Below are 206,961 nucleotides of genomic sequence, written 5' to 3' on the forward strand. Positions count from 1 at the left end.
TTTCTTAGCATTATTATGATTACAATGATTTTAAGTTTTTGGCTGTAAAAATTAGTCATCAGTAAAATGTTGATGTCCAAAATTAACACTCCAAACTGCCCTGCAACAGATTGGCGACCTTTCCAGGGTTTATGTCCCGCTTCTTGCCATATGGTACCAGGGATAGGCTCCAGCCCGGCCACAACCCTGATAAGGACAAGCAGAAGACAATGGATGGATGAACTCCCCAAACTGCTGTTTCTCAGTTACATGAAAAGTTAGTGAGTCCTCCGGAATTGTCTGTATCCGTGTGTAAGTCACACAAATCCTTCTGTCTGATAAAGATCTTCCAGTGTGGGATGTTGGTGGATTTTCTTATGACACATTCACACATTCTTATTGGATCAGCATCATGGATTTCACTCAGCTATTCTAAAACACTACTCTTCTCCTACCTTTCTTTGGTAGATTTGAATTGATTCCTGAAAATGTAAATCTTTGAGAAATTGAGTAATTTCATAGCTACATTTTGCACTTGTTGAGGACAAATTTCAGCTGCTTCCTTAATAAGTAACAGTTTAATTTCCTGAAGTGTCTTTGAGGGAAACAGCACGTCCACATTGACCTGCTTATTTGCCAAAAAGTTCCCAGATGTCCTTCACTTTCACTTTACTTTACAAATGAATAACTACAAAATCTCCGCATCATTCCAGCTAGTTAATCTCTACCACAAGCAAACCTACTTCTGTTAGTTTTCTTCCTTGTCATGAAGGACACAGTTGTGTGCTCTCCTTGTAGATTATCAGCACAGGGGTGTATTATATCCACCTTATCGATCTCACACTTCTGTTGCCGTTCTGTCACTTTTACTTGCCTCCTTCATGTAACTCCACCACCTGTGCCGTTCTCCAGAAATCCAACAGTCTCTGCATCACTAGACCTGCTGTGCTCTCCCCCATTAGAGAAATGGATGAGCGAATGGGACAGTGGCGCTCTAATTCAGCTTCACTAACTAATGGACTCAGCTGGCAGCTACATCTGCTAGCTATTGAGGAGCGCCAAAGCTGTTCACATACATTAGCAGCAAATCTCTGTTCCAGAAGCTTGTTCAGGTAGTGGCGGACCAGCTTGAGGCCATGTTAGACCCAAGATGAATGGCCTCACTTTGAACCAACCAATATGGGAAGTGAGCCTCACGTCCCAAAATAGAACAAAATCAATGGGACTGTGAAGCTTGTCTGTGCCATGCAAAAGGAAATGCCAGAGTCATTGATTTTTCCGTCTGAATTATGTCTCATTGACCCCCCCTTCCTGAAGTCCTCCTACTTAACACCAGGATTTAAAATAAAGGGAGGGGAATCCTGTAGAAGTTGATGAATGTCCAAGAAACACTACAAGGCAAAAACCTAATAGTTTTCTTGTATTTTGTGTACTTCACCACTCTATGTAAAGGGGTTGTTTCACATACTTACTGAGCTCCACTCAGTCCCAACAGTAGCTGGAAATGGCTGCGCTCGGTGCTGATTGCCTCTGTACACAGAGGGATTGAGACTGTCAGTACAACGCTCCCTCCTATAAGAAGTAATTTGCCACCGAGCAACTTTATCCAGCCCCGATTAGTCACAGCAGAGGAGCACTGTACGAAAAGGTTCGATAGAAACTCGCAGGGACCGATCAGCAGTGTCTGGAGGACGGCTGTGTTGTCTGTGGCGGACAAAAGGAATCGATTTGCTCTGTGGGGAGATAAGTGTCCGCGATCACACTGATAGCTGTTAGGAAGATTAACGCCAAGACTTTCCAGTTTAACAACTTAAGCATTTTTGGACATGACATTGATTAGCTGAGTCCAGACAAGGGGGAAAAGAAATCAGCGTCTGGTAATGAGTTTTATTCAATTGGGTTTTTGTAATCAGATTTTTGTAATCTGTTTATGGGAAATTAGATTCTAATGAACCCTGATCACATTTAAACATGTGTTATTAGTTAGAGTGACGAGAATTATTTGATTTTCATAACTACTATAAAATATGGTTGTTAAAATGTTTAAAATACTTTTTTCTTTTAAAGATAACTCATAAAAAATGCACAGGACCTGCAGTGAGTATGTACTGCAGTGCTGTTTATGAGTCATTTTACTAATTCTTAACATGAAAGATGCTTAAAGAGAAAAATGTATTTGCAGATTTGTATTATGCCAGTGCTTGGTGATAATCCAGTACATGAAAAATACAAATGTTTGCTTATTCTGAAGTATTTCAGTGTCATTTTGTTTTTGATAGCTACTATATTTCGAGATAGTTTAACCCTGCTTAACTCACATTTACAAATGTTTCTAATTTCAGCTCGAAGAAAGTGTGCAAGCCACATCTACAAGATAACTGCAAGAAATACCAGGGCTTACAGCACAGTCGGTTTCTAAAATTGTCTTTGTCTTATCAGTGTTTTCCTCAAGTTTCAGTTAATTCACTGACATAATTCGGAACTGGTAATGTTCTACAATAGATTTACACAATTTTATAAATAAAAGCAGTCAGTTTTTCCATGCTGGTGTCCAACTTTCTGTAATAAACTGCACTGTCTCTCACTAAAATCCCCCGAGTTGTTGTCAAATACCAAGAATGTGACCTCAAAGGCAACTCCAAGCCTGGCACAAACAACTCAGCAATTTGAACATGTGAATCCAAATGCAGCTCACGATAATGTGATGCTTTGTTGACACCAATTAGGAAATTTGATTTTCCCCTCCTCTGGGTAAGCAAAAGGTCAGGGTCAGATACATAAACAGCTCCGACAGAAGCGGTAGAGTTTTTGTGGCACCGATGGGTCCTTATTGTTCTTATTCTGACCTTCTGATGCCTTTTCTGTCATTTGTGACTTTTAGGTCCTCTTTCCTTTTTAGTGGTTCAGCGTGACACGCCTGACTTTCTGTGACCTTGATTGACTATTTCAGACTGTTGGGTAAGCACAAACAAAAAAAAAAATCACATGCTTGCGTGTGCTGCATATAAGAGTATATTTACTTACAAAGACAAATGATTCTTACCATCTTTAGCCAACACCCATGTCTAAAGGGTGCCTGAGTCACCGTTTGAGGGCAGTGATACCGATACTAGTCGAAAAGAGAAGAAAAGGGCTGGGTGGGTGTCGCTGCAACAATGGAAACTGCACCCAAGAAATTCATCAGCATTGCAGAAGATCCTCTTTCCTGTCACTCACTGCAGTAATTCACTGAATTCAAAATAATTTCATTGTGCTCTGTGCTGAATAATGGTTTGATCTGAGGTTAGAGTGGATAACTACAGTCATCGCTGTGCAATTTATGACTGCAGCTCAGGTCACCAGACTTAGAGGCAGGAATGTGGGTGTAAACACTTCGCTGGAGGTCAGGATGCGAGTTTTCCCTTTTGATTATATTTAGATTTAGAGCATTTGTGCCTTTATTAGATGCAGAGATGAAGTGTGGGAAAACAGGAGTGGAATGACAGCTGCAGGCTGGATGTTGCACTCATGTGGTATGTCAGTATAAGTCAAACGGACAGTCGCGTGCTGACTGGCGGCTAAGAAGACACCGTGTAATAATCTAAATCACTTTATTAATTTAAGTTAGGTAGAGACACTAAACATTGGAACCACATTTGCTCTTCTATGGAGCAGTCTTCAGAAAAATTACAAAAAGAGGCTTATGTCATACTGTCAAAAAAAAAAAAAAAAGGCAAAAAATAAGAGGTAGAGAATTTAGGCTCATCACTGTGACTGAAGGAATGATGCCTATTGGAATGTAGTTGAAATTCAGGGAAATAATAATAATAATAATAATGATAAAAAGGGTATATAAAACAGTCATTTATCAAATATGGTGGACACAGTTAGTTGGGGACACTGGGGTAATTCACAATATTTAAACATATACACTTTAACTGGACGAGGTGGACACTGGGCAGGTGTTAACTTTAGGGGAAAAAATAATAATGAAAAGCTGTCTTTAATACATTTCCCTCAATCACATCAGTGTTGAAACAGCAGTTTAAAGTGGAGCTTTTTTAAAAAGAAAAAAAAATACAACAATAGGTAACAAATTTACATTATGAACGCATTAAAAAAAGAAATTAAAATCATCAACTGGATTTCTCCCTAAGCAGTACATTCTGAATGTGTCGCGCATGCCAATTCAGCCCAGGACGCCACTCCCTCGTGCAGTGACAGGACCGCCGAGGGACACTGCTGAATCCCATTAGATTGGAAATGCTGTGAAGATTACAGTCCGCTACAATCTGGCTATTGCAACGTTTCATTTGGATTGATATTAATATACGCTATATGCATCTAATGCAAGTATTGAACACAAGAAAAAAAAAGGAGTATCGTTAACTTAAATGGTGGGATTTTTTTTCTTTCCTGTTACTTTACTTTTGATGGCACGAGCTAAAAATCAGAGCCGGAGAAACTTGTTTCCTGACTGAAAAAGAGCCTCTGTGTGGGGTAGACGGAAATGCTGTGTTAATCCTTTCTACACGGAGAATGCTGGCAGTGTAGAAAAATCAGAAGAAGATAGACAAAAACCATCAGAAATTACAGTGCATGTCTACAAAAATAAAATAAGTGAAAAAAAGATTACTGTTTGTACAGTAACATACTGTATATTTCCACAATGACACTAGATAAGGCTGGTGACTACATTACGTAAATAGTTAATTACTGGATATCTTTTTCTGTATGATTTCAAAACTAGTGACACAGTATATAGATGTTGGTTTCTTTAAACAAACTTAAAAAAAAAAAAGACAAAAAATAAATCCTTTGTAGTACACAGCTTTCTTTGTTCCAGAGGAACAATATGGTAAACCTTTGCATTTGCTCAATGCAAGTGCACCAGTCTAGATTCAGTCTTTTTTTTTTTCTTTTTTTCCTTCCATCTCTGTCCTCAGTGGTTGTTTCCTCATACTTGCAGGTTTAAATTCCCCTGTTCATATTGCAAACAGCACCCCCTAGATCCCATTCTTTGCCTCATTGTTGTTCATGGCCTCCTTTCTCTGAGCTAGGAAGGGGTACATGCACTTGTCGGCGCCTAGGAACCGGTACATGCACACAATGGCCTCGAAGGGCAGGATGCTGTGGAGACAGGACGGAGATAAGATTAGCGAGAGACACTGGATACCCCTGCGCAGTACACTGAAGGCCGATGGAGTGGGCCGGGAGGGTGGGGGTGGAGGGTTAAAACGAAAAAGAGGCAGCTCACCTTTTCATGAAGTTGACCATGTAGACGATGCGAGGCGTGCAGATCATGGGCTGGTCGGTGAGGATGGCCCTCATGGCTTGTTTCACGCAGAACTCTGGCTTCAGAGGAGGGAGAAAGGGTTCGATTTCCTTCCTGAAGGGAAAGAAATCACGGTCATCATTGAGAAAGGAATTCAGGGAAAATGTGCGTCAAATTTAGTTAAACTAATTAAATTTATGAGGAAATACGATTAGGGATGATTGAAGTCATTCAGTAAATTAACGTGGGTGGAAACATGAGAGGAAGTCTGAGAACACTTCAAGGAGTGCTGACAAACTTCAGGAAATCCATGAACATAAGTGATACTGGTACTAAGGATTGCTCCAAAATGGTGGGGCAATAAAGACAGAGCACATGCCAGCTGCTGACTGCACCCATCAAACAAAGTGAGGACTATTAGAGCAGCACGGAGGGCGGAGGGGAGAGGAGGCTAGCCCAGGTGCACCTGTTGGTGAGGTTTTCCCCTGGGAAAACAAAGTAGCCCTCTTTGTTTAAGCAGTGTTGACCTAAGGAATACCACTCACTTTATAATAACTGTAACACCACAGATTGTCAGCTGCCGCTTTGAAGTTTTAAAAATGGGTGTTTGAGGCCGTTTAATGAAGTGGAGATTACAGGTGACAAACTCACTGCAGGTGCACGAAAGCTTATTAAAGAGGACACACTGGCTGCTAACCTTATCCTGCAGCCTTTAAACATTCCTGTGTCGACCAGGTACGGGCACACCAGAGTCATACTGATGCCGTCCTTCTCTGAGGCCTTCAGCTCGTGGCTCAGCGACTCGTGGAACCCGATGGCACCGAACTTGCTGGCACAGTAATCCTGAGGGAAAGAAGAGAGGGAGAGAGAACGGGTTAGCTCCGTAAACCCCCTGCCTGCACCCAGGGACTACAGAACACTATGAAACATGCCCCGTGGCCACAGAGGTCTCTCTTTGCTGTTAATGATACATCCTCCACGCACAAAAAACAACAAGAACAAAAAAAAAAACCCAGAGTGAGTCCGCTGTTCTACGGTTTCATTAGCATTCTTCTCCAATGCTTCAGGAGACTGCGCTGCTTGGCGGGAAGGTTTTGATGTGGTTCACTGTGGAAATAATCTATTTTTTTTTAAAGAAAAAGACCTGGGCAAACACAGATGCATGTCGATAAACAGAAAGAGGACAAAGGGATTGGTCTGTGCCCACATGACAGGCGATGGCTTTGGTTCTAACTTGCACGTCTGAAATGACATTTCAGGCATTTCCAGGAACCGTAAAAGCGTGACCAAAAAAAGAGTAGGCTTAATTTTTACGGATAAATGCTTAAACAAAAGTCAAATGTTATCCCTACAGACTGTTAGAAATGGATACTGTTCTCAGCTAAGGGGATAAATGAGAGCTCTGTTCCCTGACATATGAAAATGAAACACTCTAGGAGGACCACCGGTTAAATGACCCCCCAGTAAATATTTTATTATGCATTTAAAAAAAAAAAAACTATAGGAAGGAAAACCAAAACCATATCCATTGAAAGCTGCTGTGAACTGAATACTGAGTGAGCACCAAGTTGTTCACAAAGCAGTGATGAAGATGTCTCTGTCCCTCGGGGGAGCTGTCAGCTCATTCTGGCCCTGGGGCCAGAGCCCAATAGGGGCCCCACACCCCCACTGCTGAAGATAGAGGAATCTATAAGAGGCTCCCAATGCTCATCTGTGTTCCTAAATTTAACGGGTGGAGGGACAACTAGAGAAAGGGGGCCTAACCTCCCCCCGTCTCAGTGTGCTAGCTGGCACGGACGCCTTTGGGGAACAGCACTGGTTTTGGATGGTGGGAAAGATGGGATGTGCATGTGTTGTTGTGTATGATACTAACCTCCACTCCAGCTGTGCTAAATAAACCCAGGGAGCTGGCAACCGTCACAATGTGGCCATGATTCAGCTCCAGCATCTTGGGGAGAAACGCCTTGGTGGTCTAAAGGGGGGAAGGACAGAAGAGACAGAAGGGCAAAGAGAAAAAAGAGGAAGGTTAGTTCACTTGTGCAGTTTGTCTGTGCCAGAGCCCTTTGATCCTCTCTGCCTTCCCTCTCATCCCCCCTCCTCTGTTTCTCTCCCTTCTCCATGGTGATGCACAGAGAGGCGTCTGAATGAGAATTCATAACATGCATAAAAACAGACCGAGCGCTGGAGGTGCAGCATTTGAAAATATAAACATAGAACTTCTATCCTTTCCGAGTCAGTTACTGAAGAGGGGAAAGATGAAATGTCGCCCTCTCCGTACAGTCTGTGCTTTTCCCACACAGATCTGGTGCCCGCCGTTGGGCCCTGCACTAAAGAGCTGGTGACAACACCAATCACGGGCCTCCGTTCACTCAACACTTCCAACAATACAGTCAGGCTTCTCATCTACCTACACGGCCTCGCGCCCGGCCGGAGCGCCAGCCAGCAGAACAGTCTACAAGATGAAAGCGTTTCTAACTGGAGTGGTTCCACTGGTGAGTCCGGTGGCGCTAGCGAGGGCGGTGAGAGGAGCAACACACAGAGTTAGCCGTTACACTTGATTAACCTATGGATTCATTCCTCATTCTGCCCGTCAGCTGACTTTGGAGTTGCCCTGGACACAGCGTGAGCCAATCAGCAGGTGTGACATGTGACGGCAATGATAGGAACTGACCAATCACTCTCCCACTAGGAGGTCTACAAAAACAACCATCAGGCCTTTTGTTGGGAGCAGAGCTAAATCTATTCCAGTCAGATGTGTGCTGCCATAGTGAAGAACAATGCACGCGTCCTTGAGGACTGTCAAAATGTTACTGAGGCAAGACACACACACACACACACACACACACACACACACACACACACACACACACTAGACTGAGACTTCAACTAGCCTAGTAATTAATAAATAATGATCATCACAAGGGCTACAGCTACAGCCTGCAGTATGTATTGCTTTTCAGCCCAATAACTGGACCTTTCCAAGACATCTTTGGGAAAGAAAGCTGTTTTCTGTGGTTGCTGTTATATTGGTTAGCACTGTAGAGAAACGATTCAGCCTCCTTTATAAACATTTTCCTGGATCGGACGCAGAGCCAGCGAGACGAGAGAGCGCGGTACCAGGTAGTACAGCCGTGAAACCTCTGGTAGGGGGAGGACGAGCCTCATTAAAACTGCACCCAGAGATTAACTGCATCGGCCCTACTGACCTGAAGCGTAATCTCCGTTAAGCTTGACATTTGCGTTTAGAGGTCCCTCTCCTTGTTTAGTGAGGTAAATAAAACTGGAAGCAATAACTCACGTTTACAGAGTGGTTTAAAGGAAGGTGACTTCATCGCTTCGGAGTTTATTCTACAGTCAGGTATAACTGATCTGACTCCGTTCCAAACATCTGCACTTTTCCAGGACATAAATTGCTGCAATATTCAACTCATTGAATGATGGGGCCTAAAGAGAGGGAGTGAGAGAACATGAAGCCCGGGCAAAAGCTGAGAAAGACCTCTGCGAGCCAGAATGGCAGTGAAAGAGGGAGGGAGTTGCGTGCAAATGAAGCATTAACTTAAGATATGCCCGTAGCTGATTTGAGCCAGCGTCCCCCCCACCCCACTCCCACAGCAACTTTTAGAGAGTGGGGAATGACTCGATCTGGCACATACATTATTAGCAAAGCCAATACACAAATTCAATTGGACAATTCTGCTGAGTGGTCTGAGGGGAACTGAGAGGAAAGGATGATTTCCTCTGATCGAGGACGGGTCTAAATGTGACCGACCGTCCCATCTCTCCCCACCCGCCCTGCTTCTCATGGCAATCTTGGCATGTGGGTATGACCCCCACTGACCTCTCAGACACAAAATGTGTGAAGGCAACCGGGGGCTCGTGTCTTACATCAGAGCTGCCGTAATTGGGTCTCAACGCTCCCTTGTTCCGCTAAATTACCCGCTGACACAGCCGGGCCTCCTTGGCCTATGTGGGGGTGCCCTGCCCGCTGCACCCCCTAATTGGTGCGTGCCCCCAGGAGCATTTAAGCCACACAAAGCTTCTTGCAGCTGGGGTGTCAGGCTGCATTAGTGCTAGCGCCTGACCAACAGGAATATGAACAAAATATTGGCCTTTGCGTAGGACCAGATGGCCATTTAATTGGGCTGACTTCTCCCTGGACGAGAGAACCAAGTTGGGAGGGAGAAAAAAAATGCCTGAGCTCCGGAGCTTGTCCGATCCTGTAGTAGATCATGAAATCTGAGTGGGCTGGGCTGACGTTAGTGGTCATCGGGGATGACTGATGCAGATTGTTTATGTTGTATTGACCATACCAAGTGGTAGCCATCCCCTGCGCACAGCTCAAACTCTCAGTTTGGAGAACTGCTCTCTAGAAAACATCAGTGCACAAACATAACCTCAAAGCTCATCTGTAGGCTCAGGTTTTCCCCAGGTATGGTGTTTTATGACTGGTCAATTTGATTTTCTGGACAAATTAGGAGCTGGATAAGGAATTATAATTGTTTTATAGTCACGTTTTAAGCCATGGGCTTTATCTGAATAATGAAATCATAATTTTAATTCTGCTTTTGTGGTGGTTCAGGAGGTAGAGGTCATCTACCAATCGCAAAGTTGGTGGTTTGATCCTTGATTGCTCCAGTCCAACAGCAAAGTAACCTTGGGTGAGATACTGATCCCCAAGTTGTATAGAAAGCACTTACGCAGAGAGAGAAAGTGATTGTATGACTGAGTGTGACTGGGTGAATGAGGTAAGTTGTATAAAGTGCTTCGAGAATAGTAAAGCACTATATAAGCACCAGTCTATTAACATTTTCCTATAAAAATGTTTTATGTTTTTTTTTATAAGTTTCTATAAAAAAGTAATGAATATTGTATGAGAACCATTAATGTCACAATAGCTGCTCAGAGTGATGATTCACAGAATCTCATGATCTTTTTTGTTCTTTATCCCTTTGCTTTTCTTAGTAACCACTTTATTCGTTTAATTCTATTTGAACTGAAAAACAACTTTTTCAAAGAATCAGTCAAGTTTTTGTTTTTGTAATGAAAGGAAAAAGATTCTTTAGTACCATCTTATAAAATCTTTGGACAGAACAAGGAATATAAAAGAGTTAAAAAATAAAAAAAAAAGCTCCCAAAAAAACAAACAATCATAATGAACACTCTTTCGCAGTCATTTTAAGAACTAAACTGCTAAATGGACGGGGGTGATCTTCAGACCAAAACACTAGAAAAATATAATTATCTACAGCCCATGAACAGGTATGTACGGGAGGAGAACAGTGACACGGCCATGGCTAGCTTCACTGCGGGGTACAGGTGCACTGGGCTTGAGGAGGGGCCCATATAAAACCAGTCAAGTAGGACCCTTCTGCCTGGCTGCCTCCTTTCTCTGGCTACAGCAGGAATGCGGCCTGCGGAACTTGGCTCCTGTCGCCTGGCATCTTGTCAAGCTGATCCACAGACAAGAAACCAATTGTCAGATAAAGTGGGTCAGCAGCAGCTTACCATTACCCTCTCGCCTGTGGATGGGACGGCAGTGCCTTCCTTCCCCTTTTCTTTCCCCTGCTCTTTTCCCGCCGTGTCGCTCCCGAGCGCTCGGTGAGTTCGTGCTGTCGCACAAGAGGTGTAGGATTTCCACGAGAGGGCGGATAGCCGCTTATTGTTCACGAGCCACCTGTTGGATAACCAGCTCAAGATGCTGAGGATCATTTCCTCTCATGTCATTCCACTAAACACACACGCTAATCCTCAAAAACAAACTCTGGTGACACTGGTGGAATGACTGCACAGCCCCTTTCCCAGCATGACTAAGAACCGAGTTGCAAACATCACAAATTGCCAGCTGGACTAATCAAAGCATCGTCAGACAAATTCAAAGTGATGACCCCCCCCCCTTCTCATAAAAAACCTAAAGGGAGGAAGGGACTGAATCATAGCGGTTAGCGTGTGTGTGGCAGAGCCGGATGAACAGCGCTGGCCTCCGTGACTCCCATGCAGCTGCACCCACTGCCTCCAAATCATGTTGGGAGGAGTCAGAGGGGCCTGTGGAAGGAAGACAGAAGAAGTGTGGGGTCTGAGCCGGGCCTGTTTGGCAGACACCCACGCGACACTACGATTACCATCCGCTTCCTGCTCACAACTCCATCCCTGCCTTATTCCAATACTCTGTCCAACAAATGAGGACTTGCTTATTTTTACACCCAGCTGTGCCATTTGTGGGAAATGCTTTGAACTTGCAGCCATTTGCAGTTGAAATCGTGGCTGTTTAAAAACCGTCCGGGATTATGGAGAGGAGGAAGCTAGGTTTGGAGGGCTTGACATTGCCATTACAGTGTTTTGCCAAACAGTGACACAGAAAAAGCAGAGTACGATACGTGCCTAAAGAAAACACACACCAGGCCTTTTTACGCGCACTGCTGAGACATCAAAATATATTTTTAAAAAAAGAAAAGAGAAGCTTGTCAGTGTGGAAAAAAATGACAAGCACACTTGGAAACCTGCTTCTGTAAACTGATCATAATAGCTGTTCTTGCACTTTTCAAATACAAATTCTCCTATAACATACCTTTAGGGATAGCATTTTGTAAAACATGTGAAAACACGTGCCTTAACAGGTTTTTAAAGCCGGCCTAAAAGCCTTTCACGACGCGGACATAGACTGAAGTTATTTGTTGAGTCAAAAACCACAAGTAAGCCGTTGGAGGTACCTGTTGTTCAGAAAAAAAGGGGAGAAAAAAAAATTAAAAATCAAAAGGTTTATATAATACCTGCCACCTGCATGCAGTGACTAACTGCAGTGAGTTTGAAAGGAAAGTGGACAGTGCCCCTGTTAGTTTAATCTCTATTCATCTAGCTTGTGTCATTAATGAACCACATCCTCCATTCTGGCTGTCACCATTCATTAAGTCCTTCTTTCATCTGCTCCCCCCCTCCGCACACACACACCTCTAAAGAAACCACGCTCACCATAGAATACACGAAAACACAAACATCTATTTAAAAAAAAAAATCTACTACCAAATCACTGGACCCTGACTCCAAATCCTGGATTTAAAGAGCACTGAGATATCCAGCAGAATGCTTGAATGGAGCATCCATTAAAGAGGAAATCCGCACAACCTACGTGAGCGATGCCACAAGAGATTTTTCATGCTCGATTAGGAAGCTTGAAGTCACTGTGGTTTCATGGCATGACTGAGAATGCCGTTCTCTGTAAACAACAAATAAAATAAAAAGATAAGAGCCTGGGGCCAAAGTCTCAAAACTGAAGATATTCTGGATCACTTGACAATATGTTGTGACAACTAAATTCACGCATGAAGTGGTGAATTCAGAACCAGTCTGCCAGGTGAAAGACTTATTCTCAATCCATGCGGTTTACTCCAAACAAAGCTTATAAGCCAAATTTACACAGTCGTTGCTGCTGTTCCACAGGGGGTGGCTATAGTGAAGAAATGCAATCGATTCTCATAAGGTTGGTCTAAAGGCTCCAAAAGAGTAAACATCCATCTTTAAAATGAATAAAGCTCTTTATTAAATTTCTAATAGCTTTGGGAGTCTGCAACCACAGTCTTCCCACACCCCAAAAACACACAGACACACAAAAAAACCTGTGATAGCGCTTAACTGGTTACACGCTACAGCTTATGCTTATCTAAAGCGGAGCATATTCACTCTATCAAGTCCACGTAGCCTCTCAGATAAGTAGTCACACTGAAAGGCTCGAGGAACGGAGCCAGAGTAAAAATCTGATATGCAACAAATCACCAACTGCCAGCAAAATGTGGTGAGCTGATCTAAGACAGATCCAACCTACGTACAGAACCCCGTTTCCATCACGCACAGTCGGTTTGTGCAGATCTGTGCAGCTGAGGAGATGAGACGGAGCCGCTGACATACCTCTGGGATCATCATCGGCTGTGGCTGCCAAAGCGGAGCAAAGGCAAAGATTTTAAAAAGCCAAACCCGTGACTTTCCTCTGGCAGAATGAAAGCAAGTGGAGCTGAAATCTGAACATGCAAGGCAACTATTTATGGTCATAGTTTCTTAGGCCTGGAGGCACACACACACACACACACACACACACACACACACACACACACACACACACACCTTTGATTCTTCAGTTTGGCACAGAGAAGGATAAGATTATGAACAGGCATACGAGTCAGAGCGGAGACATTCCTGTGAACCTGGCATCACAGTTAACACATTCAGCAACACTGTTCTCACTGAAACTTGGGCACACACATTATAACTTCACAATAACCTCAGAGTCGCCTTATTACAACAGCTTCTACATCGGCTCACCCAGAAGTGTGCGTGACAGTTGACCACCATGGTCCGCTCGATCAGCTCGTCGGGACACTCCAGGAGGTGATGGCCAGAGACGACGCCGGCGTTGTTGATGAGTATGTCCACCTCTCCCACCTCCCGGCGCACCTTCTCCGCTGTGGAATACACACTCTCGCGCTTCCCTACATCACACACATAGGTGTAGACCTGCGGCTGGAAAGGTGGGACTTCCTCTACCCCTCCAACAGGTCCTGCAGAGAGAAGGGGGGGGGGGGGGGGGGGATAAAAGACAGGGAAAGATTAAGATTATCAAAGTTAATACAGCGAAATTAGGTGAAACTGTTTAAAAACGTTCTGTCTCCATATGGAAATATCATTCCACTGTTTGGTTATTTAAAATGAAATTTTTGAAAATCTGAGGCTGTGTCCAGTTTAACTGACTCCCTCTGACACACTTTAGTTTATTCATTCTTACACTGATCAGGACTGCAGTGTGTGTTCTTTAAATAACACTCCACCGCCCAGAAAGCCGGCTGCCAGCCTTAAAGCTTCAAAGAAAACACTCTTACCGTCTTTGGTTACTGGAGTGTCCAGTTCATGGTAAATCTGGCGCACCATCTCCGCCGTCTCCTCGTTGCTTTGGCTGTTTATGTCCCATAAGACCAGTATCGCTCGTCTCCGGGCGAACTCCTTGGCGAACAGCCGCCCGAGGCCGCTTCCAGCGCCGGTGATCAAGCACACCTGTCCCGCCACGCTTTTCTCCTTTGGCCGCACAATCCACTTGGCTCCGGCAGTTAAAAAAGCCCAGAGCACCTTCAGAATAACTACGAAGAACTCCGCAATTATTATCATCATCTTGGCCAAAGCTTTCTATCAATTCAAATAAGCGGCGAAAGACGCGCAGGGGACTGTTTCCTTCTTGCAACCTGTTTGCAGCAGACAGGATCAGGGAAACACCGACAAACTTGGATCACAGGAATAACGGCCTATAGAAATATGGTTTAAAAGACACAAAAAAATGCGAAAGAAACTTAGGCGCATGCAGGACAGATGTATGAGTGGAGTGCGAGTTCAGATGCTGCTCGGTAAGAGTCCAGTTGCCACTATAACGCACAGTTGCAGTGAGTTATGAGCAGCTACTATCAAGTGAGCCTCCTACTTCCTCTGCTGCCTCTCCACTCATCTCACTGTGGAGCGCACCTCAGGCGCTATTTATGCTGTTCAGCCATCAACGCTGGACCCAATAGGAGAGGGACTTGAGCGCCTGTCAGAATGAAGGTGATGTAACCTGAAAGATTTTAACACGAATCTCGGACTTTTTTTGTATCCTCAAGGAAGATTAGACATTAAGCTTCCCTCCTGTTTGAAAAGACTGCTTACTTGTGCGTCTCTGCGTGCGTGTTTGCGCGTTTTAGGAAAATCCCAACAATGTAAAGTTTGATAACAAGTTGTTTAAAGATATAATTAATCTTAACAGCTTAAACTCAGAAAGCCACGAGCCACCGATCAGGCCGCACTGGACCTGTAAGTCCAGGTCAATGTCCAGCCATACGTGGAGCAAACTAAAATATCATGTTTACAAAGTATTCCCACTTTACGTTATTATTATATGTTACACATTATTTTTTCTGTTAATCAGAAACTACACTTAAAGTTATAAGCCAGCTCAAGACATATCCCAGCTTTGCCTGCAAAGATTCCCTGAGATCCCCACGGAGGAAAGTGAAGTCGGTCGGTTAGGTAAGCCACGCACCCGGCCAGAAAAGTGATACTTCCACGCGCAAATCGTTACGCGATCACGTTTCTTCCTAATTAATATAGCCTAATTACCCTTTAATTACAATAATAATAATAAACAAAACAGGCGCACACGAATCGTCTCCATTGTGAACACGTTCATTGCCGCTTTGCAGCTCCCCCCACACCTCAGGCTATTGTTTACACCTCTTCCAGGTTGTGCAACCTTTGCCAGCAGCCTCTCACTTGTGCTTGTTTTGTGGGCGTGTCTGAGGAACAAACAGCTGATGGAAGAATCCTTTGTAGATTCTAAGGATAAAACAAATACGTGAAAAACACCTCCGGGGAAATGTCCTCTCCAAATGTAACAATGTGCCCAAAAAGGCAAGAAAATTACAGATAAAAAAGGCACTCTGCTTTTTCAAGAGTATTAAATGATTGATGGGCTTTAACGCTGGCTCGTTTAATACAAGGCAACATTTTTAATATAAAACTACCTGCACTGGAACAGTCAAATTGAGAAGCTGACCAATGGCAAAGCTCTATTTGGGCGACGTTTCACAATTAAATTAAAACTTGTGTCTTGCATTTTGCCTGTAAAATAAAAATAAATAAATGAACAAATAAGTGGCCTTCAATCGAGTCTATATCATTTTATGATTTTTTTTTTCATAACCTCCTGGGACAGAACAGTGTCTGTTATACAGCCTGAAGCAAAGTGCTGGGCGGGAGGTTCAACGCTACAGGCGCTCTCTGATCGTGCTTTGCAAAATGAAGTGTTCGTGCCCTCTGCTGGTCAGATGGCTGCATAACGCCACCTGTAGCACGGAAGTCGGGCAAAGTAGCGTTTAGATTAATTAAAAAACGAAAAGAAAAAAAAGAAACAATATAAAATAATGTATCAAAATAAGGCCAGGTAGGTCTACACCAGAATACGTATTATAGCGTTGTCTTACCTTTAAAGCGTTTGTTATTACAATAATATTCCTTGCAGCAGTCATAGAAAATAGTTGTTGATATATTAACCTATAAATTTAAGGGAGCATTTATCCAAGAGCATTATTACAGCGGGTTTTGCTTAACTTTAGTTTTGAATACATCGCTATAATTTATCCATCAGGCAGTCGGAAGGACGCTCCGCAGAGGTCCTAACGCTTTTATCCCGCACATGCGCAAATGAAAAAGCCTCTTTCTCGGTGATCGCAATGGCGGACGCAGAGTGAGTGTTTCCCTCTGTGTTAAAATCTAATCACATCCAGCATTAAACTAGCCTCTGCTGTTAATTTTACAACGCGAATGAGCTATTTAGTTCATGTGCGATAGAATAATAGCAGTATTGTTACAGATGGTGATTATTACTGTTGTTAAGGGTACTTTATAATAACTGAGTCCATATAGCCGAGTTCAACATGGCTGTCTCTTTAGCATCTGTGGATTATTACAAGTGTCCAGTTCTTGTGGTTAAAAAATTAGAACTAAAATAATAGTCAGCTATTTCAGCAACCTTTGAGTTTATGCTGCTGTAAAACCTCTCTAGTCTCGAGCTATTGTATGAAGTAGTATTTACCTGTGTGGAAGCCGGCAAGTGACTGGCAAGCTAGCAGCCCCCATGATTCAGTCATCGTTTCTGTTGAGCGATGTACATGTGTTTAGGTATCTTGTCCACCACCTCGCTTCGGATTTTTTCCTTACAACATATTTTTTTAACGTTTAAACAGAAAAAAGGTTCCGGCGGTCCCTGAGAGCCTTTTGAAAAGGCGAAAGGCCTACGCGGCCATGAAGGCCATGCGTGTCAAGAAGCTGCTGGCTGAGAAAAAGGTAAAGTGAAGCTTTGTGCAGACAAGTATTCCCGTATGGATGGAGATATCGGATAGAGCTTTGAACTGCTTCGACGTGTTTTCCCTTTTGCATTCAGGTCCGCAAGGTGACCAGGAAACTGATCTACAAGAGGGCTGAGAAGTACCACAAGGAGTACAGGCAGATGTACAGGCGTGAGATACGAATGGGCCGTATGGCTCGCAAAGTGGGAAACTTCTATGTGCCTGCTGAGCCCAAACTGGCCTTTGTCATCAGGATCAGAGGGTGAGTGATGCGCACTGCTTGGGATTTCTCTGTATCTGGCTTAAAAGAACTGCACAATCAGTTGTAAGGTGTTGTGCAGGCAGTGCCACATGAGAGGATGTCCAGCAGCTGAGCCTCATACATTACTACTTTGTTTTTAGCTGCTCAGTTGCTTGTTAATTCAGTTGCTATTGAAAAGTCATTTTTATTGAATGATTAAGCCAGTCCTTGTGGATAAATACAGTTGAGTGGTTAATGATGCATGCTCTTTCCCCGACTTATCGACTCTGCTGATACACATTTGTAATAAAAAGCCAATAATGTTCTGAAACCACTCTAAGCAGCTTAATTAGGAAGTTGTACTTTGATGGTAAGTCCAAACAGTAATCACAACATTTTTTGTTTGTTTGTTTTTTCAGCATCAACGGTGTGAGCCCCAAGGTCCGCAAAGTTCTGCAGCTGCTCCGTCTGCGCCAGATCTTCAATGGTGTCTTTGTCAAGCTGAACAAGGCTTCAATCAACATGCTCAGAATTGCAGAGCCTTACATCGCTTGGGGGTAAGGACTGTGTCACTCTGAAACCTGCTGTTCAGAAATAAGAAGCGATGGTGGGGGGTATTAGCACGTCTCTAAATAGGTGATACACTTGGAATGTGGTTAATGATGCTGAACTTTTTTCCCCATCTTATCGACCATGGTGATTACTGACTGAAACTAAGCCAGTTTTGTCTGAAACCACATTCCATAGTGGTACATGCCAGTGTGTTGACAAATGTGAGTGTGTTGGCTTCATACTGTAATGATGCAGCCAGAAACTTTTGTAACCTGGCATTTACTACAGTGGTCATTCACTGACACTTGAAATCAACACATTAAAGTACTGTTCAACAGTTTATAGAAAAATAAGCCAGTGTCAAACTAAACACAGTAAATGCTTGGCTATATTTCACAAAGCTTTAATGTCTTGATGTTAAAGACCCAATGGAAATGTTTGTGCTCTGTGTGTTTGACATTGCTGTGTGCTGCTGTAATGGAAGAATTTACCTGATCTTCACTACAACAGCCCTGTGGAAGTGTGTGTTACTTGGCACACGAGTACACTTTAGGTTAGACTTGTAGTGTTTGCTTTTGGTCACCTTAATACTTCCATTTTTGATATTTATATAGTTGGTTGGGGTTACTCCTGTCCGGTCATTTATGTCAGTCTTGTTTGGATGTGTCTAAGTGACACTTTTGATGCAGATAACTTGATCTGTATTGGTAGATGCAATATTGTTCCCAATGTTGTACTAGGTTACTGATATTTCTTTATACTATGATGGAGTCCAAGAAACACCATCATCTGCCACTGTGTAATGCTTTGTATTTAACTTTGTATTTAACTGACTTAACATTTTTTGCATGTTGCTGACTGTGTTAATTTGGCACACCTGCATTTGGGAGGAATTGTGTAGATTTAATATTTAAAACTAAACTTTTTCCTTCATAAGATCTTAGCAAAGCAGGATTGGTTATAACACAGAACAACCCTATAGATGCATTACACAGTGGCACAATATCCTGAAAGACTCATCAAAGCTGCAGAAATTTGAATTGTTACCATTCAATCATACCAATTAGATTAAAATAGGATCCTCAGATTGGTCAGTTGAGTCTTGAGCCTAAATTTGAACGGTCAGGTTTAGTATCCAGGCACTCTGTAATGTTAATGCAATGAGTTTTACCAAATCTGTGGGGAGAATTGCCATTCAGATTGTAGATCATGCTTCTTCCCCAAAACAATGATGTACATAATCTTTTTTTGACAAATTGCCCACCACTGCTTAGACATGAAAGTGCCAGGTTTGGAGAGATGAAATCTGAGCTCTTAATGTTTTGGGGTTCATATTTTAATATTTTGTAAATGCCTCTTAAACTCATTAGAAGAACTCAAATTACTTAGATTTACAAAACAAGTGTTTTTCAGGTATGCTTGAAATTTAAAGTATCTTTTGAGTTAAATAAAACAAATGAGTATTTATAATCCTATTTCTTTATAAATTAACACACGTTAACATCATTGATTTGTGCTCCTTTCAAAACTGGAACCTTGGGTTTTTTTTTCCCCCCCTAGATACCCCAACCTGAAGTCTGTGCGCGAGCTCGTCTACAAACGTGGGTACGGCAAGATCAGGAAACAGCGCATTGCCCTCACAGACAACGCTTTGGTGGAGAAGTCCCTCGGTATGGAAACGTTACAGTGCTGTTGAAAATGTTTGTAGTATACCTTTTAGGTAAATGGTTGGCGGTTGATGTGGTTAATGATGTACACTTTTTTCCCCGTCTTATCGACTTTGGTGAAAAAAAGGTTGAAAACTTTGCCAGTTAAGTCTGAAGCCACATGCCAACCTAACAGGACTTTACCAAAGAGAGATTTGTAGTTGATAATTCTTGGCTTGTACTGTATTTGTTGGTCAGATGTTTGGGAACATGAAATGGAAAGATGAGGCTTGCTTATCAAGCTCGAAGAGTTTTACTTTGTGCCTGAAAAGATTGAAAACATCAGCGCTTCAAATGGCAGCAAGCACATCTGGAAATGAGTCTTGTTGTCTAAGTTAAAAGAAGAAAAGGCAGAGTTGCTCCAAGCAGTTTCATTCTTGGATTACCTCTATTGGTTTAATCAGCCCTTCGCTTTTAAAATTTTGAAATGAAACACTTAAATGCTAAAGCTGGCACGCAGTTCAATTTATTAAACACTTTTTATCTGTAGGCAAATATGGCATCATCTGTGTTGAGGACCTCATCCATGAGATTTACACAGTTGGAAAGAACTTCAAGCCCGCCAACAACTTCATGTGGCCCTTCAAGCTGTCGTCCCCACGCGGTGGCATGAACAAGAAGACCACACACTTCGTGGAGGGAGGAGATGCCGGCAACAGGGAGGATCAGATCAACAGACTGATCAGGAGGATGAACTAAAGTCGTGGTGAGTTTCAGTGATATTTTGCAGGTTTTGAAAGTAGACTGATTTGATGTGGTTAATGATGCATATTCTTTTTTCCCCATCTTATCGACTATGGTGAAAACCACTTGTTAATAAGCCAACATTGTCTGAAACCACATCTTTAGTCATTGAACTTTAAATCACCGACTGGGAGATCTTTCTCTTTGAAAATCTATTTAAATCCAAACATGGATACATGTTGAATGCTATCTATTTTTATTAAAGATGTGTTGCTGAGACTTTATATAACATCAGAATTCTTACCTCATTGTCTTATTTTCTTCCCCCAGGTTTTCAAAAGGACTCAAAATGTACAATAAAAATTTGGAGGAAAAAAAACCTTCCTGGTCCTGTCATTAATGTGTAAATGTGTCATGAATCACGCAGGTTGTTTGGTATTTACGTGTGGGTGTGGTTGTGTACATTACTACTTGATATATTAGTAATATAATATCCAGCGTTAGCCCGTGTTAATATAATATCCACCCAGGGAGTTAACTACATAAATTGGGTAGTTCTCAAGGACACACACTTTTAACTTGTAAAAATTAACTAAAAACTATATTTGAAGGCAATTTACTGCATTTATCAAATAATTGTGGGCTAGCTGTAGCCTGTATGGATAATGGATAAAATACATATATTTTTTTTTTAGGTATTATAGGACATAGTATTTGGGTACATTTTTATTACGTAACCTGGTTAGGAAACACAAAGCTAAATATAAAAAAACCAATGCAGGCGAATTTTGAAGCCTGTTTCCATGGTGACGTGATGACTCGTTAGCGTTGTACCAGAGTGAGCTGCAGCCTAGCACTGCTGCTCGGGGATAACCGGTTTTAACCCATGTACCGTTAGCTGTGTGTAGCACTAAGGTAATGTCTGAAGTAGATGTTCGTGCGGCTGCTCCATCATGATAACTTGCCAGTTAGACCCGTCGATAATCACCGTAAAGGGGCTAATATCCCGGGAAAGCTCGAACTGCGGGCAGCGCGGCCCTGATGCGGTTGGATATCCGACATACAGGAACTTGAGGATGGGAGCAGGTGGAGGGCAAGCGTCTTTAAGGCAAAGTCAACCAAGGAAATTTCCTGTTATACAACCTTTGAGCAGTGAGTAAGCGTGCTCCATAAATGTGCCAAATTCATTCAAAGAAGCTAGCCTAACGGTCCGTAAAATGCTGAGCGCTGTCTGTGTTGTAGAGTCCAGGGACGCGAAACCTCAGCTGACTGGCTTCATAATTGGAGGGTAAGCTATGTGAATATTTTGGAAGCTATAAAAACGCTACGCCACAGATATAATAAAAGAGATGTTCTCACAGTGTTTCACACTCGTTGTTTTTAACCACTATGCTAGTACAGACTGAAAGAGAGTGGATGGCGTTACTGTTTCCGTGCCAGGCTTATATGGAAGACCCGAACTACTGTAATCCAACGTAATTAACACTAGACTAATGTCTGCCTGTTTTTATTTATTTTATTTTATTTTTACCTATTATGCAAGTAAGGGAGGCTGGCACCTACTTATTGGCTACTCCACATCATCAGGCTTGCTCAAAAATACATAAAGATACGATTGCAAACATAAAATAAGACAAATTAATACGGAAGTTCCGTAAAAACAAATGTAAAAAATTGCATGGAGATGCAAATAAATACAAAGGAAAACGAAAACACCAATGCATTTCAATTGATCTCATACTGTATGAATAAAACACATTTTTGAATATTTGTGCAATTAATTGCATATCAATATATTTATTCAGTCATTTAATTTTGATTATGGCATTTTTAGTGCTACATAGATAACCATAAATAATTCCTTCCTGGGTTCCATATCCAGCCCACAACATGAACCACTTATTTCCTTTATAGAGCCCTGTTTTAGGGTGAGTATGAGTATATTACGGTATATTACATGATAAAAGATCCAAGAATTATACATAAACGGACTGGTACTTATATAACTGAACACTCTTTGACTCAAGCCTCATTACATAATAATATACATAATAATCACACTCACATTCATACAAGCACTAAGGACCTTGTCTAACATTCACACCCTGATGGATGCATTGGGGGGTAACTTGGAATTCAGTATTTTGCCTAAGGGTAAGGATCCTTGCAGGACTTGCAGACTGGAAGAGCAGAGAAGTGAACCACCGACCTTCTGATTGGTAGATGACCCACTCCTTGAGACAAGGTCGCCCTGAATATAATGCTCAATAACACCAAGAAAATGTCATATTTTTAAATGAAAATCCATACTTTTTTGCATACCGAATAGGAAATACTGTCAAGATATTGCAAAAATAATGATTTGCTAATGAAACTTTATTGTAAAAGAATTGCCCATATGCAGAAATCACAGAGCTGCAGATTTCAGCTGTCAGTTTTTTAATCTGGAAACTTTTCACCCCGTGCTTCCTGAATTGCTTACTGTAAGCCGGACTGGTTTGATCTGTATTTCATACGTAGCATATGGCCAGAGTGTTCCTACATCATCTCTTCAGGACTGAGATGCAGTGACTGTGCCGGCTACTCTATTAGACACAGAATACCAGCTGGCTGCTTCCTCTCTAGATAGTTCCCTGCAGTGAAACTGTGCTTTGGTTCATTGTACTGCTGAAAAATGAAATTAGCTCTGATTAAGTTGTGCCCAAAGCATATGGCATTACGCATATGCAAAATGTAGTAATAGTATTTTGCACATCCTTGTTCAAGATCCCTTTTGTTCTGTAGAAATCTTTTACTGTACCTGCTTGAAGGGCAGTGTATGGACTCCTCCAGCATATTTTCCTTTCTACTACATTTACAATTGTTCTAACTTTCAAATTTAAATACCTTGATCTTCCCATAGTACATTTTCCAGTCTTCCCTTTGTCCAATGTGCTCTTTCCCCCTTTCTAATCTGTTTATTTTATTGGCTAGTCTCAGATTTAGCCTTTTCTTTCCACTTCTGCCCAGAAGACCATATTCACGAGTCACCTCTTGACCATTATCCAGTTCAGGACCCATGAGGGATCCCTGCTTCTGACACTAGAGACTCATACACTGGCCTTCTTTCTTAGTCATTTGAAGGGGTCTCTCACATATTTTTTATTGAGGTTGGTGTTAGCTGGTGCTGTTGAGCAAGTTAGTGGTATGAGAGTATCACAAACTATTGTATGAAATATTGTTTTGTTTGACAATTTTCCATACGGGAAATCACAAAAATACTGTGACAAGTTTCAGAGGGAAGATTGTTTTTTAAAATTCATATTGAGAATACAGTTGAACCCACAAAGCAGACGCTCAGCTTTAGCACGGTGCTAACATAATTATTGAAAAAGGGGGATTTCTAATCACCATTCAGCATTTTAACATGATAAAACTCCACTAGGGAACACAGCATGCCACTCGACAGTGGAAGTAATGATTGCTGAAGGTGGGCCTCCGCTACGCCTCCGCTGACTTTCCATTACAAATCAGTAATGGGAAATTATCAGTGAATCGTAAGTAATTCATGATGATTAATCATAAAGATTGTTACTGAAACAATTTTTATTTGATTTAATGTAAAAATAAAAAAGCATTTCTTTATAAAACTTTGACATTTGTTGGTGCCATGACATGTTTTTGTTTTTTTCTAGGTGGTATTCAACTATCTAAAATATAGAATCCACGTGTGCTGATATATTTTTCTCCAATTTTTCTAGGACGCCTACTTTAACCAAAGATGACAAGCTGGAGTTGCAAAACACCAACCCAGAGAGGGATCTCAGCGGGAGGCGCTTTCTGTTAGATAGAAAATGTAAGAACTGCAGAACAGGAGACAGCCTTATGTTAATAAAACTGAGAGGAAACTAAGGAGTTTCTTCTTACTTCCCCACTCAAAATGGGCTAAATTTAAATTTGTGGCATGGGGTTTGTGTGAACTGACTGCCAACAGGTGGAGCTGTTGTCTTACATAGTTTCTATAGGTCCCTTTCCAGTGGGACATTAGCTACTTGCGGGAAACTTACAGATATAACCTGACAGTGGAATTAATGCAGAGCAATTTTCTTATTCCCTTTTTAAGGTGTGATGTTAGAGAGGACCAAAACTGTGATTCCTCCACTGCCAAGAGACTACCATGTGCACAGACCTGGTAACCTCCCATCCTTCAGCCTCTCCAAGGAGCTTTCCCACAGCCACACAGGGCGACCCTTCACCCTGGGGTAACCTTTGGATTAACATCTTTTGGGCAGCTTATTGTAGCTGGAATTTCTTTAAAAAAAAAAGCATATTTCATGAGACAGCTGCACAGATATTAGTTATTATACTGAGTCACAGTCTCATGCAGGGTATGACAGATAACGTGAAGAAAGAGAAACAGCAGCCAGATAAAAGTATTGTTTTGACACGCATGCATTATCTGTCAGAAAAAAAGAAAAGCTCGAGTAGCTTTTAATGTTTAATTTTCTGGCAGTTCAAGGGCAATTCTAGCTAGAACTGAAAATCATTATGCTGCACAAAAATATTATCTCAATAACAAATTATTCTCAATCTTCTATTTATGGGAAAAGTGGGGTTTGTTGGTCTGAAGCTTTGTAAAATGTCAGCTCTGCATTCATTATACTCCTTAATGTTTTTACTTGCGTCTCCCAGGTACCCTGAAAGCTATAAACTGAACACAAATCCAGCCGTCCTCATTCCCTCAGCTTTAGTCCTCAGTGGCAGAAACACCTTTTCGGTTGAGAACTGCAAGCTTGGCAGGTATTTTGGCTTTCTAAACAAAATGTGACCAAGCCAGTGTTTTCAGTTAATTCTCAATGCAGCCACCTCTGTTGTGCTTGTGTCGTCTGCAGGCCCAAGGTGAAATATCCATCCTCCAACGTAATGACTGTTAAAAACAATCAGAAAAGTGAGTTCACTTCCTGCTTTGACTTCATTCTCAGCCTTAACACATCAGGTCCACATGTACTGCCTTTACAGCACACTTAGCTTTGAAGTGAAAAAACAAACAGCAAACAGTTTTTTGTGTTTTTATGTAACATGCGGCATATTATTCAAGAGTTTATCTCTAATTAAGATTATTATTACTTAATGACAGGGAAATGTGTGCAGGATATTTAGAGATTAAATATACCCTGTGCTTCTCTCCATCTCTTTCCATTTCTCTCGCCACACAGGCCAGTCCTATCCGGACCCAATAGCTGGAGCCTCTCGCTCTTACATCCACAGGATATCTGAGCTGTCCTCTCTGGAGGGCGAGACGGTGAGGCAGGAAAAGCTCAAGAAAATGAGAAAACCTCGAAAGACTCCATCCTGACAATCACCTCCTTCCCAGTCACACTGGTCGAGGTTAAAAACATTCGAGTCTGTGCCAACGACAGAACAGAATAAACCACTTAGGGCGCCATGTTCATTTCAGTGGCTCGTTCTGACTGCTTGTTTGTCCTCTGTGATATTAGTTTGCTGCTTGGTATGGCTGGTGGTTACATTCTGGGATTCTTAATTACGTGTAGTACGGACTTGCTGCAACAATAAATGCCGGTGATGAATATTAGGTAAACATTTTCCAGTCTGACGCACAGCTGTCAGCAGTTTTCCACCCAGCACCTGCATGCAGGATATTTAATTTAGCTTTCTAATGGCTCTTGTATAATGCGGCCATATTTCTTTCTGTATCATCTGTATCATATTTCATACGGTGTCCATCTTTGGCCTCATCGTTACCACAGTGTTTCAGACATACAGCATATCTAAGCTTTGTTAAGTAAGTGAAATATTGACATATATAGTAAATAGTTTAGCAAAGCCATAATTGTGCCTTGTTAACTGTCTTCCTGAAATTAAATAAATTTATTTTTGTTATTTTGAGGACCTTCCTTCATGTGTATAGCTTTTTTTTCACCACATATGTGGACCGTCACACCACTTTTTGGTGCAAACACTACATATAGACCACTACAATTAGCAAAATATGCATTCCATATTTACGAAACAGACACAAAACTGTGCCCCCAGATCCGAGAATGTGGTGCTGTCCCACGCAACGCAGAGTTTTGCTGCTGAATACTCTTGTTCATTGTATTTGACAGCAGCCATGCAACTGTCTATTTTTGTGTAGAGAGAAATCTGGACGTGTGCAGAAATATGAGTCTTTTTTGAATAGATATAAAAAGAACTGGTCCTTATTCTACTTTCTACAGCCATCTATACTGGATAATTGTGCAGTATTTGGCTACATATTTGAACCATTAATTCATTACTTGAACTATTTATAAGTTTTGTCCCTTTGGTGGAAGTAAAGGTTGTGAAAATATCACATCTGACGTCATTTTAAAGTTTCTTTACAACCCTTTAAAATTTAATAAGATTAAATTTACTTGGCTCTGTGTGTAAATAAAGACGGAACAAGAAAAGAAAGAATTAATGGCTGAAATCGTTTTTCCACTAATTGCTGATGCGTGTTATCACGCTGCTACAGCTCTCCTCTGCGTCACCCTGTGCCAATCAGAAAGACGCAGGGGAAACAGCTGAGATGAAGTTCTGTCGCTGAGATCATTTAGTGCTGAAAGTGACAGATGAAGGCTTCTAGTCTGATATACATTTAAGAGAGTTTTTGTTTCAGTTATTGTTTTTTTTTTCTCTTTTTGGCATTTCTGCTGGATTAAACAAAGCAGCAAGGGAGAGGAGAAGAAGCCATCATCAAGGATATCAGTCAGTATGCGCGCTCTGAAACTCAACTGTCAACTGTGTTTAATTTCAGGGAGTGTGTGCCTAAGCTCCCTATTAAATAGCACTGAGATGTTGTCAAACGTCAGGCTCTGTTTGCGTCCCTCCCTCCGCCGGGATTGTGAGGTGTGCATTTCAGGGGCACACAGTGACCTAGAAACACAGAGCCATCCCCTTATTCATACCAAGGGAAGGGGGTGCATGAATGCCCAAATGGAGGCCGGGGCTCCCTCTTCTTGCAGGGTTTTTAGCGTCCCTTTCAAGTGTAGTGAAACAAAATGACCTGGAACAAACAGTCAACAATGAGGTCTTTAATAGGAGCTGTTCTGGGGCCTGCCCACAAGTGGTTTATCGTTTCACTGTAGTTCCACGGGAACCTTGAACAAACGAGACAGTGCTGAATTAAAAGTTCAACTGTCTCTTAAGTCAAGGATCCGATAATGACGAAAACGCCAATTCATTTTATCTCACAAAAGGCATGAAAGCATCAGAAACACGTTTTATGAGCTGAAAAAAAAGCCAGGTTGTGTTACTGTTTCACCTGACTTGACATTGTGACTCTATCAGCAAGGATCAGAGAATGTAGCCTGTGTGCCAACACCTCAGATCAAAAATCTCCCAAATATGCTGTGCTGCTATATAAATTTTGATGAGACAAGGTTTCCTCGAAACAGTTCAGGAGACTCAGATGTAAGTTTTTATTATTATTCACTGTGGCTGACTTGATAACACGTGTTCTTGCTGATCATTTTATCTTCCCACTTCTGGTTTTGTCCTTAAACTATGTGCATTTTTATACTAGAGAAAAACTCGTGCTCGTTCCTTTTATTCATTCAGATGTGGTGCATTTTTAATTTTTGCTTATAACTCAGCTTTTTGTCCTTCACGATGCTGCAGTCTCGGCTCGGTATAACATAGACAGATGCCAGGAAAAGACTTTGAGGCCACCGAGATAGACAGGCACCAAAGATAGGCTCCAAGGCCACTCTTCATGCTGAACAGAGTCCTGTAGTTTGAGCAATTTAGGCTTTTCTGACAGAGAGGAAGAAACCTTGTGCTAACATCGCTATTAGGTATGAGATGAAAAGAGCCAGCTCGAGTCTGTGGACAAGCACAGCGCTTTTCTATATTGAAAGTGTTGATCATATGCAGTTTGCCGTGCACAACAATTATCACTTCGTTTGTATACTCTGTACCCCGTGTGTCTGGATTAGCATAAAAAAGGAAACATGTCTGGTAGTCTGTAGTTTGTCAGTGGTCTAAAAATTATATTTAAGGATCCTAAAAGACAGTTATACAGTGATAAAAAAGAGGTCACATCTTTTTTTTGTCTTTTTCAGAAGATCGTATAAAAAACCAAAACAACAACAATTGTAATTTTATCATTTCAAAATGTTTGCACACAGGTCAGGTGACATTTATTTATTTTCATGTCATCAATCTATCCTACCAGAGTGATCTGTTATTCACAGGCATCAGTGAAATTTGAGGTTTGGTAAAGATATATATATTTACACACTTTGCCCTTGACAGAGAAACGCACGCATGCATGCGCACTAGCCCGAGGTCCTAACCTCTCCACTGCTGTGTGACATTTAACGATGTGATTTATGAAATCTACCCCGATAGCTCCACCCTGCCACCTAGCCATTATCATTACTCGAAGCGTCATCTCTCTCAGGGGCAGGGCTCGGTTTCACTCCCCACCCACACATCTTGACTCATCTGCCGGCTGCTGCTAATGTCCGCATTGATTTACATACATATGGATCCATATGCCAGGTGAGGTGACTCATGAGGGGACAATTATCAGTGACGATGTCAGGATCAGGCAGGAGAAAAACTTTCATCAATGTCATTACACTGGCAGCTCTCCAAGGCCAGCCAGCTTGTAGAGCCACTGCTAGAGTGTCATCAGTCCTCTCCGGGGCCTATCCAGCAGTATTCAATTCAATTCAATTCTTTATTTATTTGTCACATGTAGTTATAACTAGTACAACACACAGTGAAATGTTTTTTCCGGCTAAAAAGTACTCCCCCCCCGACTGTGCATCTTACTAAACTTATAATAAAAAAAAAAAATCTATATAAAAGTATAAAAATGTATAATATCGTGCAAAATATTACGCTGTAATAGTTAAGAGCTATAGTGTACGTATTTACGTAAATACAGATGTAAATGATAAAATACAAATAAAAATAAGGATAAAACTCAAAAGAAAATTATATACTGTGTATGGAATTGTCCATCATGTTGTCCGATTTGTGTTTTGATTGAGGAGTCTCACTGTTTGTGGGTAAAAACTCCTCCTCCATTCATTACAGTAATGACCTGTAATGAATGGAGTATCATTTGAAGGACGTACAAAACGTCTTGCCATAATAGACGCTGTTGTAAGTGCGACATGAAGAGCAAGGCTCACTGAGTGTTTGCACTGTGAATACGCCCTTTTAAGAACTTTTAAAAGTGTGATTTGGTGACTCGCACTAAGTCAAACACCAAACTTCTCAACTCATTAAATAATAACTCATGCCACTGTGTGGCATAGATCCATACGTAATCCACAAGAAATAGGATAAAATGCCCGTGCATGGATGAACTCAAGTTACAATGAAGGAAACTACTGAAACTCAGTTACATAAGAACAGATAATAAGAACAGACGGTGCAAAACACTCCCGCACTTGGAAAACCACCCAAATATACAAATGTAGACGTGAAAGAATGTGCTATAAATTGAGTAGATAATAGACAAAGGCTTCCATTCATGTGGGAGGAACTGACTGTACTCATCAGGAAGAAAGAAACTCGAAATAATTACTTCGACCAGCTCTAATCAAATATTCTCTAAGAACAAACATTTGGGTCTGTTTTCGCTTTGATGTTGCTTTTTTGTTTTTTCGATAGAAAGGCTTAAAAATAAAGTTTCTGTGCAGCACAGAGAAAGCGTTTTCTTAGTCATGGATGACATCATCTTTACAACACATGCCATCTTGTAAAGGTAAATTCTAGTATTTGTCAACCAGAGCTTTTGATGTCAAGAAACCTTTTGAAACTATGGAAACCCAGGTCAAGTCTTCCCTTGAGGAGAGCCAGTTTACATTCCCCATATAGCTGAGATGAAGCTAGGGCTGACCCTTCTACCTTCCCACTGCAAGAAGGGGAGGACAGCAGACTTTCATTTATTACTAAATCGATCTTTCTTTGTATCTCCTTCTATCTCTGCTCTTGCCCCAAATGAAGGGGATGGATGACGCAGCAACTTGCGACACTGTTTGGAGATCATAAATATGCTCTATTACTGCTCCCCGTCTTGTGAAACATTAACCGATGTACACTAAGATGACTGGGTGTGTTGCTGTAAGGCTGATTGTCTCCGACAAATGAGCAGTAAGGGCAGGAGGTCCATGGCTGGGAGCCTGTCACATGGAAAACACACATGCTTTGATGTGCGCTTCCTTCATGCTGAGGCTGATGCTGCTGAACGTCTTGCATCAGTGGACAGATCAAATCAGCACTATAGTTGGTTAAAACGGTTAAAAAGTAAGAGACTTCACAGCTGGGATTATTTATTGTGTTTAATATTTGTAGATTTAACTTTAACTTAACTTTAACTGATTCAGACACTTGCTTCTTAGCGATGCCTCTGCTGATGATTGTGGTGGAGATGAAGGCTATTACTGTCGCTTGACCTACCTGCTCCATAGCATGAAGAATAATCAAAGGACCCAGCCAGACCCCCTTGTGAAAGATTATTTTTCAAGACAGCGAAGTATCCAGTTATTACTAGTGTCTACCTCTTCAATAGCAGGAGGCGTGAGGAGGCCTCATTTCCTGCTGATGCTCCCTGCAGAGGCCCCATTTGTTGGCCGTAATAATGTGGAAGAGGCTGAGCTTCTTCAGCAACAGTAACAGTCAGGCCCCCTGGAGCATATAAGTAAAAAATGGTTTTTGTCTGCCCTCTCCAATTTGTCATCATCAATCAGCAGCAGCATTAGAAATCCTTGCCATATATTGTGTAGCCCTCCATCATGCCATTAAAGAGGGCACGACTGGGCTTGTCCTGCATTATAAAGTTGATAGTCTTTCATTTCACATTGAGGAGTTTCAGTTTTTACTGAAAAATTATGAATTGCGCATTATATTAACACTACACTGTGGTTTGTAAATAATGCAAACTGGAGCTCCTGTGCAACGTACAGCACTGTGAAAAAGTATTTGCCTCCTAAACCTAATAACTGTTTGTGCCACCTTTGGCAGCATGAACTGCAATCAAGCGTTTGCGATAACTAGCAGCGAGTCTTTTGCATCACTGTGGAGGAATTTTTGACCCACTTGTCTTTGCAGAATCGTTTAAATTTATCTACATTTGGGGGTTGTTTGAGGTCATACCAAAGCACTTCAACTTGAATTATGGCTGGACTTTGACTAGGCCACTGCAAACCCTCTTTTTGTTTAGTTGGGCCATTCAGAGATGGACCTGCAGGTGTGTTTGGGATCATTGTCCTGCTGCTTAAGCTGAGGGCTCTTGAGCTTTAGGGCATGAACTGATTTCTCCTTCATGATCATCTGGTAAAGAGCAGAATTCATGGTTCCATCTATTATAACAAGTCTTCCAGACTTTGAAAAAGCAGAGCAGCCCGAGACCATCATATATTCTTTTTATAAAAGGCTCGAAATGTCTCGTCATACCACAGAATATTTTCTCAGAAGTTTTGGGGATCTTCAAGATGTTTTTTGGCAAATGTGAGATGAGTCTTTTTATCCTTTTTGATCAGCCGTGGTTTCCTACTGGGAACTCTCCCATGGAGGAGATTTTATCTCTTTATTATTGTTGAATCATGAACTCTGACCTTGACTGAGGCAAGTGAGGGAAGTTCTTTTCATGTTGTTCTGGGTTCTTTTGGGAGCTCCTGGATGAGTCATGGATGTGTTCTTGGAGTGATTTTGGTAGGCTCATGTGAAGGTTCACCACTGTTCTACATTTTCTCACTGTGGTTTGCTGGAGCCCCAAATCCTTAGAAAAGTCTTTGTAAATCAAAATATGTGGTTAATGACAATTCATTTATGATTTAGAAGAGGTGCAACTACTTTGTCATACATGCCCAAGTAGGTTTGGATAGGTTGTTTTCCTTATTAATAAATAAAATAATCAGTTAAAAACTGAATTTTGTATTTACTCAGGTTATTTTTTTTATTTACTGTATATTATAATTAGTGTGATGAACAGAAACATTTAAGTGTTACAAATACGGAAAAAAATAAGAAATCAGGAAGGGGGCAGATAATGTTTTCTTAGCATTGTATTTAAATGGGTTTCCATGTTGTATGCAGTTTATAACAGTATATAACAGGTTATCAGTGATTGGTAAAAGGAGATATTTTGGGAAATATGATTCTTTGTTTCCTTGATAAGACTGATACCACTTTCTTGTTTGCCTTCATAATATGACCTACAACCAGTAGATGGTTATTTTACATAAGCATAAAACTGGAAACAAAGTCAAGAAGGAATTAGCTTCCAGCATTTAGGAATTGAGTAGTGCATTAAAAGTCCTTTGTTTTTGTTTAAAACAAATAGCACACATGTTCAGAATTGCAGGAAACAACTGCACGCATAAAACAATTACCTTATTTATGGCTGAGCTCAGGGGAAGCTGATATGTAGATTTTTTTTGACAGCCTCTGACCCAGTGAAGCTAATCTTTAGTCTACGTAAACCTCACAAGCAAAACAAGCACACAGACAAAATCATACCCGAACGGTTTGGATTTCTGCTGGATTACAGGAACTTGAAAGGGAAAGAGAAAAAGGGAGAGAGGTGAGAAGGGGACGGTGTTATACAGTAGAACAATTGATTGGAGACCTGCCAAATTCTCACATTCCTCCCTTTCTTTTGGGACTCGGAAACCTGGGGTGGCAGAAGGTCACAGGTATTCTGAAGAAAGAGGGTCAGAAAAAAGGTAAACAAGAATAAGGCAGGTAAGAAAGAGGCAAAAAAGAAAGAACAGAGGCGGGATGGTAAAGCATGCATCACCAGCTCACCCCTCCCTTGTCCTCATCGTCTCCTCCCGAGTGTGATCGACTGGAGGGAGGTGCTCAGCTGGGAACAGGGAGAGAGACACCAGCTTTGAGGAAAGGCAGGCACACACAACACGAAAGCCAGTGCTGGAATTGGGTGTTTTGTACTGTAGGTTGCATTGCAGACCTGTTTCTGGAGGGAAACTGAAGGGCTGGACACAGGAGACGGACACAGGAATTCCAGGTCACAAGGGCTCCTGTGGCAGAGCTCAGTCCTGGCTGGGTTGGGCTGGGCTGGTATTCCAACCTCTCCCTCTCACGGTCACGAGCATGAAAGAAGCAGAACCAGAGCAGGAGTAAACACAGGTAGAGACGTGTGTGAGCACAGTCTGGGGGGAAACCAAGAGGCTGGCATCTTACTTCAGAGGTTGACTTCTGGCCTCACTCCATCATGATGGGATTCTCTGTTCAGTTTGCCTGCTGGTTGCTGGTAGTTTTTGCTCTAGGTGAGAACCACCTGGTGAGTGGAGGTTGTTCAGGGAGGTGCTGCAGAGGCAGAGACACAAACTGTTTGACCACTGACTGGAGGATGGACCGTGTGCACGGCACATGCTACTGTGATGAAGGCTGCGTCAGAACTAAAGACTGCTGCTTTGACTACTTCACAGAGTGTCCAGGTGAGTGATGAATGGATGGAACTGTTTATTTTTTGGTGCGCACCTTAACTTTATGATACCCGACCTCTTGCTATCTTCTAAATCTGTTGTCCAGAAGATAAAACAAGACAAATTATCCCCACTATCTGGTCATTAGTGGGCTGCTTATCACACAACATACCTCTAATGAGTGAAGTGGCATGGGTGGATGCATTCCACATTTTCCCATACATGTCAAATTGTGTGCATTTAACTTCAGTCCTTTCCAACTCTTCTGTGTCTTTTGTTGTTTTCTTCAGCTTCTAACATGGCGCAAACCCCACATAATCTCTGATTTTGTGTTTCTTGCATGTGTCTCACCTGCCGCATTACAAAAAATAATCAGCACACCAAATAACCCCAGTAGCTCTGAGCCTAACCTCATTTCAGTGGGCTGGCTGGCCCACATAATGGAATTAGTACAAATATTTTAAGAATGTGGTTCTGTCAATCAGTTGTAGCGATAACAGCTACAGTCAAACAAGCTAGGCACATTTAATATGTGTTATGGGCCAGTAGTGACTAAATCTGAATGTTTAATGCATCAAAGTGGAATCATAGCAGGCACAAAGAAAATAAATCACAGGACTCAGTCACTGATTGAGCGGCGCACTTGGCGCACTGTCAGAATACTTGTATCAGAGCAGGAAGCACTAATTCCACAAGTCACAATCGATGCTTCATTAATCCAAAGTTATTTCCTGGATATTGAGTCACATTCCACTCTTCCACCGGAATATTATAATTATTCATCCCTTAAAGAACAATGGTATATCTTACTGTCGATGGGAATTGTAATCCTGGCACAAAAGCTAAGATCTTAGGGAGTGAGTCTTTGGTTTAAATGCAGTTTAATTGTTCGCTGCAACAGAGGATTTCCTCTAATAACGTTTCTCTCTTGATACTGGTGCCAACATCCAGCTCAGGACTGTGTTGTGAGCGACTGGAGCTTTTGGAGCGGCTGTGCCAAACCCTGCCAGCCTTCGGTGCGAATCCGTGTTCGTCACATAGAACAGCAGCCCCACAACAGTGGCCAGCCCTGCCCCGGCCTTGAGCAACGAGCTGGCTGCAGGGAATACAGAGACCACCTGGGTAGACACTGTGGCTTCAATTCAGGTATACAACCAGATGAACACTCTCTGGTTTTACTGTATCTGCATTTTTGTGTGTGTGTGTGTGTGTGAAGTTGCATGCATATTTTCTTGCATTTGAGCCTGTTTTGTAATTCATAGATGATCTGGTTTCTCTTATCAGGTCCTGCATTCATCACCAGCATGGCGTTTGCCAAGGGAAGGCCCAAGCACGACAGCTACGGAAACCCCCTAAACCCTGGGTAGGTTTCATATCATGGTACTATAAAGCCTGCAGATGCTCTCTGAAACTGCACAGACCTCAAGAATCTTTAAATTCAAGAGTTGAAAGGTTCATGAATGCTTTCAGGGGAAAAACCTCTTTTTTGTGCTTTGTATCACAAATGAAATTGAAAGGAGATAACAGCTCAACGTTTTCCAACCAACGAGCTACCTGTAGGTGTTTGCCCACCTGGCCTTCTGTCTACAGACCATTAAACATAGCGATGCTGAAAGACTGCCAACAATCCTTTGAAATTAAATACTCAAGGCTGTCACATGAAAAGCGCATACACAAAAGGTTGGGATGACAGTAGGTGCGGTATTGCGAGCAGTTCAAAGCATCTATATGCTTAATTATTGTTATTCCTTTCATTAGAGCTGTGTCCCTGCTACTGGGGATAAAGTGGGTTTTTCTTTTTTACTGATCAGTAATTCCCAATATCGCCTAACCAAGTGATGATGCCTCGATGTCGCTCTCCTGTGCGTTAAGGGTTTATTTTGTTTGAATTCTACTGTCTCAGTATTTCAGGATTTATTTGTTCACCTTCATTACTCTAATCCTGTCGCCCTTTAGGTTTTGTGTGGAATTCAAGCTAGAGTCACGGACGCCCCACTGCACTGTGGAGAACCGGCCCCACACACTGTGGATGCGCTACATAACAGAGGGCTTTAACGTCTGTGTGGCATGTGAACCTCCTGCCATGCGAAACAATACTAGCAGCTGCCAGGGAGACGGTCAGGAATCAGACAAGTATGCAGTTATCGGCCATTTTACACGTGTTTTTCCTCCAGTCCAGATATATTTAAACTGTTTGGCATTTAATTTACAGCTGAATGTGGTCTAAAAGGGCAGACTCTCAGCTTTTATTCTTATTTTTTTTACAAACTGAAGGAACATTTAGGAATGGTGGTTATTTATTATGTAGCCCCCTTTTTCTTTAGGGACCAAAATATCTGACTGAAAAGCTGCTTCATGGACAGATGTGGGCTTCTCGGCTTATTTTTTGAGCAATTTTGAACGTAAAACATCTGGAAAAATTCCAAGTGCACCATTTGCATTTGAAAACTGTGGGTTTGAACCCACAACTTCCAGATTTCAGTGGATTTCTACCTATGTTGTATGTGACTTTTGTTGCCATGATGCCAGGTCTCTCTTGGAAATGAGATTTTTAATCTCAATGAGATTTAAAAACCTGTGAGAGAGGTGGAACTTTAGAAGTGGTGAATGTTTAACAAGGAGATAATAACTCAATGGTGTGCTAAGCAAAGTAAAAAGGCATGATTTTCCATTGATAATTAGATAATTGTAGATGATTAGATGATCCGTTTCATGGTAAAAGAACACCCCTCATAACACCTAACCAAGTGGTGAACATTGCCCAGGGGCAGAAAAAACAAATTTAAACATCTAAAAATACCAGACAAGTTGTGAAACAGCATTTGTTTGGACTAATGAAAGTATAATATGTATGTTTCGTTATTTGAAGCATACAGCAATACTTGCAAGATGGAAGACAGAATGAGAAGGGAACACAAGCCATTCGAGCATGCACTTCAATTCCTGAAGAGCAAACTAAATGGCAAAAAAACTAAAGGCCTGGAAAACCATCAGGAAGGAGGAAACTCATCAATGTGCATGGCTTTCAGTCAGTCTGTCAACCATAACTAACAAAATCCTAAAAGGTAAACATTTTGGTTATGATTATGCTCACTTATCCAGTTTGAGCCCCTGAAAGGAGCTGAATTAAAGCTGAAAGTCTGGATTGAAATTGCATTGCACTTTAATCTATTGCACTACCGTACAGAGCCAAAGTTATGGAAATTGTGTTCCTGTCTACAAAGCCCTAACTGCACAATTTCACATAAAAATCTAAATCAGTTCATAAAACTTAAAACAGCTACAAAATTAGTCCACCTTCTGCTTCAACACTTAATGTGCCCTTGCCTTAAGCTAAGCAGTGCTGAGATCTTGTGAAATTACTATGTGAAACCATGTGCATAAAGTGGTATGAAACCAGTGGTTTAACTGTGCTGCAGGGAGACTGTGCTCCACTGGCAGGCGGTGGGGAACCCGCAGTGCAGCGGGACTTGGAAGAAGATCCAGAAAACTCTGCGGTGCGCCTGTCCTCCACAACACAGTTTTGTCTTCATCTGATATGGATTTCACGTGAACATCTAAAAACCAATCATCAGTGGGCAGCCAGATGCCTCAGCACATCGTCTCTCTATCAACACTAAGAGGCCTAATTTTGCAGATATGTCTTTTAATATGGTCCAGATCAGTGTAAAGTATTTTTAAATAGCAGATTTTCATACACATTAAAATAGAAAGACACTTGTACAGCATTCCACCTTTTCCTCACACACATTAAGCACACTTCCTTTTATTTTGGTTATAAAACAATGCTATTGTACTCTTTTACAAATGTCTTGTCTTACACCTTATTTATCTAAAAAAATGTGGCCTTAAATATAAAAAACTAAAAACTTTTACATCGTTTCCTGTGATTGCTCTCTGGTGGTATGACTGGGTGCACACAGCAGCAGCAAAGCACATACACTGACACGGTTAAGCTTTAGCTGGTCAGCTAAAAAAAGACTAAATGAGTGAAATATACAATTATGTTTTACTGACACATTGTCACATTGTTACACATCGTCAAATTTACCCAGTCACAGTAGACCAACTTACCCAGATCACTGTTCGGTGCTTGAGCACCCTCTGGTGGTAAATTGTTTCAGTGCAAACATAGCAGAGCATGCAACTAAAACCATTAAAAAAAATCAATAGAAAAATCAGGTGATTTTATTTACAGGTCAAATGCTACATTGTACGAATTAGAGAAGCTCTGTGTGTCTTTATCCCACTTCATGTGCCCTCGTTAGAACTCTCCAGCGGTCTTTGAGCATGGTGCCGGTGCGTCCTTCAAAGTCATAATCCATTAAGATACGAGACCACTTCCCCTGCCCGTGACGTTTAACACCATCCTTGAGGTACTTGTCCAGCTGGGAGGTCCATTTCTAGATAAAAAGGAAAAAACATAAACTCCTGCTTTCTATGCTTAAAGGAATATTTATAACTCCTTAAACTGATTTGTGGATTAATTGGTTCTACTTACTTGAGGGGGTTTTCTTGTTTTTTGTGCCTTTTTTGTGTCTGGTGAATTTTCTGTCATCTGGGATAACTCTGATGCTGTAAGGTTTGAAATTAATTTACTTGTATTCAGGCTCAAATATGATGTGCTGGTAAATACATTTCAAAAGAAAAATTCAGAAACCAATCAAAGCCACAAGAAAATTAAAACCCACCATTACTGGAGATTCGACGTAGAGAAAAATGACGCTTCTTGCATGTATCAGGCTTCCACACATCTGTATTTATGGTTGAGAGTAGTTTCCGTTTTGGTCTGTGGAAGAGTAATACAGTGCGACACAATTATTTCCTTAACCTACATGTGTAATTTAAGTGACCCTGAATGTGACGTGGCAGTACTTCAGACACTGCAGATTTACTGGGATTTTCACAACCATCTCTAGAGAATGGTCCCAAAAGAGAAAATGTCCAGCGAGCCACAGTTCTCTGGGTGAAAATCCCTTGTTGATGTTAGGGGAGAATGGAAACATGGCTTTGAGCTGGTGGGAAAATATGCTGCAGGACAGCAACTCTGAATGCGCATCAAACGTCAAAGAAGATGCGCGACAGCAGCAGAAGGGCACACTGCACATCCTGATGGTCAGAATTTGGCACAAACAATATGAAAACACGGTTCAGGCTGGTGCTGTAGGGAATATTTTCTTGGCACACCTGTCCCCGAAATAGGATTTATGCTTCTATGTGAAATCTATGTCACAGGTACCTAATCAGAAACCCCTCTGAAACTCACACCCCAACTACTTTGAGTGGCCTCTTGATTCCTCCTGTGCATTTCCTGCTTCTTTCGAATGAATCATTGAGAGAACATCAATCCCTGCGTCAACATATGGACTCTCAGATTGAATTCCTCGAGGGAGATTCCTTAAACTATCAGGACTGATGTGAGGGGATGTAAAAAGAAGTGGAAAAACTTCACCAAGGACACTTTTTTTTAGCCTCTGGGGAGAAAACAAAACTAAACAAAAAACCCCAAAAGAAACTGGAAAAAGGGGACCTAGGAAGAGAAGACGTCCTAGAATCATTTAGGCTGGCAGAGGATATAAAAGATTGGGACATAACTGTAACGCGTAGTGCACAAGTGTGAATGCCGGCAAAGGCATTGGCCACAAAAGTCTGAATCAGTCATTAGTACCAAGCAAGCATTGTTACAATGCCACAGGCTACCTGAATACTGCCATATGTCCATCCCTTTATGGCCACAGTACACCCATGTTCTGATGGCTGTGTGCCATGCCACAAAGCTCAGACCATCTCAAACTCGTTTCTTGAACACAACATGAGTTCACTGTACTGAAATGGCCTCCACAGTCATCAGATCTCAATCAAAGAGGGCAGCTTTGGGATGTGGTGAAACAGGAGATTCATACCATGGATGTGCAGTTGACAAATCTGCAGCAACTGTGCGATGCTATCATTTCAATATAGACCAAAATAACTGAGGAATGTTTCGAGCACCTTGTTGAATCTGTGCCATGAAGCATCAAGGTGGTTTGGAAAGCAAAATGGGCTCCAATACAGTACTAGCGAGGTGTACCTAATAATGTGTCTAGTGAGTGTTAAACATATTCTTACTGACCTGTGACATGTGGTGTTTCCTTTCCTGTTAGGACATAAATAAAGCTGAATATTTAGCATGAAGGAGAAGCAGAGTTTAAATAAATGAGGCTTTTCAAAAATACTACGACTTACTTTCTGTCCTCCGTGACATCACTGGCCTTCTTTGAAAGAGAGCTGTCCCGGGGCCCCTCGTCCTCCAAACCCTCAGTTTTGTGTGAGGACTGCACCATCTTTGAAGCTGCCTGATGATCGGAGAGGTAGACATAACACAGACATTTAGCTTTGCTAATTTATGCATATAAATATGACCCTTTCATAAACTTCTAAAAACAACTAACTTTCTGGTCTAAGTACTGCTGTAATGAAAAGCAAAATTAATGAGGGCAGTCATTAGCATACCCTTCCAAGTACAGCCATCAAGAGGTCATTGGCTTGCGTAAATCATTCATAAAACTTTCCTGAATAAGCGAGTCTGTTAGGCCCTGAGGACGACTCTACAGAATGCAGCAGTTTGCCCTTCCAACTAATTTGATGACAAATTGTCAATTAGCTATGACTGATAACGTCACATCAGCACCTTCAGTTGGTCTGAGCGCCATTACTCAGGAGGATAAGAGCGTAGTTTCAGCACAAAAGGAGAAAACAAGAGGAGGAGAAATTAATATCTGCAAAAATTTGTGTAAGCATTGCCTGTTAACTACCGAGAAACTTTGGACACCTCATGTACACCCATCAGCAAGCCACAGCATTAAAACCAGCGCTGTGATTATCTCTTCACAACAATCCAGAGGTGCGATATATCAGGCAGCAAGTGAACAGTCAGAGCTTGAAGTCCACGTGTCAAAAGCAGAAAAAAGTGGGCGAGCACAGGTCTGTGGATTTTATGATGATGGCCAAACTGTAACTGTTATGCAGCCCCAGAGTCCCATGATGACAAGTGTCCACTGATCGGTGTATTTCCCAAAAAACCTTCCATCTCACTAAGAGTGCAAAGGGGTTTTTATATATTTTGGCTTGGACATAAGTTTGGAGAGACAAGGCTGAGATGGTTTCGACATGTGCAGAGATGGAGGTATGTAGTGAAAGAGCATATGCAGAAGGTTGGTGTGACAAAAGACGATGCTAAAGAAAGGGTGAGATGATCCGCTGTGGTGCCCCCTAAAGCAGAAATCCAAAAAAAGTCGACAATACTTTTTGCAAAAAAACCCAAAACATTTCTAAGAGTTTAAAGTGAATTTTAAACTTACAACTTAGGAAATAAAATATTCAGCCCAGAACCTGAAACATAATACATATAAATATATCTAGTCTAGTTTTTTAAACAAATATTTTAATTTACTCTGTGAACACAGTGCTGTATGACTTGTAGAAACTCAGTATGTAGGCCTGACAAACAACTTGTGAACTAAGGTTGGGGTGGACATCATGTTGGCCTTGATTTTAAAGTAGTAGGGCTTTAAATAACTGAGACACGAACCTGTAGGTTTTAAAGGTTATTCTCAAAATTCTCAGAATTGTGATCTCAATATTGACAATGATAGTAGTGAGTGTGATTTTTCACATAGTTGAGCAGACCTGTGTTCCAATCTCATTCTGATACTGGCTGTGACATAAAACACAGGTTCTGCAGGTGCTGTACCTTGAGAAGGTAGTCAGAAGGATTCTTCTCCAAATAGGCATCCAAGTAGGACTGGACTGTCTCTAGCAGGCGACTCAAGCTGAAGCTCATGAGGAATGGGTGGTAAGTCTCAGCCTGTGCAACTATTTTCGAAAGCTTAACTCTCAAACCCTGTTAAAACACATTAGTTGTTAAAATTGCTTAAAATCTGTTACTGAATAATTAAAACGTTCCAAAATTGACCTTTATTTTGAAAAGGAAAGGGAGAATAACTGCCATACAGACCTGTGGAAGTTCAAGGTTATTCTCAAACCACCTGAGGGCAGAGGAGGCAGAAGACCTTTCACCCTTCTCCAAGCAGACAGCAACAGACTAGGCACAGGGTAAATGTATGACATTAGACTCAAAATCAATACATGCAGCCAACATCAGGACTTAAACCCTGCTCATTTCATAATCAAACATCTGTATAGTTTCAGCACTGGTGTTGTGTTTTTCCCCCCACATAGTAAAATGTTTAGTTCCCTCAAAGAGAGCTAAAGGAAAACCACCAGCACTACAATGGATCGTGTTTTAACTAGTTTTGTTAATCACCGTTTCTTTTACTCAAGCATGACGCTCCTTTGTGCTCTCAAAATTGAAAAATGAATATGAGGTGAAACAAACTCTTTCCCTATATTGTTTGTAGCTCAATTACAAGTGAAGTAATCCCCCAAAGGCCCATACTGAGGTAGGAAAAACAAAACAAAACTTTATTACCTGTACAATCAAAAGGATGGCAACGTTTTTAAACAAACTTTCGTCTGCCACAGTGTTTTTGAGGTCTGACCAGAGTCTGGCAGCCGACATCAGAGGCATCACAGAGGCATCATCTTCAAACTGCACATCTGAAGAAAAACAGGACAAGGAAACAGGAAGCCAACTAGGATGAAGGACAGAAAGAGTCTGCTGCTGTTAATTTTTTTTTAGTAAAACAGTATACCCCCAGCGACCACTTTATTAGGTACAACTACTCAGCTCCTTGTTAACGTAAATATCTAGTAAGTAAGTAGTAAGTACATGGCAGAAACTCAATGCAGGTAGACACTGTCAAGATGGGATGTGGATGTAACGGGAGATTTAGATCATGCTGACAAATAACCACAATTCTAGGCCACGGAAAGTTAATGCATCACTGATGAAGAGACAGGTGGGTATATACGTTTTTAGTCAGTGATTTCCAACCCCTTTCTCATCTTTAATAGTTTTTAATGTAGCTTGCCATCGCCAGTGTGTGAATGTGTGTGTGAATGGGTGAATGACTGAATGTAGTGTGAAGCGCTTTGGGGTCCTTAGGGACTAGAAAAGCGCTATACAAATGCAGGCCATTTTAATAGTTTTTAATGTGTATTTAAAAACGGTGGCATCATGTTTTCTTACCCAGCAGCTTTCCATGCATGACTCTTGCCAGGAAGTCACAGATCTTTGCTTTCTCATTTCTCTTAGGAGATAATTTCTGAATGGCTGAGGAAAAAAAGAATAAATGAAAAAAAAAAAATTTGTGTTAGGCACAATATTTTCAGAAACTTTGTGAAGACTTATACGTACACGTATATTTACATTAAAGTTACCAACGAGAGGTTCTTCCTCTCGTTTTTCTGAGTAAAGGTGCCAGTTGCATTTAACAACAACATGACAGGTCTTAACAAAAAAATGAAAAAATACATAAAAATAGACATGGCTTAAAGAGTTTCACCTCGGACGCTGTTTTGGCGTCTACTCCTTAAACATATCTCACCTTTATATCTGTCATATTTTACGTGATATTTGGTTCTTTTATGTTTGTCTTTACCAACTTTTAAACTTTAACTAATGGTAAACTTAGGAAGCTAATCTAACACCACAGAAATAATCATAAATTAAGCATAAATATACGTAACCTAGGTGCCTCACTCACTCTGGAAAGCTGAGAGCGTTTCGTTGAATTCATCACGTTTGCTCTCCTTAAAACGCCGACACAAACTTAGAAACATGAAGTCCGACATCCATCCTGTAGCTACGGCGGTAATGTGAGAAAAACTGACACCTTCTTCGATGCTATTTACATCTGAAGCGGTTCTGTTATTATTTTCAGCCGCCATGTTTATGTGTATTCCTGTTTTTCTTTTAAAAACACCCGCGCGCTCACCATTTACCAGCCAGTTTGAATTCGCTAATCGGACTGCAGCGCCCTCTGGCGTTCAGGAGGAGTAACTAAATATCAATATCACCTTGTTCAGATCGTGCCAAAACAATTTGAGGCAACTGCAAGTTGAAGAAGTTGTTCACTGCATTAAGTTTCAGATATAACTTGTAGACTCGTAGGGTAGTATTTAATTTTAGGTATAAAGCAATTCTCAACCTTTTATGCAGTCAAACTTTGAAAACTTGCCTTTTGTATTGTGGAGAACATTTGAGTACAGAAAACTCACTCTCATGTTTAAGATTTGAGGTTTATGACTTGCCATGTTACCCTGCTGAAGTAGCCTCTTAGCTGACAGGAGTGGCACCTGATGTGGTCGTCTTCTGCTGCAGCCCATCAAGCCGTTTCCCTCTGACCTCTGGCATTGACAATTTTTTTGGGGTGGGATGCCTTGGGAATATTTTCTTTTTATTGGATCATTCACTGTGAACCATACAGGTTGTGCAGGGTATCAGGTGAAATCAGCTGAGTATAACAGTTATAATAGTTATAACAGCCTTAACTTTGTTTACTTTTCTGATTGTATCAGTTCTTTCATTAGGACCCTTCATGGAACTTGGAAGCAGGTCTGGAAGAACTGATTGTAGCAACAAAAATGTGTTTGTGTGTGTTTTTTGTAAATAAAAATACATTTGTAATAAATATTTTGTTGCCATTTGTGTTATTTCTTTCTTATTTCTGACCCATTTTAGGCAATGAGTCATAAATTCAGAATTTTCCAAATATGTAATTATATTATCTTAACTTATCCACCTGGTAATCCAGCAAATCAGTGACTTATCTTCCTCCCCTCACCCCTAACAAGCCAAGGGGTACATGGCTACCCCTCCTTAAGCCTGGTTCTTCCTGTTAAAAGAGACTTTTCTCTTCCCTCTGTCACCAAAATGCTTGCTCACAGGGGGTCATATGCTTGTTAGGATTTTCTCTGTATCATTGCAGGGTCTTTACCTTAAAATGTAAAGCACTTTAAGGTGCTATATTTGGTGCTATATAAATAAAATTGAATTGAATGAGAACCTTCACATGCAGTTAACACTGTAAGTATGTTTTTTTTTTTAATCAGAAATGACCTTTTCCCTAAACCTAACAGAAACCTAAAGTGTAACTATTTAACCTAACCCAATAATTATATTCCTAAACTAACCTAAAATGGCCATAAAGATAAAGTTAAAGACAGAAAAAATATAAAACTAAGTAAAATTGTTGCCACACTAGAAGCGAAGAAACTATGTGAATGCCTCTGCCACCACACCACGAGCCTTATTTGGGCTTAACTGGTTTTTACATTGCAAATTATTATTGGACAGAGAATGCATTTCCCTCTAAACACACTGTAAATGTTGTTTAGTTGCATTGGAACATGCCTGGAAATGCACACTTACATTAATTGCATCGAACGAAACGCATCTCCGCTCTGTAATAAATCATTTATCAACCAGCCAAACTGCTGAGTTGTCCACACTTCTATATATGGAAAACAACTTTGCTTTCTTGCAGCAAATGCAACATATTATTTTAATTGGTGTCCTGATTCAAACTTTTTTCCCCCCTCTTTTTTACTTTCCTGGCCTACAATCATCATCTCACATGCAGAGCAGGGAACACCAAACACACAAACGTAGGAGTTATACATTTATTTGTTATTCTGCATATGCTAATAGACGTAATGAGGAACAATGCTCTACACAAATGTTGACATACATACCATAACAAAGTGTTCTGTGGTCACATAATTGTTCAGACTACTACATGCATACAAAGATGTTGCTTTGTACAGAAACAGTCTGTAGGTCAGGATGTGTCTTGATGATAATGCTTTCTCAAAGCTGAACAGAAAAAACAATGGAGGAGGCAGAATATACAGAGATATAAGGACAAACAATGATGCTGTTTGCATTTTAAGGAGCAAGGTAAGCAGGTATGAGTGACACGGACAATACCCATTCTCTCAGAGAGGGTAAAGACACGACGTTTCCACTCTGTACAGCATCACAGATGAATACGCCATCATGAGACAGTAAGACAGAGCACAGTCCTTTTTGCTGTCAGTTCACAGAATTAGCTGCAGTATCCACACAAACTTTATCCGGAGGGGATACAGCTGATCAATCCAAATCCCTTGTTTCTCTACCCTACCTGTCAAAATGAAAGATTACTCGAGGCTAACACAGAGACATGATTACTACAAACAAGGGATGAAGGATTAATTGGAGTACAGAAAAAAAGTACAAGCTTACAAACAAGAAGGTTACGATCTAACCTCCCTTTATTATAAAGAAAAAAAAAAGAGATGAAAATTCAAACGAAGACCACCGCTGACTCCGCATTTTACTTCAGAGAATACCAAAGAATCTGAGTTTCTGATGAGGGATCGGTAATATCACAAAGGTAACTCCATGAGGTCTCACATGAATCTCTGAACACTGAGTCAGAATATGCTACTTTGGGCAAATCGTATGTACACAGACAAAAGAAAGAAAATATGGACCACAACTGACACAATGTAACCATTTGGGAGAACCATTTCTTTTCTTGTCCTCGCCTTGTTTTTACCCACTCGTAGCTATTCCTGAGGGCATGCCATGGGGTTAGAGCTTCTGAAGCCGGAGGGCCCGGAGCACTCACTGGTGTCAGCATGGGAAATAATCAGATGGATCAGCTCAGAGACAGCAGGGATCTCTTCCTGGCTGTAGCTGCGCTCCCTCTTTGCCTCCCTTAATGGTCAGATGCCCATCCCTTTGTTTGTACTTCTTCCTGCCTCTCCGAAGACTGATGGGAGTGGATACTGAATGTGGTACACACATTACTCAGAAGAAGGGAGAAATATTGCAGCTCCCTGTTCTGGAAGCCAAGACATCGAAGTGGATTTTGACAACAACACTTCTCAAAAAGTACAGAAGCAGCTAGCTGACATTAGCTGTTCAAGAAAAACAAAACAAAACAGATAATCTATCCAATCAGAACATCAGAGAGTTATAGAAAACCTGAGAACTCAATATCATTACTTGTTTCTATTACATAAAGACCTGATTTTTCCTATAAAATTAGAATTTTTTTTCTGTACAGTGCTATATGAACAAAGCAAAATGACTCGCTACCTTCTCATAAACAGCCGTGTTATGAAAAGGCACGCATCATTTCAACCACCATATGGCAGGAAATTGTGGTCGTGCTCCATTTTGGTTTAGAAAAAATAGACTCATTCTCCACGATAATTCACAAAAAACAGAAAATTGTTTGTTTGTGGCCATTAAAATTAGATAATGTTAATATCTTCCACACATTTGCTAGATTTTTTTTATGTAAATCTAACAGGAGTATAAAAGGCCCTGGTGGTCAATTTGGATTCTTATTCCGACAGATAATCAAATTTGAGGTCCATTAATACCTGGCTTTAAGGTGCTCAACAGCATTTTGCCAGTCACGCAATACGAAAAAGTAAAAGTCAGATTCTCATTTGCATTGTTTGTGAGATCCTAGTAGTCGTAATACTCTTTTTGCCTCATATTAAAGATATAACATCTGAAAAATACAAGTAAATTTTGCCTGTACACTTACAAATTCCCATAGACATAAAATAAAGTGCCACAATTCTTGGCCTGCATAGATTGCAGTATGCGATATTGCACATTCCACACCTTTCAGTAAAACAAACAAACAACCAAAATATGATTAGCGAAAAAGAATGATAACAAGAAAGAAAACAACAAAATAGTTCACCCACGTTCCTTCCTATCACTGCCATTCCGGTTTGTGTGGCTTTCACAAACTCCTCGCTAGTCTACGCCGACATGTGTCACGCCGAAAGAAATAAACAAATATTCCAGCAATAAATTGGAATCAAAGGCAACGTAGAACAGACATATTTTCAGTCAGTGTAAAACAAAAGCAAGAGAGACGACGAGAGAAAAAAAAATCCTTTGGGTTTAAGTTTGACTGAAAATTGTTCACAATAAAACACGATAAATTACAGTCCGAGACACCACAGATATACAAAAAAATGCCTTAAACCTATCAGCAGGATTGGGTAAAGTTGCAGTAGTATGGAACAAAGGTCAACATTGACATGAGGCTGCTGAGGATGGGCCAATGAACACAATGCAGGTAAACAAACTATAATGAAAAAAAAACTCCAAAAGCATACCTACTGTCAAAATACATGTTATTACCATATATGCTATAATGCATTCGAGATAGAAGAAAGCTTGCCAGTGTGCTTGATTTGGTCCATTGATATCAGAAGGAATACTGTCATTTTTTGTTGTTGTAATCTACCCCTTTTAAAAAGCCAAAATAGATAATGATAGTGTAACGCATATATCTGTGTTAATGACCAAATCTACCTTGGTGAATAATAAGTCTTACCTCTTTTTTTTGTTTTTTTAAATGGAGTCTCACCTACATATTGTAGACTTTTCCTACAACCAATCTAGCCCTACTTATCACGTTTCATTCTTAAAACTACTTTTAGATAGATAGATATATTTATTTATATAATTGATGTTAGAGAGTAAATAAGATCATTTCCTCTGATTTGGATGGAATCAAAAGGCTGAACGAGGAGCATCTTAAATCTCGTGATAAATATTGTCAGTAGCTTTAGTGTCTGATAGTTCATCTTCTTACTGGTTTGATAAATACTTGGCAACTACAGGTGTTTTTTTTTTGGTGTTTTTTTTTTTTTTTTTTAGAGAGAATTCAAGGTGTTTTTATCTTTCTTTCCCACATTCATGAATTCAAAGATGCTCAAACTGAAAGTTCAACAGCTTCTATGAAAAACAAATATATTAATCTCAACGTTACAGTTTCATCTGTTATTCACGAGAAAAAAAACAACCAAACAAAACAAAAACCAAACAAAACAAAGAAACAGGGCCATCATGAGAACACTTTGCATTGCCACAAAAGGTAATGATATGTTTCTTTTTTTTTATAGGTCGCTACGATGCAACACCCAATCTGAGGGCTGTCTATCCAAACCCCTACCCCTTCTTTTTCACATTACAAATATTAGTACCCTCAGTGACTGTCTTCCCTTGCCATCTTGTGCATTGTCATTGCCTTAGATGTCCTAGTATTTACAGTGGAGCGCTTTCAGCAAACTAAGCACCGTAAAATATCTGTCCTTTGATTTTTTTTTAAAAAAAGCATGCTTTTACAGTTCCTCTGTGCATTTCCTTCTTTTGCTAGAAAAGGAGACGTTATGTACATCTGGAGGACCTGCGTGTACGTGATTTGATGAATTCTCTGTTTCTCAAAAGTGTCCTCTTTGAGCCCACTGTTTTTCCAGGATCTGCACAAAGCACTGCAGTTTCTTTTTCTGCAATTCAACAACAACACAAGTATAAGAGACTTGTCATGCCATGCAAAAAGATCTTTCACCACCGCTGCACCCTTGACTTTCCTCCCTGCTCTCCCAAACTTCAGGCTGAGGTTGTACTAGGTCTGTTGTCCCTCAAATGTCCCTTACATTCACATGCTGGTTTCACATGTTGGAGAGAGGCTGCCATCCCCGGGTATCAGGTGGATATCGGATGTAAACATGTGGTTCTCTACTTTGTGTCCACTTTGGTTGCTGTCAGGCTTAACCTCCTCGCCTGCCCCAACCACACCTTGGGTGCTATTTTGTGCTGCTGTCTTGGGTGACAATGGTGCAACCGCTGCTCCCGCCACCTCCATCAGGTGCTTCTCCTCATGATTCTCTGTGGATTGTGAATCTTCATCCCCTGGTGGGGTGTCCACCACCAGCCTCTTAGGGGCCAGAGGGCAGACGTCTTCCATTGTGACTGGAAGAAGCCCCTCTGAACTAGGGATGAGTGGTGATGTCTCTCCCACTGGAGACTCATCTTCCAGGATGCTGGAGCTGATGTCTCCAGGAGAAGTAGTACTGGGTGGTGTCAGAGGGCCTTCAGCAGAGGTCTTTGTGTAATTGACCTTCAACCCTTTTATTTTTAGAGGATTAATCCGTCTTGGAGAGCCCTGGATATTCTCCACAGCACTGTTAAAGCTTTCCCCTTCGTCTATGTAGAGCTCTGATCCATCACTTGGGTTGACAGACTCATAGAGACCATCTTTAAGAAACCTCTGGTCATCACTGGGCCTCAGTAAGCTAAGATTCAGAGGTGGCGGGGCCCTGGGGTGTCTGATATGACATGATCTAGCATCCTCCTCGCCTGAGTTTGAGCTCTGTTTTTCGATGCCAGCTGAACAGCTTCCAAAGTTTTCTGGCAAGGAGGGCTGGACTTCCTTCATCTCCATCCCCACCTCCTCTTTTAATGCAAATTCAGGGCTCTGGGATTTCTTCGGTGATGCCGGGGCAGTCATAGTTGTGCTCAGAGTGCTCATGGAGCTTGTAGTGTTGAGATTGCTGAAGGACTGTGACTTGGTTATTTGACTGTACATCTCCTCCAGTGTTTGAGCACTAAGGTGCTGTGGGGTCCTGCTTGTCCGCTGTGGACTTCCAGTTGTGGTGATGGTTATGTGATGGGGAGAACTTTCGGGTAGAAACTCTGGGTTTCTTTTGTCAGGTGATTTCAGATGGATTTCAGAAGAGGCATGCCTGGTATGGCTGCCCCAGCGGCTAGGCGACAGATGGTTCTCAAGAGGCGTCTTGTTTTCTCCTTTATCTACCGCTACATCTATCAGTTCCATACTACGAGCAAAGGCATCTTTTAGGTTCATTGACACAATGCTACCATTCCTTCTGGCTCTCTCCAGAGCCTCCCTTCTCTTGATGGCTTTCTCCTGCCTCTTCTGCTCTTTGTAGAACTCAGAGAAGTTGTTTACAATGATGGGGATTGGTAGGGCAATGACAAGCACACCTGCAATGCAACACAGTCCACCTACAATCTTTCCAAGCAACGTCTGTGGGTAAATGTCACCGTAGCCCACTGTAGTCATTGTAATGGTGGCCCACCAGAATGAGGCAGGAATACTGGTGAATTTGGTGGCATCTTCATCTTTTTCAGCAAAGAAGACCAAGCTGGAAAATATCATGATGCCCATGGCAAGAAATAAGATAAGTAGCCCCAGTTCATTGTAGCTCCTTCTCAAAGTAAATCCTAAAGACTGGAGCCCCGTGGAGTGCCTGGCCAACTTCAGGATCCTCAGTATTCTCATGATTCTGAATATCTGCACCACACGACGCACATTTTGGAACTGCAGCACACTCCTATTCGACTCTGTTAGGAATATGGTGACATAGTAGGGCAAAATGGCCAGCAAGTCAATAACATTAAGTGGGCCTTTGAAGAATTTCCACTTATTCGGAGAGGACAGGAAGCGAAGGAGGTACTCCATGGTGAACCAGGCAATACACACGGCCTCCACATGGGCCAGGTTGGGGTTATCATTGAAATGGCCAAACTCATCTTTGTGCTGGAGCTCTGGTAAAGTGTTGAGGGAAAGTGCGATGGTGGAGAGGACGATAAACAGTATTGATATGATGGCTAGAATCTGAAAAGAGAGACAGAAATGAAGAAAGTATTAGTTTAACACTGGTAGAGGACACACTCTGAATAATCAGGGCTGCCTGATTTGCATTAAGGATTTTAAAAGATGTATAAATAAAGGTCTCCAGTATATGATATGAATCTAATGGAGGGTCTGTCTTTGGTTCAAAGGCACTGTGGGCGTGCTCATGAATATCAGAGCTCCATTATCCATATAAAGAATATAGAATATGCTAGAGTATTACATAAGGATAGGTCAGAAAGATAATGGAAAATGACACAAGGAACCAATGAGTGATTAAATGAATGAAGCATTGCGGAGCTTACTGACTGAGAAGTCATTTAAATAAGGGTAGTAAGTAGGGCAGAAATCTGTTTAGACAATAACTGTGAGCGCGCACGTGAGTGTATGTGTGTGTGTGTGTGTAGTCCCATCTACACCACATGAAAGAATAAAAGGATTTTGGCGCCATCTGTTGGCAAATGTCTAAAACTTCCCCTTTCATTCATTACTTTCACTTTAAAAAATGCACAAAGCTTTACAAATATTGTTTCTTCTTATGAAACATACAGTGAAAATATTGTTTCCCGTATGCTCATTTGAACAGTGAGGGGATGGGTATAATAATAATCTTGTATAATGCCATGAGGTCAGCACAGCATAAAGCTGAGTTTTAGCTGCAGCTCTTTATCTCGATGAGGATTTATAGAAACTGATTGATTAAATCTGGCCTTAGATGTACTGACTATGATTGAATATTTATAAAACAAGTGTGTCATCTATATATGGCGAAGACATTATGTTACGTGATGAGCTGAATATCTTCCCTCTTGCGCTGCAACTACACATAAAACTCTTTACAATGCTGCTGGGGTTAGCTGATGTCCTCTTTTTATTCCTCTCCAGTTCAACTCTGCTCAGCTGAGCGTCTCTTCCCACACAGGTGAAGCATCTCTGCACTACACTCGGTGCAACCCTGCATCACAACATCGACTGAAATCCAGGACGTGAAAAATTAGCATTCTTTTGTGCAAAGCCCTCTGTGACTCGAGCAATATAAAGCCTATTAAAATGTAATGAAGAGAGATTGAAGCGACTCAGTCAAATAGGAAAACAAGGCACGCTGAATACTAATCACAAATCACATTAAGTTGCAGAACACATTGATGATCTTACATAAATTTACAATGTGTAGTCTGGAGAGGCTCACAGTATCTCCGCAGAGACTTCATTAATTTAGCAAATATTACATATTGGCAATACTTTTTTTTCTTTCTTGCAGTGGTTAGGGGTCAACCACTTCTGTAGTCCATCCATTAGCCTGTGGCTAACAATGACAAGCTGGAAAAAGTGGTCAGAAGGCTAGTGGCATTTCCTGAAGCAAACATATATAAATGCATTTTTTTTGTTGTTGCTGTTTTTAAATAAAGCAGGATCTCTTCTACTAATGCAGAGGAAAAATGGAATCATAAAGCAGAATAAAGAAGGTGGTGTCCTGGCTCAGCAGCGGAAGTGTTATCGCTAAATGAATGCTGGTACTGATTAGGTTAAACCTATTAGCAGCTAAGTGAGGCAACTCAGGGCAAGCTTGGCACTGAGCTGTGGAGTCATAGTAAGGACGCAGATTGCTTCCATACCCCTCAACTTTTTGGCAAGCGCATTTCAGGCTCACTCCCTGCTGCCAAACAATTTGATCGGAAGACCTTTGCTTGTACTCTTGTTTCTGAACAGCAACAAGGTAGAAGAGCAGATAAGAGCACGAGATAATAATTTTGGGGGTATACTGTGTCTTACACAGATGATTTTCTGATGTGGTACAGTATGGAGCGGAGTATATGTAAATAAGATTTACTGACGTGCAGGCAAGAGGTAAGTCATTCTTCAGAGGTCGATTCTTTATTTAGATTTTACATTAACTGCCTCAGAGGACACAGTTAATCTTCTGCTGTTCCATACTTCAAAAGCTACACTATGAACAGCTGAAAGAATGGACATGCGAGCACGGACACAAACACACAGACAGAGACAAACTGATTAATGTTTTCATTGACCCATAGCCCCGCTGTCTCACTTTCACACACCCAAGCAACCTGTGTTCGGTAAATGCCGTGTAAGCTCGGGGATAAGAAGCGCTGAGGTGGCTTGCATTAACCTACTGTTATTGAGTGGGAGTAGTTAAAAAGATCAATTACTTGGACTCCTCTTTTCTCATGATTTGCATCCGCGGTTGCATTAAGTATAGCATCAAATGTCGTGAGTGGTGGATTAAAAAACAAAGAACAAAATAAAAAAAAGAAAGCACAGTAAAGCCGGTTGACCTAGACGTGACTGTGAGGACGAAGGCTAACAGACACAGGAAGTGAAAGAAGATTTTTCATAGATGCGGCTACTTTCTAATCTGTGGAGCTTCTCTCTGAACTGTTAGATAACTGAGATTAAACTATCTGTCAATTCCACCACTGACCGATGTGCCTGCACGCACCTTGGCAAAACGGTGAATGCTTGTTGTGTTAAAATGAAGCAATTTCATTTAAAAGCAATTAACAAAGTTAAATATCAAACTACTGGTAATTATAACTTTATTATATACATTAATTTTATACTCATCTATCAAAATATATTTGCTGCTCCTGATTGGCTTAGATGGGCGGTCAATGCATGGAGATGATTAGCTGGTGTTTGACATACTTTAGCTGCCTGTGACCAATCGGGCTGCTGTGCTCCCTCTCCATTGTGCTCTGAATAATAAGAGCACAATCAGGCCAAATCGTACACACGAGTGGGTCTGTACGGCAGACTTTTGTTGTAATGTGCATCACATGGACTTTCAGATGTATGCAGAGAAGATTTGCCTATTCTTTAAAACTTCATAGAGTCAATCACTTCACAGGAGAGGAGTTTGGCCTGATGTCACAACATCGATTTTCCTTGAGCTCTCTCCCTTTGATCTGAGTTGTCATGTTGCTCCCAGAAAGAAACATTTGAATAATACCTGCATTTTTACATTGCATTATTTTGGTTAGTATGTTATGTGATGAGCTCACGCCCATGAGGTGTGCTCATCTTGGATCACCTAATGTGCATTGCTCTTGGTAGCTGTCTTGCTTTCATACATTTAAGCATTTTTAGCAGATCACCCACGGAAAACAAACAAACAGACAGCTTAGCACGACTGCACTGGGAAGCTGGTTCACTTTGAGATTTACAATGAGGGAGACGACTAACAAAATAAAGTTCTGAGTGTCATGTCTTACTTTTGGAGCTCAACCGATAAATGGTAGGACTATCACAGTTTTCCTGGTATTTGGAGATAAACTATTTCCTTATATGAAAAGTTAATACATAAAAAGATGTTTGGGATAATTGAAACATGAAGCCGTCATGTGGTTTTTCACAACAAAGCAGCTCCAACTGTAGCACTGTTGGCTCCACATGTAGCAGAGAATGCATAACAACTGAGCAGAAGGTGGTTCAGATCAATTCAGTGCAATAGTTTTTATAAAGTGTCAAATCACAACAGTCACATGAAGGCACTTTATTTTGTAAGGTAAAGACCCGACAACAACACAGAGAAAAACCCAACAATCAGATGACGATGTCAAGAGGTTACATTTGGAACAGGTACTGTCACCAAAAAAAACTAAAATAAGCAAATGCTCTTTAGCCGTAGCAAACACACTCTCCTCATGATTTAATTCCGCAGATCCTTAAAAGTAATTGAAGATATCCTGGGTGGACAGAGAATGGGGAGTGAAGTTGATCCAGAGGAGAAAACATGCAGGAGTCATGGCATTAAGAGCCCTCTTGAGTCGCTTTTCTGTGCCTCTCTTGAGCTTTATCTTCAGCCATCTGTCATCTCAACCACTTCTCCTGAAATTGCAAGAATCACCTTTCTACATCCTCCTCAAGAGGTCGTCAATAGAGGCACTAACTCTTCTATAAGTGTCCTGTCATCAGTGGCAGCTCATGATTGCACAACTACAACTACGTCCCTCCTCTGCCTGCATTCGCATCGTTCCTGACTTTGAGAGGGGAAAGCTCTTGTGAGGATGAAAAATATTCTGCACCACACCAGTGGCCCACCTGCCAGCTAGGTGGAGGCTATTGATTGTGTACACATCAAATTATGGACACTGAGCCAAGTCCAGCAAGAACCTATTGATAACCCTGCCCGAAGCTCTTATGGACTAAGATCCACCCCACAAGTCCCCACTGGCCAAACCTCCCCCACTTGGTTCATCAATTTGCGCTTGACAAATTGAGCCTTTCCTCAGGTATGATAATTTTTTGCTGCAGAATCAATCCAGATGATTATGGCTATGGTAATGTGGATTGATTTCAGGAGTTGTGTGGTATTTAATCTTCTTGGTCTGTATCTCTTCGAGTGTTATGACCCCATAAGATGTTGGATGGCACATGACAACTTGGCTTTGTGCAAAGTCTACTTTGCTAACGTAATGAATTACTTTATTAAGTTTACACGTGCCCACTGCGCTATTATTCTCATTATTAGATGCACATGCAGGATGTAGGTATAATCCCCTTTGTGCATAAATTCTGCTAATTAGCAATTGACAACAATTAATGGAAGCAGTGAACAAACATGATAAGACACATAGCTGGAATATTACTTAAATACACACACCCTTAGAGAGACCAAATATAAATCAGCAGCAAAGCAGGGGGGGTCCCCACCCTTCCTACACCATTCTGTCTGGTTGAGTGCCTTTACTATGGCCAGTTTCCAAGGCATTCACCAAGAAAGGGAGAGCAAGAGAGAAACAGAAAGAGATGGTGATATTTGTTGGCCATCAAATGTTTTGTTCCGTAGATCCTCCGAGGTTCAGAGAGGTTTGGAGAACTGCCCAGCCATTACGATTTCAGCCTCAATTCTAAAGCCATTAGTCTGCAGAAAAAATTACCAAGTTCATAAAGCACTGGGGACAAAAAATAAAACGATGAATCTGATCCAAATGAATTTCTTGAAACTGGTACAATACTTCATGTGTCCAAAACTGCTTTTTTTTACAATTTGCAACAAAATGAGAAAAATAAACCAGTTCAGTGTCCGTCTGGTCTACAGTTTTTAGAGACTCCAGAGTTGGATGCGTGATAATGAATACTGATTATTTTCTGAAATCTACTGAGCTATTCATAAACTTTTGACAGCTCAAAGTGCAGTCAATAATTGCAGTGGATATGACCAATGTGTCTAAGCATAATGCAGTATCACCGCTCTGTGTCACTTACAATTTAATTTGTTATCAGTCAGCTAGAATATATTATGTGCCCCAACTGTGCTCGGGAGCTTTCGCCAGAAGTCACGTTGTGATTTAAGTCACGTCTTCAGGGTCAATCTCAGTGAGGTGTCTTACAATCAGTGTGAGAGACGATCTCTGCATGTAAACATTTTATCTTGTTGATTACTTTGCAAAGCACGGCAACATCAACAGGGGATGCAGAACTCGCTGTCACCTTCATATTATCCTTGCTGGAGGCATGCAGCACGAAGAAACCAGAAGGTTCCAGCCAGTGTTTATGTTGAAACTGTGCTGGGTTCATTCAGCAGCACAAATAATGCTCAAGTGGGCCTGACAGTGTATGAGAAGAAACCTTAATCAATAACCAGGACTCATCTGCTTGTAGGCCATCTGCACGTTTTGTTACCCAACTTTTTAAGTTAACTTTTAGGCAAAATATGACAGGTGAAAAAATATTGAAAGACCCACTAAAACCCTCTGGCTGCAGTGTCTGATCTCTTTGCTAAACTTCACTGTTTCCTGCTTTCGTCTTGTAAAACACACTCTTCTGCGCAAGCTTTTCACACTCCCCCTCAAAGCCCTTTCACTTTTGTCCAGGCTTTATTTATACCAGAGGGATATTTGTTTGTGTGTTTCTTTCTTTTTTCCCTTTTTTGATGAAGCAGGGAGGGAAGTGGGCTAGTATGAAATATTTATAGAGTACATTCATCCAATAGGCGCACAAACATGCCTGCACAGAAAAGGCAACACAGTTATGGTGTGTCAGCATGTGGTGCTCGATTACAGCTTAGAGGCAATTTGGACTGAGTGACATGCCCATGATTAGCAGTTTGAAAGATCATACATAGAAATTCACGCATTAGCTGACACAATGTGCGGACAATTCCTCCTTTGGTGTTTGTTCAAACGACACATTAGGCGAAGCTCATTAAGACTTTTACTAATTCAATCAAACAACAGCAATAAGAGAGAAGTGCACCAGAGTCATCTTGTTGCCGTGTTGCACTCCGGAGGCATGGATATGCAGAGGGATGGATATTGATAAGCTTTCACTGAAACCAGTGCCATTATTGATTCTGCTTATAGGTCCAATTCTTTTATAAATCACTTCTTTAATGATTCACGAGCAAAAAAGTAGGCCGCCATAAATTTTCCAATATGAGCGTGGCTGTTTTATTATCTCTGAACCCTAATGCAGTGCATAAACAGAGCAGAAAATAGGCCTGCATGTAACTCAGGTGTGCAAAATCTCCAACTGACACGAGTTTGAATCACTGCTTTGCAATGCCAAACTATCTCAAAAGCATACCAACAATGATAAGACAAATTCAGTCATGATCACTGTATTTCACTGCATTTCACTGCATTTCAGTCTGCTGTAATTTATATTCGCCAGCATGGCTCTCTTCTGGGACCTTCTTGTCCTTCCATGACCTCAGTGACATTAACTAAACCAAATACGATGTAAAAAGTGAAGGTGGGTTGCAGAGCAGCTTGCACTTGTGCTGCAAGTATAGGAGAGCTGAAGCAGCATAAAAAGTTTGTCCTATATGAGACAGCCAATTAGACTTGTAGACGGGTATCTGAGCCATCAGCTTATGTGGTTTCAGCTGCTCTACTGGGATTGCAGATGAGCCTGACTTCGAGGGGTGCCTGAACTAATGTTATGCTCAATTTGATTAGCTTGGCAGCATACAGTTCTGATGGGATGGATGATTTGTGGATTGCTGTCCCCAGAGGAGAGAGCATAGCATTTGGCTAATGGTAAGTGCAGCCTACTTTCAACTTTAGGCCAAAATATGATTTTTCCACACTGCGGATATAACAGACTTTCTCTGACTCTGCTAAAAAATCAAGATGTTTTCAATGATCGAAATTTCTATGGTTAGAAAATTATTTACTGTTGGCATCATTGTAAAGTACTGATAGGTTACTGCTGTAGATGCTAAATTAATTAGCTGAGAATGCTAACATGTAGCTTGTGCTTTTGACAATGAAATGTCATTTTCAACTAATGCTATCAAGTTAATACTGAGTTAATAAACATTATATTTTATTAATACGTAAACAGGGAAGCCTATTACAGCAAAGCTGACCAATGTACCTTTACTAGGTCACAATGCAGCACAGCACTCAGGTAAAATTCAACATTTATGAGTGAGCTGCCACTAAATACATTTGCACACTTACAGTAGCACCACCTTAAGATCATGAGACATCATGAGTCAGCTAGGACAGCTAGGTCATGTTTCTCTCCCAACTTTGAGAGAAACTTTGTAACTCTTCAGTTAGGGCCTGAGATGGATTTATTCAAAGCTCTGATAGCATCCTTGCGCTATCTGCTGACTGAAATAGATCCCTAACGCATATTCCATCCTGTAACACAGTCATCTACCTAAGTTATCTGATCTCTACGTCCAGTACAGTCTTTAGGAGAGATATGATTGCACTTGAACAATGCTTCACGAGTCCATTAAAAAAAGATGTCCCATAGCGTGGTGCTATTTTGGTCGTCGACTCAGCAGTTTGGCAAATTAATAGTTGGCTGCAAAAGTGTTTCCTGCAGAGACCGGGCCTCCCAGGAAGGGCAGCGAGGAAAGACATGCAGAAAGCACCACAAAGACTTTAACGTAAAGAACAAACGGAGTTTCAGGTCAATGTCTTAGAGAGATCAACGCTTTCAGCTTTCTCAGTTCTGGCAAACTTCAAAATCACACCAATCTTTCTTGGACTTTTCGTCTGGCTCTCTCTGTCCTTCCTCTGTAATCAGTCCAACACTGCTGCCCTCTTAGCCACTTTGCAGCCAAACACGGCCCATGACTTTCACAAGACAAATGTCAGGAAGAAAAAGAGACAGAGAGCGAAGGAGAGAGAGAGAGCGAGAGAGAGAAGGCGGGCAAAGTGCAGGCTGTACTGACTGTGAGGCTGACATAAAGTTGTATTTCCTATTACACAGTGGAAATTACAAATATAGCAGAATCAACTTATGCAATTATGCCAAATCCTCACAATTTTAAAACCTGCAGTAATAAACAAAATATACTACTTCTATCAGGAGAAAAATCCTATAAAATTAATTCCACTACTCGTAAAATATGTAAGAACTTGCCATGAGCTACGAGACAGGCAGAGCTGAAAGTCTGCATGTTTTTATGCCTTTTGTCTCCTGTTATCATTACTTTGTTGCTGCTATGGCAATTTTTTGTGTGTGTGCATTTCTACGATGAACAAGCCTTAGGCCCTTATGGCATGACAGCATTATTAACCTCTGTGCCTCTGACATCCTCCCCCCGAGAGAAGAGAGCAGAAGGCAGTCCACAGATAAAGCCAGTACCTACCACAACACACATACATACATTTACTTTATACGTCATAATTTTCATCTTATCTGTAGGAGCATATGACGGTTTTTCTTTCTTTAAAGAAAAAAACAACAACAACAACAGATTACTTTCTTACGTTTTTAATAATGTTCAGCCATGTGTCCTGCTTTCCCTCAGCTCTGTCTCTTCAGGGGGTTACAGAGCCAAGGCTGGAGAGAGCAGTCAGCAGGGCTAAGTATAATTACCGCTAAGTGTGCTAGCCCCTGTGCCTGTGTAGTGATCAGTGTGTTAATCACATAGGGCAAGGCACCATAATCAACACTTCCTCGAGGTATAGACCAGAGGGAGGAAGCAGAAACAAACACTTGGACCATGTAACAGTTAATATTCATGATGCGCTGAGTGCTGCAAATAACTTGCAGGGGAGCTTGCCTGTATATATGCAGATAACAACACGGAAGGATCTCTTACAAGCTCCCATCTTCCTCTCCCCCCGAGTCTCCTGATAACATCATCCATCTGAGTGTGGAGGCTGCGGGAGGAGGGAAAGGCGGGGCGGCGGTGGAGAAGATGCATAAGTGTGTGCGCGTGTGGTGCTTTCTCTCCTGTCACCTCTCCCGGGTGCTTCTCCTTCACAGATAAGACTGGGAAAACCTCGCAGCAAAAACTCACTCTTCCACACACCTCCCACACGCATATGCACACTGGCCAACGCCGCCACCTCTCTTAAAAAGACGCACAGTGTCACACTGAGCCAGCTCTTATGGTTTAGAGACAACGCCCTCTTATTAACCCTCTCAAGGCAGGCGTTGCAGATTTGCAACAGTTAAAAACTATACATATATACACATACATATTTTATGAGGTTTTTTTACTCAGAAGTACCACTGCAGGACTTGGTTGTGCATTAGCAACAAAAAGTTTAATTTGAGCCCGAGAGGGTTAAAAAGAAAATCCCTCCCTTTCTCTCCCCCTCCTCCTTCTCCCTCTCGTACCTCTGTCTGTTATCCTCAATGACTACGCGTCACCCTGCTGTCTGAGTCAAACTGTGTAACCATGGAGATATCTCCGAGCACTACTAACGCAAGTCGAGTAGAAAGCAGCTTTGTGACTTAAACATAGTTTTTTCTGTGATGCTGAGCCTCTTTACCATTCTGAGCGCTCTGCAGAAGCCCTTTGAGCAGCAGGTTGACAGAGACAGATCTCAGGGTAAGGAGAGGTTACTTGGCGCATTGTAATTCAAAGCAAAAAATTCTGACAGCCTGTACAAATGCTATGGTGAATGCCAACAATATATATATAGATAACATTAGCAGTTTGGGGGAAACTTTTTGTTTAAAGTGGAGGTGCTTTAAGGACATTTTTAGGATATTTCAAACTGGAAAGAACCCTGACACCTGGGATTACTAGTCCACTGGTCATTTGCTGTTGTTTTAGTCAACTCAAGAGTGACTCTGCCCATAAGAGAGAGATTTTTCACCACCATGAGCTGAATTAAGGAGGAGAAAATGTTTACAGCTTTGTCTTTTTTGCTGCAAGGAGGTTCATTGGAGTTGGGTTAGAAAGTTTCAAGCTTAATTTTAATGCCAAAAGAGCGAGTTGTGATAATCCATAGCTATCCTCTCCATTCTTCACCAGTGTTGGTCAAGTTACTTGAAAAAAGTAATCAGTAACTAATTACTGATTACTCCCCCCAAAAAGTAATCCCGTTACTTTACTGATTACTTATTTTCAAAAGTAATTAATTACTTAGTTACTTAGTTACTTAGTTACTTTTTAAAAACACGATTTACAACCTGAAGAGGTGATAAAGCGATAGATCTTTCAGCCCAATTCTACTTTTTCTGCATAATCCATCATACAAAATGTAATCAAATGGAAAAGTCTCTTTTTTTAACTTGTTTTATCAGTTTTAATCTTTTAACTTTATGCATCAAGCAAAACATTTAATTATATGCAACATTCTCTGACTTGAATAAATTAGTTTAACATTTAAACCTATTTTCTGCACATTCCAGCACATAAAATAAAATATTTTTTGTGTTTTCACTCACTCTTTCAAACAGATGCAAGTAAAACACAGCAGAAAATAAATAAAGTCAAAGACTCAGCGGTCCTTTTGCTCTATTTTCACCTGTAAAGCAGGAGCAGGGTAGGCGGAGGGTTACCCTGGTGTAGGTGTGCTGCGGTCAGTTGAAGAATCTGCGCGAGTGTCTCTGTGAGTTTCCCATCACGTCGTTGCACACTCGGTGCTTGCTCGGAAGTTTAGGGGTTTTTTCGCTGTAAAAAGAAGTTTTCTTCCCACGCACGATGGACACTAATGTTTTTGTCACTTTTTATGGAATCAAACTCAAAGTAAGGTCAGTACTTCCACACTTTAAACGCTGCACGCTCATACTCTCTCCCGCACTCGATATATTATCCATTGTTGATCTGCACACAGCTGCTGTCACCAACGTCGCACTTGCTTACGTCACTGTCATGAGACATTCTCGCAAAAAAAATCACGGTTTTAGTAACGCAGTAACGCAGCGTTCCTACGGGAAAGTAACGGTAATCTAATTACCGATTTTGCAATAGTAATCCCTTACTTTACTCGTTACTTGAAAAAAGTAATCAGATTACAGTAACGCGTTACTGCCCATCTCTGTTCTTCACACACTTTGTGTCTGTCTTTCAGTTGGGACTGCAGAAAGTCTAGCGGTCACCGAGGAGCCAGCTAATCCCAATCAAGTGTAAGGAGGAAGAAAGAAGAAAGCACAATGCTGAGTCCTAAGTGGCACTCCCCTTCTTTTATATTCCCCTCAACATCAGCATCCACCTAAACACCATCATTTCAAAATGTGGACTAGTATGTGTCTATTGGCTTCAGATCTGCACTTTATGCCAATTGCAGTTGTTGCTCTTGCAAAGTCTCTTTCAAGTTATACGCTGACACTGCAAAACTACACTGCTTCACTCTACCTTGTTGACTTATTGTTTCACAGCTTCACCTGCAAAGACAGGCCAGTGCCTTCACATTTGTCTTCAGCACTAAAATATTCTTAACTTATATACCACACACACACAAAAAAACAATTCTGGAGGCGAGCCTCAGCACACAGCCTATATTTTTGCCTCATTTTTTGGAATGTCTTTTTCTGTCTTTCTGCTGGGAGTCTGCAATAAATATAAACCAAATTCTGTTTACCACAAGTCAACTGACAACATGGGTTTTCTTTCTAATGAGATGCACCCTGATGATGTTTGCATGAATTTATTCATGAGTGAGGCTGACACGGGGAAACAAGACAGGCACAAGAGCAGCCAAGTAAGTGAATAAGTAAATAAAAACTCAAACAACAGACAGCAAGAGCAACAAACGCTAAAGCCAATAAAAACTAATTTAAAAAAAGCTTGAAATTTGATGAAATTACAGAATACTTGTTTTATGTATCAGCTCTTAATAAAAAATCATCTGGTCCTTAGCAGGTGTTAAAATGAGGAACAATAGCAACACGTGGCATATTACACTGAATCATGATATATTTGACAAAACTGAAGCCAAAATGCTGAAACTGTATGTGACAAACTAAGTACACCATTACTGCTTCCATAGAAAATTAAGAGGGTAAGTAGCAGCCAGGTGCTCATAATGAGATGCACTTAATTAACTGATCATCAGGACCTCTACAAAAGCAGACGTTATGGCAGTTTGCTAGTCTGCAGGGTTATATGGATATTTCCAAAACCGTTTTAAGTCCATCATTCTAAAGATGATTAATCAGTGGAAAACCTTTACGGCACCCGGAGTGACCATCCCAGCAAATTCACTTCAAGGTCAGACTCTGAAATGCCAAAGAACAAAAAAAGACCAAAGAGCTACATCTCACACTCTACAGGCCTCAGTTAGCATCTTAAATGTTAAAATTTATGACATTAGAATTAGAAAAAGACTAAACAAGTATGGCTTGTTTGAAAGGGTTGCAAGGAGAAAGCCTCTAAAAAGAACATGGATTAGGTTTGCATCTGAACAAATCAAAAGATTTCTTGAACTTTTAAAATTCTAAATAACCTGGCCCCTAGCTACTTAACTGATCTCCTCTATCCGTACAACCCGAAGAGAGCACTAAGATCCTCCAGTCAACTGCCCCTAATGCAACCAGGGTCTTGTTTAAAAACCAGAGGTGACCATGCATTTGCCATCGCTGCCCCTAGACTCTGGAATAATCTCCCAGTTGAAATTCGTACTTCGGAATCAATTCAATCGTTCAAATCCCGTTTCAAAACACACTTGTTTAACTTTTGAAACAAATTAGTTTGACTTTCATTCGGCCTGCACTACACCATGTAAATGCAATTTTAAGTATAATTGTACTATTTGTTCTGCCTGCACTGCGGTCTTATTGTGAAGCACTTTGATGCACACTAGTCTTTTAAATGTGCTATATAAATAAACTTTGACTTGACTTGGAACAATGTCCTCAAGACAAATGAGACCAAAGTGGAGATGCTTGGCCATAATGCACAGCTCCATGTTTGATGAAAACCAAACACGACATATCGGCACAAACACGTCCTGCCAACTGTAAAGGAGGATGGTGGAAAGGTGGTGATTTGGGCTTTGCTTTGGGTTTTCCTGCCACAACAACACCTCGTGACTGTAAAACACCTGGACACCTTGCAGTCATTGAGTTCACCATGACTTCTCTGTATACAAAAGTATTTTAGAGTCAGGTGTGAGGCCATCTGTCTGACCTCTAAACTGGGAGGTGCAACATTTTTGGAGCACAAAGGGATCATCCTTAGATCAGACGACAGATTGTTGACTGCATACAGACACAGATACGTGTGTAACACATAAATATCACTAAAATTCTAATCATTAAAACCCTGGCACGCCTTTTTTTTTTACAATTAAGCATGCAGCAGGTGATATTATTTGTCAGATGACTTCATAGAAAGTGCTCCAGACGGCACCAACATCACAGTAAGGGTTGAATCTGCAGAGGTGACACCTAGTATGGAGCCACTGGGCCAGTTGGCATCTACTTGTTACTCTTAACTCCCGTGCACCAAATTTAAAGACAGAGCCAGCCTTATGTGACTATATGAACTTCTGCATTGACTTATCTTCGCTGCTTTGCTGCCCTAGTTGATCTTTTCACCAAAGTTCTGGTTTATACTATAATTTCAGTTTGGCCCAGTCACCATATAACACCTTGACTTTGCTGTCTGCTTCTGGGGAAATAGAGAAGCTTAGCAACCATGGTGTCAATAACATATTGACGCTTGTCTCTGTAACCATAGAAACTTGTGAATGGGATCTGTGGTTCTCATGTGTGTAATGTAGCTGTTTTCACAAGAAAATAATGGAAATATTAGTGGAGATTTTGTGCTTTGATGTCTTGCTTTGCAAATGAAAGTCTATAACTCAAACCTACATCTGCACATATGAGTACACAAATACACACCTTAGAGCGATTTCTGCAATTATCTAAGCCGGGGCAACCCCTTTTACGAAGAGCAACACATGCTGCTCTCTCCCTTGCAGTTTCCCATGATGTTTGCTTTGGTAATGACTCATACTGGATCATAGTCAGTGGTTGTCAGCAACAAAAGAACAGCCAACAGACCACAATAGAAATGTGATATTGAAAAAAACAGTGGTATGAATGACTGAGCAATTGAGCTCAGCTTCATGGCTGAGACAAGCAGGGGGCACTGATAAGGGAGCTGTAATAGCAGTCAGACGTTTACCAGCCTTTGTTCCACAGCAAATGAGAGTGATGATCACCAGGCTTGGGAGCGGCACTGGGTGACTGTTTCCATGGCGTTAGTATGAGTGTGTGTACATCTGAGTGGGTGGTAGCGTAGGTTGGGGTGGAGGCCTGGGTATTATTGATAAGTTGCTTGTCCTTGAGAAAAGCCAGATTGGGACGCCCCCGCTCTTCACGGGAGATTTCCTTTAATTAATCCAAATGAGGACACACTCGCGCGCGCACACACATACACACACACACACACACACAAATGCAGGCGCACACAGATGACTGCGAGCAGTGAAACAATGAAAGTGAAGGAGAGAGAAAGAGCAAATTTTTAACAGATGTTATTCAAAAAGTCCCAAGCTAGAATAAATTAATTACATTTTATGTTGTATTTATTAGCACAGATAAAAGTTTACAGCCATCTGAGTTGTGAGGATATACTTAGACAGTGTACTGCTTTGAGTTGTCAACATGTTCACAGTAAAATCTTGTGTGTGATGTTTTTATCAAGCTAATTACTACCAAATATAGCGTAAACATCAGGTACAAATCACACTTTTGCTTTTTTTTTGGATTAGAAAAGCATTTTTAATCCTTTGGATAGAATGCCTCATCTGAAAACCATAAACACTTAACATCTTGCCTGCAGCGGTATAACTAATAATTGGTTTTAGCTCAGGAGGTAGAGCAAGTCATCTACTAATTGTAAGGTTGGTGGTTCGATCCCTGGCTTATCCAGTCTGCATGCCAAATATCCTTGGGCAAGCTGATAACCCCACATAACCTCAGATCAGAGTCTGAATGTTAGACAGAATGAAGGATTGGTGAGGTGTGCTGCATAATGCAGGAAGAAAAGTGCTATATAAGAACCAGTCCATTTACTTAACTTTGAACTTTACTTAACTTTCGAAGTAGCGCTTTTTCTGTGTAGAGTTTTGTGTGTATTCTGTGTAGGTCACTTGTACAGAAGTAAATGAGTCAGTGTGACCATCTAGCTTATGGTCCAGTCAAATCAGTTGATCGCCACAGCTGCATTGGAACAGGTATGGGATTATCAAATCGGTAAGACGATAAGCTTCCACAATAGTCCCACAGCCAAAAGAAGCTGGACGCCTACCAGATTGTTTTTCTATTATTCCTCACATGGGGGAAAAGGTAACTGCTTACAGCCTCTTTAGATCCTTACCAAAGATAGACTTCAAATCCTATTACAATTATTCTGAATCATACACAGACAGAATGATGTTAATGCTCATGCAGATTCAAAAACCCAAACTGCAAGCCCCTGCGGGAGGATGAGGAGGCACAAAAAGGGGAACTTCTGGTGTTGCATGACCACACAGACGGTGAATCCTGAGTATTTTGATGGTACCTTTGCAGTACATAGGTTAAGTGCACCACAGCACAGTTTTTACAGCCCAGTGTGTGGGATTACGATGAGAGACGAGAGAATTAGAGGGTTGAAGATACACGAGGAGACGCAGGAAGAGGCAAAAATTAAAGGCAAAAACTTGAAGACGATAATATTGTTAACAGCCCCCGGGAGGCTTGTAGATGCACAAATCCAAACGCATAAAAAAATCTACATGTGGGCCATGAAACGGTTTTGTCAGAAGAAATGCTGCACTTCAAGCGGAAGAGCCATTTTTAACCAGCATGCTGGCAAGAATTTGCCACGCTGAATGTGCAAAGCACAAGCTCTGCGGATGAAGGTGACCTTTGAACTCCCTGTTTAGAAGAGTGCTGTCAGTATTAATAGTGCAAACATAATTCGACGTCCACAGTATAATACATGCAGCATAATAACAAACCGGCTTAAGTGCTGTAACACTTTAAAAGCGGAGCAGCGATGTGTTACTGCTCGCTAAAATACTGAAATTCTGAAATGTTTAAAATAATAAAAGAAACCAAAAACTTTATACCATAATACAGGCAGGTTGCACCTCATTAGCTGAAGAGTTGCTACTTTCTCACATTTATATGATTTCATATGATTGAAAATAGGATTCATCAAACACATGAATGACTCCCTGGCCTGACAGGTGTATTTACTATTTTCAAATGTAGGCCTACAAATTCTTAAATAGAGTAATTTTGGGTATAAATCTGTAATGATGAATAGGAAACCTTTATTACTGCACCCTTGCTAAATTTTATGTGACAAGCATGCTCTTATTTAGCCACAGCAGAATTCAGGATTTACCCAAGCAAGACAAAATGAAACAAGTAAGAGGGTGATAATGATGCTGGAGTGACAAAGAGGAAGGATAAATGTTATATTGTGCTCATACCAAAATCCTGTAAAGAGCGAATAAACAATTAAACCTTGACTTGTATATAATCCTATTAAAATTGTGCACACGCTGAAAGATCATGAATTTATTTCCTTAATTAATAAAATTGGCTCCACAGTACTGTTTGTCTTTAAGAGAAAAGAGACAAGACAAAGTTAGGCAGAAAAGACACAATGTACTCACAAGAAATGAGCTCTGTTCAGGCTACTTCTAACACAGCTAACCTGTGAACTTTAATCTGAGGTTTTTTTCAAGTCTATCTATCTATCTATCTATCTATCTATCTATCTATCTATCTATCTATCTATCTATCTATCTATCTATCTATCTATCTATCTATCTATCTATCTATCTATCTATCTATCTATCTATCTATCTATCTATCTATGAGTGTCTGGAGTTGCTAATATATTTAGTTGTAGCTGCAAAGGTTCTAAGTGTCCATTAATCACTGTTATTACAGAGTAATAAAAAGCAAACACTGTCACAGGCTACATTTTTAAAAGCCTATTAATTCCCATGTAGCACAAGGAGAAAACACAATAAAACCGGCAAATTATATCTTGATTAAGAAGGAGCCAGACGTATTTCGTCTATGGTTACATAAAGGTTATAAAACAGAGATGTTCTCCGATGACCTAATCTTCCCATTTTTCTTTCTTTGATGTAAGGGTCTTTCCTTCTCAAACATCAGAGTTAAGTTATTCCCTCTAATAAAAGCCCAGTGGAAAAGAAGCTAAAGAGTAAATCTCTGTGCGTAAGCAGTCTGATTTTGCAGATGTCATCAAAGAACGATGTCTTTGTTTGGTTTATTTACGGTTTTCTTGATGTAACTTGGAAAACAAACGGATAGGCTGTATTCTACAAAAGCCGAATCACAGTGTTGTATGACCAGAGTTGACAAAAGAAATCTTTGTGCTCTCATGAAAGCTTTAATGGTCAAGTTTAGCGAACCTGCATTTATAATTCATAACTTTAGATTTTAGTTCTTACTGAGCATGTGAAAAAGTTTGAGAATTATTAGTAAGAGTTTGCAGGCTTTCAGAAATTGCCCTGCTTTTTGAACTTTTATTTCCTACTTATTTACCCCAGCTCTGCAAAACTGAGTAAGAAAACATTTGAACAACACTTCCCACTGTGATGCCTGCTCCAGCTGCCTATGCTGGAGGAAGTTGAGGTCAAAATAATTGGCTGTATCTCTTATGGTGTCACTGATCCCTTTCCCTTGTTCTGCTATGTTGACTCTGCTGTGTGGCAGCAGGTAAACAATTTATTACAGTTAAGTTTCCCCAAACGGCAGGGGAGCTCTTCCTCTACATAATTTAAGCAAGGGTACAAGAACATAAGTCCCTTCTGTCTCACCCTGCTAGTGATGCACGTCGAGCTAACACCAGGCAAAGTGATTCTTCGCTGAGCAAACAAACATAACCACTCTCCACAACACTGCTTAACACGATTGATATGCTTGGGGCAAGACTTAGGAAATGCAGGCTCTCTTGCACACACACATAGAAAGATGACTAGGCTAATGTAGAATATAACAAGTGTTAATTGCCGCTCCTGGCTTTCAAGGTCGAATACCTTTACATACTATTAGGAAAACTAGCATAGCAACACATTATAGTGCAACAAATACAATTGCAGGACACTTCTTATAGGATCTGACAATACTGTATAATTTTCACAGGATGATCATGTAGAGTTAAATGCACAGTATCATCACTGTCAAGTGGGAAGAGAAATGTTCGCTGCTGTTCTGTTAGGGTATAAATGTGACTGACAGGAAGAAACCTGCGGTAAATCATGCAGCTCTTAGTGACTGGCCCATTAGCAGACAATGTAATGAGGAGCATTAGAAGCCTCTAACTTTCCGTGTTGACCTCCCATCAACATTCGGCCTCGTGCTTCAAAATTTATGGCACTAAAACGGCCTGCTGAGGTACCCTGTGCTCTCAGAAAATCCCGCAATCAATGTCAAATATTGATTCTCTTTCATTAATTCAGGTCACACGGCCTCCCAGTGTGGGGCTTTTACTTTGAAAAGCCTGTTTGAAATTTTCATCAGAATTAATGGGGAGGGCTTTGCAGGGAAATGAGCTCGCATAAACTGGGAGGTATGTTTGTAATAATGGATTGAGAGGTATGAGCGCTCGGATGGACCAAAGGGATTAGTGGTGCAGCGAGTCAGATTTCTTTGTCCTCAACAAATTCGAGTTTAATTCTTCTCCCTTTTCTCCTTTTGCATCTACGTAGGCTTCCTTTTTAAGGATAAAAACACTAGCTGGACTTTGGCGCGATACCAGTGTGACACAAATATTGTCTCCGCTTGCAGCACATAAAGACGATATTCCTGAACCGCTGTCTGCTGGTCTTTGTGTAACGTGTGTGTGCATTGTCTTGGGTTTAAAAGCTTTCCGGTGCATCTGAATGATGATGTCATCGCTGGCATCAGTAGTTTCTGCTTGACAAACAGGAACAGTGGCTATCGTGGCTGCCAGCAGTTGTGGCTAAATTAGGCTTGGGGACAGCAGACCACACTCTGATGTCACCGGTGGTCTCAGACCAGTTGCCACGTGAACATCAGTGGCTTTAACCTTGGCACCTAGATTACATTGCTTTCCATGACTGCATTCCCCTCCGACTATCCCCTCACTTTCTCCGTCTCATTTTGCACGATGAGAAAACAACACTGCCCGCCCCACGCTTTAGTGTTTCTGCTGTGGAACTGTGGAAATCCCAGATAAAATTAAGACCTCCAGATCCATATTTTTTTCAGTGTCTATTGTCAGAAAGAATCACACGCTAAGTAAATACCCAGTAACATGCAGAGACAGCACTATAGCTTAGATGAGCCTTTGAAGTCTTGCAGGAATCTGTGACCTTGCTTTGCAAATTTATATTTCAATATGGTGGAAATTGAAATCCTATGGTTAGATAACAATGTGGTTATTGGGAGCCTTTGCAAAACCCTGCGTAACATCAAGTGGCAATTATGAAAGCAGAAAATAAAAGGGATCAAAAACTTCTCAGAGTCACCAGTTGAGGGTGTCAATCCCCACAGACTTGCTGAAAAGACCTAACTTTTGGACAGCTACGTTTACAGCTACATACATAAAACAGTCTCTACACAGGACTTTGTGACACCCATGTAGGAAGCAACTTCAACTTTGCTTAAAAGTTATGCATGATCAAGGTGTGGCTTCTTCGAATAACAGGTGGCTACAGCTATCATTTATATACAGCGCCACGGTGACAAACCACCCCTGCTTTGACAATGTCGAGAGTCCTTGGTGCACTTCTAAAAATAATCCTAAGAACAATCTGCAGCATCAGAGAGCGTACAATGAGAATCACTCGACACCACACACACACTACAATTTACTTTCCTGACCAACTGGCGTCATCTGGAGCAGACTTGATCCAACTCGGTCTGATCTGTTTTAATTCCACCAAGGCAACTGTAATAAGCTTATTACAGCCATGCTTTGGTTGTCACGTAATGCCCACCCCTATTAATATTGATATTTGCCTTCATTGCCTCTGGCTCTCCTCCTCCTTTCTTTCCTCTCAATTCATCTCCTTATTTCAGCACAAATCCTGAGAGCGGTGTCTTGCACCCATCTAACACATCGTCGCTTGTGAGTGAATGACTGGATGGAGAATCAGCGCAGTGTGACGCGGTCTTTGTTTTCTCTAATGTCTCTGTTCAGGGAGAGAAAAGAGACAAGTTGCTGAAGCCATCTGTTGGAGGATTAGGAGTAATCATGCCCGACAAGCAAACTCCCATATGATTCTGTGTGCCACAGTCAAGTTTATAACCACAAAGCAGGCAGATATTGATGATAGCAAGCGGCACCCACTCGTATGCTGCGTTGCGCTGGAGCATCCGGCTTCACTGTGGGCTGCTGGATAAACAAACAATATTTTTCTCTTATGTCTGTGCGATGATGTTTGATGTTTTGGGAACACACAGAACATGTGTATGCCTTTAGGGCAAATTCTATGCTCTTGAATGCCTACATACCACATGCGGGAGCAATTATACACAAATGTTATTTGTATGGACACCAAATATGCTTAAACATTAATTTAATCTGTTGTATTCATTTAATTAGTTAAACTTATTTTTAACCCCCCTCTTGCACATAATGAGGCTTATAGAATTAAAGGGTTAACCCCTGTGGACCTTTAGAGGCTCAGACACTGACCATTAGAGACAAATGACCACAATACATGACACGGCCCGGCGAGGCATTTCTTGCTGAATCAATCTCTCTTAATAATTAATCTGTAACTTTCTCTCTTTGTTTCCCAAGTGTGCCATTGCTTTGATCTTAATGGATCTGCCGACACATAATGCTGATCTGTCTGTAAAGAATTGTTACAAATGCCCTCCACTTACTTTATCTTTATTTGGAGCTGCCTGTTCTGGGTCAGCACTTTGGGCAGGTAGGCTATTTAAAGGAGTGTAAATGTTCAAAGACTTTTCATGGGTCCCAAAAGGGAGGCTGTAGAGGATGGATCAGGTGAGTGTTTTGGGGGGAAACTGGCCATAAAATTTCCACAGAAAAAACTGCAATAGTGAAATGCTTAAAAAGGAATATATGGGAATATTTGCATTTCACTTATTTAGTTATTGGGTGGGTGTTTATAAGCAAGAGTACACTCATCTATGAATGAAATACACTTATCAGACACTTTATTAGGTACACCTTTCTAATACCAGGTTGCCTTGGTACTTCGTTCCACCACATACCTAAGGTGCTCTATTGGATTGAGGCAGCTGCAATAATCAGCAGTTGTATTTAAACAATGCTCCATTTGGTAATGAGTGGTTCAAAGTGTGCCAAGATAATATCCCCCACACAATTACGCCATCATCATCAGCCTGAGCGGTTGATACCAAGCAGGATCGATCCATATTTGATTTTGTTTACATCAAATTCCGATCGTATCATTCCAGCAGAAACCTAGACTCATCAGACCAGGCAATCTTTTTCAAATCATTTTCTATTGTCCAACTTTGGTGAACCCATGTGAACTGTAGCCTCAACTTCTTGTGCTTAGCTCTCAGGAGTGGAAACTGCTGTGGTCTTCTGTTTCAAAGTTCCTTATGTTCTGCTTTCAAAGATGCTCTTCTGCATAACTAGGTTGTAACAAGCAGTTATTTGAGTTACCGTTGTCTTCCTATCAGCTCAAAAAAGTCTGGCTGTTTTCATCTGACATCAGCAAATCATTTTCACAGAGAACTCCTTTTCAGATCATTCTCTGTAAACCCCAGAGATAGTCGTGTGCAAAAATAGCAAATAGAAGTTTCTGAAATACCCAGATCAGCTCGTCTGGCACCAATAACCACGCCACATTCAAAGTCACTTTAATCACCTTTCTTGCCACATTTTGATACTCAGTTTGAACTTCAGCAGGTCATGTTGACCATGTTAGATCTTGTATTAAAAAGCAGCAGAACGTGTACCTGATATAGCAGCTGTGGAATGAAAAACAAATAACCTTTGAATGTTCTTGTGATAAAAACGAAATGGGTGGAAAAAACAGAGAATCAACTAAATGAATCAGAGAAGGACGTAAGAAAAGAGAAGGGAAGAACAAAGGAAACAAGGTCACGTGTCTGACTATCTGAGGAACTGGGTAAAAATATTCTTTACCGCTGCCTCCTTCATGACTAATGAGCTGCATTCACACACTTTCAAACTAGGGGCTAGTAATTTATTTATTTCTTTATTACAGCTTTTTTCCTCTTTCATTTTTAGATTCATTTCCTTTGTAAATTCCTGAGAATTCAGCTACAGGGCCAAAAAAATCTGCATATACAAGAGCTCTCCAGTAGATATGAAAGATTAGCTTAATTTTACTGTTCTGTTTGTCCTGTCTATGTGCATGCATTCACGTAGACACAGTGTGTGTATGTGTGTGTGTGTGTTGGTTGGGAGGAGATGGGAGTCAGGCACATTGACACAAAATACTTCAGATGGAAGTAGATGTGGGAGGACCAAGGAATCTCCCCAAGAGTCTTTGCTGCATCCATGCCATATTTGGTGCTTCTCCGTTTCACTGTCAGTCAAGCCAAGTTTCAAGCACAGTGTGTACATCCTGTGGATCTAGGATAAAAAGCCTTTACAAATAATTTTTAGTGTTTGTTTTATCTTGCTTGTACTGCCCAAAGGTTGGCATTTATGCTATCAGCACTATAAAGATGTGCCAGATGCTGTTGTTCACAGAAAAGTTTAATGAATTGGCTTTGAAATAGTTTTTGCAACTCAAGTCAGTGCTGGGTACGTCTGTGAGAATTCTAACCCATTTAACAAACTACACCAAAGTCAACTAAAGTAAATCATAAGAACTCTTGTGTGACAGTAAGCCACCTTCAGCTGTAAATAAGAGGCTAGTCCAAGCATGCCGGCCCCCCTGAAAGAGTTACTGTCCTCCCAGCTGCTAAAACACCCCAGGCATCATGCACCCCGGCTTATGATCCCTGACCAGAAAACAAGCACAATCTTTGGTATCCCCTTGATAATCTACACTCCTCAAGACACACACACACATATCCACACCCACATACACCCATCTCTCTGTCCCTCACTGCTTTCACTTCAGAGCAATAGCTGAGTGTAGGAGCACAATCTGTATTTGTGCAAGTGTGTGGCAGTTTCTCCTGCCTCTCTCCACTGATCTGCAGCAGCGTTGGTGGGGCCGCCTACACACCTTCCACATCATCAGTTGCATCCTGACTCCTCTAAAGTAGTAAGTCCTGTGAGTGAGTCCATTACCGATGCCAACATTTTGCCACCATAAGCCTTCACAGTGGATGTTTGGAGGGCTGAGAGTAACTTGACATCGGGGGAACTGTTCCATTTTTAGACACTTGCATAGTCACAGGCCATTGCTGCTTTTCATAAAGGATTATTTCACAAGGGGATGCACCTATGCAGGCAGGAACTGAAACCTGTAACAGGAACTCCAAGACTTATCTCACACAGCAGCAATGAAAAACATCCACAGACGGCTACTTCTGCCTTGCGTTATAGCATCCGGTTAGATGGAAAACACGAGATGAAAGATGAACCTACAACAGCAAAGGACAGATTCCGACACAGACACAGACACAGACGAGTCTTCTGTGAAACATGGGATACTAAGGCAGAGGAAACCTTCTATTAACTTCCCTCGGGCCTGAATGAAGACAAAAAGAAATCCTCTTATTATTTCTGTTACCCATCCCAGACTCCTCCTCTTCTTTTCTTTAAGAGACCACCTTTAACCCAACAGCAAAAGAGGATCCATTGTTTTCCTCCCTCTTCCGCCACACCTGTCACTGTTTGTGTGAACAAAAAGGCCTCGGTGATGGGTAGATTGGTGCCTTTCATTTGTCTAGCCCATTGCAGTGCTTACTGTGAAGCTGTAATTAGTGTCAAGAACAAATTTGTTGGTGCTAATAAGGCTCCAAGCTGTGGTGCTAGCAAGCACAACATGGCAACACACAGAGTGGAGGGACCAGATGTATCTGCTGTTGGCTGACAAATAAGTAGGCTGGAGAGCTAGAATTGGAAGAAGCGCCTGGCATCTTCTATCTAAGCTAGAAAAGTGTGGCTGTAAATGTGCCAGTGTTGGTCTCCTGGTGTTTTTGTTGGTTATTTGGTGAATACTGAAATAGTTCAAGAAATAGTGGATGCAACGCTGACTTTCATGGTGCTCAAGAAAGTTTGAGCACCACGAATGTCTCTTCGTTCCATCGGCAAGTCACATTTTTCTTTCATTCACTGAAATCTATTAGCATCCACAAGATTATCATACACAGTTTTATAAAGGTAGTCATTGTATTCAGGTGAAGTAACACACTAATCCACTCTGGAGATTTCCCCTGATAGCTCTACCATAGGGCTCACATTTATGGTTTTGTCCAAAAATGCTTAATTACTGGAGGGATTGTTGTGAAATTTTATAAATACAAGTAAGAATGAACCTCATCAGCTTTGGTGATCCCCGACTTTTTACCTATTACGCTTTATTCATTTCCATCAGATTTGGCTTAACTTTTAATCTCATGCCAACTAAAAAGTGTGAACACGTTACAACAGAGACAATGAACGATGTAAACACTGTGTCCACTACAAATCAGCCTGACTGTGATGTTTGTGTTATGATCACAGATGACACAAACGCATGGCGCCTGCACTTTATAAGAAACATGCAACATGCAGGGAGAAAATTTAGAAGAAACAACATGAGGAAAAGTGGTAAAGAACAAAGACAGAGACAGAGGGAATATGAGAAAAGGTGCAGCTGCCTAACGAGGACCAGGTGAAACCAATAGAAGGCAGACAGGAAGCAAAGGAACTGAAGGCAAACAAGGCAGGTAATACTTTCAAAATAAAACTGGAAAACAACCAAAATCTAAGAAACTCTTGAGAAAATACCCAATGCAATGACTGTTAACCTTAGCTTTAACCTTTTCCCTGCTGCAGACTTTTCGTATTGTGATAAAAAAATCCAGTTTTCTCATATAACATAAACCTACAGCAGCTCAACTAAACAAAGTGTATTTACAGGTATGTGGTGCCAAAGTACACAGAGCTATTCTTTCATTCAAATTTGACAAAAAAATGTGCAATGCAACAATCTTATCGACCATAATATGATTGAAACCCCAAAGAGGCACCACAAAACAGCGAATAAGAAATAAAAATAACAATGAATCCACAGGATGACGCAATAATATTGCTGATTTACTTGATCTAAGATTATACTGTGGCACAGCAAAGAAAGCCTTGATGAAAAGATTTATGTACACTGAGATAATCTCTAATCCATAAAATGATCCAAAATGAGAACACAAAGGCTAGCTGAAACCACGCAACACTAATGGAAACCCTAAAAGGAGGAATTTTCCTACAGACTGGGGCAGAAAACATAATTTCATTTCCTGTAGGATGTAATAGCCAAATCAATCATACCCATTTGCAATGGGTACAAAAATTCTGGATTAATCTATCTCTCTTAAGAGCTACCGGTTCTTTCTGCTTAAGATACTCCTCACCCCTCAGTAGAGCTTGTTCGCCGAGGAACTAGATCTCAGAATACCAATGCAACACCTAGGCTGTCTCACAGAAGCATGTTATCAAACAGGGTATTACTCCAATATATTCAGACAGAGATAATACATACACGGTATGCTCTCAGCAGATATATGCCTATCAGAATTTTATTGCTAATAACTGAAGAACTAAAATCCTTTATTGTAGACTGAGGTATTAGATAAGCTCCTGTGAGCTCAGAGAAAGAGCAAGAGTGTTGGTGCAGCTCAATTCACCTTGTTGTTTAGGAGATGAATGTAATTCATAAGTGAGAATATAAACTCCAATATGGGGAACGATTCTTCAAAACATGGCTCAGCGTATTGGTTAAAGCAACTCAATTACTGTAGTTCACAGGGCCCATCAAAGTAAGTAACAGGGGATTCAGGCAGTTCCTCAAACTGTATAAGCCCACTGAATATTAGATTTGATTGTCTATTCCCTTTGCTTCTCTTTATTCCACCCACCTCTGGCTCCTGTCCTTGCCTCCCTATCTGATGTCCCTGTCAAGACTGTCAACCAGAAATAAAGTAAGCCTGTTTATCAGATAGTGGACAGCATGCCAGTGTTGATTAAAGCGCTGCTGAACAATCTCTATTTTTTAAGAACGCAAATTGAGCTATATATTACAGCAAGACTCCCTGCCAAAGAAGAACAGGGTTCCCAAAATATAAGAGACTTCTGCTGTTTGTTAAATTACACTTCATGTCAGAATATAATGAGGATAGAAGCTTCCTACTTTTACACACACAGTGTGACTCATCATCAGCTATTTATCATTACAACATTTTTTCCTCTTACTGATTAAAGTCTGAGATAATCTTGGCTAGGTGAGGAAATGGACTCTGCTGCTTTGCCTGTGCTTCCTTTGTGTTTAATTGGAAGGCTGAGCACTTAAGCATCTAAAAAGAGAAGAAGCCTCTTTTTGTTGGGAAAGGTAAAGCAAATGCACGTACTGTTAAGTTAATCAGTTTAAGTTAGAGCACAGAGTGCACTCTGTTTTTAATCTATCTGCTATCAGCAACAGATGCTGAAAAAAATGTTGTGTCTACTATAAATGGAATACATATTATATAAAAGCAAAGACATTGAAAATGGGGGGGATTAAATCTCCTATTATGGTATATACAATCTGACTGGACCTTAGTACACTTACAAGAGAAACCTCTTTTTTTCTTTCTCTCTGTCTTTTTTTTATTTATATAAATGGCTCACACTCAACATCTGCTAAACATGGACTCATCTGTTTCACCCCAGCTGTTCCCGAAACTAAACATTTATGTTTAGGCAAATCAAAGCACTTGGTGGAAGTAAGATAAGGACCACTGTTAATGTTAAAAGCTGAAACTGTCAGTGTCTGGAGTGAAAGGGTGGGGGAGGCAGACTTCAACAAGAAAAAGCAGGCTCTTAATGTAGGTTACAAACAGAAGTAAAAAAAAAAAGACACAAGAAAAACAAGAAAAGGAAAAGAAAAACACAGCACCGAGACCCTTTGGAGGAGTTGGTATCGGTGCGGTTCCAAATGAATTCCAGAGCGGTTCGTTTATGGCGTTAATGTGATCCGACCGTGATCCGACTCTACTACCATGTGAACATTGCAAGTTTGAGCTAAAAAAAACCTTAGCTACGCATCAGTTGTATTCTGGGATGCAGATGTGCAAAGTCAGTAACTTACTGTGAAATGAATGAACTGATTTGGACCAGAGTAGCTGAAAATGCCCTTATATATACACAGAGGACTGATTAAGAAAGAGGATAATGAAACACTGGCGAAGACAATCAGGGGGAAACAGAACACAAAGCTAATGTAGGAGATGAAAATAAAACAAACCTTCAAAGTAAAACAGGAAATAACCAAAGTGATAAAGGCATAAATTGTAACACATGGTGAACTTGGAGCAAAGAAGACTCACATTAAACATAAACACAGAGGGAACACTGGAGGACAAAAACATTAACACAGAAAGACGAGACAGAGGGAGGAACAGATACACTGAGGCAACCTGAACTAGTACTAATAGAAAATAAGACATTATTTCAGTGTTCAGCACTTAGGTCAGTGGCTGTGTTTTCAAAGTGCTTTATAAATGAAATTGTCTGGGCTTAGATTGGCATGAACTAAAGCACAGGATGCAACACTTAAATTTACGACTGGAATAACCATAAGGTTAACACAGGAAGACTTTCAGCCTATATATCTTATATAGACATCATATATCTATATAATATAAGCTTATCATATATATCTAAACCAAAATGCACCTTAAAAACTATTGTTATGAAAAATTATGTTATATTGACTTATTGTCAAGCTCTTTATATGATTAAACAACAAGCTGATCTCATGATGCACGCTGACTGTAAGGTGTCAAGGATAAGCCCCAAACAGACTCTGAGCAGTAGCCGCATCACTGTTAGTTATTTGTAACCCCTAAAACCAGATGGTTGGGAGACGGAAGAAACAGACAAGACAAGGTGGCTGGAAGGGCAGAAAAGATTACGTAGAGGTCTGTTGCGATGAAGTTCTCATTTCTGTTTTTTTCACTCTTTATTCCTCTTTTCTATTTATTGCTCTGACCTGGGCCCTGCTGCTGTCTCTCCACAACATCTGCCCACCGGGGAGCTAAGCAGATTAATTGAAAGATTTGGATTTCTCTTCATTTAGCTAGCCTCACTCTGAGACTCTCCTTCCCGGCACACACACACACTCACAACTATCCTGCTCAAAATCGCTCAACCTTTTCTCATGCAGTCCTCCCCGCCCGCCGCCTCCCTCAGCTACCACGTATCACTTCTCAGGTTGAGATGAAGAAAGACAAAAATAATGTCACAGGATTGTTTATAGCAACATATCCGGCTGCAGTTTCGGAAGCCCTCTTCTGCTTTGCGAGGAGAGTGGTGAGTTATGCTTATCGTTTATGGAAGAGATAAAAAACAAGCTGGCAGCAGAAATTACAGGCCTGTGTGTGAGATGAGGACACAATGAGCTAAATAAAAAATATCAGTCGACAGGGACATAAAGTTATGATCAATCCTCATGTAGGTTTCCACATTTGCTGATGTGCTAATGAGATTTTATGCAGCAGTATTACTGATCCTGTTACACAGAAGGGGTACTGGGGTTGCCCCCCCAAAAAGACACCATTCTCTGGTATGTGACATACACACATTTACTGAGACCGAAAGATGCAATTCCTAGGAGCAATTCCTGCTTTCGATGATGTGATATTCCCAGACAGCGAGGTGATGGGTTTTGAGGACATACATGAATTACAGCAGAGGTAGATGGAGAAATTGGGGAACAGGGGAATAAAGAGAGTGGAGGAAATCAGGAGAGAGAAAGCAGTAGGTACGAGTCGTAATCAGGAGTTTTGAAGGTGAACCTTCAAGGTGGCTATTACAGGCTGTGGGCACTTGATTCTTCCAACCTGTACATGTGCACACATGATAACTCCCCCCAAACCCCCCAGATCTCCTGTTTTCCATGAAAAGGTCAAGTTGCTTGCTTGTTTCCAAGTCAACTGATTGTCATTCATTTAGCATTAAACTTGAAAGTGCTTAAACCTGAAATTTGCTGATGAACTGAAGACCAATTTGAAAAAATGTCAGATGTTACGGCTTATAAAAATGACATTTTGCCTGAAAACCCCAATTTCATACCATATTAACAGCACTGAATGTCTTGAAATGTCAACTGAGACAAATCCAGCTTAGGTACCTTAGAGTGCCTTAATTAGATAGGACTATGGTTTGCACGAGCTAATGACTGAGCAAATAATTGCATTACTAAAGAGAGGTATAAACATGTACTTAATGTACGCACACGCGCGCACACGAAACACACACACAAACTCACAGAGCTTGACTAACATGAATGAAAAGCTCTCTTATATAATAAACTACATCCTGCACTAAATTTTAATCCCGCTGGCCACACACGGACAGACCCAGACAAAAACACAGATTCTCAAGAGTGCCATAATGCGACTGTCTGATTTAGAGTATTGATCATCTGTGGTAAGAGGGTCCTTGGAGAGCATGGCATCACATAAAAGACAACATTACAGCTTATCAGCAGGGGCCAAAAACAAGGTGACCTTCACTTTACTGCCTCGTGGTTCCAGCATCCACCAGCATCGATGGAGAGATAACTGTGTGTTCCCGGGTTTCTCTGTGCATGCAATTTATGTGCACATGTAAAGTGCGTCAGAGCATTTTCACAAGCCCAATAAGAAATGTCAGTAAACAACAGGCCAATTATAATAAAAAGTTAGATGATTACCAAGAAACCTGATCATTTAATGCAGATTTACCTATTTTTAGCCGAAGCCTAATAAGAATGGCTAAAATCGGAATAACGAAGGTTCAAGTAAAACTAAAACAAACAAAAAAAAGCTTTAATAAGTCTGTATATCCTTCCATTTTTAGGACTCATTTTTTCCTTTAAAAAATTATTATATTTTTACTTGCCTGCAGTGATTTTGCAAGCAGCAGTGAACCATTGCGCACAAGGAATTTATTGTACACATACGGTTTTGAACATCCAGCATAATCCCAGCACAGCAGCATTCCTGCCCTTCAGTCGTGCACAGACTGGGCTGAACAGCTTGTCCACACAACAAACAGCATAAAGCAGAATCATTAGCTTGCGACTGCAGGAGGGCTGAACACTTTTGCTTCCATTCTTGTATTTCTAAATAACCATATGGCTTATGCATATTTATGTACTGTATATATTTTGTATTTATCACACCAGCAAAGCAATCCCAGTCCTCTTCCACACTGTGAGGTACAAGATTTTTCTAGTTATTGAACTTCTCTCTCAAATTGTTGCTGTGTGTGTGTGCGTGTGTGTGCGTGTGTGTGTGTGTGTGTGTGTGTGTGTGTGTGTGTGTGTGTGTGTGTGTGTGTGTGTGTGTGAGACAAATACATTCAATGTCAGGCAGCAGAGAAGTGAGAAAAAAGGAATCTTAGATAGACATATAATCCTCCCTGTGTCATTTATCGCTGAATATCTAGTAACGGACGCAGCCCATAGATGAAAGAAAATACAGGGAGGAGAAATGTATCTCTCTCCTTGACCCTGTGCTCTGACAGGAGTTTGGAAGTGCATCACTTTATAATCCGTCCTCGGGAGATGACAAATCTGAAGGGTCATCAGGAAACAACATTTTGTTGCAGTGTGATAAAACACTTGTGCTGCCAAAGGAAGTTTGGAGTGATTTTATACATTGAACAGCTCTCTTTTTTTTTTAAATGACACAATTTGTAAAATGTAAAGAATTTGTAAATAATTTAAATCTGACATATAATTGAAAGTAGAACAAAGATACTACATCAAATAGGGGTAAAGTTTAAATTCTACAAGGTTTTTTTTAAGTGCTCATTTGAATTTGTTTTCACGACTTTTAAAATAAATGGGATAGAAGAAAAGTTGCATTTCTGTTTTAAAGACACCAAATAAACACTTTTGAATTGAGAAAACAACTGCTGTAGTTTTGAAAGTTAATTGTTTGTTCGTTCATTCTCATCTCTCTATTGTCTTCTTTTCTTTTGTTGCGCTATCGGGGTTCACTCTAAGATTTGGGGATTTTCAGCTTTAAATATGAAAACTTTTGAGATGACTTTTACAGAGATGACAAATCTCTTTACACAGTAAGGCTATCAACCAGTGATTAGTTGCCTTATCTTAGTTAAAAGCCACAAATGAGAGAAACGCAGCCTGCCTAACCAACTTTATGAAATCACTACTTTGGATAGAGCCACAGCAGCTACACTATATGGACAAAAGTACTCTCTGAATTCAGGTGTTTTCAGTCCCGTTGCCACAGGTGGATAAAATTAAAGCATGCAGTCTGCCTTTACAAACACTGGTTGTTCTTAAGAGCTCATAAACTTGAGCATGGTATTGTAATAGGATGCTACCATCAGAAGAAATCAGTAAGTGAAATTTCTTACCTACTGTCTGTAAGTGGTATTACTGCAAAGTGGAAGCACTTAGGACTGGTTACAAGTTACAGAGTGGTGTCGCTCAGGCTCATAATGTATAAAGTCTCCAATTATCTGCAGAGATCCAAACGTCCTCTAGCATTAACATCAGTACATAAATTGTGCACTGGGAGCTTCACACAGCTCCTGTAAGTGTAACGTGTTGGTAACCCAGAACTTTTGTCCATAAAGTGTATTTGAACCATTTCCAGATTTTATTCTGACCTATGCTTAAACAGCTTCTTGCTCTATCACCGTATTAAACACAAACAGATAGAAATAGAAGTATTTGTACATTTATACAGTTTGACTTCTGGTGTGATTTTGAATCAATCACTCGTAAGGTTGACGATTTAGGTTTCTATGCCTGTTCTATGCAAAATTAACAATGTAATGGATGTACATATTTCCAACTTAAAAATTTCATTGAAAATCCGAGCTCTGATGTGTGGTTGTAGTGTTCCCTTATTATTTTATTTACTTTTTGAGCAGTAGTTTTCCTGGAAATCTCAGCAAGGAAGCTACTAGCATTATCACTGTTTTATACAATATGAGCATGAAATTCTTTAACTAAGTGATAACACACGCTACTGTGTGCTAAAGATAACAAAGATGTCCAAATAGAAATTATGTTGCCTTTCCATTGATAACATGGTTAAAATGCACTGACACATACTGGGAGAACCTCTTAGTAGTTTTCTACTCAGCAGCAATTTTCTTCAGCAAAAATAAAGTTGCAAAGTTTTCTGCTTCCCTATTTGCCCAGAGGGGTTAATTAAACTTTAATCTATCCTAACGTTGGTGAGAAATATAGACATTTCTTCAACCTTCATCCATCTTCATTTCCAAAAGCCATTCAATTATTTATTAGTTGTAGAGTAACTGTGGAACAACTGGGGAGCAGGCTCATATAATGTTGCATCCCTCAAAGAAGCCACAAGTTCACATTAACATACATCAATCACCTACGACCTCAATGTGTATCATCTGCAGCTTTCACACCAAGCTGACACTCGATTGGTGTAGTCCTCATACAGATGTTTACAATGATGCTAAAATTATTTCAATAATACGATATATATATCCATTTCTAATAAAAACAAACTAAATGATGATGAAACTGCAGGCTCCTTTTCAGGAACGATGATGAAGGCCGAAGGATGGTATATTGGGGAAACACTTTCTAAGTGCTCTGTCCTCCAGAATAAGAAACTGGTGCTCCTTGCCAAAAACCAAAGAGTACCATAATCAATACTGCCACAGCTATTCCAGGAACAATGACAAAGTGGGTGTATTGAATTTTCCACATTTTGAATCAAGAGAGATGATACTTTTCCTGAAACAAAAAGTCATTCCCGAGAACATTTTAACAAAACTTTTCTTTTTATATGCTTTGAAAAACGCCACGCTGTGGTAGGAGATGATCACCCTGCTTATATATATAATATACTCGTTAAAAAGCATCCAATTGATATGCGTAAAATATGCCTGACCAAATGTGACACGGCGGTAACACCACTACTTTCAATATGTTTAACCGCTTACTTAAAATAACTCACATTTAATACTATGGAAGTCATTTATGACCTCTTAGAGTGCTTGTGAGTGTGTAGGTGTTTATGGGTGAGTATGTGAGTATTTTGTAGAGCTTTAATGCTGTCTCTTTTACCATGATTGCTCTTCCTCTTCTCCTTTAATGAGGTGACCAATGTTATGATTTTCTACATCCCACAGTATGAGAGGATGGATAAGGTGACCATAGCCTAGCAGCATAATCTATTGTATTTTATGAACTGGTGGCCATAGACGGACATTACAGCCTGTAAGGATGACCAAGTATCAGGAATATTGGCTATGGCAGTCATATTTCTTTATATAGTCAACTTTCTATTGCTTTTTCCTCCTATATTGTGCTGATGGCAAGGTATGTGTGACTATGAAGCAATCTACTCTGCTGGGCTTTAAGATTAGGTGCTTTTCTTCCCTCCATACTTTTACCTCTTCTCATTTTAACAGAAGTAAAATGCGCCAACTCCGCTTCAATGTGTCTTTTGGGCTGAGTGGGACAATCTCCTTTATGGGCTCTTGGAGTGTTTGCTCATTTCTCAGGGTGTGGTAGCCCTCAATTTCACTTGGCCCACTGAGCTTTATCTCCTATGTATATTACATTTTACTTTAATCCACAAGAAGGACACCGTATCCTCTGTTCTGCAGTGTAATATTGATTGAACATAGTATAATATGCAATATGCAACATAAAATGTGATGTGAAACATGAATCCTAGAAGCAACGCAGTAAACCTTGCTAATAAGATCATAGCAGATGAAACCTGCCACGGTGATTTAAAAGACATGTCATAATTTTACCATATCCACAATATGTAACTGCAATAAACTTGCCCACAAATGCCCCGCTGTAAAATTGGAGAAGACTGTATCGGCTGGTTCTGTGATAGCCGGCAGAGCTGGATAAGGTGTTTAAAAAGAAATTATGAAAAATGCCGTTACGGAGAAAATTATCAATCTCTTTTAAGAGTGCAGCTGGTGGACCAAAGAATAGGTCAAAAAAGATATTTTTACATCAAGCAAAAAAATGTAAAAAATAAAATTTAAAAAAATGATCTTGGAATGGTTATTTTTCTGCCAAAAATACAGCAAAGTTCATTCATCTGGCCAACCTGTGAAAAATCTGGAAGTGGCTCTGCGGAAAGTTTTTAATCATGAGACTTATCTGGCTTTAAGAAGTTACAAACTGCACACACTGACAAAGTATTTTGTTAAAACCTAACAAAATTTAAGATCCAGTGTGAGCTGAGACTTTCTGCTTACTTCTTAAGAGTTTAACAATTCCTTGTGGAAAAACTACTTCCTGTTAGTCTCCACACTTGTTGGAAGTACTAAGATACGTAGTGCCCTGTAGCTGCTGTTTTCCTGGTGCCATTAAACTGGCAACTTGTGTCATAATGCAATAAGACAGCTATAACAAATGGAAATGCTAAATTAAGCTATTTAGCTATAATACTGCATCCGTTTTGGTAACAGACTGATAAGAGTACCAAAAAGTAGTGAGTCTTAAAGTCTGGCCATTTTTTGTTTTACATCATTAGTCTGTCAAGCATGCTGTTTAAACATTATTAAGCAATTTTCTAAAGACTATGGTCATAAAGACTACAACACTCCCTGGAATAACCCTTATACACACCATCAGCTTAGCGTCCCTCCAGTTTATGTGAGCGTCTGCCCTGTGAGTGGCTGCCCTGAACTTTATAGGAACTGGCACCAACTTGCTTTGTTGATTTTTACAGGGAGTCACTGGACTCAGTCTTAATTCAGAAAATACAGCTTAATGCGGCTTTAAATATCAGAAATCGCTGCCAAGATACATCGTGCCCCCAGGTTCTGTCAACATGAGAGCAGATGGACAGACAAACAGAGCTCAATCCTCAACTCAAGGCCCAGCCCGTCATAACATTATATTGTCGCGATAACAGTCATAAATACAGATTTGTAGCCCTACTCCCTCATATTTTTATATCCTGCTCACAGTATACTGTATCTTGATCAGTGTTTAACTCATGAGGCACCATAAGGCAAAACAAAGCACTCAAAGTGAGCTTGTTTATACTCAAAGGATTTTCTGAATTACGTAACATTGGATTTCTCCACTTGGCACGGTGATGTTTCAGTTTAAATCAAAAGTGATGGGTTATAAATATTACACGCAGAACTGGCTTTATAAATAGCATAAATATAATGAGAAGGCACAGCTATGACCCCCTCGTGCTAACCTGATTTGCTGAATAAAACAGTCTTGCTTAACGATGATATGCTTGTCAAACGCAGCTTGAAACATGAGAAGGAGATTTAAGTGAGGAAAACAGAATTCGAGCTGAAGTTGGATCGATAAAAGAAACAGGGGCGACTTGGCTTTCTTTTTAAACTTTGCAGGTGTTAAAAAATAAAATAACTGCTGGTGGCTTTCCAGAGTGCTGCAGCTTTCTGATACTTGTATAAAGGAGTGCGTATGCTCTGCTGCTGTTACTCAAAAGCATATTTTCACAGATGCCTGTGGAAAAACAGTCGGTGACAGAGGAAGATAAGGAAGGAGACAGAGAGTTGGTGGCAAAGAATCTCAGAGGTGAAATCAACCCTCAGGCCAAGGAGTACGTGACAGTTTGGGAGGTCGAGGCAGGTCAGACTGTCAGGGGCACAACTGCAAGGTAGTGATTAAGAAGAAACAGTCAGCAATATGGAAATGGGATTTAGATGACTTCAGCCATGCTGGTTGGGTATCTTTAGTTAAGGGTTACAACAGAGTAGAAGTGAAGGGAAAAGGGAGAATATGTGGGAAAAGAGAAGATACTACACCCAAAGTGAAATATTATAAAAAGAAAGGGTTGAGTCACACTGCCCCTTTTCCTTTCCTTTCCTTTCCAAAACACACCAGAAGGTGTCGGGGGGAATTCTTTCGAACATGTTCACATAAACTATTTGGTTTGAGAAGCATTGTCAAGAGTGTGTTTATACCCAACTGTTTTTTAATCACATTGTCACTGTTCACGTGAACGAAAATTAGAGTGGAAATGGAGTAAAGTCAGTTTTGTTCGCTTGGCTGATGCAGAAATTTGATTACCTAGAGGAGTACTGCACCCACACTGATTTAACACACATAAAGAGTGGGACTTAAATGTTACCCTGAACAGATGAAAAGTGGCAGCAGACCAAAACTGTGTGGAGAGGCCAATCCCAGTTTCTGTGTTTTAGAAGTCTGAACTGTTCCTCCTTTTGGGTGTTTCTGATTTTCTTTCTAACTATAATTGATTCATTTTGTGACTTTTCGAGACTCTAACTTGGTCTTAGTCTATTGTTACCTGCATTAGTTTTATAGTTGGGATTTTATTTGTTTTCTTTATTTAACTGAGTATGTTTTTATTTTGCTGTACTAATGTAAGGTGACATTGAAGGTCTCTCAATGTGCTTATAAATAAAATGTATTATTATTACTTTTCACTTAATGTTCACACCGACTATTGGATTTTGTTATATTTCTGCTGGCATTCTGCTTTCACTACAGCAAATAAAGTGTCCCAGGTTGCTGGAGAGAGCTTTATTGTAAATAAGCTGTAGGATATCCCCTGTAATCGAATTGAATTCTGACACAGCTTTGTAGGCGTGTAGAGTGGGACCATTAAAACTCGGCTTACATCCACCAAGGTTTTAAAGGCAAACTTAGAACTTAGAAGCTGAGACTTTTACAGGTGTGTTATATATTGTAACATATAGAAAGCACCATGTAAAGACTTAAAATGTCATGTCACAATTGACCTCTGACCTCTCCTTCAAGGTCAAAAGATTGATCTGAAGATTAAATTGGACAACAACGCTAAAAAGAGCTGTTCAGAACTATGTTTCCTACTGCCATTGACACTATTAAGGTGACATATATGTAAATAACATGTTACTTTGGCCCTCTTATCTCTTCTTAAAGGTCAAAAAGGTCAAACTTTCATAACTTTCACTCCTTTGTCTTTAAAACTATGCTTACATTTCTATTGCCTTTGTTTGCATTGATAAAATTTAGGAAGCGATACTGGTATATGGAGATTCTAAATATATTACAATATAGTTTGCATCCAAATATCACATTTGAGCTCTGATGTCACTTTTACATTTCATTTCATTTCTTTCAACCTCAGCCCAAAATGTTTTATTTTTACTGCACTACAAACTTAAATTATATTTTAAAAGAACAAAGAAAACCAAATGAATATGTAAAACATAATAAAATTCCCTTAATGGTAAATACTGGTTTAGATGCATCTCTCAGGTCTTTCCTTTTCCCTATTTCTTAATAACATGACTTTCAGATAGTGTTCATCTGTTGCAGATAGTTTTTAAGCCTGCCATTTCTTTATTTGTCCTCCATTTGTCCAGTTTCCTCATTTTTTTAATAGCTAATTTTGCAGAAGTAATAGAAGGAAGTGCCTCATCCTGCTAATGTCTGCTATATACAGAAAAACAAGATTGCATAGCTCTTTCAAAATACATATTTACACTATCATCTCCTTTTTCATAGCTGTCTGTATGCTTGTGTGGAGCAGTTACTGTGAGAGATTACATTAAATAACACCGAACAGTGTAACGTGGCTAACAGCTCTGATAACTTGCTTCATTTGGAGCTCTCCCGGCTCTCAGTTCCCCTCAAAGGTCATCGCTGGGAAGTCAGCAAGCAATTGATGTGATTCAGGTTGAATGAGCTTGCAACAAAATTTCTGTAGTTTTCAAGCTGAATTCCTCTTTGACAAATGTTTATTTAAGTTAAAGTATTATCTCTTGTTCTCTTCGTTAAGAAACTCCGTAAACTGTAAAATGCATGTCCAGAGAGCACCTACGAACAAACCATAATCTGCTGGGACACACAGCAGATTCCCTCAACCATAACCCAACCGTTATGTGGTTACATTATCTCTCATGTATGAGATTAAATTAAGAGCTACTGTCACTTAAGCTTTGTTTCCTCTGAACTTCACATGGCAGCTTATGAGACTTTGACCTAATAACCAGAGGGTGCCTAGCTTTTGTGTCTCTCTTTGTGTGAGGGCACAACGATTTCTCAGAAATCGAGCAAAGGCAAACATTTTCCTCTGCCTCTGAATGACGGCAGGACTGTGATCATGTCACACTGATTTTTTTTCTGAGGTATGAATTTAATTTTAGACATCTCATGTTTACCTTTTTGTACTTTTTAGTGGTGCAGGGTATGAACAGCAACACATAAAAGAAATTATTTTGTGCCTTTTCTCCATAAAATTGACAAATAAACAATTAAACCGCTTAAGATCCAATCAGTGAGTTTAGAAGCTGGCAGAGACAAGTTGCCCTGGCTTCCCAAACTGCCACCTTCTAATAACACTGCCACTGTGCTGTGACGTGAAGAAGCAGCGGGAATATCACGCTGTCAGCAAGCACTACTACACACCCAAGTACATTTGCACACACACAGACAGACACACACAAACTTTCAGACCAGAATTAATGAGGTAAGAATGCCAGCTTAAAGCTCACTTGGGATAAATCCATGAATAGATGAAGCAAAGCTGAGGAAATTCAATCTGTTGTCCTAACCTTTGCTGCTAAGGCTAACGCCGGCTTCACACTCCTGCCTGTTTCATTTGCGATCACTGGACACTGTAGAATTTAGCTGATACAGCTTCCATCCATCACGTCCACATTGGCGATGATGATGGAGAGGTAGCAGCCAACCCAAACAAGTACCTAAGACAGATCTGAATGCATTTAGACATGGCATAATAAGGAGAAAACACCACTCTACATCGCTTCATCTAATTGTAATTATAATACCAGAGTTTAGAGAGGGAGAGTTGTAGCTGAAGCTAAGAAGAGAGCGAGAGTAAAAAGAGGAAGGAAAAAAAAGAGAGAAAATAATGCGCCTGCCTTTTATTTTTCAAGACAGCAGTTCAAGCACACTTCAGGTCAGCTGCATAGCGGGGTCTTATGTAAGTGCCATGTTGTCAGAAGTCAACAAGTCCAACATCGATTTGCTCCTGCAAGAGTACAAGCAGTCAGCTGAGGAGTTTTAGACTACTGAAGTGAATCATAAAGTCACTCGGCCGCTCTGGGAATGTTGAAAATATTAACCCTTAAATGCACACGATCAAGACAAAAATAAGCAATTCTAATCTGGTTCCTGAAATACGATAACCCGAAGTTGTGTGAAAAGACTCACAACCTTCTCTGTCAAGTGATCAGTGTCAGAGTTCAGGTTCAGACTGAACAGGAAGTGAGCTGATTATTCGAACCACAGTCTATTAAAAGAACTAAATCATCTATTACATCCTCTCCATCACAGGCATCTTTAAACCGCATTTCCCACTGATATGATGTAAAAGTCACAAAGACTATAGAGTTTCGTACGGCAGATGAATCAAAGTAAATTAAATCCATGACATTTAAGTCTATAAGAAGCTTAACACAACACTGAAATGTTTACATGAGAAATCCATCCTTTCTGGGAAGTTTTCCACAGACATCTGCCCACACCGGGCCAGGAGGAAGGACTAAGCTTTTGCTTTATGCATTCACATTCAGTACGCAAATGCTTGCGTGTAGGTCAGTGGGTATGCAAGCACAGGTAAATGCTTGTGAAACCTACCACTTGCACAGCCCACAAATAATAAATTTACACATCAATTTACCTCATGCTTTCTCACACCACGAGACAACCCTCTCGATCAACACTCCGACAATGCAAGCATTACTGTTTAACAATGAGCATTTCATGGTTGCCTACTCCACTGTGGAAACAAACTGCTGCACAGCATCTCCCATGTTCGGAAATCAATGGTCCTCTGGGTTCATTTCACCAATCACCTTCTTTTCACCCTCCTTGCTGCTGCCCCTCCCTGCCGCTAGAAAAAAAAAGCCTGCGCCACCAAGCATGGCAACAGTTGCCTGGAGCTACCAAAGCTAAGAATAACTTGATTTTGGAGCAAAGGCTAGAAGAAAATCATTCACAAGAAAACCTTTGTAGATCCAGTTAATGAGTCCCTGCTCTCATACGCACCGTTCATTTTAATGCGATGCGGTCCTTTCAATTTACATAATGATCCCTTCACAACAAAATTAATAACAATTGTGCAGGGAATCAATCACTTCTAATTATGATATCAGAATGTAATTCAACCCCCCCTTTTTTAATGTAAACATCATTCTTTATGCAGGCGGTTTCTTTACAGATGAAAATTCTGGCCTCATAAAAAAAAGTCAAAAGCAGCAATCTTGAATTAAAGCCTCTCAAATTGTTTGTGTGCCATTTGGAATTGAAGATGAGCGGCAGACAAGCCCATGAAACTCTGGACTTAAACACAGCTGTCAAGGAGTCACTGTGTCCTGCAGTCAGTAAATACAGTGCTCGGCCATGGCAACAGCTAAATGCCACAGCACAAGTGGAGCACATTTTACCCACTGGGACCTTACGCACAGATCCAACAAGTAAATGTCAAAAGAATATTCAAATAAAATATCTCAGGGGAAATAAAACAAACAGCTGTTTCCTTCTTAGCCGTGTTTAACATTTGGAATGTGAGAACATCGGTTTGGGAGATCTCGTCAGCGTTTTAGGTTAAAGTGAGATGCCACTAGGATTTTTTCAAGAACACACTATTGTGCTGAATGCATACTACGCTGCGGTGACACTGCAGTTAAACTTCAGCTGATAATGTGAGGAAAAACATCAATCCTTCCTTGTTGACCTTTAACCATCTGTCTCTTTCTCTGCCCTTCTTTCCCTTATACCCTCTCTCTTCCTGCATCTTTCTTGTCAGTGTGTGTATTGTCATTGCTCTGCTGTTTCCTTATGGCTTTCTACTCAGTGGGATGCTCCATGTGACTGTGGATTGTGTCCCGATGTGCACCGGTGCGAGGAGACTAGGTGGGGACACATCCGTGTACCTGGCTCTCCTTGTGTGTCTGCGGTGCTATCATTAGCGCCAGCGCCTTTCCAAGAGAACTCTCTCTTTCCCCCGCCTTCTTACCCCGCTCTCCTCTCCACTTTTCTATCATTTGCTCACCCACCTGGGAGCGACAATTAGGGAGGCATTAGAGTGGTGAGCCAACCCTCCCTCCATGACCTCCCCCATGGGGAAAAATGGAGGGAGGCGAGCTGTAAAACCGCCAGTGCACGGCTGCACCCCTTCCTCAAAGGCTCTACCCTCTAAAAAGACATCCAGACGAACAGGACGAGAAGCTGGCTGGAACAGTTGAGGATAAGTCATGACTTTGTGTTTATCCAACTGTGGAAGGTTAGCAAGTTAAGGGATGAAATAAGCTACAGCAGCCTCAGTCTATCTGACCTCCCCCCATCTGTGAGTACACCAGCTGCAACAAAGCTGACCGCAGCCTCGCCCCCCAGGCTTACAGTTGAATCATTTTTAGTGTTGTTTAGATCTGTTATGGCAGCATAGCTTTGGCATGATCCTAAATGACAGAAAATAAAATAAAAGATAAGATGAAATCAGTGCAAATACTTCCTTTGACCTTATTCTTCAGTGCTAGTTATAGTCTAATTATAGACTTCATTCATTCTTAGAATGATACCAGTGTGAAAACAATATATATGGAGCACACTGGAAAAAATAGCTACAATCACAGTGTTGAAGTAGTCATAAAACAAGGCTTAAGTCGGTTGCGCAGGTTAATGTGAGGTGCTTTCTGGACACCTAATGGATTGAATGCACTGAGCTGTAAAACCTGCATGATTTGCACCAGGTTACAAACTACCTAGATGCCAGATTTCAGGGTAAAATGCATCCCAGCACTCTTTGAAAATAATAAAGGGGCAGGTCCCAACACACCCAAAACTTCAGAACAATCACAGACCTGGAAACTGTGAGTTAACATGCCAATATCCTCATCTGATAATAACACGTGTCATTTTTGTTCTGCTGTTTTGATATGCACTATTTACCTTTATTTTCCTGCTTAAAGGCTCATTTTTAATATATGTAATTTTTTCTTTTCTTAATGAAATCAGCCTTGAATGATTCCAAATGTATGCTTTCTAATTGATGTTGTGGACTGCGCATTGAGATACGTGTTGCAGCATGCCGGAGTGCTACGCGACCTATTTATAAACAAAAATGGCCATGACTAATTGTCGCAATTAGCACTGAAGCTAAAGCTTAAATAACTGAAAATATAGTGTGGTGAGAGGAACTACTTACTATTCTACAACCGAACGTGGCCCTGGGGCTCATTTTCCTTCTCTGCACGACTCACCCCTCTATTATTAGGGCAGAATTTGAGCAACATCTACAGATAATTTCAGCAGAAAGCTTTCCTTATCACCTTGCTTTTCTTTCAGTTGGGAGGATATGATCCACAGGGATCGTCCTCTACTGCTGTTTTAATTCTCCTCGGTATTACAAGTTTAGCACTGATTGATTTCTGATATTAGCCCATTAAGCTCTTATCAATGATTACATAACTCATCACATTTACATATTATAATCAACTCAACCAACCAATAACCTTAAACAGCATGTGTAAAAAATCAGTAGTCATACATGTGACTCAATCCCCCTATGTCTTTAATAAGCTGTGAGGCACATGCATTCATATACATAAAGCACTTGCCTAGCCATGTGCACACATCCCACTATACAGATTTCACATCCTTTCCAGCCAAGGAATTTGAATTCTCTTCAGCGATTTGGAAACCGCTCAAATGCCCCCTGACTTTTGTGTTGACTCTGTTTGAGTTTGAGAGTGAATAACGAAGACGCAAATCAGCAATAAAGAGGAATCTGAAGGCAAAGAGGAGGAAAAACTGACAGCCAAAATGAAAAGGACGACGATGGGGCCAAGAAATGAAGGACAGAGAGGAGACGAGAGGAAGAGAGAAGTGTAAAAGAACATTGGAGAGTAGTTAGAGGAGTAGAGTGGGTACAGTAAAAGCTCTCCTTTGGTTGGCATCCTGCCAGCCCCCGGACAGAGATGCAGCTCGCTGCTCTCCGCCTACTGACCGCCTCCTCATCTGAACGCTCACTCTGCATTAAGGGCTCCAATCAAATATTCATTCTCCAAAACCGGCACTTATATAACCGATACAACAAGTGCGTCTCGGAGCTGACCTGACTGAGCAGAACAATGTGTTACACCGAGCGAGGAGCAAACAATCAACCGTGCAGCAAACAAAGGGTCAGCAGCACGGGCCCACTCAGAGCAGAGGATATTCTTGTGCAGCAGCTAACAACCTTTGCCTGCAGAGTGCTCTGTTGCTGCTAATTAACAAATGGATAATTTCAGAGGAAAAGCAGGAGGCGCCGTTTATGGAGCCGAAAAAATGGGTTGCTTTTAATAATTACGGGAGCAAAACAGCTCTAAATAAATGATAAGGACGCAGAGATTAGAGAGTTATTTGCTCTTACATTAGAGGCAAATGTGCTTTCTGTTATGAACTCAAAACCTAGAAGCTAATGCGACTCTACAAATGCACTGTGTGCCGAAAGCACTTATACAGCAAATTTTAATACACTTAGATCATTGTCTAACATTTTTTCTTTGCTACATTAGGAAATGTTTAACAATTACGGCTCAAATTGGCTGATTTTAAAAGAACAGACCAGACAAGGTGGAATTTAGACCTAGAAAAGGGCATCCTCTTATACTTTACCCAGTGTTACAGTGAAGTGAAGTCATGCGTCTATCACATTCAGTACATATTTTCCTCATGAATTGAGCTTTAGCTCTGTAAATGTTAACTCAGTCATTCTACATCCCACTGATTCAAACTTTTCTCAAAAGTTTTGATGGCTGGGAAATATATTACTTGTACTTCCTGACCTTGCTTCTTGGCATTTGTGCAAGATGATCTCAAACCTGTTGACGTCACCTATAAAACAATTCATTTTTCTTATAGAGCAGTTCGTCAGCGCAGTGGCATTTTGAATTATGTTTAGCAAACCAAAGCAAAAGGGTGGCGCTTGGAAAAGACAGGAGACGAGAGCGGGATGAGAATGTGTTGTCAATGACTTTGCTGAGCACGAGGCCTGAATGGGTGACGTTCTGATGGGTGACTAGTGTGTATCTTTGTAAAGGACTGAAACACTGTCACCTCGCACATGTTGAAAATATGTAGTACGTGTAAATGATGCATCTAAAAGCTGGTCCGCTGGAACTCATTGTTGAATGACGAAATCTATAAATGAGTGACCTATCAAGTCAGTCTACGTGGACCTTTTTTCCTTTATTCCTTGCCAACAGACATTATAGTAGTCACAATAATAAGTTATTTTAGCAAGGCTGAATCTATTTTGAACTTGCAGTTGTCTAGTTAAAGAAGATGGCGTGAGTTTATATCATAAACTTAAATAAATGTGTCTGTTCCCCCCCCGATCTCTGACTGCAGTTTTGCTGATTATGAATTATTATTAATTATTGCTATACATTTTCCACTTAGAGTGTGTGTTTGTGTGAGAGAGAGAATATGTGAGAAGTTGTTTTTGCTCCAGTACAAAAAAACCTCTGCCCCGGGGGCCGATCACAGAGTTGTTACACCTGTGCTGGAGTGTAAAACACTTCTTCTGTCACGGTTCTGGGTTAGTTTGACCCAGTGTTTTGAGTTATGTTAGGTGTGTTTTTTGCATTATGGATTGTTTTCTTATTCTCTTGTAGTGCTTGTGTTGGTGATGGTGATTATTATGAGAGTTTCATGTTTCTGTTTATTCGTGGTGAAGGATTTGTTGTCTCATGTATAGTTTGAGTTCCATGTATTATTTTCTGTCTGCCTCTCAGTGTTGAGTCTGTGTTTTTGTGCAGTGATTCATGTTTCCTGTTTTATTGTGAAGGTCTGTGTCTCATGTGAGTATGTTCAGTTTTACTGCTCCCCTGTCTCGTTAGCCCTGATCTCTCCCAGCTGTGTCTCCCTCCTGTCTTCCATTCCCTGATTACTTCCCTGTGTATATTAGCCCTGTGTTTGCCCTTTATCAGCGTCGTGTCGTACCATCAGATTCTGCCTGTGTGTTTCTGGTTCCAGTATTCATTGCGCTAGTCATGTTTTGTTCGTTGCCAGCAATAAAGCTGTGGTTTTCTGTTGAAATTTGGCTTCACGAGTCCTGCGTTTGGATCCTCACCTCCGCCTGCCCGCACACAGAGCCTTGACATCTGGTGAAGTAGTCCAACAGGGCATTGAAACTTGAAGTACACGCCACAGAATTTATCCAATCTTAGCAGTAACACCAGGACAGACGTGTGGTAACACGTCTGTGGAGGTTCTCATGGTAATCTAAGGAGCTTGGAAAGAAAGTGACAGGACATCTTAAATTTAAAAGGCGTTAATTTAATTAAAAGAAGTCCAGTAATTTTCTTTCCAGAAAATGGACACTTACCTGATCCATGTGAGCTACCAGGAAGTCGGCCGGCTTAACAACAGTGAGTCCTGGTTTGGATGGGCTCTGAAGCTCATAGAGACCCATTCACCTCTTTGAAAATATTGAACCATCCCTGATTCAATCTTATCACCATCCCAATAATTACACCAAGGGCAGGACTCATCAAGGATTCACTCTTTACAACTCAAGGGCCATTAAATGTTGTCACCATGGTAACTAGCCTTATCAGCAGACACCATCAAATGCCTTTGTTTTTTTAGGGTTGTTTTTTGTCAGGTTTTCTTTTCAAGCATTTGACCGCTACGCGATGCCATCTCAGCAGAAGAACACTAACCCAGGACAGGAGAGGACTGGCTGCACATGACAGCATGTAATTAAGCAAATCATACTAAACACACTTTTCCTACCAGCTTCTTGCTAATTAAAAATCACAAGTACGGTATGTTTAAAGGGTATTGATGTCAATGATTCTTCTGGTTTCTGATCTTCGCCTTTTAGGCCCCTCTTCCGTGGAATCAGCTCCCAGTTTGGAATCAGCGGACACGCTCTCTAGTTTTAAGATTAGACTTAAAACTTTCCTGTTTGATAAAGCATTTAGTGATGGCTGGATCAGGTGACCTTAAAGCCTTACTTAGCTACACTTCAATATTCCCAATTTGCTGTTAGATTCCCACTATGCACTGTTTCTTCTTCACTCCCCTTTTATCACTCTCCACGTGTTTGCATTTAATCACTAGTTATTAGCAGTGTTGGTCAAGTTACTTGAAAAAAGTAATCAGTAACTAATTACTGATTACTTCCCCCAAAAGTAATCCCGTTACTTTACTGATTACTTATTTTCAAAAGTAATTAATTACTTAGTTACCTAGTTACTTTTTAAAAACACGATCCATGTCCTGGATTGTTGATTACCTGACAGGAAGACCACAATATGTACGTCTCCCACAGTGTGTGTCTGACAAGGTGATTAGCAACACAGGGGCACCACAGGGGACTGTCCTCTCCCCCTTCCTCTTCACCCTCTACACCACAGACTTCAGCCACTGCACAGAGACCTGCCATCTTCAGAAGTTTTCTGATGACTCTGCGGTGGTTGGATGCATCAGCAGGGATGATGAGACAGAGTACCGGGCTGTGGTCGACTCCTTTGTCACGTGGTGTGAGCAGAATCATCTGCAGCTCAACGTGGCAAAGACCAAGGAACTGATCGTGGACTTCAGGAAGACCAGGAAACACTTGACCCCTGTTTCAATCCAGGGGGTCAGTGTTGACATTGTGGAGGACTATAAATACCTTGGAGTACACATTGACAATAAACTGGACTGGGCTAAAAACACCACAGCACTTTACAGGAAGGGCCAGAGTCGTCTCTATTTTTTGAGGCGACTGAGGTCCTTCAACATCTGCCAGAAAATGCTGAGGATTTTCTATGAGTCTGTGGTGGCCAGTGCGATCCTCTATGCTGTTGCATGCTGGGGGAGCAGGCTGAGGGTCACAGATGCCAACAGACTTAATAAACTGATCCGTAAGGCCAGCAATGTTGTGGGGATGGAGCTGGACTCCCTCAAGGTGGTGTCGGAGAGGCGGATGCTGTCCAAGATAAAGACAATGTTGGATAACACCTCCCACCCACTCCATGACATGTTGGTCAGTCACAGGAGCTCGTTCAGTGAGAGACTGAGATTACCGAAAAGCACCACTGAACGACACAGGAAATCATTCCTGCCTGTGGCCATCTCCCTGTACAACGCATCCACTTAACACACTGTTTGCTGCTACAACTACACATGTTTCTTTTCCAAATATTTATTTATAAGTGACTTATGTATGTATGTATGTATATATATGTATATATTGTACTATTCTTAGTTAGCGTATTGTCTGTCTTGTCTTAATGTTGGTTTAAAATGGAGCACTGTAACAAAAAATAATTTCCCCCAGGGATCAATAAAGTATTCTGATTCTGATTCTGATTCTGATACAACCTGAATAGGTCATAAAGCGATAGATCTTTCAGCCCAATTCTACTTTTTCTGCATAATCCATCATACAAAATGTAATCAAATGGAAAAGTCTCTCTTTTTTAAATTTGTTTTATCAGTTTTAATCTTTTAACTTTATGCATCAAGCAAAAATTAAATTACATGCACCATTCTCTGACTTGAAGAAATTAGTTTAACATTTAAACCTATTTTCTGCCCATTCCAGCACATAAAATAAAAATATTTTTTGTGTTTACACTCAGTCTTTCAAATAGATGCAAGTAAAACACAGCAGAAAATAAATAAAATCAAAGACTAGCGGTCCTGTTGCTCTATTTTCACCTGTAAAGCAGGAGTGGGGTAGGCGGAGGTGTGCTCTGGTGCAGGTGTGCCGCAGCTAGGAATGGTACCATGATGGCACCAGTTCTGACATAAACGGTAGTAACCAGACCGAAAAACAGCGCACATTTCGGTGCTTTATTTTGGTGCTTTTTTTTCCTGAGCTGTGATACACTTTGATTTCTAGTTAATCATTTTACCTTTCCGAGGATAGTAGGCGGGTCCAGGTATGTACGTTCTTTTAGAGCAGAGCTACAGATTAAAAATGCCCAAGGCGAAGCGGTCAAAGTCTGGCTGTACTTCACAGCAAAATATGTAAACTCAGCAGCCTGCAACAAGTGCTTTAAGCTGATACTGTGATACTGTGCAAAGGAAGTAACACCTCGAATCTAATGAAACACACATAGCGTTTTTTTTTAAAGCCGAAAAATGCGCCGTATTTGATAGCTTGCTGCGAGACCTCACACCGAGCGCATCTACTGCAGGTGTGGTGCCAGTTATCGGACCCGGAGTCAGCAATATCCCCCAAAAACCCAAAGAGGAGAGTCCTGGCCCCTAGCCCTGCCAGTGTAGCAGAAATGATGATGGATGATGATGCAGCAGCAGCCGCTCTTCTCTGAGTGAGTAGCTTAATGTTGTTCGTGTGTAATTTACGTTGAGTAGGCTAACCACGTTATTAAATTAATGCATGTAAGGTGAACTAGCAAACACCGTCGTAGTTACATGCGGCTGTCTTCTTGTTTGATGGCAGATACTCCCTTCACCCTGGCCAAAAAGGCTAAAATGACCAAAGAAAAAGTGGAGAACAGCTAAACGAGAGGTTTTTGAACAAAGTTTGTGTTTTTTCCATTGTTTAAGCACTGCTTCCAGCCAAGAGTGATACCATATATGCCCTATAGCTGCAGAAAAGGCTAACATTGTTATCTTTTTACAAAAAACAGCTGAACATGAGAGGTTTTAGGATCAATTTTGTGTTCTCCTTTCTTTAGGCAACGGTTTGAGCATCGTTTAAGCATTGGCACCGTTTCAAAAGTACCGGTTTGGCACTGGTATCAGATAAAACCTAAACGATACCCATCCCTAGCCGCAGCGGCCAGTTGAAGAATCTGCGAGTTTCTCTGTGAATTTCCCATTACGTCGTTGCACACTCGGAGCTTGTTTAGGGTTTTTTTCGGTGTAAAAAGAAGTTTTCTTCCCACGCACAACGGACGCTAATGTTTTTGTCACTTTTTATGGAATCAAACTCAAAGTAAGGTCAGTACTTCCACGCTTTAAACGCTGCACGCTCACACTCTCTCCCGCACTCGATATATTATCCATTGTTGCTCTGCACACAGCTGTTGTCACGAATGTTGCACTCGCTTACGTCATTGTCATGAGACACTTGCAAAAAAATCACGGTTTTAGTAATGCAGTAACGCAGCGTTCCTACGGGAAAGTAACGGTAATCTAATTACGTTTTTGCAATAGTAATCCCTTACTTTACTACTTTACCCTTACGTTACAAGTAACACGTTACTGCCCATCTCTGGTTATTAGTCATTTCTGGCTCTCTTTCACAGTGTGTCTTTTGTCCTGTCTCCCTCTCCTCACTTCAAGCGGGGACAACAGATGACTGCCCCTCCCTGAGCCTGGTTCTATCAGGGGTTTCTTCCTTTTAACGGGGAGTTTTTTCTTTCCACTGTTGCCATGTGCTCACTTAAAGACATTGTTTTAGCATTGAAGTTTATTCCAACAGTACTGGCACCAAATTCCAAATGTATGATATTGTGGCTTCGGTACCCACCATAGCTTTAGCTCTGATGCTTCCTATGGACCTTCTTCAAGGTTAGTTGATTTAGGAAATGAATCAAACCTCCATACTTCATTGAAATGTTTACTGCATTTCTGACTTTTATGCTACATTAGAGAGTTTCAAGTCCCAACAGTAGACTTTGGCAGCTGGATGTGTTTTTCTAAGTTTCCTGTTTCAGACCTCTGTCTCCAGGAAGTGAAATAGAGTGCCTACCATCAAGACTTTCATAACCTAGATGTTACTGTGTGAGGGAATGCCAAAGTCTCCACTGTTAAGTGGTCAGTAATGGCAAAGTAATTCAATCCGAGTGGGTTTTTCTCTTTCCACTCAAAACTTCCGGTACAATCGCTTCTTGTTATGTGGGCGAGCAGCTTTCCGGAAAACACACCAAGACATCTTAGTGACTCTGCCAACAAGCCAATAATGCAATGGCAATTAGAACACAATTATGGCTTCAATTGTTCTTTAATTGAATTGTGTTACTGCCTTACAGGGCTGTGTGAATAAAGCATATAGACGTAATGTGCATGCTGCTACTTGCTGAGGCATCACAAAGATGCTGGGGTTAAAGTCTGAGATTGTGTCTCATTTAGATCAAGGCTGTGTAGGATGGGCTCTGAGACGTGAGAAGAGAAAGAAAGAGAAAATACAGACATTGAGAAAAAGCTCCAAGCTTAAGGAGAAACAGAAGCAACTGTGTTCTAGCACTGATGAAAGGTCATGATGACTCTTCTCTCACTCTTATTTCTCCTGCATAAATCACATATCCACACAATCATCCAACTTCTTTGTGTCCATTACGGTCTCCAGCTGTAATAGAAGAAGCAGTCAGATCATTTATTTAAAGTGGACCTATTATGCTTTCGTTATTCTGTGCCTTTAGTGTCACATTAGTGGATGCTGATGGATATTAAACATGGCCAAAGTTTCAAATAATGAGCTCAGACCTATGTAGAAGCAATTTCAGTGAGCCAGACTGCTTTGAATGTTGCTTTTCAGACAGTTTTTATTCTCTAGGATTGGTAACACATCAAGAGAGGGACATTTCAGAGTGTGAGCACAACAGCCAAATGCACCTACTGTTCACAACTTCTGTTTACAATCAGCAGCCAATCAGAAGAAAGTTGGCTAAACAGAAGGTTGTCGTTAAAGAGAGAAGAGCTAAAATGGATTGTATAAATTATCCATTGTATAATTAAAAAAAATTTTGAACTGTAAATCATGCAAAGCTGCTCTTGTGGATTTTAAAAATAAAAAAAATGAGAAAACTTGAATATAACATAACAGGAAAATGTAGTCCTAAATTAAATACTTAAATTATTACATAAAAATGACAACAAAAAGTTATTGTAGCTCCATAAAGAGGAGCTGTTTCTATACTTTGGTATTTCCCAAAGTAGAGGTTTGGGTGTGCTCTACAAAGCCACAAGATAAATTTAAGGCTCCTGAGTTGATTAATGGATAAGAAAACAAGAAGAAAGCTGTTACGCTACACACATTTGTATTAATGTTCATTTCATTTGAATTTGCTTGCTGTTTCAACAGCAATAATTTTAAGCAATTTGTCATCGTTGCCGACTGCGTTCCAAATTTTAAGGCAAAGTGCGAATTTATGATAGATTCATCTGACTCATATATATTTAAATCAGCACATCATTCAGGTGTTTGTAGCAGAGTATCAAGAGGTCAGTGTGAAACAGAGGTTGGCTGCTAGAGAGGAACCAAGGTCGTCCTTGTTTGCTTGATAGTTCATAGAGCACAGGTCATATTTGCTGGACACAGGCGGTGCTGGACCAAGGCCAGGAAGATCGTGAAGGACCTCAGCCATCCCAACAACAGACTGTTCTCTCTGTTGAGGTCAGGAAAGCGATTCCGCTCCCTGAAGACCAACACAGAGAGACTGAGGAGGAGCTTCTTCCCGCAGGCGATACGGTCTCTCAATCACACCACCACACAGTACTGACCCACACATATGGTTCTTACACACACACTGGACTTTCTGGACTTTGTTTTTGCACAACACTGGTCACTATATTCTTCATTTCCAGTTAATACTTGTACAGCTGCTGTTATTGTGTATATATTTATTTATATTTAGATTTCTTCATACATTCTTATATAGTTCTATATTGTGTATTTTGTTGTACAGTTATTTTATTTTCAACTTTAATTTATATATTTTATCTTATTCTTCCCAGTTAAATTTACCCTTCATTCTAATTTGTGTTGTACAGTTATTTCATTTTTAACCTTAATTTATATTTTATTCCTTCCTAGTTAAATTTACCCTTTTTAATTTTTCATATTTATTTCCTATCTTATTCATAGCCTTTCCTTTTTTGTTTTCTTTAGGTCACGAGCAGTTGTCCAAGCATTTCACTACATATCGTACTGTGTATGACTGTGTACGTGACAAATAAAATTTGAATTTGAATTTGAATTTGGCTGTCATTAGAGAAGGTTTATTGGGTGGCAAAATGTCACAGCATCACTGACACTTCCAGCTCACTGAGCTGAAGCGTTGTGAAAACCTAGAAGAAGCAGTCGGATATCAAAACTGGTGCCAAAAACTGCACTGCTGTGTAACTACAAAGCATATCTTCCATGATGAGGTTCAGGGGATAACTGAGCTCAGCTCCCCTCCACTTTGGTTTCTGTAACTGGGGACACTTTACTCCTAGTTGCTGTACCTTCCATGGAAGCGGGCACAAAACTTTTTAATGGATGAAGTTGCTGATAGCAAACCAGAGAGATTCCTTTATTATGTGATGAAAAACACAAGAGTATCCAATTACACACTTCACCGGTTACTTGTCGTGTATAAATGGTTCCTCAAACAAACAAACAAAGAAACACAGACAAAAAAACACTCATTAGGTCAGAGTGTTTCTCAAAACATAAGTCAGCTATGCTGTCTTCTAGTCATTTTTTAATGATAACTTTTGATCATAAGATGCTTCTTCTGCAAATTGTTTAATCCCAACAATATTCAAAATTCACGAATAAAGCACTAGGCTTATGGCCTGTTTGTCGTTGTCTGCTGCAAACACCTTTATGTGACTAACATTTAACTGGTGTTTCTTTTCTACAAGACACGGATGCACACTGACATAGCACATAGGACATAGCACATATATATGTATATATATATATATTCTCCCATCCCTTTTAACTAGATTACCCTCTGTCAAACACTCGGTGAACACTGAGTCAAAAAGAACATCTCTGAACATACTGCTTGTTAAACATGATCCAACCGTCTCCCTGCCAAATGCAAACAAACGCACATGCAGAGAAACCAAAGTGAGTGTCTTGTATATACAGTGGGGCAAAAAAGTATTTAGTCAGCCACCGATTGTGCAAGTTCCCCCACTTAAAATGATGACAGAGGTCAGTAATTTGCACCAGAGGTACACTTCAACTGTGAGAGACAGAATGTGAAAAAAAAATCCATGAATTCACATGGTAGGATTTGTAAAGAATTTATTCGTAAATCAGGGTGGAAAATAAGTATTTGGTCACCTCAAACAAGGAAAATCTCTGGCTCTCACACACCTGTAACGTCTTCTGTAAGACGCTTTTCTGTCCCCCACTCGTTACCTGTATGAATGGCACCTGTTTGAACTCATCATCTGTATAAAAGACACCTGTCCACAGCCTCAAACAGTCAGACTCCAAACTCCGCCATGGCCAAGACCAAAGAGCTTTCGAAGGACACCAGGAAAAGTATTGTAGACCTGCACCAGACTGGGAAGAGTGAATCTACAATAGGCAAGCAGCTTGGTGTGAAAAAATCAACTGTGGGAGCAATCATCAGAAAATGGAAGACATACAAGACCACTGATAATCTCCCTCGATCTGGGGCTCCACGCAAGATCTCATCCCGTGGGGTCAAAATGATCATGAGAACGGTGAGCAAAGATCCCAGAACCACACGGGGGGACCTGGTGAATGACCTGCAGAGAGCTGGGACCAAAGTAACAAAGGTCACCATCAGTAACACACTACAATGGCAGGGAATCAAATCCCGCAGTGCCAGACGTGTTCCGCTGCTGAAGCCAGTGCATGTCCAGGCCCGTCTGAAGTTTGCCAGAGAGCACATGGATGATACAGCAGAGGATTGGGAGAATGTCATGTGGTCAGATGAAACCAAAGTAGAACTTTTTGGTATAAACTCAACTCGTCGTGTTTGGAGGAAGAAGAATACTGAGTTGCATCCCAAGAACACCATACCTACTGTGAAGCATGGGGGTGGAAACATCATGCTATGGGGCTGTTTTTCTGCCAAGGGGACAGGACGACTGATCCGTGTTAAGGACAGAATGAATGGGGCCATGTATCGTGAGATTTTGAGCCAAAACCTCCTTCCATCAGTGAGAACTTTGAAGATGAAACGAGGCTGGGTCTTCCAACATGACAATGATCCAAAACACACCGCCCGGGCAACAAAGGAGTGGCTCCGTAAGAAGCATTTGAAAGTCCTGGAGTGGCCTAGCCAGTCTCCAGACCTCAACCCCATAGAAAATCTGTGGCGGGAGTTGAAAGTCCGTGTTGCTCGGCGACAGCCCCAAAACATCACTGCTCTCGAGAAGATCTGCATGGAGGAATGGGCCAAAATACCAGCTACTGTGTGTGCAAACCTGGTAAAGACCTATAGTAAACGTTTGACCTCTGTTATTGCCAACAAAGGTTATGTTACAAAGTATTGAGTTGTATTTTTGTTATTGACCAAATACTTATTTTCCACCCTGATTTACGAATAAATTCTTTACAAATCCTACCATGTGGATTCATGGATTTTTTTTTCACATTCTGTCTCTCACAGCTGAAGTGTACCTCTGGTGCAAATTACTGACCTCTGTCATCATTTTAGGTGGGGGAACTTGCACAATCGGTGGCTGACTAAATACTTTTTTGCCCCACTGTATGTCACAATGTTATGAATTATGGATGTCCTGCGCTGAAATCTATAGGTGGAAAATCTTATGCAAGCCAGCTGTGGTGTCATATTCGATGAAGTGAGATAGTTCTTTAGAAAGTCTACATCTTTATTTTGGTTGACGCTTTACTGCATGCACAAGTGTAACTTACATATTGGTGTACCTCAGCTCGTGTGTCGGCACACTAAACACTGCACAGAATGCATTTGGGTGACTTTGTTGCACACTGTGCACCTAACAGTGTTAGGTGTCGCTCAGTAAAGTGATAGGTAGGCTGGATGCCAACATCCATCCAATTATTTACTGTCATTGTTGTGTTTTCCAGGAGGGCACTCTGACAGTACACATAAAAGACATGATGAACTTGAAGACAGCACTCTTCACTGACCCTGCCTCAGCAGTTGAGTCTAAAACGAACGCTGTGACATTTTTATAAACTGTTGAGAGCATCAATAAAGTGAAAAGAACACCACTTCATAGAGCTTTCAATTTAACATGAGTTGATAACCAAATAGTAAGACCATACATTATAATCGAGAGCAGTTACACCAAGGAAATAACCATCGATCCTAGCGACGTGAATTGAGACAAATGGGAGATACGAGCAGGTGATTCTACCTGGAGGGTGTGGATGGAAAAAAAAGTCCGTCTGTAATCGAACATCATCAGAGTCCAGATCTCCAGAAACACTACTCTTATATTTCATTCACACCTATTTCATGGTTGTGCTGTAGATCACTTCCTGTTAAAAGGGAGTTCTTCCTCCCCACCATCGCCAAGTTTTTAGTCATACAGGATCACTGACTTGTTGTGGTTTATATATTGTAGCTCTTTAAAGTGACTTGAATTGAATTAATTTTACGCTTATTTTGAGTTTACTTTGAATCTCCGAATCCCATATTTATGTAACTTGGAAAAAAACAAAACAAAAAAACAAACAGTGCTTTATCTCAGCAACAACACTGCTCTGTGCACCTGTGACGTTTTTTGGTGTAAAGAGTAAAATCCTTGCTCAGTGACAACAAGTGCTTACGAGAGAGACACTAAATACCCACTACATACAATTCTTATCATTATCGGCCTCTTTAATTGCTGTATGGGTGTTGTATTACAACCAACCATGGCATGCCTAGTTCCACTTTGCAACCCATTAAAATATAAAGTGGGTACAGCTAATGGTATAGTTTTAAAATGTGTAATGTTCCGCATCTATTGAGCTCAACAGGCTCTCTTCCAACAAGTGTATTTAGCTTTCTGACTCAAGAACACGCTAGGGACTGAGGATGGCCCTTTGTGGTAAGAAAGCCTTCCCTGGTAATGGCAGTAATATCTAAGGGCTTTTACCATCTCTATTTCCCATAATACACTTTATAGATGTTTCAGTATCCAACAATTAGTGGCATCCTCCCACAGTTTAACATTAAGGACCACAAAGGACAGCTAATGTGAATATTGTGATGCTAATGCTTGTTTTACCCTAATGTACATCCTTAAAAGGGGATTGTCTGAAAACCCAACAGGACAGCTGTATCTGCATTTTCAATAAATTTTTTGTATTCCCAATTAAAAGTATATAAAGTTAGATCTATAATTTGTTGGACAGAGACACAGTTTTTGCAGTTTTGCCTTTTTTACTCAAGCAGCCAGCATGTGATTGAACTGAAGACTTTCAGCTTTAAGGAGTTTTACAAAAAATGCTGCATTGAATGCTGATTACAACCATTTCTATACACAGTCAACCATTTTCAAAGCCTAAAATATGAATGAGCAATTGACTGACAAGCGGTTTCATGGCCAGCTGAGGCCTATTTTCTTGTTATTTCATGACAAATTAAGCAGACATAATATCTCAAGTTCAAAGTTGTGAACTTCCACTGCAGGTTATACCTTCCACTGCCGAAATTGGCAGTCAACAGGAGGTAGCAGGGTGAATTGTGAAGTTTACCAGCCTATACTCTCTGCTCTCTCCTCAGATTAAGCCAAATGCTGCAAAACAAATCAGACACAATACAAATGGATAATGATCCAAAAAATACTCCGAAAGACTGTCTGTATGATCAACTCGGTCACCTATTACATCTCCAAGTTTCTGGCTTTGATCCTCAACCCGCTGGTAGGCAGCTCTGAACATCACATCCAGAACACCCTTGATTTTGTTGAGAACGTGAGAGATGTCATTATGGAGGCAGATGGAACCATGGTCTCGTACGACGTTACATCTCTCTTCACTTGCATCCCAGTCACGGAAACATTGGATGTAGTCCCTAAGATATTACAGGATGATCCCAACCTCAGCAGCAGGGCCACTCTCAGCATCGACCAAGTGTGCTTTTGGAACTGTGTCTTCATTCCACCTACTTCACATACAAGGGTCAGTTCTACAGGCAGAAACATGGGTGCGCCATGGGCTCCCCAGTTTCACCCATCGTGGCCAATTTGTACATGGAAGAAGTGGAAAAGAGGGCTTTGCTATCCTACCTTGGAACACCACAAAGCCATTGGTTCAGATATGTGGATGACACCTGGGTGAAAATCAAATCTCAGGACGTACCACATTTCACGGGTCACATTAACTCGGTGGACCGACACATCAAATTCACCAGGGAGGATATGAAAAGTGGCAGGTTAACCTTCTTAGACTGTGAGATTTCCATCAGTAATGGGGGACATCTAAAAGCTCACGTGTACCGTAAACCTATACATACGGATCAGTATCTAAGGTTTCACTGTCATCATCCACTGGAGCACAAACTGGGTGTCATCAGGACGCTACAACACAGAGCGAACATGATCCCCACTGACACAGCGGCCAGGGAGGCAGAAGAACAGCACATCAAGAAGGCCCTGAGTAAATGTGGTTATCCCAGCTGGACTTTTGTCAAAGCTGGGAAGGCGCCAAAAGAAAGCTCCAGCCGATCCAGGAGAGAAGGGGGGCCTAAGGGTACATCTTTCACCATCTTACAATGCTGTGATTGCAGCCATTCCCCCAACTCTCTGTGAATGGTACTCATGGCCATTGATCAGTGGGTTTTGGTCAGTGGTTGTTGATCAATGGTTATGAGAATTTGCATAATTAAGATTAAGGAACTGACCTCCCAGCCCATCGTTCCTTCAGTGGGCTGGTTTCAGTCATTATGCAAATGTACTGTTTATAAGATTTGGGGAAACCTGCAGTCAGCTGAGACTGAAGACGTCACTTGGATGAGTGACGAAACGTTTCTCCCACACAACGCTACGTCCAGATGAACAGAATCAGCTTTTGGAGAACAGAGTACAGTTTACAGTTATTGAAGAGAGATACAAAAAAAACAAGAAGCAACTGAAGGAAAAGTCCTTTCCTAACGGCCCAGCAGAGCATTTCAAGGGAGGAAACACAGCATTTGGTGTTGTCCATGGGTTTTAAGCTTCAGGCACTCACTGACTGCAAATTATTTTTATTCAAATATTAAAAACAATGCTTATATTTAAAATGATGCAAGTCTGAACTATTACTGTTGAGCCTCTGAAAATGCAGGACTATGTATAAAAATGGCTGTAATCCATAAACAGTTTATGCAATATTTTTGGAAAACTTGCTTTATAATCCACTTTGTGCAACACATTACAGATCTAAATGCACACATTTCTTTACGATGAGTCCTAACAGTAACATCTAAGATAAGATACATTACAATGTAGTATGTCAAAAACACAGGGGAACGATGCTACAGTAAATGGCAAGAGGTATAAACAATAGCATAAAAGCAAATCAATACATATGATACATGATTTATGAATGCAGGCAGTTACAGGGAGTGTGCCAGACTCTATGCTTGCTGCATGGGTAAGGATAAAGTAGAGCCATGAATCATTTTCACATGGCAAAAGCCATGGATAAATCGCAGCTGGCTAGCACTGAGTCATGTGCTGGTGGTGGCTACTAGACTGGATCTGCAAATTGCCAGCGCGATGGACATTAGGATGATGGCTTTCTTCTCTAAGTTGCTGAAATGAATCTCATCAGAGAGCACGGACAAACTCTCTGTCTCAGTTAACACAGCCTTTCATGCAATGCCACACCTGCTGCACTGTGCGCTGAACGGGCCGGTGCATCCTATAAGTCAAACCATGACCAGAAGAAACAATAAGGAAAGCCATCAAGTCCTTGACACTTGCAAAAAAATAGACCTTCACACACACCCACACACGCACATCTGTGCTCAGTGTCCGTCCCATCCTGATAAGCATCGTCAGAGATAATGGCTTTGTTAATGAAGTGAGACCTGCTTGAGACCAGCAGCTGATACAGCTGATGGTTATCAGTGGGTGGAGATGTCAATGGTGCAGTAATAAAGTGAATATTTCCTGTGGCACACTTTTAGGACGGAGATGTGCCTCACTATGTACTAACACGCTTATCTCTGCAATCAGTAATATATTGATCGTGCGTCTGTCTGTCTAACGTTATAATCGGGCATAACAGCGACCTAATGAACATATGGTGCGTGTTCTGTATTTGCACGTGAATCTATAAAAAGCCTTCAAACTGATCCCGCAACGCTTCCTGCAGTCAGCAACATCACTGAGCTGTTAATGATGGCTTTCATGTGGAGCCCTTGCAAATTACAACATGCAACTGTAACAGAAGATCACTGCAGGTGTTTTTGACCATTAGTAAGCCTACCTAACGCACATCACACATATTTAGCTGCCATCACAGAGAAACAGCACGTCTCGTAATAGCCAGCAACTTGGTGGTATGTGAGTGTGTGGAACGTTCCATAATGTCTTGGTTATTTCAAGCTCCACATTGATCCTCGTTACATCTCTTCACCTGTTGTTCGCTGACAGAATTGCTAATAGCGCTGGACTGGAGAAACTGTTTATGGGCTTTTGTGATAAAAGAGTGCATCAGTGCTTTCAATAAAACCGGGCTGGCTCAACAAAAAAATTCTGCTCACGTTCTTTTATCCGCTGATGAAACCCTTCAGGTGCGTCAGAGTGTCATAGAAGCAGCTCGCGTTAAATTAGACCAAGGCTAATGTCACCCCAATCTCAACAGGCTGGCTAATTACTGTCATCCTTTCATGCCCCGGAGATGAGAGGTCACAGAGAGGTTTGGGAGAGTTAGTCTGTGTAACTCCTCCAAAGAAGGATCTTCCAAAAAACAAGTCAAAGGCTGCCGTCTTCAGAGTAGGAAGATCATCTCATAACACTGCAGCGATGATCAGTCCTGGTCAGTGTGACAATAACAATAATTTGTAATTAGATTTTGTCAAACCTGAGGCAAACACGCCGTTACCACAAAGCTGAATTACACTAGGAAATTACACTGATCATTCCCATCTATCTATCCTTCCCTTTTCAAGGTGACTGGCAGCCGTCTGCTCACACCCACTCCTAATTCCCATCAATCACAAATGTTTCCGGCATTATGCCCATTATGTGTCATCCAAAAAGAGGCAGTGACACAAATCATTCACCACATGCTCGACTGTTTCTGTCAGATAGAACAAGCATAAAAAATTGAATGAGGAGATATGGAAAACGGGGAGAGGAGAGGGATGGAATGAAGACAGGAATGGAAGGAAGGAAAGAAGGAGATCTGCACACCCACACAAAGGCCCCATTAATCAAAGGGCTGTCCTGCACGCCTCGTGACAAATGAAACAGAATAATGGTTTCCGTGACGAGGAAAATATGGGATAGAATGGCCCTCACATTGTAACGATTCCCACATTCTTCGTCTATATCTGGATATCAAATTAATACCAGCGTACTGAGTGCCTGCACGACTCCGTTTGCCACATCAGCCTATCTTCATGGATTAAGCAACTACTAAACACGTGCAAAAGAATTTAAAAATTAATTTACTAGTTTGGGGATTTTTCCCATCAATTTTCAGCCTTGATCAATGACTGCATTACTCCCCAAATGCAGGCAAATTGACGAGCACACTGATGATAACAAATTGCTCATCGCCTCAACTTTTTCAGAGAGGGCTGTGACATGAGGCTATTATAGCAAAGAGGCAGGTTGTACTTCATTTCATTGCAATTCGCTGAGTTGTGAGAGGTCTCATGAGATACACAGTGGATTTCAGCATTAATGATGTTATGGCCTTGGGCTAGAAACAAACAAAAAAAATCTACACCAAAGTGAGGTTTGCTTACTTTGAAACACTCAGTCTGAATCTGAGGAAGACGTAACAGCACGTGAAGACAACCCAGCTGATGATTTATATAACCTTTGAGCCTTAACTCTAAGGGTAACAGTGAAAAGTGCATTTTTGTGATCTAATTCAATCATATCATTTTAAACAATGCTTTGACATTCATGTCACGTCTGAACTCGAGCCACATGCGTGCACGGTGGTATATCATTCACACAGAGGCAGGCAGTAACACATTCGTTTGCCAAATGTTGCTGTGCTTGTTTGTTTCTTTAGTAATGACCACTGCAAGGTATTACTCTTTGAAGCTGAAATTGCATTTATTAATCCCAGTAATGCAAACATCTTTCAATGTTTTGAGGGGGCTTTTTTCATCAGCAGTTTAAGGTAGTTTTTTATTAATTCGGTCTTCGGTGTGGGGTAGTTAGCTTTTACTGAATGGGAAAAAATAGACAAAAAGTGAGTTTTCACCAACTCCAAAGTTGTTTTATTTATATAATATCTGGGTAACACTTTATATAAAACACACAAACCTCAGTAATGATGATTTAATGCATGAATGCAGGGTTAATCACAGACCCGTGATCACCCTGAAGAACTGATTAAGTCACTATCACTTTACATTACTGTTCACACTTGATAGATCATCAGTTAAGAGATGTCAATTCACAGTTAGTTCATACATGAAGTGATACAGAGCCAAATTAGCTGGATTAGAGTTACATAACTTGTTATTTTAGTGCCTATTTTCTCTTAGTTATAAGAGTATGTTGCTGTTTTTTAAAAGCAAACTACTCATCAGAAGCAAGTGCTTACCAAGTAACCCTAAATGAATCCTATTGAATAATAAAAAAATTAAAGCAACCCATATATAAAAGAATAACTGAATTGCATGGTTAAATTCCTAAAAAATAGAAAGCTCACCAAAAATCGCATCCCTTGCTCAACGATATGCAAACAAGCTTATCGTCTGAGTAAGTGTGTTACCAGCATAGCCACGGTGCATGTGAAATGCATGCAGATAGTAGGGGTGGGGGAAAAAATCGATACTGTGTAGTATCGTGATATTTTGTTGCTAATAATGTATCGATACAGGGACAGCAGAAATCGATATTTTGTTACAAAAAAGGTTTTTGTGCTCTGACTTCAGAGCATGTTGATCCTTTTTCTGAGCAAGAATCCTGACATTCCTTCACTGTCCAAATGTGTTTAACTTTTTTTTGGCAGCAATAAACATGACAGTTTACTTATTTTAATTTAAGACATGTTTTATTTTAATTAAGTTTAAAACTTTTTTATTTAATGTAAAATTATATTTTGTTTTAATTTACTTTCAAATTCTTCAGTTGCTGAATGGGCTGCATAGTTTTCATAAATTGCATAGTTCAGAATAGCTATAAGTTGGACTAGACTGTAATACAAACCGTTCAGTTTGTCAACAATAAAACTGACTGAAATGAGAGAAAGACTGTGTGTGAGACTTCGATATTAGATAAAATGAATATTGATAAAGTTTACCTTTATGTACAGAATATGAATATCGCAAAATATTTTAAAAAAATTGCAATAATATCGTATCGTGCGTTAAGTATTGTGATAATATCGTATCGTGGGATGTATGGTGATTCCCACCTCTAGCAGATAGTGGTGATAAGGTTATCGAAATCAACCATGAAACATAGATATACAAAAGCAAAGTTTTACCATAACAACTTGTTGTGTGCTTGGTGCAAAATAAAGTAAATAACAGCCTTGTTCATGCCATGTTACAATAGCGAGTTGGTCTAAACAGAAAAGGATATGAGCTAACAAGCTAGCAGGATTTTGAACCTTAAAAAAGAAAACTGCAGAAACTCTGGGAACAAAAAAAATGGTATTTTATTTAACAACAAGGGTAAGTTGCATAGAGATGGCAGATGTTGCTCAGCAGGCAATGGTGTGATGATATTTAATCATTTATTTGTTTATGTGTATTCCTAAAGCAACATTTTTAAAAAGGACGAATATCCTTAGCATCCAATTTGACTGACAGAATACGATGATTTTAGATGATTTTTTTCCTGATTCCACAGTTAAATTCACATTCTTTACATTGCCCACGAGTTCCTGCATGTGGCGAAACTATATGCAGAGGAGCAATTCCTCCACACCGCCCAAAAGAATAAATTTGCAGATTTTCCTCATCACGTACCATATCCAGCTGCACAGCACCCCATCAAACCCCTGCATTTGTTCATAATTGATGGTCTGCAGCACTGTGGGACTCAAAGGGGAGAATACAATATTGCGTTATTGCTTGCTTAAAGTATGAGGACGATACACACAGTGTGTTTGGACTGTGCTAACACCACAGAGAGGTGAGGAGAGAAACAGTTTCACATTGAATTTTGTATTGGATGAGGAAATAAAAGATATTACTGTAGCCTCACACATGGTTCTCAGCTCAGGGTTCTGCCCTTCATCTGGGGGTTTCACATGAAATGGATGTTATGAAGTTTGATGAGGTAAGGGGGGCCCTTGTGTGACTGCTAGCCTCGATGTATGAACATAAAAGAGAAATATCAAATATGTATTTATTCAATGAGTATGATTAGATGATGTTTAAAGTATATATTTATCCTAATAAGTCTCTGTGTTGCATATTTTTCTGCATGGAGGTGTGGGTGTACATACATCTGTGCATATCCGTGTGTGTGTGTGTTTGTTCTGGCAATGCAATATAGCTGTTGTTCTCTGCAAAGTAAATATAAAAGAAGGGAATAATCCAAGAGAGATTGCCTTTGAAACCACCAGCATCATCTCACAGAAAACAGGTTTATCCTCTCAGTCAGGTAGAGTTCAAAGACAAGAAAAACTCCCTTTTCTGATTCTCTGCTCAATTTGTCTTCCCATATCTCAACAGACTCCCCCCATCAAAAAAAAGAAAAAAAAAAGGTGTGAAAACGAGCCAATGATATTATGATGTTGTAAATGTCACCAAGTAAACAGTGTGGACATCCACACAGATTCCCTCTGAGTGCTTCCTTGCACTCCTACAGAAGTCCATTAGCTTGTCATTCGCTTTCTTTATAGTCATTCAGCTTTTGCACATGGCCCGTGGCAGTATGGAGCAGCATGATCCACATGAATAACAATATCTGATTATTCAGACAGCGGCCAAGTGACTCAGCTGTCTCTACTGTATTCTATCATCTCATCTCTTCCTTCCTTTTCCTTCTGTCGTTCTCTTGCATCTCTGTCCAGCCACTTTTCTTTCCCTTCTTTCTTCCATTTATCTCCCTCTTTTATTAATCTCCCAGGTTATGGTCCATGTTGTTCATTTCACATCCTGTCCTCTTTTCTCTTCCTCCCTCTTCTTGTGTGTGTGTGTGTGTGTGTGTGTGTGTGTGTGTGTGTGTGTGTGTGTGTGTGTGCATTCTCTTGTGATGTGGAAAGGCTAACTTTGCTGTTGTGTGGGTGGAATCACAGAAGGATGAGGGGGAGTCTGCCACATTCATAGGACAGGTAGAGCACAGTGAAGTTAGTCCTGCTGTCGAGACAGAAATAAACCCTGGGACAGCGTTCCCACAGGGACCCCCTTGTCTGTTTCCACCTTAGAATACACCTCCAACTGGATATATTTAGACTAAATGGTCTTGTTCATATTTCTCCACATATTTCTGCCTTAAACTGTGAATGACTGAAGAAACAGACCAAGTCAAAAATACAAAAATACAAGCCTGTCAAAAGTTTAATAAGACATAAATCAACTAAAACAGAGCAGACATGAAAATTATAAGCTTTTCTCAAAATCAGTAACTTTATATTCATAAAGATTTCAAAGCCAACATGAAGCTGGACGTCTGCAGCCTGCAGCGTGAAGTTCTTTATCGGACCGCTTCTCTTCATCGTTACTTCCTGTCATATTTAAACATTTGCATTTAAACAAATCAAAAATACATAATGTTGCTTGGATCTGTAGACATGTTTTTAAAGTCTCTGCAGCCAAACTTGCAAAGTAGCAGCAGTAGGATATGTTTGGGTGCACTAGCTGTAACTTAATCCACCTCTTGCTATATGTAAAGCAGGTATACAGTAAACAGAGAGGCTGATCTTAATGAGGTAACCCTACACCATGCTAGAGTCTGCTGCCACCAGTATGAAAACAACAATATGGGCATTATTCAGAATACTTCCTGTATAGTGGCTATTGACGTGAAAAGAGGATAACCAATAGTACAAATTAATTATTTGTGAAGTCAGTTTTTCAAATGCAAACAAAGAGCAGCAACATGGATTTACTGGCAAGTTAATAAAACAGCGAAAGCAGCTTCTGGTGGTCCACGATTGCTATGACGTGAATGGAAATGTGCAAGACGCCCATTTTTTCTCCTAACCATCACTCACAAAGTCAGCCAACATTGCAGTCATGCTTTCTAAAATGCAGTGGCCTTTGATGAGGGAAATAAGCGCCACAGAACTCCAAAGAGCTGTCCTAGTCAGCTTGTTTCACGTCTGGGCAAAGTGCACCTGAACAGTAAAGGTGGTCCTGTCACACGAACCAAACCAACTCATCAAAAGAACTCTGTCCTTTACTTTGCCTTTCGCTGCCACTCTTGCGCCTTTATTCCCTCCCTCGCTATTTTCAAAGGACTAACTTTTCTTTTTTTCCTGTTTCCTATTATCAAGAAGTCCTTTTTTCTCCCCCTTGATGAAATAAAATCCCCTCCCCACTCAAATACTGAGAAGTAGAAGCATTTTTATTAGCATAAATGCAAGGACAGATAATACCCCCCCCACCCTTCAGAGCAAACCCACATTCTGCCCATTTCTCCCCCAGTGCTTGCTTTCCCATGAGCCTCTTTGTGTCTTTCATTTCACCTCCTCTGAAGTGGGAGACCTGTCAACCTGAAACATAAAGCTTTAATTGTGGTAATGGAGCGCTACCCTGTGATGATTGGGGCCACAGGGATCACAGTTGCAGAAGGGTCACTGTGTTGCTAGCAAATGTTGGGAAACGGTGGCACTGATCGCGAACACGTGCAGAAATGCAGGTGCCATTAGTCGCCTACAGGACACTTACTTAGAAACCATTAGAGCGTTTAACAAAGGCTGTGTGTAATTAATGTAGGCATGATAACTTAGCTATCCTACTGTACCAAATGTTGTGCTACCAGTTCTGTGGCTTGGGGCTTTGTTTGATAATTACCCTGTTAATGAGAGTAAGAGGGGAAGCAGATCAAATCAGTGCAGATAACCGGGGTTAAGTGAATTCTAAAGACCAAAATGTCCTTTCGTATTCTTCTGATGTACTAATTACAACTCAACAGACCCATATGATAATCCTTGTTGCTGTTGCTCTTTGCAACAAAAAAGATTACAGTCTGGAGAATTAGGATCTATCTTGAGGAGATCGAATGCCACAGAAGAATAACAGATTCAAATGATGATTTCACTCAAGCCCAGATGAAATTTAAAACACAATATGAAGGACATGCAGTGTCTTCTGCTGTGAAGGATAGTTGGACCTGTTGTCCACACCTTTCCTCTATCGTGTTTTACTGTCACTCACAGATCAAGACCAGCTGGCTGATAACATCATGCCATTCCTCTGGGGAAAGCCACACTTAATAAAAAGGAACAAGGTGACGAGACTAGTAGGTTAAACAACATAGTTCTGCAGCATAAACCATGTGAGGCTCTTCCCCCTTTGTTTTTCCCCTAGGTTACTTTTCATAGGAGATTCAAAAAAGAACAGATGGAAATCAATCCGGGTAAAAACAGACAGCAGGTGCTCTGGCTCTGTAGAAAGGCCAGGGATTGATCGGGGGGGAAGTGGAGGAGAGATCGTGGGCACGAACCAAGGCCTGGGCCAGTGGCCAGAAAGTACGCAGCTGCACAATTGCCACTGTCCTGGCCAGAGCTGCGGCGAGGCGCCTCCATCTTGTGCTCAGCGTGTCTAACGCGCTTGATCTGCCAAGTGCTCCTTTTAATTAACTACTCCATACAGCTGCATAATTACTCCTCTAACCTCCCCTAATCAGTCGCTCGCTGGTGCATACCATATTTTTCTGCCCTTGTTCATTGTTCATTACCTGGGTGTTGCTCATACTCAGAGCAAAGCCAACAGACAATGCAAGGTTGACTCTTTTGCACAATGGGGAGTGCGGGCTAAGTGAATGTCAGCGCTACTTTGGCACAAACCTTAAACGCAGGAAGAACAAAGACCGACACAATCACAAGAGTTATTGTCTGAGTGGGTTACAAGCTGCACGCTGTGTTCCCCGGTCGCTTCTGTTTGGATGTATTCACCAGCTTGTGCATGTTTTGTCTCTATAATCATGCAGCTGTATCACAGTAAGGAAAGAGACATAATTGCATGCTTTCTTTTACATTCAGCCCAATCCAGTGGGAAGTGTGAAAGTATCCACTGTTGTCTTGGTTACATCTTCCGTCTTGTCTTTTCTTTCTCTATAAATAACTCTAAGGGGTATGAACTTAAAGGAAGCCCCCAGTGATATGAGTCAACAGTTGGAACACAGAGTTAGGCACCAAGTAGGAAAAGATAATGACAAAGTGTTAAAAATCACACTGGAAACAAGGAAAAGTGAATGCAGCCTTACAATGGGTATTAGGATTAGGAAGTGAGGTGGACACGGGAGATTAACTTGAACCACACAATCTGTCAGTATATCAATAATCAGGCCATGTTAATGAACATTACCCTCGTGTGCGTATCAGCAGACTAATACACAAAGCAACACAACACAATGGCTCGTGATTCCCATGCTTGTGGTAGCATGACCTTCTCTTAAGCCTGTGTAAGAGCAATCTCACACTGGAACAGAGCCGACGTGGATTCCAGTGTGTTGCTGCTGATCCCGGCTGGCAGGTAGGATTAAGCCCAGAATTTTAACTGCAATTTGTATTTAGATGCTCTGTTTTTAGTGGAGGTGTTGATGGTTGCATGTGTCGCACCTGTTTTCTCTGAAACTCATAGAACGTTATAGCAGTTTGCACCAGTTATATACAGTGTGTGGGTCAAGATACAGTACATTTAAGATGACAAGGTGACACATAGAGGAGACTGTGCACAGAGAGCTTTTTGAAGATTTCTGAAAATTTACACAACTTTTCAAGGCACAATTAACACAGTTGGTACAATGTGCCCCCATTTTCAATGATACTCTGATAAAAAAGAGTAAAAGAAGACTTACTACTGCAGCATCAAGTCAGTAAAACGTCTGGGATATTGAGCAGAGGGGGTTGATAATCAGCATTTCCCTCCTCATCTTTTCTGACTGTTTTTTCACTAGTTTTTATTTGGCTATTGTCAGTGTCACTACTGATATTACGAGGCGATGCCTGGACCTTGTAGAGGCTGCACAGGTAATCCAACTTCTCCAGGATGGCACATCAATATGTTGTATTGCCAGAAGGTTTGCGGTGTTCCCGGGGCTTTCCCAGTCTCAAGAGCATGAAGGTGATTCCAGGAGACAGGCAGTTACTCTAGGAGAGCTGAGCAGGACTGTAAAAGGCCCTTAACCCAGCAGCAGGTCCAGTATCTGCTCCTTTATGAGAGCAGGTTCACCAAGAGGGAAGCCATGGAGAACGTTATGCTGCCTGTAACATTAATCAGCCTGATCAGTTTGGTGGTGGGTCAGTGATAGTCTAGGGAGGTATATCCATGGAGGGATGCACAGACCTCTACAGGGTAGGCAATGGCACCCTGACTACCATTAGGTAGGTCTAGCTACATTTTTACCTAGATTCCTCCTGGTGCACCACAGTGTTCAGCCTCATGTGACGTGAGTATGCAGGTTTCTATAGGATGAAGGAATTGATACAACTGACTTTGAATTGATGCTCGCCTGAATTAAATCCAGTGGAATACCTCTGGGACATTATGATTCAGTCCATTCGACGACGCTCTAAAGTATTTGTACGTCTTAAGGTCTCATCTTGGTTTTCCCCACAGGTGAAATTACATCTGTGCGTAGAAGAGTGAAAATGTGTTTGTGTGGACACTCCTCAACAGGTATTACTCCTGATTTCTACTGTAGGATTTTCTAACTTACAAGCATGTCGAATAAAATATCTCACATGCTCTTCTCTCTGTGTTACAGGTAAAAACATGCAAAGGAGCGGTAAAGCACACCTAACCCACAAGCTGTGGCTGTGTCATACTGGCTGCTCCCATCCTTTCCTCTGAGAGTTTTAACTGCCTGTCTGGGATGGCTGGGTGATGTCACTGATGCTTTCCGGTGCACTGCTCTTGTAATGGAGTCAATTTAGCTTCATGCTGAGCCATTTCTGTCCAGCCCTACCCCATGAAGGACACATTAGTGCCCCTACCCCACCCTCCATCCTTCAATCTCTTGTTTCTTCATCCCATTTCTATTTCACTATTTCACTTCCTTCTGCTCTCTCTCCATACATGCCGCTTTGCTCTTTTATATCCTTTACGTCCACATTTACATTTTGTTTTTCATGCTACAGCTCATCAGCTTGTTGCACCCCAACCCAACCCAATCCAATAAATGTGCTCCACCCATCAAAGATGTGGCCCTGCATGAGAATATAAACATAATTGCATTAAAGTCAAATGGAAACTGCAGCAAAAAGTCTTGATTAAATACTAATCAGTGGCACTGTGAGCAGTGATAGGGCTTGTAGCAATGTGTAGCACACACTCAGACCGAGAAAGAAGCTCACACACATATCCTCCATAGTCTGCAAGTGTATTTTGGAATAAAGTAAACATCACTCTCCCCGGGTTGTTCAGCTTCTTGGAAGCAGTTGTGTGGGAGTGTGTTGTGTTTAAACACCCCACTATCTGAGTCGAGCACTCCTGCTGCTTCCTTTGAAGCTGCTTCAACTTTCATATTCTCTCTGAACAAACACACACACAAAAACTTTAGCTTTAACCACAAGCATAAAACACAAGTTGCTCTCCATCACTTTCAAAGTCAGTTGTGGTCATTCCCTCTCCACTGTCTCTCCACCTTCCAGTATCTCCAAAAGTATGCAGTATTTTCCTGTAGTTCAATTTCAGGCATCAGCTTATTATTACGTACTTACACCCGTCCGACTGCTCGCTCCATCCCTTCAATTTCTGCCTGCTGCATGACCGCACAAAGGAGGGATTAAGTTATCAGGATGATAAAGTGATATTCATACACTTCTGTAGCTGCGCTAAATTTAACCTGTTGCAGTGGAGATTGAACTTTAAATAGCCCTGTCTGTGTTTATGCCAGATTAGTACTGGCGCATGCACGGCTCACTTGCTAATTTGCCTAATTTGCCTTGTGAGGTGGCATCAGATTAGCCGGTGTGATGACTTGCACTACTACCACGGTGAGTTTGCCATTTAGAGTCTTCCCAGAGGATACAAGCAGAAAAAAGGCCACATTTATATATAAATATATATATTTCAAGCACCGGTTATGTTCAACTGTAAGAAGTTAGAATACATAAAATAGCATACAATTTGGGCTGACAGGTTATATGTGGTCTCCTTCCCAAGGGATAGGTAAAACACAGGGCTGATTTCCCTGCTGGGTAAAAGAACAAGAGATAGGGGGCAGGCGTGTGGGTGGATGCCAGAAAAAGCGACTGTCATCGAGGGGGAAAGGAGAAAGTCAGATAAAGTAAGAGGTTAGAAAGAGGTGAAATGAGAATAAAAATGGGGAGAAACATCCGTTTTTAGCTAACAATTTTAAACCTCATCAACACATTCCAGATCACAAACTTCCCGATATGTGTAGCATCCCAAACCAGACCTGACACGCTTACTTGGCCTTGTTTGTGCTTGTACCTACTGTACATTATGCTCTGTCACAGTTTCTGCTCAGTCGGCTAAAACGAAACATGTCCCCTCATGTATAGATATATTTATATGAACAACATAAACTCCGAACCTCATAATACGAGCCACAAGTCAGGTCAGGTGAAAAAGTGTTCACACAAAGCAGAGAGACCTCTGTGATGGGAGATTCGTGTCAGTTCATTGATAGCTGATGGGGGAAGCTTTTCCACCAAAAGAACATATGCTCTGCAAAAAAAAAAAAAAAAAGTGCCACACTTCAATGCACAGGCTGAACACACAGGGTCATTAAACATTTAGCTCATTTTCCAGTGGCCAAGGAAGGGGGAAGTCACCAGCAGCATTGCCAAATATAACATTATTTCATTTGACAGCAATATTGATGAAACTTTTAGATTGAGCCGAACATCAAGTAAACTGAGTTAGGAAATTATTTAGGAGCTATTGATTTTCAAAATTGTGTTTTTCTTCCACAGTCAGTCTACTATGTGGCCTCACAATGAACACTGTGTGAGGCAGTCTCCAGCCGAAGGCAGCAGCATTAGAGGAGAGGAGCCCTGAAGTTATCAGTATCATCTCACAAATAGGAGATAGCCTCCTGTTACGGGCACAGAGTCACAACCTCAGCCACAGCGCCGTCGCTGTAAAGCTGTGTCGACTCCACTTCTTCATAATAGGCTTTTATCCCTCCAACTGCTGCAGTCTGTTACTGTGACACAGTGTAGCTCACCTCTCGCTCTGTGGCTGTGGTAGTTCCCTGTTGTGGCTCTGTATTTCATTTTTTTCCTTCTTACCCCAAACTTCCCATTTATGTCTGCTAGCACTTTGTTGCAATTCAAGTAAATGTCGTGTCCATCAATATTTTATATCAAAGTGCATCCTTCTTACTAACTTCTTTAGAATAAGACTTCAGTGTAGCTGCCAGACACAAATGAATGTGTTCTCAAAGCACAAAGCAGATATGTCTAGCTAACAAGGTTGGAGACTTCATGATTACACTATTTAAGTTCAGAGGAAAAAAAACCTGTCTCAGCAGAACTGGAACTCATCTATAGTCCATGTTAAAGAACAAAGGAAATGAAGGGTAATTTATTTGACATTTACTTGTTAGATGGTATTTAATGTGTTCTTGTGAATGGAGCTCACACTTTCTGCAGAACACTTGAATTGCAATGTGCTTCAAATGATGCTGCCCATGCAATGTTCTACATGACTGGCTGCAGATTGCCACATTTGCACTCCTACACAGTCAGGCAGGCATGCAAACACGCTATACGTACATGCAAGCAGTGTGCGCTAATGTAATCTGCAGGCTCTGTACACTGTGTCGTTTGGCACAGGCCCCTGCGGGGGCCAATAGGAATGCTCTTATACATCGTCTATTACAGCAAGTAAGTGAGCTACGCCTGCTGAATACAGGCAGAGATGTGACCACGCATGCATGGAAAAACACACTGCAAAAGCATAAAAAGAAATGGACCCAATATATTTTCAAATGACTGTATGTCCGAAGAACCTTTTACAATGATGCAAAATCCACAGTTTCTTCAATAGTCAACCACAGAATGCACATAAAGGAAAAACTATAGTCATAGAATATAAGGTATGATTCAACATGCCAATGACTCGGAAAATCAGGCAACTCAAAAAAATGTCCATTGTGTTAGTAAATATTTTACCTCTATTCTAGATTCAACATTAACATCAGTTTAGAAGGCTGTTACATCCCATCCATCCATCCAACCATCCAACCATCCATCTTCTTATTCAATTCAGGGTTGCAGGGGCACTGGAACTGACCCCAGCTTCCACTTCCACTGGGCAAGAGGTGGGGTACACCCCAGACAGGCTGCCAGTCTACTGAAGCACTGAGACAGGCAAGAAAAACTTTCACGTTCGCATTCACACCTTTGGCCAATTTAGAACCACTGGTTAATCTAACATGGATGTCTCTGGATTGTGGGAGGAAACTGGAGAACCCAGGGGGAACACACAAACTCCCACTACACAGTATATACTTGCATCAGTATTTACCTACATCAAGCAAAAAAGCCACTTTTATGAATAAACCATAAAATGAGATGTGCAAGTCTTGTCAGATATGCAAAGTATGTTATATATTGCATGTAGATAAGCTCTGTTTTACTTTTACAGTTACTATAAAACCAAACTGATGCTAGAAAGTTGTGCAAAATGAATGATGAAAGGTAAATAGCTGATTGATGTTTGCATGTGGGGTTTGACACTACAAATTACTGTTTTCAGATGACTTATGTAAGTCATCCGACCCACTGTTAACATTAACATACAAACCAATTCCTTCTTTAAGTCCACTTTTAACCTCTCCCCTTGCTGAATTTTTCTACAGAGACAGAAACGTTTCCTCCAGATTAGATTGTCAACCTCAGCAACCCATACCGTCCCTACGTGACTCCAACCCTTCCCCATTAAGCCTCTCCCAGCCAGGCCACACAGGCAATCGTTTTAATGAGCCCACCTATGGCCTATTTGGACTTAATCAGATTTATGTTAGTGATGCTAATTGATTCCTTGCCATCACGAGTGTGTGATTGTTGTGACAAGCAGGCGACTGGGACGTGGCAGCTGATACTACGGAACAGGGCTTTTAATTTCTGCCCTTAGACTTTGCTGTGCCGTCACAGAGGATTAAGGCAGCGGCACATCAGGTTGGTGGTGTGTGTGCTCGTCAGACAGACACACACAAGGCTGGATTTATACCTCGCCACGCCAGACTTAATCCTTGCAAAAACACAGACTTTGGCTTTCAATTAGAAAAGAGTAATTTGTGGAATTTTTTTGTGTTCAGTAAGACAAATTACACCACTATGATTAAATCAGTGTGACTCTTACACAAGGCAAAATGGTAAACATTTTTAAATTAATATTTATTAAACTTTTAAACTGTTAAGCATAAACAACATTCCTCTGGCACAACTTTCCACTGGTAAAGTGTGTTTGCTTCTCCAGACACATTCCTCTAACTCGGAGGAGATCCATTGGCTGTATAAACCTGTAAATGAGAGGGTTACTCATCTCAAGAAGAGAAATGAAGCAGTGCTAAAGCAAGCCAAAATGCAAACAATAACAAAAAAAAGCAAACAAATTTTGTATGTAAAATATTTCAGCATGCAAATTTGACTGTGTATGCTTCAATCTTTGTAGAATCCTGAGATAAATCTAAAGCGGTAGAGAGAATTGAAATGAAACTGGAAAATGTTATGTTTTTTTCTTCTTTTTGATTGGATTAAATTGTCCTCAGTCAGAAGTGCCTTCATCCCACATAGCAAAACTGGTCTGGCCTGGATCTGGCCCACACAATGTGCTTACACATGGCCCACATACCGCAAAGAATGATAGCGATTTGGTGGCCCAGATCTGGTTTGCCAGAGGTGGCCCACACATGGGCCAGCACAGGGCCAGTTGCAGACACACTGCTGGCCCTGTGCTGGCCCAGAACAGTTTAAGCTCTGGCCCCAAATGTCAGCCTAATGACAAATAAAATTTGAATTTGAATTTAATGTGTACCTTAAGCAAGCCATGTAATAACAACATGTGCCGGAAAATAATAGTGCAAAAGGAACATGTGAAACTTTATTCAGACAGTAAATAGACAGATTGTTATGCTTTTTCTACTCTCCTGGATTACTCAAAGTGCTCTATACAACACTCACACACTTTCTCTAAACTAAGGGCTTCCAAACTACATTCATACACATTCACACTCCTGACATACAGACTGGAGGAGCCAAGGATCGAACCACTAACCTTCCAATTAGTAGGTGACCTGCTCTACTTCCTGAGCTACAGCCACCCGGTGGTAAATATGAGTAAACCCTCACTAGGTTTTGGATAAAGTGTACACTGCATTTGAAACGTTGACTACCATAGCAGTATAGTATTGCAACATGGCATTTGGGTCTTCTAACTAAAATAGGAAACTAGGAACATAAATAGTGCCATCATTGCCAGACCTGGCCCACATCTGGTTGGCATACATTCTGCCATGACACCAGTCAGTCAGAAGTACCAGCTTGATGCTGGATCCGGGCCAGACCCGTTTTCTATGAGCCTGGGCCACATAAACCAAACCACAATCGGGCCAGATATGGCATGCCATCACATAAGCAGTGCCATCTATGCCAGACCTGGCCCATATCTGGATGATATACCACTTACCATGCCAGAAGTCAGCCAGCAGTGCTGGCTTGACATCACATCCGAGCCAGACCTGTCTGCTATGTGGGATATACACTCCATTGGAAATGTTTTTCCAGCTTTCTGTTGTCCATTTTTGGTAAACCATGTTAATTTCTTTTTATATCTGATAGGGGTGACACCCAGTGTGGTCTTTGCTGTAGAGTATCTACTTCAAAGTTCGATGTGTACCACATACCTTGGCTGTAATGAGTCAGTATTTGAGTTACTGGTCCTTTCTTATCTGCACAAAGCAGTCTGGCCATTCTCTTCTGACCTCTGACATCAACAAGGCATTTTCACCAAGAGAACTGCTGTTCACTGGATATTTTCTCTTTTCTCTGTAAATCCAAGAGATGTGTGTGTGGAAAAATCCCAGTAGATCAGCAGTTTCTGAAACACTCAGACTGGTCCACCTGGCACCAACAACGATGCCACATCCAAAATCATCTATTTCACCTTTCTTCCCCATTCTGATGCACTGTTTGATCTTGAGCAGGTCATCTTGACACACTCAGGTTCTTGAATGCATACCTTGATTGCTGCCATGTGATTGGCTGATTAAATATTTGTTCTAACGAGAAGTTCAACAGGTGCAGTGGCTGGTGAGAGTATGTGCACATGGATCTGTGCTTAACAACTAAAAATAAGTATTAGTCTGCAAAAATCAAAGAAATGCAAGTGAAATTCTGGTCCCCAGGTCCTGAAAATTTTAATTTGGATTTATATTAATTCAATTCACAATGTACTAATCAAAACACGTCTCACACGTTTGTACTAATTTTTGACCATCTGCATCTACAGAAAAAGTCACATGAAACAGGACAATACTGCACACAAAAAAAGAGCTTCCAAACAAATCAGCTGTTCAGGTTCTTAAATGCAAGCTTTAGTTATTTCACCAAGGAAACACTGGATGGCCTTGAATTTGATCAGAGGAATACACACACAGACAAACAAATCTATACACGCATACATAAGATATTGCCTCTACAGTATGCTCTTATGCATATACAGCCAAAAGGTAAACCTTCAAGTGCATCACTTTGTAAATTACATTGCCTCCGCTGAAATTATGTTTAAAGGGCACGGTTTCATCGGCTGTGACATGTGAAGAACGAGAATGAGTGCGTACTGAAACAATAACAGATATGAGTCATGCATCCAAATGTGGACGAATCAATACCTTACTTGATCTAATGCTTCACATTATAATCCGCATTAGCCTTTGCCCTTTCATACTGCAGCTATATGTTTAAATGAGACCTCTTAATCTTTCCCTGTATTTCCAACTAGTGAAGAGAAAATCAAGGTTTTAGTGTGTGCATGATTACAAACGGATCTGTACTCCTCCATGTGTCGTAATGTGGTGACCTGGCAGTTTTGTTGGCATTTTTTAGAGATAAGCGTCTCCTTACTTCTGCCTCTAATAGCGTCAAAATGTAAAGAATTTTAATACAGAGCTTTATGATGTCCATCTGTTGCGTGGAATTAATTTTAATGCAGCTTTTAGGAGGTTAGTGTCACTCAAAAAGGGCAGAACTGTTATAATAATAATAATAATAATAATAATAATAATAATAATAATAATAATAATAATAATAATGGATTGGATTTATATAGCGCTTTTCAAGGCACCCAAAGCGCTTGATGGTATAGTTGGGGAACGCAAGAAGACAAAAAACGTGAGAATAGCGAGACTGGGAACGGGACAAAGGCGGCTGCTCCTTTGCCTCGTATCACCAGTCATCCATCAACATTAGTATTGTTATTTGCTTTTAGACACCTTATTCATTACCTTGTAATAGGAGGCAAAGCTAAAAATGCTTCAGAGTCTTAGGTGGCCTTTAGATACTGTCATGCTACTTAAGGGGGATTTATTGCAAAACAAGTATACTTTAAAAATCTTTATTTGGGCCAGTGCCAGGGAACAGTGGCCAACGCCAGTAAGTGTGGGTGCGAGGCAGATTAAAGATTTACAGCAGGTTTGGCTTATCCTAACAGAATATGTGGCAAGTTCAGTGAAAGGCAAAGGGGAAAAAATGGCTACAAGGTGACATTTCAAAACATAAGCGAGAAATATGCATCTTTTCTCCTCAAATATTCTTTCTGCTGAGTCAGCACAGACTTCATTTACTCTTTGGGGAACTTGACCTCTTTTATTTGCACACGGCACCTACTCAAGTCATTATTATTACTTTATAAATCCGGGGACTTGAATAGCTCACGTGCAATCTTCTGCTCATATTTAAAGTGTTATGCACAATCAAAACACGTCTCACACGTTTGCTTGTTTGGGGTAATTTATGAACACCCCAACACAGTTTCAGAAAAAAAACCAAAGAACAACTTAAACTCCAAAAAACACAAGTGTAACTTACTAGGTTTTAAGACTTTGTGAGATAAATCTAATAATATCAACCCACCACCTGCTTTTGCCTTCTGGCTCCTCCGTGATTATCAACCTGCCTGCATGCGCACGGCACCAGAAAAGATGAGAGGAGGAGAGGCTGTGCCACTGCTGACAGACCTCACAACGCTATTGTGTGTATGTGAGTGTCTTCAAAAAAGATTCAGGGGCTATTTTAACTCATAATTCATACTTATATGTAAGTAGTAGAAAAAATAACCCAAAAGAGCCACCCCTGTTGAAGCCATTGTTGCATGTATATAACCTTGCTTATATTCACGATGTTCATGTTTTAAAAGAGATATAACACAATATAATCAGATCTAAATGTTAATCTTCACTTTCAATTCAGAGAGAGGGAATTCCAGCAAAATGTTAGAGAATTTGCACTCTAACAGTACTGGGTGCAAAAGCTTCCTGCTATGCTTGCTCTCTATGCAGAAGCAGTAATGTTTCTAATAACTCTGAAAGATGGTGTGTACAAATTTTGTAGTTTTACAGCACAGGCGGGATCCCACCATCACCCTAATCCATCTGATATCTTATTTTTTTTGTTTCCCTTCCTGCACTTTAAAGGAAACAAGTGATTTGGGAGCAAGGGTGAATGATTGCAGGACACTAAAGTATGATGCAGGGCAGAGAAAAAGAGGCAAACAAGTATATTTTACACAAGAGATATGGATAATCAAAGGAGGCCGTAACGAGAGTCAACTTAATGGTGAGCCACTGAAGGCGAATCGCATGAAGGAAGGAGCTGAGATGCTGTAAAAGTAGCACCAAGTTCGGAAAAATAAACAAAGGGATCTAGACATAAAATACACAACATTGGTCACAGCCGAGGGAGAGAACCGGCAAACATCAGAAAGGCACACAAGTCTAGAAGCAGCACTGTATTTCATTGGCCACTGACGTTGCATTGTTTAAATAAAATGAGACTGGTGGACCTTTCAGCACACCGGTCAATACCTGAGAGTCACCCTATCGATTGGCAAGGTGCTGGCAAATGTCAACACCCAAAAGACCAAAAGTCTTTCCAGATCATGCAGATGGAGAACAGATCCTTCCTGAGCTGGCAGCAGCACATAAAAACACCAAGAAAAATTGTGCTGTTATGTCTCCGACAGCACTTCAGATAAGGCACAGATTTATTGGGCTTTTAGACTTTAAGATGAATGCAGACCTCTTTTAAATGTTTGCCTGCTGACAGTGGAGAGCAGGCATCTGCACCTACACACAGGGATACTGTTAAATGTGACATAGGTCACGTGGTCTGTGTGTAGTGTGTGTGTGTCATCGTCCCTGTGTGCACTCTGACCAGCCGGGGTCACTCTCTTCATTGGCACTAAGCTGATTACAATCACACTAGGGAGCCAAAGAGCTGTATCAAGGCCTCTTGTCACTTTGCCTCACTAGATACAAACTGTCCATTCCTGCTGAGGGCACATTAGTGATTTGTGTAAATGACTTATTGCTTCCATGAATGGCCTGGGAATTACATAGGAAGTGCCGGATGAACGAAACCTCGCCATCCCTCTTTGTAACTTATAGAGTCATGCTGCGCTTACTGTATCTTGTTGTTACAGAAAATGGAAATAAAGTATTTAGATTAACTTTCTCAGTAAGATGAAATTTAAGCATTCAAGCATGTAAAGCAAAGGAAAGTTACTGTGGTCAGCAATAAGGCACTCTGGTGGTGAGGCAAAAGATGTGGGAGGCTTGCGTCGAGCACGCAATATAATCATTTCTTCTGTCACTTCCTGGAGTGCGGGGAGACAGCAAACAGCTGGCAGCACTTCCCACAGAGACGCCAACGGCATGATGACACAAGAAAAAAAAAGTGATAAAAAGAGGGAAAGACGGATATGAAAATGAAGGCGGTCCAACAGAGGAGCTAAAACAGGAAAAAGACCGAAAAAAAGCTTAAGACTGGAGAAAGGAGGAGGTGGTGGAGATGAGGGGGAAACCCGTTTGCCCGGTCACAATCGCTTCTGCTTCATCAAGCCAGTATCCATGAGGCAACGAAGGCTACCAGGTTGCTTCAGCCTCGCTCTGTCGGTTTCCTTTTTTTCTATCAAGTCTTCAGAGGATCCTTCATAGAGCAGAGATTTCCAATACATCTCCCCTGTCTTGCAAAATCAAGCCCCTCTTTTGTTACTGATGCTCTGGAGACCCTGTGATTGCCCTAGACAGGACTTTCACAAAAGCCAATTTCACTGCTTTACTAAGTTTTGAGCAGAGGATAACACATTTTTAAATCTCGGCATAATTGAAAGGCAGTGTTTTCCCTGAATATGTGAAAATGTGAACTCATTTAAATGCTGCACTGCAAAATAGGAAATAATATTAGTGTCAGCGAGAATTGTTAAAGCATCTGTTATAAATGATACAAGCAGAAAATTAAGGAAGACACCTAATTGGAAAAAAGAAAATGATCCCAGTGGGGGGAAAAAGTATTTTGAAGGCAAGTTTTAATCAGTGAGACGTGAACCGTGCTGAAAATGTAGAGCAGAAGCATTTCCCTTAAATTTGCATCAGGGGTTGGCTGTGGGGGCTGAGGTACCAGCTGCTCTGCCTCACACACAGCCTGTATAGAGATGAATTGCTCCCTGGGTGTCGATAAGTCACCATGGCACACCATGGTCACCATGGAAACAATGCAAACACAGCATTTCTGAGGAAACAAGTAAAATGAAGTTGATTACACACTTCTTTCTGACTGAAAGGACTCTTCCTCCTTAGGAAATCCCCTCTTATTGTCAGGATTTTCAATGCATATTCAATGTTTTTGTTTTTTTAAAAGCAGCGATTCTGCTTTTATGGCACCTCAGATATCCAAAAAAGTACTAAGACAATGCACAACTGCAGTTCCTGAAGCAGCCACCTGAGGCTGTTCTCAAAAGCCAAGCCAATCTCAACGTATCTATCTATAACAAATTTTCCCTTCATAACCGCTGAACTGAGCTAATTATTTAAATGGTGTTAAGGCTTAAAGTTATGCATAGGGGTATTGTTGCTTTGAGTGACTGTATCCAGTACGCTGCGTAGATCAGGACAATTAAATCAAATGTAATCAAAAGCGACACTCAGAACCTCTAACTAATCTCACCCACGTTGGTTTTTCTGGGTTTTTTTTGTTTTTAAATTTTGTTAATACTTCCTCTGTTATGAAGCCTCACTTGTAAAACATTGTGAAATGTCTCATCAGGTCACTGAGCAACTCTAGCAGATTCTATCAAATAAAAATGCAGTACTTGGAAACATTTTTACCAAACAGAAAAACTAAAAAGCTAAAATAGTTTCAGGGACCAAAGTAATTCCACAAATCTGTTCCTATACACAAGTGCCCAAAAATATCCCAGCTGTAGAAGTTGAGTATTTACAGTACAGACGTACTGAACTAGGAGTGAACTAGCTCTAACTTTGAGCCATGTGTACTGTTTGCAGTGTTTTCGTGCGTTTCTGTGTGTTTGATTTTATGAAGCGTTATAGGCTGTTGTGAAGTTCTTATAATAATAATGTATTCAAAAAGTCCGCTCTTTGGTTATGCAGAGTAAAATAGTTTTTACTTTTATGTTACATAGCACCATACAATCTATGGATGAACCTTGCTAGCCATTCTTGCTAAAGTTAGCTGACAACTCTGGATCCCACCCTCTCATCTAAATGCTGTCCAAAATAACGTGCCTGGGGTCACTTAATAATATCTAAGAGTCACAACTGGATTTCAAACAAACAGTGGGTGATATCTTAATTTATACCATACATCTGTTTTCTAGGTAGAACCAGCAGCATACTGTCCTGCACTCAGGATGCACTTCTCTGATGACTGGTAGTCAGTCACACACATGAAGGACAGGGGCCAAATATAAACACCACAATGAATACTAATGCACTCCCATGTCAATGCTCCCAAGATGGAACAGCAAGAAGGATCACAATTCAGCTTTCACGCTGCAGGGAAGTAATGACAGAAATGTGGAAAGAATGGAAAAACAGAGCAGAGAGAGGAAAGGGCGCGGGAGGTATATAGGAGGAAATGGATGATTGTAGGGTGAAGGTGATAAAAAGAAATGTAAAGGGAGGCTATGAAGAGGGTGGGGAGACTATTAAATGGTATGGAGACAACAGCATCTCACTCGCTGTGTTGTGAAGCCCATAGAAAGCTGGCTCAGCAGCATTTGAAGGTTTTCAGATAAAGAGGTGTGTTATTGTGTGTGTGTGTGTGTGTGTGTGTGTGTGTGTGTGTGTGTGTATTGCACATAGACGTGTCTGCTTGTGTGTTTACTGAGGGCAAAATGCGTGTCTTATTCAATGTATGTGCAGAGATTTGGAAGACTGGCTGTGAGCTCAGCATACACAATGTGTGTGTGTCTGTGCAGGGGGGACTACTGGAGCACGTAAAAGAGACCCGATGCTCATAGCATTTAGAATGATGACTCTCTTCTCGCACCTGTCGTCTCTCCATCTCTCCCTATTCCTGATCTCTACTGGGACAAGAAAAAAGAACAACAGACAGGGTGAGCAAACTTCCCTGAGAGACAGCAGTGGAGGAAACAGGGAGGAGATGAGGAAGGCAGGAGGAGGAAAGAACATATTAACCTCTTACTCTGGGCGTCACTCGAGCTGCCAGCACTGGGCAGCGCTAACCCTCGTTGGTGGTCCATATGCAGCCACTCCCAGCATTTCAGTGGGGTTTATGTAGGAATTTGATGGCAGTCAGATCTGAGGTATGCCCTGTGCAACGTGGAATATATGGAAGAAATTGTTTATTGCAGAGCTTTACAAAGCTTTGCAGCAGAAGGCAGCTGTTTTTGGCATACAGACTCTTACCCACTGTTGCGCACCACCTGTCGTGTACAAAAAGGCAAGAAGGAAATGCTAATGATGTGAAACATTTGGCAGCCAGAGAGCCAAATAGTTTCCACAGCAGCTGGTAGAGACCAAAAATGAAGCAAAAGGGTAGTAAAAACAAGTTAGATTTATTATGACACACAGAAAAATTTAATTAGAGCCCAATCAATACAGTGTTTTTAGGACTGATACAAATACTTTTTTATTTTCGGTACTCCAGTAATTTTCCAATATTCCATTTTTTTTCTTTCAGACACACAAAACAGTTATGTGGCAGGGGTGTGGTCTGGCCTGTTGCAGTGGAGGGGTGTTACAGTGAGCTCTCAGGGCAGTGCCGTGGTGTGGCAGAGAGGGCAGGTGTGACCGCTCTAGGTGATCCTCTTCTTCTTCTCTGTATGCTTAAATAGTGACGGCAGGGACGGAGAGGAGGAGGAGGAAGTAGCTGCTCCTGTGCGACTGGTGCCAGAACATCAAAATACAGTTGCTTAAGCGAAAATAAAAACAAACCTTTAGTGCATGAAATCCAGTGTGCGTGTCGGGTTCTTACAACAAGTTATTTATTTACTTGCTTACACGACGTCCGACTTTGCTCAGATCCGCTGTTTGTTGTGTTCCAAACATGGTTTTCCAATGGGAAAGTTGCAGCGTGCCCTCTGGTGGAAAAACTATGCAACATCAACACTCGTGATATGGTTGAAGGGTGTTTCTTCCGTCTCTTCGTTACTTTTTAAATATTAATATATCGGTTATTATAAATGCTGATACTGATAGACTGGAAAGTAGCTACCAACTAATAGTATTGGCCTGTTGATAAATCAATTAGGTCATTGTCTAAATAAATTTTTCTTCATTGTTCAAAGGACAGCTATTGCTCCAATTTTTTTTTTGATTTAAAGTAAAAAAAAGAAATTCAATTTTTGTGGTAATAATTTTATTATTCTGCAATTAAAGTATAACATTAGGGAAATTTAATTGACCACTCCCTCTAATATACTATCACTATACAGGGTAATTTATAAGTTAATTTATTAAATATAAAAATAATGGAAGAACAGTATAGCTGTACCAAGCTTGCTCAGTTGTAGGTGAGGTAGTAAACTGAGGGTATAATAGCACAGTTACTTAATAGACTTCAGCTATCCTCTCACACCATCTGGCCACTCATTAGCTTTGGTTTGTATTGACCTTGTTGTTTATGCTTTAGACCAATGCTTAAAAAAGAGGATTTGCTTGTTGATCTCCTTTTCTGTATTAGTTAAATTGTGTGGCTAACATAGTGAGGATTAGACGTGCCTCACGAGTTTCACTTAATGATGTCTTCATTCATGAATCACTACACGCATGGTCAACTGCAATTAGCCGTAAGACAGGCCCCTGGGCTCTTTTGGGATGCCATGGTCACTGAGCTGCATTCAAACTGTAATTCCTCTGCACGCAAAATCCCACTGGTGATCATAACTAAAGAAAGCAGCACTGGGTTGTCACAGAAGTGTGTGTCACAATAAACGCATACACTGATGGAGGGGAATTTTTGAAATAAAATATACAGCAACAATTTAGTACTGAGACAGATGAACTTTATGTGCCGTCCCCCTATTTGTCTTCCCCAACCTCTTTTGCATCACTATACACGTTCCCTCGCAGATACAAGGCTTTGTTTGGATCAATAAAGAACTGCAGTGTCCTAACCTCCCCCTCATTTTAAATATGACCCTGGGATACCTCTGCTGTAAAATCCACATGAGAGCCAGTCTGCCTCTTAGCAGTGCAGGATAATCTGACACAAGCTCAATTTTCGGGGTATTTCAAATTAAAAATTGCTTTTGCGTAATGAAATGTCAGTGTAATGTTATCTGTGTGTATTTTATGCCACACTTACCACTATTTCTGTTCATGTAGCGGTCGATTACAGCAATCTGAGAAAATCAAACACACCTAAGGCATGAGTGTAAACCCTTATAAATAAATGCAGTATTACATTCGAGCTGCAAAGCAGGATTTCAGAAGTTTTAATGCAATTTTATTCCTACAGAGCCACGTGAAATGACCCTGTCAACAGATGTCATAGTACTCATCAACGTGGAATGCTTTTGTTAGGAAAGTTGATATTTGCTGCTTGGTAACATAACTATAAATTCAGACAGCACTAACAAAACAAAGGACAGTGGAAAGTACTCTACTGCTTACAGCGCTAGTGCCATTTGTTGTCCATGTGTGGAAATTCATGTTTAGAGTGATTAAATAGCAGAACAAACTGGTGAGTATTCAATGTGCATACAACAAATCAGCCACTTCTCAAAGAAAACAATAGAAGACACCATCAAAAAACGCTTTAAATGAAGGAACATAAGCACTTCTTTTTATAGATGAAACTGCTCCAGAGTATATTTTGAGGGAATGAAAATCCATTGCTTGTTATTGTCAGGGCTCTTGCAAAGTTCTTGTTATCCCCAAAACAATATTTGATCACTGCACAAGTGATCGCAGCCAAAGATCATCTCAAAAATTATATTTTGTTGCAGGTGACATAGAGAGAGAAGAAAGGCAGTGGTGGAAGGGGTAAAGTTTTTCCTGGAACATCCTGATGACAAATGCTTCTGCCTCTTCTCATGGCGGGACTATAAGAACTCATGCCACCTATAATCTAGCAGGTTCTTTCTTATCTGATTATGAATGCTGGGTAAAGAGGATTTAGGTGCTGGTGTCTAAATGCTAGGCTGTACTGATTAGAGGCCTGATGGAAGGCTTATGCAACGAGGAGACTACACGAGGAGAGAAGGTGCGCTCTGCCCAAATGACAAACTCGCTCCGGCTATGCATCCTGATAACTTCTTCAAATGTAACACGATAACTCCCATAGATTTGAGTTACCATTACTTCCTGTACATGGATGCATTGCTTGAAAAAACAAACAAACTTGGAGACAAAAATAGTATTTGCAAAGTCAAGGTCGGTATCAATCGGAGAGGCTTTTCACAACATAGGTAAAAAGTAGCTAGAACGCACATATTTCCCCAACAAGCTGAGTTTTTGTCAATAATATGCCAGCACTTATATATTTAAACTTCTGAGAACAGACCACGAGTCAGGCAGAGATGAAAGAATGATTATGGAAGACAGATTAGCGGGTCCACCTGCTGCTTGAATCTGACACAGAGAACGTTTGACTTAATGCTGACGAAAGGCCACGCTCCTTTTTCCTTTCCCCGTCTCCACTCATCTTTGACTCAGGCAATATCAGAAACTCCATCGATGTACACACAAGGCCAAATGCTCACTTCAGTGCTATAAAAGCCTGGAAGGAAACAGATGGATGGACGGGAAGGGGTTGTCTGCACTGATGTGAAACAACGGGCGGCATCAAACGCCGTGGAGTCGTGCCACAACAGTATGCTAATTGAATTTGCTCCTATCACATCCAAAGCTACGCATTAATATTGTCACTTCTGCAGTCTCACATGTCCCGTTCTATATGCGATTCTATAAATGAGCCAACAAAGCCAAACAGGCAGTGTGTACTGTGGATTTAGCGCACCACATTGAGACGGATGATTATGACAACACTGAAATTCACACAGTGACATTTAGGATGCGTGTTACAGTAAGGTATTTTGTTACAGCTTCCTTATACGGTGTCATCATCATCATCATCATCAACAGTGGACCGACTTTGGCTGCTTCCAAGCGTGGGAGGACCAAACAGCACAAGGCTGCGCCCATGCAGTCCCACTGCTTACCATTTCCACTAGCTAGACTAGCTTATTAGATAAAGGGGAGAGTAATGTTGCACATCCACATTAGGAGCAAGCATAGGGCTGGACATGGCCTGTGTGTGTGTGTGTATGTGTGTGTGTGTGGGTGGCTGGCTGGCTGGCTGGGTAGGGAGGGTGGGGGAACAGAAAGAAACACTGATCTCTTTAAAATGCTCTGAATCCTCTGCTATTATTTTTCCGGGGCTGCCCATATAGACTTTCTCTTTTAGAGTCACTGGTGTATTAAAGCTCTAATACTGTGCATTACATTATTAATATTCTAAAAGGTTTAACTGCAAGCACTGCATGAAACAAATTAAGATTAAGAAAAGATGCTGCTCTTGCATACTGCACTATTAAAACTGAGCACTGTATGCACCCATGTCACGACTAATAACAATAATTTTTAATATTGACTAAACCGCTAAGATCTGTAGCAACTGTTCGTTAACATCGTGATACTTATTACACGATTTGGTTTGGGTTTTTTTTTGGATACCATTGTGTTTATTTGAAGGCAGAAACAAATGTATTGGAGCCATCTAATCACATTTTCCATCTCACTGACAAAAAACACTTCAAGTGGAAAAACACAGGCATGCACAAGTTACATTTGCCATCTTGGCATCATGACTGTTAAAGTGCATTTACACAGAGAGACATCAAGGCAAAAATAAATTCATATTTCCCAAAGCAATCCAGCCATTTTAATACGACTTCCTTGTGCAAGCTAGTGTTAAGAATATTTGCTGTAGAACTATACCCATGACTCATTATAAACAAAAAAGGTCGGGGCAGCACTAAGTCCTTCTGGCTCAATATCAAGGATGACACGTTCTACCGGATTACAAGAAATTATAGCCTCAAGGAGGGAAAAGATGCAAACACCATCTTAGGTTTTATTTTTCAGAGCACAACTGCCACTAAATTATTATATACAGTATCTAATTGACAAGTAGAGATAATATAAAAAATGTATATACGTGTGTGTTTGTGTTTGTATTTACAAAGAGAGTGCAGTGACAGCATTTTATGTAAGAGGTGGAAACTCTATTATTTGCATCTATGCTGATTTACTAAACAATATTAACATTTACAAACAGGTTCTTTTAATTTTTTGCGCTTGATATTAAAATGTACCGACTGCACCTCTGTTTAGAAAACAGCGCAACTTTTTGTAACTCCCCATAAAGCTAACCACAACTACGAGCGCTCACACACCGTTTACGAAATCTGTCCCTTACATGTGTGATTTAATTCAACTCGCACTACAGTGCACGAGCCTGGAAGATCTTTTCTTCTACATGAAATTCTCGCACGCCAAACACCCGACAGTGCCCTCCCGTCCCACCCACCCACGCGAGAGGGCACTAAACCAAAAGTCACAGCAACATTAAGAAGCCACCGCACTGCAGAGTGTTCTCTTTCTTTGGACCATTCATAATTCACTGAGAAAGATTTGCAAAGATCCAGCTCAGCATCCTGAGGCGTAACTTACATGACTTCATCTCTTGCATCACTCTCTCTCTCTCAGGGCTTTCCTTTGCCACTATCTTGTCCACCGCAGCTCTCCCTTCACTTGTGGCTCTCTCTAAGCACCTTTTTTTTCTGTTTTGGTGCAGTGTGTGCTAGGCTTCTGCCTTTTCCCTTCCTCTGCCAGTGCTCCCAAAGCATGAATGAAATCCTGAAAGAATGAAATCCTAAATTGATGGACCCTTCTGAAAAGGTCGGCCCTCTTATGCGTTACCTTTATTTAAGGGCAGAGCAGGCCAGCGGTAGCATTAAGTGTCAGACTGGGTTCCTCGTAAATCTCATAAAGCCTGCTTTACAGAAAAACAAAGAGAGTGAAGGGAAGGTGTATATTCTATGCCGTAAGACTCTGTGATTGCATTTGACAAAGGGCTCATATTGCTTTGAATAAAAGCACATTGCTGTGTACCAGGCTTGTAATGGCATTTCCCTGGTAAAGGGCTTTCAAGGCACGTACAATATGTGCCCCATAAAAGGCTTCCCTGACCTCAGGGAGCTGCCATCTGACAGTCCAGCAGCCCTGGCAGGTTATTTCCAAATGTACTTTCAACTGCAGATAACCTTAGTGAAATCACAAAGCCGAGGCATTAGAGTCACATTCAAGCTCGTCTTGCAAAGCAGTCTGCAGAACGTCAGTGCCATTTGAATTAGGGAGGAATTTCCCTTTCAGGTTTCACAGGCTTTCCCCGTGCAATAGTGTACAGGTCAGCAATACGTAGACGTGTCTGACTAAGGGACTATACTTGGACTTATCAGTTTAAAATCCACACACATATCAAGTTACTACACTGCTATCACCAAGGTTTGCCTTAAATTAAATATTGCCAGCTCTTTAATTAACTTAGGTGATATAAAGCTTCCCCCGTTGAGGATGAAATCAATCATCGAGGTGAGGCGGGGTCCTCGTCAGTCACATATCACTAGTTGATGTGTGGGTAAACAAGCTATATGGATATAATACAGGAAGGCAGGAGAAAAATAAAACATCTATAGCAGCCTGTAAAATGAGCTGAACTTTATGCATTGAGAGTCATTACCATTTTTTGCCATTTCAAAGCTGAATATTGCACCATAATTTTAGCACCGGGGGTCTAAAATTGAATCGAGCACGAATTCCAAACTGTCCCAGTCGAAGTGAAACAGCTTTTGCTTTAATGGAAAAGGGCTCAGAACAATGCATCATCCAACGTGCACTGTACAGTACATCCGACGGGGATGATGTTTCTTGGGTCACGCACGCAGGTCCCTGTGTTTATGATCCTCTGACGTGGAATATAATCCCGATGAGCCCTGCCCCGCCTGCACTGCTTGATGATGGGATCAGGATACTAAATTATCAGTGATTGGATTTCATCAAGGCTGACCATCCTAATTGAGGACTGAGTGAGGGTGGAATGAGAAGGTGGAGGAGGAGGAGATGTCATCGTTTTACAAGGAGCAGCCATGACAACATGGCAAGACAGTCACTTGATGTCTGTAGTATTTATCATGTTGATTCGGGGCATGAATGAACACGGGGCTGTATGCGACTGATGCAGCATTTTTCTAAACATGTGGAAAGGTGGGTAGCAGCTGCACCGATGACTACCTCAGCCCTCAGTCACACCAAATAAAGATGCCTTTATTTATATACAAGTATTTATAAAACAGGGCTATAGAAACTGTATTTATCGATACGTATGCAAGCACCTTATGACATTTTCCTGACTCACAGTTTGACTGAGAAAGAAGTACATCTAATCAGTAAGACTTACGCATAATAGAGCCACATGAGAATATATACTTGTACCACTCTGTCCAAGAAATGTACCGTTTTACAAGCCATGAACAGATGTGGTCTATTTTATCCAGGCAAAGAAAGCCAGACCAGAAGCTGACACTTCTACCGATTATTTCATCAAAGCAAATGAAGTCAAACTCTTTCTAGTTCAGTGATTCCCACTCATACTAGAACTGTGCGTTTTTACTTAAGGATGATTTTTCATCCCTATATTCTGCTTTTCCTCCATTCGTACAAATTGTTATCCAAAAACAGCAGCTTTCACTACATTTCAAACCGATGAACTCATCAGTATTTTTGTTTTTACAGGATAGATCTGGCCTTTGATAACCATGTCTGCAATGTGTTGTGATCCAGGGAGCATGTTCAGCTTTGAATGTGAACATGAAATGTGAGACGGTGTGATCGCACTTCCAGTTTGGGTTTCCTACCTTGGCAGCCACTGAGGAGTTGGGTTTCTCCAGGAGATCCCACAGTTTCTTCCTCTTGTCCGGGCAGCAGGTGTTATCAAACTCTCCCTCTCCCTCCCTCTCCCTCATTGTCTCTGCCTCCCTCCGCAGTTCCTCATTCATCTGCTCTTTTTTCTGGTGGTAACGGGCCTGGCAGCAAGACTCCAGGTAGATCTCATCAATACCCCAGTAGTCTAACTCCTGGCCAAACGACAGGGCGCACATCTCCTCCATCATGTGCAACTTGCCTGTGCGGTAAAAGTTCAAAATGGAGGTGAAGGCCCCCGGGTGCCGATCGAAGAAGTATTCGTTCTCGTTCAGGCTGTAGTCGTCACAGATTTCCATCAGGGACTCGTGGCTGTTGCACTCTCGAAGCTTGCCAAGCCGGGTCCTGGGTAGCCGATCCAGGGTCCGCCACAGGACTTCATGGTTCAGACCCCCGACGTTAAGGCGGACTCTGCGGGAGCGGGCTTTGGTGCGGATTATGTCGATGGGCTCAGGGGGAAGCGAGGGAGCAGTTCGGATGTTGATTGGCTTAACTCCGATTGGTCCGAGTTTCTCAGCCATGGTGATGGAAAAGGAGACTTCTGGGAAGATGTTAAACTGACCTCCTCACCCCCCCGAAATATGGGAAAATAATTTAAAGCTCTTATGTCGGTTATGTTGGCTCGTCTTTAGGCAAGTCCCTCCATGGCTGAGAAAACAAAAGAGAGAGGGTGTGAGATGAGTGAGTGACTGATGGCACATTAGTTAAATCAATTGCAGCATCAAAAGAGACACATTTCACCTCCAAAATTAGAAAACAAATGCGATCTCTTCAGTTGGGAACCTGTTACTTCATATTGTCAAAAAATAGCATCAGCCGTGCAGCGTTATTGATCCCACATTTCTATGAAGGTGTTAGGCAGAATCAATGATTCTGTCAATATGGCTGCTTTGCTTTGCATTCCACTCCAGCAGCGTTGTAGTGAGGAAATGAACTCCTGCTACTTTCTGTGGCACACCAAATGGGTCATGTGCCATTATTGTTTAGATGCACCAATCTGGAGGCATGTGAGGCAACAATTTTTAACTTCTCATTATCATATATCATTAGTCATATTTTTTCAGTAAAATTTAACTCCCTGCACATAAACAAAAAGCTACTAAGGAAAACTATTTTGACTGGGATGTATATATATATGTATAAAATTCAATATTTTATAATTAAAAGTTGTAAATATATCCCTTTTACTAATTAGCCGCACAAGGGTTTAAAAAATAAATTAAAAACATAAAAAATAATGAGAAATAAGTCTATGTAGCAGGGAATGATGGGAGTACTCCTGGATGCAACAGTTTTTAGTTACATCCCCAACTGCTGTATTATCTGTATCACGAATTTGCCACTAGGAAACCAATTTTAAGATCTACATGGATGTGTATAAGAGGGGCATGCACAGCGAAATCGCGCGGATAATATAACTGTAGTATAATCGCATACCTGTTACACTGCTGTTTTTTCTTATCTGTGTTCAGTCCACCACCTACCTTCAATCTAAACCAGTCTAACAATCCCTGCTGCTCTGGTAGCGCACATTCGTTTTCGACTCACTTCAAAGTAGAGTTTAAAAAAAAAACAAAGAAAAAAAAGAAAAACAGCAGAATATATGGTGTAAAAATGAGTCTCACCTTGCCTTGACAAACCACCTTTTGCATGCAAACTCCTCTTGTTCCTGAGGGAGCAGAGGACGGAAAGGGAGTCGGGATCTCCCCTTCAGTCAAGCGGCTATTGCTGTAGGAAGCACTCCGCCGCGCAGAGAACGCGCGCCCCACATTTTGTGTGAAAATGAGTCGAAAAGAGAAGAAAATAGCGTCAACGTGTTCCTCTGAAAATGTTCATCGGGAGAACGGACAGTATCGTTTCGCCATGGGAACGCCGAGGAAATGAGTCCTGCGCCTTCATCCAAAAGCTTGAAGACAGGGGCTCTGAATCACTGTAACTGCAGACGTAGAGCGCGTAAAAGGCAACGAGAAGGAACGGGATAAGCGAACTGCGGAGTGTCCCGCTGTATACTACATAAGGAGGAGCAGAGGGGCGCACATGGGCTGCACCACATCCTAGAGGTGAAACCAAATCACAAGCGGGCGGAATATTATTTTTCTGAAATAGAACAAAATGTTCAGTAAGTGTTCGATTTCTAATCACGGAGAGGAGAGATTTTTAAAGTTACTGAGCGAAATCCTGGATCATATTATCCTACAAGAGCAGTCACGCACGGCAAATCAAAAGCAAAATCTTTACAATACGTCTATAGAGTATATAATACACCACTGGCCTATCGTTGCTGTGCGTAAAGTGTTGGTAGCAAAGGATAGGTGCACTCCTTGCCGTAGGTGTGACTGTAAATATTGCGCTGTATTTCCTGTTTCGGTGGAGATTTGAAGTTGGATTATCTGCTGTGAATAATCTTCAACAAAATTTCTCAGGAGAGCAGTTTTTACATTTTACCAAACTACTTTCGGTCACTCACACGCTAGCATGGCGGCCACCTATTGTAAGGAAAACAGCTAAAATCTCACATGTATTTGGCATTATACACCAGATTGCTCCCGTTTCTCCATCTCTCGCTCTCTCAGTGCACAGGAATATTGTCCAGTGCTGCGGTGATATTTTCTTATAGAGTCTACTCATGTGTCAACTGAACATTTCCCCCTTAGCTAAGCACTTTTCCAGAAATTTGATTATACGATGCATATGTGTAATCAATTTCTCTGCCATGTTCTTTCCTTCGAGTGACAATTGATCAATACTGCTGCACTGACTAAAGAGAGCCTGGTGTGCATGTAGCCTATACTATTTCTTAACTGTGTGGGCACAATGTTTGAAGGTCAGTATTGTTTTGGTGGTCTTCACAGATTTTGTACATTCCCACAGCACAGTCATGGCAATCACGTATCACCCCGATTAGTTGTTTGAATGTGACCTCAGCAATCTGGCGGTCTAGTGCATAGACTAAGCTGCATTTGCTTTGGGACTGTTTTTTTAAAAGATGGCAAGAGGATTGCAGGATTTGTGCGAGTCTACAAATGCAAAGAAGCTATTATTTTACACCCCAATAAAAGTGTTTACCACTTAATCAGGTAATGATTTAAAGATGTATTCATTTAACCCCTTGTTATCAGGGGTGTATTAATATGACAGGCCTCAGGTCTGCTGCAGTGAAGCATGACTATGACCCCTAAGTGACAGATGTAAAATATTCTGCTGTTGACAAGAAAACTGCTGATGACAAAGGTTGTTAATGAGGGTACCGAATAATGATTAAGAGTAATCGACTGTGTCCCCTTTCATTAATTATTGCGAAACTGGCAGCCAATCAGTTATCCCACGTAAGGTAGCGCAACAGGGCAACATTGTGCAGCTTCTACAGCAGTGATTTGTGTTGCGTGCAGTAATGTGTACTTGCTGTAGATGCTTCCAGCCCTGTGCTAACACCACCTGCATGCGCGGGTACTCCAGGGAGTTGAAGGCAGCCTGCATCCATCCCACCATGTGGGTGGAATAATTCTAGTTACCAGCTTGATATCTATAATTACCAACTTTCCAACAGGTTACAAAGACTATAAAATGTTTGTTTTCTTTGGACCGTTTTCTTCTTCTCATTCCTGTGTACTATGTGGGCATTTGTGCTTGTGTGGGCTGTTGCCTTAGCAACCCAAATTGTAGCATCATGCTGAAGAAACACTTTGGGCCACAGAGCCAGATAGGCTTGGATATTTAGATAACCAGCATTGCTGCTTTGTTACCGCTGAATGATTGAATCACTTGTTTGGCCAATTAACCTTGGGCGTCTGTAGTCGTCAGATTTCCTCGCACAGTTTGAGTGTGATAGTGGGCTCATGGCGAATTCAAAAGAAAGTACTTGGCCTCCTTCCCCCCTACCTGCTCTCTCTATAACATTCTTATCAATCTCCGACCAAAGAGAAGTTGACTGACTGCACCGGCTGTCTCATCCATGAGCTGTCACTGCCTGCTGTATTTTCCCTTTTCAGTTTGTCATAAAATGTGTCCACTCCATCATCCAAACAACACCGTGGACACACTTGCACCCCACAGCTCCTGCCTCTGACGCTGTCAGCACATAAGAGAGACACATCATCGCCCGTTCGTCACACACTCATTAGACAGATACACCGAGGAGCACCACACCAATGATTTTTCAGCTTCCTTTTACTGTACTGGGTTCTGAAAGTGTGAGTGTTTCACATAAGAAGGAAGCACATGGGCTGATCTTAAAAAAGAAAATGTTAAATAGGCGTGTGTGTGTGTGTGCAAGGTGAAAGAGAGAGGAAATATGGATGCTGTAATTTACCGTCAGCTTCTGCAGGAGTGGGAGAGCAAAAGTCAAATCCACTTAAATTGCAATAATAAGCATTCAATCAGTTTGGAACACCTTTCTATTATAGGAAGCTGTCATGGATTTGAATATTTGCGATAGAAAAAACCCCACATGGGTGGATAAGGTTAAAAAAATCTGCTTTCTCTTTTTTACTGCTTCTTGATCCTTGCTTTGACAGCTTGAATGTAATGTAATTTTCCATTTTTGTCATTTATTATTCTGCAAAGTTCAAAGTTGAACTTTAAGAAAGGTTTTTGGATGGCTCGATGTGAGGCTGCAAAAATGTGAGCCCGGAGACTTTGTAAGCATGCCGTGACACAGTGCTCAAATGTGCTTGTGCGTGTGGGTGCGACAGCGTCTGGTGCGTGCTTCGTTTTATTTGTGTGTGTGTTTGTCAATAAGAGGGAGGAAACACACCATAGCAGCAGCCTGTTTATTCTCTTTTTCTATTTTTAGCTTCTGGTCATGTCAAGGTCCACACAAGCACCCACCCACAGTGGGCAGCAGTGGCCTTCAGTGTAATGGTCAGCTGCAGACTGGAATCATAAATCTATGTCATGTCTTCATTCATTCCACAAAACACACCTGTTCACCTCTGATGCTGCCAGCATCACCTAATGTGTCAAAAATACACACAACACAATGAACACGCTTTGGTATTTGGTTGTACAAACTGCATGTATGCTATGTAGGCTTGCCCTCAGGGGTTAGCGGTCTAAGTATGTACCAACTACTAAGTCCTGGTTCAAATCCAACCAAGGACTTGTGCAATATGTCATCTCCCTCTCCATCTCCCCATGTTTATTGTCACTTCTCACTGCCATCAATCAAAATAAAGAAACAATACCCTAAAAAAATGCATTTATCAAAGTGAATGTCCATGGTGCTCTGGTCTCAGCTTTCTCTCTGGAGCCGATGTTAGCTGTGGACAAACAAACATGATTGATCACCCCTCTGTGATGCTGGTTATGTTTGCATAATACATCCAGGGGCATGGATCACTAATTGACTGGGTGTTGTTTTCTTTCTATATTATTATTGGTATCTCTGCAGCAACTGCCTGTCAATTGCTCTTAAAAAAAATCGTCGTGTCCAGCACAGCACAGCAGAGGATACACGCTGCCACATAGACACATAGATCCTAGAGTCTTGTTACAGCTCAGCATCACTGTTTTCCCAACACAGAATGCCACATCCGGTGCAGCACAGCTTCTCCAAATTTCAGGACTTTGCACCACACTCATCTGCATTCATCGGTGTGAATAACACTGCCTTGCAGAGCAGACAAGATGCTCAGTGTCCAACCTTAACCCAAAGTGCTTGTGGCAGCAGGATAATGTGAATATAATGTACTTGGTATAATTGCTGCAAAAACACCCACTCTGGCAATTTGACCTGCTACTACTGTCAAGAGACAGCTTATAAGGGTAAGCATTTTTTTTTTACAATCAGGGCAGGTGTGAAAGCAGTGATCACTGCGTGTTGTACGTTTAAGTGAAAGACAGGAAGGAGAGACCTTGGAATGAATAGCAATGAAGTGGTGTGGCTGCCAGAGACATTAAGCTCCGATGGACAATTCAGCATGTTCAGTCTGCACCCGAGCTCCATGTGTCGTTTAACTATCGACTTCTCTGGAGCATAATGCTCTGTCACAGCCTTTATAATATCATGTAAAAAGAACATTAGCAAAACTGCTTTTATTTTTACTTGCAATGCAAGACACTCACCAGCCACTTAATTAGGTACTGTACACTGCAAATATCTATCATGGCAGCTACTCAGTCCTTTAGGCACGTAGAAATGGTGAAGACATGTTCAAACCAAGCATCAGAATGGGGAAGAAAGGGGATTTCAGTGACTTTGAACACGGCATGGTTGTTGGTGTGAGAGGCTGGTTTGAGTATTTCTGAAACTACTGAACTCTACTGGGATTTTCCTGAAGAAACCATCACTTGAGAATGCTCTGAAGAAGAGAAAATATTTGTCTCATTGATGCTGGAGGACAGAGGAGAATGGTCAGACTGCTGTGAGCTGGTGGGAAGGCAACAGTAACTCAAGCAATGGTTGCAACTAAGTTATGCAGAAGAGCATCTCTAGATGCACAATATGTTGAGCCTTGGAGTAGATGGGCTACAGCATCAAAAGAGCACACCGGGTGGCACTCCTGTCATCTAAGAGCAGCGAACTGAGGCTACAGTTCACACAAGCTCATGAAAACTGGACATTAAAAAAAAGGGAAAACACTGTCTGGTCTCATGAGTATTGATTTCTACTATTTTGATTATAGGGTCAGAATCTGGTGTAACCAACATGAAAACATGAATCCATCCTGGCTTTTATCAATGATTCAGGCAGCTGGTGATGTAATGGGGTGGGGGATATTTTCTTAGCACGTTTTGGGCCTATTAGTACCAACTGAGCATCGTTTGAACACCACATAGTTGCTCACCATGCCTATCCATTTAAGACCACAGTGAAGCCATCTTCTGATGTCTACTGACAGGAGAATAACATGCTCAAAGCTCAGATCATCTCAAACTGGTTTATTGAAAGCCGTTTGGTAGCGACTTCACTGTACTCAAATGACTTCTACAATTACCAGATCTCAATCCAATACAACATGTTTGACAAGTGGTGGAACTGTGATGGATTGTTGAATGAGAGATTTGCATAATGAATGTGCAGTAACTGTGTGATCTATCATATCAATATAAACCAAAATCTCTGAGGAACGTATCCAGCCTCTTGTTAAATCTGTGCCCCAAACAATTAATCAGAATCACAATCATAAAAAATATATAAATTCCAGAGGAAAACAGAGTAAGGCAGCTCTGAAGGGAAAAGGGTGTCAAACCAGACACTAGCAAGGTGTACCTAATAAAGTGGCCAATGTGTGCAATGATTTATAAAAAGAATTATTCCACCCAGATGGCTGAGTTGCAAATGATTCATTCAGAATAACAAAACTTTCAGGTTGAATATGGTGAGCTGAAGAACTTTACATGAGCCGAGCTCTCAGTTCAAAGCAAAGTTTCAGGGATACACTCTAGACTTGAACTGAAATAACAGTCTAAGCCTTTCACTTGACAGATCAGTCATTTGTTCATTGATCATCCACAGCTACACAGTTCAAACTGCTGGAATAAGGTACAGCAAGTTCAAGAGTAGTGATAAATTATAGAGCTTGAAAAAAAAACTTCTAAGTCATTAAAAGCTCTTGTAAACGAATCATACTTGTACATACTTGGTGTGCTTGTACAAACTGTTCTCAAAGTGATAGTGGAATGCAGCATATATCAGTCTGTCGTGTTTCAGTTGAGCGAGTGGGACTATGTCATTGAACCTTTGGTCCAGTTCCTCTCCTTGATTATAATCCAAATTTAGCTACATTGTGAGAATGTCATTTTCAGTTTTCCATTTTCAGAGCTCTCATAATCTGTCAATAGATGCATTTGGTTACAATGTTTTCTCCCTTTGCTGCTTTTCAGTAATTTCAGGAAAGTGCTTGTGGTTCTATATTTATATCTACTCCAATTTCATTGTGATCTCCACAGTTTCTGTTGTTTGATCCGTCTCACCAGCTAATGTTTTGCTGGTGTAATGGCAGAGAGACCCATCTACCCCTCTGAGGCTTGCCTGTAGCTCTAGCATACTGCTTCATCTTCAACAGTCCCTGTAAAAAGCTTTATTGGAGTAATTCAGCAAACAGAGTTTAAACTGGAAACTGGATACTGAATCTGAAGAAGCAGAAAAGCACATTTAACAGTGTCACCTAAGTGGGTGGATCAGAATGGCAATTGCTCGCTCTGTGCAGTGTTAGAAATTGGAGAAAAAAATAGCCTTTGGCTTGACAACATTATCGGAGGTCTAATAATATGATGCTAATGTTTAATAAAACTTTTTCAGTATCATCAGCTTTGATAAGTTAAGAAGAAATGCTTTGAACACCAGCATTCGGAGAAAGATTAGGCACATCTTTTGTATGTTGAGAAAAATACTGATGACTTAACATTTCTCTAATAATGTCTTTTAGTATGTTAAAAACACACTTATGGGTATGCTAACAATGTTAGAAATTTCATTTGCACTGGACAAAGGTGAACTGTTTCTAATGGTAAAAGGCTGGTTTTGTGCAACAGACTTAGCAAAACAAACACAAAGCAAACTTTTATATCATCATCAGCGGCAGCAGCATTTCATATTGATGCTGGGCTGCGCTAATCCATTTAGATGATTTCTTTTTAATTTATACTGATCGAAGACAGAGGCTCCTGTGCTCGCACTGCCCTAGTCAGAGAGTTGCATTGATACAGTTGTCAGTGGTGTAATTAGGTCCACAGGTAGTGTTGTGGTGTTATGACTCTTTCTGCAAAATAATGTGAAAGATTAATCATTTGGACAGGAAACCAAAACTTTCCCAATCCTGGGAGGGATACCGTGATGGGCAAATCTTTTCCTCGGCTTACAAATGAGCGCAGAGGAGAGAAAGCAAAGTGAGAAAGTCCAAAGTCACAGTGAAAAAGCAATGTTAGTTAAATATTTCTAGCATTAAAAAGTATAGCAAAAGGAGAGTTTGCTACAGCACCAGCACACATACTGGACTGAGGTGTTATAGCCCATTGTATTATTGATACTGTAGTTAACTGCTAATGTGTTGCAAGGCCAATAAAATTGTCTTTTTGAGGGAGAATCATGTCCTTTATGGCTAAAACAAGCCTAAAAGATCCATGAGTATCCTCCTAATAGACTACCAGGTAAAGGAGCAACTGCCACAACATGTTATTGCATGCAGCAGCTCATGCGTTCTCTTTTTGTGTAATAACTTTTCGTTCATTAATATGATGTTTTATCAGTATTTTATGTGCTGTGCATTTGTTTGCGTTTCCTGCTTTAAAAAGTTGATAAACACATACAGACTATAATAAGCTAACTATATATGTCCACACATGCTCTATGTCAATGTATGCAGGCAAACACGTGTGTGTGTGTGTAGGTCAAACTGGGTGAGACGGTGTGGTCTTATCTTGTTTCCTGCGGTTTACCTGTTGACGTGCATCTGCGGTCATATTGAGGAGGGAACTCAGCACTGAGCTGTTTCTGGGTTTAACTAATGAAGATGGCATTGCATTGACATTCAATCTCCCCTCACTTCAGCACCACTTCCAACAGGACTCTGTGTGTGTGAGTAGGAGTGAGTAATGACCTTGAATATGGGTATTAAGTAATTTGTCAAGTCAATAAAAACTGAGCAGTTGTTGTAAATAATCACACATTACTACGCCATCAGCATCCACAGATGATATGATTTTTATTCAGGGCTCCACATTTTGAACTTTAAGCATAATGCAAACTGTTAGAGGGCTTTTGATGGACATGCTCTGAGAAAGTGTCTTTCATTTAAGCCAGTCGGTTGAAATCGTTGCTAGTCTACGTCTTGTTTTCTGTACTTGATAGTAGGTGATTCCTGGCACTTGTCACACAGTCAGCGACCCAGAGAAGTGTCATATACAGAAGACTGGAACATTTGAAGCTGGGGAGCAAGCATCAGTTAAACTGCTTAACAGCCTTTCCACTGCAGGAACTTGTGGGTATAAAATATTTAAAGAAGTAGACTCACAAGGTAAAGTAATTTTTTGACAGCTTTAAGTAAGTGCACCTATAAAGGTATGCACCTTCAAGGCATTCCTCAGGAGACTTAGTTGGAAGTCAGGGCGGCTAAGAGGACTGTATTTATGCAGGCAGAGTCATTCAGGAGGCTAACTTTGAAAGGTGGAGCCCTTTTGGAGGTCAAGCAAGGGAACAGCAGCAAAAGTAAGGATCTTCTGGGGATTGAGCAGCAGTGTGTGCTTAGTGACAGAGACGCTGGAGTTCAGGGCACCATGCACGGACATGCAGAAGGCTGAGATCTAAATAGTAGACAGCTATTAGACAGCACAGACAGATGATAGATGGAGGTCAGTGGCAAAGGACAACTATGCAGAGGGCGTCCTTCCAACTCTAAAGCTGACTGGAGGTCACTGGTTGATTTTAGGCTGTTAAGGTCATAGGCCAACTTAGGGAACAGACGTGGTATCGGCCAGCTCAGCGACTGTCTAGTGACTTGGGAAAAGACTGGACAACTGAGACTCAAGAACAGAGAAGATATCGACTGGTTCGGACTCAGAAAGAAGAAAGAAGGGAGAATCTGAGTCAGTCTAGGGAGTGTGAGGAATGCCATCTAACTGAGGAGCAGGAAGAACGTTGGCTAATATGGGATTGGGAAGACCCTGGACCAGGACTAAAGACCCAGGTCAGACTCAGAAATAGGTGAAACCTCTACCAACTCAGAAACTGCCCTGGAAGTGACGCGTTGAATGTGTTGCTCAGCCATTTAAGGGATCTGTACTTAACCTTCCTGCCTTCTTGGGACCTTTTTGTGCCACTGCTATGTGTTAAATGGCTGCCATTTCCACTGTGTTCAGTGGAATATAACCAAACTTGCCACAGGATAGTTTTTACCTGTCAATGTTAATATTCCAGTGTGAATTCCTTAAATCAGCCTAAAATGGCTGAGCAGCAGAAATCCCCACACCCATCACCCTGGGGACCATTTTCTGCCCATTGACTTCCATTATAAACGCTATTTTTTCAACCCCAAATTATCATCATATGATTTTATTTTTTCTTCTTTTCTTGGATGTCAATGAAGACTCAGGGCCTTGAAGTTTTAATTTTTAAATTGCAAAAAAAATGCAAAAAAAATAATGGCAGGTCAAAATGTATGTTGGTGCCAATCTTTGGTCCATCTAAAGGCCTACTTATAATGACAATCACATATTACTTCAACTGGTTTTTTGTGGAAATATTTAGTTTCGTTTTTTGGTTTTTGGGGCTTATAACACAGGGCGCTCATGTAATAACACTGGGATTTGAAGGGTTAAAACAACGAAAATATAATTAAAACTTTACATGAATATTTCAGGGAGAAGTAGTTTTACAAGGTTGGCTAATTTAAAGTGGAATAAAATATGGATATATGGTCTTTTTATGGCGTGGCTGAGAATGGTCCCTAGGGTGATGGGTGTGAGTTTTTTAAAGGATGGCAGGAGGGTTAAGATATAAAATAAAAAGATTGTTTTAAAATAAAACAGGAAACAGACAAACAAGACCATAACACCTACTCCATAAAAATAATGTTTTTCTCCCCCCCTGAACAGCCCTGAATGAGTCCCACAGGGGCCTTATAGTAGGAAACATGCACAAAGGTGCAGGCTGCTCTACAACAGGCTGCTAGTTCCTGCAGTGGGAATAGGAACAGGTTCATACTTTTTCAGGTTGTGACAATTTAACCATTTGTTTGTGAATGTGAAGTATTAAAATATAACATGCATTGACAATATGAGGGTTTCATAATGGTGATAACAAAAAATAATTGGTTTATTTAAATTGTCCACTGCACATTAGGGGCCAGGCACTTTTCCAATACTCTACTTGTAGATAAACTGTGCACTGGTCAGAAAATATGGTGAACAGAAGTGCTGACCAGCAGGTTTGCTCTTGCGTAGTGCTTTAACCCAGACAGAGCTCTGGTTTCTCTTCTTTACTTTCACACAACCTATGTATATTGTGCAAATATCCACAGTTAAGGTAATCCCTCTGATTTCAACTGAAAAATGCAACAGTGCCTCCCCTCTCTATGCATCCATTTCTGTCCCCCTTTCTTCCTCTGACTATACAGCAAGACACAAGTACTATACAAACACAGTGAGACTCTCAGGTTCATTTCACCAGAACACTGTGTGTAAGCATTTTCACTGTCCATTAGTTTGGAAGGCCACTGTTGTGAGTCAGAATGGGGCCGTTGCAGAAAGTGACGTTACGAGACAACCCGAAAAGGAACTTTTGCCAGAAAGATTTCATTTCTTAGAGAACGCAATGCAGTATATCATCCAATTGCCTTTAAAGGTGGCAGTTGTTCCACAAAGACTGCAGTAGCTCATTCTGATCTAAAGACGACACTGTGGGTCTAATAAAAATCTGGACTCATGTCTATATACAGAACGCACAGTGCAGCTCATAATGCCAATGCACTTCTTAAAAGGCTGACATAAGCATTTGTTGTGGTTTTTTTTCAGGTTGGTCTGCTTGTGTGTTGCATGTTGTGTCATACACGCACACACACATGCACACGCAGTTCTTTATTGCCTGGTATTTCAATATACTTAGCCATCAGGAGAAGTCAATAAGGTTTTTCCTGCCTCTGTAATTCTAAGGCAGGTTATACTCTGAGTGTTTTCTGTCTTACCCACACATTCTCACATACCCTGTCCTGTCTGTATCAGTTACATTAGGAACTACCAACCCTTCAAACTGAGCCAGGGGAAGACCCGGGTGTATAGATTTTTTTTTTTCTGAAAGGAGTCTAGATATTTATCTCCTCTGTGAAGAGATTGCAGTGAAGAGTGGAGAAATGGAGTACCCATTTCTCAAAATACATTTGAAGTAAAGCTCTAATTTCTACTACGTATACATAAATCGATTAAGCTTTAGCACTGATTTTGGGAAACAATGTCTTTTAAAAAAAAATGTATATTATAAATCTGACACATGTCCCACACTTCAAAGGAAAGCTCAATACTAAGACTCCCCTTCCCCTCATCCATCATGCAGAGGGCTTAGCAATCCCAAGCAACTCAACGTGCTCTTTACCTAGCACACAGGTCCAAGCCCTTGTCCAAACGTGGAGTCATAATGAGAAGTATCAAAATGAGCTATTGCTGTCATCATAAAGAAGGACCCCTGAGGACAGTTGGCGGTCCTTGGATCATTGCACCCACATTAACCTTCCTGTGAAGGGATCAGGCACAAGCTTTCTTTCACAAGGGAGTTGGGTCATTGTTCTAAGAATACAGTTTCTGTTTTTTGGAGGACATTGATATGATAGAGACCTGCCTCTGGGAGCTCCCGTGGCAGAAAGCCCTTAAGGGAGACAGAGAGAAAACGAATAAAGCCCTCAAAGGAAACAGCAGACAGGCCTTCGGCAGAGACGGTAATGTTATCCCCGAGGTGTAAGTTACAGAGCAGAGGTTAGTGTGCTATCCAAACTCTAGCCTTTTGATTACCGTGACTGCTGCAGGTGTAATTAAGTTAAAACAGTTTAATTATGTTGAGTAGGATTCAATGAATGTTTCATTGTAAACCCTAGTTAATGGGAGTGCTGTAGCCTGAGACAGCTGGACCACCCAACGGTACATGAAATACAGATATTTGGATGGGATTCTTGAAATGGGACCTCCAACTGGCAGCACGTTCAGATATTTAATATGAGCCAAAAGTCACTTTAGAGGAGCAGGTGATCAGTTTGATAGCTCATTCAGAAATATCTTTTTTCTTTAATAATTATAAAAGTCATTAACATTTAATTCTTTTTTTAAAGCTAATCCTCCTACATCCCGTGGAATTAAAACTGTAGCTGTTTGATTTTAGCAAACCTATTTAAAAGCCATCATCCCTCATGCTGTGACAATAGATGGGTTCCATTACTTTAGTGGATTTAAATGTTTATATATTGCAGCCATTCTGTTGTTAAGTATATTGTCGGCACATTTTTCCCACGTGCATTAATGGAGCTCTAATTGAGAGCTTTCAGCAAGTCATGGGATGATTTATTCAAATCAACGTTAAACATCATCGCGCTTCTCTTGCTGTTAAGTAAAACACACTGTATGACAGCTTAACCTTAAGTACACAACACAGTTTTTTTCCAGCCCATTCTGCCACAAGCTTGGCTGGGTGTTTACTGTCCATTGAAAAGGTATTGAGTCCTGTCTTTTTTAATGACTGCATTCATCAGTATAAGCTTTCAGTCATTTGAAATACAGCTGGACTGCGTTCTATGCAAGGTGTTTAATTGTCTGTTCTCTAAAAGCCCTCCCGGTATTTTATTGAACTAATTTATTCTGAATAGAAACCCTAGAGGGTATAAAGCCATCTGTTTGACATTGCCAGCTGGACTCTGTCCGATAAGAGACATTTTTACAATGGGGTTAAGCTTCAGGGTTTAAAAATACACAATGAAGCGAGATCGGTAAGCACGGACTGGAAGAGGTACAAAACTGTTTCCGAACTATGAATGAGAAGTCGCTGAAAACACACTGATAAGGTCTTAAATTCTGATCTCAATCTTGTGTGTCCTAAACCAAAGATAGAGTGTTTGGAGGAATCAATAATCTGCAGGATGCAGGAAGAGACTATTTAAAACCAGCTGAGATAAAAGCCGAACACCTAATAGTAGATAGAGGGAAATTTGTGCAACGGCAATGAATAAATTATCTGCCTTTTTTTTTTTAAACTGCAAGGTCAGCTCTGTTGCCCTCCTTCTCCAGGGAAACCTCCGCCAACTCACATGAGTTCACCCACAAACACACACTTTAAATCTAGTCCCACACACTGGTCAATAGCAGGCACCCCCACCAACACATTTCACATCTTCCTACACAGGAATGCATCTTATGAGAGCGGGCGCGCGCACTTGCATCAAGTTCTGTCTACTTTTGTACACATGCATGCATTTGTGCCCCCCCCCCCCAAACAAAACAAAAACCTCAGAGAACAGTGTGTTATAATGAGCATCGAGTTATACAAAGGGCACCTTTACAGTAAGCCTCTTGACCTGTGTATGTGGGAAGCTGTTTGCTGTGAGAGAGGAGGTGGTTAAAGGGTGAAAACGGTTCCCAGCAAATACTCTTACATTACTGCACAAAGGAGGCAGCCGATAGAATTTTACATTCAATATAACAAAACTCTTTTTTAAAATTTCCACATTGGGGCTTTCTCACAATAATGCTGGCACAACATTTTTACTTTAATGTACAACTTCATTAAAAATCTTACACATCTAAAGGTGATACATGAGGTAAGAAGAAACATATTTTAAGACCCTGCCTTGGCTGTATGTATTTTACAGTATATATGGCCTCATATAAATTTCTCCAAAATAAATCGAAAGGTTAGAGAATGATTAAATTTTTTATTTTTTTTTTTAAGAATTATTTATTGTGTGCTGAGCCGACATGCTGGGAATAATTTATTTGTGGACCATCAAAAACATTTATGAGTCTGTTTCAGCAGTATGCTCTAAACAAGAAGTCATAAATCTACCACTGTATCCTCACTCGCCTCTCTCCCTCTCTCTCTCTCTTTGAGCCGTCTCCACCTTGCTGTCTCTCCTTCCGATGCTTCTTCCGCCCATTTCTCATTTTTCAGGGAACCGCATCACTCGAGTAAGTGCCTGGGCCTAAAGATTTGCCATCAATTCAAAATTCATCAGTCGTGATTGGATTTTGGTGGTGGAGAAAAAAAATCGAGGAATCTGTTTGATTCGGTGTTGCCTCCTAAACAGCAAAGTGGAACACATTTCAAAGGTAATGTCCTTCATGCAGCGGTTCTGGAAAAAATATTAAAAAAACAACAGCCACAGGTGCCGCGCTCTCGTGGACGGTGCTGCACTTCACAGCCATATTTGCACATTTGTCAGATAAGCATTTCCTTTCCAGTTAAAAAAAGGGCACAGGCTGCGTGTTTAAGCACCACATAATATTTATGAAGGGCGTGTTTGAAATATAGAAACACCTCCTTCCATTTGTCTCTCAGCATAAGTGTTCCAATCATTAATCTGTGTTGTCTCCACAAGGTGGTGTCATGCTCATTAGCTCACTGTTGCAGCTCATTGTGTCAGCTAGTCTGACTCCTGCACTGATGTGGATATGTCACATGAGCGATGCTACTGCTTCCATTCCCAAATCTATCTGATAGAAATAATGGAAAGCTGTGTAAATCAAGCCCGCAGTTAACTCTGATGCATGCTTATTTATTTTGTTTATTACAGTCAGTTAAAACTGTCTATGTGGGGCCCTTGTTATCCTGCAGTGTGAAATGCCAAGCGGGTCTGTGCAAACCATTTCATCGCTGAGAGCAGTTCAGTAAAGTGAGACAGTGAAGCCAAACACTCATTACCACAATTTGGAGGGTGTAGCTGCCTTGACCCGTGCACTGACCTTCAAAAATAATAGTTGCAGTGGTGTGGATGCAGTTCATTACCCACAATGCCTGCCAGTCTTCCAGCTCACACATCCGTAGTCACAAAATAAGGGCAAGAAAATAAGAGCATCCTGGAGCGGTGCGCTCACTCTCGTGTCTGTTTCTCGCTGTCCTTCCAACCAAAACAATTCAGACTCACAGTTGTACTCAAAACTTAAAAAAAAAAACAAACCTTAAAGAGTATTTTTTCCTTCTAATTCTGCACTTTTGCAGAAGCAAATGTTAGCTAATTATGCAATACAATTAGAGTAATCCTCTTTTGTTACCAGTGGCACATTGCCCCAGTGGCCAGCTAGGATCACAGCTAAAGTTACTTAAGCACGACCCCCTTTGGCATCAGGGTTAACAAGCATTGCATGTGTCAAATAGGTAAGACTCAACAATGAGTCATGATCAGCTTACTGATTCACAACCAGCATTTGTAGTTTGCAAGAATGAGCTGAGCTTTAAATGTTTGTCAGCCTACATCTCTGTGGTTATATGAACTCCGGCACAAATCGGAAGATGTTACTAGGATTTTGGCCATTTTTATACTGAAAATCTGATCATTATATGCTGAAGAGGTGGAAGTATATAGTATGTTCGGCCTAGCAACAAAGCCCTAGCAACAATTAATGAAAGAAATACATTGTATGACTTATATGAAACTGCTGCTCTAATTCATGGACAGTGGATACAGGATACACTTGCAGTTTTCTCAGTCATTTTGGTCTATTTCCTTATACCAGGAGTGTAATTTTCACCTCCCTCAATGCTTGTCTCAAAACAGTAAAGGTATTTCTTATAACACATACTCAAGTGTGCAAAAAATACTAAAGAATCAAAACCTTTTTCACATATGTCAAGTCAGTCCATCATTTCAACTCTGTAATCAATAAATAAAAACCCTTTTACTATCATTTCAAGACAGACACTTTGTACTTTTATTAAAACCTTATTAGTTTTGGAGAGTCCTGAGTACTGAGGTTTAAGAGTACTACAAAAATGTAGGCCTATGTATGTTTATAAAGTGTTCAGATGCAAAAATGAAATGTGAAGGATTCATTTGAAATTTGCACAGTGTCACCGAGAAAAGCAAGGTAGACATGTACAAGAAGAAACTTTTCTTCTTTTTCTTCTTGCTCCCTTCAGGGGTCACAACAGAGAATCATCTGCCTCCATCTCCTCCTGTCCTTAGCATCCTCTTCTGTCGCACCAACCCTCTGCATGTCCTCCTTGACTACATCCATGAATATTCTCTGTAGTCGTCCTCTTCTCCTCCTGCCTGGCACCTTCCTTGTCAACATCCTTTGTCTAATATTTCCACCATCCCTCCTCTGCACATGTCCAAACCTTCTCTGCCTTGCCTCTCTAACTTCGTCTCCAAACCACTCAACCTTAGCTGTCCTGCTGATGCACTGATTTCTGATCCTGTCTATTCTGGTCACTCCCAGTGAAAATCTTAACATCTTCAGCTCAGCTATATTCACCCAAAAAACATTTTTCATCTGGAATAATTCTACAGTTTGATCCTTTTATGTTGCTGACACTAAAAAAGTAGAAGCATCTCATTTGTAGCTTATACACCCTTAAATACGTTTAGTTGATAGTTTAATGAGCAATGGCCATAAGGCAAAAAAAGAGAAAAGCAAATTGTTGTGGAAGATGAGGTGAAAGCAATGGGAGGAGAATCTGAAGCCGGGAATTATGTATTATTTAGTGGATTAAATCGAGGGTTGACAAACAAAGTCAAACATTGGGGTTAGGAGTGTGTCACCCCTGCAGTGAATGAAATGAGGCAGAAACACATCCAAAACTACACCACCCCAACATAAACAGCAGGAAAACCACTGAAGTCAAGCCTAGAAAGAAACTGAAGAAGACCTTGATTGTAACAAGCAGTCTGACCATTCCCCTCTGACCTCTGACATCAACAAGGCGTTTTGACCCAGCGATCTGCTGCTCACTGGATATTTTCTTCTTTTTTCAGATCATTCTCTGTAAACCCCAGACATGTTTGTGTGGGGAAAATCCCAGTAGATCAGCAGTTTCTGAAATACTCAGACCAGCAAATCTGGCACCACCTTTCTTCCCAATTCTGATGCTCAGTTTAAACTTCAGCAGGTCAGCTACACCAGTCTTTCCCAAACACTGAGAAATGATCAGGCGTGCCGTGGAAGATGATCTGGTTCCACCTCATTAGTACTCTAAGTGACCGGCGTTAGTAACAATTAAGTAATTACATTCTCTTCCACAAGAGGGCAGTACAACTACCTGCTCTAATTAAATGGGTTGCCAACTGCCAGTAAAACAGAAGAAGACAAAGAAGAAATTACATAATAGTCATGCATTGTGTAATAGCAATAGGCAAATATTTGAAAAGAAAAAGTAGTCAATCTGACCTGGGTCCTGGAGAAAATTCCGACCCAGATGAAGGCCCTAGCTTGAGTAGAGGTCAGAAGAAAGCAAGAAAGGTATACTGGGGACAAACCAAACCTATTCTGCTATGCCTGGTGGGCAGGGAGAAGTTATCAATATGCTTTTTGTGACATTTTTGTTTTGTTTTTGTGATTTTTCTAATGTGAAAAATGTGCCGTGGCTCCAAAAGGTTGGGAAACACTGAGCTACACCATGCCTACACGTCTAAATGCTTTGAGTTGCTGACATAAAACAGGTATTTGCCTTAACAAGGAGCTGAACAGGCATATTTAATAAAATAGTTGTTGAATCTATGTAGTGTGACTTTACTGGACTGTATGATGGTTGGTACTACATTCTCAGATTGTTCATATTTTCTGTTCTTTGATGCATATAGTTTCATGAGTATCCTTTGGTTATTGATGCTAATGTTTCCAGTCGCTGCCTGTGTTGGTGCAATGATTCTTCAGGTCAGTCACTCAAGTGTGACTGTAGTGTTAACAACATGCACAGGACACAGCAATGACAGATGGAAGAATACTGTTAAAGAGGATTAAAGGTTGACTCAGGAGAAGTGGTCCTCGGGGTGCAGCAGAGAAACAGCTGCAATACACATTCTTCTCTTCTTCAGTCCTAATCTGGTCTTGTTGTGGATCTGTCTGTTTGGTGAGAGACAATTTTTACTATAATCTCTTGCATAAATGTATTTAATCACAGATGATATGTGGAAAGAATGTCATCAACTGTACGTCTGTAATACAAATTAAAAAAAGAAAGAAAAGAAATTGAACCAAAAAATGAAAACGAAACAAAACGGGACTGCCACCAAACACAATACTCCCCTCCAAGTGTGTGAGGGCAAGGCCTTACAAACTGAACAGATGGTGTAGCTGGGATGGAGTAATATGATACTTTTTTTGACAAGCAACAGCAGCAGTCTGTGTAGCTCATGATTGTTTTTCCAATTTGACTGGTGCGAATCAACACAGATAATCACGAGCACCAGGATCAAGGATTTAGACCTCAAGGGGGTTCCAGCACTCATAATGCTCACAGCAGTCTCAAGACAGTGCAGTTGAGCTCATCTCAGCTCATCTCAGAGCAGCTGGGGTTTGATGTGAAAGAAAAGAAAGACAATAGAAGTAAGAGAACTGCAGCAGTTCCATGTTGCCTGCTGTAAGGGATTCAGTTGCTCTTGCACAGATTCTCATTCACTATAACTTTAACATGTTTTTGAATTGCTGACAGAGCAGAGGCAAACTACAACAGGCTGCAAAATTACCAAACAATGCCCTTATTAAAAGCACTTATTGTTAAATAATTATTAATCTCCCACTGCTTCAATAGTGTAGGGTTGGGGCTCTGAGGAGGCCAATCCATGACTATGCTGAAAAATAAAGCTGCTGTCGGTGAGACACTTTCCAGTAGATCTGCATGGTTGTGGTGGCTGCAGACACTCACTATGGTACCTATCTCCTGACCTCCAACATAAATGTTGACGCAAATTTGCACCCAATACTCCATAAATGGTATATGGTCTGTATTTGTATAGCGCTTTACTAGTCCCTAAGGACCCCAAAGCACTTTACACATCCAGTCATCCACCCATTCACACACACATTCACACACTGGTGATGGCAAGCTACATTGTAGCCACAGCCACCTTGGGGCGCACTGACAGAGGCGAGGCTGGAAGACACGGGCGCCACCGGGCCCTCTGACGACCACCAGTAGGCAACGGGTGAAGTGTCTTGCCCAAGGACACAACGACCGAGACTGTCCAAGCCAGGGCCGAACCATTACAAGGCGAACTCCCAACTCTTGAGCCACAATCGCACAAGACTGTTGCCACTGATTTTCAGCCCATTTTTTGTTTAATTTGGCATTCTTCAGCATTTTCTCCCTGTTTGCCTTCCCAAAGAATGGCTTCTTGATGGCCACACTTCCACAGAGACCATCTCTGATGAGGTTTCAGTGAACAGTAGATGGATCAACTGAAAGGCCAGCTTCATCTCTCAGGTTTTTAGACTATTGGCTTTTTCTTTTGGCCTCCAATTTCCTCAGATATTTTAAGGCTCAAGACCAGAATGAGATATGCCAAGTTATTGACTAATAGCTCTTTGGGAATCACCTTGTTGGGATAAAATACTATTGCCAAACTGTGTTATTTTTGGTATTTTTCATATACTTAACTAAAGAAATTGAAATAAAATATATAGGGTAATATAACAGAGAGTTTTCCAGCATTGAATTTACCCTCACTGATGCAGAAAAAGATGACAAAACAACTGAGGACTTGTCACAAGTCAACTGAATGTACTACAGTTCACTAACACTACAAACTAGATATCCCAATGTAGACTCAAAATGACTACACTAGTATTTTAACAAAGCTCTACAACAGCTTATTTTATAAATTTAACCTTTATTTATACAGTAGTCCCAATAATACTCAATGTCTCAATTACAACAGAGACCTGCTTTCCACACAGCTTCAATGATACTGATCACCAAAACCTTCGTAACACTGTTGTATTCCACCTTAATGCCACTGACAATGCAAGCACCATACATTTCTTCCTTCCAAAAGCAGACTGTATAACAATATGTCTCCATGGCATAATTTCATATCTCAGTTAAGCCTGAAAAGCATCCTTTGAGCTCTTAATTATATGCTTAGAAAGAATCTAATCCCCAGTATGACTAAAGAGATTTCCTGTGCAAACATATTTTTATTGAAATTTGCATCCTCATTTCAGAGTCGTTTACAATGGCTGACAAGCCAGTCATTCTCAGAGAGGAAAATCACTGGAAACATCATAAAATGTTTTGTTTGCGCTGTTGATTTAATGGATGGGGAAATGACTATTTGTTTTCACTGCAGATCACTCACTGGTGGCACACGAAAAACCAGACACGCTCAATAGGTTTTCAGCAGGAGTCAGACTGGCAGCCGTAGGTCTGCTGCCCGAGGTCACCGCCACACTTAAGAGGTAACCTCATTTATAAGTGATGGAAACACCAACACAGTTGCACACGCATATAAAGACGCACGCAAACAACACTGCAAATTTCTGATGGACGGCTCTGCGCTAATGCACTCAGCATATCTCTGCTCTCAACCACGTTAACGTACCCTTTTTACACTTTGTAAACTAAGAGGTTTTCGTTCTGCAACCGTGGCAATTTAAACACCTCCTTCACATGCATCACAGTTAACAAAACCATGCAGATGTGCAAAATTGCTAATAAACTTCTCAGTGTTTTAATAATATAGCGATATCAATTAACTGTGCATGTGGAAGGAAGCATGTATGAAATGAATTTTTGTTTTTTTTTAATGGCGATTTTTCCACCCTTGGCATGCCCTGAAGCAATTCTGCCCACAGGTGCCCTTCCAGCACTAGAGCCCAGTGTGTGACTCATCACCTGTCCTGAAGTCATATGATGCACACAGCCCAACTTCGCCATTTAGAAGTTGCTGCGCTCTAAATACACCTGCCTGTCATCTAAATACTATTCAAATCAGTTTGCCATTAAATAACCATCACACATACAGGCACACTTGTGAATGCTGTTCCTAAAGCAAACTTAGTCAAAACACACACATCCTGATCACTTGTGCGCTCGCGCCCACTGCAAATTTCCAAGACAAACACGGACTTATTGCTGCGCAATAGTGTTTACTGTACATACTGCATTCAACGTGAGCCTAGAAAGTCATCAATCTCAGCTGGAGAGATAATACATGCTTTGTGACTCCACATCTGCTGCATGTGTGGCTTTCCCCTTGGACAACGACACACTTCAAAGATAACCTCGCAAGAACAATAACCGGACAAATATTAGTTTTGCTCTGTGAGGCTTATAGGAGGAGGATGTGGTTAAAATATACCTGCTGACATTTAATACACCGGTTTGTTATTTGTTGGTGTGCAGCAAAACAGACCTTAAGGATCTTTAATTAACTAATAAAAATGTTTTGTCATTAAATTGTTTCATAAATCACAAAATGGTGCCTATAAATCAAAGCTGTGTCAGGTTTTGAATTACAGCTCATTTTCAGAGTTTCATGATGTTTGCAATAAATATTTGGTTGTTTCATAAAGTTTTTGTACATTCTTAAAGACAGATTTCAAACATCTAGGCATTTCTGTTCAGCTGTTTTCAGCTAAAGTAACAGAGATATCCATATATTAAAATGCTTCTAAAGAAACAGAAACATGGTGATGTTTCAAGAGGAAACTCTAACTATATTTTACAGTTCTTTTTTAATCATAGCTCATCTTTTTAGTTGTTAATATTTGCTCACTAGGACAAAATTGTCACTGGTTAGGCCATGAAGGTTTTCTGGCTGCTGGTTTTATTTGTGCGTTGTGCACCCCACTGCATGTTCTCCACTGATTCTGTCCTCTGGTTCCTGCTCAGCACTCTCATCGTTTTTACAAATATAGACTTCCACGGATTAAAAATGCATGCAGAAAGAGTAGTAGTTGACCTTTTCTGTGGCTGGACATGTCCTGTCATGGAGAAAATACTTTTTAAGTACATGAGATTTCTTTTTATTGTAGCAGCACAAGCAGTGACTGGGGGTAAATTACCTGCAAGTCTGAGTGGCTTACACTGCATCTGGGCCTATTAATCCATCCATGCGAGAAGTGCAGTAGTGAAGGAGTGAAATACCATCAGTTTTGCATGTATATTGTCATGAATGAACTCAGGAAAAGGTGTGTTTTCAGCTACAATAATAATAATAATAATAATACAGATATCCATATATTAAGACGCTTCTAAATACACAGAAAAATGGTGATGTTTCAAGAGGTAACTCTAACTATATTTAACAGTTCTTTCATAACTATAGCTTGTGTTTTTAATATTTGCTCGCTAGGACAAAATTGTCACTGATTGGGCCATAAAAGTTTTCTGGCTGCCAGTTTTAAACTGCACGTTCTCCACTGATCCTGTCTTAGACAAACTGAAATTTTAATCTAATAACACCAGTTGTTAGTTCATAAATATCTGCACCAAATTGCATGGCAGTCCATCCATTAGTGGTTGAGACACTTCACTTAAAAATGCCACAAGGTGGCATTAGAGGAAAAGTCAGGAAACCTCAACCGTGCTATACAACTGTTGTTGTTTCCAGACGCTGACATTTTTATATGATAGAAGAGAAGTGGAACTAGACGATAAGTAATATGATCTAAAAAGTCCTTATGATTCATACACTGGTGAAATGAATCTCTTTGTTTCCCTTGTAATTTGTTTAATAGGTATTATTTTGGGATATTTTTGAAAGTCGTAATCCAAGCACCCAGCAGGTGAAGATTGCAATCCTTGGAGCTTAAGAAATGGCTAAAATGTCTTTAAGTTTCCTTTTATTCTATTAGTTTTTAAAAGAATGGCTTGCCTGCTTTTAGTTTCTTTTGATGTTGTTAAAGGATTTTCTTTTACATGATATCCAACTTAATTCCATAATTGGAACATCAAGCAAAACTTTAATACACATTTCATATTGATCTGAACAACTCTACACTTAGTCTCTTGATTAATGTGGAATAGAAATGCTGGTATAATCCTTAGTTAATGATACACCTTATCTGATAATCCTGCCTGATAAAGATTCACTTGGGAATACTCAGTAATCCTCAACAAGGAGGTCTTTAAGGTCATCTTTAGTCACTTGCTGAGTCACTTCAGAGCAGAAGCACAAGACTTTCACAAAAAACAAACAAACATAAAAGGCTATTGTTTCCATTCTAATCACTGATTGGATAAATGGTATACGGTAGGCCATGTGGAGCTGGGTGGTCAAGTTTCATCTGAGGGGAGCCTTGACTTTCAGATGCTACTAATAGGCAGAATCCTACATACTCTCAACCCCGTTTTAAAGATGAGCACGAGCTTTGGTTTCTTCAGTTCGTCATCACTTTTGTGGGAAAAGACGAGAGAGACGACAAAATCCGTAAACGCATCAGCAACTCACATCTAGACACATTAATTAAACCCTATTGTGAAGGAGAGTGAAGTATCATGTTTGCTGTTTAATGTAATGCTGCCAGTTAAATATCCTATCACGTTACACCACGGGCTTTTCTTCTCTTCTGTGAAAACAGCACGAGAGCCATTCGGTCACAAGGGGCAGCATTTTGCCTGCATTAGACTGGGAGATAGCCAGCTCACCACACTATTTAAAGCCCTTTCACAGGCAGTAGTGAGGAGAACGTCCAGATTGCTCAGCTCAGTAGCAGCATCTCACAGTTACAGTAAGTAATGTCTTTGATGTTGTCTTTAAGGTTTTGAGTTTGTGTGGGGACGAATTTAACATTTAATGACGATTAGATATGGAATATTTTACTCTTTAGAAAGTATGTAGAGTGCTGTTTCAATTGATTAAATATATGACTATATATATTTGATCTCTGGTTTTATTAGCAGCGGATATGGAAATGTCAGCTTTCCCACAAGCCTGCACGCTTCATTATGTTCTTCGTCCATTAGAGTTCATTATTTATGTAACAATTAATACTGCAACATACAGAAGCTGTTTTTAATCCACTTGTTATTTCTCCACTCTCCAATCTACTCGTTATTTTTTAAGATAGTGTTAAAAATTCACCCTCTGAAGTAAACACAATTTGTGAGGGTAATGCTAGTCTATTCAGTTTAAATGTGAACAATGTGCACTCATGCAAGGATCTCCTTGTTAAAATTAAATATACCTCCCGCTTGTTTCCGGATTGTTTGGAAAATGTGTTTACCAGTGCCTATTAGTGCACTTCCTGAAAACCATCTGCAAACTAAATAAGCAAATCAATTAGAGAAACCAATGGCACTTATTTACCGCAGTTGCCTGGTAATGACAGGGAGGGGGATATGCAGTGGGTCGTTATCTAAGTCGCCAAATTAGAAGGAAATGAGGTGATGCCGTCTTGGACTGTAATATGATGTTTTATCAGGACCACAGACCACAAGACATGAAATATCAATGACTTGTATGGTAGAGGTAATGGACTCAAGTATTCAGATCAGTGAAGGTAGTGCTGAAATATTGATGGGCGATCATGACTCATAATGCAAACTGCAAATCTGCCAATAAATGCAAATCCAAGTGTTGGATGTTTCGAGCATTACTTTACAACCCCCAGAATAAAAAGTCTTCATTAGCCTTCAATTTCATAAAGAGACTAGTTTAGTATGTTAGTAGCATCTTTCATTGATTAAGTGCATGCGATGTTACTTTAGTGCTTTAGTTAAACACAAATTATACTCATGTTGTTAAAAATCATCACAGGTGGTGTGACATGTTTTCCAGAAACAGTTGCACTTACAGTACTTTTATGTATGTAAAGAATTTAAACTAAACCTTTACCGTGATGTAAATATGCTTGCGCTTTGGAATACATGCTTTTTAAAAAATATTTGAATAATAAAAAAAAACAAAACAAATGCAAGTAACGAATAGAAGACCATATTATTAAATATGATTAAATATGCATACATATGCTAAGTGTGTCTTAAGTACAGCATCTTAGACACTCATCCTTTCATCCACCCATTAGTCCGGCTTGAAGCTATCCCAGCAGCCAAAGGGCAAGAGGCCAGTCCATCACAGGCCTACGCGATTTAAGTGTTTATTTATTATTATATTGCTCTAATGATATATCAATAGCATACTAAGGGCATTATTAGTGTACCAAACTATACTAACTAAAAGCTGTAAATTAAATTAAACCCTATAAATAACCTATAAAAATTAACTCAGTGATCATTTTTGACTTGCTGATATTTGAAGTGGTGTCTTTATGTTTTAGTGCTTAAACTTTTGGATCAGGTTGTTACTGACTGAGCATTAGTCAGTGTGTATAAAACACCAACAAAATGTGCAAATCAAACAGTAAAACGTAGCTGCTGCTCTGACCCGAGGAACAACATCAGCGCACGGCAAATAACGTAGGTGAAGGAGATTTGCAGTGAAGATTCTCAATAGTAGTTTGCTCACCAGAAAAAAAATGCCATTTACTGTTTGGCCTTTCGATGGGACTGAAGGCAATAAAATTACAAGGTCTATCTCAATCTCACTCACCCAGGACCACGCGAGGACACCTGGGACTGGCTCAAACAAGCTGACCTGCAGCTGCGGAGGACATAATTGCTTTCTTCAAGTGCAGGGCTTCAACCCCCGCCACAAAGACTCAACGGATGTGAATGCCCTTCTGGGTAAAGACAATGTCCTGTGCCCATGTCCCCTCTAAACATTAGAAGCCTGTGCATTAAGGTTTTATTTGCGCTATCTATCACATTACGCTCTAAGTTCTTCTAGCTTGCTAAGTAGGCTTGCTCATCTGTGGCTTGATTGAAATTATGGCATATTTCTATCTGTGTTTTCAATCTGCTGCTGTCATGTGCATCAGCTTGCACAGGTGTGAGCGCTGGGGTTCACATGCACACATGTCACTGCTTTCTTTGTTTTTATTAGGGCTCATGTCCACAGAGTCTCAGCTAAGTGATGAACTTCAGCAGGGATGTGGCACGGCAAAACAGTTGTTATACATATGTGATAGAGGATGACGATCCAGGCCTGGCAAATCGAAATATATTTGAGGTGAGGGGAAAAAACTTACTGAAAAAAATATGCATGTCTGTAAAAAACGTTTTCAAAAACTTACTTATTTCTGCCACAAGTATTCACAATATGAGAAGGTTTATGTAACTCGGATTAATCCTAGCCCAGTGTATCCTTAAGGAGGAGGTTAAGGAGGCCTAAACAATTCTAGTATTACATAATAATAATATTACATGAGTTTTCAACGAATTGGATTGTAAAGTCTGTTTTTATACAAAACTAACAAATGGCCGTTATATCATACTCCAGTGATTATATCAGAAGGCACACAAGAATAGTTTGAAATGCCTTCTAGCATAGTGTGTTCTTTGGTAAAACACACTTTGAACAAACTGGAAAGCAGAAAAATCAACTGTTCTGTATTCTTTGTGTTATATTACTCTATATAATATCATCTAGTTGGCTGAGAAGGGTGACCTAGCTCTCCTGGAGAACCTAGTGAAGAAGAGCCCAGAGGTCCTCAGTGAAAAAGATGAATGTGGAGCCAGTCCCCTTCATCACGCTGCTGCAGGGGGACACATCACCCTCATTCAATTCATCTCCACTGTCACAGATGCACAGGGTAAGTGCACCTAAGTCATCGATCACAAGACGCAACACAACATGTTTTGTGACTCGGCGTAATTTCATTTCTAAAGTTACTGCATGGAAGAGGGACATTATTTTTGCATATTATATCTGATACATACGCATACGAACCTTTCTGCATATGCTCTTGTATCGTCTCTTAGTCCTGAACAGCTGTGATGAGCAGGGCAATGTGCCCCTTCACTGGGCAGTGGAGAGGAACAAGGCAGAGAGCTGCAAGGCTCTTTTGGACCTGGGGGCTAACCCCAACATCCTCAACACTGCCCTCCTGTCCCCCCTGCACTTGGCTGTCAGCCATGGACACAGCAACCTGGTGGGGGTGAGAAGGCTGATACGGCACAGTTGATGTAATAATTTAAAGGACAGGAAGTGTGTTTTTCTCTTGAATTCCTGTAGTCAACAAGGTCAACGCAGAGCATTCTAGCACTTTATTATACAGCACTCAACTAAGGGTGTAAATCCCCTGTGATGTGATTAAATGTAATTTCTGTGTATGTTATTATATTTAGATGCAAATAGTTAAAGGTAGGTAAACTACAATAAACAGTAAAAAAAAATTGTTGTTTTTTTGCAGGAATTAAAGTAAATTTAAGTAGTGTGATAATTTTAATTACAGTATAAACAAATTTTAAAAAATTTAGCTGGTAATTTAGTCAAATAACAAACAATATTTTCCCACATTACATCTTATGTACTGTACTTTTTGGGGCATTGTGGAATGGCTAAACCTTGTCTTTTTGTGTCTTTATTTAATCTTTATTACGTTGATGTGCTTGATGGATTTTCTATTATTCAATTGCCCGTTTTTACTTATGCTGTACTTTAATTAGTTACTGTTTTTATATCTCTTTCATGAAGGTGCTGTTGTCCTACAGCAGTACAGACTGCAATCTAAAGGGAGACCTTGGAAACACCCCACTGATGCTGGCTTGTTCCCTTAATAACTGTGAGGCTCTTAGCATGTTGGTATGTACGAGGCTCCACATTGTACTGCGTACCTACACCTTACTGCAAATGATAACTGTGAACTCATCATGTAGCTTCCTTTTGCTGCAGCTTTGCTTCTGACAAAAGACCATGTCTCTTTGTTTTGCCTTCTCATCCATTCATATATCCATCAAAGTTAAAGCATGGAGCAAAGCTTTGCCAACAGAACAAGCTTGGCCATTTCGCCATGCACGCTGCTGCCTTCGCAGGTGCGAAGAAAGCCATGGAAGTCATTCTCAAGGCTGGTATGATGAAAGAAAAATGCTATCATCAAAAACTCAAAGTGCTGACAGCAATGAAAATGTTTTTTACAAGGCCAAGCAGCATATTAAGCTGGTAGATTACCCCCCCCCCCCTCCAGATAAGCACTTGGGGTATTTTCTGTAGGCTAGACATCACAAATGATAGTATGTTTATCCACAGTGGGAGGTCTGTTTGGTAACTTTGGTGCTTTTGGACAAAGTTTAGCAAGACCTTAAAATATTTAGGACATTTGTGTGCTGTCTTTTTTTTTTTTTTTTTTGCACAGCCCATGTTAAATATACACATTACTCATTACATCTGCCTGCCAAAAACAAAACAAGAAAGCCACTAAAAGTCAAAGACGGAGTTGGTCATAAGAAACTGCCATTATGGACATTTTCACTGCATTTCACGTTCAAGATATAAAAACAATTTATTGAATTCTGTCCTGACAGGAGAGGAGTTAGGCCACTCGGCTGTGTGCCACATGAACTATTTAGACAAGACCAAGAGCAGCCCCCTGCATCTGGCTGTACGTGGTGGGAATATCGAGACCATCCGCCTCTGCATTGCTACTGGAGCCAAAGTTGACCAGCAACAGGTACTTCTATTATAAAAGATAACAAGATGTAAATCACTACATGGCCTTTTCATAAACCGTCTCAAAAAGACTGGGCATACATTCATTTGATTTTCACCACTGTTTTTACCTACTACTCAGAATTCCATAGCCAGATCACACATTTTGGTTTTCACTCCTACTCTGCCAGATTTGCATTGCTTTTTAAACAAACCTGGATTCCAACACTTGTAAAACACGTTGTCACCAGAGGGTCGCCTTCTTTGTACTGTTAGAACCCGTCAGTCTTATCACACCCATCTGGGAGTGATCGTTATGTCTTGCCCTGGGCTAGTGGCCAGAGCTACATCAGCAGTAGCGAGTACAGTGATAGCTTCGGTTGGCCAAATTGATACAAATTACATCCACTTACACTGTGAAGCTGAGTGGAGTGATCACTGGCCTCCTCCTGCCAGTCCTGGTTATCTCATTAAAGGCTTGTGTTACAGTCCCCAGTGTTCAGCCAAGAAGTCTGGGACTTACTTTGCTAATGTTACACAGAGGAAACTTGCAGGATTTCTTTGTGTGAATCACGCATGAGTATACTTATTCATATTCTGTTTGTGCCAGTTTACATCGCTGCAGGTTTATAAAAATCTCCGCAGGGTTTCTGTATGCAGCAGACATAACTGTGTGTGATGAACTTGTAAATTTGCATCATATTCCGCATTCATCACTTGTAATGTATCCATGTTTGTCGGACTCTAGAACGACAGGTCTACACCGCTTCATTTGGCCTGCACCCAGGGTGCTCTTGAGGTCATCAAACTGATGCTGTCTTCTGTTGAGCGAGTTGAAGATATCATCAATCTCACTGATGGTGCATGTCAGACCCCTCTACACAGGTGGGTCTCTCCTTGTCATTCATTTCCGATGCGGAAATTAATGCATGGAACAATCCCCCCAGTGTATTTAATCAAATAATTAATCATTAAGGAGAATATACTCAGTATAAACTAAATCAATACTGATCAAGTAAATTTCATTTGACCAGATTCTTTAAGTCTAATGTTTTACATTGTACTTATGTAACAAAATTACATAGAACATTTAAATCGATTCAGATTATTTAAAGTCAGCATTTGGGGCATAAATATTTTTTGAGTGTGTTGATAAAACTTAATAATGCAGCTGCATGTGGTTATGTAGACTTTGTAGGCTGATAGTAGCCATCACAAACTGTCAAAGATGGGCATAGGCATCATAACCACACTCAGTGAGGGGTAGAAACCAAAGGCGCTCGGCCAGAAGACTGTGACAGCAACTTCTTTGCAAATTGCTTTTCTGTAGAATTCAAAATTGGTGCCTTTTTGAAATGCAAATTTCATTGTTGACAAAATGCAAAGCATCCTGACCATGCTGACCCGTGAGAGAGCAGAGAGTTGCTGAGACTCCAGAATGGAAAATAAACAATATCTTATTAACTGTATCTCAGCATTCAATTTTAAATTAATCTCCATAGACAAGAGCACATATATATTCTGTTCCTTGTGCTGAACAGTCAGTGACCGAGAGCACAAAAGGGCAAGTTTCCACTATTTCCTAATTCTAGTTCATAATTTTATTGGTGGACATTGTTTTAATTAAAATGATCTTTGTTGCGATACCAATGAAGTTGTGTAGATATGCAATATTGCAATTGCTACTCATTTGCTTGCTCATGCTATATAAAGACCACTTTATCTGCATCATATCAACAGTAAAACACATCTGCAAACAAGATAATTAGATATAAACTCCTTATGCTTGGCAACGACAAGCCTGAGGAAAGCGATAATGATATAATTACATAATAAAGATTTGCTTCCCATCCACATAGATTTTATCTAAAAGCTATTTGTGTTGGCACTGACAGTAGCAGAACAAAGGACAAAGGTCCTCCCTCTGTGTTTTCATTCTTATTTGGACGCCATTGCTGTGATGTGGAGTGAAATAATACCACAAAAGGCCTTTTAAGCACAATAGAAATATGTCGTCTGGTATCTGGATGATCAAGTATACTTCAGTCCATCATTTAGTTGTGGGGGAAATCATCCACATAAGTCTCTTTCTTAATGGAGAACACAAACACTTAGTCATTAAAGTGTGTCAACAAAGGGAAGCCGTACAACCCTGAAGATAAAAGTGTGACAATAAAGGGAAATCTGGCTATTATGTTGCCGAATGAGAACTAAATCATCCTCACTGCTTATCTGACAGCATGAGTAAGACCTTGACTCACAAAGTAGTGCGCTGAACGGCTGGTTTACAACAACTGTGTTTACTTTTCCAGGGCAACAATATTTGATCACACGGAGCTGGCGGAGTACCTAATTTCTCTGGTAAATAAGACACACATGAATACACACAAATGCCACGCAGCTGTTACACACATGACATGTCCGGTTTTATTATCAGATACAGTGGGGCAAAAAAGTATTTAGTCAGCCACCGATTGTGCAAGTTCCCCCACCTAAAATGATGACAGAGGTCAGTAATTTGCACCAGAGGTACACTTCAACTGTGAGAGACAGAATGTGAAAAAAAAATCCATGAATCCACATGGTAGGATTTGTAAATAATTTATTCGTAAATCAGGGTGGAAAATAAGTATTTGGTCAATAACAAAAATACAACTCAATACTTTGTAACATAACCTTTGTTGGCAATAACAGAGGTCAAACGTTTACTATAGGTCTTTACCAGGTTTGCACACACAGTAGCTGGTATTTTGGCCCATTCCTCCATGCAGATCTTCTCGAGAGCAGTGATGTTTTGGGGCTGTCGCCGAGCAACACGGACTTTCAACTCCCGCCACAGATTTTCTATGGGGTTGAGGTCTGGAGACTGGCTAGGCCACTCCAGGACTTTCAAATGCTTCTTACGGAGCCACTCCTTTGTTGCCCGGGCGGTGTGTTTTGGATCATTGTCATGTTGGAAGACCCAGCCTCGTTTCATCTTCAAAGTTCTCACTGATGGAAGGAGGTTTTGGCTCAAAATCTCACGATACATGGCCCCATTCATTCTGTCCTTAACACGGATCAGTCGTCCTGTCCCCTTGGCAGAAAAACAGCCCCATAGCATGATGTTTCCACCCCCATGCTTCACAGTAGGTATGGTGTTCTTGGGATGCAACTCAGTATTCTTCTTCCTCCAAACACAACGAGTTGAGTTTATACCAAAAAGTTCTACTTTGGTTTCATCTGACCACATGACATTCTCCCAATCCTCTGCTGTATCATCCATGTGCTCTCTGGCAAACGTCAGACGGGCCTGGACATGCACTGGCTTCAGCAGCGGAACACGTCTGGCACTGCGGGATTTGATTCCCTGCCGTTGTAGTGTGTTACTGATGGTGACCTTTGTTACTTTGGTCCCAGCTCTCTGCAGGTCATTCACCAGGTCCCCCCGTGTGGTTCTGGGATCTTTGCTCACCGTTCTCATGATCATTTTGACCCCACGGGATGAGATCTTGTGTGGAGCCCCAGATCGAGGGAGATTATCAGTGGTCTTGTATGTCTTCCATTTTCTGATGATTGCTCCCACAGTTGATTTTTTCACACCAAGCTGCTTGCCTATTGTAGATTCACTCTTCCCAGTCTGGTGCAGGTCTACAATACTTTTCCTGGTGTCCTTCGAAAGCTGTTTGGTCTTGGCCATGGCGGAGTTTGGAGTCTGACTGTTTGAGGCTGTGGACAGGTGTCTTTTATACAGATGATGAGTTCAAACAGGTGCCATTCATACAGGTAACGAGTGGGGGACAGAAAAGCTTCTTACAGAAGACGTTACAGGTCTGTGAGAGGCAGAGATTTTCCTTGTTTGAGGTGACCAAATACTTATTTTCCACCCTGATTTACGAATAAATTCTTTACAAATCCTACCATGTGAATTCATGGATTTTTTTTTCACATTCTGTCTCTCACAGTTGAAGTGTACCTCTGGTGCAAATTACTGACCTCTGTCATCATTTTAAGTGGGGGAACTTGCACAATCGGTGGCTGACTAAATACTTTTTTGCCCCACTGCATTTTCTGATTGATTTTTTATCCTTCGGTGCATCAAACCGACACAAACATTATAAAAACAGCAGTCCCCCCCCACATATGCTGAAATCTAAAAGGCAAATAAACTGTGAATCTCTATTCACTGCAGGTTGGATTTCAATTAGTAAAATCTTCCACTCGACTATGTTTGTTCCCATTGCTACAATCAAACAATATTTGCTATTTTAAATACACTCCTGAGTAAATATTACAGGTGCTGCCCATTGCTTGTGGACCACCTGTCACCATCTGTTGCACTTTGATGGTTCTAATAGAATGGTGTTGCTAGGTAGGAAGCGTAGTCCAAGTTTATTTCAAGTCTACTCTTTTAGATGCGGCAAGCAGTAGATGAACCTTAGTGTGTTTATCTCAAAAACTATAAAACTATAAAACAGTGGTCTGCACGGGGTGTGGTTCATGAAATGTTTATTTCGTTTAGGTGCTATTTTAGTTCCCCGTCTAAAAACGTTTTTCTCGCTATGGCACATGTGCATACTGTATATTTGTGGAAATCTCAGATAGAGGTGTGCAAAAGCAGGTTCTCGTGTTTACCCTAACTATAGAGCCCTGCTCAATTTGTAAGTTTGCTCACTTCCAAAGAAATGAACCATGTCTAATTTTTATGGTAGTTTCATTCTACTCTGGAATGATACTACTAGTATCAGCCAGAAATCCAAAACACACATTACATAAACGTTATGAACTGATTTGGATGTCAGCATTGATCGCCAAACAAAACATGACATAGTATGGAAAGACTGGCTGCCAGGTTTGCACACATCTCAGGAGGCATTTTGGCCCACTCCTCTTTATAGAAACTCTCCATGGCCTTATTCTTCTTAAGCCACTCCTTTGTTGCTTGGTCGTTTGTTTGATGGGTTGATGACCTATCATCAATCCATCTTTGATGTTCTGGCTGAGGGACGGAGGTTCATGGCCCGGTCCATTTGTCCGTCAATGCAGTTAAATTGTCCTGTACCCTTAGCAGAAAAACCAAAGCATAATGCTTCCACCTCCGTGCTTGACTGTGATGTTCTTTGAGTCATACTCAGCATTTCTCCTCCTCCAAACATGGTGTTTATAGTTGATGGCATAGAGCTCGAATTTGTTTTCATCTGACAACACCACTTTCAATCACTAGAAAACTTAAAACGAGGCCATTCATGTAGCTTCTCGAGCAGGGGGACCTTGCAGGTAGTGTGTTACCGTTGATGTTTTTGGTGACTGTGGTCCCAGCTCCCTTTAGATCATTAACCAGTCCCTGATCCAGCACCTTTCTCGTGATCATCCTCACCCCACGAGGCAAGATCTTGCATGCAGTTACAGACCAAGGGTGACTGATGGTTATTTTATATTTCTCCCTTTTCTGAATAATAGCACTGATGGTTTTGTGGCCCATTCAGCCTTGTGCAGGTCTACAATCTTGTCCCTGATATCCTTTGGCAGCTGTTTGGTCTTGTCTATGTTGGTGGAGAAGCTGAAATGGAAGAAAGTAATTCTGTGGAGAGTTGTGCTCTATATACATAACGCATTCAGGAGTATCCGTAATTGTTGGATTGCTGGATTGATTTATTGTTGTTTTTGTGCCAGATGGGTGGCACACAGCCAATCGTATTGCACTCAGTTAGATTCAAATCAATTTATATCTTTTATGTTACTTGTTTGTTCTTGAGTTTTGGTTGATAGTTTGCCTCTCTCAATTAAAATGAGACTACCATCATTTCTTTGTAATTTACTTCATTTAAAATTCAGCATGGGATCAAATTGTTTCCCCACTGTTTACTTCTTCTGCTATCATTACAAAATATCACCTGTTGGTCTGATTTGGTGAAGCTAAGTTAATGAAATTTGTTTAAAAGGACTTTTAAATGTGTTCGCTGATCCTCTTAAAACTGAGAATACTGTGGGGGTGTATTCATTGCTAATGTGCACACAATGCTTTTCATTTGTGTGCTAAAATTAAAGAGGTAACTTTAAAGCTGTAATGCATTCTATCTTCAGGGTGCAGACATTAACAGCACCGACTGCAAGGGAAACTCTCCCTTGCTGCTGGCTACGAGCTGTGGAGCATGGAAAACTGTGGCTCTGCTGCTGTCAAAAGGTGAGCTAAAGTAAATGACTTCTCCACCAGTAGTGCTCATATAATTTGCCTGATAATAAAGGTTGTAAACACTTATGCAAATGTTAATGATTTTTTTAGGAGCCAACGTTAACGTGAGAGACAAATGTGGCTGTAACTTTCTCCACCTGGCCATTCTGCAGCCAAAGGGCCTGAAAAACCTCCCGGAAGAAGTACTGCAGGTACTGCCAATCTATGGCGTTATTTTTGTGCCACTATTCTGAGCGCACGTAAAAAAGGTTTGCAGGTGCAAGTGTTGCATTTTGAGGAGAAATTTATTTTGAGCAAAGAAAAGCTGAATTTGAGTGAACAAAATTCATTGCTGCATGCAAAAAATGTATATCCGTGTTTGCTATTATCCATATACACACGCACAATAGCAGCCCCTCTCGCTCAGTTTTTGTATTTGCGCTCGCAATGTGTCGCTCACGCTCTCAACATTTCTGCCCGTGCACGCTCAACTCTTTCTGTACACCGTTATATTTGTGCCACAAAACCAGCCAATCACAGACTTGGATGCAAAAAAATCTGATTGGCTGTTTTTGTCTCCAATCAGCTCGAAAGGACGAAATGCAATATCCCAGAATCCATTTCGTCCAAAGCTCAAACGAGGCAGTGGCGGAAGAACACAGAGTGGCGGAGTTTGAAATATTACTCTTTCTGGGACACAAAATAAACTTTTAAGATATTTTCATGTTAGAATGTAGCTGTGTGAACTTCAAATATCTGCTCGATTTATCAAGACATCACATATTTGCATAAGTGCTCCAACGTTTTCGGAGATGCCTGTTACCCACCAGCTGACCGGGTGGGAACTCGGGTTAAACATAATATATAAGGCTGAACTGACAAAAAAATCACCGACTACACCACCAGGTATTATTGGAAAAACCATAAAGCCTTTGAACGAAAACAAACGCTGTTGTGACAGTGATGTACACTGTTTTGTTGGTATATATGTATGATTTGTATCACCTTCATGTTTCCAGCTTTACAGCTGTGGCTCCAGCAAACATCAGCTGATACTAGAAATTAATTTTAAATAAATTCTAACAACAGCTGATCAATTTTGAACGTGCTGCTGTTGTTGTTTAGCGCAACATCCGCTGGTTTCCTGTTTCTGGCGCAAAGTGGGAGATAAACAAACGAGAGACGATCAGCTGATCATTGATCAGTTTCATGATTGAAGTAGCAACAGGAGAGGGAGGGAGAATGAGGAGAGAAGAGGCAGCTAAGACACAGAATAACTCCAGCTTTGTGTCTTTTTTATTCTCGCTGAAGTCTTTTCCCCTCAATACGGATGTATTGTAATTGGTCCAGCCCAGAGTTGATTATTACCAGTTAGCTAATCCACCACCTTTCATTGTTTATACCATTACAAAAACAAACAAACTAACATAAAAATGAAAAATCACCATTGGCCCACCGGGCAAATGCCGGGTAAATGCCCAATGGCCAGTCCAGGTATTCGGTCAGCTGGTGGGTAACAGGCATCTCCAAAAACGTTAGAGCACTTATGCAAATATGTGATGTCTTGATAAATCGAGCAGATATTAGAAGTTTACACAGCACCATTCTCGCATGAAAATATCTTAAAAGTTTATTTTGTGACCCACAAAGAGTAATATTTCAAACTCCGCCACTCTGTGTTCCTCCGCCACTGCCTCGTTTGAGTTTTGGACGAAATGGATTCTGGGATATTGCATTTCGTCATTTCGAGCTGGTTGGAGACGAAGACAGCCAATCAGATTTTTTTTGCATCCAAGTCTGTGATTGGCTGGTTTTGTGGCACAAATATAACGGTGTACAGAACGAGTTGAGCGCGCACGGGCTGAAATGTTGAGAGCGCGAGCGACACGTTGCGAGCGAGCGCAAGTGCAAAAACTGAGCGAGAGGGGCTGCTATTGTGCGTGTGTATATGGATAATAGCAAACACGGATATACATTTTTTGCATGCAGCAATGAATTTTGTTCACTCAAATTCAGCTTTTCTTCGCTCAAAATAAATTTCTCCTCAAAATGCAACACTTGCACCTGCAAACCTTTTTTACGTGCGCTCAGAATAGTGGCACAAAAATAACGCCATACCAATCAGTCGGTAGCTTATTAAATGCACTGAATGCTGCTTAAACAAAAATGTCATTAAGTGGCTGGAATCTAATTACTGCACTGTCCTTGATCAGCTTGCCTGGAGCCTTCAAAAGTTGCGTGCTTTCAAAGCCAGCTGATCGAAGTTCATTACACTCTTGCCAAAGCCATATAGTCCTTTAAACACTGTGAGCTTTTTCCTGAAGCTACATCACTGTTAAAGACATAAAGACAGACAGTGTGAGAATAGCAGATCACAATAATTTTGTAGTTTCTGTTCGAGTATGGATAACTGTCAATTTTGTCATGTGCATAAAATATAGCATTTCAATTTTTTGCATTGCTTAGTATGCACGTGTTGGCCACTTTGTTAGGTACAGTTTCTAGATTCAACAAGGTGCTGGAAACATTCATCAGAGATCTGGGTCCATATTGACATGACAGCATTACACAGTTTCCGCAGAGCTGCTCCCTTCCTCTCACAAATTCTCGACTCTACCATCAAAATACTGCGGAAGAAATTGATATTCATTAGATGTTTTTTCACTCTTCTCTTGTCCAATTTTTGTTGAGCCTGTGTAAATTATATCCTCAGTTTCCTGTGCTTAGCTGACAGGAGTGGGACCCGATGTGGTCCTCTGCTGCTGTAGCTCACCTGCTTGAAGGCTCAACACAAACATACCTCACTTGTAACAAATGATTATTTGAGTTATTGTCACCTTCCTATCATCTCAAAGAAGTCTAGCTATTCTCCTCTGACCTCTGCCATCAACATGGCATTTTCTCTCAGAGAACTGTCATTCACCAGATATTTTCTCTCTTCTCTGTAAAACCTAGAGATGCTTGTGCGGGGAAAATCCCAGTAGTTCATCTGTCTCTGAAACACTCAAACCAGCCCGCCTGGCACCAAAAAACTCATTCAAAATCACTTAAATCACATTTCTTCCCCATTTCTGATGCTTAGTTTGAACTTCAGCAGGTTACCTTGGTCATGTCTACATGACTGAATGTGCTGAGTTGTTGCTATGTGGTTGGCTGATTAGATACAGTTGTGGTCAAAAGTTTACATACACTTGTAAAGAATATAATATAATGGCTCTACCGAGCGTCCTGTTATTTCTAAAACTCTGATTTTTCTCTGATAGAGCGATTGGAACAAATACTACTTTGTCACAAAAAACATTCATGAAGTTTGGTTCTTTAATGACTTTATTATGGGTTAACAGAAAAAAGTGATCACATCTGCTGGGTCAGAAATATACATACAGCAGTGCTAATATTTGGTTACATGTCCCTTAGCCATTTTCACTGCAATTAGGCGCTTTTGGTAGCCATCCACAAGCTTCTGGCAAGCTTCTGGTTGAATCTTTGACCACTCCTCTTGACAGAATTGGTGCAGTTCAGTTAAATTTGATGGCTTTCTGACATGGACTTGTTTCTTCAGCATTGTCCACATGTTTTCAATGGGGTTTAAGTCAGGACTTTGGGAAGGCCATTCTAAAACCTTTATTCTAGCCTGACTTAGCCATTCCTTTACCACTTTTGATGTGTGTTTGGGGTCATTGTCCTGTTGGAACACCCAACTGCGCCCAAGACCCAACCTGTGTGCTGATGATTTTAGGTTATGTTGAAGAATGTGAAGGTAATCCTCCTTCTTCATTATCCCATTTACTCTCTGTAAAGCACCAGTTCCATTGGCAGCAAAACAGCCCCACAGCATAATACTCCCACCACCATGCTTGATTGTAGGCATGGTGTTCTTGGGGTTAAAGGCCTCACCTTTTCTCCTCCAAACATATCGCTGGGCATTGTGGCCAAAAAGCTCGATTTTTGTTTAGTCTGACCACAGAACTTTCCTCCAGAAGGTCTTATCTTTGTCCATGTGATCAGCAGCAAACTTCAGTCGAGCCTTAAGGTGCCGCTTTTGGAGCAGGGGCTTCCTTCTTGCACGGCAGCCTCTCAGTCCATGGAGATGCAAAACACGTTTGACTGTGGACAATGACACCTGTGTTCCAGCAGCTTCAAATTCTTGGCAGATCTGCTTTTTGGTGATTCTTGGTTGACTCTTCACCCTCCTGACCAATTTTCTCTCAGCAGCAGGTGACAGCTTGCGTTTTCTTCCTGATCTTGGCAGTGACGAAACAGTGCCATGCACTTTATACTTACAAACAATTGTTTGCACTGTTGCTCTTGGGACATGCAGCTGCTTTGAAATGGCCCCAAGTGACTTTCCTGACTTGTTCAAGTCAATAATTCGCTTTTTCAGATCCATGCTGAGCTCCTTTGACTTTCCCATTGTGGCGTTTGTGGGCGTTTGTATCCAATGAGCCCTATTTAACTGGCCTGAGAGAAGTCACCAGCTGTCGTCGCTCATAATCACTCACAAGCAGTTAAGAGGCCATGCTATGAAGCTCAGTTCACTGACAACTTTCTAAGTCACCAAAATTGCTAATTCATGTTGCTGTATGTATATTTTTGACCCAGCAGATGTGATCACTTTTTTCTGTTAACCCATAATAAAGTCATTAAAGAACCAAACTTCATGAATGTTTTTTGTGACAAAGTAGTATTTGTTCCAATTGCTCTATCAGAGAAAAATCAGAGTTTTAGAAATAACGGGACGCTCGGTAGAGCCATTATATTATATTCTTTACAAGTGTATGTAAACTTTTGACCACAACTGTATGTCGAATAATAAGCAGTTGAACAGGTGTACCTAAGTGGTCGCCTGTGATTGTACAGTAAGAATGAAGTAGATGTGTTCATAATGCATTGGATTTTAGCTCAACAGTGTGAAGGCACTTTTAAGCTGTGAGGATAACGATGGCTGCACCCCACTCCACTACGCCTGCAGACTGGGAATCCACGACTCAGTGAAGAACATGCTGGGCCTCTCGGGGCAACTTGGACTCGCATGCAAGTCCAAGGACAAGAAGTCTGCCCTGCACTTCGCTGCTCAGTAAGACTTAACATAGCATAGATTTTCACTCAGTTACACAAACTTTGGAAATGGATTTGTTCAAACAAATGCAAAGTCATGGCTGTTGAAATTAATCAGATGATATTGACCACTGTATGATGGATGATGTGTAGCATATAAATCATTTCTGTTTGTTAATTTCAAGTACAATTTTTAGCTGTAATATCACCTAGTGCTGTGTGCCAGTGTAACTCCAGTGTTATTGTAAAACACTATATGCAGCTGTTACATCCACACAGAATTTCAAAGGTAGCTATCCATCCATCTGTCCATGCATGTATAAACAAGTATTGGCCTCTTTCCGGCTTTCTTAGTGTTTTGCATATTTGTCACGCTTACATGTTTCAGGTCATCAAGCAAATTTTAATACTAGACAAAGATCATTTGAGTAAATACAAAATGCAGTTTTTAAATAATGATTTTTTTATTAAGGGAAAGAAAAAAGGTATCCAAACCTGTGCTGTGAAAAAGTAATTTTCCTCTAAACCTAATAACTGGATGTCTGTGAAGGTTCTCAGTCATCCAGGTCATCGTAGTCAAAGGAGCTTGCTAAGAAAAGCATCTGGACTTTTCTTTGCAAGCTCCTTTGACTAATAACTGGATGTGCAAGAACTGCAAGAACTGTCTTTCACATCACTGTGGAGGAATTTTGGATCACTCTTTTTTACAGACCTTTTTTAATTCAGTCGCATTGGACACTACCAGCGCCTCGTTTAACTGTGGGTATGATGTTCTTTTTATCAAGTGCAGTATTCATTTTACATATGGGACAAAAACTTTCCAAGAAGTTCATCTTCTGTCTCGTCAGTCCTCAAATAGTCTGGGGGATCACCAAGATGTTTTTTGGCAAATGTGAGACGAGCGTTTGTGTTATTTTTGGTTAGCAGTGGTTTTCACCTTTGAAACCTTTTGCCCAATCTTATTGTTGAATCATGAACTCTGACCCTAACTTAGGCAAGTGAGATCTTCAGTTCTTTAGTTGTTGTTTTGGATTCTTATCTGACCTCCTGGATGAGTAATCAGTGCACCCTTGGAGTAATTCTATTAGGCTAGGCACTCCTGGGAAGATCACCCAGTGTTCCAGGTTTTCTCCATTTGATTGGCTTTGTATTCCTTTCCAAACTGAAGAAGTCAGTGACTTTGTTTCTTGTCTGTTCTTGAGTTTCCTTGGATCGTAGCATGATATGTTGCTTTTTGAGATCACTTTGTCAGACAGGCTCTCTTTAAGTGATGATTTGATTCACTAGTTCTGGCAATAATCAGTCCTGTGTGTAGTTAGGACAATTACTCTTTCCACACAGGGCCAGTTTGGTTTGGATAACTCCCCCCCCCCCCCCCCCCCCCCCACACACACACACACACACACCTAATAATTGAAATTATCATTTAAAAAGTGCATTTTGTATTTATTCAGGTTATCATTCTCTAATATTTACATTTGTCTTATGATCTGGAACTAAACATAAGCAAAAAACTAAGAAACTTGGAAGGATGGAAATTCTTGTTGGCAGTGTATGTCCATTTGATTTGTAGTCAATCAAATGGACAGACGGATAATAAAACACCATTCCTTACTGTTCAGCTGTATAAAACCTCAATACATTCATGCCCCTAAAAGCTTTTAGAAGATTAATTCAAGTAACATACCTTAAATATTATGTAGTGACCCAAAGGAGCTGTCACAGGAACAGCATTTAATTAGTGAGCCACATGTGAACAAAATGTTACTCACAGTGTTTAATGGGTGGATTTTCAACATTATTATTATAGATTTTTCTATCATGAACACCCATTTCATTAGAACTAGAGGGCAGATGAAGGCCATGCTATGATATCATACCTTAACTCTTACAGAAGCCTCATTCTCTACTGTACAGACAATACTGCTGACCTGCTTAAAAGGTTCAGAGACAACAAAACATAATCTCCCAACTAAATATGTCACTTCTACTTTGTTCTTCTTACCGCTCCTAGCATTTTAAGCCTTTATTGCTACCTAGCCTACAGCCACAGATTCAAACCTGCAACAGTTGCCATGAGTGTCTTACAATAAAATTGTCTACAGGTATGGAGCTCTACCATTTCCCGACAATACAGTGATTTTACTTTTTTTTTTAAGGTATGGCCGCATCAATACATGTCACCGATTATTAGAGTCCATTACTGACTCTCGTCTGCTAAATGAAGGCGATGAGCGTGGCCTGACTCCACTCCATCTGGCCTCAAAAGAGGGACACACAAAAGTGGTGCAACTGTTGCTGCGCAAAGGAGCTCTCTTCCACAGGTAAAGCCAAACACACGTTGTGTGCACAGAAGCATGTACATGTGCAAGCATAAAAAATACACTGCTCAAAAACATTAAAGGAACGTGATGGTTTGAGTGATCGTTTTTTACAGTATACTAACCTGTAGAGAAATGTCCTGTTGACAGTGATTACAAGGGCTGGACTTGTCTGCACCACGCTGCTTCTGAAGGATACACACAAACGATGGATATCCTACTGGCAGCCAATCTCAAGCTGCTGGATAAAACAGATGAGGATGGGGTATTGCTTCCTGTTACTCCAAAACAATTTCACTGTGATCTGTGATATTTATTCTTGAACTAATTAATTTGTCCTGGCGATTTTTATACTAGGGTTATTTTTCCAGTTTAAACGTTAAAACACAAATAATTGCCATTCACTCCGAATAAGTCATCCGCCCCACACTGTAATGAATCTGAGAAGGTGTGTTCTGTTGTACTGACAGAACTCGGCACTCCACATCGCAGCGAGAGGTGGACACGTGGCTGCGGTCAGGCTGTTGCTGGCCAGGGGGGCGGAGATCATCTTAAACAAGAACCACACTTCATTCCTCCATGAGGCTTTGCAAAATGGGAGAAAAGACGTGGTCAATGCTGTAATTGACTGTGAAAGGTATTTTGTCAATAAAAAAACAAATAGAGCATATTAAAGAGCAAAAAGCTTAAATAATTTTTTCATTTATCCGTGCAATATTTAACTCTTTCTTGGATCTGTAAAAACTATGAATCTCCCAAATGTCAGCTACTGATTAGTGGGTTTGTGACAATGAATTTTTTCAGATAGCCCAATCTAATTAGTGAAAGAGGTAGGATAGATTTCTCAAGCTATAAGGGAGCATTTAATCCTCAAGTGACAAACTCACAATCATCAATCACTATTAGGAGTCATGCCATGCCACACAATAAAATGTGGGTAGTAGTGTGAATGGCTATCTGCAGCTGCCTGCAATGTGCCACTGAGAAATATTAAAGTGACTCTACAATCCAGTGGTTATAGTCGTGTCTGTGATCTTATTATTTTTTCTTGCAGGTGTGCTGAAGCTGTAAGTCTGTTCAATCCCGAAAGTAGTCAGCGATGCCCCATACTAGACATGATTGAGTTTCTGCCTGAAACTTACAAGGTTTGCTGCTGGCAAAATAAAGAAATAATAAAATAAAATAAAATCCATGTCATAAATCACTGTATACGGTCATCATAACTCACATCTTTCAGCATTTTTGTGTTGTGTGATCTGTTGTTACTTACTAAAGATTTAATTCCTCGTCACTGTGCCGCTTCTGTCAACAGCATCTTTTGGACCGCAGCATGAGGGAATCTGATGATGACCACAACAGCCCCGATTACCACGTAATCACACAAAACACGCATTAAACATATTGTTTGAAACACTGATCGGGAAAAAGATTAAACAACTCTTTTTGTGGCCTAGATTGAATATGACTTCAAATGGCTCCAAGCTCCGATTGAAGTGAATGGGCAGATTTACAATGGGAATAAGGTTCAGCCACTGGCCGCTCTCAACGTAAGCAAACCTTTTTGTTACTATTTTAACAGCTTCAGAATCCAAATGTTGTACTTCCACATGATTCACAAGCACTCAAGCTCTATTTCTGTCATGCATCAGCATCTAATGAGGCTCTGTAGACTTCACCACTTGCCTTGATAACTTATGGGATCAGGATTGGCCTGTCCCTCCTCAGGGGCAGTGATGACACTTCCTCTATTAATCATTGGAAAGTGACAGTGACAACTACTACGCAGTGTGTGGCCTATTCAGAAATGTTTTTGATTTCTCTACATAGTTTAGTGACGATGACACTTTTATAACGACGTTCATTGTGCCTTTTTCCCCCACTCTCTTCCTGCCTTGAAAAATCACAAAAGAACATTCAAGCATCCCTGCTATGATGCCACCACCAGCACTCTGCCCTTAGCACTCATCAGGAATCAAACTTGTCTGATTGGTTGTTGGCAAACAAATAATAGGCTTCTCCTCTGTTCTTGCTACAACCTCCATGTGTTGTTAACATGGTTTCACCATTACAGACATTCAGCCCACCCTTATCGATATAAATATTGTGAACTAAAAGCTTTTGAGTATGTTACAAGAGAACAGGTCAAGAGAAACACTAGCTGTAGCCTCTAAAATGGCCAAAAAACAGTTCACCTCTGCAAAACATTTTCATCAGGAAACAGAAAATTGCCACCTCCATAAAGGTTGGACATATTATTACAGTGTTACATCTGCATCAATTTCAGCTCGTTGTGCTACCTAAATTGCCAGCAGAGGGTAGTTCAAGCGGGGTTTAATCTGCATGCAAATGTTCACAAATTTGGTGAGTGGCCAAGTCTACCGAGACCTAATAACAGCTTGTGGCAAATCACTGAGGCCAAGATACATTGTGCAATCTTTCCTCCAGTCCTCCGCACAGCAGCCACCCCTTCTTTTCTCGATAGCTTCGCACTATTTGGAAAATTACGACATCTTTCTGTAAATGTTTTAAAAAAATACAGCACCAGTTTACTCCTGCTGATGTCATCGTTTGTTAGGCCGTCAATAACTTGCTGTCAATAAAGAACAGTCAGGGTCAAGAGTCAAGTTTCTCACTGTCTCCGCCCTAAACCCAAACAACAGAGCGGTGGAGCTGGACTATTTCCAGCGCAACCCCTTTGGTTCTGCAGTGAGTACCACTGCTTGTGCAAAATGTGCTGTGTGTACTGACTGTGGGTCATTATTCTGTTACACCTCCTGCAGGCGATGGTGCAGTACAACCGCATCGAGCTCCTCAACCATCCCGTCTGCAAAAAGTATCTGGCAATGAAGTGGTGAGTATTCAGGAGGACTTGGCCCATGACCCATATTTATTTTTACAGATTTATTCACCCTAGTCCAGCTCCAGTTAACATTTTACCTTGACCGTTGGTCCATGGTGTCCTCTATTTTGTCCACAGGGTTGCTTATGGGAGCATAGCTCATGTGCTCAACATGTTTCTCTATCTGTTGGGCTTGCTGCCCTTAACTCACCTTATAGTGACTCTGAGACCCTCCGTGAACACTAGTGACACGGGCGAGCACAATATCATCATGGTTCCAGTATCTTTCACAGAGGTACTAATGGCTGTTGTGATGAGTAATAATGACTCTGACAGCATTATGAGGAAATTGTGATTGAAAACAAATGATCTGTCATTCAAATTACTAGAAAAATACATCTTTACAAATGTGCCATTCAAAGTACGTCTCAACATTTGTTTCACAGCAACGTGTGTCCTTGTCCTTCTGCATGGTGATGGTATTGGTTATGAATATCTACTCGATAGGAAAGGAAGTGGTGCAGATATCACAGCAGGTACTGTCCTCTTATGGAAGTGTCATTACCTCACATAAAACATGTGCCCATAAATCTGTGCAGCACTGGGTCTGTGTGGACACACAGGCAATCAAGTGTGATGAATGCGTGCCCCCAGATTTAGATTTACAGCCCCTACTGAATAGCAAAAAGTCAGAATGTCACCTCCATGCTTAAGCTTAGCTGTTAAATTTGAAAAAAAAACCCTGATTTTATTCATCTCGTTGCTTCAAAGCGCTGGAAATACTTCACGGATTACTCCAACCAGAGCGACTGGATTTCAGCCATCTTCTCTATACTGTTCGTCGTCCCCCTCATGATCAATGCAGAGGGTTCTTTACACTGGCAAGCGGGGGCCATAGCAGTTTTAAATTCCTGGGTTGGATTTCTCCTTTATCTCCAGAGGTACTATTCACTCTGACTTAAATCCTCCACTTTCTCATAAAGTTGAGGTCACCAACCTGTTTATTCTCCTGATTCCTCAGGTTTGAGGGAGTTGGCATCTATGTTGTGATGTTCGGGGAGATTATGAAGACACTGGTCCGTATTGTATTGCTGTTCTTCTACCTGATGTTGGCTTTCAGTTTGGCCTTCCATGCCCTGATGCTCAATCAGGTATTAAAAGAACTCAGTGATGCATATAACCATACAATTCCTGCAGGATGAAAGGGTATCATCAGATTTTCAAAATTTTGCATGTATATCAATGATCTCCAGAGGATTCCTTCAGTAACACGCAGACCTTTTTAATAACATCAGGTCACAATTTTTGTAAGAACAGTCCCCTCACCCTTTCTTGTACCATCACACACACCTTAGAAAGCCACCAGAACGCTGTGTTCATGCACCACTGCATATTTTATTGACATGGCTGCTAAAGTCACCTAACTTTAAAACTTCACTGTTGTTCAAAGTTTAGGCCTGCACAAAACACTTGTGGGGATAGAACAATTCTTTAGTGTCCAGGCTGGGTACAGAAATGATTAAAACCTAGGCCATCTGGATGTCTGTTATAATAAAGTGTTTATTGCTAACATGCAATCACACGTTGCTGTTCTTTTTGTATCATTAGAGGGAGTTTAACAGCGTGCCGCTCTCTGTGGTACAAACCTTTGTGATGATGGTCGGGGAACTGAACTACCAGAACAACTTCCTGGATGAGTATCTGAATCATCGACTACCTTTTGGTATCCTGACATACTTCATTTTTGTGGTCTTTGTTCTGTTCATGCCAATCCTGCTCGTGAACCTGATGGTAAGCACACCCTGATCCCCAGCTGCATCTTAAAGTAGTTTATGTGGCTATACATTTGGCTTGTATGTTACTATAATAATTTCTGTTCTAGTGCTTTGACAGCAATTTTATCTAATCATGCTCTTGTCATAAGCTTTGTATTTTTAAAGGTCCTAACCAAAGATTCTTTGATTGTGTTGTAGATTGGTTTAGCAGTTGGAGACATTGCTGAAGTTCAAAGAAATGCTGCGCTGAAACGGATAGCCATGCAGGTTTGTATTAAACCAGGTTAATTTTTTTTAGCATAAAAATTACTTTGGATTTTTTTTTCAATTTGCCTTGTTCTTTTTTTGATGTTGTGGTGTTTTGCTCTTGAGCCATTTTAACAACATGCATGGAACACTGACACATAACAAGATGATATATATGATATCAATGATATATTCCTCGCCCAAAATCGAACCTTTGACTAAATACCAGCCCTTCTGACCCCAGATTGATCTGCACACCGCTCTGGAAGATAAGCTCCCTTATTGGTTTATGAAACGAGTTGACAAAAACTCCATTACCATCTATCCCAATCACAGGTGTTCCAGGGTAAGCTAAAAAAAAAAGAAGAAACAGATGATGTGCAACATGATGATTTATGTCTATAACTTATAGCAGCGAAAGTTTTCTCCTTTATTAAACCTTCACATTTTTGATTGCAGCACTTTCTGAAGAAATTTTTCTATGGTGAAGAGGAAACCAATGAAGTCTGGAATCATCTGCAAGCCAAATCAAAGGCATGCACTTTGATCGAGAATGAGCTCAAAAAGCAGAAGACCAGGTAATGCATGCACATGAAAGTCAGTTTTCATGTTTCTAAAATCATAAAAGTGTGCAAGCTTATTATTGAGGTAATGGATGAGTATTACAGGTACAATGATCTAGACTGTGCATGCTGAAAGCTAAAGTGGGAATTAAGAAAAAGTAGTTTTTGATGCATGAGCGACCCCTACAGATCCCACTCTGTATCTCTGTTTCTATAGTAAGCGCATCAAGTCACCCAGGAGTCTGACCTTCCAGCAGTCTCATTATAAATCTAGGCAAGAGTGAATGAAGTCTGTCACTAAGTGACATGAATTGATTGTTTTGTCTTTGTTTTTCTTTTTCCCTGCAGAATGAAAGAGATGTCATGCCTGCTAGAGAAGCAGCACTGCCTCGTAAAGCTCATCATCCAGAAAATGGAGATCGCCTCTGAGGCTGACGAATATGACGGCCCCGTGAACGTCAGAGGGAGCACGTGGCCCGCTTTAGGTCAGGCTAAACCAAGCAGAGAGACTACATCTCGGTGGGTCCCACTGATGAAGGCCATCGAGGCCAGGCGAAAATGAAGACGATGAAACAACACAAAGTGACAACTAAACTCACTGCAAAGTGAATTGTCTCAAAAGACTAGATCTATATGGCATAAAACGATATTAAATAGGTATAAATGTAATCACTTATATTCCAATTTAACAGCAGCGTTCACTATTTCCATGTTGTAACAGTAGTAACAGTTAATTATATTGTTATTAACAGACTTGTCCTAACTTGTATGTGGTTCTTGAGACGTTAAATACTTAAAACGATAATATTAATGGTATTATTGCAAAATCCTTCATTGTTGGGTAAAAAAATAACATTTCTTATCCTGTAGGCTACTTTTAAGTTATACCAGTGAGCTACTGATAAATGATTTTTATAGTGTGCAAGCAGTACTGGCATATTTCTATTACACACTTTTTGTAAAGTGGCTTGAAGTCCAACTCCTGTTCTTTTACTCTATAGATAAGAAGGTTCATCAAACCTAATTTAAGTCTAATTTTTCATTAGATTGACATAATAAACATAGAATTTGTAGCTACAATAACAGTGTGCTTGCATCTATGTATCGTCCATCTGAAATGTGTGCTGTTGCGCCATCTTCTTTGGCTTGTTTCTGTCATTATTATGATGCACTTTGTCACATCTGCTCTTGTAAAATGGTACACAAATAAACATCATGACATCAACAGAAGCCTACATCATATATTTTGTCATAAAATTCCAGCACACTGTTGGGCACAACTTGCCAAATAGCATAAAACAATAATAAATACATAAATTAAAAAGGTTATAGAAGTTGATGGTTATAGTCTCTGATTTGTGCGCTTTTCACTCAGCAGCTTAATGTGCTGCAGGCTTCTTCAAAGGCAATCATGGGAATCATAAGTGGCTGGGAGGGAAACTGAGTCAGGCCTGTGACATCATGAGCCCGCACCTGTCTCTCTGGTTTTCCCAGCTTAGGGCTGTGATAGAGGTTAAGACCCCTGAAAGTCTTTGCTGACGGACAGATGCTTGCTCTCCCTTCAAGTCAAGTTTTCAGTGTTATTTATTATCGCTGGCCCTGAATCTGATTATTCCCAAGGCAAATACAATAACCATGTAGCCACTTATTTTTTGGACAATATGTTCTTCTTCTTCTCGCTTTCTTTCTTTTTATTGAAGCACAACATGCACAAAATGACAAACGAGCAAAGTTTTATCTCAACCTGTTTCTCGGTGACAGTGAATGAAGCAGCAATGTGAAATATGCGTCATACAGCCAATATCTTTCACTGTTAGTTTTTTTTTTGTTTTTTTTTTTAAAAAAAAAAGAGAAACACTGTAAAAAGAAAATTAAATCAGTCAGCAGGATCCTATAACTCGCACCTTCAAGAGTGTCACTCACCTTGCTGACGGATGCAGTGATGGAGGACGAGTTGGCAGCATGCCTGAAGCTCTGACTGTCATACCAGCACAAGTAGAACCTAATATTTCAGAGTCGTGACATATCCAAGGGTGTGCTGAGCAGAGGGATCCCTCAAAGCAGCAGCTGAGCTCTGCTTTTGTGAAAATTGCTTGGAAAAGCAGGATTACAGGAAGCAGAGGAATGTGTCCTTGGATTAAGGAAACATTCTTGCATTATTCTTCTTCTATGACAGAGGAAAATTGTTGGAACTGGTAACAATCAATCATATTACAACTGAGGTTTTTAGTTGTTCAGAAAGGTGTGACTTGAAGCCAACATGCTGGAATAAAGCTTAACTGTCGGGGTACAAGGCGGCATTGGGCCCAGTGCCATACAGTAATTTCCTTATTTTCTCTCATGGCCCCTGGGTGGCTGCAGGGGCTGAGATGTATGCTTGGCCAAAATCAAGCATACATCTCAGCTGCTGTTAAGTAATCCTTGGCAATGCCTGGCTATTGTCATAAAAAATATAAAATTTCACACATATTACGTGGCGTAATAGCAAACAGGGACCTGGGATTTTCTGGGAATATCTTTCTTGACAGACAAAGAGACGGCGCGAGCAGAGAAAGTATGAATCAAAACTTGAAGAGAAAGTGTGGCCATTCAAGTTTCTTCCAAATATTTGTTTGCATTTTTGAAAAGTGTTTGCATCACACTGGAACACAAGTGGTCTTTTTAGTGTTGCACAAAAGTCAGCTTCCCATGGGATCTCAGCAGAGACACTTCTGTCCCTCTTCCCCTCTGCTCTACAGCTCAGTCCTCATATCACTGATTAAACCACCAAACCAACGCACAAAAGAAATGCAAATATTGCCGAGACACCCAGTAAAAATATTTGTGATACTACAAGAATGAAGATGGTGCCTCCTTGCCTCTGCCACACCCATGTCATGCCAACGCTCCAGATGTCATGGGAACCAATAACAGCTGGGCTGGTACACACAGGCTGCGTGTGAAGCGCTGCTCCATCTGCAGAAACCCAATCCCTCTGTGAACGCAGCGAAGGATTAAACACTTTTGATAAGGTCCTCGAGACCAAAACACATCTGTGAGACCACAAACCGGAGGACTTTTTACTGAATATAATGTAGTTGTAATTGTTGCAATGGACTGAACCTAAATCAGGGAATTCATGCTCTCCAATAAATTTAGAATGTTTAAGGAATTTGCAAAAAAAAAAGAAAAAAGGGTAAAATTATTGCACAAACAGCTTTGGATGAACTTCATTGCATCTTTTGCTTTAACTATCTCTGAGGGCAAATAGTTGACAGGACTTAACTTTTTAAAAAAAAATTAAGATTCAAATGAGCAACATGTGTCTTTAACAGTTTACACAACGAGATGGAGTTGTGGTCCCACTGAGGTCATGGTCGCTCGGACAAAAAAGGGGGAGGAGAAATGCTCAGCAAAAAAACTGTGCAGATGCCAAGTCCATGACACTTAAATTAGAGGGATAGCTAGGCCATGTCTCTTTAGACAGAGCTGTCTTTAGTTGGTGCAGATGGTACTGTAGTGAATCAAGGGTTGACGTTTTAGCGCTTCTGTGGGAAATAAGTTCCAGGGTTACCAAATGGAAACTGCAAGGAGGTGCTGACTTGCAGCTTCTCGTCATTTACTTCACTGTTGTCTGTCGTCCACAGTGCCACTCCGGTCTGTTTCCCCAGGCGCAGGTGGAGCAGCCATGTCCACTGGCTCTGCTGCAAGTGATGCCGAGGACGACGAGACACGCCACAAAAGGACTACCGCTGCCTTGGAGGCCACCGCGCGGAAAGTCACCTGCTATAATCCCAGCCGGTACTCGGAGGAGGAGTTGGAAGACGAAGGTGTTGAGGGGAGGATCAAGCAGGAGCACAGACTTTCCAAAGCGCACCAGAGGGAAACGCGACAGTCGCAGAGGAACGCGGCTAACGCCAGGGAGAGGGCGAGGATGAGAGTGCTGAGCAAAGCTTTCTCCAGACTGAAAACCAGCCTGCCCTGGGTGCCAGCGGATACCAAACTTTCCAAACTGGACACCCTTCGTCTCGCTTCTAGCTACATTTCCCACCTTAGGCAGCTTCTGCAGGATGACCGATTCGAGAGCAGATTTGCACACCCTGTCAGTCTGGTATGAATGCCAAACTTTTACAGCCATGACAGAAATCAACTTTTGCTTTTATACTTTTACACATTGCTTCAGCAACTATAAAACTAACTGTCCTCTGCTTCTGGCTTTCAGTATGAACCCTATTGTCATCTTTGCTGACATAACAGAATGCATGATTTTTCCAAAATGAAAGCAATTCTGAATTAACCATTGTCATTCTGAGCAAATGAATTTGTATTCTTCTCCAACAGACCTGGCCATTTATGATGACAGGAAGGTCAGAGGAAGACATCTCATCATCTATGAGACTTTGTGGAGCAACAGCTTAGGCGACACGTCTTCACCCACCAAGCTCAAGCTCTTCTGCTAAAACCTGAAAACAACAACAACAATAAAAACAAAAAGGAGGGGCATCAGTTTGACCCCGTTTTAACCACATGCCCTAAACAATGACTGTGAATTTAAAACTATTATGTTTTACTGTGTGCATGTTTGCTGAAATCAGTATTATGTCACATTTACACTGAGTGTAACATCTAATCTTCATTTATGCTTGATTTTTTTTGTGTGTAAAATTTGGATTTAGCAAACGTCTTTAATATCTTTCACCCCATCAGTCTGTGCACAGCATAAACTGTTATATGGCTGAACACACTTTTGATACATTAAACAGTTTCGGCAGCTCGGCCTGTGCATGATGTCCAGTTGCAGTTTGATTCTTTCATTCTGCTCTATGAGCGAATTTTAAAAAAACAAAACAAAAGACCTCACAACTTAAAATACTTTCTGCTTTTTGCTAGTTTGGCTTGACACTATGACAGTAACCACAATAATTCACCTGTATTGTAGATCTATTTATTGTATTTGTGTTTTAAAGTCTTTGCATTTGAGACAATGTGAGAATCTGTCTGCATTTATTGTTTCCATAGAAGTTCACCATTTAGCCATATGCATGTATCCATGCATTGAGAACTGCTGGATAATTCGGCACATCTGCAGGAGATGAACATCAGAAAGCGCTCACACGATAAAAAGTAAATTAGAAATGTGAATATCTGTGCTACTTGCGTAAACAAAACATGTTTTAGAAAGACATGAAAACCTTTTAATTATCAGTGTGTTCACACTCTTGATAGATGCACTGAAACTATAAAGCCAGGGCAAATATTGGACCCGTCACACACATACAGGCTCTGTAATGAACTCTAAATGTGACAAAATCTCCAGCGTTGTCACAAAAGGTCCAAATAAGTGGCTCAACCAAACCAAAATGCTAAATTTGTGGTGGTCACAAGGTTAAAGAAATTCTTCTAAGTCCTCATATCAGCTACTTGGAGCCGCCACACATGACTTCTCATTTTTGGCAGCAGGAGGTTGGAAATCTTGAACACCACACCACACAGTGATAATATTCACATTCATATAAGAGTGGTGAAAAGTTCAGCAAAAAAATCAATAGTCACTGGTAGAATTCCTCAGTAACCTTCTGCACCCCTCCATACATTGCATATCCCTCTTGCGGGAGCACACACACTCATCCAACTCCATGCTTAGTTGGCAGAGAGAATGGATAACGGTGATCTCTTGATCTGGGAGTCATTTTATCCAGTTAAACCCCCCAAAATGATGTGAGTACAGATGGGCTGAGATCCAAGCCCGGGCAGTCTGGTGGGACAGACTGACAAAACTTTTAAATGAAAGAGAAAGAGAGAGGGGAGAGGATGAGTTTTCATCAGGTTCATGTAGAGCTGCAGCTGTTGCTGCGTTGGTGAGTTTCCCAGAACTCTGAACTGCTCTCCTGGGAGAAACTGGCCACTCTCTTGGACCCGGACAGCTAATGAGCTGCCTTCTCACACTCACTCCGCCTGTTGTCGTACCATCTACTTAAAAATGTGGCACTGAGGGACAGCATCTTGCAAATGTCTGATGCGCAACTTGACTGCACTGCAAATGAGGTGCCATTAATCAAAGCGTGGCACGTCAACAGAATGATGATATTTGGGCAGTGAGCTGATTCCTTTCCTGAAGTTCCTGAAGGACTGAAGGTTTTTTGGGGTTTTTTGTGTGTTTTTTCACAAACCAAACAATTTGTCTCGGTTTATGTCAACACTGGCCAGAACAAATGAAGACGCCTAATGAGACTTAAGCTGTGTTTTAGAGCTCATGCATTTTGTAAATGTTGCATGAGTGGCATCTAGTGGTGAGGACTGTGAACAAAACACGCAGACGTTTAATTTAATCGCATTTATGAGAGGAAAAAATATTTAAATGTATATTTAAATTTCCATAACTTTGTAGATTGGGTATGAAAGACTCTTTTAGAAAAAGAAAGTCCACAGTTTCCAGGTAAAAATGCTTCTTCTATTGTTGATTTAAATTTACAACCATACACGCACACAGTGACAGTCATTTCTAAGTAAATGGACAATGTCAGTTTGCTTCTTCTGGTTTAATATTGTTAAAAGAAGTGAAATGATTTCATCTCAGCATACAGGATTTGTACGTATTTTAAGAAAAGCAACTCTTTATTAAAGCCATGTCATCTAGTATTGGAGAATAGAATAGAATAGAATAGAATAGAATAGAATAGAATAGAATAGAATAATCCTTTAATTGTCCCACAAGGGGAAATTTGGTTGTAACAGCAGCAAGAAAAACACATATACAAACAAACAGGACACAGGACACAGAACAGAAACATACACAATATTGCATATTTATATCAAGGAAATTAGTTACCAAAAACAGAGTTCTGTAGAGTTATTAAAAATAATAAAAATTTAATACAGATAAGAGGCAAACCCAGGTTGTAGTGTGAATCGGTTGATAAAATAGTGCAAGTTACAGTGCTGATGTAAACATGTATGTTTGTTGGGAGCAGTTTTGATTGTACAGTCTGACAGCTGCAGGAAGGAAGGACCTGCGGAAACGCTCCTTCATGCATCGAGGATGCAGCAGTTTGTCACTGAAGGAGCTCTGCAGTTCAGCAGCATTTGCATGCATGGGGTGGGAGACTGTCTATCAGAGACGTTATTTTGGTCAGAGTCCTTCTGTCTCCCACCATCTGCACTGGGTCCAGGTAACAAAAGCAGAGACATCAGGGAACATTTTTTGTATGGTGTAAAACTAGAGCTGTCAGTTATAACAATAGTGACTGGCTTTAGCTGCCTCTGCGTTGTGTTCATGCGGGCACTTGGGCTTTAAAAAGCCACAGTTAATACTGAACCATTTCTGTTCTATCTATTCTAATGGAGTCAGAAGAAGAAGTTAGAAGAGGTAGTTTGTACTTGTTTGTACTAAATCCAAGTGTGTAGAAGTCAATTAAAAAAACAAAAAACAACAAAAAAAGACCTCAATTTCAATCACCCCTAATTTAATCAAACATCCTAGAAACAGTTAAAGTGACAATACTTTCAATCCTAGAGTGTTCTCGGTAGTCCTTTGCTTTTCTAGTTTTTTTTTTCAGTCTTTTCTTTTCTTATTGCAAAGCAGGAAACCCTAAACGGTTCCTCATCTGATAAAGGGTTAAAAATCCAAATGTTGAGCTGTAAGGTCAGCTGAATCAGAAATGAAATGAGTCTACTGTCAATCAGAGACTTTTAAATGCATTTATTGTAAACAAAAGGTTTGAATATTTATCACCAGCAGAGGTCAGCACATCTTCACGTAAGTCATCAGGGTAAGGCCAGACTGAAAGTCTGACTACCCTCCTAAAATTGTACAGCGTATTTAGAATGATGTTAAATTGATATTACATTGATTTTCAGTGATTTTTCCTTTATTGGTTATTTATTTATTTATTTTTAACAATAATTTGAATGAGAATACACCAGCAGCTCATTTCCTCTCTTGGTTCTCGTTTCCATTCTACACTGAAATATGTACTTCTTCTTTGTCTTATATATATATATTTAATTTAATTTATAATTCTTTAAAATATATCATTAGAATGAACACACTGTTTTGATATAAAATTACCTAATCAGCCATCAAGGCTCAGCACCATCGAGTTTTTTTCTTCTTCTTTTTTACTTTTTTTGTACGTCTGAATTTTTTTTTTTTATTATTTGTAGAAGAATTTCCATGAACAGGAAGGAAGTGTAGGTCCAAAGCCAACATCGGGGGGTTCAGGAAGGCTGCCGTTGTAACTACCCCAAAAACACTGACTTTAGGCCTGCAGACTGCGGGAATCCAGCCTACATGCTTTGACCTTTTCATAACCACAGTCAGCATGTTTGTTGTTCAGAATCAAGTACGCCAATACTGCTAATGAGAAAAGGCATATGCTAATCCCCAACTGTTTAAATCATGCTAATGTACCTGCTTCTCCATGGGGAGATTAGTTCCTCTCCTGTGTCCAAGCTTAATTTAAAAAACAAACCTACAATTGATTAGTTGAGGTGATTTCTGTAATAAAAAATTTAAAAAAAGTAGTATTTTGTATTATCGGTAATTAGTTCTTAAGATAACTTGCTGTATTCTCATTAGCTTTGATGGTATGCCTATATATGCCTACATGAATACGGATGTGATCTCAGCAACTTCCTTTTTTAAGGTAGTCTCTAAAGTGAGGGAGAAAAACAGTGTATCTGTTTTCTCTGGTGCGTGAGTGTGAGAGATAGGGGCAGACGCAGCGAGGCGATCTGTCTGGTGCACAAGACTTCCTGTTACTCTGTGGAGATGACACACTCTTCTGTCAGATGATTGGGTTACAGCGCAGGGCTGGTAGACTCCTCTCAGGAGAGGATTCAGGCTCTTTGTGGCAAGACGAGGTGGACGCGCTGAAAGGGAAGGCAGACGCAAGTGAATAATAAAAGAGCAGAAGAACATGGCAGAGAAGATGCACAAACAAGGAGGGACGAAGAGAGCTGAAGGTGAGACGGATTGACAAAAAATAAAAACAACATCCACGCAAGCCTCCAGGCCCTTGCTTGGCCTGATTTGCCATTGTCTCCCTAACTGGGTGACAGGACAGGAGTATCAGCCTTGCACGGCTGTCTGTTGACTGGGTAAGCTGCTGAGCTTCTTGGGTGGCGTCCTGGTTCCAGTGTTCCTGCAAACAGGAGCCAGAAGAAACAGATATTTGCGTTTGCTCTCAGGGCATGTGAAACAGTCCAAGCCATGTTTACAAGGATTGGGCGGTGCCCCTCGGGCTTATTATCTTGTCCTCACCTTTCTTTGTCTCTCACAAAGAGATTCACACCAACAGGTTTTCCCCCCCCACTATGCTTGCTTTATGTTCACACTGACTGCACATTTTCACCCACTGTCTCTGAGTTCCTGCTGGTTTTGGTTCTGCAGATATGTAAATTACTGTGTTGCAATAAACAAGCTATGAATCACGCCATTTGTGCCCAGGTGCACATTAAAAAAGAATGAAAGAAATCCCAAATGCAAAGTTTTACCTAAACACTCTTTTTAGGTTGAAAAGAAAATCCATAAATTCATTATTAAATGGAATATAAATGACACAAAAACATGTTTTAAAAAGATGACTCCTTTGGCATTAACACATAACCCTAATGAAGGATTTGCACTAAAATCCTCGCCACTAGACCGAATAGCTTTCACACTTTCTAAGCTGGTACCATCGTCATTCCAGTTCGCCCTCCGGTGGCATATTCTCCCTGAGTTCATCTTCTGATGTTACAAAGATGGCCACAACCTGACAATGGAGATAATATTTTCCTTTACAATGGCTCCCACTATCTGCTCAGGGCGAGGGCTCAGTAAGTAGCCCGGGTTTTCCCATCCCTGTCAGACAGCAGTCCAGCCCAGTGGAGAAATGAGTCCCCAGGTTGCTTAAAGGGCTAACCTGTCAGCGGTCCAGAGGGATTAGCCATTCACAGCCTCCATATTGTTCTCGAGGCCACAATAGGCTGCATGGGGCCCGACCCTTTGTCATCAACTCTGTTGTGAACCTTTGCTGGGGCAACAAAAATGTAACACACCTGCAACTGTGGATTAGAACTTTTTTCCACATTCTTCTCCTCTTGTTTTCTCTTGTCTTTTCTTTCTTTTTTCTTCTTTCCGGGCACTTTGCCCGTGGCTGTGCTGTCCACATCAAAAGGCATCTTTAAGATGCCAAAAAACACAACCCCCAAAATCCTTAATTCACGAAGGAATAGTGGGGAATACAGGCAGAGGTTTTAAAGTGCAATTTCAAAAAGAGAAAATAAATATTTTGGATGATACGTATCTATACAATTTTTGAAATCATTTATATTGTTTCACAAAATTGCTCTAATGAAACCATTTACGTGCCCTGAGTGTTTTCACAAGATCAAATAAATGTCAGGAGGGCTATCTTTTTCAGGCATCAGTCTTATTTTGACATCCCTGCATCACCTTTAACCTTAAGGAGAAAATATTCTGTCAAGGGTCTCTGACTGCCACATCCCAGCAACTAAATCCCAAATCCAACCTTTTTTCCTAAGAGCCTTGAACTTTCCATGACCACATCAGAAATCAAAGCGTTTGCACGGTTATCATGTGGAACGTGATGTCTTAAAAAAAAAAAAGTGGAAGAGAAACATTTATTGTAATATTTTCTTCTTTAATGCCTCTGAGGAGGGCTTAGTCTGCACAGGTGCAACACAAAAGTTTTAGTTTTTTTTTAGAGAGAGATTAATATCTGAATTTTGTGTTACAGTAGAAGTACATTAACACAAAGCAGTGATAAAGTTGTCTCACTTTGTACTTTAAATGTTGGTCAAATTGTTTCCCATCATCAGCCAATTGTTACTCAGTTTTGAGGGATTTTTTAAAAAGTTTTTACACTCATTTAAATTTTGCTGAAGCTTTTTTTTTTTTTTTTTTTTAAATAATAGCGTCTTTTCATTTTTTAACTTGAAAATTGATTCAGATTGGAAAGTTTTTCAAAGGAAACTCAGTTTGACTCTGAACTGGAACGTCAAATAGTTCCCTGTAACCAAATTATTCACATTGTATAAGTGCCAGAGATCTTCATCATCACCATACATTTGGGATCATTTTTTATGATACATCCAGAGCCAAATTGCTGGAGTGGGGATTATCATTACTGCACAAAATGATCTCTTTGGGCGAACCCTGGGGTCACCGTCATACATAAGACACAGCTGACAGTGACACTTGGCCAGTTAACACTGTGTGATTGATTACCTGTAGGCTTGCAAGTGCGCATGCAGGGTTGTCTGTGCGTGTATGAGATGCACGTGTGTCTATGTGAATGCGTGCGTGTCTGCAAACCCCCTCCCTACCCAAGAGAGCCTCTATGGCCGGATGGTGTATCAGATGGCACGTTAATTACTCAGCCTTCAAAAGGGGGCTGTCCTGGGTAGAAGTGAGTAGAGGACTGATGGCTGTGCGGTGGTCAGGAGAGGCTGCCTGTAGGGAAAAGGTGCAGAGATGAGGGGCACATGTGGAGATCTACATGTGTATCCCCCCGGATCACACAGATGGGTGAGTGCTTGCACAGGTGAGCAGTGAGGTTATCATAATGAGAAGACAGATGTGAAAAACTGCCACTCTTTCTCTCCCTGCTATGTTGTGTCTTTTGGAAATTGAATTGAGTGGTGGCAGTTTCAGAAATGTATGCAATACAGCTTGTGCTGGCACATATGACGTGTAAAGTGGCAGCTCTTTACACATCTGAACATCAGCAATTGTTATTTGTAGTACTTCCTTTACTACCCAACTAATTTTGGATCAAAAGTGAATTATTCTGCTTTTAAATGTGTTTTGGTTGCCACACCTACCAATAAAGAATACATGCAATGTGTAAATGTTAAACACTCTGCTATATTCACCAGCTAGACACTGAGTTTGTTTGAGAGTGCTTTAGAGATGGGCTTCTGTGGGTAAATATGATGATAACGGTATAAATTAACACAATTAACGGCTGGAAAACCAAAGTAGCAATTTGAAAGATGCTGTGGAGAGCACCTGGAAACAGGTGATCGTTCTTTCTATGTTTTTTCAGCATAAATCTAAAAAATTATAAAAATTATTGATCAAAAACACTTGTTTGTCTTTACATATTTGTAAGCACGTGTTTGTCTGTGCGCTTGAGTGTGTGCGAGAGCAGTCCACAGCCAACAAACAGGAGGACAGTGGAGATGGGCACTGGCCTTTGACCCCACCTGACCCTAACCATCCCCCTGGCTTTCAGTCTACTACCCCATCACACTCATAGACAGAGCTTATAGTTCCCAAAGCCCTCTCAGACCCCCTTCTTCTGTCGGTCAGATCAAAGACCCCGGGAGTTGAGAGGGACCTGACCCGTGGGAGAGGTGGAGGATCCTGCTGTTTGGCTAGTCGGTGGTGTGGAAAGAGGCAAACAGGCAGCTTCAAGGACAGACTGATGGAGCCCTAAATCCATAGAGGTTTTTCAAGGCCATGCATGACAGAGGAGCCCGTTTGTTCTGTCGTCATATAGAGACATAGTCGCAGACTTGAAAAGACACACAATCAGTGTTTCTCTCACTATCTCTTCCTCCCTCGCAACAACGGAAAGGCACCCACTCAGACGCTCACGCACATTCTGTATCTCAGCTTTCTCTTTGCACATGTAGGCGTCTTTCTTCATATTCTGGGCCTGTCACTCTGATTAATTGGTGCCTAATAACAGACACACAGCTAATATTAGGGAACCTGTTTTTATCATTTTCTGATGTGTCATATTTTAATTCTCTCATCTATATCAAAGCTCAGAGTGTAGATGCAGCTCAGCAATATTAAAACACAGTTCCCTCAAAGTGATTATGCTGTATCTAAACTAATACATTATTATTTATGACTGAATGCTGATATTTTGGAAAGAAAGTCATGCAAAAGGCCTGCTGCCTCAGCCCGTGGCTTTGATTAATCTGTGCGATAATGACGACACGTCACAAACCCTGGTGGGTGTGTAATCACCACAATCATTTAATAATTATGTTGTATTCATAAGGACTGAATGTTTAATGATGTGTTTACTCACTTCATCCTCACTTGATTAGATCTAATAACACCTCAGAAACAGAGAGTAGTTCTTTTGTTTGTTTTTTTAATAATAATTACTTGCGGCTCAGGTGGATTTGTAATTGGCCTTTTTTTACGCATTGAAATGTACAAACAGTGATGGCTCATTTGCATCTATATTGCAAATGAGAAAACGTAATAATATCTAATGTCAACAATCATAGGCTTGAATTTCACAATCTCTCATAGCTGAGGACCATAAAATACAGTTTTGTAGCATGAAATTTCCTTTGAAATCCCAGTGACACCTGATGCTTGTTTGAGCTACTCCATGCGTCTCAAACCAGCCTCCTCCACGTTTTTATTAAGCACCCTGCAATTTCAGATCACCGTGTTCCCCTCCCGGTTTCCTCACCCTCTGGTGTGCAACAAAAAGACACACCGCAACGCCGCTCGCCGACTCCCTCGCGCTTCTCTGTCTCTCCTTTTTCATTTACAAGGTGACAAAGCTCGCTGCAGTGTCTCTGTGCAGCTGGCATCTCCAGTTAACAGGGAGCTCCCATGCGATCTATCTGCACAGTGCTCATGTTATCTCCAGCGAGGGCATTTAAAGCTCTATGTCTTTTCCACATGGCCCAGACTAGTTTAATTACTCAGCTTTGCCTCAGCTGTAACTGTTGCACGCCCACCCCTCTGTCTGACTGTGTGGGAACTAGAACGGAGGTGGACAGGGTCTGTATATAATACAGTGATATAGTACGTTAACATACAGGCATATAGTGTGCACACTAAAACAGGTGACTAATAAAAGGAAATCCACAAGTTGATCACTGCAATGAAGGAATCCGGTGGCTGTGGCTATGGTCTTTGGGGGGCATTTTTTCCACTTGTTCTGTTTGATGAAACAATAACTGCACAACCAACACAAAAAAACCAACACATGGGATGATTCCTATCCTCAAGGGAGTGTGGCATGCCAATGTTGCAATCTGGAGATCACAAGGGGTTACTGGATAATTTGATGAGCTTAAAAATGATGTAGATAATTCAGTACGGCCTTCACAGCAAGAGAAGTGAGCAGACTTCTCCCCAGCAGACTTCCAGAGACTCCAAGCATCAATGTGAAGGTGGCTCAACACTTTACTAAGACACTTTACAGGGTTTTCCCCCTTTATATCTCTTCCATTGGCGCCTTGATGGACAAGTACTTAGATTTTTATCTTCTAATATAATTATTATTCTAGTATTATTATTGATTTAAACAGTTCTTACTGAGTTACATTAAATCACTCTATGTTTTAACTATACTTCAAAAGAAGTTCCCACTCTTATTCTTGATTCTTCCACAAAAAAAGAAAAGAGACAGCTATGCCATTCATGAATTCTCCCAGCCCCATAACAGAATCTGACACTCTACAGCCCACCATAATTGGGGGGGGGGGGGGGGGGGGGGGGGGGGGGTGTCACTATGATCTAAATATGTAAGTTTTACTGTTGGCAGAGATGCACACAGGGTACTTATTCTTTTTTAGATCTTTTCACCCCAACATGAAAACATTTTTTTAACTGTTTATTTGTTAATACTCATCTTCAGTGATGTGCAGTAATAGAAAGCTTTGCCTTGTGACCAGCAACGAGATATAAATTCTGATTTAACCGAGTTTAAATTTAATCTTGGGTTATTCCAAGAGGTTATTCCCATAATTCAACATTGTATAAAATAATGTAATTTGCAAAAACTAGCCAGAGTTGCGTTCATGTGATACTGCGGGCGGACTGGGTCAGGATTCTCTGGCTCTGAGCAGTGCGAGAAGTTGAGACACTCTGATAGGATCAGCTCGAATGACCTTTTCACTCCTCTCCTCTCCTCATCCCCCCCTTTGCTCCATTCCCTCTTGGCACCACTGGCGCTGGGTGGCACCCAAGAGCTGCTCGGCCCGAGGGGTAGGATTGCAACAACCAGGGCCTTGACTCACACGTTTTAACAATTTCCTCCATTCGCAGCAAAATTATGCAAATATTTTAGTCCAGTTTCCTTGAGTCTGGAACACCAATTAAGAGTGTCTGTTTGGTTTTCATGACAGCTGTTGAGGAGACTTGCAGACAGGCAGGCCCTTACGCTGGAGGTGAAGGGCTCCCGGCATGGAGGCTTGGACCCAGATGTAAGACATGCAGATACACAGGAGGCTGCACACAGCGAAGCGCTACTGATGAAGTGAGAGTGGAGCATAAAAAGCAGGAGAGTATTGAGATAAAGAGGCTGAAAATGAAGTCTGAGAGGCGGAAGATTAAAGCTCACAAGTGGGAGAAAACATAGCAAAGACAGATAGGAAGATATTAAGAAGATGTTAAGATAATATAAGTAGGATTTCAAAGATATTAGTATACATGGTAGGGTTACTGTTATTTTCCAAAGCCAATATAGATTTTAGAAGAATAGCAGACCTTTGGCTTGGTATTTATTTAAAGAAAACCTCCTTTCTAACTTCCTTTTGGCTTTCAATGCACCAACATAATTGAGGCTTATCAATCTGTTGAGATGAACTTACAAAACTGCTCTTTCAGCAGCCAGTAAAGTCTAAGTAGTGTGCTATTCCCACCATTTAAAACTAACAACATCGGCAGGTCACAATTTTAAAATGAATTCAGTGCTTGTTTCTAATCAACCCTGCTTGCTCTGTGATTGATTTTTTTATGCTGTCCCTTATTTTCCCTTTCTATCTCTGGCACGTCCACCCTTAATATGCTTAAAAAAGGATACAAAGTCCACTCTAACGCTCTGGAAACCCAGCGTTGCTTTGAAGGAATGATGGCCCAACAAACTCTCCAGCATGGTGAAGGTTTTAATCGAGGGGATTGTGCTGTCTGGATAAAAGTTCCCTGTGCTCTCCAAGGGGGGGATGGATTGAGGTCATGGCATTAAAGTATCTCCTTCAGTTCAAAGGTGCGCATGAACGAGAGTCCAGGAGAGAGATTCATCTTGGTTAGGAGAAAACCTCTTGAAAGCAGGGCATGTAATTGCACTATGGGGCGTGACGGACCATATCGTTATTAAACGGTATTGTTAAAGGAAATAGGAGAAAGGGGTCAATTTTGATGTAAGTCACTTTATTGTGACATTTGATACGAGCCCGTCACAGATGCTGGTGATAGATTTAGGTTTAGCTTTGATGAGCCTATCAATCATTAGAAAAAAACAACATGAAAGTTGATGTCATTTGGGGGGAAGGAGGTATTTTATATAATTTATGTGATATTGCTTTCTAAAAGGGTGAGATGAAAGGTCTAAAAACATTTTTTAGGTCAATATTGCTATTTTATTATAGCGGGATTTCCCTCAATACGCAATAACAATTAAACATTTTGGCACACAACTTATTTCTTTTTGTCTTTATCTATGATTGTGTGCAATTTACCTGAAAGGAGTTGCTGAGAGTTAAATGAGAGAATTAACATCACTCTCACATTTTCTCACAGTCCACCAACTGATTTATAGCTCAGCACAAAGACTGAAAAGGCGACAAAGGGTGTTACTTAGCTCTGGCCAAAGTTGTTTGTTTCAGCACACACACTGTTTTATTCCATATAAAACGATGTATACAGCTACTGTGATTCAAAGAGGTTGTGATACCTGCTGCTGGGAGAATTTGCTGCCTTCAAATAACGTTAGTGGTTTATCTCTTTCTACTAAGCTTAGCCAACTGGCGGCTACCTGGTTTTATTTCTCTTATCAAGTCTTGAGAGGACGCTCAAGCAAGTAAATGGTACAAAAATGTGCTGAGTATTTTAAAAGCCCACAATAGGAAAAGGTGAAATCATTTAGTGTCACCCGCCAGTTGTGTCTACTCCTTTTATCTCATTCAGAGTAATGGACTTCTTCATCTCTCACTCTGCAAAGTCTCCCTCTGTATTTTCTCTTTCCCCTGTTTCCACACTCCCCCCTCTGTGGTGTCTCCCAGAGTTCTTAGCGTGGCTGGGCCTTCCTGCTCCAGGTGGTCTGCAGCCAGCCACCTGTGTTGTCTTTGTGGCCCTGTCATCTGTCTCCGGGCAGGCTTTGTGGGCTTGCCAGTGTGAGGACAGGCCTGGTGAGCGCCGATGATGGAGATAGTTCTTTCTGCTGCTGCTTCTCCCAGATTCTCCCAGGACTCCAGTGTTGCTGGACACAAGGAGCTATGTGTACACGCCCAGCCAGGACCAAAGAGAAATCCTGGGAAAGTGTCTGAATTGTCTTCAATCTTCTAATGTTGTAAGGGATAAGTCTAAATGCTGACGTTCATCCAAAGGATGGATTCACAAGTTTGCACATTTAGATTTTAAATAATGGATTAAAGTTGATTTTGGGTCACCTCCGGCTTTATACAGTAAGTATCATTAGATGGCATTTTACTTGTTAAGATGGCCTAATCTGGTTTCTGTG

The 206,961-nt window shown here is 40.8% G+C and overlaps 8 protein-coding genes and 3 non-coding genes across 12 annotated transcripts; 8 read left to right on the forward strand and 3 right to left on the reverse strand.

Annotated features, from left to right (window-relative positions):
- Nucleotides 1-3,552: 3,552 nt before the first annotated feature.
- On the reverse strand, nucleotides 3,553-15,441 carry rdh10a (retinol dehydrogenase 10a). Its single transcript, XM_026179463.2, has 6 exons — nucleotides 14,098-15,441; nucleotides 13,544-13,779; nucleotides 7,107-7,205; nucleotides 5,931-6,076; nucleotides 5,216-5,347; nucleotides 3,553-5,088 (listed from the first exon to the last, which is right to left on the reverse strand). Exons 1-6 carry the CDS (start codon nucleotides 14,381-14,383, stop codon nucleotides 4,965-4,967), a joined length of 1,023 nt encoding a protein of 340 aa, XP_026035248.1. The 5' UTR covers nucleotides 14,384-15,441; the 3' UTR covers nucleotides 3,553-4,964.
- A 753-nt stretch (nucleotides 15,442-16,194) lies between these two features.
- On the forward strand, nucleotides 16,195-20,647 carry rpl7 (ribosomal protein L7). The gene is made up of 7 exons (XM_026179465.2): nucleotides 16,195-16,484; nucleotides 16,984-17,083; nucleotides 17,181-17,347; nucleotides 17,746-17,883; nucleotides 19,439-19,548; nucleotides 20,075-20,290; nucleotides 20,599-20,647. Exons 1-6 carry the CDS (start codon nucleotides 16,471-16,473, stop codon nucleotides 20,281-20,283), a joined length of 738 nt encoding a protein of 245 aa, XP_026035250.1. The 5' UTR covers nucleotides 16,195-16,470; the 3' UTR covers nucleotides 20,284-20,290; nucleotides 20,599-20,647.
- On the forward strand, nucleotides 17,976-18,067 carry LOC113029930 (small nucleolar SNORD12/SNORD106). Its single transcript, XR_003273524.1, has one exon. It is a non-coding gene; the product is annotated as a small nucleolar SNORD12/SNORD106 (small nucleolar RNA).
- LOC113029932 (small nucleolar SNORD12/SNORD106) lies at nucleotides 19,616-19,708 on the forward strand. Its single transcript, XR_003273526.1, has one exon. It is a non-coding gene; the product is annotated as a small nucleolar SNORD12/SNORD106 (small nucleolar RNA).
- On the forward strand, nucleotides 20,336-20,428 carry LOC113029931 (small nucleolar SNORD12/SNORD106). Its single transcript, XR_003273525.1, has one exon. It is a non-coding gene; the product is annotated as a small nucleolar SNORD12/SNORD106 (small nucleolar RNA).
- A 432-nt stretch (nucleotides 20,648-21,079) lies between the features above and the next one.
- c9h8orf89 (chromosome 9 C8orf89 homolog) lies at nucleotides 21,080-26,162 on the forward strand. Its single transcript, XM_026179464.2, has 7 exons — nucleotides 21,080-21,420; nucleotides 21,511-21,556; nucleotides 24,009-24,103; nucleotides 24,371-24,509; nucleotides 24,940-25,047; nucleotides 25,140-25,195; nucleotides 25,464-26,162. The coding sequence occupies exons 1-7, from the start codon at nucleotides 21,222-21,224 to the stop codon at nucleotides 25,601-25,603; spliced, it is 783 nt and encodes a 260-aa protein (XP_026035249.1). The 5' UTR covers nucleotides 21,080-21,221; the 3' UTR covers nucleotides 25,604-26,162.
- A 6,904-nt stretch (nucleotides 26,163-33,066) lies between these two features.
- On the forward strand, nucleotides 33,067-37,573 carry sbspon (somatomedin B and thrombospondin type 1 domain containing). The gene is made up of 5 exons (XM_026180810.2): nucleotides 33,067-33,710; nucleotides 34,650-34,844; nucleotides 34,983-35,061; nucleotides 35,655-35,831; nucleotides 37,118-37,573. Exons 1-5 carry the CDS (start codon nucleotides 33,485-33,487, stop codon nucleotides 37,233-37,235), a joined length of 795 nt encoding a protein of 264 aa, XP_026036595.2. The 5' UTR covers nucleotides 33,067-33,484; the 3' UTR covers nucleotides 37,236-37,573.
- terf1 (telomeric repeat binding factor (NIMA-interacting) 1) lies at nucleotides 37,449-43,593 on the reverse strand. The gene is made up of 10 exons (XM_026180809.2): nucleotides 43,346-43,593; nucleotides 42,829-42,912; nucleotides 42,169-42,296; nucleotides 41,695-41,781; nucleotides 41,431-41,580; nucleotides 39,924-40,033; nucleotides 39,811-39,834; nucleotides 38,390-38,487; nucleotides 38,200-38,273; nucleotides 37,449-38,101 (listed from the first exon to the last, which is right to left on the reverse strand). The coding sequence occupies exons 1-10, from the start codon at nucleotides 43,527-43,529 to the stop codon at nucleotides 37,940-37,942; spliced, it is 1,101 nt and encodes a 366-aa protein (XP_026036594.1). The 5' UTR covers nucleotides 43,530-43,593; the 3' UTR covers nucleotides 37,449-37,939.
- A 1,656-nt stretch (nucleotides 43,594-45,249) lies between these two features.
- kcnb2b (potassium voltage-gated channel subfamily B member 2b) lies at nucleotides 45,250-142,509 on the reverse strand. The gene is made up of 3 exons (XM_026179469.2): nucleotides 142,368-142,509; nucleotides 140,679-141,390; nucleotides 45,250-51,085 (listed from the first exon to the last, which is right to left on the reverse strand). Exons 2-3 carry the CDS (start codon nucleotides 141,261-141,263, stop codon nucleotides 49,103-49,105), a joined length of 2,568 nt encoding a protein of 855 aa, XP_026035254.1. The 5' UTR covers nucleotides 141,264-141,390; nucleotides 142,368-142,509; the 3' UTR covers nucleotides 45,250-49,102.
- A 153-nt stretch (nucleotides 142,510-142,662) lies between these two features.
- trpa1b (transient receptor potential cation channel, subfamily A, member 1b) lies at nucleotides 142,663-190,759 on the forward strand. 2 transcript variants are annotated; one of them, XM_026179467.2, is made up of 29 exons: nucleotides 142,663-142,802; nucleotides 167,647-167,776; nucleotides 168,036-168,161; nucleotides 168,582-168,744; nucleotides 168,914-169,089; nucleotides 169,629-169,736; nucleotides 169,894-170,002; nucleotides 170,456-170,601; nucleotides 171,328-171,464; nucleotides 172,892-172,940; nucleotides 176,643-176,742; nucleotides 176,842-176,942; nucleotides 181,632-181,807; nucleotides 183,948-184,112; nucleotides 184,260-184,374; nucleotides 184,580-184,746; nucleotides 185,164-185,254; nucleotides 185,422-185,481; nucleotides 185,564-185,656; nucleotides 186,890-186,960; nucleotides 187,087-187,243; nucleotides 187,395-187,484; nucleotides 187,720-187,889; nucleotides 187,970-188,099; nucleotides 188,557-188,739; nucleotides 188,922-188,990; nucleotides 189,214-189,315; nucleotides 189,429-189,547; nucleotides 189,881-190,759. In XM_026179467.2, the coding sequence occupies exons 3-29, from the start codon at nucleotides 168,066-168,068 to the stop codon at nucleotides 190,092-190,094; spliced, it is 3,357 nt and encodes a 1,118-aa protein (XP_026035252.2). In that variant the 5' UTR covers nucleotides 142,663-142,802; nucleotides 167,647-167,776; nucleotides 168,036-168,065; the 3' UTR covers nucleotides 190,095-190,759. The 2 variants fall into 2 exon arrangements, with proteins under 2 accessions (XP_026035252.2, XP_080162600.1); XM_080306474.1 differs by lacking the exon at nucleotides 142,663-142,802 and adding an exon at nucleotides 165,679-165,822.
- Nucleotides 190,760-192,953: 2,194 nt separating this feature from the next.
- Nucleotides 192,954-194,301, forward strand: msc (musculin (activated B-cell factor-1)). Its single transcript, XM_026180186.2, has 2 exons — nucleotides 192,954-193,622; nucleotides 193,853-194,301. Exons 1-2 carry the CDS (start codon nucleotides 193,200-193,202, stop codon nucleotides 193,928-193,930), a joined length of 501 nt encoding a protein of 166 aa, XP_026035971.1. The 5' UTR covers nucleotides 192,954-193,199; the 3' UTR covers nucleotides 193,931-194,301.
- Nucleotides 194,302-206,961: the final 12,660 nt, after the last annotated feature.

This window comes from Astatotilapia calliptera, chromosome 9 (assembly GCF_964374335.1).
Source record: "Astatotilapia calliptera chromosome 9, fAstCal68.1, whole genome shotgun sequence".
Lineage (NCBI taxonomy): Eukaryota > Metazoa > Chordata > Actinopteri > Cichliformes > Cichlidae > Astatotilapia > Astatotilapia calliptera.

What these genes read in the sequence shown, in the direction of transcription:
- c9h8orf89 (XM_026179464.2), top strand. Translation starts at nt 21,222, where the DNA reads ATGATAACTTGCCAGTTAGACCCGTCGATAATCACCGTAAAGGGGCTA. An exon ending in CTTTCTGTTAGATAGAAAAT is followed by an intron (nt 24,104 to 24,370) that starts GTAAGAACTGCA and finishes TCCCTTTTTAAG; the next exon opens with GTGTGATGTTAGAGAGGACC. An exon ending in GGGCGACCCTTCACCCTGGG is followed by an intron (nt 24,510 to 24,939) that starts GTAACCTTTGGA and finishes TGCGTCTCCCAG; the next exon opens with GTACCCTGAAAGCTATAAAC.
- rpl7 (XM_026179465.2), top strand. An exon ending in GAGCCTTACATCGCTTGGGG is followed by an intron (nt 17,884 to 19,438) that starts GTAAGGACTGTG and finishes TTCCCCCCCTAG; the next exon opens with ATACCCCAACCTGAAGTCTG. An exon ending in TTTGGTGGAGAAGTCCCTCG is followed by an intron (nt 19,549 to 20,074) that starts GTATGGAAACGT and finishes TTTTATCTGTAG; the next exon opens with GCAAATATGGCATCATCTGT.
- msc (XM_026180186.2), top strand. Translation starts at nt 193,200, where the DNA reads ATGTCCACTGGCTCTGCTGCAAGTGATGCCGAGGACGACGAGACACGC. An exon ending in TTGCACACCCTGTCAGTCTG is followed by an intron (nt 193,623 to 193,852) that starts GTATGAATGCCA and finishes CTTCTCCAACAG; the next exon opens with ACCTGGCCATTTATGATGAC.
- kcnb2b (XM_026179469.2), bottom strand. Translation starts at nt 141,263, where the DNA reads ATGGCTGAGAAACTCGGACCAATCGGAGTTAAGCCAATCAACATCCGA. An exon ending in ACTCCTCAGTGGCTGCCAAG is followed by an intron (nt 51,086 to 140,678) that starts GTAGGAAACCCA and finishes CTCTCTTTTCAG; the next exon opens with ATTCTAGCCATCATATCAAT.
- sbspon (XM_026180810.2), top strand. Translation starts at nt 33,485, where the DNA reads ATGATGGGATTCTCTGTTCAGTTTGCCTGCTGGTTGCTGGTAGTTTTT. An exon ending in ACACTGTGGCTTCAATTCAG is followed by an intron (nt 34,845 to 34,982) that starts GTATACAACCAG and finishes TTCTCTTATCAG; the next exon opens with GTCCTGCATTCATCACCAGC. An exon ending in GGAAACCCCCTAAACCCTGG is followed by an intron (nt 35,062 to 35,654) that starts GTAGGTTTCATA and finishes GTCGCCCTTTAG; the next exon opens with GTTTTGTGTGGAATTCAAGC.
- terf1 (XM_026180809.2), bottom strand. Translation starts at nt 43,529, where the DNA reads ATGGCGGCTGAAAATAATAACAGAACCGCTTCAGATGTAAATAGCATC. An exon ending in AACGCTCTCAGCTTTCCAGA is followed by an intron (nt 42,913 to 43,345) that starts GTGAGTGAGGCA and finishes TTTTTTCCTCAG; the next exon opens with CCATTCAGAAATTATCTCCT. An exon ending in CATGCATGGAAAGCTGCTGG is followed by an intron (nt 42,297 to 42,828) that starts GTAAGAAAACAT and finishes GTTTTTCTTCAG; the next exon opens with ATGTGCAGTTTGAAGATGAT.
- rdh10a (XM_026179463.2), bottom strand. Translation starts at nt 14,383, where the DNA reads ATGATGATAATAATTGCGGAGTTCTTCGTAGTTATTCTGAAGGTGCTC. An exon ending in CACTCCAGTAACCAAAGACG is followed by an intron (nt 13,780 to 14,097) that starts GTAAGAGTGTTT and finishes TTCTCTCTGCAG; the next exon opens with GACCTGTTGGAGGGGTAGAG. An exon ending in TTTAAAGGCTGCAGGATAAG is followed by an intron (nt 5,348 to 5,930) that starts GTTAGCAGCCAG and finishes CTTTCCCTTCAG; the next exon opens with GAAGGAAATCGAACCCTTTC.
- trpa1b (XM_026179467.2), top strand. Translation starts at nt 168,066, where the DNA reads ATGAACTTCAGCAGGGATGTGGCACGGCAAAACAGTTGTTATACATAT. An exon ending in TTCTGCCTGAAACTTACAAG is followed by an intron (nt 185,255 to 185,421) that starts GTTTGCTGCTGG and finishes TTCTGTCAACAG; the next exon opens with CATCTTTTGGACCGCAGCAT. An exon ending in ATGCCCTGATGCTCAATCAG is followed by an intron (nt 188,100 to 188,556) that starts GTATTAAAAGAA and finishes TTGTATCATTAG; the next exon opens with AGGGAGTTTAACAGCGTGCC.